The sequence below is a fragment of the Lissotriton helveticus genome, chromosome 7 (assembly GCF_964261635.1).
Source record: "Lissotriton helveticus chromosome 7, aLisHel1.1, whole genome shotgun sequence".
Classification (NCBI taxonomy): domain Eukaryota; kingdom Metazoa; phylum Chordata; class Amphibia; order Caudata; family Salamandridae; genus Lissotriton; species Lissotriton helveticus.
The window spans coordinates 154,334,643-154,623,000 of NC_136068.1; the positions used below are offsets into that span (position 1 = coordinate 154,334,643).

At 44.5% G+C, this 288,358-nt stretch overlaps 1 protein-coding gene, 1 long non-coding RNA gene and 1 pseudogene across 2 annotated transcripts; all 3 read left to right on the forward strand.

Moving 5' to 3' along the window:
• The first annotated feature begins 2,700 nt into the window (after nucleotides 1-2,700).
• Nucleotides 2,701-201,350, forward strand: LOC144768278 (androgen-induced gene 1 protein-like). The gene is made up of 6 exons (XM_078651831.1): nucleotides 2,701-2,924; nucleotides 109,187-109,330; nucleotides 120,910-121,011; nucleotides 132,920-133,035; nucleotides 169,947-170,098; nucleotides 201,178-201,350. Exons 1-6 carry the CDS (start codon nucleotides 2,766-2,768, stop codon nucleotides 201,207-201,209), a joined length of 705 nt encoding a protein of 234 aa, XP_078507957.1. The 5' UTR covers nucleotides 2,701-2,765; the 3' UTR covers nucleotides 201,210-201,350.
• Nucleotides 184,789-187,186, forward strand: LOC144766973 (E3 SUMO-protein ligase KIAA1586-like; annotated as a pseudogene).
• Nucleotides 201,351-202,613: 1,263 nt separating the features above from the next.
• On the forward strand, nucleotides 202,614-206,023 carry LOC144768279 (uncharacterized). The gene is made up of 2 exons (XR_013598520.1): nucleotides 202,614-204,694; nucleotides 204,886-206,023. It is a non-coding gene; the product is annotated as an uncharacterized LOC144768279 (long non-coding RNA).
• The last annotated feature ends 82,335 nt before the right edge of the window (nucleotides 206,024-288,358 follow it).

Genomic DNA, 288,358 nt, shown 5'->3' on the forward strand with positions numbered 1-288,358 from the left:
GGAATCCGCTGAAATGGGGGGCTGAAGCGTGAGGAAGACCATTTCACCAACGCAAGCCCCCAGTCCAAGGGCCTCTCCTCAATAGGCCCCATGGCTCCCACGACATCTCTCAGCAACAGAATACCTTCAGACCACTCTGCAGGAGGGTGTGAGGCCTCCTTCGGTACAGAGCGGAGCTCTCAGCAGGCCAGGATGCAGATTCGGAGGATGCGCAACAGGACAACTCCTGCTTGGGTCCTCCACAGACACTGAGCAGGCGCATTACCTTCACGGCCGCACCGCTGCTGTAAGGTCGCTGCCACACTGATATTGAAGCTGCAGCACCAGGGAGGATCGGGGAGTGGTGGGTATTGCAAAGTACGCATGATGGTTTGGCCGGCCGTCTGGGGCAGACCAAACCGTCATGATCACTTACAGCCAGATTCATGAAGCCAAAATCGGCTCGCAAAGGGCCAGATTCTGCGAATCTGGCCCTTTGCGAGCGCTTTTTTTGCATTTGGGATTCATCATCCCAAATGCAAAAATCGCAAATTTTAAAATCGCTAAATTGCGAGGAATTGCATTTAAGGAATCTCTATTTGGGATTCCTTAAATGCAATTCATGAACCATTTTAGAATTGCGAATTCGCAATATTGGGCCGCTATTTACCGCGAAGTCTGACTTCGTGGTAAATAGCGAAAAATTTGAAAAATGCACTTTAGTGCATTTTTCTAAGTTGGATGTTACACACACATGTCCTTTGGACATGTGTGTGAGCAACACCAGTGTAAATCACCATTTCAGGGGTGCACCTTTGAAATCGCTTCCTTATTTGCGATTCGCTAATTGCTAATTGCAAATAAGGAATTACTCCCCATTCATTCCTATGGGCCTTGGCCCATAGGAATGAATGGGGAGTAATTCCTTATTTGCGATTAGCAATTAGCGAATCGCAAATAAGGAAGCAGTAGAAATCGCTATAAATTTTGCGATTTCTACATGCATCCCGTTTTGCGAGTCTTTAATAGCGTTTCCTTAATAATCGCTATTAAGGACTCGCAAAAGAGGAGCATGATGAATCTGGGGGTTAGTCTTTCTCCAATCCGAGCTGAGTTGTACAGCGGTGTAGAGCACCAATACAGGCTCCCAGTCCCTGTCTCAGCGCAGACCAGGGCGTATTTCCAGCATAAGAGAAGCGCTGGGATTGGCATCTGAGAGCCAGCGCAGTGTGCAGCAGTTCCTGGACGTCTGGGAGGCGAGGATCGGGAGCGAGGCTCCGGGTGTCGGAGCGGCAGGTAAGTGCAATTTAATATATTTAGAAGTCTGTCTTCTGCGATTTTTGTGGTTGTATTCTCCCTCCCCGTCCTACCACTTTGCAATGCAAGCAGCTGCTACTGTTAAGAGGCAAGACAGTTGTTTTGTGTACCCTGTATGTAGCCCAGATTATTAGTGAGCACCGTTATAGTAAGTTAAATTAAACACCACATGCGTAATAATTAAGTAAAAGGAGTTTTGGTGAAATAAAATATGTGCCTAAGATCACAAAATGTATTCGGAGAAGCCACACTTTATCCACGTTTTCTCCTTTCTGTTTATAAAATCAGCTACTAAATAGATATCTATTTGTCTTCACTTTTTTTTTACATTAACGCTTTGTCTGTACCACTTGGTGCATTGCTTTTTTTTTTTTACAGTTTATATAGCGCAAACTGTAAAGATTTTAAATAATCGGTCTATAAAAAATGACTTACTTACTATAACGCAAACTCGATTTGAAAGTATTGAAGCGCTTTAGTAAGCACCAGGTTACATTACACAAGAACACATTCATTTTTTAAAAGCACAGGAAGATTAAGTGTAACCACTTAATCTTCCTGTGCTTTTACTGCAATCACTGGATGTTTTAGCTGAGAACTAGGGGGTTGGCCGTGGCCCATACACTCTGCAGGCAGAAAGAAGCAAAGAACTTTAAGTGACCAAGAGGTGCTTCATAGGCTTCTGCCAGTTTCCTTTGCCTTGAGCTGAGAGGAGTCTTCAGACTGTTGTTGACCTGGCAGGGCAAGAGGGCGATCTGCTGCAGTGTCAGGCAGCAGTTCAAGGCTCCGTCCTAGAAAACAGCCACAGGTAGCTCTCGTCTCCTCGCCCAGAACTGTCTCACTCTGGTAGCCGACAGCATTTTGAAACTAAAAAGCATCCTGGTGCAAGGCGTGCCGACACCCTGTCTATTTAGTAACAAAGTAGGGCACTGGGGTCGTACGGCGTGCACCAGAGGAGCCCCATTCATTCTCTGCAAAGAAGAGTCACACGTTTGAAAGTTGAATGTCACTCAAAAACGCACGGAAACAACAGGAATGGCACACATAAAACAATCTGGAGACTTGGCAGCAATGGGGAAGGGACTCGAAGGCAGAGCAATTTTTATACAAAAAATAGCGGCAATGCATCGCCCGAAAACGCGCATAATCTAATACAATGAAGCATTTAGTTGAAAACATAAACGCAGATTGAAACCCCGACGTCCTGCAATTCACTTCAGAATGATGAAAACAGCGTGAGCGATTGTTTTTTAACACTGACATGATCATTTTATGGGTTTTAAGTATGCCAATTTATTTTAAAAGTATGCATTGTCCTGGAATTGAGGGGAAGCAGCACCACGCTAAGATGGCTACCGCGCTTACAGGAAGTAAAACTTGGACTTTGCCTTCCGACTTTTTTTTCGCTATTTCCATGCCGCTCGTAACCTGTAACAGCAAAACATAGAAGAGGCGATTTTCTTTTATGCATGATGGCGCAGGGTCCCGTACTTATTATATTGCATCTGGCTGCCTTCGCCTGGAACGTCTTCAGTATACTGAAGAACTTGGAGGTCACTGGCCTGACCCCGAGACATGGAGCTCACACGTATGGTGGTCGCTGGAAGTATTTGACCTTCATTAACCAGGTGAGCGCCAGCTCGTGCTCAGGATGCTAGCATTGTAGACACAGAGAACATACAACAAACGAAAAGCAAGACTATAGCGTATATGTTCGTAAATGGAAACCATGCAGCAAAATGATGATGAGTATAGTTACAAAGTTAAACAAGCATTTACAATGCAACGGTCTCGCCTTTGCAAAAGTTAGAGCTATTGGCATTGTAAATGACAACATTTGTATTTATGTGTTGGTTTTGAAAACAGATAAATAAATGGCATTTTGTCATTTACAATGCCAATAGCTTAATCTCTCGCAAATGCGAGACCTATTGCATTTGCAATGCAATAGGTCGCGTATTTGATATTGCGAATAACAATGCGTTTTATTTATGTTTCAAAAACCAAAACATAACTAAAAGGTCTCTCACACTGCTCTCTCACACACCATGCTCTCCCACACACCATGCTCTCCGTAGAACACTCACACTGCTGTCTCTCCCACACTGCTGTCTCTCCCACACACAGCCACACGCACACATACAGAGAGCTACACATGCAGAGAGCCACACACACATACAGAGAGCCACACACACAGCCCCACACACACATACAGAGCCACACACACACGCATACAGAGAGCCACACACACAGCCACAGCCACACACACACAGAGCCACACACACACACACAGCCACACACACACACACAGCCACACACACACAAAGCCGCGCACACACACACACAGCCACACACAGCCACACACACACAGAGCCACAGCCACAGTTTTCAGTAAGCTTTGATCCTTTTGAGTTAGAAACAATTTATCTACAGATTATACGCCTGATGAGGGATAATTATGCAAAATAAAGGCGAAGGAGTAAACACAGGATCGCTTAATTCCAGTGGCCCTCCACATGACCTACTATTATATTTAAACTCTAACTTTTTGATGGTCAAACTGGACCCTCTCCATACCTGTCCACTGGGTGCAACATTATGAATCTATTGTGACCCCCCAGCCTTCAGCACCTTTGTCAGAGTAACAGGCCCCCTGCCCTCCACCCTAACCAGGTCTCCACAGACCCAGGGGAGACACAAGAAGCAAAGCCATGGCCCACCGTGACTGGAAGGTGCAGCTGCTCGCTTCTCCTCCCCCGGGCCCCTTGACAAGTGACATTTATTTCTTTAATGCGTTTTTATATAGCGCGAACTTCTGTACCCGAAGGTGTAAGAGCATTTTATAAAAGGACCAGTTACATTAAATAACATTCATTGCTGTAGTGGAACAAGGGTGGCTCCGTAGAGTCGCACTCTGGTTTGGACAATGTGCCGGTACCAATATCTCCACTTTTCTCAGGTCTGTAATCGCGGCACCCGCATTTTACTTTTAAAATGTTATAAGTAAAGCGAGGGATTATCCCTCGCCCAGTACTGCAACATGAACATGCTCGAAATAAATGTCACCAAAACTAAAGCAATGATAATATCCATCGCAAAAACCAAAAAGAACGCGTGGTTTATTGAAGGAAAGAGACTGGAAACTGTCACCGCTTACAAGTACTTGGGCGTGTGGATCGATCATAAAGGGAGATCCTCTGCGCACATAACCGAAATGCAGGCTGTCGCTCGAAGCCTAGAAGGAGCCTTCATAAGAACGAAAAGTACCTTGCACTCCCAGGATTTAGTACCATTGATAAAACTGATTACCGCAAAACTACTCCCCACAATCTCCTTTGGCGCAATAATCTTCAAGGATAAAATGAACATTTGGCTGGACAGAGAGCAATCGTCTTGCTATCGCAGGGTTTTCCGACTGCCTAATTCAACTGCTCACGCCCAAATTAGAAAATAATTCTTGCTATCCTCCCAGCGATGGATTATGAGTGCACGCTTCATCAGCTATTGTTTAAAAACTAAACAAGCCAGCCCTCATACCTTAAAGAGCTGCTTATGGTTAGTCTTCAGCAACCCAAAAACATCGTGGAATAAATATTTGATGTCATGCCTCGAATCTCTCAAAGCAAAAGACTATTGGCTATCCTCGCTGCCCATCGAGGCGAAAACAAAACTCTTATCCAAGCAAGCAAAAATTCTCTCAAATGACCTTGATGAGCAACGGGTCAACCAGCTCTTCCACGGTTCCTGGGCCTCCAAATTATACACCCCGAAAACCCTTCCGTCGTACCTTGCATCTTCTGTGAAAGTCCACATAAAACTCCCAAATAATGAGATTCAGCTTCGGTTTAATCCCGCTGATGGCATACAAGTTTGGCCAAGGATACAGGAAAGAAGCACCCTCCCAATGCCGCTTCTGCAAACAGGACGAGGAAAATCTTATCCATATCCTGTGCATTTGCCGAAAACTCCGAGCCCTAAGAAACTTTTGGCTGCGCCCAATCTGGCTCCTATTAAATATCAGTACTTGCCAGGAAGCACTAGACGCATGTATGAGGGGAGACTCACCGCAGTTGGCAGCTCGTTTTGGTAAGTTTATTACAGAAATCAATTCTCCGAATCTTCCCTCTGTCAAAGCTTGAGTTCCCCTCCCCCTGTGACATTCCTGCGCCCTTTTTAATTTAATTTGCAACCACTCTGTTTTTAATTGATTTTTATACTGCCTTCTCTTTTTAAACTTTTAATTCTTAAAGGTTATTCCCTGACTGTGTATCGTGCAACGATTTTAATTAATTGTGCAAATAAAAATTTACTTACTTACTTACTATACTAAAATGAAAGCAATAGATGTTTTTTTCTATTTCTTTCATTTTGGTATAATTGCGGCACCCACCCTCTACTTATAACATTTTAAAAGTAATTTGCCCAGAATCACAGGATGTGGAGTCAACCCTGAGGCTCGAACCTTGGTTTCCAGCACCAAAGTCGGCAGTTTTAGCCGTCAGACCACATCCTCTCCCAAGCTTTCTTCTTTTTCACTCCTGACATCTTCTGCACTCTGTGCAAGTTTTTGCAAAAGTAAATATGAAAAAGGGACAATAATCCTGTCATGCTGGTGCAAAGTTGCTATTGTTAGACATTTTTTTTAAAGCTTGCCAAGTTACACCCGATTTGTAGCACTGGTCTGCTCTCTTATTGGCCTATGCAAATGTTTCCTCGAGTGGCCCCACCCATTGCTTGCCGTGGGCGACGGGGCAGGGAGAGACCGCCTTGAATAATACATTTTCAGGGGGTGTGGGCGATCAGTGCCGAGTGCCACACACAAGCAGAGGAGACCCCGTGGGCAGACTGCAGCGCCTCTCGTTCGGGCAGCAGGCGGCCCCAGAGCCACACAGGCAACTTTATGAAATAGATATCTATACTTACATTGCAAATAGCCCTCAACGGTATGGTGGTCAGTCAAATAAAAATGTACCCCAACCGGAGAAAACAATACTGTATGAATGCTTGTCTGAGTCAATAAATTAGGCTCCTTTTCCTTTGGGCTACAATCTACAAGAACACATTTCGACCAACCAGTTACTCATGGGCATCATGTCTCCCTACGTTCCAAAGACCGAGACACAGTAATTTCTAATACAGCTTCCAAACAAAACAAAAAAAAACGTTTCACAACTGAAATATTTCTTCAATGCTAGCTTCAGACTTGCGCAAACGCAACGTGAGCTCTTACAAAATAAATTACTATGGGGTTTGGTTGTTCAAGGTTGCTATCGGGGTCTTTTCCGTCATCGCACCTACAGTTAAACCACACCCACCCCTGAGGCACGTTCATTGCCCATTAGACCACTCTCAAACGACCCTCTCTTGCACACCACCACCCTTCTGACGGAATTACAGATACATCTTCAACACATCTCATCTGCCCACACAGGATTGACCCTCTCAGTCAACACCACAACTGAAAAACTCCTCCAACTCATCGTGGGTTTGCCTTCCCTTATGGCCGGTTGATCGGACCCTTGTGAACACTGACTCTGGTATGGCTCACTCAGATCACGGACCTGGGTCACTCTCCCTTGCACCGCACGGGGGGTCCCATTCCCTGCCTCGGACTTCTCGTTTCAATACGCCCTGCTCTTACCCTCCTTGAGACCCGCTACTGTTGGCCCGCCCGTACATCTTCAGTCTTTGACACAAGCGCAAAATCAGGATCCTGCAGTACGATCAACGTAGTACGCTGAATGTAAGCACGCAGAGGAACTTCCGTAGCGCGGCGTGAGGACCTTCATCGTGTATATGGCATTGTAGTAACCAGCCAATGTGTTAGATGGGGGTGGGTACGTCTGCAGACATCTTGGAATACATATAGTCGACTTGCGTTCCAGGCTACAGGCGTGTGGAAAACTGTATAAAGTAAATGTTTGTACAATGGACTGAATAAATAAATACGTGTGAGACGATTCAGATACTTATTATATAAACCGGTTGTAAAAAGTGAAGACAGCCTCCCCATAGTGCAATCGCTTTCTTACCTAATTTAGGTTATATATTTCTTTACGCAGGTATTTGTTCGTTCCAGTTTGAGGTGCCTCTCGCCCTTCCCGCTCCTAACGAAATGCATTCAACCAGTCTACCGAATTTTCACTCTCCTGGCCATGGCACGCTCTGGAATGCACAGGATGCTCGATATTGTGACGCTGAACGAGCTACAGTAGGAGACATGGGATGCATAGACATAAAAAAGAGACTGCGGCGAACAGCCATTTTAAGATGCATAGCGCTGAAGACATTCTCTTTTAGCCACGTCCTTTTCAGACGGGCTCGGCATGACTTACCGCTGTGGTAAAAGGTTAATTATCTTCTTTATGGGGCGAAACAGATGGCCCCATAAAGAAGATAAGAAACCCTTTTCCACAGCAGTAAGTCAAGGACCCTAGTCTGAAAAGGACGGGGCTTAAAGAGAAAGAAGAACGTCACTAGGATCTCTTCTCCAATGGCTGGCCACCGTTTAAGACGCCAGCCAATGAAGAAGAGGGGCGGGGCTTAACCTTGCTAGTAGAAAATACCCTACCTCATTAAATCTCGCCAGCTCGACTACGCATGTGGGCAGCCATCGCAGGCTGAGACCTAAAAAATTATTTTGCATGTGCGATGTGGCGTAGCAGCAGCTGTCTACTTTGAAACTGGGGATCTTTGTTCGAGTCTAGACCTCGGCTCTTCATCATGTGATTCTGGGCAAATCACTTAATAATCTCCTCCTGCCCCAAAAAAACAAAACTGAGGGGCAGATTTACAAGCCCCTTGCGCCTCTTTTACGCCGTCGTTGTGTCATTTTTGTGACGCAGCAGCGGCGCAAAGCCAGCGCCATGGTGCGGGGTACAGTGAGCCACATGTAGGCGTTCCGGCGCAGGAACGCCTCCTAAAAGTGGCTGAGTGAAATCTACAATATTTCACTCAACCACGTTTAAGGCCATGCTGCATTAAAACCCTGCGCCTGCTTGACGCAGGCGTAAGGATTGACACAGCATTTTAAGGATAGGGCACCCCAGAACCTTGCTGGGGCTGCGTCTCGCTTGCGACACAACTCCAGCAATGCGCCGCCTTTACGGCAGCAGATGCGTCACGCATCTGTCAATTTTTGCCCCATGGTGCGCTGCATTGTAAATGCCGTACAAAAGGGGGTGGTGATGGATGGAGCATCTGAACCAATCAAACACTCACACCCACTCAACAGATCTGGGTTTAATCCATCACCGTTCTTTAGCCCACTCTGCCACCCCAGTTCAGACATGGCCAAATGCAAATCAGTCTGACCCTGTGCCTCATGGGAACAGTCCAGCCCGAACTGCCAAGCCATGCCTTCCCTGGACCGGAATCAAGCTTCCTAAGACCGGTTTCTGGCATTCCAGCCGTGTTCAGCCAGGCTTGCTTGAATCCAGTGGCAAATTGAGCAAGGGACTCAACGTCTGAGCGTACCCTGCCAACCTATGGCGAACAAAGCGGTACAAAAAGGGGTGGTGATGGACGGAGCATCTGAACCAATCAAACACTCACACCCAGTCAACAGATCTGGGTTTAATCCATCACCGTTCTTTAGCCCACTCTGCCACCCCAGTTCAGACATGGCCATATACAAATCAGTCTGACCCTGTGCCTCATGGGAACAGTTCAGCCCGAACTGCCAAGCCATGCCTTCCTTGGACCGTAATCAAGCTTCCTAGGACCGGTTTCTGGCATTCCAGCCATCTTCAGCCAGGCTTGCTTTAATCCAGTGGCAAGAGGCACAGGGTCAGACTGATTTGCATATGGCCATGTCTGAACTGGGGTGGCAGAGTGGACTAAAGAACGGTGATGGATTACACCCAGATCTGTTGACTGGGTATGAGTGTTTGATTGGTTCAGATGCTCCGTCCATCACCACCCCCTTTTGTACCACTTTGTTCGCCATAAGTTGGCAGGGTATGCTCAGATGTGAGTCCCTTGCTCACTTTGCCACTGGATTCAAGCAAGCTGTGCTGAAGACTGCTGAAAGGCCAGAACCCGGTCCTTGGAAGCTTGTTTCCGGTCCAGGGAAGGCATGGCTTGGCAGTTAGGGCTTGACTGTTCCCATGAGGCACAGGGTAAGACTGATTTGCATATGGCCATGTCTGAACTGGGGTGGCAGAGTGGGCTAAAGAACGGTGATGGATTAAACCCAGATCTGTTGACTGGGTGTGAGTGTTTGATTGGTTCAGATGCTCCGTCCATCACCACCACCACCCCCTTTTGTACCGCATTGTAAATGCGGCGCATCCATGGTGGCGCATTGTGGTATATAAATAAATAATACCGGATCTATTTTTGAATGAATGAATGAAATAACAGATAGCTCAATAAATAAGAGTCAAAATTCGAGGTAGTAGGAGTTTTGCAGGTTTATTACAGCATAAGGACAGGAACAGGTCAACCTGCATAGGAATAGGATGACAGGGCCCAGCAGCTGCTGGGGCTGGATCTGGGATGAGCGCGCTGCCCTTTAATAACAATACATGAGCATATATACATAACGCAAACACATAGCATTACATTGCAGTAGGCGTAGCAGTGGGTGGAGCAGAAGGCGTGACGCGTAGCAGTCGCGAAAGATAAGGGGGAAAAGTAGGTGTAACTGGGCGTATACATAGACATGTGATGCAAACGTAACGGAATATGTCATGAATGGGGCGGTAACCATGGAGGGGGCTACCTAAGGAGCCGGGACCTCTAATCTGATGGTGCGCGCAAACTGGCAATGACGTGTTACTAGGAGAAGCTGGGGGCTATGAACTCTGTGCTAGGAGCAGAGACTAAAGTCTGGAGGGTCGGAGCGACATGTACCTAAACCCTATCTGGTATCTAATGTTTAGGGAACATGTTGATATAAACTAGAAGTCATGAGGGGAAAAGCTAACAGACTCTAAGGCTAGAGCATGCATTTATTCTACATGTAGTGCGTGATGAAGAATATTAAATGACCATTAAATGCAGTATTTCTCTAACGTGGAGACGTGAAGGCTAGACAATGACGGAAACTATTGATGCAGTTCAGTAGCTTGGGAATGCAGAGAAGGAGGACTAAACTGATAGCTGGAATCATAACATAGTCTTGGCAGACTCAGAGGCAGAGCCAAGCTGCACCGGGCACTGCGAGGCAGGAAGTAAGTGAAGGGTCGAGGATACAGGTGGGGGCTGTATCGCTCCTCAGCGAGGCTTCAGGAGACAGGAGCTGAATCTGATGTCCGGGCCCTGTTGAGGCCTAGAAACGGGGACTTTATAATGAATTAACGTGCACACTGAGAAACGTGAAACGTGGCAACATAACTTTACATAGGCCTGATACTCATATTACTCATGAGGACTGGGAAATGACATACCAGAGGTGGACACAACTATAATTGCGTCTTGAATCGGACATGGGGAATACATATGCATATTTAATCATGCACACATAACATATGATGGATGACACGTAGGGACACAGAACATGGCAAAATTTACTTTTCCACATTCCCTCCTTGTCACTACGTTTCCATCAGGAAACATCAATATTCATGATACCATCTATCATTTCATACAGTCCCATTTGTTCATCTCGAATTGTCTTGGAACGAGATTTAGAACGGGGCTTGGGACTAGGAATACAAGAGGTAGCACACATGCCGCAAATCGCAGGGCCACATTGTATACAGAGGCAGCAGCTGAATATGATCGCTACTGCGATACCTAGAAAGGACAGGACTTTCCATCCCCATGCAGAAATTATATTCCAGAACCAACCGGACCATGTCCAGGTGCCTGGATCTTGGTGTAACAGATGGGCAATTTTATGAAGTCTGGTTATAGCTGAATAAACAGACGGCGCGTTATTTGGAATGAAAATGCAGCAACTGGATCCGATGAGTCTACAGGCCCCGCCCCTATCGGCCAATATGACGTCAAGGACGAGACGATTCTGGAGCACAACAATTCTCATAAAGGATTGCTCTTCGGTTAAGTTACCTAGAGCGGAGGCAGTCTCATCTACTACAGCTTCAAGGGTTCTTGTTAACCTACGGATTAGCTTACTATTTACAACTGTACCTAAATAAGGGAAAACACCTTTATCAATATCAATGAATTGCTCTGCAGCAGTTTCAGTATAGTCGACAATCGGGAGATTTCTCTTGTGTCTAGTATGTACTAGGTAGGAATTCCTATGGTAGTCAGGTGGGGCTAGAAAAACAGGTGGCAGTAGGAAGGCAATGTAACAGGTTCCCTCCCAATCGAGGGGTAGACGAACATATGCAGTTTGACCACAAACAAAATAAGAATGACGTGAAGCTTTAAAAATAGATTTCCCACTGTCACTATACTTGACAATAGTAGTACAATCACTATGTCCTACATGTACAGAACCATAATTTCGGACACATAATTCGCCTTTGACTGGTAACACTGAAATAGCAGGTGAGTCTGGAGTAGTATCAGACTGAACATTCAGGACCATAAAATTCGACGAATAGTTACCTAAATTGTACACTTCATTTTCTAGATCTAAACCTGTTCTGTGGGGGGGACCATGCTTGTCTGGGAAACATGTGCTGTTAAGAAAAGACATATCTGTTGAGGATGACGTTAACGTGGACCATGCTCCACACGAACCATTATGGGAAAAAGGATAAGGAAAGAGTGGCAGAACTCCCGTTGACGTCTGGAAAGGGGGGAGTCGACCACACACCCAACAATTTGTGGCATTGCTGGTCTGGTGTGAATAATGCAACATGCGGATAAAAGTATTGTTACGCATAGCGAGGCGGTATGAATATTCATGAGGAGGCAGATCACTAAACGTGTGCTCTACTGTAATATTAGAATGCTTATTTACATGAGGAACTGGAAAACACAGATAAAATGCGTAACTAGTGCAGGAAGTCAAAAGGCTGAGAAATAATATGAAACTTAGAAAAACGATACATCGGATTGAGTTTTGACTAACTCTCTCACTATGGGGGTCTATTTTATACATGTCAGAAACAGTCTAACCGTTTCACCTAGGGGAGGACTTAGACAATCAAACTGGCTGACTTATTTTACTAGACCGTAGCTTTTGCTTATACTCCTGCTGCGGAGTTTTCTCTAACAGGGGAGGGGTTGTGTCAATGTCATTTGCGGGACAGTCCTTAGGAACAATGTTTTGACAAGTTTTTAAATCCTGGGAAATGTTCTTGGAGACCGGCTTTAATCCGTAGAATTTCTTGACGTGCGAAAGGTGTACCCAGCCGCGGCGTCCTTCCAATTTCACGGCTGTACGGGTGGTGAGGAGGACCTGACGGGGCTCCTTCCAACGTGGCTCCAGCGGACTTGATCTGTCGAAGTTACGTACGAGGACCATTGAACCTGGAACGATTTCATGCGGGGCCACCTCGGTATTGTCTGGAAATGCGGCGGCAACCTGTGAACGACATGAGTTGAGGGCAGACATCAAGGAAGCTAGGTAATCTGTCAGCATATTACATGAAACATCAGTAATACTTCGGGGTCTAGGAGTACCCCACATGTTAGGGGGGCGGCCAAAAACGACCTCATACGGGGACAGACCTGATCTGGAATGTGCGACCATGCGCATATAAAACAAAGCAACTGGCAGAGCTACTAGCCAGTCCACACCTTTCTCTTTACATATTTTGGCAATTCGGATTTTCAGAGTCTGATTATGTCTCTCGACCAGACCAGCTGCTTCAGGATGGCGTACACAATGAAACTTCCACTGGTACCCTAACAACAGGGAAACGTGCTTCATGAGTTCAGATGAGAATGGCTGACCGTTATCAGAATATACGACTCTAGGGAGTCCATATCGAGGGAAAAACTCACGAACCAACTGCTTGGCAGTGGTCGCGGCTGTGTAATCTGGGACTGGATATGCTTCTGTCCATCTGGACAAAGCGCATACAACTACAAGGACATACTTGAAACCTCGACATCGCTCCATCTGAATATAATCCATCTGGAGGACCTCAAAAGGGTGGTCAGGAGGCTGGAATCCACCTTGTTCCACTGGGACACTTTTACCTGGATTAAACTGACAACATATCATACAGGTACGGACTTTCTGCTTGGCTGCAGCTCATAAATGCTTGTTGAACCAAATGTTCTGGATACTGTCTAACATTGCTTTTTCTCCTAAATGTGCTGGACTATGTGCGGTATTAATGATAACTTGAACCATAGAGTCGGGGAGAAACCATGTGGTTCTTCCCTTCGTCACCCATCCTTGATCTGTCTGGACCCCTCCTTGTTCAGACCATTTCTTGATTTCATCGGGAGTAGCATGTAACTGGATATCTATGACATCCTGGGTGGGGTCCTTAACTGTCATGCATGTAGTCAGATCTGGAGTTTGTGTCTGTGTCGGATTAACTTGAATGTCTGGAGTCTGTGCTGTAAGCTTGGCTGTGCGATCTGCTAGATCATTACCTTGGGAAATAATGTCAGTAACTTTCGTATGTGCTTTGCATTTCATAATAGCAATGGATGTCGGTAAATGTATTGCATCTAACAGAGCTTGGATAAGGAAACCATGCTGAATCTTGGTTCCATGAGAAGTCATGAAACCTCTCTCCTGCCAGAGCACTCCAAAGTCGTGAACGACTCCAAATGCGTAGCGTGAATCTGTGTAAATATTAACTTTCTTTTCCTTGGCGTGTATACAAGCTTGTGTCAGAGCAACTAGCTCTGCTGCTTGAGCGGACAGAGTGTCAATGCGGTGTGTCTCAATAACTTCAGTGTCAGTAGTCACTGCATACGCGGCAACTAAATCTCCTGTACTAGTTCTCATACATGACCCATCCACATAAAGTGTCAGGTCGGGATCTAGTAACGGAATGTCTGTCAGGTCTTGTCTTGGCTTTGTCGTAATGTTGACTACTTCCACACAATTGTGTGCGGCAGAATTTGAATTAACTGATGGTAACAGTGTAGCAGGATTTAAAATGTTGCAGCGTCTGATTTCTATGTGTGGCTGGAACAGTGTCAATTCATAACCCGTTAAACGTGCAATTGTCAAGTGCTGTGTTTGTGTTCTATTTAAAAGAACTTCCACGGAGTGTGGAACTTGTACTGTCAGGGAGTGTCCTAAAACTATGGAATCACTTTGTCTGATAGCTAGTGCTGTGGCTGCAACTGACTTGAGGCACGCAGGCAAAGCCTGGGCGACTGGATCTAATGTGCTAGAAAAATAAGCACACGGCTTGTATTGTCCTGCTTGATCTTGTGTGAGAACAGATAATGCTGTACCTTCGCGTTCAGTGACGAAAAGTGTAAAAGGCTTACTGTAGTTCGGTGTAGCTAGAACTGGAGCTTGACATAAAGCTTTCTTTAACTCGTTGAAACTAAGTGTATGTTCAGATGTCCAAGGGAGGACAGTCGGTGCGGCTGCCTCCTGTGTCGTTAACTGTATCAGTGGCTTGGCTAGAAACGCATACTGAGGAATCCATTGTCTGCAGTAAGAAGTAAGGCCAATAAAGGCACGTACCTCCTTCTGGGTCCTGGGCTGAGGAAGACTCGCTATCAACTGGATGCGATCGGGTGTCAACTGCCTACCCCTCTTGGACAGCAAGTGTCCTAAGTAAACCACTTGCTGGACACAGAATTGAAGCTTCGAAGGGGACACCTTGTGCCCCATCTCGGCTAGGAAATACAGAACCGTCAGTGACGCTCGCTCGCAGTCACGTTCAGAACGGGCTGTGATCAATAGATCATCGACATACTGGAGCAGGGCAGTGTCAGTTGGCATGTGAATATTGTCTAGTTGTCTCTTAAGTGCTTGACTGTAAATACTAGGACTTTCTGTGAAACCTTGAGGAGCTCGTGTAAACATATAGCTCCTTCCATTTAAACAAAATCCGAAAAGAAACTGGCTGTCTGGATGGATGGGAACACTAAAAAATGCATTCTTGAGGTCGATTACTGTAAAGAACATGGCTTCGGAATCAATGGCTGTCAATAGGGAAGAGATATCTGGGACAACTGGGTACTGAGGAATAATACATTTGTTAAGTTCTCGTAAATCAATCACTAATCGATATACTGGGGGTGCATTTGGATCAGTACGTTTCATGACTGGAATGATCGGAGAGTTACATACATTGGAGTCAGTTTCTACAACTACTCCTTGAGCCATGAGCTCGTCTATAATTTTGGATAAGGCTGCTACAGCCTCAGGTGGCAATCTATACTGTCTGATTCGTGGTAACACTACACCTGGTTTGAGGGTCACACGATGGGGTGTGATTTGCATGTAACCTACATCAGTTGGACCTTGCGCCCATAAATGCTGTGGGACATTAGACAGTCTTGGATCAAAATCACGTAATACATAGTGACCCTTAAAGTCACGTAGGAACAATCGTATTCCCTCGGGGGAACAACATATAACTGCACCTAACTCTTTCAATGTCTTAATGCCTAACAGATTTTCTGGACATGACTTAGTAAGTAACAGATCAGTAGTGCGGGACAATGGACCTACTTCTAGAGTGACTGGCTTTGAAATCTCATTTACGATAGGCTTTCCTGAAAATCCAAGGGAAACATTTCTAGAGCCTGAGAGCGGAGCCCCTGGAACTTCGGCGTGACTAATTGTGGTCCTACTTGCCCCTGTATCAATCAAAAACTTTCTGTCTTTCCCTAATACTTGACTGTGAACATAGGGACCTTCTTGATCTACAGGTATCTCGATGAGAGGCAAGCCTACCTCCCTCTCTAGGCTGTTTCATGAATACTGCTGATACTCTGGATACTCAGACTGTGCATACTGGTACATCTGCGATGTAACATGCTGTGTTGCAGCAATAGGCTGCGGTGCTGTAACTGTCTGTGGTGCATTCTGTGACTGAGGAGTCTGTGAAACTTGCTCTTGTCTAGGCGGACGTGGTCTTTCTTTAGTCTTACCAGTAGCTATGTTGTGTTTCAGAACTGCACACTCATTTATGAAATGACCTGGCTGTTTACAATAATTGCAGTTCCCTTTAACGGGAGCTGCAGGATGACTGGCTTGATTCGGACCCCTCTTCTGACTGTCTTGAGGAACAGATTGTGCAACTAGCACTTTCATTTTTGTGTCTTTCATACGTTTTCTTTCGTGTTCTTGTTCTTCTCTGATTCTATTCTGGTGATACTGGAGCATCTGGAGCATCTGGGACGGAGTATTAGCTTGCCAGGTACTTTCGACTTTCAGAACTCGGTTTTTAATTGGTGGACTTGAATTCTCGACTAATTTAGTAACGAAAAGGTGAGGGTACGACTCACTACTTGTCTTGAGACCACTGTTGATACTAAAGCACTTTTCAAACCTAGAATAAAAATCACAAATATCTTCATCTTGTTTCTGTTTACAGGCTGAGATTGCATCCCAGTCTTCTTTTCTAGTTGTCAATAATCTGGGTAAAACTTGAATCAATAATTCTGGTAATTCTTTACATTTCTCTCCTAGACCAGTACCTGGTACACGTATCTTATCTTCTGCTTCTAGGACTGCCCAATCTATCTTTTTCTCTCCCACCTCCCATTCTTTCTCCTTGAGCTTTTCATACACCCCTGCGGGCAACAGAACCTTTAACATTTTAATTATATCCGGGTATGTGTATTCTCCCATACGGAGCATGTCTTTTAATTCTCTATGGTACCCTGCTGGATCTTTGTCATGACAGGGAATTAATTTCTTCATTTCGAGGAGTTCCATCTTTGTGATTGGAGTGTAAACAAACACTCGTTGCATTTCACCGTCCTCTGTCTTAACTGGATGCACTTCTCGTAACGGGTTCTGTCTTTCCATGTAAAATGGTTTACTTTCTGGGGGTGAGACATGAACGAAATGCGGGTTCAAGAACATTCTATATTTATGGCGTTGTTCTAGAATGACACTAATTAAATCGGTACCTAGACCTCTCCATCTGTACTGGAGTAACTCGTTCAGGATATCATGTAACGGGCCTGGATCAGAATGTTGACCCTCATACAGAGTAATGAGGTGCTGGATCATATACATACCCACCAGTCGCTGCTCGGCTGGGGGCATTTTCAGAAACATTTGTGCCACTATTTCGTCTGGAAAAGTGGTAGAATCAGTAATCCATCGGACTGCTGACCGAACTATTTCTTGTTCATGCATAGTACTTAACTCACTATAACCGATTCGTGATTTCAGAATGTGATCGGTAGCTTGGAATACTTGTTCTAGGGAACCTTGTTCTGGTGCTGAATGATGGGAAATTGGCTTGTGTTCTAGACGTAAATGGCGATCTGGAAATCTAGGTTTTCCTACATACGCTATTCTGGCGGTATTCTCATCGTCTTCTTCTTCAGGATCAGAGGTACTTTCTTTCTCGCTTACTTGTGCTGCTTTACGCTGTTCGTGTATCTTTATTATCTCTCTACGGATTTTCTTGTACATACTTTCCATGGCACCAATGGTATTGTGCTTTCCTTCGGCTATATTATCACTCCACTTTGTTAGAGTTTTCATTTCGGCCGGATCTTTAGACGGGTAATCTTGTTCTCTTATTAGACAGTTAATTAAGAACTTTAATATCATGCGCTGAATCTCGGCTTTCCTTTGAGACATGGCATCACTAATACTTTGTGGGTCATCCCCTGTACGGATGAAACGATATATCCTGTCTAGATCTTCTTTCATATTCGGCAGGGTGACTAGATACTCGGTCACTCTCCTTACGCGTACGGAATATAAAACCATATTAAACTCGCCTGGAACTGGGTCATAGACACATTCGCCAAGGGTTTGCCTGATCTCTGCAACAGACTTATTACTCTTAGGAGTACGCTGTGATGCTTGAGCATGTAATTCGAGTGCTGATAAACGCTTGTATGGCGGCGGGGTTTGAGGAAGACCTCCTCCTGCAGCCCCTAAACTAGAATCATCAACTGATGCTTTTCGTCCTGGCAGGGTGGGTAATTGTAACGTGGGCTGGACTTGTATGGCGGGCTGACCCGGGGGGGCTGTTAAGGGCACCCCGGTGCCTGGGGGAGTAGGAATTACCTGATTTACAGGGACTGGCGGAGCGCGGACAGGATTTACATATTCAGGGATTGTGTCGTCCAAATAGGACGAGATGAAAATATCAGCTGCGGTCGGTTTGTGACGTAGCTTGGTCGGAACTAACGGTGGCGGGAAATTACTAGATGCCTCCGGGGTCGCTTTTGGCAAGCCCTCGGCAAGAAGAGGATACATACCCTTAATGAGGGCGTTCCTCTGTCTGTCTGATTGCTCAGTTCTAACTCGTTCACCTATCTCGATTAATTACCTTTCTTGGGCTCGTTCTTGGGATTCTCTACTTAGTTCTGACTTTCTGATTTCTTTTTCGGTTCTTTTATGAGCTTCTTTGCGCCATAGCTCGATGGCATCTTTCTGTGATTGTCTGGCTTTCTTTTTCCATAATGCCTCTTCTACTCGCATGATGCATTCGGCATCCCATGTACCCGATACGGGCCATCTATACTTTTCTTCTAACTGCTTGGTATACTCTACCCATAAATCTAGATACAATATGGCACTTATGCCATGTTTCTGATACATAAAGTGACCTGGACTGTCCCTAGGCGGGACGGGAACTGCTGCTTCCAGCAGACCCTTTCTAGTCTTTAACTGACGTAACTTGGAAAATATGGGCATGACTGAACTGTAATCTAGACACAATACAATACACAATGAACACGATACTTATACCCCATTCATACCACGACATTGAAATACATGAAAAACATTTAAAATAACAGTTCGAACAGAATACTACCTGGAAATATTGCGAACAGAACACTTGAAATTTCTCGAGAACAGAACTGACTAGAACAGAAACTAGATGCACTGCTGAAACAGTACGAAACTTACCGGTCTCTTAAAGAGACACGTCAGGACCCGCATCCACCGAAGTGGACACTTCGTTTGTGGGACTGTGTACCACCAACCCACAGACCAGAGTCAATTTAAATTGACCCTGTCTAGATACCACCCCAGTAACGGTACTCACCGGGCAGCAAGAACGGAAGGCCTCGGACTGGACTGCACTGCTACGACGATGACGACGAACTTCGGACTTCAGTTACGGGTGGACCTCCGGATACCTCGGACCTTGTACTCTTGGCTTGGGCTCTGGTCGGGACTCGCCGCGTTCCTCCACCGTCTCGTTTGGATGCTGGACCGCCTCCTCCGTCTTCTCCGTGGGCCTGAGGGATACTTGAGCAGAAATATCTGCCACTGCGCAGAAGAGTTCCGTCACGACTGCAGAGGGTCAGGGGGTCGGCGTGGCTTCACCGACGCGTGGGGAAAGGGCAAGTCCCTATTCGGGCGCCATTATGTGGTATATAAATAAATAATACCGGATCTATTTTTGAATGAATGAATGAAATAACAGATAGCTCAATAAATAAGAGTCAAAATTCGAGGTAGTAGGAGTTTTGCAGGTTTATTACAGCATAAGGACAGGAACAGGTCAACCTGCATAGGAATAGGATGACAGGGCCCAGCAGCTGCTGGGGCTGGATCTGGGATGAGCGCGCTGCCCTTTAATAACAATACATGAGCATATATACATAACGCAAACACATAGCATTACATTGCAGTAGGCGTAGCAGTGGGTGGAGCAGAAGGCGTGACGCGTAGCAGTCGCGAAAGATAAGGGGGAAAAGTAGGTGTAACTGGGCGTATACATAGACATGTGATGCAAACGTAACGGAATATGTCATGAATGGGGCGGTAACCATGGAGGGGGCTACCTAAGGAGCCGGGACCTCTAATCTGATGGTGCGCGCAAACTGGCAATGACGTGTTACTAGGAGAAGCTGGGGGCTATGAACTCTGTGCTAGGAGCAGAGACTAAAGTCTGGAGGGTCGGAGCGACATGTACCTAAACCCTATCTGGTATCTAATGTTTAGGGAACATGTTGATATAAACTAGAAGTCATGAGGGGAAAAGCTAACAGACTCTAAGGCTAGAGCATGCATTTATTCTACATGTAGTGCGTGATGAAGAATATTAAATGACCATTAAATGCAGTATTTCTCTAACGTGGAGACGTGAAGGCTAGACAATGACGGAAACTATTGATGCAGTTCAGTAGCTTGGGAATGCAGAGAAGGAGGACTAAACTGATAGCTGGAATCATAACATAGTCTTGGCAGACTCAGAGGCAGAGCCAAGCTGCACCGGGCACTGCGAGGCAGGAAGTAAGTGAAGGGTCGAGGATACAGGTGGGGGCTGTATCGCTCCTCAGCGAGGCTTCAGGAGACAGGAGCTGAATCTGATGTCCGGGCCCTGTTGAGGCCTAGAAACGGGGACTTTATAATGAATTAACGTGCACACTGAGAAACGTGAAACGTGGCAACATAACTTTACATAGGCCTGATACTCATATTACTCATGAGGACTGGGAAATGACATACCAGAGGTGGACACAACTATAATTGCGTCTTGAATCGGACATGGGGAATACATATGCATATTTAATCATGCACACATAACATATGATGGATGACACGTAGGGACACAGAACATGGCAAAATTTACTTTTCCACAGCATCCCTGCTAATATGCAGGGATGCGCCAGTTATTGTAAATCTGCCCCTGAATGTGTCCTTGTGTAATGTAACTTGTGCTTATGTAAAGCGCTCTCGTACCTTTGGATAGACTTTGAGCTATATAAAAACAAACTGAAACAAAAATTGGCATAGCCATTAGGTCTTGCCTTATAAGTGTTTAGCCATGCAGCACATTATCCTGGGTGCTGTGCCAACATGGACTGAAGAGTTATACTATTTCTACACACTGGATCATGCGTTCTGAATCAGGAATTCATGCTTGCCTCGAGAAATATTTATTGCCACATTCCAAGGCTTTTTAACACAACACCCTACTCACCACCAATGCACTGCACTTCGAGATCTCACATGCAGGTCGGGGTGGTGGCGGGAAGGGAGTAAACAAAAAAAAAGAATTTAATAAAATGTTCCTCCTGTCTGAGTCACCACGTCCTGCTCGTCGCGTCTCTCCACCCTTTTCTCCGGCCGGAACAGGAAGGACCCAGGAAGTACCCAGGCTCCCCTAAGCCAATCAAAGTGCTGCAATGCAGCGTTGAGATTGGTATGAGTGCCATGGTTTGGTGCTCAGACGGGGGCTGGGGACCTGGGAATGTTGTCCACCCTGGCTGTAATGCAGCCTGGGTGGAGAACATGCTATGTGCGCATGAATGTTTGTCTGGCCCCAGATGACCAACCAAACATTCATGCGCATGTAGGGAGTGAAAACCAATCCTCCCCTGCTCTCTCAGCTGAGCAGCCTTGCCCCGCCACCCAAAGCTGCTGCGCCTGCAACATTAAAAAAATAAATAATAACATTGAGTTATCATTTTATTTCTTACACTGCTGAAAATAATTGGGGCGACGTTCCTCCGCCTTAGCGGAGGAGACGCCACTGCTTACATGTACCACCATTACACTGCAGTCAGAGTTGTCGCAGGTGCCACCGCGCACTGCACTCTGAGATTTCACATGTACAACCAGTGCCTGCAGTCAAACATGTCTCAGGCATCGTGCACGGTACTTAAAGATGTCTTGCTTTCAGAAATGTCACAAGGATGACAACTTGCCATAATGTGAAAAATCACGAATCATAAAAAAATGTCCTGCCATCGCACATACCATAAGGGGACTTGACAAGATGGCGGACTGATTAAACGCTCTCTACTGGTATCTGCTTTACATGTTTGGGACTCCCTGGAAAGTATGTAGACCCCTTTTGTTACATGCCATACACAGAAGTCCCAGACAGTAGTTACTCAGAATGCTTGGAAGCCGTGGGTAATGAGGTTAAACATATTTTCTGGCAATTACGTTCACCTCCCTCCCCAAGCAAAGCAATAGCCCCGAGATATGTAAAGATACACAATGTAACAGGCTAATGAAGTTATAATTCATGGGGTTTGAAAAGCGTGAGTACCTTACAAGCACACATTGTCCGAATTGTTTAAAAAAAACACTGGCAGGTTAGCATGATGAAATGGTGTGTTTGCAGTTTGTGTGATAATAGTGAGGGTAAGGGCACACTGATTAAACGCACCTTAAGTCTGTGCTAATTCCTAAAAATAAGATGGTCCAATGAATACGTATAATTATTTATGCATTTGCATGGTGTAGAGTTTGCATGTAGTTATGTTACTAAATACCTGCCTTGCTTTAGGAACACCCCCTCCCACCTTTAAACAGAGAAGAAGTCCTTAAAATAAGCACCTGCTAAGTAGTATATCCCGAATGCAGCACACGTGTGAAGTGCTATTAACAAGACACTACCTGCATCTTTTTATTGTAACTTTGAGTTTGGTATATTGTTGTGTGCGATTGAAACGGTGTGTTTTTTGTATAAAAAATGCTTTTTTGTAACATGCTTGTGCAGCATCTTAAGGAGAGTGCTTGTGAATTTGTTGCTATGTGTTTATATTGTAATTGTCGGATTCGGCGAAAAGAGACAGGTTGCCAGCATGCAAGCTGTCACCCTATAGTATGTGATGCATTCCTATAGGTACTGTATCGATTCCCCTATTCCTGACCCTGGTTTGGTTAATAATTAACTAGCAGCCATCCAACGGTGCAAAAAACGTTATCTGATTAAGCCACACCACGGCACAGAAGCGCGTTATCTGATTAGGTCATAACGCATGCCATCTAATTAGACAAGCGATATTCCTCCAGCCCCTGATAAGGCATACGGAGTTCTCAAAACAAATCAAACCTACAGCGACCTGGGAAATTCCCATAGCCATTGTTTTGATTTCACCGAGAACTTCAGCAAAAGAATGTGCGAACGAGCCCGTTCATATGACATCCTTATTGACGTATATATGTCCATCCTTACGTCAATCTCGGCACCTTTCAGGTATAAATATTACCGACATTGCCTTAAGCAAACACATGCGGTGGTGACGAGATCGGAGCAGCGAGACGTGCTGAGGAGCCCAGCAGAGAGCGAAGCCCACAGACGCTGCCCCGCCTTCCTGACGCGCTGAGAACGAGACACTGCCTTTCTCCTGCCGAGAAATCCAGCTCCGGCGCTTCCAAGCAGCCCTCGCAGGCAGCTGGAATATCAAGACCTGGGATAAGAGATACCAGCCCTCCATCATTCTAGATCTCAGGTACAGAACTGAATAACCCCTTGCAGAGAATTCTCGAATCAGTCCCTTGGCAAAACAAACTTAACTTAAACTGCTACTTATCTACTCCCGCCCACGTATTAGGCTTAGGTCAGGTACACTGGGGTAGGCGTGGTTAGAGGCACCAGTTGAGTATGATTAGTCAAATGTATATATGTATGTATCTATTTTATCCATTTTAAAGTATCATATGGCTCAGAAACCATATCAATGCTTTTACAGTATTATTTTATAATTCTGTCTCTACTGTATGCACTTTACTTAACTACAAGTATTGCAATAATAGCGATTCATTTCTCTTGTATGAGAAAAGAGACTGATCAATAAATAACATCTTTTATTGAACCACGCCCATCTCTTATTTCTCTACAAACTGGTGAAACTAAGAATGCACGTACTGACTGAGCAAAATAAGTTGTCTATTGTTTTCACACGACTCTAGAGATACACTCTTGATTAGGGGAGAGCAAAGTTGTCATGTTCTATGGTTGTCAGAAACTAAATCCCTTCTTGTCTATCCAGGGAGGTTAAAATCCTCCTTGCCTATTCGAGAAAGTTTCTAGTGAACTCTGAGCTAGCTGGCAAACACAAAACTTTAAGTCTAATATCGTCGGTAGAAGACCTAGTTAACCTCTGCCCTAGGTCTATACTATTGAAGATATTATTCCAATGCGCAGAGCCTATTGGGATAATAGGAACTACACTACATGGCGCCCAACGTTTGGATAGGCGATAAAACTAACGCAAGACATTAGAGTAACTCAGTCGTGCTTTTTCACACAGAACCCCTTTTTTCCCATAATACTCCAAAGACGTCTGGAGTGGGTGAAAGGTCATATCCGCCAAACCTCGCAGGAGGAGACTCCTATGTATGGTTCTTGGTTTATTCAACGTTGAAGGATACACTGTTCCAAAATATTGTGCATCTAATCTTTATATTCCGTGGAAACTTGATCTGCAAACAAACAGAATAACCTTCCTGTCAGTAAAATGACAGAAAGTGAAGAAGAAAGGGAGACAGTTAGACTAGCAGCTGAACTCCTAGTAGCAGACAATACTCTGCTGGAAAATGACCCAGATGCAATACTCATCCCGGTCAACATAAGAAAATCTATAACTTTAAAACTTATAGAAAATGGACTAACACCAAGAGATGGTACAGTCATATTCGTAATTGAGGCACACGAATATCGGCAGACAGAGGTATTCTATTCATGGAAAAACTTTCCAGCAGCAAACGCTGTAACAAAGGACTTCCACTATTACAAAATAGAGGAACCTCCTAGTGAGTACACTCCTTTCGAGGAGGTGGAAATACCACTCAAATTCCAAGAGCATCTGCTCTTGTTTAATGGCGCCCTAAAACATAATAATCACATCACCAGGCTCGGTCCACTAGGTAGACCAGGAGCAACGTGGCCGGTCCTAGCCGGATACACACCACATCCAGACATTGAAGAAATGCCTGCACCAGAACTTTTAGCACAGCTAAAACAATTAATAAAGATACATAGACAATTAGTCCAATATGTAATGCGGACTTCAACAATCCAACCAGCAATTAAAATTCCACAGCTGACCAGTCATCAGGGGAACACAAATAAAATTACACCACAGAACATACAGTCCTGTCTAGGTAAGGTACCCGCAAAACGGGAACAAATTCCTTTCTGGCTAGCACAAAAAATAACTCAAATAGAGGCGGTGTTTCCAGATACCACCCCTGTTGAGAAACATAGGATTCTGACTATCTGTCTTCCAATGGGAATCGCACCACATGTGGAGGATTGTGACACTTGGGGAACAGTCTTTGCTTCCATTTACACAAAAACACATGGTGTACCATCCATGTCAGTAATACCAGATGTGCTAAAACAGATTCAAGATGAATACGGTCCAGAACCCGCTTTAACTCTCGGTATGAAACTACTGAAAGACTTCAAGCAGGTCTCTGCAATATTATTAGCCAACATAAAGGGAGAAGCAGCAAATGTGGCGATTCGCCAGAGGTTAAAAGAGACAAATATAGCAGACCAACCATCGGAAATTGCCAGAATCATAGAAAAATCCTATGAAGAACTAGGAAGAGATAGTTTGGGTGGAATACCAGTGAAAGTCATGAAAAGGTATTTATAAAAAATAATTTAAACACTCAAAAAAAGAGCTGGGATGGAAATAAGCAATCCAATCCTAAAGAAAAAAGATTCCAGTCCAGAGGAAGGTCTCCTTGGCGGAGAGAAAGATCTCCCGACTAAGGACGCAAGTCTCCCCAACGGGAGCCCTCTGTGAAAAAATACAACCTTAGAAATAGGGATAATATAAAGAAACCTGATAGATATCAAGATATTGATACACGTCCCTCTCAATCTTTTCAGACTTCCTCGCAGAAATCGGAAAGAAGAGGACGATCAGAACAAAGGGAAGAGCACGTCAAGTCCAAAGACAAAGAACCTGCTCATCTGAATAAAAAATTACAATTTCCAAAAAAGAAGGTAGCCAGTATTAAAGTAATCAACAATGCCGAGAATACTGAGGACACAGCTGAAAAACGGAGAATGGGCTCAGACAATGCTAGACAGCGCAGCAGAAATGAGCATAGCTCGCAAAGTCCTTATGAATCATCTGGAGACAGTGGACACGAATGAATACATTCAGGTGGAAACTGCAGATACCAGAGTTAGCAAACCTCATAAAATATATGAAATAACATTGCGTATAGAGGGGGATAAGACTAGAAAAATAAGGGGACTATTTTGGGATAATCTGTCCAAGGGCTATGACATCCTTCTAGCTGAACAAGACTGGCCTCCAGAGTTTGGCATGGAGTGCCCACATGGCGAAGAAATAATTATGCCTGCCTTCTCAAACCATATTCCAATTCATAAAAAATATACACTTGCAAGAAAGTGGGCAGTAGCTCAAGCCCCTGCCTTATATAAAAATCATGTGGGATGGGATGAGGACTCTCCTCCTCACAAAATCCAGTTAAAATCACAACCTACTGCACAGAGGCAGTACCCAATTAAGCAAGAAGCTAAAAAACAGGTAAAAGAAATCCTAGATCAACTTGAATACCAAGGGGTGATTGAAACCTGCACCTCACAAATGAACAACCCTTTGTTTCCTGTCTCCAAGCCAGACAATTCATATCGTCTTGTTTTGGACTACAGACACCTTAACTCATGTTGCAAAACATTTGCAGTACAAAACTCGCACAGTGCTGCACTAATGAATAACATAGTGCGCAAAAAATACAAAACAACCTTAGACATTTCTAATGGTTTCTTTTGTCAAAATATAGCACCAGAGAGCAGATATTTTACGGCGTTCTCAATAAATGGCACGCAAAAGAATTTCTGTTGTTTGCCCCAGGGGTTCAAGAACAGCCCAGGGTTATTCTCAGCGAGGGTAACAGAGTTACTACAAACCTATGATGACGAGGCATTATCTTATGTCGACCACATCTATCTAACAGACGATGACTTGGATACTCGCTTGAAGAGAGTGAACACCATAATACTTGGGTTCGCAGCAGAGGGTTACAAATTTAACTTTAAAAAGTCAAGAATTGCCCATCTAACAGTCCTGTTTTTAGGATATGAACTATCAAGTGAAGGCAAAAGCCTGGCTGACAATTTCCTAGAGAAATGTGCTGTAATCCAAGCACCCAGAACACTAAAAAACCTACAATCAATTTTAGGCTTCCTGAATTTCGGAAGAACTTATATTATAAATTATGCAGAAAGGGTCAAACCCCTTTATGATCTAATAAAACCAGATTTTAAAAGAATCAATTGGACTCAAAAACACACAGAAATTTTGAGATCTTTACAAACAGACATGTTAATTAAAACAAAATTACAAACACGTGACAACACACGCAACCTTGTGATTCGAGTCATCCCAGGAAGATGCGGATTCACATACCTGACCTCTAATGAGGGAGAGAAGGTACCAATAGCATACAAATCACATTTGTACACAGACGCTGGAAAAAAGGTTCGGCATTAAGGAAAACATTGTTCATACGGTTCAAACAGCTGTAGAAAAAGAAAAATACCAAGCAGACGGTAGACGGGTTACAGTCAGAACAGCAGAATCAGCTTTTGAGGCATTAACAACACCATGTAATTTACCGACAACTGCACTAAATCCAGAATGGATACAATGGGTAAATTCTGTTGCTACAGACAAAGTAAAATACTATTTTGACCCGGAAATGAAAGAATTAAAAAATCTAGAATATGAGAAAGAATACCCTCTGCCAATCGACATTCTGCCTTTACGACAGTACGCCTGTGTAATACATACAGACGGGCATGCTCAACCCTCAGTTTGGGGAGAGCTGGCTTACAAGGCCACATGCGAAATTGTAAAAGAAGTGTGGCGCGGAGGTAAATTAAGACCTCTACTTACAAAAACACACTCAGTGGAAAATAATTCAGAACAACAAACTGAAATAATAGCGTTAAAAATGGCACTAGATAATGCCGATCGCGAATTCCAGACACTTATTGTGTGCGATTCGTATTACTGCGTCAAATCATACAATAACGATTTACAGAAATGGATTCTAAACGGTTATAAAGATGACACAGGTGCAACAATAAAGCAAAAAGTGCTTTGGGAACAAGTAGTTCTTTTACAGAAAGAACTACCAAAAACTCACGTGATACATTCACTGAGTCATCAGCGTGATGGCGTTCACGTTGCAGGGAATTCATTGGCTGAGACAGCCACAGCGGTAGCAACTAAACCGGCTTCCGTAGCTACAAAAAAGCGTACAGTAAAACACATTGACGGTGAAACTGTGCTGGCGGTGAAAACGTCATCAAAAGGCGACTGCTCGGCGCTACCGATCAATTATCCACTTAATTATACATACATAATCGATGCAAACTCAGTCCCTTTTGCTCGAATCCCTGGAGTGGGGGATAGAGTGATTCCAAACACGGACAGGAGAGGCTTGTTAATAGCAGACGCACATATGGGTGAGGGTCTCAGACACCTTAAGCTAAAAGATTCTCTGGAAGAATTACAATCAGTGTACTGGTGGCCAGGCATGAGCCTGCATCATCACATTTTTGTAAAAAACTGCCCAGACTGCAATAGAGATCGCAGTGGCGAGCGGGGAGGACTATTGCCATGGCATTTCACTCCAGATGAACAAAAACAATAAGAAAGCCCCCATCATGAAAAAAAAAAAAAAAAAAGCGTTATATTAACATAAAAAGACTAATTTTCACTTATAATGTAGACCCCAGCGCTCGGCTGACGTCTGGACTGTTATAAAAGGATTTGCGAGTCTATAATGGCGTATACGCTAGGAGCATGCTACGTTTTGACTAATGTATTCCTTTTAGCCTTCAAGCTTATGGGGAAGCATGGCCAAATGAGCATAGCATAGCGGAACTCTTCTCACTTCCTTCCTGAGGGATACGGGATGGTGTAAAGAAAAAACCAAGACATAAAGCAATCTATAACGGAAAAGGTATTAGGTTCGGGTGCTGGGTGGGTCAAACATCTAATAAGTGTCCAACGTAGTCTAAATAACCTGCCAAGGAATTCTTTGAAAGGGTTCAGTCCGTACGAACTATTGTTCGGGACTAGAATGATGATCCAAGATCTTGATAGTCAGACTTCAGTGGTTAAAGACAAAAGCTTTGATATCAAAGATCGTTTGGCTATTTTACAGGACTTAAATGAAACAAGAAAATACCTGAGCAACATAAAACTGAAACAACAGCCAACAACCACTGAAGAGAAACCACCTGTCCCAGCAAGGCCTGTCTGGATTCCAAAAGTCAGGGATCTAGTCAGAGAGAAGATCGCGGTAAAGAAGGAATTTGGGCCTTCTTACAGAAAAGCAGTTCCTGTCTTGTCTGTCAACGGGACAAGATCAGTAGTACTACCGCCCCTTGCTGGTAAAAAGGAGAACCGAGTTGTATCCATCGACCTGGTTAAACCACAATCATGTGGCCGATAACAAACAGTAGGCCAAGTGGACTCCCAAGAAGTAGCAGAACACCAATGTTTGCTACGAATACAGAGGCTCAAACTGGAAGACTGATCAATAAATAACATCTTTTATTGAACCACGCCCATCTCTTATTTCTCTACAAACTGGTGAAACTAAGAATGCACGTACTGACTGAGTAAAATAGGTTGTCTATTGTTTTCACACGACTCTAGAGATACACTCTTGATTAGGGGAGAGCAAAGTTGTCATGTTCTATGGTTGTCAGAAACTAAATCCCTTCTTGTCTATCCAGGGAGGTTAAAATACTCCTTGCCTATTCGAGAAAGTTTCTAGTGAACTCTGAGCTAGCTGGCAAACACAAAACTTTAAGTCTAATATCGTCGGTAGAAGACCTAGTTAACCTCTGCCCTAGGTCTATACTATTGAAGATATTATTTCAATGCGCAGAGCCTATTGGGATAATAGGAACTACACTACAAGTATTGGCAGTGAAAAGTGTGTGACGGGGAGGAGGGGTAACGGAGGAGAGCTGAATAGTCTCTGGTTAGAACTGAAAGCAGACGCATAGCTATACAGATTGCGGCCACTCTTCTACATTACATATGGGTCTTGTTTGGGAATGTTAATGTTTACTGAAGCGGCCATAAATACATGATAGGAAAATTACCACCATGATATAAATGCAGATTAACAGAAGCAAATAAGTTTGGGGAAGCTATTAAACCACATTTGGTGTGTTGTTTTACATATATGTAAAGTAAATAGTTGCACGTTTTTGGTGGGGAAATCACATTTTAGGGTATTTATATAACTGTTTGTGTTTGTGCTATTATTTTTTTTAGTATTTTGTTTGCTAATTAGAAGGAAAAGGCCTGTTACGTTTTAGATGCCCCTAAAGCATATTACTATTTTAAAGCATTTCGAAAAGAGACACACAGACTTATAAATGGCATCAATGCACCCACAAATATGTCAAAATGAAAAAATATGGCCATACTTTGTAATAAACTATAAACCGGATGTGGAATGAAACTACTATAGACGTTGAGTAAACAAGAGAAAGAAAAGCTGCCTTTCTATTGGCACACGTTATATAGAAATTAAAAGGCAGCACGTCTCTCGTATTTGCTAAAAGGCACCAGTATTTTAATGCAACGTTGTGTTTTAACTTACAAAAAAACATTTTTTTCTTATTTCTTTCAATTTAGCGTGTCTTTGTGCCAATTAAAAAGAGACAGTAGGCAAATGCAGTGCATGGAAGTTTAAACAAGCATTTGCAATGCAATAGGTCTCTCATTAACAAGCGTTTAAGCTATTGGCAAGGCAATAGCTTAAACTCTCGCAAATGCAAGACCTATTGCATTGCAATTATATATATTTTTTTTTACTAGCGCCCATGCTGCGCTTTCACATTCATGGAGGCCGTGTCCCTTTCTTTAGACAAGCTACGTCCAAAGAAAGGCGCGTGTTCGACCTTAAAGTGAAACCGTGGCATGGGGGCTTTGACAAAAAAGCGAGATACAGCAGCCAGGGTTTTTTAGGAATCTCAGATAAGTAGGCGCACTACCTGGTGTGTCCGTTGAGAGTGTATCAATACAGGATAAAGGTATGGTGCGTAAGAGTGAACGGTAAAGCCCTTAACCGATCAGATGGAGAGTCTAACAAAGGCTCTCACAGTAATTAGAGACAGCAAAACTCTCGCACACAAACACAAGGTATAACATTGGTGAAAAGGTAATGGTAAACATAAACAACTGTAGCCAAAAGTAGACAGATGCAGGTTTCTGGATATATCTTTAACGTGGGTTGTTTAATTGAGTCCACAACCAGCCGACACGTGTTTCGTCGAGTGGGAATAACTCACAATGACTCCTCAGGGCTGGGAACAGAAAACATAATAAAATGGGTCTAGAATTCATCTAGAATTTGTCGTTGCGTACAGCACATTAGAGTAGAAAACGATAGTGACTCAAGGTGACTTGTATAAACACCTTTACAGTGCCGCTACTCCCCATAGATCATGGAAGGAATAGAAGTGAATCGTGTGATTTGGGTGACTGTTATAAGAGAAAGGAACAATCCAACTTTACATGTATAGTTAATATCTTTATTCTCCTATAAGACATGTTCAGTTAAAGGATTTTGTTTAGGCAACAACCAGGGGATTGTAGATCTGATTACCATAGTATGACATGTGCCGTACTAAACTTGATCCATCTAATAAAGGTCTCAGCTATAAGGTGACAAAAAACGTGGTCGTGAGATAAATATGGTCCAAACTAAAATAGAAAGTGGTTGCATGCAAACCTAAGGTGCACAAGAATAATAAGTGTAAACTTAGATTCTAGGGGTAAAAAAACAGTGCTAACCTTGTGGCACAATCCTACAAGCATGTAGGCCCAGAAGATAAAGATTAGTTTTTGGTAAGGAATCTATATAGGGTAAGAACACGAGAAACATATGAAGGGGTAGTGCTACTAAAAATACATCTCACCATTGAGAGAGAAGAAAAAGGATTAATAGCTTACCAATGGTTCTTATTGGTATTCGTACGTGTGTAACTCAAGCTCAAAAATCCATGAGATTATGAGTGTAGAACATCTGTCGAAATGGAACAACCAGAGTACGTGGATGCTCTATTAGTAAACGCTGCATGAAAGGAAAACCACGTGTTAAAGTATATAAACATGGCCATCTGCTGCACAGTGTTATCACACAGCCCTTCTCTCTCACAAGATAAAAAAGGAAAGTTCGGAAACGTACCTTAATACGTGTAAGTATTAAGCCGGTACCGGGAGGGGATCCACTCTCTGTAAGTATACCACAATATCACTATGGCGTCTTGAGGTTCATTATCTATAGAAAAAAGGGGGAAACCAACGAAGCGGTTAGACCAGCTGTACATGCAAGCTGTCTAACAATAAAAAAGATCGTAAAGTACACGATCCTGTAGGGACATGAGACTAGGTATCAGATGCAGCACGTATAGTACGAAAAACACTCACCAGATACGTGGCATCCCTCCTCCTGTGTTTCCCGGTCGCCGTTTTCCATGTAACGGACACGTGACCGGACACAGGAAGTGGTATTTGAGCAAACGTGGTCTTGGAAAGACTAGAACGTAGTGTGATTAAAGACATCCGCCATGTTGGAAATCTCGGAGTGTAATTATATTAATGGATGGCTTTAGAAATAATAAGTGTGTAAGCGCCAAAGTATCAGAACCCGATAGAAAGCCTAATATGCCATTAAGAACGTATTTCGACACTGTGTGTATAAATACATCGGGTCTCAATGTCGGATGACAAAACACATCGGTAGAATCGTGTGATTAAAAACGATCACACTATTAATATGTAACTAATGTTGCATTAAAGTAACCAGGCCAGCCAGCGTCGGGGATAAGTTTACTTTTGGCTACAGTTGTTTATGTTTACCATTACCTTTGACAAAAAAGCATCAGTTTGTCAAGTTGACTAACAGACAGGTTTTTTTTGGTAAAGCGTGCATGCCACGCTTCCACTTCAATGTCGGCTGCGTACCTTTCTTTAGACGCGTTTTGTGTAAAGAAAAGGGCTTGGCCTCTATGAATGTGAAAGCGCCACATGGGCGCTAGTAAATAAAATAAAACAGCGCAGCCGCTAAATGCGCACCGCTCTGCTAAAATAAATAAATAAATAACGCGCCCGCTATAGTTAAAGCGGACCACCATTAGTAAAAATAAAAACTGGTGGCATGATGCGAGGCAGTGGGTGGAATAGGGGAAGAGCATTAAATAAAATAGTGCTCACCGACTTATAAAGCAGACCATGTAACAACACCAGTAAAAGGTCCAGTCGTTATGGGAGGTAACAAGTGAAGATAAGGCTGTGCCAAGGAGGGACTAATACGCCTAATAACTTGGAAGCCAGCATTTAAGAAGGACAATGACACAAGCCAATTAAAAATATGAGAGGCGAGTGGGCGGGGCTTCAAAGCCATATTCCACTACTGCATGCCTCGCAGCAGCGCTTGCTCTGCCCAGGCTCGACCTAAAAACAATCGAATGTTGGACCGAGAACAGTTTTCACAATATTGCATCAATGAGGAAAGAAAACGAGTGACACGCAGATAGTTACCTTGATTTGGGGGCATGTGAAAGGTTGCGTGTTTTTTCCTTCTCATCTGTATTTGTAATTTGCTGCATTCTGTTAAAATAACGGAGCTCAAATCTGAAAAAAAAACATGAAAGTATTAATGTTAAATAATAGCGATTGACAAAAAAGACAAACCGCTTTGTTTAGGTGCCTTTATGCATTTTGAATGGGGGTGGCAAGTTTGGAACACGAAGAGTAAAGTAAACAACAAAGTGGTATTATGGATCACACTTCGCAAAACAAGCAGAAAAGTAATCAAACCCTAAATGTGTTACGACTAGGGAAAGAAAACAGTTGGCCAGCAGATACTCTGGAAGTGGATTGTGAAAACGAAAATTGGAGTAAAAGCCACACACGTCCATTTACAGAATACCATAAAGCTATTTAGTGGTGCCTCTGTGAGATTGGAAATGAGATGGCAGCTAGATGGAGTGCAGGGTTGTTTCAAAATCCTATCTAAATGTTGGAGTGAGAATGCTTTTGATGGTAAAAGTAAAGCAACACGCCGATAGTCACAATAACAGATCCCAACTCAAGACAAAAGCTTATGTGCGATTATATTTGCGACAGTAAGCAGATGCAATGCATAGCGGTTTTGCAGAGCGTTCCAAAAATTGGTGCAAAATGCTGTGAAGGAATAAACAAAAGCGGCACGCTGATAAAGTCCAAATTACAGAGACCTCTCTAAAAAAGCACACATTCAATTAACAAAAAAGACACACAGCTATATGTAGGTGCCTTTGTGCAATTTAAAATTGGCCCGCAGCCTTGGTACGCAATCCAAATATCAGAGCTACATGCTCAGGCTGAATAAACAAAAGCGTCACGCTGATAAACTCCAAATTATAGAGAGATTTCTAAATTGTAAAAAATAAAATAAAACATTCCATTAACAAAAGACTCATAGCTATATATAGGATCCTCTGTGCAATTTAAAAGCCGCTGGCAGGTTTGCAACACGAGCAGCAAAGTAAACAAACAAGCAGTGTTTGAAACACACACTAACCAAACAAGTGAACAAACCTACCGTGGGTCTTTTAAAAACGCTGTCTCCAAACGTAGAGAATGAACGTGGCCTTACAGCTAGAGTGGTCAACTTTAAAGCTGGGGAACTGGATTAGTGCATTTTAACAAAGTAGCAAAATAAGTTAAATATAGTGCTAAAACATAACCAGTTATCATTTAGACAGGGTTGAAACAACCAATGCCAGGAATACCAAACATGTAATTAACTACAGCCTGGGCAACAAAACACTAGGCCCAGATTGAGTCCTGATGGACATATTCAAAGAAAAAATTCCGCTTTGGGTCCCACTGTAGTGTAGTTCCTATTATCCCAATAGGCTCTGCGCATTGGAATAATATCTTCAATAGTATAGACGTAGGATAGAGGTTAACTAGGTCTTCTACTGTCGATATTACACTTAAAGTTATGTGTGTGCCAGCTAGCTCAGAGTTCACTAGAAACTTTCTCGAATAGACAAGGAGGAGTTTAACCTCCCTGGATAGACAAGAAGGGATTTAGTTTCTGACAACCATAGAACATGACAACTTTGCTCTCCCCTAATCAAGAGTGTATCTCTAGAGTCGTGTGAAAACAAAAGACAACTTATTTTACTCAGTCAGTTCAGTGCATTCTTAGTTTCACCAGATTGTAGAGAAAAGGAAGAGACGGGCGTGTTCAATAAAAAGATGTTATTTATTGATCAGTCTCTTTTCTCATACAAGAGAAATGAATCGCTATTATTGCAATACTTATTGTTAAGTAAAGTGCATACAGTAATAACAGAATTATAAAATAATACTGTAAAAGCATTGATATGGTTTCTTGGCCATATGATACTTAAAATGGATAAAATAGATACATACATATATACATTGACTAATCGTACTCAACTGGTGCTTCTAACTACGCCTACCCCAATGTACCTGACCTAAGCCTAATATGTGGCGGGAGTAGATAAGTAGCAGTTTAAGTTAAGTTTGCTTTGCCAAGGGTCTGCTTCAAGAATTCTCTACAAAGGATGATTCAGTTCAGTACCTGGGAGTTTAGAAGGCTGGAGGGCTGGTATCTCTATCTCAGGTCTTGATATTCCAGCTGCCTGCGAGGGCTGCTTGGAAGCGCCGGAGCTGGATTTCTCGGCAGGAGAAAAGGCAGCGTCTCTCTCTCAGCGAGTCAGAAAGGAGGGGCAGCGTCTGTGGGCTTCGCTGTCAGCTGGGCTCCTCGGCAAGTCTCGCTGCTCCAATCTTGTCACCACCTCGTGTGTTTGCTTAAGGCAATGTCGGTATTATTTATACCTGAAAGGTGCCGAGATTGACGTAAGGATGGACATAAATACGTCAATAAGGATGTCATACGAACTGGTCGTTCGCACATTCTTTACTGAAGTTCTCGGCTAAATCAAAACAATGGCTGTGGGGATTTCCCAGGTCGTGGTAGGTTTGATTTGTTTTGAGAACACCGTATGCCTATTAGGGGGCTGGAGAAATAGTGCTTGCCTAATGAGATGGCATGCGCTATGACCTAATCAGATAACGGGCTTCTGTGCCGTTGTGTGGCTAATCAGATAACGGATTTCTGTGCAGTTGAATGGCTGCTAGTTAATTATTAACCAGACAAGGGTCAGAAATAGGAGGATCGATACAGTACCCATAGTAAATACACCACACCCACTCCACGTAATCTATGTCCATATTTACAAGTCTAGGCATAGTAAACAAAACTAGTAGTGCATGTGTATACCGAACCACCCCAAAATACAATCATTTGCATATTGAAATTTGGAAATGCGAAATACACGAAAAGATGAGTATAGTTACTATATGCACTTCAAGCAGTATAATAATGCTAAATCTAAACGAATATTTTGAAATCAGCATGAATGAAATGCGGAAATTACACATGAAATGGCTCTCAATACAGAAGAAAAAGTCGAGACCATCATCACAAAAATCATAAATACTTGTGAACATGCTAGAGGGTAGCTAATGTCTCTAGAGTAGCTAAATATAGAAATTTTGTTCTCTAAGAATAGTTTTACTTTAAGCAGAAGATAAGTGTCCCAAAAATCGTAAATATTTTTGGAAATGGATGGGGAAAAAATGTCTCGCTCTCCGTAAAAACTGGTGAGAAAATTTCTTATTGCTTTATTATCAAAGTTGAAGGCCAAATTCAGGGTGTAGGGAACGCCGTGTGCTAGTTTGCTCAAAGTCATTCTTTCTGCTCTGGTGAAAACATCATATTGTTGAGACTTTCGAAAAAACTGTCAACTGCATCTTGTGAAAGTTCCACTAACTCGGAAAAATTTTGTAACATGCATTCATGAGCATGATTGCCTTCATTGATGTTTCGATCAGCATAGCTGACAGAAGGTCGTACCTGATCGATGCTGCTTTCATCTTGTACTTCACAACTCTTCAATCGTAGTGGTGAAGTCTCCACAAATGCCGTCATCAGGATTGGTAGCCGCTGGGGACAGCACAATGCATGAGCCGTTACCGGACCCAACAAAGTCTCTGCGTCCATTGGCATATCCGATTGTAGTGTCAGACAGGTGTCCAACACGCATTCTTCGCCGCATAGCAAGCACCTTAATACAGGCATAACACAACTTTGCCACATCGGTCTGAATGAAAGAAACCAAGTCATGTTCAAATCTCGTAGCCGTGCTAGTCCAAGGACTTTAGTTATGCGGTCCCGGTAGCCAATAGCTCGGATTGTTTCTTCCATTATCGCTGGTGTCTTGTCTATGACGTGGTTTGCCATAGCGAAGTAACAGGATCAAAAATAGGATGCCTGCCACTAGTCCCAAAAGGAGAGGAAGTCCGCCAAAGATCGAATGGACAAAATCAGGAAAAATACCCAGGATGGCTTTGAATGGGGTTAAAGCTCCCGAAAACACTGTCTTAAATACACTCGCGATTCCGCTTGTATCAGAAATATTTAAGATTTCGCTCAGTATTTCTGCGAAATGTATGGGGGAATTGGTTGATAACAGTGAATGAATCTCAGCCGTTGTCTTTGCAACTTGGAGATCATACGTTTCTTTTGATGACGTTAACATGGTTGGTGTCTGTAGGAGCACTGTCTTCATTCTGCTTAAAGTATCAATTCGAATAGAAGAAATCTTCAAACTGGGCCACAACCTTGCCTCCCTGTCTCGGGCATCGTTTGGGAACAATACTCGTTCACAGCACATGACCTTCGTAGTCACGGTTATGAGATAAGGTTTTCCGGGCAGCAGACTGCAATATCTGCGATCTACAATTAGAATGTAACTCCCGTTCGAGAGTCTCCTAAAGAATGGTTCTATTTGTGTTGCAGGTGTGCCTAGCTGGTGACATGAAAGGTTATTTGAGTTCCCTTCACATGCTCCATGCAAACTAATACCCTGACACAGAAGTGTACCGCTTAGTGACCTTTCACAATTATTGCCACTAAGGAACACACTTTGTCCTTTATTACTAACACATGCGTGTGTATAGGGCAAGTTCCATGTTGACTTAATGTATCCTTTACCCAACCTTTCATACTGGCCTGCCTGTATATATTTTTGGCAGTACTGAAACTGGAAAGTTGTTATCGGAATATTTATTATCCCATGTATTATCCATTCAATGACAGGTCGTTCTGACATTGTCAATGGTAATCTCTCAAGTTTTTCAATGCTCAGAATTGTATAGTCAGCACCCTTCTGTGCCAAACTGATTTGTTTATCAGTAAGGTTAAAGATATTAAATAGTGACGTTGTGTTGATTAAACACCAAGGCACATAGCCTGAACGCAGATTTTGTAACGTCCAGCCAAGTTGTACAATAGAACGCAATTGGGACTGACCGTGTTGTAACATCAGTAAGTCTTGCGATATTATATCGATTGCTGAAGACACAATACTGTCCAGTGAATACATTCTGGAGGACAGAGTCATTAACCCATTGTCCACAACAGAAAGTGATTTTTCCAAATTAATACGGTCAATTTCCCGTATTTTTTCTGCTGTCTCAATTTGAGTTACTTTCCAAACTTCATTGTAAGCTGCATATATAGAGGCCGCTATGAAACGTTTTTGACGCTGTTTGCGTGGTCCCATAATGAAATCACGCAAGTCAGCACCTTCTTGAAGTAAAGTTAGGTGTTGCTTAATTTCTGCCAGTGTGGATGTTTGTAGCCATTGAAGGCAGAGCTTGCCCACACTGTAAGTAGTTACTATCCCTGGATGTTGTCTTTGGGAATATCTAGGGTCTGGCCTGGTCAATTTGAACCCCTGTATTTTGTTCAGGAATCTGTCTTGACAGTTATTAGTGTCTGTGGGCCAGATCAACCATTGTTTCCAATCAGGATGTGTTCTGTTTTGGTTTAAAATATGGTTCACGTCTATCTCAACATCTATAGAGCTATTACTGTTCGTTGTTGGCTTTGGAATAGACGGTTTGTTTAAGTCTTTGATTTTGGCTAAGCCAAGTCAGGTAGTTTGTTGAATAGTGTCATTCAAAAATATAATTTGTTCTGGGATCATGCAGGCTCTGAACAATGATTCTATACCTTGTACTTGCCAATCTTTGGTACCCCAAACAGTTTTTGTTTCAATGTTACTGTTCCAGAAATCAAAACCAAATGTATTCATTTGCTCAAAAAACGAATCTGAATATATCAATTTTGTGTTTGTAAGCATGGTCTTCATACCTGTCTTATTTGACAATTTGAAATAAAATGTTTCTGCATTACTTGTGTTAAACCCTGAAAAATATGAATATTTATCATAAAATGTTTTAGAACTACCCTTTGGAGGAGTAGCACAATGTTCCCATTGGTTATAATTTAAAACATCTCTAGGTTGTGCAGATTTATGGAGATAATGGTTACCATAGTGGTTATAGCAGAACATTTGATCATAATTAGACGAACCCTGCAAATAATCATGTTCTGTAAATTTAGCAGACATTACTAGGTCAGACATCATGTCATTAATACTTTCAAAGTCCCAATCATCAGCAAATGTGCTTGGTTTTACAAAGTCACTTAACGAGATCTTAAATTGGTGTGGATACTTCAGGATTTCAACCGGGCCATAGATTTCATAATCAGTATTGTCCCATGCTACACCGCCTGGTATAGGGTTGGCTGTGAAGTTCACTGAAGAAAGTTCTCTTTTCTTGACATGTGAAGATGTGTGTGGTTTAAGGACCAAGTTGATTTTCTGGCTTGCTGTGTCCATTTTAGCATATTTTCCCTCAATGAAATGTCCCAAGCATAGTACCATGATGAGCCAAAGTATGAGGATAAATGCACCTAATGTCACCCAAATTTCAATCCATGGAGAAATCAGATAGGTTCTCTTTAGTTGATGAAAAAGTTCCTTTGCTTTGTCTTTAAAAGTTTCTGTTGATGGCTGTACTTCTGGTTCGCTTTGTCCTTCTGAAGAATCATCGAAGTTGATGAAGTAGCCGGATGCTGTTCTGTCAATTTTTCCAATTGCTTCTGGATTACTTTTTGCTTTTGGCTTTTGCTTTGTTTCATTAGAAAACTCTGTAGTTACATCATCGTAGGTTGTTGTTTCTTGATGAAAAGCTTTGATTTGGGTTTTAAGTGGTTCAAGTTCCATTGCTCTGTTGCATAGTCCTTGTTGTTTCACTGTAGATTTTCCAAATGTGATCAGTCTTTCAGTTTGAACCTCTGTGGATGTAGCAAACTTTGGTGTTCTGCTACTTCTTGGGAGTCCACTTGGCCTACTATTTGTTATCGGTCACATGATTGTGGTTTAACCAGGTCGATGGATATGACTCGGTTCTCCTTTTTACCAGCAAGGGGCGGTAGTACTACTGATCTTGTCCCATTGATAGACAAGACAGGAACTGCTTTTCTGTAAGAAGGCCCAAATTCCTTCTTTACCGCGATCTTTTCTCTGACTAGATCCCCGACTTTTGGAATCCAGACAGGCCTTGCTGGGACAGGTGGTTTTTCTTCAGTGGTTGTTGGCTGCTGTTTCAACTTTATGTTGCTCAGGTCTTTTCTTGTTTCATTTAAGTCCTGTAAAATAGCCAAGCGATCTTTGATATCAAAGCATTTTTCTTTAACCACTGAAGTCTGACTATCTAAGTCCTGGATTAACATTCTAGTCCCAAACAATAGTTCGTACGGACTGAGTCCTTTCAGAGAATTTCTTGGCAGGTTATTTAGACTACGTTGGACACTTATTAGATGTTTGACCCACCCAGCTCCTGAACCTAATACCTTGGCTGTTATAGATTGCTTTATGCCTTGGTTTTTTCTTTACACCATCCCGTTTCCCTCAGGAAGGAAGTGAGAAGAGTCCCGCAATGCAATGTTCATTCTGGCCAGGCACCCCCTATAAGCTGTTTTAGAGCTAGAGTGAAGATTTTGGTCAGAACGTAACATGCTTCTAGCGTATATGCCATTATAGACTCGCAAATCTTTGTATAACAGTTCCGACGTCAGCCGAAAGTTGGGGTCTACATTATAAGTGAAAATAGTCTTTATATGTTAATGTGACACATTATTCATACTGGTTTTTATTTTGTCGATTTGATACATTCTGGAGTGAAACGCCATTGTATTAAACCGTTTCTCTCGCCACTGCGATCTCTATTGCAGTCTGGGCAGTTTTTTACAAAAATGTGATGATGCAGGCTCATGCCTGGCCACCAGTACACTGATTGTAATTCTTCCAGAGAATCTTTTAGCTTAAGGTGTCTGAGACCCTCACCCATATGTGCGTCTGCTATTAACAAGCCTCTCCTGTCCGTGTTTGGAATTACTCTATCCCCCACTCCAGGGATTCCAGCAAAAGGGACTGAGTTTGCCTCGATTATGTATGTATAATTGAGTGGATAGTTGATCGGTAATGCTGAGCAGTCGCCTTTTGATGACGTTTTTACTGCCAGCACTGTTTCACCGTCGATGTATTTTACTGCACGCTTTTTTGTAGCTACGGAAGCCGATTTAGTTGCTACCGCTGTGGCTGTCTCAGCCAATGAATTCCCTGCAACGTGAACGCCATCACGCTGATGACTCAGTGAATGTATCACGTGAGTTTTTGGTAATTCTTTCTGTAAAAGAACTACTTGTTCCCAAAGCACTTTTTGCTTTATTGTTGCACCTGTGTCATCTTTGTAACCGTTTTGAATCCATTTCTGTAAATCGTTATTGTATGATTTGACGCAGTAATACGAATCGCACACTATAAGTGTCGGGAATTCGCGATCGGCATTATCTAGCGCCATTTTTAACGCTATTATTTCAGTTTGTTGTTCTGAATTATTTTCCACTGAGTGTGTTTTTGTAAATAGAGGTCTTAATTTACCTCCGCGCCACACTTCTTTTACAATTTCGCATGTGGCGTTGTAAGCCAGCTCTCCCCAAACTGAGGGTTGAGCATGACCGTCTGTATATATTACACAGGCGTACTGTCGTAAAGGCAGAATGTCGATTGGCAGAGGGTATTCTCTCTCATATTCTAGATATTTTAATTCTTTCATTTCCGGGTCAAAATAGTATTTTACTTTGTCTGTAGCAACAGAATTTACCCATTGTATCCATTCTGGATTCAGTGCCGTTGTCGGTAAATTACATGGTGTTGTTAATGCCTCAAAAGCTGATTCTGCTGTTCTGACTGTAACCTGTCTACCGTCGGCTTGGTATTTTTCCTTTGCTACAGCTGTTTGAACTGCATGAACTATCTTTTCCTTAATGCTGAACCTTTTTTCAGCTTCTGTGTACAAATGTGATTTGTATGCAATTGGTACCTTCTCTCCCTCATTAGAGGTCAGGTATGTGAATCCGCATCTTCCTGGGATGACTCGAATCACAAGGTTGCGTGTGTTGTCACGTGTTTGTAATTTTGTTTTAACTAACATATCTGTTTGTAAAGATCTCAAAATTTCTGTGTGTTTTTGAGTCCAATTGATTCTTCTAAAATCTGGTTTTATAAGATCATAGAGAGGTTTAACTCTCTCTGCATAATTTATAATGTAAGTTCTTCCGAACCCTCTGCTGCGAACCCAAGTATTATGGTGTTCACTCTCTTCAAGTGAGTATCCAAGTCATCATCTGTTAGATAGATGTCATCGACATAAGATAATGCCTCATCATCATATATTTGTAGTAACTCTGTTACTCTTGCTGAGAATAATCCTGGGCTATTCTTGAACCTCTGGGGCAAACGACAGAATTTTTTTTGCGCGCCATTTATTGAGAACGCGGTCAAATATCTGCTTTCTGGTGCTATATTTTGACAGAAGAATCCATTAGAGATGTCTAATGTTGTTTTGTATTTTTTGCGCACTATGTTATTCATTAGTGCAGCACTATGCGAGTTTTGTACTGCAAAGGTTTTGCAACATGAGTTAAGGTGTCTGTAGTCCAAAACAAGACGATATGAATTGTCTGGTTTGGAGACAGGAAACAAAGGATTATTCATTTGTAAGGTGCAAGTTTCAATCACCCCCTGGTATTCAAGTTGATCTAGGATCTCTTTTACCCGTTTTTTAGCTTCTTGCTTTATTGGGTACTGCCTCTGAGCAGTAGGTTGTGATTTTAACTGGATTTTGTGAGGGGGAGAGTCCTCATCCCATCCCACATGGTTTTTATATAATGCAGGAGCTTGGGCTACTGCCCACTTTCTTGCAAGTGTATATTTTTTATGTATTGGAATATGATTTGAGAAGGCAGGCATAATTATTTCTTCGCCATGAGGGCACTCCCTGACAAACTCTGGTGGCCAGTCTCTTTCAGCTAGAAGGATATCATAGCCCTTGGAGAGATTATCCCAAAAGAGACCCCTTATTTTCCTAGTCTTATCCCCCTCTATACGCAATGTTATTTCATATATTTTATGAGGTTTGCTAACTCTGGTATCTGCAGTTTCCACCTGAATGTATTCATTCGTGTCCACTGTCTCCAGATGATTCATAAGGATCTTGCGAGCTATGCTCACTTCTGCTGCGCTGTCTAGCATTGTCTGAGCCCATTCTCCGTTTTTCAGCTGTGTCCTCAGTATTCTCGGCATGGTTAATTACTTTAATACTGGCTACCTTCTTTTTTGGAAACTGTAATTTTTTATTTTGATGAGCAGGTTCCTTGTCTTTGGACTTGACGTGCTCTTCCCTGTGCTCTGATCGTCCTCTTCTTTCCGATTTCTGCGAGGAAGTCTGAAAAGATTGAGATGGACGTGTATCAATATCTTGATATCTATCAGGTTTCTTCAGATTATCCCTATTTCTAAGGTTGTATTTTTTCTCAGAGGGCTCCCTTTGGGGAGACTTGTGTCCTTGGTCCGGAGATCTTTCTCTCCGCCGAGGAGACCTTCCTCTGGACTGGAATCTTTTTTCTTTAGGAGTGGATTGTTTATTTCCATCCCAGCTCTTTTTTTGAGTGTTTAGATTATTCTTAATAAATATTTTTTCAGGTTTTTCAATAAGTTGGGGTTTCACCGGTTTTCCACCCAAACTATCTCTTCCTAGTTCTTCATAGGATTTTTCTATGATTCTGGCAATTTCAAATGGTTGGTCTGCTATATCTGTCTCTTTCAACCTCTGGCGGATCGCCACATTTGCTGCTTCTCCCTTTATATTGGCTAATAATATTGCCGAGACCTGCTTGAGGTCTTTTAGTAATTTCATACCAAGAGTTAAAGCAGGTTCTGGACCGTATTCATCTTGAATTTGTTTTAGCACATCTGGTATTACTGACATGGATGGAACACCATGTGTTTTTGTGTAAATGGAAGCAAAGACTGTACCCCAAGTGTCACAGTCCTCCACATGTGGTGCGATTCCCATTGGAAGACAGATAGTCAGAATCCTGTGTTTCTCAACCGGGGTGGTATCTGGAAATACCGCCTCTATTTGAGTGATTTTTTGTGCTAACCAGAATGGAATTTGTTCCCGTTTTGCGGGTACTTTACCTAGACAGGACTGTATGTTCTGTGGTGTAATTTTATTTGTGTTCCCCTGGTGAGGGATCAGCTGTGGAATTTTAATAGCTGGTTGGACTGTTGAAGTCCGTTTTACATATTGGACTAATTGTCTGTGTATTTTAATTAGTTGTTTTAGCTGTGCTAAAAGTTCTGGTGCAGACATTTCTTCAATGTCTGGATGTGGTGTGTATCCGGCTAGGACCGGCCACGTTGCTCCTGGTCTACCTTGTGGACCGAGCCTGGTGATGTGATTATTATGTTTTAGGGCGCCATTAAACCAGAGCAGGTGCTCTTGGTATTTGAGTGGTATTTCCACCTCCTCGAAAGGAGTGTACTCATTAGGAGGTTCCTCTATTTTGTAATAGTGGAAGTCCTTTGTTACAGCGTTTGCTGCTGGAAAGTTTATCCATGAATAGAATACCTCTGTCTGCCGATATTCGTGTGCCTCAATTACGAATATGACTGTACCACCTCTCGGTGTCAGCCCATTTTCTATAAGTTTTAAAGTTATAGATTTCCTTATGTTGACCGGGATGAGTATTGCATCCGGGTCAGTTTGCAGCAGAGTATTGTCAGCTGCTATGAGTTCAGCTGCTATTCTAGCTGTCTCCCTTTCTTCTTCGTTTTCTGACATTCTACTGTCAAGAAGATTTTGTTTATTTGCAGATCAGGTTTCTATGGAAACAAAGATTAGATGCACAATATTTTGGAACAGTGTATCCTTCAACGTTGAATAAACCAAGAACCATACATAGGAGTCTCCTCCTACTAAGTTTGGCGGATTTAACCTTTCACCCACTCCAGACGTCTTTGGAGTATTATGGGGAAAAAGGGGTCTGTGTGAAAAAGCACGACTGAGTTACTCTAATGTCTTACGTTAGATTTATCGCCTATCCAAACAGTTGGGCGCCATGTAGTGTAGTTCCTATTATCCCAATAGGCTCTGCGTATTGGAATAATATCTTCAATAGTATAGACGTAGGACAGAGGTTAACTAGGTCTTCTACTGTCGATATTAGACTTAAAGTTATGTGTGTGCCAGCTAGCTCAGAGTTCACTAGAAACTTTTTCGAATAGACAAGGAGGAGTTTAACCTCCCTGGACAAGAAGGGATTTAGTTTCTGACAACCATAGAACATGACAACTTTGCTCTCCCCTAATCAAGAGTGTATCTCTAGAGTCGTGTGAAAACAAAAGACAACTTATTTTACTCAGTCAGTTCAGTGCATTCTTAGTTTCACCAGATTGTAGAGAAAAGGAAGAGACGGGCGTGTTCAATAAAAAGATGTTATTTATTGATCAGTCTCTTTTCTCATACAAGAGAAATGAATCGCTATTATTGCAATACTTATTGTTAAGTAAAGTGCATACAGTAATAACAGAATTATAAAATAATACTGTAAAAGCATTGATATGGTTTCTTGGCCATATGATACTTAAAATGGATGAAATAGATACATACATATATACATTGACTAATCGTACTCAACTGGTGCTTCTAACTACGCCTACCCCAATGTACCTGACCTAAGCCTAATACGTGGCGGGAGTAGATAAGTAGCAGTTTAAGTTAAGTTTGCTTTGCCAAAGGTCTGCTTCAAGAATTCTCTACAAAGGATGATTCAGTTCAGTACCTGGGAGTTTAGAAGGCTGGAGGGCTGGTATCTCTATCTCAGGTCTTGATATTCCAGCTGCCTGCGAGGGCTGCTTGGAAGCGCCGGAGCTGGATTTCTCGGCAGGAGAAAAGGCAGCGTCTCTCTCTCAGCGCGTCAGAAAGGAGGGGCAGCGTCTGTGGGCTTCGCTGTCAGCTGGGCTCCTCGGCAAGTCTCGCTGCTCCAATCTTGTCACCACCCCGTGTGTTTGCTTAAGGCAATGTCGGTATTATTTATACCTGAAAGGTGCCGAGATTGACGTAAGGATGGACATAAATACGTCAATAAGGATGTCATACGAACTGGTCGTTCGCACATTATTTACTGAAGTTCTCGGCTAAATCAAAACAATGGCTGTGGGGATTTCCCAGGTCGTGGTAGGTTTGATTTGTTTTGAGAACACCGTATGCCTATTAGGGGGCTGGAGAAATAGTGCTTGCCTAATGAGATGGCATGCGCTATGACCTAATCAGATAACGGGCTTCTGTGCCGTTGTGTGGCTAATCAGATAACGGATTTCTGTGCAGTTGAATGGCTGCTAGTTAATTATTAACCAGACAAGGGTCATAAATAGGAGGATCGATACAGTACCCATAGTAAATACACCACACCACTGTTAACCAACATGTTCAGATCCGCTGTCACGCGCGCCCCGCTGAGGACGCGGTCTACATGTTTGCTATAGATCAATCTTATTCCTGGATTCCACAGTTAAAATCCTAGGGAGAGTACTGTCGGGCAGATTAGAATCCTGGGCAGAACAGAAGTCCATATTATTCGGGGTCTAGTATATATTTCGGCACCAGGTGGGCACAGTGAAACAAGCTTTGAATCTGTATTTTCTGTGCACCAAGTATACTGCTGCAAAGAAGTCCCCGATTTTTTTTCTGGTATTATTGGACCTCAGCTGTGCCTTTGACAATGTCAACCGTTCTAAGCTGTGGTCCATCATTCTAGATTTGGATGTTATTATTATTATTATTATTAAGCGTTCTTATATAGCGCTCGATTACCCCGTAGGCATCTCGGCGCTTGCCTTGGGAACCCGTCCTGGTTTTTCCCTGTGAGATACCCGTACTGGGCATCCCCAAGGTGAAAGCCAGGCATCCCGCCGCGGGGGGAGGCCGTAGTGGAGATTAAGCAAGCTAATGCCCAGAGCTGCAGAGTGTGAACCTGTGACTCGAGTAGGCACCGAAACGAGAATTATCGAGTCCGTGGATATTTGGGCTCAAGACCCTGCCGCGTCGGGAATTGAACCCTGGTCCCGGGTCTAACCTCTGCTTCAGGGTCTGCCGCCTCTAACCAGTGAGCCACACTTCTCCTTGTAAATGTATAATTTGTCAGCTTTTTAAGCGAATAGCATAGAGGTGTAACAGCAAAGGTGTGATGCGGCACAAATGGGAATGTACCTACTCCTTCACCATAAACAGAGGCCTAAAAAAAAGGGTGCACTTTAGAATTTTTTTTTCACATTGTACATCAATGGTTTGGAGGATTTGTTTATGCAGCAGGTTAAAGAGATACCCCAAGTGGATAAACAACCGATCACAGTACTGCTGCATGCAGACAATGCAGTCCTGCCGGCCAGGACAGCAATAAAAGCTATTTGACTCCTTAAACATGTTTTTGCTCCAGCTGCGACTGTCAATAAATCCCACTAAATATTCACTGTGAGTTGCATTCAGAAAATATCCAAAACATGTGGTCACTTGGTTGCCTGCTTACAGTTGGGATCTTTATCAACGTTTAGCTCTCTGGGGATTCTGGTACTTTCATTGTTTCTTTTGGGGAATCTGCGTAAGGTCAGTAACCAACAGTTCCGCTGGGCTTTACAGGGAGCAGACAGGTTTGACACTAGGTTCGGAGAGAAACCGAAAACAAAGGGATGGATGGAATGGCTGATTAAATCTCAGCACTTGGCAATCCCTCAGGGCTTCAACTCATTTCATTGTTTTTTGCTCACCATGCCACATCAGTGTGGACCAAGACATATGCAATTCAGTTTTGACCCTGTTTCAGTGGGAACAGTCCAGCCCGCACTAACAGGCCATGTCATCCCTGAAGTGGAATATAGGCATCTCAGGACCAGGTAAGGCCATATTAGGGTTCATCAGCCAGGTCTAGTTCGGTTCCAGTGGCACCATGACCACAGGACCCACATCCACGCAAACCCATCATACTTAGGGCATCAAAAGCAAAATAATGGATAGAATGCTTGATTTAATGTCAGTCACTGACAATAACTCGGGCCGCATCCCAATCTATCTAAACCAATCCATGAAATGACGACAATCTATTGGTCCAAGTGCATCTCAAGGAAACTCCCCGGTAGAAACGGGAGGCCAGAAAGACCTGTTGAAGGCAAAGCTGGGAAGCCTATCATGGGTAACGCAGGCCAACAGCTAAGTTGGGCGGACCACTTTTGAAGAACTGTTGAACAAGCAAATGCTGCAGCCTCCACCAGACATACAGCCAGCTGACAAGAACTTGCCAATCGACTGCAGCAGACCAACCAAGGAAGAAATACAGCAAGCCATCAAACATCTGAGAAATGAGAAGGCAGCAGGACCTCACAACATTCCTGCAGAGTCACTGAAGGCAGACATTGAAACATCAGTAGACATGATCTATTCTATGTTTTGAAGGAGCTGGGAAGATAAACAGGTACCATCAGTGTGGAAGGAGGGATATCTCATCAAGATCCCCAAGAAAGGTGACCTGAGTAACTGCACAAACTACAGAGGGACTCCACTATCAACCCCAGGCAAAGTGTTTAATAGAGCCATTCTCAATGAAGGAACAAGCCACCATTCAGATACAAGACCAGCAAGCTGGCTTCCGCAAAGATCGATCCTGCACAGACCAGATTTCAAAACTGCTCATTATCATTGAACAGTTGATGGAATGGAACTCTCCCCTCTGTCAACTTCATTGACTATGAGAAGGCATTAACAGGTGGACAGAGAGACAGTTTGGAAACTCCTTTGCCACAACAGTGTGCTAGATAAACACGTACGAATCATTAGGAACTCTTACAAGGGAATGACCTGCAAGATAGTCCATGAAGGACAATTCATAGAAGCCTTCCAAGTGAGGACTATAGTCCGCCAGGGTTCTTGGCTCTCTCCTTTTTTTCCTGCTGGCCATAGACTAGATCATGGAAACATCCACACCAAGGAGAACAGATGTGATCCAGTGGACACCTTGGATGCAGCTTGACAAACTGGACTTTACAAATGACCTGGCCCTACTCTCCCATACCCATCTCCAGATGCAAGAAAAGGCCAACAATGTCGCAGCCACGTCAGCACAACTTGGCCTCAACATCCACAGGGGAAAACCAAGATCCTTAAGGGTAACACAGGCAGCGCAACTTCAGTCACTCTTGCAAACGATGCACAGGAAGAGGTTCAGATCTTCACCTACCTGGGCAGTGTCCTAGATGAGCAGGGCAGCACAGATGCCGATGTTAAGACAAAAATCAGCAAAGCAAGGGCATCCTTCATTTAGCTAAAGAAGATCTGGAGCTGCTCCAAGGACCTTATGCTGCAAACCAAGCTCAGGCTTTTTAACACCAATATAAAATCGCTCCTTCTGTACGGAACAGAAACTTGGACAATAACAGTGAGCACCACCAACAAATTCCAGACCTTCATCAAATCCTGTCTGAGGAAAATGCTCCATATCCGCTGGGCAAACACCATAAATAACAACAACCTATGGCAGCAGATTTTCAAACTCTCTACTCATGAAGAAATCCTAAAAAGACGCTGCAGCTGGATAGATCACTCCCTCCACAAGCCCACATCAAACACCACCAAGTAAGCCCTGACCTGGAACTCTCAAGGGAAAAGGAAAAGCGGAAGGCCAAGAAACACCTGGTGCAGAGGCCTCGAGGCTGACTCCCAGGAGATGGGTTACACCTGGAGTCAGATTGAAAGAAAAGACCAGGACAGAGAAGACTGGAGAGTCCTGGTTGATGGCCTATACCCCAAGAATGGTAATATGCTTCAGTAAATAAGTAAGCATATCCGTGTCGACATTCTGGGTGGGCTGTGGGTATACTCAGGCTGCAGACTGATCCAGCAGTCTGAAATCTATTTTCTACGAAGACTCCTGGCTGTACAGCAGAACTGCTCGACATATGTGTGCCATGACTAGCTAGGAGCAACATTTGAGGAATATTTGATAAAGATTGGACCTTTACTTCTATGAAAAGGTATGTGGATGAAACCTGACCCTGAGTTAAGGAGAGTAATACTTCAAAATTGTTTGTCCTTGGAAAACGTTTGTGATCTTCCTTGGCTAAAGTACCTTAAAATACATTATATGAATTGGGGGTCCAAACGTTTTTTCGATAACCCAGAATCCATAAATTATTCTTATAAAGGTACTCTCAAACAACTCTATTTGCAAAATGTTGAGTATTTCAGAACTGATTACTGTAAGCCATCAGCAAACTTACATGCCATTCCCTCCCTCCCGTCTGTGATTAAACATTATCTTTTGCATATCCTCCCACCCACATGAGGTTTTATTTCACTTGCTTTAATTTCAATTTGTTATAGTTTCCTCTTGGTGGGCATTGCTTTGTGTCCTTGTAATATTACCATCTATCAAAGTACATTGCACTTTATCTTGTTTTGCAAGTTTTACAAGATATCCCGGAAGAGATTCTTGTTGCTGATACTCCATACCCTAAATTTGAGATAGTGTTGTCCAGCCTTGTGGTTTTTTGCAGATTTTCCCCTCCCCAGGCATCTCTGCAGCTATTGTAAATAGTTCAATTAACATTACGAAATTTTGCACATCTTACATAACTAAGGGCCAGATGTAGGAGGCCATTTACCGACCGGTAACGGCCGATTTTGGCCGTTACCGACCGGTAAATGGGTATTTGTGATGTAGGGGCATCATTTTACAGATTCGGTAAATTGTATAATACCGAATCGGTAATTTTACCGATTCGGTAAATCCAAGATGTAGGTAGCACTGTTTACAGTGCTACAGGCCTTCAGAATTCGGTATTTTACCACACAATCCTATTGTGTGGTAAAATACCGAATTCAGGTGTGCATGCACATCTGTGCATGCACACCTATGCCATGTGACAGACAGACATGCCCTTAGGGCATGTCTGTGTGCCACATGGCACACATGCCTGTATTTGGGGTGCTAGAGGGTGTCAAAGTGACACCCCCTGCACCCTTGCTGGAATCGGTATTTACCGAATCGGTAAATACCGATTCGGTATTGCCCATTGATTCCTATGGGCTTCAATGCCCATAGGAATCAATGGGCATTACCGAATCGGTATTTACAGAATCGGTAAATACCGAATCATAACGATTCGGTAATTACCGATTCAGAAATACCTACATCCCCCCCCCTCTATTTTACCACTTCTTAAATACCGAATCGGTAAAATTCGGTATTTAAGAAGTGGTAAAATAGAATTACCTACATCTAGCCCATAATGAAATGATTATATTGAGTTGTTTTGTCATTATAGACTGTCAATTTATGTCACATTTTTATATCATATTATAGTCATTTTAATGATTTTTTAATCTGTTTGTATAAATCTTTTATGGCTAATTTTAGCCAAAGAAATATTTTTTTTGAGAAGTGCCCAGATGCATGGTTAGCTCCACAAAGTGCATGTAAAAATGACCCTCTGATCTGCGTAGCAATTCTCAAAAATTGTGGCTGAGTCTCGTCTGCAATATTATCCCTTTTGTTGAGGTGTAATTCTGCTGGTGCATTCTCCCCGATAGGATAGTCCTTCAGTCCTTCAACAGAGGACTTCTCATCTCCACAAATTAGAGCATTTGTCTGTATCGCGCAACAAAAATCAACCTTATAATCTTTGGTCATTGGTGTTTCCCCATTTTAACCTCTGTTCAACCTTCTGTAATTGTACTATTGAAATTTACAATCACAGTAAAAACCACATTAGGCTGACCTCCATCTTCATCTGTTCGAGACCCTTAACGTGTGTTACAATTTACAGATCTTTATACAAAATGTAGTGCCTATTATTCTGCCCCTACTGCTCCCAAAACAGACCTTTTCAAGTAAAAGAAGCAGTTTTCTCGGATACCAACTACCATTAAAAAATATTCCCCTCTGCCCTTACCTTGATTCAACGAGACAGTAATAAACCATTGATTATTAGGATCGAGGCATTTTAGTATGCAATAGAAGCAGTCCTAATTAATTCTTTTTCACAAGGTAAAGTACATTCTGCAACCTTCTTTTCACGTACACTCACAACACCTGAAAATAAATATAGTGTTCTAGAAAAACTTCCTTCAACAATAAAGGAAGTGTTTGTAGAATAGAGGCATCATGTTTTGGGATCTCAATGGTCAGAGATTTCAGAAAAATGGGCACAGTGGGTTTGAATCAGAATTTCAGGGCCATTGACAAACCCACACATCAACAGACTACCCACTACAAACAAAGATATGGTGCTTGGGCTCTGCTGAATTGACTTGACTGATTGCCCTGCTCTCTTAATCCCATAAGCAAAAGTTCAAAAGGTTTGCAACCTGGGAGTGCTGTTTGACACCACTCAACCTGCATCCCTTACATAAATGCAATAACCAACAGTGTGATCCATCAAATTGAGTAACTCTTGAGTCCATGCCCCACCTGCAGCTCTTCCATAAGATCACATTGTTCTTTGCCTTCTTGTCTCAGCTCATATACTGCAACACACTATTTGCATTGTTGTCTAAAAAGAACATTTCAATGAATCCTATCCCATGCTTCCAGGGTCATTTTGGATCAAGACAATTAAACTATATTTCACTGAAGATTTGACATTCATTCCTGATTAAATAAACACTTACAAAACATTGACGTCTTGACTTCAAAGTCATCACCACGGCCTTCGTAGAAAGTGGATGAAGTTCCTCATCTATGCCACCTCTAACCTTGAGCTGCTCCTGGTGACCATGTGCTGAAACCTATCTAGTGAGTGGAGATTCTTCTTCAATGTTAGCAAGCACGTAATACAAGACCTTGATAAGTCTCTTCAGTAATCAATAGCCCGCCGACCTCCATTACCGGTATTGGAGGTCGGCGGGCTATTGATTACTGAAGAGACTTATCAAGGTCTTGTATTACGTGCTTGCTAACATTGAAGAAGAATCTCCACTCAACATTATCAGCTTATTTACAAAAACTGAAAATACTGAATTTCATGATCAAATGCGGTGCTGACATTCAGCATGGGATGCTTTGTAGCCTTACTTGGCCTCAATACTCTATATTAATTTCGACATATCATAACGGCTGTTCACTATATGAAGACTCTGCTCAGATTGATCGCATAGGAGAGGAACTTTGGCTAGGTGGTTGACGGTATAAGCAGCACCTAATAGTTTCTATCTGAGGGATACGGGTCGACTTACTAAGGCGGAACATGAACACGTCCACGCATTGACTATCCTTGCCTTGAAAAAGTCTCATAGAGACGAAACACGTGTCGGCGGTGTGAGCTGTGAAGTTCTCTTATGTCTATGGATACAAAATAAAGTGTTGGAAGAATACGACTTGGCTTGGATCTTTGAATTTGGAGTTTTGCTTCACAATAATGGGCATTACATATTGTGGACTGTGAATGAACCTACAATACATTTTCGTGCTTTGATAGATTTAGAACACTTATCTAGGTTATCCTAGATCAATTACTAATTGGACAATTTTTGTGAGTGCTGTGTGGCCTGCTCTCATTTTCTTGGAAACTTCTACACAGACTCCAGTCCATCCAGAACACTGTAGCAAGACGTGTACTCGACCTCCCACACCTGACCCACATCACACAGCACCTCTGGAAGCTTCACTGGCTCCCCATTCACAAAGGCAGCCCATTCAACTTTCTCACACACACATACAAAACTCTTCACCATACAGGACCAGAATACCTGAACAGCTGCATACACTTTCACCAACCCACCAGACACCTACGCTGTCCTCACTCTCACTCGTACACTCTCCCCTCATCAGCAAAAGCAAAACTAGAGGTCGCTCATTCTCCTACATCACACCCAAGACATGGAATGACCTCTCTCAATACATCAGAGCCTCCTCCTTACTTCTTGAGTTCCGCAAGATGCTGAAGACCTAGCTCTTCATATAAGCACCTTGTGGACCAAACACCTACACATATGCCCATGTGCCTTGATACCCTCTCAGGTGATTATTGCGCTATACAAATCAACATAACCGAACACAGCAGCAAGAATTCTTCTTTCACTACTCCCCAGGCAACACATATGCCTGCCCTATAAGCCCATCACTGGCTACCTGTAACTAGATGGCCAATGTTAAAAGTTCTCTGCAGAGCCATTCAAGGTAAAGGACCATTATATCTACAGCTGATATTTAGACAGTACCCAGAAAACAAGACATTACACTCAAGATCAGCACCACAGGTTGTCATCCCCCCTTACAAATAATCTATAGGGGGGTCTGTCTTCTCAATCCAAGAGGCAAACCTCTTAAACCTCTTAATCAGGAACATTTCAAACTCAGAAAGGAGGATAAAACTTGTCAGTTTCCGGAAATAAGTACCAGTTTATTGATGCCAACACATGCTTGAAACAACAATCTACTGCCAGCCTACTCGCATATTTTTAGCATTCAGATAACTCTCTGACCACATGCCTACAACTTGAGGAAACAGACAGGCACTTATCTGGGCCGCAAGCATCAGGCTGAGATACCAAACCACAGGGGCACTGATAGCCATCTGTCATAGCATCATAATGAACTTCCCCATATAGGAGCCACAAAACAACAGAGAAATAGTTAACCTAATAAATATGTTTTAAACTCTTTATCCCAACAGGGAGAAGTGTGGCTCAATGGTTAGAGCGCAAACCCTGATGCAGAGGTCTAGCCCGGGACCAGGGTTCAATTCCTCGCCTCGGCGGGTCTTGGGCTCAAAATTCCACGGACCTGATAATTCTCGCCTCGGGGCCTATTCCAATCATGGAGTCCCACTCTGCAACTCTGGGCAATAGCTTGCTTAATCTCCACAACGCCCCCCACAACGCTAAGGATGCCTGGCCTCCACCTTGGGGGTGCCCAGGAGTGGACACCTCACAGGGAAAGCCAGGATGGGTTCCACAGCGGTATTCGTACAAGCGCCTTGAGACCCTTGCGGGGGAGTAGTGCGCTATACAAGTATCAATTTACATCATGTGTCAACTTAACTAAAATAGCAAAACTAAGTGAATGGGTACTCCTAGTGGCTAACATCTGCCGCCATTGACTGGTGGAGGACTTTAACACAATCCATCCCTGAAGATCTTGATCCATATTGAATATTTCCTATTCCTTCTACTAATCATACTTAGTATGATGGTAACCTACCGTTCTGAACCCTCTCACCTCAAGTAGACCTCTTTCCGTTGCAGCCAGTGTAGTATGAGGCTGACCAAAAGTAGGCAAATTACAGTGATCTGGAGAGCTGATTAGACACTCTATCACTCACTAATGCAAACAAAGCATATATCTCCCATACCCTTTATCTGTCACGTTACTAAGCACTGCATTCCAAGATAAAATAAGAACACCTCTCTGGTCACTCGCACACCACACAAAACCTCTTCCCACATTGTCTCACAGCTAAAATAAAACTCTTTAAGCCATCCATTCTTGTACAAATAGTTGCCTACCAGTCCAGGAAGGTGCTTCGGGGGCCTATGTAAGGGTATCAACAGAGCTATAAATGCTATCAATCTTTTAGTTTAATACTTTCTGTCCTCTGGTTTCCTATCTATACCACTTGAAATAATCACATTACCACCACATCATTTAACTACTTCAAATCAGCCAACCAAGAAGGTATGCAACAATTAACAGCAATGTTACCTCTGTTATATTTGGACCTTCCTATGACCTGTACTAAAGTATGACCTAACCATGCTACTTAACTGTGCTTTCATAAACAACATTGCGTCTCTTTCTCCTTCGCCTCTTGAATCCTAGAGCACTGACCTTGTGGAACACCCTTGATTCCCACACACGCTGCTGCCCATTCATCTATTTCTCCCCAACAAGGGTTAATGTACCACTTACACCCCTGTGCTACCATAATAAGTTTGCATCCTACACATTAGTTATTCCCTTAACTAATTACTTTGCCTTGCACACCCCTTCTCTCCACCTCACTAATCCCTTAGCTAATGGCTCAGATCAATTTATACACTGTAAACCATTTTGCTACTATACTCAGGGGCTCCACTTTCCTTCTTATGTTCCCTTATGCTTTAGCCTTCAACTCTCATAACACTGGTCAACACATCCTCTAATGAGCTCAACCCCTTTCTAAAGATTCCTTCCTTGTGCACACACCCCTATTCTTTCTGCCTTGCATCCTGAAAATTCATCGTAAAGCATTATTCCCACTGTTGATCACCAATTTAACATCTCTCTGTTGACCAGTGTCTATCCTCAGTGCTTCAAAGAAGCTGTGGTACTATCATTACTAAATCAAATTATTGGCTGTGCCTTCTTTACTGCCATCTACCAACCTGGTACTCACTTGTCATTTTTCTCTTAGACTCTTGAATTGCTGGTGTTCAATAGTCTTACCAACTACCTGTCTAGCTGTTACCCTCTGGATCCCCCCTAGTCCGGATTTCAGGATCGCCACTCATAAGAGACCGTTCTACTTCTTGTATTTCCTATCATCTCCTTTCCTCTATGTGTTTGCCATATTTATATTCATTTCACTGAAAAGCTGTGTTTGGTGCTGTAGATCATTCAATTCTGTGTTGGTGTAAAGAACCCATGTATGATTCTCTTCAGATCTCTCATGCTTGCATCACTGTTTCCTGCTGCTATGTATACCCACAATATGGGTATTCCCAAAGACTGGCTCCTGGGGCTGCTTCTAAACCTGCTGTACACCTACTAGCTGGGTGTTGTTAAATCCTCTTAGGATTTCTCATTTTATATAGTCCATTTCTAGCTTCCACTATGTCTCATGCCAGCGCTGGGAGGCCTTCGGGTAGCCATGCACTCTTCAAATCCTCATAACATAACATGCAGTGGAGATACCTCAATATTATTTTCATTCACTTCTTTTATCAGATTATTATTACTCGGGTATCCTTTTGCCTCCCAGAATTAAGTATTGGACAGACCTCCACGATTCAGTCATGCTGAACTCTTTCAATAACTGAAATCATTTGCAACCCCTCTCAGCTCCATTGATTCCCTTTCACCCTAAAAAACCCATAACCTCATTTACTTTTGGGCTCACTCCTGTGATTAGACTCTTTCGTAGCCTGCATGATTGTGGCAGCTAGATATCCGTTATTAAATATCAGAATGATCCATCCTCATTTTCATTCCCCATACAAATCTAAAAAGGTAGTAATTTCAGCTCTTGTCCTCCTTGCTTTATTAGTAGCTGTCTTCATAATCTATTACTCCATCATACTGAAGGCCAGTTTGAATGAAAGTTGTTTATTTTTCCTTATGTACTGTGCTCATTGACAATATAAGTGGGACTGCCAACCTCTAATGCGGGGTCCTCTCCAAGACTGTGGCCAATCCTGCTGCTTTTCAATACCTCTGTGTCCACATTGGGAGATCGAATAAGCTTCAAGGCTTCATCTGACTACAGTTCACAGGTGACACTCCTTCGGCCTGTACACATCTACCATAAAGTGGAAGTATCAAACCTCAGTGAAATTGCCTTACTAAATTAATACACATGGTTCCCGCCTCTTCACCGAGCTCGCCTGCCTCCGCTGTCACACAGAAAATATATACCAGCAGGTCAAATACCTTTGCGTCATCTTTGATCGTTTCTTCACACCACGCTTTAATAAGTTCTTACTTAGGCCTCATAAAAAAGTTTGCAGAATAAAAGCAAAGAGCACTTTGCAACAGGCACTCAAACCACTCGAATATATGACAATACATTGCATGCCATCACAATGCATGCAATTGCAATGTGGTTCTAACAACGCAAGTGCTGTTACAACGGGTTACCATCACAATGCGCACTTTTACTATGCATATGCCGCTACCACGCATGCCATTACAACACAAAAGGATGCATGGTAAAGACATAGACTTGGTATTAGTGGTTAAGGTAAGTAATTTGTATGTGTATGCATAAACGTATATATATGTGTGTGTGTGTGTGTATGTGTATATATGTGTGTATATATATATATATGTATATATATATATATATCCTGCCAAATTCTTCTCAAAAGAACAGAGCCACACCGGATCACTGGGGACGTAGCATCTTTATTCGGATTCAACAGAGGTGAGCGGCATGACGCGTTTCAGCGTTAAATGCTTTCTTCAGATGCCTTCTTAGTTCTAATGCTCAATGTCCACTGAATTATATAGTGCCCCTCACTTATGATTGGTGGAGGCACTCTGTCCAGCCAGGAGAAGAGGTTTTACCGAACTCGTTGCTCCGAGTTCGCGCTGCAGACACACACTCGTAAGTACAGACCCAAGTGGGCGGGGTGTATATATATATTATATATCAGCCCGTCCCGACGTTGTCCGGGTATGAATTGCTGCCGGCCAGTAGTATATTATTTTGTAGGATTTCGTTTTGATAGCATTTCTTATCTGTGACAGGCCTGTGAAACGCTCCGATTCACAGTGCACTGCTGATGCACTTAAGAGTGCGCGTTCAATAGTGTGTGAACTCTAGTTTCCCTACTTTATTTTTCCTTGCAATATTTTATAGCGCGAACTCGACAACATGGCATGAGCACAATTTACATTACAGAAGAACACATTCATTTGTGGTAGGCACAGGGAGACAAAGCGATTTGCCTGGAATCACAGGATGTTGAGCTGATGCCGAGATTCGAACGTAGCTCCCCAGCTCTAAAGTTCGCAATTCTAGAACTTGTGGAGGGAGGTGTGTCTAAAAGTGTATGTCGGTGCTGGCCATCAATGAGAGAGACCTGTGTATTTTTCAAATCGGTGGTGAAAAAATATGAGTATGTTACTGGAAATGTGGGCCGCCGTGCCACCAATGTACTTACCGGGGGAGGGTAAACACCCATTATTCCGCAACTTTCTATCCGCATGCCATCACTCCGCATACTTTCATTACGAAAGTACCATGACTCTGCAATGCCATTATAACGCATGGCATTACATTTTATATGCTTTACCACGCATACATTTACAACAAAATTCGTTGTAAATGCATGAATGGTAAAAGCATGTTTTTTTTTTTTTTTTTGGTTAAAAACTTTTATTGAGCAATCAAATAAAAATTACAGAGATGGGCCTACAACCACACGGGCTGGCCGCTAATAGCAACGCACAACATAAGAAGCAAACGATCACTTCCGTGGCCAGGCACAAATCAGATACAAAGTATTGCTCAAAACATAGGACAGGACATAACAATTTTCTGTATTAGACATAAAAAACAACGAACTCTAAACAAGGCGAATGCACATTAATCAAGGTCAGCCCAGAAGGCGGAGGGGAAAGCCACTAATCAGGAAGACGAAAGCACAATCAATGGGACTCGGCAAGGCTGGGGGGGGGGGGGACAGCGGGGAGGACAGGAAAATCCTAGAACAGCATGAAAAATTTCGGGAACACCAGCCTAGGGAGATAGGGTAACATCGGGAGTGTCAACCAAGGGAGGGGTACAAATGTCTCCACGATATTCGTTCCACTGACCCCAAATCTTCGTCCACGCCCTGGGTCTGCCCCTAGCTACATAGACGGTCTTCTCTCGGAACATGGACCAGTCCATGTTATCCTCCCACACCGAGACGTCGGGAGGTCTGGATGCGCCCCAGAGTTGCGCAATGTCCCGCTTCGCGACCATGTATCCCAAGGTCGCCCATCTGGTCTGAGCCACAGAATAGTCGGTGGGTTCCCACACATTCAACAGGCATCGTCGGGCCTCAGGCCGCAGGGTAATACCAGTCACAGCAGTCATCACCGCAAGCACATCAATCCAATAGGCTGCTACCATTGGGCACTCCCAAAGAATATGCAGAAATGTAGCACTCATCCCACAACCACGTTTGCATAAGCCATCCGGGGAAAAACCCATTACTACCAGACGCGGACCAGTTACATACACCCGGTGGAGGATCTTAAGTTGAACCAAACGAAGACGGGCGGGGATGGCGACCTCTTTCGGAGAAGAGAGTGCCGACTGCCAATCCTCGTCATCCAAGTCCAACCCGTCACCGACCCAAACCTCCCTAAGTCGGACCAGTAAGTCAGCGCGATTATTAATCAGTTTCTTATAAATCAGGGAGATAGTGCTATCGGGCAGGTGTCCATCCAGTATGCGGTCCTCAAGGGGGGAGGACTCGGGCAGGGTCACATCAGGAGTCAGAACTGAGGCCAGGGCATGCCGGACCTGCAGATATCGAAAAAACTCTCTATCACTCAAGTCATATTCGGCCTTAAGGGCCTGGAAAGACTTCACTCTACCCTTCACACAGACATCACCCACTTTACATATCCCAATCATATCCCAGCGGTCAAAGCCCTTAGTGGACCAGAGACATCCCAAACGTTCGGAAGCATAAAGCGGAGTCGCCATTGTCAGTCGATTCTCCCATCCCAAACTCACATTCGCGGCGCGCCACACAGTGACTGCGATCCTGGACGGGCCCGTAAGATGGCGCCCGGCCGATCTGGAATAAAGCGCTCTATTAAAATCCCCTCCCGGCAGCTGGAGTCTATCCATCTCAAAGGCCGGATCTCGACCCGGGGAATACATTGCGTGGTTAATGGCAGACAGCTGGGTAGCCCAATAATATCTCCTGATATCGGGGAGCGCCATGCCCCCGTCGTACAAAGGGATGGTAAGCTTCGCAAGGGCGATACGTGGACGCCCGTCCCAGATCAGTTGCCTTTGAAGACTCTCGATCTCTCGGAAATAGGTAGCGGGAACGTCGTCAAAGGAATTTTGAAGTGCGTATAGGAATCGTGGCAAAGACATCATTTTAAAAAGGGCCGCCCTGCCCAGAGGAGACAGGGCTAGCTTACGCCAGCGGGCCACATCCAGTCGCAGTCTAAGAAGCGGGGGGAGGAGATTACGCTCGAACCGGAGTGAAGAGTCCAGCGTAATAAAGATCCCCAAATACTTGAAGCCAGACTGGACAACCTGGATAGGAAATCTGTCCGGTAATGGGGGCAAAACACCCGAGAGAACATACACACAGGACTTAGCCCAATTAATAACCAGACCTGAGTTAGCACCAAACGAAGTAAGAACGTCAAATAAGACATTTAAAGATTTACGCGGGGAAGTAAGATACAGAAGAATGTCAGCCGCGTAAAGCGAGACGCGGTCTTCAAAATCCGGTGACCAACGGATCCCTTTGAGTGAAGGTTCCCATCGAAGCCACGCAGCTAACGGTTCCAGGGCAAGCGCGAAAAGCAACGGAGACAAGGGGCATCCCTGACGGGTCCCTCTACCAAGGCAGAAGGGGACAGAAACCCGACCGTTTACCACTACCTGTGCCAAGGGTTCGGCGTATAACAACTTCACCCAACCAATAAACTCAGGTCCGAAACCAAATTTCTCAAGAGCTGCCCAAAGATAGGGCCACTCTACCGTATCAAAGGCCATCGAGGCGTCTAGCGAAGCCAAAATGGCCGGCTCCGTCAGAAGCCCCGCCCTCGCAACAGCTCCGTGGAGACGACGTAGGTTAAGAGCCGTGTTGCGATGCGGGATAAATCCGGATTGATCCGGATGAACCAAGCCACCAATGACCGTCAAGAGGCGGGTAGCCAGAAGCTTAGCCAGAACCTTGGGTTCAACATTCAACAGGGAAATGGGCCTATAAGACGAACAAAGTCCCGAGGTTTACCTTCTTTGGGAATAACGACAATCGTAGCCAGACGCTGATCATATGGGAGAATACCCCGCTCCCGGGATTCCAAAAACATGGTGCGAAGATAGGGCGCCACCTTATCAGGACGTAGCTTGTACAATTCAATTGGCAATCCATTCGGGCCCAAAGCTTTGCCCGAACGGAGTGAGCGAATGGCCGTCGCTATCTCGTCCGTAGTGAAAGGGGACTCCAAAGAGACTCGGTCTAAATCGGAAACACTGGGCAGAGCTATATCACGCAGCAAAAGGCGAGAGTCATCAACATCCCGTTCAGACACAGGGGAATAAACCACACGAAAATAGTCCGCAAAACATTCAACTATTCCAACCGGGTCGGTCACTCACACACCATTCAAAGTCTGAATCACAGGCACCACACGATTCGCCCTCTCCTTCTTATCCAACCATGCCAGCAATTTACCCGCTTTGTCCCCCACATCATACAAACGACCCTGTTGCTCCCGAAACATCAGTTTAGCCGCATCTGTAACCAAAGACCTATAGGCAAATTGTTTCAGACCCAGGGCGTGGAGTTTACCAGGTGTAACATCCGACTCCAGGTCAGCCTCTATCTCAGCAATCTCCCTCTCAAGGTCCACCACCTCCCGATTCCTCGCCTTTTTAGATTCAGTAATAAGGGAAAGGGCCTGCCCGCGAATCACTGTCTTAAAGGCCTCCCACAGGGATACCGCAGAGGAGACGGACCCCTCGTTGTCTAGAAAATAATTGTCCAAAGACTTAATCAAGAGACCGCGGGTCTCGAGGGAGGTGAGGTACCATGGGTTGATAGGAGCCACCCGGCCCGCCGCCTCCACCCCCACCTCAAAACAAAGCCAGAGCGGTGAATGATCAGAGATGCCCCGGGGGAGGTGTCTAATCTCGCGAACCGCCGGCGACTGCGCCGCAGGCATCAGGAAATAATCCAGTCTAGACAAACTCCCATGGGCCCCAGAATGGAAAGTGTATTGAAGCTGAGTAGGATGCATAAGCCTCTAGCAATCCACCAAGCCAAACGTATCCAGAAACCCACCCAGCCACTGTTGGGCCGAAGGAGTGTCCCTAGGGGGGTGACGATCGCGTAGACCGGAGAACACAGAATTAAAGTCCCCTGCCATGAAAAGAGTACTATCAGGGAGGTTCAACAACACCCGGCCCAAATCGGAAAAGGTAGAGGTCTGTAGACCGGGGGGCACATAAACGGCAAACAAGGAAAGGGTCCGACCCTCATAGCGTCCCACGAGGACGGCGTAACGCCCCCGATCATCAAGGATCACATCATCAATAGCCAGGGGGAGGGAAGCCCGAACAAGGATACCCACCCCCCTGGAACCCGTGGTAAACCCCGAATGTGCGGCGAGGCGATAGCCCCACCTATTCATTGCACGACATGTATTGCCCACCAAATGAGTCTCCTGTAGAAAAACAATATCCGGAGACAAACGTCGTAGACATCGCAACACCACACCCCGCTTAATACGATCCCCCAGACCATTGACATTCCACGAAATAAACCTCAACCCGCTACCCCCCACCCCACACAGCAATGCCGAAACCCCCCCCCCCCAATGAGCATGACATCAAAAACATCATTAGCAAGATAGAATCGCCTTGATAAAACAAAACACAAACATCAAACTTCCCATCCACCCACCCCCCAACAATCAAGGAAACACCCCCCACCCTGCACCCCTGCAAGAAGCTAAAAAGCCACCCCAACATGCAGTGTGCCTGTCACCCAAGAACCCCCATTCTACAAAAAGACCCCGGAGGAGGAAAGGCCCTGGCCCACCCGCCACCCCGATCAAGACAAATAACGAGGAGAACACACAGACAGTAGAGGCACTTAGGCATAAAATCCCAGAAGAAGTTACTCTACACGAAGACCCGGGCATAGACAAGTAGTTCAGCTCTCTACACCACCCTCAGCACCACCCGGGTGGTCGGCGGGCTCAGTCGCAGGAGGTCGGTCCGGCAGAGAGTCCAGCCAGTCATTCACAGAATCAGGCCGATCAAAGAAAAAGGTTCGGTCATTGTACTCAACTCGCAGCCTGGTCGGAAAAAGCATAGCATAGCGCAATCCCATGTCCCGGAGACGCTTCTTGACTCCACGGAAGCCCATACGCTGTTTCTGCACCTGTTGAGAAAAGTCCGGGTAAAAGTTCACCGTGGCATTCTCAAAGGCCACCGGGCCCTTCACGCGCGATGCCTGCAGGATAGCGTCCCGATCCCTATAGTGGAAGAGTTTTGCAACAATAGGCCTCGGCGGGGCGCCCGGCTTACCCTGGCCTCCCGGAACACGATGGGCACGTTCCACTGCGAAGAATTTACTCAACCCAGACGGAGAGAGGTAGTTCTGGATCAGGTCCTCGACCAGGAGATCAACAGAGTGCGGGTCTGGATTCTCCGGAACGCCAACCACACGCACATTACAGCGACGTGCCCTGTTCTCAAAGTCCTCCAAGCGCCGGGTCATGAAATCGTTCACCCTACGGAGATTGCCAATCTCCGTCTGTATCTCCGAGACGTCTGCCGTGAGGCTGGATGACTTGAGATCCAATGACTTCACCTTCTCATTGGTTTTAGATAGGTCGGCCCGAATCAAGTTCACATCAATGGCCACGGTGTCGATTTTGTGGGCCAGAGCTTCATACTGTTGGCCTATTGTTTCCTTCATGCCAGAAATGGCGCCCATGATGTCCTGCAAGGACGGCTCCGTTGACGCGTCCACAATGTGGTCAACCGCACTTGGGCCAGGCAGGGTGGCTCCAGGGGACCCCTTCGCATGGGTGTAACGGTCCATAACGTTAGACTGGACCGGGCCCCCACGCAGGGGCGTCTTGGTCTTTCGTGTCTCTCGGTCCCCTCTGCCCGCCATGTCGGAAGCCGCGTTACCAGGAGACTCACTCGACCCGATGGAAATGGCCGCAGGAAAGTAGGGCGTCGGGACCAAAAAGCAGCGGCGAGGGTACCACTAGGAGTGAACTAGCCTGGAAGGAGAATAAGCTAGCCAAAGGCCCGACAGCCGTCTCGTGCGCCGGACCCAGCAAAGGCCAGACTCCCCTGCCAGATGTCTCAGTCTGAGGCAGAATCGAAACCGAAACTTAAGAGGGGGACCCACAAGTCCAATCCCCCTGCCGCTGTTGTTCAACTCCAAGACGGCCACAGTGCTGCACCCAGTCCCGGGCGCACCTCAAGGGCGGACCCCGAAAGTTCGAGTCGTCGTATCTTCGGCGCCCCGGGTCCAAATCAAATTCCAAAAATCCCAGGAAGATCAGCCCAGCGTCCTCTACACAAATCCTCGTGAAGAATCAGGATATGTTCAGGGTATCATGCCGGGAGTGGCGGGGGTCCGGAGAGCGCTGTGCTCACGCGGCCATCACGGATGCCCGCCAAGCTCCTCCTCCAAGCATGTTTTTTTTAATGTTTGGATAAGGTAAGTATGGGTATAGGGGTATATGTTTTGGGGTACTGAGGTATATGTTTTGGGGTGTTTGGGTATTTTAAGGGTTCAGATATAGGTTTGGGTTATGGGGAACAGGGGTAGTTTTAGGGTTTAGGGATAGGTATGGGTTTTGGGGTACAAGGGTATTTTTAAGGTTCAGGGCTAGATTTGGGTTAGGGTTCAGGGCTAGGTTTGGGTTTTGGGGTACAGGGGTATTTTTAGGGTTCAGGGTTAGGTTTGGGTTTTGGGGTACAGGGGTATTTTAGGGTTCAGGGGTAGGTTTGGGTTTTGGGGTACAGGGTTATTTTTATGGTTCAGGGCTAGGTTTGGGTTTTGGAGTACAGGGTTTTTTTAGGGTTCGGGGTAGGTTTGGGTTTTGGGTACAGGGGTATTTTAAGGGTTCAGGGCTAGGTTTGGGTTTTGGGGTAAAGGGGTATTTTAGGGTTCAGGGGTAGGTTTGGGTTTTGAGGTACAGGGGTATTTTTTAGGGTTCAGGGCTAGGTTTGGGCTTTGGGATACAGGGGTATTTTTAGGGTTCAGGGGTAGGTTTGGGTTTTGAGGTACAGGAGTATTTATAGTGTTCAGGGCTAGGTTTGGGTTCTGGGGTACAGGGGTATTTTTAGGGTTTAGGGATAGGTTTGGGTTTTGGGGTACAGGGTATATTTACAGGGTTAAGATGGGTTAGTGTTTAGGGGTGTTGGGGTATTTTAAGAAGTAAGGGTGGGTTATGATTATGGGGTGCAGGGGTATTTAAAGGTAGCAGGGTGGACACCCGGAGCTGGAATGTACAGAACCTGGGAAGAAAAAAACTATGAAATAGTGGGCACAACGCTCGCTTTTTTTTCCGTAATCCCACGCCCCGCACACGCCCCCACCCCACGCCCACGGCACACGATATGAGACATGGCATGAAGGGCGGAACGTACCACACACCCCCAGCCTTTGTCATGCCCCCAGCACACGCCCACAGCACAACGCAGACACGCCCACAAGGGACTACTTTGCTGGCACGGTTCTTTTACCTTTTAAATGTATATGGTGGGCATCTGCATAGCCTGTGTCCTTCTGCTGCAACTGCCCTTTCCAACGCTGTATTGGGTGTTGTGATTGGTGCTGTGGTTCCTGAGATTACCCGCCTCAAAGGTTTGGGCTCTCTCTTTATTATATTAGTATAGATGGATATATATATATATATATATATATATATATATTTTTTTTTTGTTTAATACCCCCTAGAAAGCCAAACATTACTCTTACTACCCCAATACCCATGCCCCCTAAACCCTAACATTACCCTTACCCACCCTGAACCCTAAAGGGTCCCATTCCACCCCAAAACCCATACCGACCCTGAACCCTAAAATTACCTTTGGCAACCCAAAACCACCCTAAACCCTATACTTACCGTATACTTGCATGTAAAACACATATGCCATTACCATTCATGCCTTTACAAGGAAATTCGCTGTAAAGGCAAATTCGCTGTAAAGGCATGCGTGGTAAAGGCATATGCGTTGTAATGCCATGCGTTGTAATTTCCTTAATTACTTTTGTCTGTCCCAATGCAGATAGCATATCTTCGTGCCTCACCCGAGAGACATAAGATCCCTTCCGGAAACAGCCCAAGACCTTCTTGTTTTTGGCCCAGCACCGTCCTCTCTGGGAACCTAAAGCGGGATTACATGCCATTCCTGCCGCAGTCAAGCTTGTATATGAGATGTGTATATATAACCCAATGACTTTATAAAATCTGAGAAGTGCCTTGGCAAACCTTCAGGTATAGTGAAAGCATGACTAGATCTGCCGACTTTAAATGTGTTATATTTGAAAATGCTGAAGAATAGTTTTATTTGGCATAACTCAAATTGACTGTTATGCAGAGTTAGCTTCTAATAGCTTATGGAAAGCCCCTTCTACCCATTACTCTGTATTATGTCAGTAGATATAATGTTTTACGTAGCATATTGAAGCTGTTGGGGATCTAACAGTGTTTTTTAATGGCCTTTGGATCACTGCCACATATTTAATTACCCGAGGGAAACATCTGGATTAACTATGTTTACATATGCTAGCATTATTGAGGATAACGTTCCAAAAAGGACATTTCAGCAATTTTTTTCCCTCCAGGTTACAAGCAGCTAACAGAAAGACTACACCTGTGCTGACATTCCTCGTGATGGCGTGCAAGCAGAATCAAAAGCAATAAAAGTTTGTTAAAGAAAAAAATAGTAATAGGCATGAAAAAAACTGAAGGCCTTCGGGCTAAATTGCCTTTGCAATTATGTTATCCACCTCCATGTCTCGTTATTGGTGTCTGGCATGAAATCAGTCTCTCTTCCATCCTTAGGTAGTAAAACTTTGCAAAGTCACCAGTCCTCCAGCCCATGCAGATATTTCCTTTCCTTACTAGGGCATCTGTCTCTCTGCAGGGAAATGCATGTAAATATAATTATTGTCTGTGGAAGTAGTTCGGGAATATTATAGGAGAAAACACCACTTTAGTACTTTACAAAGTTTGTGGCCTTCACCATGCTGCACAACTTCCCCGTTAAAACAAGTTTTTACAGGACACGTTTCTAGGAAATATTTTTTTCTTTTGCATAAAAGCTCCCTTGCTAAAAGTAGGTTTTGCAGACTTTTTATCTCAACACCGATTGTGTTTTAACTCCAATTCCATCTTCTCTTTCTCCCCATAAACCTGATACTATTACTTATCACAGAGTATTTTAACTTCTTTTTGTGGGTGGAAGCAAATCAAACCAGCCCTTTAAACTTGTGTGTTTTACTCCAGTCTTCTTTGCAAGTAGCTCAAACTGAGATGTCATCAAAGCATCCTTCGGCTTCTACGTTGAGGTCCACTCTTCCGCGATCTCACCAGGCCATAGCCCTGATTGGACAAACAGGCAGAAACGTCTATCAGGCTTTAGGCAAGACTACTGCCTAGCTGAAGGTAATGCCCTTTACAAAAGGGACTTATTTTTGAGAAAACAATGGTCCTTAGACAGAGGAGAGAATATTTAAGGGAATAAATATAGACTAGATAGAACTATATTCTTTTAAGACGTGTCCAGCAGGACAGTTTTAATGCCTTGATAAAAAAATAATCACAACAGAATATACACAAGGTGTGATGGAAGTGGGACACCAGCCGATGTCCGACTAACCCACTGGAAAAACATACAAAACATACACAAATAATAGGCAAAGGAAGGTCATCTGAATATCATAAATTATAAGCAGATGATCCACAATATACACGTATGCATGAACAGTTATTGTCAACTATGCAATTAGTGCATTTCTGGTCGACGACGTTTCGAACCGTGCAACATTTCGGTTCATCCTCAGGACAGACAATGATTGCCTAAAGAAAGGACAATTTCCATTTGGTCCCACAGTGAGGCGATGCTGATTTTGTATTAACACGAAGTGGAAAGACTACGAAAAAAGGGGAAATAAACAATGAGAGGGTTGCTTCAGGGCCCTCAATTGAATGCGCACAGTAGCGGGAAAAACTTACCGCGGCCGCAGTCCGCGAGGAATACTAAATTGATCAGCTGGGTCAAAGCCCTAGACAAATATTCAGAAAATAAACAATGCCGGTCCACAATGGGGGTCCTAGCGTGGCGAGAAGGGTCTTCACCTAAAAGGGACGCCTAGTGGCAGACACTTCTGTCAGCAGAACCGCTTACGGGTCACCAGCATTGGGCTAGTGGGGTTTTATTCCCTTGGGCCATTCATTCACCATACAAAAAGGGCCTTAGCCCCCTCCCACTCTCGTGCAAAATTCTGGATCAGTGCTTTGGCTCCACAGGTAAGAGCAGTGTATAAAGCACGAAAAAATAGACCAGAATTAATTGGGTTGGAAATGGACAAGTCTGTAGCTGCATCTCTTTGAAGTCTGTCCGAGGTGGGAGGTTCAGTGATCCCTTGCAGAGACGAGCACAGAGACCTTCCCTTTCAATGGGGGGCCCCACACAGCTCCCTGTGCCACCAAAGAGGCATATCTAACTGTAAAGATACCACTGTTGAAGAAAACCCCATCTCTCATTGAGGTCTGAATACTGTTGTTTGCAGAAATGAGTAGTCTGTGAGTCACCGCGCTTCCTTCCTAGACTGACAAATCGAGACCATCCCCCCCCTAAGGACAGGAATATGCAAATGTGTACACTGCTGCAGATGGTTTCTAGTATCAAAGACATGACAAAACCCAAACTTGAGAATTGCAAGCAGGTGTGCAGCTGAGCTTCTGAGAGAGTGGGTGATGGACTTCATTTAACAACAATGTAAACAATTTCATCTGAGCGAGCTGCCGAGCTGCTTTGGCAACATTTATGTCTCCAGGGCCAAGACACGTCGTGCCTCGAAGACGAGCACACCCGGTGAGCAGACTTAGGACGGGCAGAAAAATACATGGCGTTTCTGTAAATATGGACGGGTTTCCTGGAGCCACCACATGAGGTGAGCAGGCTCGAGGTCTTGTTAGACATGGGCACATCTAGATGGCCAGGCTGTACGCGACTCTAAGGGCGGATAAGTTGAAACCTACAACACTACTTACATCTTCACGGGAAGAGTATCTGCCAGAGCCAATGGCGAAGGGGGACTGGACTAGGGCATGTGTACAGGTCCAAGAGGTTCCAAAATATGAGTTTCTCAACGCTCTCTTTTCTGTGTGCTGTATCGTACCTATAAACATCTTCAAGTTTAAGTGGAATATATCGGAAAAGGTCTGACAAGGGTCAATGTGGCATGGAGGGAGCGGACGTCTTGCATAAGTTATGGAGTTCCCCAAACCTGGAGCAGTACTTCGGGCCATGGTGCATCCGAGAGAGGTGTCCAGGGTCATGGTGGTGGTCTCCATGAAGCACTGCCTTCTTGGCGTTGTCCCTTGCCCAAAGAACGGAAAGTTGTGGTTTAGATTTGCGTTTCTGAGATTGGTACTGGTGAAAAGATGGGTGGCGAGTCAGATGGATGAAGCAGGTCGGGCCGACCCTCCAGCCTGGATTAGAGACATGGGCGCTAGCTGAGGTGAGACGCAGGTGGAGATTAGGACAGATGATATGTTCGAGGAACATTGTCTGGGCCACGATGCAACAGGAGGTGGTGGTAACCAAGACAGAGGTGGCTCCCCGAGAACCCCACAGCACACAGTCAACATGTCCATGCACTTGTAGATCTGTTTAGATGATGCATGAAATGGAAGGACATTTATCCAATGTAGGAGAAGCAGCAAGCTTGATATCAGAGTGTCAAGGGAGAGACTCCATTTGTCTATTCCTGGGGAGGGTCCTCCTTCCTTGGAAGCGCAGGATTTGGGGTGGGGGGGGAAAGAGTGTGAAAAATGTGATTACAGATAAGACTCTAGCCCTTTCTTGATGTGAACAGGGCCATAGTGCCTGGATGTCACACTGTATAATGGAATTGTCGTGCTCCACTAAAGAAGATAGTTCTGATCAACGGGCCTCTATTGTTGGCCGTTCTCACAGGTGTATTCTTTTCAGAAATCATGGAAATAAAAAATAAAGATTAAAAAATATATATACTTTTTAGTTTCACACCACCCAGCATATGCAAGCTGTTATTCTCCAATGTGGATGTAATTTGTTTTTTCTGTAATAAGGGCCTATTTGTGTAATTTAATCACCCCACTGGCCTGAACTTTACGCATTTACAACTGTTCTCTAGACTCCTGTGCAGTACAGTTAGTGTATAATATACATACGCTTTTAAAGTGTTTGAACTGGGTGTGTTCATGTTTCACATCTTTTGCTACCTCTTTTATGTACAGTCCCATCCTCTTCAGTGGGGGTCTGATGCCCTGATCTCGCTGGACATGTCTTTATAGTGATCTGCACATCTCCAGTCTTTTATAGTTCTGTTATTTATCTGCTCCTTTCATGAATTTCTTCATTTTTTGTTTTGCAGATTCCACAAGCTGAAACATTATCTTTGCTTTCATAATTATCACCAATAATATGTAATTAAAAGACCCTGCACTTTTCTCGCATGAGGACAGATTTCCCTTTGTAAAACTGTTCCCACCCTAAGTTTGGTGTCCTTAACTGATCAATGGTTTGAAACCGCATTTGAGGGCTCAAAACATTAATGCATTTCATTACAAAATGGAAATAGGAAGGGCTTTTATTTCCCCCCTATTTGCTGCTGGGAATGAGAAGCCAAAGTTACTTTATGAGCCAAAAATGTTTTTCTAACTTGTGATTCTGATAGAGACTTTTAACTGCAGATTCCTCACATTTTGAATACTTCCCTGATGTCAGACTGGATCCGGAAACCTTTGAGCAGTACTTCTATGCACTGGTATGTGGTGCCACACTTAGGCAGTTCTACTCCAGAAATGATGTGCAAAGCCAATACAGGTGCCACTCCTACTCGTTTCATGTCCGTTCCTTTGTTTCCACGCGGCCAGACTTGAACCAGACCTACCTCTTGTCTCTGCAAGACAATTTAACTCAAAAAAATCTCTCAGAAAGGAGATTCCAGGGCATTCAGGTCTTCATGCCGATCTTTCCGCCACTGTCCTTGATTTTAAGGACGTCAAGTACTGCAGTGGGATCTGAAGTCTCAGTCGACCTCATATCAAGATCTCTCTGGCCTGGTCCAAATCTAAGAGGAGCATGCATAAGGCCTGCAGTGGTGGTTGCTCAACCACGATTGGGTCAGTGACAGACCCCTCTCCAGAACCCACCCAGGGCTGACCGAGATGAAAAATGTATTGCTTCCTGGATGGGGCGGCCGGCCTCCTGGGAAAGGTGGAGATCTGAGGCCTCTTGTCTCCGGCGAAAGCCTGGCTACACATCAACCTTATAGAACTAACAGCCATCTGCTTATTGCTGAAAGCCTTCTTGTGCTCCATCAAGGAAGGACTAGGGCAGGTCCTCACAGACAACACCATTGCCATGTGGTATTGCAACAAAAAGAGTAAGGTGGTGCCATTGACCGTGTGTCAGGAGGCCCTGCATCTCTTGCAATGTCTGGAGCTTCATGGAATGTTCCTGGTGGTGGACCAATTGGTGGGATCTTGGAACGCCAGGGCAGAGGGAACCGTGGCTCAATCTCTTTGCCACCACCGAGAATGCGCAATATCAGCCGTTCTGCATGTTCGTCAGGGGCTTAATCAAAAATAGTATAGGAGGATTGCCGGCAGGTCATGGACCCGTTTCAATCCACCTATACCGTTTCAGTTTAATCTCCTGATGAAGGGCAGTGCCCAAAATGCACTGGGCATATTTATGTTACAGATACATGAATCCGATCAGAATCCTTTAAAATGGATATTATGTAATGTAATGTAAAAAATATTTATAAAGCGCAACTAACACCTGACGGTTTCTTGGCGCTCGAGCATGGGGAGACAGACAGTCCGCAGGGTGAAGAGCGTTAATTGTAAACATTACAGAACAAATGAGTTTTAAGGAGGGACCTGAAACGGGTATAAGGGGAGGCAAGTCTTATACCTAAAGGGAGTGTATTCCAGAGGAGGGGAGCAAGGAATGAGAATCTCAGTCCTCCCTGTTTCTTGCGTCTAAAAACCGGGACCTTAAGTAGGGCCAAGTGGGAGGAGCGGAGATTGCGGGAGGGAACATATGGGTGCAATAGTGAGGAAATAAAAGACGGACCCATGCCAGCCAGGGACTTAAAAATAATGCAACCTAGTTTGAATTTACAGCGCTCAGAGACAGGAAGCCAGTGGAGGGATTTAAGCAGAGGGCGGACGTGTTGGTGCTTAGGTTGATGATGGATAAGACGTGCGGCCTGATTCTGGACAAGTTGCAGCCTCTTCAGTTGGTAGGCCGGAATGCCAACATAGAGGGAGTTGGCGTAGTCTATCCTAGAGATGACTAAAGCCAGCAGGACCAAGGTGAGAGCCTCAGTGGTCAAAAAACGAGCAATCTTTCGAATTTTCCTTAGCCGAAAAAAACTAGAGGAGACTACAGCATTGATCTGGGGTTTCATCGTAAGGTCATTACTGATGATAACCCCCAGACTTTTTGCTGAGTCGACTGGACGGGGGGGGGGGGAAAGACCCAACCTCGCAGACCACAAGATGGATTTCCATGGGTTGGCAGCCCCCCCGACAAGAACCAACTCTGTTTTGTCGGGGTTAAGTTTGAGGTGGTTCACCCCCCATCCAGTCACTGATGTGACAGAGGGTAGACTGAAAGTTGTCAATGGACTGATCCGAGGAATTGATATCGAAGACCAGCTGAATGTCATCCGCGTAATTAAACGCGGTGACATTGCTACCTCGTAAGGATCGAATAAGGGGGGTCAGGTATAAATTAGAAAGGAGAGGGGAGAACGAGGAGCCCTGCGGAACGCCACAAGTCAGCCCGACCCTATCAGCAGAAAACGGAGAAAGCCGGACCGCCTGGTGGCGGTTGCTCAGAAAGGAGCGGACCCAGTTGAGGGCGGTACCCCGAATGCCAGCCTCCCTGACACGGCCGACCAAAATATCATGGTCGACCGTGTCAAAGGCGGCCGACAAATCCAGGAGCACCAAAGCCTGACTGATGTTAGAGTCCGCCCCTCTCCGCAGTTCCTCCATAACTGAAAGTATAACTGACTCCGTAGAGTGGGCGGGTCTAAAACCGGCCTGTTGGGAGTCGAGGAATTGTGAATGTTCAATGAATGAGCTCAAGGTGTTAGTGACATGAGACTCAAGAACTTTACTGAGGTAGGGAAGAAGGGAAATTGGACAAAAATTACTCATGACCGTAGGGTCTGCCCTGGGTTTTTTAAGAATGGGCACAACCTTGGCAGCTTTCTATGAGCTAGGGACCAGGCCAGAAGAAAGAGAGTTATTCAAGAGCGCCAAAGGGGGGTAGGACAGGCTGTGAAAACCTCGCGAAGGATCAGGGGGGTGGGGGGGCAACATCAGTGGGGGATCCAGAGGCAACCTTGTTTAAAAGAGCTAGGAACTCCGTCTCTGAGATTGGGGGGACCTGAGTCAGCCGCTGAGGGTTAAGAGAAGGCAAGGAGGAATCAAGCCTAGGGGAGTTGGACGGGGCCAAGAATGAAATGCTCTTTTTAATATTAGCAATTTTATCCACAAAAAACTGGTTGAGGGAGTCGCAAAGAGCACGGGAGGGTAGAGGTTTAATAGTGACCCTGTCTGGGTGCGACAGCTCCTCCACAATGGAGAAGATATCTTTGGTATTGGTGGGAGAATCGACAATCTTTTTAGAAAAATAGGAGGTCTTTGCTTGTAAGACCACCGATTTGTACTCTTTAAGCCGGGTAATAAACCGCAGCTTCGTGTCAGAAGCATAGCCTCGTCGCCAACGGCGCTCAGCCTGCCTAAGTCCAAGCTTTAGAAATTTAAGGTCCTCAGTGAACCATCTTTGTGCATCATGAGGGCGCTTAAGTTTGATCTGTCTAAGAGAGGCAACAACGTCACTGGCTGATTCAAGCCAGCACGTTAAGGCAGAGGCTTGGGTGTCGATAGAACCGGAATTAAGGGGGGTACAGGTTCTGAGTAGGGTGACAAATTTACTAAGGTCAGCCCTGTACCAATTCCGGGCCGAAAGGTTACCCTCCAGAACCCTACTAGGGCGGGAGGTGACTGTGAGAGAAAAGGAGATTATGAAATGGTCTGACCATAGGCAGGGTGAAATGAGGGGAACAGAGATGTCCAGGTTGGAGGTGCAGACCTGGTCCAGGACGTGACCTTTACAGTGAGTCGCTGAATTTATATGTTGAAGGCAATTCATGCCAGATAAAAGATCAGAAAATGTAGCAGAACAGGCACTCTCCTTCTCGTCGGAGGGCCAGTAATTAAAATCTCCTAGGACTAAGATTTTTGAGTTATTAATAACTAATTGAGAGAGCATGACACCGAACATCGTCGGGAAGTTGGGCATGGACTGAGGGGGGCGGTAGGCTAGGACGCAAATGAGGGGTGTCAGTGGGGATTCTAATCTCAGCACAAGGTAATCGACCAAGGGGATACTAACAGTAGTCAGGGCGGAAAATCTAATAGGGTGTTTAACAATAGCTGCTACTCCGCCTCCGGGCCTACCGGAGGCTCTATTTGCTTGAAGAATATAGTAGCCAAGGGGGATTGCAGCAAGAATATCTGGGGAAGACTCCTCATTAAGCCAAGTCTCAGTCAACAACAGTATATCAGGTTTTCCGGAGTCTAAAAGATTGAAGATTTCCAACTGGTGTTTTACCAGTGAGCGAGTATTAAGATAGCTCACTGTGAGTTTAGAGTGTATAAACCCTTTGGTGGAGGGGGGATTGATAGCTGAGGAAGGCAATGTGGTCAGAAGGGGGGGCTGAAGCCAGGGGGGGAAACCATCTCAGGAAAGGTCTCTCTGACACAGAGAAACCCCAATGGCTCAAGTCTCTACAAGGTAATAGGGGGAAGGGGCCAATGAGCATGCAGTCGAATCAAATCTGCAAACGAGTATTTGATAAAACTGGCAGAAAGACGTGCCCCGTGCCCCGACCGGCCGCGGACGGGCGCAGACGGGCTTACCTTAGGCGCGCCTTCGGCGTGCCATCGTCGTGCCCGCTGGGCTCGTCCGCTGCGCGTTCGAGTTGACATGTGCAAGAAGTAGTCTAGCCCCGCCTCCAGCTAGACCGCAACCTCGGGTCCTGCCGGTCTGGGGACTGACCTAAGATGGCGCCCTGCCCTCCACACAATCGGCAATACAGCTGTGATGGACCGGGGCAAGGGGAACACACCAGGCAACAAGTGAGTGCAGGGAAGAACAATTAGTGATTTTAAAAAACGATTTAGCAATTTAAAAATGCAGGATAGATGCTGCGGTTTAAAAACTGGCAAATACAATTGAAATTGAAATGAAAATAATGCAAAGCGTAAGTAAGTAGCAGGACAGAAGAGAGCGCCGTAATATTAAATCATTACTTAGCGCGTGCCTCGCAGTCTGCCCCCCCAACGCACAGCAGTGTTTGTAGGAGCTGCCACCACCTACTAGAACCGCAGCGATTCACTCGCACTCAGCCAAGAAGTAGTCTAGCCCCGCCTCCAGCTAGACCGCAACCTCGGGTCCTGCCGGTCTGGGGACTGACCTAAGATGGCGCCCTGCCCTCCACACAATTGGCAATACAGCCGTGATGGACCGGGGCAAGGGGAAACACACCAGGCAACAAGTGAGTGCAGGGAAGAACAATTAGTGATTTTAAAAAACGATTTAGCAATTTAAAAATGCAAGATAGATGCTGCGGTTTAAAAACTGCCAAATACAATTGAAATTGAAATGAAAATAATGCAACGCGTAAGTAAGTAGCGGGACAAAAGAGAGCGCCGTAATATTAAATCATTACTCAACGCGTGCATAGCAGTCTGCCCCCCAACGCACAGCAGTGTTTGTAGGAGCTGCCACCACCATGCAAGTTATGAAAAGCAAACAAATTAATAGAATTCTTTGTAAAGAACATTTATACCTTTGGAATAACTTTATTTTAAGTGGTCTCAGAGTGCGATTTGTGGACCCCTCCCATATCCTGGGGACCGCACATCATAGCTTAAATTTGTTCCACCCGTCCATTCCGGATCAGATGGGCATCAGTGCAGAGCCACATTGCGCCACCTACCGGCACACAAAGCTACTTTTCCAAAGTTTCTGGAGCCATTCTGACGTATTCAAAAGGTGAGGAAGCTGTGATTAGATGGTCTCTACCAGAAAGCATTACCAAAGGTAAGTAACTTGTTTGACATAGCTTTTTCCAGCAGCAAACCCTACGATTTTGTGAATCATGAACTTTGGTAGTGCAAAAAGCATTTGTACAGTTGTCAGGTTTCTAGTTTTTCATAACTGAATGCAGTGGATGCATGTCTGTGTTGTCGACGGGTGTGATTCACCTTCCAATATAGTCACTGTAGCATTTTCAGTGGAATGAATACTACCCCAACCCAGATTTTAATAGCAGAGTAGATACTTCCACCCCATACACCATGTGGGCTTCCACCATTTTTTTACGAGCTAAACCTCTTCAATACTATTGCCCCATTCATTACATTTGAGATTCATTGTAGTAAAGTCTGTTGTCACGTGATCCCAGGGCTTCATTTTATAGTGCACTTCTTGAGTGGTCCTCGGGCTATTGTCACAGACTACCTTCCCTCTAAAATAGCTCCTGATGTGCACCTGGTGGTTTCTCCTTGCTTCCTCATTAGTAGTTACAACTTCTTTTATTTGATCCTAGACAACTGCAACATACTACTTATGAAAATGTGGCTGTCAAGGCAAACAGTGGGCTCAGTAAACAAGGCCATCTATCAGCTGCCTACCAGTCCCTACACTGATTAGCAGAAGTTGGTGCCCCAAGCAAGCTTTGGTTTGAAGTTACATCTCTAGCTTTCCCCCTGTAACATTCGCACATAGGAGAAGGCCTTGTATCCAGTACCTAGATTTAATCTTAGTCTTGTTGTGGATTCTCCTTTTGCTGTTTGCAAACCCCTAGCACCCTACTATCTAGAATTTGCTTCCAGTAGGCATCAGGAATTTTCCCTCAGGAACAGCCAGCTGGAAAAGCTGGGGACTTGTGTGATTAGTAATGTAGACTCGGTATAACGGTGAAACCAGTCTTTGGTTGTTTGTGTGCCATTTCAGAGAGGACCTGGATTGGCAGTTTGGGCTGGACTGTTCCCATAGGAACAGAGTCAAGACTGATTTGCATATAGTTGGGTCCAATCTGATGTGCCATAGTGTGTAAAAACAATGGACTGGGATGTGTCCTGAGTAATTACCAGTGGCTAAGATTAATTCATGCATTCCCTCCATCACTTTTTGTGTACTTTAGTATGTCACCCGAATTGGGACAGATGTTCCTAAGCATAGGTGCCATGTTCACTGTGTCTCTGGAACCAAGCTATACTTGGCTACTGTGCCCATAACAAGGGCGAAACCCGCCCTCGGTTGCTGTGTTCTGGTTCAGGGAGGACCTGGCTTGGCAATTCAGGCTAGACTATTCCCTTAGGCACAGAGTCAAGACTGATTTGCATATAGCAGGATTGTAGGAAGGTGCCTCTTTTGACAAGGTTCGCCCCCACCTTTTCCCTGGAACATGATGTGATTGCAACTGAAAGTTTACTGGGCCCCTGCTAACCAGATTTCCAATCCCAGAGCTCTTTCCAAATCCTGTATCACAATTGGCACAACTTCAGCAATCACTGTAAGTTCCTAGTAAATGGTACCCCTGATACCTAAGGCATTGGGACTGAAGAGTATCCACTAGGGCTGAAGCGCGAATTGTGCCGGTCTGTGAACCTCTCACCAAGACCATAGAACCTACCATTGCAGGTTGCGTGTCTTGGTGCAGAGAACAGTAAAGAGTCAACATCCCTGTGCGACATGCCCACAGACACTGAACGACACATAGGTAAGTCACCCCTACTGCAGGCCTTACAGCTCTAAGGCAGGGTGCACTATATCACATGTATGGTCTTATCTGCCTGACCAGATACGACCCTACAATATCTAAGTCCATTCTTGGATATTGTAAGTGCACAGGGAAGCCATAGAGAGTACATGGACTGGACATAAATTTGTACTCAAAAAGTATACACCCGTTTTGCTTTTGTATTTGTATTTTTTGCCCTCTTCCTTCTTTAGATATATTCTTTTGGAACTACTTTGATTAATTCTGCAATTCATTTGTAAGAGGCCATTAATTTGGGCTCTCATAATTTGTTTTGAACTATAATAATTTTTCATTCGAAAAAAATCCCTTGCAGGGACTATTACCCTACAGTAAGTTCCTGTTACCCAAGCCTCCATGGGTTTATTGGGTTGCCCATTTTTCCTAAAGAACTTTCTGTACTACAGACTTGACGTTGCTGCACTATCTTAATGGTGCATTTTATCATTTGCCTGAGGGCATGGCTTCAAGCAAATAAGGGAAACACTGTACCTCTCTGCCTGTGCCTTATTATGGATACTGGCACAGAGGCAAAAAGTCTTCAAGAGATGCACTGACAGTGCGTCACAAAGAGATAATGCACCGTTTGTGCCCTCCCTGAGGGTTGCCACTCTAGAGAGGGGAAAGGGACACCTGAGATATCCTCCTGCAGATGGATACAGTCGCTCGATGCACCTGCCTGCTGAGAGTTCTCTGTCCCCCCTTCGAAGTGCAGGCAAGTGCATGCACTTCAGCTTTAATCAGCTGGTCCATCTTTCACTAATGCACTGCCCACAGGGTAGGTGTGGGTTCGCAGCTGCCCTGGGGGCTGTGATTGACCCTAATTGGGCACAAACAGGTGCAGTGCACCTTTATTTGTATGGCCCTGGTCCCCACAGAAGCACTCAACTTGCCCAATGCTCCCTGGATAAAACATTGAATCCGACAGGGCACTCACTGCGGGTTGTAAAATGTCATATATAAGCAGCTCTTCCTTTTTCGAATAAGTCTGGCCTGTTCTTCCTATGTAGATGAGGTTTCTTGCTCTGCACTCATGGTGGCGAGCTCCTGCTACTTAGGGGCATTCTTGCCCACTTTCTTACAATGCCCACCTACAACCTGGTGTACCATGTTTGATCAGATTTCTCATCACCCACGTTAGCCTCTGCCTGCTCCAAAACAAATTGTAACTATTTGTTGCAATTGAGCACAAACTAGGTCCAAGGATCAAGCAATCAACAAAAACATCATAGTGTCCAGAGCCGTGTCCCAACGTTGGATCATCGCAACTAGAACACTATTCCTCCTTGCATTAGCCAGCAAGACGAATGGCGTTCAGGTCTGCATGTACTTGACCTACCGGAGGGGCAAGTGATCAAATCGACCCGACATCATTCACCTGTTGTTCCCTGCTGTTTATACTTAACATGTCCTGCACATTTACATTAGTCCTTGGTCAAGCTCCAGTCTCGCTTCCCCATACAGCACCACGGGGTGATGGTGTTCGAACATCGCGTAGAGGTCCTGTAGGCACCAGATGAAGTGGAATCAGTAAAAAAGTCACTCCTCTTCAGATAACATCAACAGTTCAAACTCCTGTATGAATGTAGTCTGGCCCAGAGCCTTAATTACCCTCATGGTTTGATCCACAGTCCCACCTAGAAGTGCATGAGGGAATGCTAGAGGTTTCTGCCTACTGAAGTACTAAAAAATATACCATAGAGCTATACTTACCAATAACCCATATACAATAGTTACCAAGAATAAGTCAGCCGGCAATGGAGAAGGTTCAATCGTTTATTTTGCAAAAGTGCCCTATTTTGGGGTAGCCTCTCTCTCGCCACAGCTCTCAAAGGTGTGCAGAGGAGACTGCTGGATTACATTCAAAACAGTGCATATATACTTTCGGCATACCTCATAGAAACCCCGTACATGGAAAAGTACCAGCTCATGAGAAACCAACAGGAAAACCCATATAAGGCACAACTGATTGACTCGAAACTCAGCTCAAGTTATTCCGGGGGTAGGTCAGTAAAGGTGCCTCCCGTCCATTCAGGTGCACGGGAGTATAAGCATTGCGCCTACAAGAATGTGCTCCTCCTTCAAGAAAGACAGGTGCGACCTTGAGTTCCCTAAGTTAGAATCAATGGTCTATTCATAGCCCAGGCTGACCTTTCAAGCTTTTCTATCAGCAGCATGTCACGTGTTTTCCCAACTAACGAAAGAGGCCTCAGGAAATGAAACCAAGATGGCGTTCGTTCAGTTCAGGCCAGATTCTGAGAATCTACATGGGTTGAGTGTATTTACAATGGGGTTCTATCAAAGTAGCAGTGATATATTGGATACATTACGACAACATTATATAGTATAAACTTTATATTCCTTCAGATCGCCCTTTTGGCGTGATTTAGCCAATATATACTACAATATACCGGATTATCTAATCTAAAAATACTCCTTAATCTATTTGCATGAGGTCTACGACTTCCTTCTGCACTAACTGCTTTTCAATTTTAGCCTGTCGTGATACGGTCAGTGAGGAAGTGAGCTTGGCAGCACAGAAAGAGCAACATGCTGGCCCACAATGAAGGCACAGACAAGAAACATATACCACTCCAAGTGCTCCAGCTAGAATCATGAAAATCTTCCATCCCCAAGTAGAGAGGAGGTCCCAGAACCACCCGGTCAAAGACCAAGTACCAGTATCCGCATGGACTTCTGCAGCTAAGCGGTGTAATTTCTGTATGGCCAAATGTATGGTTGGAGCAGAATCTGGAATATATACACAGCAGGAGCTGCCGATCACGCGGCATGCTCCTCCTCGGTCCGCTAGGATGACGTCAAGCAACATCCGATTTTGGAGCGAAACAAGCCTCGTAGCCTGAAGCTCCACTGTCAAGTTAGTCAAAATCCCAGTAGTGGTTTGAACTACATTTTCCACCACTCTAGAGAGGCGCCTAACATCTCTACTAGTAAAAATAGGACCCCAAATAGGAAAGAGACCTTTTGCTATATCTACAAATTGCTGGGAGGCAGTATCTGTCTGATCAGTACCATCAGTATTAATACTTCTACTAATTCGGTAAGAATCAGAACTCCGTTTAGTCAACTGATGTGTCTTGTGGTAATTAGAAGGAGCTATATACACCGGGGGGTAAAGGAAGGACAGGTAACATCGCCCTGCCCAACCTCTGGGGAGCCAAGTATAAGCGTTCTCACAACATACAAAATATACATCAGGCGGAGTTATTAAGGGCGGGGTGCTGTTAGTATGCAAAGTGTAGGTGTAGTTACATTTACTATCTGCTACTTTAACATGACCTTGTCCTTGTATACAAAAAGAAGCAGTACTATTCAGGATAGGAACAGGCATTGCCTTATCATCAGTAACATTTCGGTCTTGGAAGTGTTGGAAATATTGTGTGGAATTAAATTGTTCAAAATCTAACATTTCTTCTTTTAACCAAGTAGCATTTTCATAAGTGGTATACATATTCATACAGGCATCTGGATCTAAAGATCCCTCCCCTTGGTTCCCCTGGGCATCGAATCCTTGATGCTGTTCTATATACTTTAAAACAGCTTCATAATCCTTTTCCGTGTATCTTTTGGGATCAGCTACGTAATGCAGATACATGAGAGATAACAACTGAAACCAGGCTTCACAACTTGCTAAGTGCGATAATGGCAAAGAAATGAATAAATCATGGCGATGCATTACAGATGGCAAAAGGCCACATACCCAACAGTTTGTCTTATTCGTAGTGCTATGAGCTTCGTGCAACATTTCTATGAATACATTTTTAGCATAGGTTTCTCGATGTCGCTCTTTGTGAGGAGGTAAGGTGTAAAAGAAATGCTCAGGTGGGGCTGTGGTGGTACCCAATACCTTCTGTATAGGGTATTGAAATTCCAAATACATAAACACACTCATCAATATGATCATAATTACTGCAATAGTTATTACAAAGGCTATCTTCACTCTGGTAGCCCAACCGGAAAACATGGGGACATTCTCTAGGAAAGGTCTGGGAGCAAGAGGTCTCTCGTCTTCGAGAGCAAACCGGGCAAAGGGATACATTCTAACTAAAAGGCCAAACTAAACTCGGAAATGAGATGCAAGCCAACTGCCAGAGGGTTTCTTCTCCCTGTGTCCGTCTAGAGCCTCACAGGCAGGCTCTTATTATCCATCCACAAAAATAATTTTCACTGTACTTTTGACGTTGCAATTTAGGCCCTTAACATAACACAGTCTTTCTTTCTGAACAGAGCAATATAACAGTTCCGTGCTCTCAACCGGTTCAGTCCAGTGTCTTGCTCAATACCCCAGTAAAAGGCTATTTTCAGCCCTCCAGCTCAAGTCTTTCCCTATCTCCTGTAATCCGAGACTGGGGTATCGCGCTGTTTTCGGGACCGTAAATTGTATCGAAGATGGCCAGGTTGCTCCTGATCATGGAACAACACAGCAGCAGGAACATTTGGTACACCACGTTTTTCAGGAGCCTCAGGGGGATCAGCCTTATCACGGGTTTTAGAAACTGCGGTTGATTCGTCTCCTTGTGGCGTCAACAATCCTTCCTCTTGCCCAATTTCAATGGCATCCGAGAAAGGCACAAAGCTGAACCTCTGCTCTCCTTCTTGTGTCAGAACTCCGTCTCGATTCTGCTGGTCAGAAGGAAGCGGCAGGGGGGGTTTCTTTACATGCGACACGTGGATCCAATGTTTCTTCCCATCTACTTTTACTGCTGTTCGAGTGGCCAAGAGGATGTGGTAAGGGCGGCTCCACCTGGGTTCCAGTCTCGATTTCCGTTGGTAATTCCGCACGAGGACCCACTGTCCTGGTTCCAAGCGATGTCCGGGACCCTCCAGTAGCGGCTGCAGTACTGCTGACACCTGTTGATGTATGGAACGCAGATCTTTAGTTAAGGCGTACAAATAGTCTGTCATCATAGGATAATCAAGATCGCGAAAGGATCTAGGCCTTGGGACACCCCATACATTGGCTGGTCGGCCAAAAACAACCTCATAAGGTGACAGCCCAGCCCGAGAATGAGGGGTTACTCTTATTGACATTAACGCTAGGGGCAGCGCATCAGGCCAACTCAAACTCGTGCTTTCCTGTATCTTTGCCATCTTTAATTTCAATATGCCGTTCGATTTCTCAACTAGTCCTGCAGATTGCGGGTGACGTGCTGCATGACATTTTTGTTTTATCTGTAACCCTTTACAAATATATTTAACAAGTTCTGCATTGAAATGCAGCCCATTGTCTGTCCATATAATTCGGGGCAAACCAAATCGAGGCAGAAACTCCTTAATCAGGGCTTTTGCAGTGGCCAAGGCGGTATTGTCTTTGGTGGGGTAGGCTTCAACCCATTTGCTAAATGCACAGACCACCACCAGTACATACTTCAGGTTGTTCACCCTATCAAATTGAATATAATCAATTTGTAGCACTTCAAACGGCAAAGTAGGGGGCGCAAAATTTCCACTGAGAACAGTCTCTCTCCCACCGGGATTGTGCTGTAAACAGACCATGCAGTATTTAACCACGTGGGCAGCAGTCCTGGAGATATTTGAGTTATTCCACACTGGGTCCAATAATGCACAAATACCTTTTGTTCCAATGTGGGCAGTGCCATGGGCCATCATTACTACTGCATACACCAGGGCATTGGGCAATAGACATCTCTGCTTGTCAGTTAAGTCAATCCAACAGTCAGTTTTGTCTAATAGTCCTATGTCCTGTTCCCATTTCAGTAATTCATCTGGGGTGGCTTCTCTCTGTAATTCTCTAACACTTTCAATAGTATTATCAAATACTGTGGTCTCTGCCACCCATTGTGCTGCTACACTAGGAAACATTGTGGACATTTTAGTTTGTGCTGTTTCTTTCGCTACTTGATTGGCAAAATCATTTCCCTCTCCTGTAGTGTCAATAATTCTCTTGTGGGCGCTACACTTGATGATAGCCACTTTCTCTGGTAAAGTTAGAGCATTAAACAATCTTTCAATCAAAGGGCCATGTTGTATTCTTTGACCATGGGAGGTAAGAAATCCTCGTTCCTTCCACAGCCGCCCGAAACTATGGGCCACGCCGAAGGCGTATTGGCTGTCTGTAAAAATATTTACTTTTAAACCTTCACTCAGTTCACATGCTCTTAATAATGCTATTAGTTCAGCTGCTTGCGCTGAATGCTGAGAAACCCGAGCGGTCTCTACTACTGTCCTAAGGGTAGTTATAGCATAAGCAGCTGTTGTTGTGCCATCTGGTAACTTAAAACACGAGCCATCCACATACAACTCCCCTTGTGGGTCAGATAAAGGGGAGTCAGTGAGGTCTACACGTCCCTTCGTTTCTTCTTCAGTCCGAAATATACAATCATGGACATCGTCCTTTTGATCACTTGAAGGGAGGGGTAGTAACGTGGCTGGATTCAGAGTGGCACATCTTTTAATTATAATGTGGGGTGCAAATAGAGTTAATTCATAACCAGTCAATCGTGCACTCGTGAGGTGCTGAGTTTTTGTTCGATTCAATAATATGTCCACAGCGTGCGGTACCATCACTGTGAGATCAGTATTTAAAACAATCCCCTCCGACTGTCGAATGGCCACCGCCACAGCAGCAGTGGCCCTTAAACAGCTAGGAAGGGCCCTGGCAACATTATCCAATACTGCCGGAAAATATGCACAAGGTCGTTGCTTTCCGCCAAAACCCTGGGTTAACACTGAAAGAGAACAACCGTCCACTTCATGCACGTAGAGTACAAAAGGTTTTCGGTAGTCCGCAGTACCCCAGACGGGTGCAGAACAAAGAGCAGATTTCAGAGAATTAAAAGCATCTTGGCATTCATCCGCCCAGGGCAAGGGTTCATGCACATCTTTGGTAACCAAATGCAACAAGGGTTTAGCGAGAAGAGAAAAATTAGGAATCCATTGGCTACAGTAAGAGGTTATGCCTAGAAAAGCACGAACATCACGTTGAGTACGGGGCACAGACATGTTAGTAATAACAGTTATCCGTTCAGGAGTCAGTCTTCTCCCTGCTTTCGACAGTAAATGACCAAGATAGGTCACTTCCTGTCGACAATACTGAAATTTGGATACGGCCACTTTATTTCCATTAGCTTTCAAATGGTGCAACAATTTAACTGTGGCCTCCTTACATCCATCTGCTGTATCAGATGCCACTAAGATGTCATCCACATATTGGACAAGAACATTACCAGCAGGCAGGACTAATTCATCTAATACTGCTTTTAGTGCTTGGCTATAAATACTAGGGCTTTCAGTATAGCCATGAGGTGCGCGGCAGAATCTGAAGCTGCGGCCAGATAACGAGAATCCGAAAATATGACGGCTGTCAGGATGGATCGGAATACTAAAGAAAGCGTGCTTCAAATTTATTACTGAAAAATACTGGGCAGTAGGGGGAATCATAGTCAGGATTGCAGTGATATCCAGGACCACAGGGTATTGAGGAATCACTATTTTATTAAACTCTCTAAGGTCAATTACAAAATGATAAGTATCTTTATAATCGGGGTCACCATCTAAAGGGGCCTTTTTCAAAATCGGTAAAATGGGGCTGTTACAAATGTTTGCAGCTGTTTCCTCTACCACTCCTTTCTTAATTAAATCACGAATGACGTGCAATAAAGCCTGTTCACCTTCTGGTGAAATTCGATATTGGGGAATACGTGGTAGATGCGCGTTAGGTTTTAACGTGATGGATACAGGGTGTATTTTCAACAATCCTACATCCGTGTCCCCCTTTGCCCAAAGAGTGTGGGGTATACCTGAAAACTCAGGAGGGTGAGGTGCATCTTTGACTAAACATTGGGACCTACGTTCAATAGGGGGCTGCAATGTTAGATACACACCATCAGGAGAACAATAAATACGAGCATGCAACTTCTTTAGTATATCTAATCCTAGCAAATTTTCGCCACAACTAGAAGTAAGCAAAAATGGTGAGTCCACAGTGACAGGGCCAATAGTAAAGGGAAGTGGCTTCGAAACGGGGCTTACCACGGGGATCCCTGAAAATTCCACCGATACGTTATTTTGCCCAGACAGAGCAGCCCCAGGGACCAATGTATGAGCAACAGAACTATTCATTGCTCCAGTATCCACCAAAAACTTCTCAGATGTCCCCATCAATTGCCCCTGTACATAAGGCCCCTGCTGGTCAACTGGTACTGATATATGGCCCCTGCTCTGTCCGTGGCTAGCTCATGCATAATTGTGTCCATCATATCCGTCCTCTCGATAATCCTCATTATAGTATTGCCTTCCTTGAAAATCATCAAAATAATTCTTTCCTGACTCCTCGCCGGACCTGTCACCACGTCTCATTCTATTTCGATCAGTACCTCCTCTTCCCCGTCCTCGATTAAAACCACCCCGTCCATACAATAATGGACACTGGGCTCGCTAGTGTCCCTCCTGTCTACAATTGGAACACTGATTAATCCCTATATTAGGTCCCTGACCACCTCCTCCTCTCATCATTCCACCTCTTGGGAAAGGGCCCCTTCCTCCCCTTCTACCGTTTTGCCCTCTGCTGACTTGCTGTAGCAGTACTCGGGTTTTCAACTCCTTAACCTTTTTATCCGACTTATCCTTGCTCTCATTTTCTCAATGTTCATAATACTGAGCCATGCTAAGAATAACTGAGGTGGTTGAAGTGATCCAAGTGCTTTCAGCAGCCTGTAAACTGGTCTTTATTTCTGGTAGCAAATTAGTGACAAATCTATTTACAAATAATCGTATGCCTCCTTCTGTGGACAAATCTTGTCCGCTGAAGTCAATAAACACTTTCTCAAAGCGAGTAAAGAAATCAGACACATTTTCATCCTTCTTTTGATTGCAAGCTGTTAGCTTATCCCAATCCACCTTTCGTGGAGGAATAAGGGTCTGCATATATGTAATGATTCGAGCTGGTATAGCTAAAATCTCGTCTTTGTGCTTGTCGCCCGGTTTTCGATCTTTGTCCCATGTCTTAATCTGATCCCAGGTCCCTCCAAGTTCGGCTGCATGATCTGAATCATGCACCTGTCTCCATATATCTACTGGGATCAGAAGACCGAAAAATAACTCGATGTCAGCTAAAGTCATAACAGCCGAATTTGCGGCTTCTGTCAATTCTTTGTAATAGGCCGTAGGGTTTTTTCGGGGGGTCAGGGAGTTGGGCTTTCAAGGTAAGAACCTTGCTCCGCTTCCAAGGGGTATAGACCCATTGTTCTTAGAAATGTGCCTCTACACGTGATCTGGTTATCTGGACCCCTCCATCTAACACTGCAGGAATCTCTGGATGAAAAAGAGGGTGCACTTCTCTCATGGGATACTGTGCCCCTACATCCGGACATTTATTATTCATTCGGTCCCTATATCGTATCAAAGTTTTGTCATTTTGAAATACTTCTTCGACTTGTAATTCGAATTTAAAAGCTCGATCCTTGATATCACATAATATCTGGGGTCCAGCCCTTCCTGAAAACATTGCTCCCATAAAGAAATCAGTCTTATTGCCATATGTTCCAATGCTAGTTGTTGCGTAACTGGTTGAAAATCTTTCATAGTACTCCAAATGTCCTCCAGAGTATAAATTGGATTCCGCATCCATTGGGACGCCTGAACCACTACAGCCCGTCTTTCTTCATCTCCTAAGGACGATCGAGTAAAAACTCGTCGACCTTCCATCCCTCCCATAGGGCGTTGTGGCGTGATATCCAATGAGGCAGCGGTCAGTCCCATAGGGATGGCCGTTGCCCGCTAGTTGGGGGCGTTAAAAATACCCGGGACAGGGGAGAGGCGGCACCTGCACCAGGCATCACAGTAATTAAATCAGAGGTAGTTGGACGAAGGGTAGGAGGGGCGGGTAACGGGGCCGGAGGATGTATGGCCGCCGGTGCGGTAGCAACTGCAGGCACCGCTGCTGCTGCCCTTCCAGTCCGGTCCACTGGGACCACCGGGCACAAACCTTGGGGGGCATATGGAGGCGGAGGGCGAACCTCTAATAATTCTTCTATTTCATCTTCTGCCTCGGTTCGGGTCACATAACTTTTATCTGTTTGTAATCAAAACTGTCTATCTAGTTGCTCAATATTCTTTTCTACTTTCTCCTTTTCATATGCCACCGCTTTTTGGGTTACAGTCTGTCCTGCTTTAATCTTTCCTAATTTTTCCTCTCGTATTCGCCGTCGCTTCGCCTCCTTTAACCATAAGGTCAAGGAGTCAAACATAGTCTGACGGCTCCTTCTTAAAAACAATTTATTCTGTAAGTAATTAATTTTTCTTTCATCAAAAGACCCAGTTAAAGGCCATTGTAATTCTGCATTATCTTTAGTATATTTATTCCACAGTGTATTAACCAAAATGGGAGAAATACCATGTTTGACGTACGTATCAAAACTAGGACTGCCTTCCGGAGGAGCAGGCTGTCTTTCTTCCAGCTGTCCACTTCTCTGTCGGCAGCATCCAACACACAGTTTACTGAAACATGAAATTTTTTAAGATTTCAACTAATCATACCATTCCAACTGAAGTTACACTCATGGACGCGTCCACTTCACCACATACTTTTCACTCTTCAACTCAGACAATTCCATTTACATAACATACATAAACTGCATAAATTTCGATCGATAAAAATACTCCGGTCATGAATTCACAATTCCATACGACATGTCTTATACACGAACAGAGCCCGTCCACTCCTGTTCGGGGAACCGATCACCCTGGATTCCAGACCACAAAAAGAATTCACAAAAGAGGCAGTCCAAAGACTACCCTGGGATCATCAGACAGGCGCACCACGAACCCTCTTACAGACTATCCCGCAGTCCTGTGCTGGTAGGGCCGGGCGTTATGGGCGCAACCCCAGACCCCGCGCTTACCCAGTTGCTCCTGCGGGCCTTTCCGAAGCGAATTTGGCCGAGTGAGCACCCACCGTGCAACACTAAGGCGTCTGATGTTGTCCCAACTAATCACCGAACAAGTCTGTGAGGCATCTGCCCGTGCAGTCACACCTCTGCCACATCAGACCCCCAGATTCCCTGTGGTTCACTAACCACTACATTCCATACTCAGTTAACTGTTCTTCTGAGCCACTTCTCAAAAGTGCTCGTTCCAAGGTCAGCAAAGGACTTACAATACAATTCACTCACCTGGTGCACTTAGGTCTGATTGCGTGTTCTCCACTGCCGACTTCTTTTATAGACCAACATGGTCAGCTGTTCCCGGGTTAAGCCCGAAAGACTCCGGCGAAGGGTTATTTAGCAGCTGGGAAGGTCACTGGACCGGAGAGTGGAATTTTCCTTTTCTACCACAAGCTGGGTTCTCAATTAGGATCCTTTTTCAGTACACCCCCCTCGACCAGAACCCCTCCCCGTCCCTCTTCTCCTACTTACAGGAGGGGACAACCCTATCGCGGAGTCCCGGCGGAGTCGCCAACTGAAGTACTAAAAAATATACCATAGAGCTATACTTACCAATAGCCCATATACAATAGTTACCAAGAATAAGTCAGCCGGCAATGGAGAAGGTTCAATCGTTTATTTTGCATAAGCGCCCTATATAGGGGAGCCTCCCTCTCGCCACAGCTCTCAAAGGTGTGCAGAGGAGACTGCTGGATTACATTCAAAGCAGTGCATATATACTTTCGGCATACCTCATAGAAACCCCGTACATGGAAAAGTACCAGTTCATGAGAAACCAACAGGAAAACCCATATAAGGCACAACTGATTGATTCGAAACTGAGCTCAAGTTATTCCGGGGGTAGGTCAGTAAAGGTGCCTCCCGTCCATTCTGGTGCACCGGAGTATAAGCATGACGCCTACAAGAATGTGCTCCTCCTTCAAGAAAGACAGATGCGACCTTGAGTTCCCTAAGTTAGAATCAATGGTCTGTTCATAGCCCAGGCCGACCTTTCAAGCTTTTCTATCAGCAGCATGTCACGTGTTTTCCCAACTAACGATAGAGGCCTCAGGTAATGAAACCAAGATGGCGTTCGTTCAGTTCAGGCCCGATTCTGAGAATCTACATGGGTTGAGTGTATTTACGAAGGGGTTCTATCGAAGTAGCAGTGATATATTGGATACATTACGACAACATTATATAGTATAAACTTTATATTCCTTCACTACAAGGTGGTTATACTGGGCACAGAAGCTGGAGCCTTCTTTGCTGTTTGCGTGGTAGCTGCCATTCTCCTGCCATCCCGATGAATACGTAGGACTTGTTAAGGAGTAGGAATATTCATCAACCACCTTACATTTGGTGGGGAGGTGTAGCATGTATTTATTTAATTCCGTGCCTCTGAGCCTTTTCCTTGACTGTGTTAAAGCTCCTCCTCTGGTTTGAACAAATGATATGTATAGGTAGTCTGTGAGCAGTAAAATCTAGCAACCCCTATAAGTGGTGAGCAGAAACACACATATATGAGTGATTTCCAGTGTCGCACACCCCTTTCTTTTTTTTTAAATGTGTTTATTAATTTTCCAAGTATCTAGCATATCCACATATTGTACACAACATTACTCCACAGTGATGGAGGGGAGCCAGGGACAGTATTGTAGCTCAACAAACATGATACATCAAAACATCAATCTAATCTTGGGTGTCTGTCTGTCTGTCCTACTCTGCTCCAGCTCAATCCTCCCCCTATTGCCTCTGGATCACCCTTGGTGTCCCATTCAAAAATTGATATGACTCTGTCCCCGTACCTCCCTAAGGTCCATGTCCTGTCTAGCCTCATCTCCTCCAAGTGTGCCAAATGTCTGTTAACAATTCAATGATTGAATTCCTGAAGATTCATTATCAATCTGAATCCACTTCCTTTCTTTTGTACCTAAAATATGCTGCTGAATACACTTTTGGTATGAGTATCTGACAAGCATTTTGCTTCTTTGCTCAGACAAATCTGAATTTCCGCAGCAATACTCTGTTCTTGACAATTACTGACCTCTTGTTAGGGGTACCATCAAATTCTAGTCTGAAGCCTACTACTGTTTTCTGTACTCATGTGTCTCGTATCAAAACGTTTTTGAAGGAATAAACTTACTCTGCCATCAAAATTACTTGAGATAAAGGTATAATTTGTACCTGTAAATCTAACTACTGCTCCACCAGCTTGAGTTCCTGTGTATTCACCTTTGTTTCCGTTTGAGAAAAAGTTTCCTCCTGTAGATCTGACTATAAACCACATTGATGATACTGATACACTTTCTGGGGACCTTGAAATGAGAAGCAGCCTAAGCCTCCATACCTGATAATGCCCGGCTGCCCAGAAAGGCCAAGCTGAAAGACTTTTTTCAATGAGAGATGAGCTTCATCTAATTCTGTAACGGTCTTAACTGTCTTAATAAATTTTCCAAGGTTCCCTGACAAAAGGGTTTCCAAAGAGCAGGCCCTCAACAACCAGACCACTTTCCAGTTAGTGAGCTCAGTGAGTTTTACATTTATTCACATCGGTGTTAAACACCTACGTTCAGTCGAGATGGCACAGTTGGCGTTGCCTTACTAGCATATGATGTGCTGGGCCCCCTCAGCTAGCGTGTCTAGATCTGTTGGTGAATATGATGAGTCTTTCGCTTGATCAGCCAGTTCAAAGATTTTGGTCAGGCGGTGCTGAAAGTTCCAAGAGTTTCTTTTGGCATGCTTTTCATGATATGTTCATACCTTTTTTGGGGTCTCTTGAGAATTTCATCATCAAGGTAGCCATTTTAGGATCCACCTGTAGGGTGTCTGCGACCTTACCCGGCACAGCTGGGCTAGGACATTCTGCCCTAGAGCGGGTGCACACCTCCTTCTCGAATCCTTTACACAGCCATGTTTGTACCCACTCTGCTACCTCCATCATCTGGATCTAGTCTGACAAGCTTGGACGAATGGTCTCAACCATGTCAAACATGAGAACAGATGCCTGGCCCCTAGATGGTATCCCCATTGCTTGCGCTCTGCGTTTGCATTTCAATTTCCTTTTGCAGAAAAAAAGGAGTGTTGCAAGGAGTCCGAGTGGGGCGAATCCATATCGGTGTCTGGACTATTATCTGGAGACTTGGCCATTGGAGGTTCTTTTGTGTTTCCCAAAACACTGTGTCTATAGTCCACTTAGTATCTTGATAGTTTCTCCATCACATTAGTGTGAGTCCATTTAGTAACCAATGCTGAGGTGCCAGCCACCTCTCCTATATTACTAACCTTTGAAGCTACATTAGCTTGATGGTTCTTTAAGGGTTCCTAGAACACTGTATTCATGGTCCACTAAGCAATATCTTGTTTCTCTGTCCATCAGTGTGAGCCCATTTAGATATTATTGCTAAGGTGCCCCCCCCCCCCCTTCATTATCAACTTTCGAAGCTCCATTAGCTTACCCAGTTCTAAAGGTTGAGATTGAGCCATGTTGAAACAAGATAGATTGCAAAACCCCAAAGGACAATTTGGTAGCAGCCCCTGTGACGGCTTGACAGAGGTATCGAGCTTGGGGAAAGCAGCCTTCCGCTCAAAGGAATATCCCGACTAGCATTATTTCAACTCTTGATCTGGACACAAGGCCGTCAGAGGAGCATTAATGGCCAAACTACACTGATAAATCTGTTATTGGGACAGCAAAACAATTGTAAAAGCATCAGCTCTAATAGGCTTGTGTTAAGTGAAACCTCTGTAGTTACAGATCCACTGATGCAGCAGAGAACAATAGACATAGAAATAGAACTGCACTCGTCTGATGCATCTGAGCGAGTGTAGTCCAGTTTACTGCTTCTGTTCCACAAATAAGATCCCCGTGGTGTTCCGATACCAAACAAATGAAACATTTTCTACTTCAACAGAAAGAAAAGTTTCAATTTTATTAAGGACGCCGAGGCGAGGATTCTGCATTACTTTCTTTACTCTTTATTCACAGCAAGTTCAAAGGCAAAAGTAAAAACACTGCAACAATATTACAACTTCCGTGGACCACAAGGAGTAACCATGGCCACCAATAGCTCAATCAAGTAACAGTCAGTCAGAGAGTCTATGAATACAGATCATTCCATTGTCGTCATTCTTTTTCACAGCTCTACGTCAGTTAAGTCGCCTTATATAATACAGTTATAGGAAGAACAGGAGGAAACCCATAAACCACGTTGGGATGGGTATGTTATGTAAACAAAAAACAATTCCCAACAGGTATTATTGAGAGACAATTTCAATTATGTATGCTTAAAGACATTACTGAGAACAGAGACAAGGAGTCAAATTGGATTTTGAAGAAAGGTGGTATTATTCACCAAGGACAAGGGGTATTAGATGTACATTTACAGTTAGGAACAGCACTGTAAAGATTAGATCTTGTGACAACCCAGTGGCACTTGGTGCAAGGTGCTATATACAGTTTAAAGTGAAATAAAAAAGTGCAAGTGCTTAAAAAACAGCATTTGGTGGCGCATAGAGTATATTGTATACATCAATTACAGCTTCAATTACAGTACAAGTTACAGTCACTTGGAAAGGGTTAGTTTCTTGTAAGAGCTGAATGTGTCATATGCGTCTTTTAATTCAAGCTGTGTGGTCGACGGCGTTTCGATCCCCTTTGGTCGGGATCGTCATCAGGACGGGGTTGTCGATAAGTACAGTGCTGTGGAAGGATGAAGGGAAGAATGAGTGTGGTTCACCTGGGGGGCGGGAAGTGAGGGTGCAGCAGCACTCAAGGGTCTAACTCGTAAAGGTATACTGTGTTTAGGGAATGGTGGTGGTGGTGGTGGCCAGAAAGGGAAGAAGAGTGAGATTGGGGGTGCCTATTGTGAAGGTTGGGAAAATTCTAGGTGGGATCGTGTTCCACAATAATAAATGATTGGATGAACACTTACAGGAAGCCAAGCAGGGATGCGTGGCTTGTGGCATTCGGGGGAACTGTGCGCCGGTAGCTGGAGGAAAAAGGTAAGTATAAGTATAGGCACGTTTGTGTGAGAGTAACCAAGGGCGCAGGGGGAGTTAATACCTGGTCGCGGTGAGGTCCTGGGTCTGCTCACGAAGTTGGGCAGCGTCTGTGTGAAGGGAAACAGATAGCGTGCGGTCAATCGGGAGAAATGCCACCGTTGTGGAACAGGCGTGCAATTGAGCAGCGCGAGCTAAGGGCGTAGTCTCTGTCCAGCTACCGGCGCACAGTTCCCCCGAATGCCACAAGCCACGCATCCCTGCTTGGCTTCCTGTAAGTGTTCATCCAATCATTTATTATTGTGGAACACGATCCCACCTAGAATTTTTCCCAACCTTCACAATAGGCACCCCCAATCTCACTCTTCTTCCCTTTCTGGCCACCACCACCACCACCATTCCCTAAACACAGTATACCTTTACGAGTTAGACCCTTGAGTGCTGCTGCACCCTCACTTCCCGCCCCCCAGGTGAACCACACTCATTCTTCCCTTCATCCTTCCACAGCACTGTACTTATCGACAACCCCGTCCTGATGACGATCCCGACCAAAGGGGATCGAAACGCCGTCGACCACACAGCTTGAATTAAAAGACGCATATGACACATTCAGCTCTTACAAGAAACTAACCCTTTCCAAGTGACTGTAACTTGTACTGTAATTGAAGCTGTAATTGATGTATACAATATACTCTATGCGCCACCAAATGCTGTTTTTTAAGCACTTGCACTTTTTTATTTCACTTTAAACTGTATATAGCACCTTGCACCAAGTGCCACTGGGTTGTCACAAGATCTAATCTTTACAGTGCTGTTCCTAACTGTAAATGTACATCTAATACCCCTTGTCCTTGGTGAATAATACCACCTTTCTTCAAAATCCAATTTGACTCCTTGTCTCTGTTCTCAGTAATGTCTTTAAGCATACATAATTGAAATTGTCTTATATAATACAGATCATGCTGTAGTCCTTCCTCTTCTTCACTAAAGGAAGTAAAGCGTGCTAGACCTCATTCCGTCTTTGAATCTGAACCTAAGAGGATATGTGAAAACGTTAATACTTCCAACGTAAGCATATCATCCACCAAGTGTGGCATAACCGGTCACAACACAATAAACCATTATGAGGAGAATAACGATAATAACCACAACATTTGCCTGTTATTTTGATGAGTTTGACTACCATTGACCAATAAAATTTTACACAACGTGTCCGTTTGTCAGGGAGAAAGAAAAAGCACTGCATTTGGCAACACAGTACATAACCGTATATTGAAATTGAGTAAGACCCAAAATACTTTCCTGTTAGACACAGAATCCAGTTCACTAATTTCCAGCATTGGTATAGAGTTAGTCTCCTTTTCCCCCTAGGGCTGGTAGCATAGAGATACATGCAAGGAATGGTAATCCTCGCCTCTGTGTCCTTAATAGAATTGAAACTTTTCTTCATGTTAACTAGGAAATTTTTCATTCTATGTCAGAGCCAGAGGCGAGGATTATGCATGATTAAAGCTTACTTATTACTAGTGCGGCTGCGTAGATTGATTTAAAAATAGAACCTTTTGAAAGTGGAGTCCGAAGAGCAATCTGCCGCATTCATGATCTCTTCGAGTCTATCCCCTACCTGGACAGCCTTGGAGGCCATAGCTCCCCCTGGTAGAATGAGCTCCAAAATCAGTGACATCAATGCCGGCCCCTGCCATGACCCATCCCACCCATCTGGCAATGGTCGTAGAGGACACAGCCTTGTAAGGCTTTTTGATGGCAATCAAGAGTTGGCGTTCTCCTATGGGGAGAACCTCCTTTGTCATATCCTCATATGCCTTAAGGTACCTGACCACACACAGTTTGGGGTTATCTGAAAAGGCTGGATAAGTTACCAACCTGATATTTGTCTTCGTTATCCTAGGAGATTTGGAGGTGAGCCCCTCGGGGTAAACATTCTAGCTGACAGGTCTAGAGCCCACCCATCCATAGTTCTCTTGCAAGAAATGAGACATAGCAGCATTGCCAGCTTCGCTGATATTTCCTTCCTAGAAAGGTACTGATTGTCCTGCAAGATGTTAATAAATACAGGACCCGATTGACGTCCCACAGGTCCGTGAATCGGGGCTCTGGGGGACAGGACATCCTGATACCCTTGAGGAGTTGATGGTGTAGTATCACAAATCCTCTTTGAAGAATTTTGCCAGGAAGTTTACGACGTCGGTAACGCTGGTGCCCATGAGATCCAGGTATTTCTCTACACACCAATGCACCCATCTTCTCCAAGCCAATTTGTACCTCTTGGTAGTTCCAGGGGCTCAGGCCTGTTGGGTGGGGAATTCAGCTCCTTGTGAAAGCCTGACGTTTTGCCAGCGTCTCCTGAAATTCGCCATGTCATGAGATGAAGATGGCCCTGGAGGAGCAGAGGATGAGGATGGCCAATGGGATCTGTCAAGATCCCGCCAAACAGTGGTAAACATGGCCAATGCAAGCTCCAGGAGAGAAGGGACACATGCCTGTGAACGCCAGATCTTAGTGATAAATACCAGAGAGGCCTGCTGACGCCTGACCTGAGCCGCCATTCGCTGGATAAATATAAAGGGATCGAAGGCATAGGCCTAAGCTGTCAACCAATCTTGCAGGAAGGCGTCCACCGCCTCTGCCCCCGGATCCGGTCTCCAGCTTACATAGCGTGAAAGTTGGGTGTTCTATCTGGAGGCAAAGAGGTCCACCTGGGGTCGGCATGGAACCCAGAGCAACATGAGAGCCTGAAATACTCCCGGGCAGAGTCTCCAGTCGCTGGCATCCCTGAGATACCTGGAGTTCACGTCTGCCACTGAATTCAGTGCTCCCTGAAGGTATTCCGCCGTCACCGAAATCTGCCGTTGGAGGCCGTAATGCCAGAAGTCATTGGCTAGGTCCACCAGAGCACGTGAACGTGTACCACCTAGCCGATTGATATATTGCACTGCCACCTTGTTGTCCATCATCAAGAGTACGCAGCACAATATCTTCTCCCTTGTGAGGGATTGAATAGCAAACGAGCCCGCCAGTAGCTCGAGACAACTGATGTGACGGGTCAGTTCCTCCTCATTCCAGCTGCCTCCCATGGAGATCGAGCCGCACCTTGCTCCCCAACCCAGACAGGTGGCATCCGATTCTAACACCAGGCCTGGACGTGAGCCGAATATTGCTCACGCATTCCAAGCCTCCATGTGGTCTATCCACCACTGCATCTCCATCCTGGACTCCGACATCAAGGTCACCAGAGCCAAATAAGTAAGGCCCCTCCGAAGATAAGCTGCCTTCAGCCTCTGGAGGGCTCTGTAGTGTAGTGGTCCAGGGAAGATGGCCTGTATCGAGGATGATCATAAGCAAACCACCCTGACCAGTTGTTGCAGGGAAATTCTGTCCCTCCTGAGAACCTTGTTCAGCTCCTTCTTGATCTTGGTTATTTTCTGGCCTGCCAAGCTCAAGCTCAGAGTCGCCTTCCTTGAGTCTAAGCGGAATCCCAGAAAGGTCATGATCTGTTGAGGCGTCAGATCCAACTTCTTTTGGTTTATGACCAGCCCAAGGTTTTTAAGGAGAGATACGGTGATGTTCAGTTGGGCCACTAGGAGGTCTCGTGATTGATCCATCAGCAGGATGTCGTCCAGGTACATGATTAACCTGATGCCCAGAGTCCGGAGGTATTCCACTACTGGTTTGAGGAGTTTCGTGAAGCATCAAGGTGCCGAAGGTAGGCCGAACATAGAGTCTGGAACTAGAAGATCTGCCCTCCTCATTCAAATTTTAGGTACCTGCAATGTGGCAGCAAGATGGGGAATGTCAGGTAGGCGTCCTTGAGATCTAGACGCGCTAACCAGTCATCCTGTAGAAGCAGATTCCTGAGGAGGTGAATACCCTCCATCTTGAAATGGCGGTAAACCAGCCACTCGTTGAAGGACCCGAGGTTGATCACCGGGCGTAATCACCCATCCCTCTTCTCGACCTAAAAGAGATTGCTGAGGAAACCTCTATGTTGAAGGTCTGAGAAGCATATTGCGTTCTTGGCCAGAAGGTCCTGCACCTCTTGGTCTATCTGGGACATCTCTTGGGTGGAAAAGGACAGAGGACGGGGTCTCACGGCCTCTGCCGGGGTTCTATGTGGTACCCTTGGATGGTCTCCAGTACTCACTGGTCTGCCGATATCTCTACCCATTTGTGTGCGAATAGGCATAACCTCCTTCCCCCCCCCTCAACACCCCAAATTGAGAGGTGATGACAGGATGGGTCTTACTGTTGTATCCATTGTTGTTATTGGCTCCTCCATGGGTTCGGTTATGTTTCCCTCTACTGCCGCTGCAAGAGGAATATACGGTTCAATGACAGCCATCGTGCCATCCATTATTCCGCTTTGCTTGGGCTCCTTTCGTGACGTCACTTCCAGTTGTGACGTCACTTCCGGTGAAAGCGTCCCCCCACTTCTTTTTTTACGACTTGTGCCCCGATTGTGGGTACGAAAACGTGGTGTGTATCCACGTACGTCACAGTGCTCTGGACTCCCCTGGGTGTCTAGTTTTCAGAAACGCCCACGTTTGGTAGGTTTCCCTCGAGGTGGTTGATTCTTGAGTTTGTCCTGTCTAGGAGCATTTCAGTCTTGAGGTGTTCTGATTGGATGAGTTGAATCCTTTCACTGCTGACCTGAGTGAACTCTTTTCCTATGCATTGGAACAGGAGTACCACTATGTGATCTGCTTTGTTACCCAAACAAATACTCTCTCAGCCACATAACACCAAGGGTAAGGGATAATTGTAGCAGAGAAGTCTATGGAAAAACTATTGACTACAGGATGCTGTAAATTTTGAATAAATTCTGCTAAGTAAGGCAAATGAACAGTATCATATTAACAACCATACTCTCTCTCTCTCTGGTGTGCTCACCATTGGTGCCCATCACCCGGACAGCTATTTGCTACCCAATTATCGCAATGAAGTTGTAACAATGTCTATCCCTTTCCTCTAGAGCCACTGTGGACTCTAGACTGTTCAGAAGGTAACACCCCTCAAGCATCTGGCATAGGCCACATTTCCTGCCACATTAACGCTCCGCCATCCTTGCCCAATCAAAAGAAGTGACGTAGCTAAAAGTTGTCTATTGGGGGACTTTCTTATCCAATCGCTATCTCTTCCTTTTCTCAGAGTTGCTGGTGAAGCTTCATGAATCTGCACTATGTACTACTTTATTCCCTGTGGCTCCTGAGCATTTCCTTCTAATTGCTGGGAGGAATGGGAGAGGTGTGGTGCAGCTGGGAGAGGTGTGGCACAGCGGGGAGAGGTGTGGTGGAGCGGCCAGAGCGGCTGACTTTGGAGCGCGGGGCTCACTGTTCAAACCCTAGCCCAAACCACAGCTCAGCACCATGGGACTCTACTCAATAGCTGACTTAATCTTCTCAACAGCCCCCAGTGCTTTGAAACCTTTATGGGGGTGATATGTTTGCACGTTACAAATAGGAATTATTTTATTATGAATATGGTCAATTGGAGTATTTTCGATCAGTTTGCGAAATTCACACCATTTGCTTTTATTTATCAAAGCGCAATTACACATAATTATGAAAAATGCAAATCTGTCATTTCACGCCATATTTTAGCCCAAAATGCGTCCTTGTTTAAATATTTGATGCAAGGGTATATTTTCCGTTAACAATAGTGCAAAAAAGCAAAAGAACTGGAAAGAACAGCCGTTTACGTTCTATTGTTCCCATTATTTCACGTAAAATTTTGATTGTGAATGGTGCTTTTGAAGAAAACGTTTACCATGTATGGTGCGGAACTACACTAAGAGGCGTAATTTAATTTGGGAATTTTGCATAGAAAGAATAATGGGGGATTCCTAAAATTACACCTGCATAATTTTGCTCAAGTCTAGTATTATCGTGCTCTGCCTCTCTTTCCACTCATAGCTTGCAGGATATAAATTCATATTTTGTGTTCCAGTTTTGAGATGATACAGGCCTAAAGCCAAGGGCTAAATTAGATTTATCATTCATCTCAGCCCAGGGAATACAAAAACAAGCTGTTTCCTGATATCCTCTTGAGGTGGCTTGGAACTCGGTTCACACAATTACGTGATCGTCGAGAAGAAAACACTCAAATAAACATATTTACTACATTTGGAGACCAGTACTGTGTTCATGTCCAGTTCATTTATTTCAGTTAGAACGCAACAATTCCCAAGCACGTTGTCTTTAACAAGGACTTCCCATCTTAACTTGTACATATAAAAATAAATTAGTTAAGAATTTGAAATATATTTAATTTCATATAAAAGAAAATCTTTGCAGGAAGTAAAAAAAAAAGGAAGCTTTTTACAACCTAAGCAAAACATATTAGACTGGAAACTAATTACCAAAGGGAAAGCCACATTAATTTGATGTTTGCGTTGATGTTTTTCCTTGTTTAAAATATGGTTCTTGCATATTTTGGAAAAGATTTTCATGATTATTAATTTTCAAAATGTTCAAATAAAAAAACTCGGTGAGCTGGACTGTTTCTCCCCATCCTAGAGGTTGTGTGTAGCCCAAAATAATATATCAGTGGATGTGGAATTCCACTTGCGATAAAGTAGCTGAGTGGTTTGGACCAGTAGCGGTTGGTGTAAGGGAAATGTGGTGAGCCAGCGGGGGCGGCTGGGTGGCGGCCCATGGGTGGGGGAGGGGGGAGCGCAGGGTTGCCGAAACTATTTAAAAAAAATTAAAACGTTCCTGCCGGTCTTCTGCTTGCCACTCTTCTCCTCTTGGCACAGGTTGAAGCTCCCACCATGCCCAGCGGCCAATCCCAAGCCAGCTCTCACCATGAGAGCAGTGTCTCAATTGGGCGGAGCGGGCTTATTTTGCACTCTATTGGGAGCTGGGAGCCTGTGCCTGCTGATCTTTCCACCCAGCAACACAGCTGGGTTGGAGAGTGCTAGTGTGCATGACGGTTTGGCCGTCCTAAGACCGCTGTCCAAACCGGTATGCGCACTGACAGCAGGGCCCACCACTCCTCCTCCACCTACTGCAGTGCTGAGGCCCTGCCCTCAAGACTCAGCCACAGGACGAAAAATAAAATGATCTGCATTAAGATCATTTTATTTTTCGTTTGCCTCTGCAGGCAGTGGGGCATCGCTCCTTCGCCATAGTGGAGGTGCCGCCCCTGGATTTGTACCCTGGTCACCTAGTGTGGAATCGAGCACTGTGCACTGATATGAAATATACTTTGGACATGAGGGGTGACCATACTCCATTCATCTTTCTTCGGTATATTCTTGTCCGTTATTGCCTGATGACTGACACCAGAAAAAGATGGTCTTAATTAAATAACCCCCAGATTCATCATGCTCCTCTTTTGCGAGTCCTTAATAGCGATTATTAAGGAATCGCTATTAAAGACTCGCAAAACGGGATGCATGTAGAAATCGCAGAATTAATAACGATTTCTACAGCTTCCCTATTTGCGATTCGCTAATTGCTAATCGCAAATAAGGAATGACTCCCCATTCATTCCTATGGGCCAAAGGCCCATAGGAATGAATGGGGAGTCAATCCTTATTTGCGATTAGCATTTAGCGAATCGCAAATAAGGAAGCAATTTCAAGGGTGCCAGAGTGTCCAACGGACACCCTGTAGCACCCCTGGAAAGGTGATTTACACTGGTGTTGCGCACACACATGTCCAAAGGACATGTGTGTGTGTAACATCCAACTTAGAAAAATGCACTAAAGTGCATTTTTCTAAGTTTTCGCAATTTACCACGAAGTCAGACTTCGTGGTAAATAGCGGCCCAATATTGTTGCGAGCCGATTTGTGCTTCATGAATCTGGCTGTTAGAGGAGGTATATATATATATTTTTTTTTTTTTTTTTTTTTTATATTTGGTTGGAATAAATTTATTTCATCTGTCTGTAAACAAGGTGTTTTAATAGTTTATGGCATTTTTTGAAATGCATATTAAATCAGATGAGTCAGACTGTATCCCAGATGTAACAAAAAGTGCAGGGAAAGACAAATTAACAACAAGAATTTGCTTAAATCTGTACATAATCCACAAGGCCCAAACAATAAAGCAAATACTAGAATGTCCCTAAACGAGTGCCAATGGAAAAAGACAATCCTTACCGATCAGTTAAAATCCATCTTAGAACAGTAACGTAACAGTTCAAGTTCATTTTTATTACTATGGCACAGAACACATTTGAATTATCACAAGACAGCCAAGTCAGTTATTCCAACCAATACCATCTCCCATTTGTTCTTTTGTATAGAATTCTTTAATTTTTAAATGGGCAAGGTTAGTACCGCGATTTAACTGACAGTCTGGATACACGTTTCAGATAGCCAGAAGACAGCTTGCTCAAGTTTCTGCAGCACGGGTCTATCTTGTAGACCAAATGCAATATTGTATTTTGAAATAGACTATTTCAACAATTCTGAAAAACTACCAGCCTTCATCCAAACATTGGTATTAAAGCAGCATTTTTGTACATTACCTACAAATAAGCATTATAACAGTTTAGTGTCTCAACTACCAGTATACAGCTGAAGGTGGTAGTTACCCTTCTTAAAAGACACCAGTGTCGTATAAAATATGAAGCTGCAAATAAAATTGGTCCTATGAAAAACTGAAATTGGACACACTCCAGATGGTTATATTGGGATAAGGAAATCCAGAATGGCAGAATTCAACAATTTATTGATGCAACAGGAGCTTACAAAAGTAACAATGCGCTGAGCTATGCATGATGGAATGTCCCTGGACAATAAACTTCATATATGCCAAAAAACGAGTTTAGGGATGACCGTTTTACAGCTGGATCACCCAAAGCTTTATTTTCAGAAAAGGCATCTAACAATTTAAATGTCATCCTTCAGTAATGCTTCATTCAGTACTGCCCATTTTGAAGTCAAAACAATTCTGAATTTTGCTTTCTTTTAGCAATCAATAAAATACTGACAACTAAGACAAGTTTTGAAACACTACAAGTGCCGATTGTACAATCTATAATTTGATCCATGCCTTTTCCGCACTTGAGCAATTACAAGGCTCATTTAGTCTTCCTTTTGCAGAGCATGGTTGGGAGAAATATGCATGCATATCTGTTTTTTCCTCCCCTTTTTCGTCCATGATATTTTAATTACATTTTCATTCAGTGCCTGGTTGATTAAACCATTTAATACCAATGTTGAATTACTTTTTAACAAGGTGCAATGTCTTGAAATTCATTTTCGTATTCAGCTTAAATATGGTATTGCAAACTTCATAGCTTGTAACATCTGCTTCTTGATTGTCAGTACAAGTGTAAAACTGCTTCAAAAGGTGCAAATGCATTTCCTCCTACGATTGTACCCCAACTATCTTCACTTTGAGTATCAAATGCCAAACAACTTTCATTTAAAAATATTATTGCAGCAGAAATGCTTCATTTACCTACTTTTCCGTACATTGTATTTTCAGAAAAGGTGTTCCATTTGTAATTAATCCCAAATGTATGTCTGCACAAGTGCCCCTTTCCCAAGCACCTTTTCTGTTCTAGTTTCAAAGGAGAATGTATCTGTACATAACTTTACGTTCAGCACTTGGGCTCACTGTGACTAAGTATACTAACCCGTAATCATTTACTGTTGTCACAGTACTTATTGTTTACAGTTGACTTCCAAAGTGGAAAGCTTTTAGCTATCATATAGTATGACTTGGGAGAAAATTGTAAAGAACAACAAGTCAGATTGAGTAAAGACATCTGACAGTGGGTTGCAATTGAAATTTCTCACACAGAGGAGGTATATTTTAATAAGGGTACTTTTCTTCGTTGTTGGGCAGACAAAAACCTTCAGTTTATGCAAACTTTTGGTGATTAACTTCTCATAATGGATTTTGATAGGTTCCAGGCCTCAGCACTGTAAACCCTCTCCTAACATCCATAGCCGATTGTGCATCATGGGGCACCGCACACATGGACCTCCCATGATCTATTTTAGAAATTGGTGTTGTGAACAACAGTAGTAGCATAAACCTTACTATCCTGGCAGCAAAGAAGCCGCACTTCCAGTAATTTGCACCTTGTTGCTCTGTTTAATATCCATGGCCTCTTTGTCATGTACAAAACCAGGACACGCCAAGAACATCACACAACAGAACCCTTTGTGTACATTCAAAAAACCACAATATACCTCTTAAGTTGTACATCATAGCACCGACCACCTCCGATACTAGTAATCTCTGGTTAGCACTCCCTTTTAAAGCTAAATCAGACTCCAGTTAGCACAACTTCATGAGCTGAATCAGTCAGACTTCACTTAGCACAATTTACTGAGCTGAATCAGACTCTGGTTAGCACACCTTCACAGACTGAATCAGACTCTGGTTAGCACACCTTTTTAAGCTAAATCAGATTCCAGTTAGCACAACTTCATAGACTGAATCAGACTCCAGGTAGCACACCTTTGTAAGCTAAATCAGACTCCAGTTAGCACACCTTCACAGACTGAAGCAGACTCCAGTTAGCACACCTTCGTAGAGGGAATCAGACTTAAGTTAGCACACCTTCACAGACAGAAGCAGACTCAAGTTATCACACCTTCACATGACACGACTCCCGTAACTGCAGTGCAACCACGACCCGTACACGTGTGTCACACCACACCACACCTGTAGCCCCTCACGCTCCGAGTCACTAACGCTTCTCTGTCCACCCGACACGATCGTGCGGTTTCTCAACCCTCCCGCCTCCCACGAGACGGGACCCCATCCCGCGCCCTGCGTGTGACTGGCGTGCTTGTCACGCCATACACACGCCATACACACGCTCCTGCAATGGCCCTCCTCGCGCCCCCACTACTCTCTCGCCTCGTCCCGATCCCATATTATCGGACCCTACCTACTGCTGCAACTCCCCTCCCCTGCTCTCACGCGAAAGGACACCTTCACCTCTCAATAGTCTTTCTCCTCCCACCTCCCACCTGATACAGTTCACGTTCTAGTTTATACGTTAACTAAGTTTCAAAAACAAGATCTTCCTTATAGCTGGTCCGACACTATACACCATGCGTATGTGATGTTGATATTGGCATTTCCGCTGACGCTCAATGATTCCTTTGCACTCAGTCCTACGTTGCAACTACTAACCCAGACTATCGTTGCAGCATCACTAATGTCAGAGGGTGGCACAGACAACAGACACGCCGGATACGGCCATGACGATCTCTCCCTATTACCGCCAACAAACGCGACTACTTCTTTGACTTGATGCAGCACACCATTGATCTACTTGCTTACTTTAACGTTGTATCACATGCGACTGATCCATGATTTTCATATTTCCGTTTCCACTGTTTACTGTTGCCATGGATGCTAACCATAAATGCATACGATCACGGACTGCTGATAGCATGTATACGACACCGGAGATTCATTACCGCATAAAAACACATAAAAACCATAGACCTGTCTATTTCTCGAGATTTCCAAAGTGTGATGCGTACATGTTTCACTCTGATACGCCGCCAGACCCCAGGGTTGTCGGCTAAAACGGCTGTGTTATCTCACTAACAATGCATGTCACTTACATTCAATGCAGCCGGCCCAAGGAGGTTGTAGTCTATGTGCTGTGTTATTAACGGACTATACAATAAAGGTCTTTAAAAAAAAAAAAGTTATCACACCTTCACAGACTGAAACAAACTCAAGTTAGCACACCTTCATAGAGTGAATCAGGCTCCAGTTAGCACACCTTCACAGACTGAAGCAGATTCAAGTTAGCACACCTTCACAAACTGAAGCAGGCTCCAGTTAGCACACCTTCACAGACTGAAGCAGACTCCAGGTAGCACACCTTTGTAAGCTAAATCAGACTCCAATTAACACATCTTCATAGAGTGAATCAGACTCAAGTTAGCACACCTTCACAGACTGAAGCAGATTCAAGTTAGCACACCTTCACAAACTGAAGCAGGCTCCAGTTAGCACACCTTCACAGACTGAAGCAGACTCCAGGTAGCACACCTTTGTAAGCTAAATCAGATTCCAATTAACACACCTTCATAGAGTGAACCAGTCTCAAGTTAGCACACCTTCATAGAGTGAATCAGACTCCATTTAGCACACCTCCATAGACCGAATCAGACTCCTTTTAGCACTTTTTAGTACAGCTTTGTGAGGGAAATCATACGCCAATTAGACCACCTCAATGGACAGAATCAGACTCCGGATAGCACACCTTCATCCACTGAATCAGACTCCCGTTAGGAAACCTTCCAAATGTGAATCCGACCCCGGTTAGCACACTTTCATCCACTGAATCAGACTCCCGTTAGGAAACTTTCCAAATGTGAATCTGACCCCGGTTAGCACAGTTTCATCGACTGAATCAGACTCCAGTTAGCACACCTTCACAGACTGAAGCAGATTCAAGTTAGCACACCTTCACAGACTGAAGCAGACTCCAGTTAGCACACCTTCACAGACTGAAGCAGACTCCAGGTAGCACACCTTTGTAAGCTAAATCAGACTCCAATTAACACATCTTCATAGAGTGAATCAGACTCAAGTTAGCACACCTTCACAGACTGAAGCAGATTCAAGTTAGCACACCTTCACAAACTGAAGCAGGCTCCAGTTAGCACACCTTCACAGACTGAAGCAGACTCCAGGTAGCACACCTTTGTAAGCTAAATCAGATTCCAATTAACACACCTTCATAGAGTGAACCAGTCTCAAGTTAGCACACCTTCATATAATGTATCAGACTCCTGTTAGCACACCTTCATAGACTTAAGCAGACTCCAGTTAGCACACCTTCATAGACTGAAGCAGACTCCAGTTAGCACACCTTCATAGACTGAAGCAGACTCTGGTTAGCACACCTTTGTAAGCTAAATCAGACTCCAATTAACACACCTTCATGGAGTGAATCAGACTCAAGTTAGTACCTTCATAGAGTGAACCAGTCTCAAGTTAGCACACCTTCATAGAATGTATCAGACTCCAGTTAGCACACCTTCATAGACTGAAGCAGACTCCAGTTAGCACACCTTCATAGACTGAAGCAGACTCTGGTTAGCACACCTTTGTAAGCTAAATCAGACTCCAATTAACACACCTTCATGGAGTGAATCAGACTCAAGTTAGTACCTTCATAGAGTGAACCAGTCTCAAGTTAGCACACCTTCATAGAATGTATCAGACTCCAGTTAGCACACCTTCATAGACTGAAGCAGACTCCAGTTAGCACACCTTCATAGACTGAAGCAGACTCTGGTTAGCACACCTTTGTAAGCTAAATCAGACTCCAATTAACACACCTTCATGGAGTGAATCAGACTCAAGTTAGTACCTTCATAGAGTGAATCAGTCTCACGTTAGCACACCTTCACAGACTGAAGCAGACTCCAGGTAGCACACCTTTGTAAGCTAGATCAGGCTCCAGTTAGCACACCTTCACAGACTGAAGCAGACTCCAGTTAGCCCACCTTCACAGACTGAAGCAGACTCAATTTAGCACACCTTTGTAAGCTAAATCAGACTCCAGTTAGCACACCTCAATGGACAGAATACGACTCCAGGTAGCAAACCTTCGTAAGTTGAATCAGACTCCAGTTAGAACAGCATCATAAGCTGAATCAGACTCCATTTAGCACACCTCCATAGACCGAATCAGACTCCTTTTAGCACTTTTTAGTACAGCTTTGTGAGGGAAATCATACGCCAATTAGACCACCTCAATGGACAGAATCAGACTCCGGATAGCACACCTTCATCCACTGAATCAGACTCCCGTTAGGAAACCTTCCAAATGTGAATCCGACCCCGGTTAGCACACTTTCATCCACTGAATCAGACTCCCGTTAGGAAACCTTCCAAATGTGAATCCGACCCCGGTTAGCACACTTTCATCCACTGAATCAGACTCCCGTTAGGAAACTTTCCAAATGTAAATCTGACCCCGGTTAGCACAGTTTCATCGACTGAATCAGACTCCTGTTAGCACACCTCCATAAACGCAATCAGACTCCACTCTTCGATGGAACCAGCCGATCCATCTGGGAATTCACCCCGACTCCCAAATGCTCTGCAACGCCAAAATTGCCTCCTACACAAAAGCCAACAACCTAACATTCAATGACATAACATTATCAACAAAAGATGTTCTTCATGTTGGATTCTTGCAATATCTGTAGCTGAATTATATCATGTTGTTTAATTTCTAGGGCATGAAATAAATAATATAATGAATGGGTTGCCCTGAACCTCTTTTTTAATTTGTTATTGAAACTGTGTGCCCTGTCCATTTATTTTTGAATGATTAAGAGTGACACTTTTCCACACAGGTTCTGCAAACCATCTATTTTGGGTTCTGTCTCTTCGCCGACGCTGTTCTGCTGCTCCACCCGGACCGGAAGAGGGGCTTCGGCCGTCGCCTGATGTTGCTCCGGGACTGCATGTTCTCCGTCCTCGCCTTCCCTGTTGGCACAGTAAGTAAACCTTACCAGCGATGACCTTTGAACCTTAACAGCGATGACCTTTGACCGTCTAGATCCAATGCCGGGTGTTGTGCTGCTCACATCAATCAGGGACTCTGAACCGATCATATGACTTTTTTTTTTAAAGTAATCTAATGCCAACATCATATACGTGCATCTATGTCGAAAATAGTGCAGAGATTCCAACACATGGGGGCAGATGTATCAAGGTTTTTTTTGTCTCAAACGCTGCGAATCAAAAAATAGCAGCTTTTGCGACAAAAAAAATGGAAATTGGCATGTATCATGCAAAGAGCCTCGCAATATTAAGGAAGCGCAAATTTTGCGATTCCTTAATATTGCGTAAGCATTTAAGAAATCGCAAATTGCGATTTCTTAAATGCTATGTATTAAGCATTTTAGTTTTGCGAATTTAGGCTAAGAAATCGCAAATTACCACCAACTTGTAGTTGGTGGTAATTTGCGAATTCTTTTACAAATGCACTTTTTGCAATTTGTAAAGGTGCCATGTGACGCTCATACATGTCCTTAGGGCATGTATGTGCGCCATATGCGCACACATGTCAATTTCAGGGGTGCAGCAGGGTGTCCTTGAGACACCCCGGCACCCTTGAAATTATTCTCAATTTGCGATTAGCAAATTGCGAATCGCAAATTGAGAATAATTTCACATTCATTCCTATGGGCCTCCTGGCCCATAGAAATGAATGGGAAATTATTCCTTAATTGCGATAGCAATTTGCTAATCGCAATTAAGGAATTTTTAGAGATCGCTAAAAAATAACGAATTTCTACATACATACCATTTTGCAATTCTCAAATAGCGATTCCTTAAAAATCTCCATTTGAGAATTGCAAAAGGGTATCTTGATACATCTGCCCCTAAATCTTTAACAAACCGGATTATATTGGTTTATTCCGTATACAACTTGGAGATGGCGATCCATTATTTTGCATTAAATATGTGCACAAGTATTTAAACTTAGTCCGGTAGAAAGCAGACAGGACCGTAGCTTGGTCATTAAGATTGGGGGGGGAGGGGGCTTCAGATTTTCCGCCAATCAGGCACGAATATAATGTTTAAATACACTTTAAGACACGCAGGGTGCATGAGAAAGGCCTAAGGGGCAGTGGAAAGGAAGAGGAATGCGGATTGGTAGGACAGGAGTACTAATAAAGAAAACACAATATTTTGTAAAATAACCAATACTTTTGAGGACTTTTTTGAGGACTCTCAAAACTGACTGAAAGTACCTGTACCCAACTATTAAACAAAAAATACATTAGGGAGGCTGTAACACTCCAGGCACCCCCCCCCCCCCCCCCCCCCCATGAAGCTGTGCCCCTGAAAGCATATTTAGAACTATTGAAGGTTACATTTAAAGTACCCAGCTAGTTCAGTTGCGCATTCAGATGGTGTTTGTAGGTGTAAGACCAGGAACCCCTTAAACTTTGGGGGGCGGTGAGCAAATTTGGATGTGAAACGAGATACTCAGCAAAATCCAAACCACAACTGAACTTCCTTCTGTAAATGTGTTGGTAAAATGATTGAGACTTAAATCAAAACTTAATATATCGCCCTGCTATATTATTCAACATATATTGAAGTAGATAGATAGATATTTCAAAAACAATACAAAAGGTAAAAGTTTAAGGCACATACATCCAGCAACAAACAGGAACAACTTTTTGTAGTCTTTGCCTGCTGAAGAATTTTGGCAAAATCTAGTACCTAATCTAAAGCACATTGGATGAGTAAATTGTTAAAAATTGGAAAGCTTTAAAGACAACTTGTTAAAGGGTAAGGGAGGTGTCTGCCAAGAACATCTTGCGAAATGTAGCCACAAACGTGACTTTTTAAATGCCATTTTGTCTGTAACCGTTATAAAAATCTTGCTAGGATTTAAATACGGTTATAATGAACAGTCAAAAAATGTCTGACAGTTTAGTGGCAAATGGTACTTTCCTCGGAATCTTTTGCCAAAACTTTGTGAAATGTAAGCAAAGTCCTGGGACACGATCCTAGATCGTGCATTTCATTTGCAGGTTCTGCTCATCTAAATGATACACAATACGTTACATTTCACGTGTTACAGGTGTATTTCAGATATGTACATTTTTAGACACAGGAGCCCACAGTCACACAATTTCTAGTCCAGTGCTGAAGCTAGGAATAGAATCCAGGTCCCAAGGTGAGCAGTCATGAGATTCAAGGTGCTACCGAGGCGGAGAGGGGCACTATACACCAATGTTGCCACGACTCTCAAAGTACGAAATTCATAATGCAAGAGTCAGTATACTCTACTTTGCAAGCTTCCCAAATGCTCCCTCTATGCACACTAGCCAAATTCCCTAGTTTTCTAAATAGCTCTTAACAAGCTTACATAATGCCCCTTTTATTAGCACATGGAATAGGTTTCCATATGTTCCTGCTAACAGACTATGCAGTTATCTTTAATTCCCATCTAACACTTTGCAATTTTTTAAGATTCTATGGGTAGCATACTTTGCCACCTTCCTTATCGGCTACAGTATACACTTGTGCAAATTCCATAATGCCTAGTTAGAAATGCTTCAGTTACCATAATGAGTCTGCTGCTACTGTGTTCTGTTTTCTACATTATCTAATAGTCCAGTTAGCAGAGGGCATGATGCTTTGTTGGCTGTGGCTATCACAGCCTCTGCCCACTAGATGCACTAATGGAACTCACCCTAGGTGTTAAATCTTTGGATGATAATAAAGAGAAACAGGCGCTATAATTAATACATCCTGAAGGCTGCATAGCTCATAACCAGTCTGTATCAATGGTACCCTCTTGGCTCAAAGACATATAAACAGAAACCTGAAAAGGAGTTGTATAATTTCAAAGTCTCCCACCTCCTGGAGCTTGTTGACTCCTTTCAGAGACTTCAGCAGGAACCTTTAAGATCAGGTTTAGAGCTCTGTTCCCCACTCCAGAGCTTGCGGGTAGCAGGATATGATGGTGGAATAACCCAGAACAGGTATAGATAAAACTCTGAGGGTACCTTTTGATCCTGGTGGTAGGAGGTGTTACAGTCATAGGAGATTTGACTGGTTGGGAAGCCAGTGGTGAGGAATGACCTTGTTTAGTGCAGTAAGGAGCAGTGGGTCCTGCTTATGGCTCTGTCAGGCTCACACAGGATAGACACTACAGGAAGACAACCTTCTCCAGGTGTGTAGCTACCAGTGATGTGGAGGAGTGAGTGGTGTCTTTATGCCATACACCAGCTGCAGCTTTTTTTTTTAAAGTTAGCATGTATTTTTATGTGTGAGTGTCTAACGGTGGCGTGGCTCTGCTCACTTTTGGGAAGGGGAGTCATTGAAAGGAAAGCAGCAGAGATATGCACCCGACAGACAGCGAAGTGGCGCGCGGAGTAAAGAGGCTCTGTTCCAGAATTACTAACACTTTGCGTCAGGCTTGCAATATAATACTCTTGTAATGCTAACACTGCACTAAGGGGGTCATTACGATGACGGCGAGACCGCCACCGACAGGCTGTCAGAGGCGGTCTCACCGCCATCAGAAGGCCATTTCCTGCTCGCCACATTACGATGGCTGGCAGTTCTGTGGCGGTCGGAAATTCCAACCGCCACTCATCCGATAGGCTCCTTGAGCCCGCCGGTGCGTCAGAGGGCCTCCCAATCCCTGCATTGGGGGCAGTGCCTACCAGGCACCACCATAAGGATTAGGATGTCCCTCCCCACCAGCATTTCCATGGCAGTTCACCCGCCATGAAAAGGCTGGCGGAATGGATATTGGGGGCCTGTAGCGGGCCCCCATCCCCATTTCTTTGGGTGTTGGGGGCACCTATGCTGCTCCCCTACATATCCCTGAACCAAGTGACTGACACCGCATGGTGCCTGTCACGTAGTACTGGGATATGTAAAACATCCCTGTTTTACATTGCTGCGGGTGTCGCAGCCAGCAGCACCCCCCGCGATGCCCTCTGTACTGTCAAGGTTGTTGTTTACCATCGATTCCCGAGCGCTTAGAGGCCTGTAGGTGATTGAGCGCGCTATAAATCAAAAATAACAATAACAATAACAATAACAATGTAAAAGGTGGCCAATGCGACCACCACCGTGGCGGTCGCATCATAAGTTGGCCTGTGGGACCGCCGCCTTGTAGACCGGCAGTCCCAAATACGTTATGAGGGCGGACGGACTGAAGTCCGTCTGCCATCGTAATGACCCCCAAAGTGTTTAGGTGGCATTTACTTTCTAATTAAAATCAGGATTCGCTAAACGCTACCTTGCATCAAGGGGGCTTCCATGGAAATTCCTATTGCAACCAACCATGGGTATTGACAAACAAGCCTATCTACTAGCAGTTGTAGATAGGGATTTGCACCAGAACATTATGCCTTCTCGAGGAGGCTGCAACGGCAGGTGTAACTGAGTCGTGTCCTTTACAGCAGAAAACACTAATCAGTTTCACAAAAATTAGTGTAAAAAGCGTTAAAGAAGTAATCCATGGCAGTGACACAATCCCTGTTTGCATTTCAAAGGGTTCACTTCATCTTGCATCCTCTAACATCTTTTTTTTGCAAGATGTTGCCTTCTGCAGTGTAGTTTTCCATCCAGCACTTGCTCTTGAATAGGGCCGACTGGCTGTACGGGGCATCGGGTGTTTCCTCGGGAGGCTGGAAGGGTGGGGGCTCCTGGTTTTGCAGCGGAGGGGAATGGTTTTGTTACTGGGAACTGGTTTTGCAGCAGTGCTACAATATCGACCCACTGTAACAAAAGCAGTAAGCAAGCGTTTCCAGCCGGATGTATGACATTACAACGCATGCTTTTACATCGCATGCTTTTACAACGTGGTTTTTACAACGCAAACCTTTACAACGCATAGCGCTTTGGGGTGCTGGATAGTGAATAGTTTAATTTACTATTCCAACTCCAGTCCCCGTGGACACTAGGGAAGGTGTTGGAGAGTAAATTAAACGTATTCCCTATCCTAGAGCGCCCCCCAGCGCAATGCGTTGTAATGGTTTGCGTTGTAAATACCACGTTGTAAAGGCACTAAGTTGTAAAAGTTGCGTTGTAAAGGTTGTTTACCGTTTCCAGCCTCCTTGGGCCAGGCAGTGCTGCCTCAGGGGCTTGCCCAAGAAAATTGCCGGGGCTGCTCAGGGTTCCCAGTCCAGCCCTGCTCTTTAAGAGTGTGACTGCAGGTGTCTGTCCTAATTCAGTTTGTGGATGGGTGTTCCTCATTGGACACAATTGAGAGGTCTAGAGGCTGAAGTATTGTGTGTTTCTCACAGAGTCAGCCAATGGGTGATAAGGTGTTTGGAACAAACTAATCCAACCCTTGGCCTTTGCCCTGGAGCACCTAGCAGGGGTCATGTATCATGTGACAGTTGCCATCAGCATTCTGTAGGAAAGGGAGTAAAGGAGGAATGCACAGCTATTGAAATATTGAAAGTGTCAGAAGAAAGAAAATGGTGTGTGTCAGGGTCATTGCTATAAGGGTTGCAGCCAGTGCAGTGGAACCGGGGCCAAGAGTGTGGGAAGGGCCCAGCCTGCTCTCCTCTGGCTTCAGTTTATTTAAGTGCCAGCATGATCTTTGTGTTTTTGCTGGTTACTGTTCCCGGAGTTAGTGTTTCGATGAGCAAGACACAAAGGTACGGTAGCAGTTTCTGAGTCTGTAGGTGAACCACCAACATGGCCTGCTGAGCCAGAATTATAGTTGTATTTTGCTATCCATCCAGTAGCAGTGTGGTCATTTTCCTCGCTAGCACCAGGGCCAATGGTGACCTTGCTGTGCCATTTCCTTGAACATCTCCACCCTTCATCTGGACACTAGACCAGGATGCCCTGGTAGGGGAAGTTAAGTTGGATGGCTGTGACGGAGAGTAAGGTGAGGATGGAAGGGGGCAATGGGCAGATGCCTTGGTCACGTGATTCGTCTGGCAGTCAGGGAGGGCCCTATAGGAGTATTGAGAGGGGGAGAAAGACCAGGTAAAAAAGAAACAATACCTGGAAAGGAGCTTTGCATTAAATGGTGCTTATTTAGACCTTCAACAGCATACTGCTAACATCAGTTCAGTGCTTAATTTGAGCCGGTGGTGCCACCCCCACCCCTGCACTACCTCTTGGGTATCTGCACACATTTTTCTTCATCAGACTTTGGCCCAGAGAAAGGTATTGTGTGCGTTCCTGTCCCTTTCTCTGGGAGACAAAGAAGAAGTAAGAGAAACACTGAAGACCCCTGACAAAGAAAGGAAGTATGAAAAATAAACTGAAAGAGTGAGCGAAGGGGGCATGGAGCGTCTGAAGGTGGAATAAAGAGGCATAAGGTGGAATCAATACTACACTGCCCTGGCATTCGGGACACCAGCATTCAGTAGCACCGGCCGCAGGCTTCTGAGAAGAACTTTGGGCCTGTCACTTATTCTTTCACAAATTAGGCACTGCACAATTCCCACAATATAAATCATTGTGTATGAAATAAGGCGTAGATCAGCCCTACTATTTCTAAGTTGAGATGAGGGTTGCCACTGAGGCATGCTGAGCTTCCCGAGGTTAAAGCAGGTACACCATGCACAAAACACTGGTCCAAGGGAGCTTTTCCCTGTGCCTGTTGTCCATTGGTGCATGCGCTGCCGACCTCGCCAATTCTGCCTCAGAAGAGCACTAGGAGTCCTCTGGCTCACACTTATCAACACACAATTATGGTCCAGTGTTTCTGCACCCACTTTAAAAGCCTGCCAAGTATGCCTCTGTGGGGCTGTTTCAGAATCTCATTTAGGTCAACAACTATGTGCTGTCAATGCATATTTTGAACTTTCTAGCCTTATGTGGTTGAATTAAATTAAATGTTAAGTTCTGAACTAAAGGGGAAGTAACGCGGACATAGTCTCATCCTCCCTGCATCATTCCTCCTGCATCTTCGCATCAGAGGTAGGTGGAGTGTCCTTTGTGTTCCAATCAGGGGTACATGTTCCACACGCTGACCGGATCCAACCAGACTCCGTTTTCCCACGCTACAAAGGCAATTTTGTTGTCATCATCTCACAAATATTGAGTGACTTTTTAGAAGAGCTCCAGTAGACTTGACGTGAAAGTAGAGTGATACGCGTATTTTTGATAATGACTGAGGATGAGTAAATTCATTCTAAAGTCTTCAACTTCAAAGAGGCCACTACATTTAGAAACGATTGGATATGGTTATAGGATGGATGAAAACTGTAACGGTCTTACAGAGAGCACAGAACTCACCAATCAGGCCTTCTGACAGTTTAGGCAAGAGAGATCATGTGACGGAAGCCAAGAAAGTCCTTCAGCGGCTCTCAGTCAAGGATCACGGCCGGTATAAGGGCCAGAAGGTAAAAATTACTGGAAGCTATGATACTGGTTTAAGGGCCAGACGTACAAAGATACTGATTGCAAAAAGTCGTCATAATTTACTTCCCAATTTTATTTTTTCCAGAATCAAATTTGCTAACCTACCTATATGCTAATATTCCGGTTAGCGGAATACCAAATTTATGTGGATCACAGATTGATCTGCCTAATCAATATTCATTAGGCAGGGCGCCAATTGGCGCTCCCTCCAATTGGCTATCTTCACAGGGATCATTTGCCACCAAGGGCCTGCTGGCCACCGACCCGAGAAAGTATTGCAAAACAACTTTTGGGGGGTATTTTTAAGCAGCTTGGGTTCTTAATTAAAATGAGATTGTTTAAAAAGAAAGTTTTTTAGAGTTTGAAAAACTTCCTGTGGACCACTGTGCACTCCCTTCGAAGTAGTCATTATGATTCTTGAAGGGGAAGTGGTTGTAGGGGGACTCCTTCCTCTTTGTAAATTAGTTACTACCCTATCTTGGAAGTCAATAACTGGTCAATGGTTTGCAACTGGAATTTGGTTTGAAACGGGTTGGTACATATAGTACAAATGCACACTTTGTAAGAAACACCCAAAGCATGCCCCTTCTCAATTGCTAGTCGGTACTCATTTCTAAACCCACTTTAGTGGTTGGTAAAACTTTATTGACTTGTAAGATGTGTTGAGTAGGTTATTAAAATGTTTTACTAATTGCAAACCCTCTGATTTAGAGAATCTGAGAGTTTGGGAACGGAGAGTTTGTGACGATAAAAAGCTTTCTGCATCTGTCCTATTATGAGGTTTTCGAATGACAAGTTCACTCACAATATGTTGCTGCAATATCTGGCTAAATGAGTGTCCCATTAACATCAATCTGCAGGAATTTTAGAAAGCTAAGTTTAAAATGTTCTTTGTATTCCAAAAGTTAATTTAAAATTCAAGTGAGGAAGAGCTTTTTCTGTGCAGAACAAGTTTCTGGAATTCCCTCCCACAACATTCATGGAATTCGCCAATTTTTTTTTGTTTTCAGAAAGGGATTAAAGAGGTACATCTACTAACTAACATGTCAAGACCAGCGCCAGAAGAAGACCTCTGAGGAGTGAGCGCAAAACATAAATCATGAATGATCAATCTAGCTTTGAGAATCATAAGTACAGAGAGGCTGTATAACAGTAGTTTGTGGGCGCTGGCAGCCTTCAGACAAGCCTAGAATGCACAATTTGATTTGTGCCTGGTAAGCTCACATTTGTCACCGGGCTAAAAAATAAATCAGTGTGGTTAAAAAAATGGTGTTCTTTTAGTGGAAGTACTCACACTCTTAAATTAGAAGAATATTGATATAAATTAGGAAAACTGGCTGTCCATGTGGGGTTTTGGCTAGATGGGGCGTGAAGGTCTGAAAGCAGGCCAATCCGTTTGGGAGTCCTCTATCAACATTTTGTCAGTTTGTAATTAAATAGGTTGGACAAGGAAGCAAAGTTGGGTTCCTGCAATATTTGAAACTGATTAAGCACGAATTCATGTGTAGTGACAGCAAGGGGGAGGGGAGAAAGAGGGAGTCGGAGAGAATGAGAGTTTAAGAGAGGAGGAATAAAGGTATTGAACAAAGTGTTTATCATATTCCAGGTGACCGCGCAATCAAAGTGCAGACCTGTGATCCAACAACCGATACATATCGCGCCTGTTTTATCATGCCTAAAGGCTGGTGTTTGAAGGGAGAATGTATTTCGCTGCATGGGTGTATCCCATCCAATTTGGTCTTAATATTAAATCTCCATTCTTCAACAATGTCTGTGGCATCAATGAACAGGGACTATGTTGTCTTAATTCAGACCATGGTATATAGTGCAGAGAAGTGCTTGATTTTTAGCTTAAACCACTTTTTATGCTAGGGGGCTTGAGGTGTCTGAACAGTGAAGGCCCCTGATTGAGGAGCAGGGCCACTGGGCTAGATGAGGAGAGGGACATGGACAAAAGGAAGAGTGCAAAGACAGGTAAAGTGACAAACTCAGAGTCCATCATCTGGGGTGCAACGATCAGGGCCGGACTGGCCTTACCGGGCATTTCCTCAGGAGGCTGGAAGGGTAGGGGCCAGTTTTGCAGCTACAGGAGCCAGTTTTGCAGTAGCGCTGCAATATCGGCCCTCAGAAACAAAAGCAGCAAGCAAGCATTTCCAGCCTCCCAGGACCAAGCAGTAGTTCGCCAGGGGCTGGTCTGAGAAAATTGCAAGGGCCACTATGGGTTCCCCATCCGGCCCTGGCGGCTATCATTATTACAGCAGGTGAAGTAGGAGTGGACGGTTCTCTTTGGTAAAAGGGACCACTACCCAACTTCTTGCTATCCTTTAAAACCGTTCAAGCAGCAAGGGGTCCTCTGTGCTTGCTTGCAAGAGACCTCTAGGCACTCTTGCTGATCTGTTGATTAGACAGGTCACAGTTTGGCATCCCTGTGAGTGGCTGTTTATGCAGTATTAAGGGCCTGAAAGGGACAACAGACCACCAGCTTTGCATTTGCTTTTCCAAACGGGGAACATTTTTAAACGCAGCCCGTAGCCATAAAAGGGACACGCGCTGCTTAGTAAAACAATATATTTCCCAGTTGGCAAGACATTGAGGGGAGCAGACAGTGGTCCTTTGCACCACGACTTTCCGCTCTCAAGGCTACCCGACGGTGATTTCTAAAGGAGAAACGGGGACATCTTCCCCTTTAAAAATCAAATACACCCTCTTTGAGGGTCCGTATTTGATCAAAACATTGACAGATTGCAGTGCGATGCCTGTTTAATGTCACCTCCTAATTGCGTTTCGTATTGGGCCTCGAAACCCCTTTTATGAGTCAGAATGACATTTCTGGCACGTAATGGCGTTTCGTACGTTACAAAATATCCCTTTGCAATCTCAAAGGGGCATATTATCAACAAATAGCGATATTTATCCCTAAGTAGGCTTCGCGGCAATTTTTTTATCGCCACGCATCACCGGATTTTATCGCTGAGATAACGTGCTATTAGCAACGTTTATCTCAAAAGCGATAAAATTCCCGGCGATAGCGGCAAAATCCGTGAATATCGCTGAGAATACAGCATTATTCATGCATTATCGCTAACAGGGTCTTAGCCATTATATCCACCTCCCATTGGATATAATGGCTAAGAACTGGTCTGAGCAGGCGTTAGTTTTTGGAGATATTCGCGCTTAGCCTGTGTTGCTAATAGGCAATCGCGATGTTAGCGACTGCTTTCAGTCGCTAACAGGTTGGGTACGCTCACTTTGCATGTCATTAGCGATAAATATCGCTGACAAGCAAAGCGGGCACCAAACCGCTCGCTATCGTCTAAAAGCTGTCGCTAACTGCTGTTAGCGACAGCCTGCTAATAGGGCGATAGAATTATCACCGCTTAGCGGCCGAAAACGGCTGCTAAAGCGGCGATAATTTCCTATCGCCCCCCTTGATACTATGCCCCAAAGTTTTATATTTTGGGAGTTAACAGGCTTTGTGATAGTCAAGGATCTTTGCACAGAGGTCAGTAACGTTAGGTCACGTTGAGTAATGTTACTTTACGCTACTTTACGTTGAGTACATCACCCTAAGCCTAAGGTTACGTCACAACACCGTGCTTGAGGCGATGTGGAGAAGGCAACTGATCTTCAAATACTTTTACCCCCGTGATTTGGCAGTTGTTTTATGTAAAAAAAGACGGACTTTATTTATTGACACGCTGAATAAACTCCAGGCTAGGACAAGGTCTGCCTTTCTTAAGGAAGACTTTTTAGTGCCAGGCATCTTTTTTATTGACCTGAATATTTTGAAAGTATAATTGTTGAGAATCCAAGAATTACCGGTTTAGTACATAGCATTATCTTGTCAACCTTCTTTCTGCTTTTATCTGCAGATGGCTGTTATGTAGTGAGTGGGTTTTACTAGGAAACATTTGGCTGGCTGCAGAAGACAGCCAGTGCCGTAAAAATGGTATGTGCTAAGGAAAAAATAAGTGGAAAGTATTTTTTTTCCAGCAAAATAAAATTGGAACTGCCAGCATATGATTTAAAAAAAATATCTATTTCTGGAAAAAAGCATCTGTACTATGAAATCCAAACAAACATATTCCTGGGCCAAAGAAATCTCGCAGCTGCGAAGAGGCAGTATGTAGAGTACGCAGAATCAAGCCAGGCTTGATGTTGGTGGTTTGATATTTCTTTAACATGTATTTATTTCTCACTTGAGTTTGTAGTTTCATTATTCTGGAGCCTCTACGCGTATGACCGGGAGCTTGTCTACCCCAAGGTCCTGGATACAATAATTCCTCAGTGGCTGAATCATTCCATGGTAAGTGTGGTGTGGTGGAACCCACCTTGGCTTTTGTGGTGTTTCGCGTTTGGTGCACTTCCTGTGATTTACTTCCTAATTCAGCTTGTGTCTTTTTGATCTCTGGGGGCTTTAAGTTTCAGCCTGTGATGCAGTAATCCCTATGTTAGCCAAGCAATGGTTGTGGCTCAAAGCGTTAGAGCACCATGTTAATCCGTAGCACTTTAGCGTTGTAGTTGTTCATCCACCGCAGGAAGGGACTTCACTTGTTGACATGCCAAGTCCCTGTGCTCTGCCTAACTTTATACTTTTAAGATTCTGAGAGCACTGCACAGTGCGATGTGGCTTCTCTCAACACAATTTTCACCTTTCAGGATTCCATCTCCATTCCTTACAGTCCCACTGGGGAAACATCACTTACAACGAAACTTTTACAACGCACTACCATTACAACGCGGTCATTACAACGCAAACCATTACAACGCATTGCGCTGGGGGGCGCTCTAGGATAGGGAATAGGTTAATTTACTATCCAATAACCTTCCCTAGTGTCCACGGGGACTGGAGTTGGAATAGTAAATTAAACTATTCACTATCCAACACCCAAAAGCGCTATGCGTTGTAATGGTATGCGATGTAAAAACCGCGTTGTAAAGGCATGCGATGTAAAAGCATGCGTTGTAACGTCATACATCAGTCCCACTGAACAGGCAGATTTGGCAGCCTTGAGCCTCTATTGCTGGTTGAGAACTGCAAACAGAGGCCACTGTAGGAGTAATCTGGCCCATGTGCTCACTTCTAATATTGGGAGAGTGTGATGCAATTGCGCTCGCTATCGATAAATATGGAGAGGGGATTGCAAATCTGTGACCTTCGAATTAGGAATGAGCCCCATTTTCCAGCTTGCTCCCAGAACAGAAACTAAGATACATGAGAACTCTACAGGGTCCGCATTCTTCATTCAGCTGTCGCCCCATATTACACCTGAGGACATTTTCACCCTACAAAAAGCCCTTTCCTCACTCTACCTCTTTCATTCATAATGCCTGCTCAGTGGCCTCTCCTCTTTAGTATTTACCATCCCTCCCTTAAGTATGTGACAATCTTTCCTGGACAAATGCATGCCTGAGAGGAATAGACTCAAACATACCGTAGATACTAATTGCCACACTGGACCTAAATCACACCCCACAGACAACGAGATCTCAACTGTCGTGGCATTCCTCCGCCTGAAATGACAAACAATACCCTACCTCAGCACCTATTCGCGGTCCAGCAGAATGAAGGATCTCCTTTCCGATAGGGACATTCGCTCCCTCCTCCTCTCAAATAATTAGGTTTCCCTGTTTTCAGTTTATATTTTTGGCAAATTATGCTGGTTTTTTTCAATACCTTAAAAAAACGGTGGTTACACATTTTCGCGCCATTAAATAAAACCGAAACCATGTTTTTCCAGTGTTTATGGAATAGTGCATGTGTATAGACAGTGTGCATACAAGGTATATGAGGTCCAAATAACTTTTTACAAATCAAACTTATTGCAGTGCATCATACAATACTTAGTTAGTGAGTCTTTTGTCATATGAGCTTGCTCTTTCATTCCATGTAAATGTTTATCTGTGAAAAGGCCCTCTCAACATTGGCACTTGAGACGGGCAATGTAAAAACAGCCAGTACACAATTTGCTAATTCTAGCCACTGACATAGCTTTCCGTGCCAATAATGGTGCACCTGAAGATTGCAATTCTCTGGGGCAGGTTCTGCAACATATGCTTTGAACTGGGTATATATGCCCTCAGATATTGAAGCATTAAAAATTGAAGCAGTACTTTTAAAAGTCCAGAGAAATTTCCCCTTTATGGAAGGGATCTAGAACTTGTGCAGAGTACCTCAGTGAGGCTTAATTGACTTCAAATGCAATGGTTGGTGAAGGGACATTTCTATGCATCGTTGCAAGCCATTTCTCATGCACAGTAAAATAAAATTTCCTGAATTGCTCCTCAACATTTCTTTGCTTACCAAGTGGAAAGCATTCTAACATGGAACATTTTGCAGTACTGAAGTGACAAAAAGTGTTGCCCAGTCTACTTATAATGAAATGTTTCACATCTACACCAATTACGCTGAACACTTGGTAGGCAAGGGTGTTTTCAGACTCTAGTTTTTTTATTATGTCCACTACAGCAGTCACGTTTTCCTGTAAAAATCTAAGAATGCAGTAGGGTGTACTTTTTCGTTCACATCACTATCAATATGCAACCAAAGAGCCTCACATTTCTTGCCTTTGGCATCATCACTAAGCAAAAATTCAGTAAACGGTCGCCACATGGATGATATAGCATTCAGAGCTTCTGTCACTGAAAACCACCGGCTAATTGACATAGTTGGGATGATTTTCTTTGATGCCACACAGAGCGCAAAATGAGAAATATTTGCGTTTTAGTTCCCACACATAATGAAACAGTGCACCAGAAAGAACTGCAAAGTCAATAGTATTGTTCATTACCTCTGAGGATTATAAAGATGCTTTCAGCATACCATCTAAATAGTTGCAAGGCTCTCTTACAGGGAAGCAATGCAGCTCAGGTATCGATTTTGACAGGTCAGCACACAACCTTTTCATATACGTAGCTGGCTTACGGCAAATACAAACAATATCACTCCAATCTGTTGAACTTGGTAAGATGTTTTTGCGGCAGCATTCCAAGTGACACTGCATTCAATATTTTCCAAACATCTGGTGATATGTTTTCGCCACCATCCCAGATGCTTGGTGACCGCACTCTTTTCAACTATATCTGTAACTACACTTTGCATTAAATGTTTAAAGCCTTGGGTGTTTGGCAATTCACCTACTATCAATACTGCCTCGCTAGAAAAGGGGGCCGATGTATCAAAGGGTTTCAACCATTGAATGTGGGTAAATGTGATGGTACATACTGGGAAAGATTCTTATGAAATCAGCCATTTTACCTAACAGTGAAAGAATCAAATGTAGCCAAAATATCAATTATAGTTTTGATATTTCCTGATTCGCTACATTTTATAAAATAATTAAATAAGAACTAAAACATGCTTCTAAACCGTGTATCTGTAGACCTAAGACCACAAAACTGAAAAAAGCCAAAGGAAGAAGAAACAATATTTTAGTGACATCCACAAACAACAAAACTCAAGCAGAATAATGTTAGCACAGTCTTTATTACTGCTACCTTGTTTAACAACGTTACTTTGTATTGGACTCTTAAGTAAGAAATAAAATTGACTTTCACTCACCTTTCCTTTCTTTGCATGGCATTTAGTTTGTGGTTGTGAAGGTATTTTTTTTAGTGATTATATGTTAACACTTGTTAGGGATATTTTCCTTTCGGTGGAGTTTTATCCGTTATTATAGGTTTAAACATAAAACAGCCATTACAGAATAATGGGGTAACCCAATAATCATCACCAGACCTGGGTACAATTCGGGAATTAAAACATTGGTCCGTGACTGCTTAAAGGAGAATTGAATTACAATCTATCTAGTGTGTGTTGCTATCACAGTCAACACTAGTAATTAATACCATGTAGAAAGACAACTACGTTCCAAAGTAGCAAGATAAGCGGTTTTTAGACCATACAGTAAATGTAAAACAAGGAATAGCGCCAAAAGTAATTATGGTATATTTATTTCATATACTTGAAATAAATCATAATTTATGCATTTACAGAAATACAAGGTTGCATGAAGGGGAAATGAGGGAAGAGTATGCTCGTGATGGATAGGGATAGGTAGAAGCGACTATCCTTCTACACCCCCTCCCGCCAACTACGATCGTCCAATCAAGCCCTCGCCGCAATTCCGCGCATCCATTAATCCACCATGGGGGGAAGATCCTTCTCCTACCTAGCGGCCAAAACCTGGAATTCTCTCCCCACCCACCTCCGCCTCACACAGAACCACCTCTCCTTCAGAAAGCAACTAAAAACTTGGATATTCGATAAGTAAAGCACCCCCCTCCCTCAAGCGCCTTGAGACCCTCTGGGTGAGTAGTGCGCTATATAAATTTTGGAACTTGAACTTAGAAGTCACTGGTTGAAAATTACACACTATTTCAATAATTACAAAAAAACTGCACGGAAAGATCAGTATAGAGAAAGCTGTCCTTGCTAAAATACTTATATCATATTATACAATTTTAAATGCATCAATGCAACTTCAGAAGATGGGGGAGAAATGCAGTACAGGCCTCGTGTGGGTGGAGAGCGTCATCGTTTCGACTCACCTGGTGCATAAAGGGTGACTTAAACCTCTGCTGCGAGTCTTCTTCAAGACAAAATGGGGCAACCTAATCCTGGTGCCGCGCCAGCATCACAGGTATGTCGAGGAAGAACGATGAATCCAAACCAGGTCGGTAATATCCCCTGGTTAATGGAGAATTCCACTTAAGCGGACCAGTCTTATGAAGTCCTCAACGGTAATATAAACCGTAATACTGAGCATCCATGGTTATGCAGTATCCAAATAAATTGGGAGAATATCTTAACTGAAGAAAAACAGGCGTTGCGCGCCTCGCGATGATCGTCCTGCCGAGTTCAGCTCGCCTTGCGAGGATCGTCCTGCCGAGTTCAACTCGGCAGGACCGGTACCAAAGCAGTACCTCCCTAACTTTCTAGGTGCATCTGCCAGTTGATGGCAATTCAGGTATGTTTGGTAAATATAAGATGAGAGCCCTCTCCACCCCCAGGCAGCAGCCACTGGGATCCTGTCCCAGAAATGACTTCCCTGAAGAGGTGTATTTATTTATTGAATTTATAGAGCACTTGGCTGCCCAAGGGCTTCCCAGCGCTAAAAGAATTCTGAAAGAGACGCGCTGAGCCAACGCCTAATTATTGTGGGAAGATGCAGGTTTTTAGATTTTTTCTGAAAGCTAATTCATTTGGGGCAGCTCGAATTTCCAGTGGGAGGGCATTCCACAGCTTAGGTATCAGTTGGGCAAAAGATCTGCCTCCTCATCTGGCTCTTTTAACTCTGGTAGTCTTAAGGAGCTATTGGTGTGCGGATCTGAGATGCCTGGAAGGAATGTACCTGGATATCAGGTTCCTCAGTTTTTCATGCACAGAGTTGTTAATAGCTTTTGTAGCTAAGCAAATAGTTTTAAACTTTACTCTAGCCTCAATAGGTAGCCAGTGGAGCTGTTTAAGTGCTTCCCTAACAGAGATGCGGTTGGGGATCTTTAACAAAAGTCTAGCAGCCACATTCTGTACCACTTGCAACCTCCTAGTGAGATTTTGCCTTCTTCCTTAGATGCAAGCACTTCATGCCCTCCTCCTTCACCTCAAACCTCAACCTGCCTTGATAAGATAAGAGGGTGTACTGCATGGCATGGGAAAGCTCTGCTAAGCTGCCACCTGCTTCTGCCAAATTGTCACCCTGCGTGTGATGCCGGCAGCGACATAATCAGACCTTTAGTTGCACAATCTGTGTACAGAGGTAACACTGTTATGCTACTCCGGAAAGTGATGCTTAGCTTCTAAGGGGCCTTCACCGTACACTACTGGAGAAGGAATGCTCCTTCACACTGCTGTACTAATTCTGTGCCTAGTAACTACTAATTATATGTTTCACGAAAATCAGTAAGCGTTGTGTTTTAAAAAAAAATCTGGATTACCTCTATATGGGCGTCTGCTGAAGACTCTGAACTGAGAATGCCCATGCCCTCATCTCTAACTTCATCACCAGTGCCCACCATAGCCACCTGACTGCCCATCACTCTTCTTGCACTCTGCTACCTTTGACACATTGTTCATGACACTCTCTTTCCAACTGCAGGCACTCTCCTGGCCTTCCTATAGCCTCGCAAAATGATCACACTGTGAAGTATGTAGTGTGTGTTCTGCTAATCGGCATGCTTCAAGGCTCTGTCCTCCGCTTATTCTTCACCTTACTCAAAATCATGTCTTTTTCAGACATCATGTCTTCCTTGAATTTCCCCTTGTATCTCCTTGCCAACAGCACCCAAATCTTATTCTGTAACCATTACCTTACAGTCTTACAAGAGGCTTTAAGGCCTGAAGGGACTCTTGTAAAAAAAATGTCTGTGACACATCGCATTCGGTCTGCCTGTGGTGTCTGGAATCGAATCATGACTGCAAAGCACACAGTGACTGTGCGTCAATGAACCTGAAGGCAATCCAGGAATGCAAGGCAAAACTTGACTTTGCCAAGCATAAGAAGACTCCTTACTGAGAACGATCTAAGTTGCAGCCCAAGTCCAAGGTTCGGTCCCTTCCCCACTGCAGGGGTCGCAAAAGCTGCTACCGAGGCCTGTCCTCATTGTGATCCAAATCATCCAGTAGTAATAAAAAGAAGCACAATAAATCAAAGCGGGACTGTGCCTATCTCGCAGTTTGCATTTGCCTGAGTTGGTGTGCCGGCATGACTATCTATCTTGCTCCCAGAGTCGCCCGACTTCATAGTTGATTGCGCAATTGGTTTGGGCACAACCAGAGTTTCCGGGGCCATCTGCCACTCCGCAACAGATTGAAGAGTTAAATGCAGCCATGTTCTGACTCTTTGGATCCCTGCTAACTCCCTTTGGTGAGCCTTGGGGGAACTAAGGAGTAGAGAAGGCTTCCATGTGGCAGAGTTGCCTTCATGCCAGTTAGACCCTCTGTGCACATCACAACACTTCCAGCTCTGGTCACAGACCCTGCTTCTGACGCCTTGATATGTAGCGGTCCCTGGGACTTCGACAATAATATCAAATTTATTGACGCCGGATAAGGAGCCACCCAAAGTACTGTCGGACTCAGAGTCTGCGCTAGTCCGGCCTCAACTGAAACTGTGTGCTCCATCCACTTGAACTGCCACTTCCACAAGGGAGACCGCACACTATGGACTCACTTTTCAGCATGGACTCGGGCAAGGATTATGACACTGGCTGAGATTGGTCAGCACCTGTGTCATAGACATCAATTGATATGAGGACTTGCAAGAGGCTAGTGCTCTTAATACTTCCCCTGAGATTAGAGTTTTCTCACCCCCCCAGACCAGCCACAGCGGTTTCTGCTACCTATGACTTAATGCATATGACGGCCAAAGTCCTTGACCTCCAGCTCCCTACCTTGGTGATCAAGCCCAACTGGTTGAGAGACGTTCTCCAGCTAGGGCAGACCTCTTCAGAGTCCTTTTTACCATTTAATGAGGCTTCTAAAAGATACCGATAGGAAGTGTATACGTGTGGAAACATTTGGGAAGCAATGTATTTCTTCCACCAGTCTGGCTCTCCGATCAGTAAATGGCAGTTGCTTTTCTGGGATGCTATTCCCACACCGTTTGGGACATGATAGCTCAAGTCCCCCTGGTGTCCCTGAAGGTCTCCGACCTGCCCTTCCGCAGGCTATCCAGGATGGTTGTGGTGCTGCCAAGTTCATGTTTGTTGTGACTTGGACATCACCAATTCCACTGGGTCAGCCACTGGCACCAGTTTTACCATTCACTGCCATGTGTGCTGCGATCAATCTGGTTCTCAGTTGATGTCCAGTCCTATCTTACGGGCATGCCTTTCGATGGGACTCTTTTGTATGGTGCACAAATTTGATTATGCTTTAGATTAAATTAAGAAGAGCAGGGCTACTGCATGCTCCCTCAACTTATCTACCCAGCTTCATCAATCACACCAATGTTACTGCTCCCTCTGCAGCTTGGTACAGCTACACAACTTTGGAGGTCAGGGTGCCAGACTTTGATGACTGGATGTTGAAAGCGTGCTAGCCATAGGCATTCGTCAACCACCTCCGGACTACGGCAAATCTCCTGTCTCATTTGGGGTTCACTATCAGTGTGCTTCTCAGGAACTCGGATCCTCAGGAACATTACCTCCCAGAAGCCACAGAGGCTCTGAGTGACTAGACTGTTGTAAGGGATTTAGGAAGAGTACTCCGGGGAAAGAGACCTGTAAGTAAAGAAACAACACAAAACTAGACAATCTATGATATAATCTATTCACACACTTTTGTGCAGAGCTTGATTACACCTAGGAGTCTTTCAACAGGATTCGGGTAATTGTTAAAAGCAACTCAACTTATTGCAACACACCACTTCTGTTACAAAAAAATAAAACTCAGAGATAGTCTATGAGCCACCACCAAAAGTAAGAGGATTCTTTTGCAGGATTAACAATTTGTAGCATACTGAGTTATACTTTACTCGAGAAAACTTCCCACATCGACTCCTATGTTCATGTAAACAATCCCTTTTTTTTGGGCCAAGTTGATCACTCTCGGAGTGATTTCACCAATTGTCTTTATTTTTTATAACAACTGTCCATGCATTTGGCCAACAACCTTATTAGGCACAATACAACTAGTAGTCGTTTGAAATGAACCTTCAGTCTTTATGCGGCACTCAAGCTCCCAAATATCATCAAATGTAACCCAACAAACAAGCACCTTCTACCCATGAGTTGGGAGCATCACCGGACTCCTGTCCCATTAAGCGGGGGAGATCAGAAAGATCGCTGCTCCTTCTCGCCGCTTTTTCATGAAGGCTTACCTGAAACCAGCAGGCTCTCAACACTGCATCAATAACAGGCACAGAAGAGCAAATTAGTCTTCTTTATATAGGAAGCATAATCCAAGATGGGTGCCGAGTCCTTGTTCTTGGAAGATGTTCTGGAATGGTGGCCTTCTTGAAACAATATGTTTCTGAGGATGACCAATCGGCAGGCATCTTAACCTAGTCTTGCTCCAAAGTTATCTACTGTGCAGAGTACTTGTGTCCATGCTTGTGTGCAGCAGAAAGCGAATTGGAGCCGTCATCAGAAGTTTAGCAATACCACAACCTCGGACCTCTCTGCTGATGCCTCTTGCCACATGGTTGATCCTATCTGCCCCAGAGGGGCCATGAACAGGAGACCAAGGCTCTTGTTCTGACAAGGGTAGCACAGGTATGAGCAGTCAGATGGGCTTGGACCACAGCGGAGTGGGAGTGTGCCAAAGTCACCTGACTCCTCCTATACACTTCCAGTTTTGTGCCTTTCCCCTGGGAAGGAGCGCTCAGAACATTCAGGCTTTGATCATGATCTTTCAGCTTCTGTCCTGGATTTCAGTGAGTTTGACTCTGAGGCTGCTGGGATTGATGGCCTCCTGCATCCTGCTAGTCGAGCATGCCAGGTGGAAAATGTGGGCTCTGTAGTCTCAGTAGTCCCAACATCAAGTGGGCCTCTCTGACCACATCCAGATCTTGGAGGAGACTGCAAAATACCTGCATTGGTGGTTACTGGACCATGATTGGGTCAGCGGCAGATCTCTCTCCCTACCTCAACCAGAGCGGACAGTGGTGACTGATGCGTCACTTCTGGGTTGGGGTGGCTACCAGGGAGAGGTGTAGCTCAGAGGCCTCAGGCGGAGTCCCAGCTCCATATTAACATTCTGGAGCTAAGGACCATCTTCTTGACCTTGAAATCTTTCCTTCCATCCATCAAAGGGGAGTCTGGTACAGGTGCACATGGACAACACCACTGCCATGTGGTACTCCAACAAACAGGGTGGGGTCAAGGACCCTGTGTCAGGAGGCTTGCGCCTGTAGAAGTGGCTGGACCACCACAGAATGTTCCTGGTGGTGAACCACCTGGCAGAATTGCTGAATGCTATGGTCAACGAGCTCAGCTATTGGCTATTCGCAGATCATGAGTGGCAATTACATCCCGATGTGTTGAAAGGTCTCTTCCGCAAATGAGGTGAACTGTGGCTCAATCTGTTCCCCAACGCTGAGATCGCGCAATGTCAGCACTTCTGTGCGTTGAAGTGTCCAAGACATCTCTCTCACTGAGACACATTTCACCTTAACTGGAACGAAAGACTCCTGTACTCCTTTACCGCTGTTATCACTCCTGCCCTTTGTCTTCTCAAGAAGATCAATACCAACAGGGCCCAAGTCATCCTAGTGGCCCCGAATTGGGCATGAAGAGTATGGTATCCAGCACCCCTGTGTCTGAGCATCTGTCCTCTGATCAGGCTGCCCCTCCAGGAGGATCTGCAGTTGTAGCAGCAGCACTGGGGTCTGAACCTGGGACAGTGTCCACTTCATGCCTGGAGGTTGAGCAACGACAGCTGATCACCTTCAACCTTCCTCCGGAGGTGGTGGATCTCATCTTGGCAGCCAGATGTCCCTCGCCAAAAATGATGTACGCCTGTCGTTGGGACAAGTTTGTGGTTTTGGTGTGATACACGCCAGATTAAACATCCCCAGCCCAAAATATCTGATGTTTTGTTGATTTTGTAGGTCCTAGACCGACCAGGCCGAGCTCTGGGCTCAGTTTAAGGTAACCTTTTGGCTTTTTAATTTGTTTTGCAATAGCCAGATAGTTTTTGAAAGGTTTCCAACATTTGTTTCTTCCTTCTCCCTTTGTTGTGCCACAGTGGGACCTCTACTTGGTCTTTACTTCTCTAATGTGCAGTACATTTGAGCCGCTTCACATCTGCCCTTACCACAGCTTCTTACTCTCAAGACACTATTCCTCATCACGATTACTCGGCACAGTGGGTGAGTAAGCTTCATTCTCTCCGTGTCAACCCGCTTTACACCACCACCTACCCAGACAAACTGGTTCCTTTGACGGGAATATCCTTCCTACCAAAAGTTGTGATGACGTTCTACGTGGTTTAAACCATCACCCTGCCGGCGATTCATGCTCTGCTTCACCCTTCCAAAGATGAGGAGAGACTCCATTGCTTGGATCTCCCGAGAGCCCTGAGCTTTTACATAGATCGTATCAAAGAACACTGGGTGGTGGATCAGCTCTTTGTAGGGTTCTCTGGATTGAAGAAAGATGAGGCTGTGCAGAAGAGAACAATCTCTCATTGGATTGTGCTCTTCATTAAGATCTGCTACACAATAGCTAAAAAGCACCCTCCATAAGAACTGTGTGCTCATTCTACCAGGGCCAAAGTTGCTATCACTGCTGTAGCACATGATGTCCTTCTCCTAGACAATTGCCAAGCGGCTGTGTTGGCGTCTCTCTATACGATCCCGATGCACCATTGTCTGGACAGTCATGTTCACCGATAGGGCCATTTTGCCCGTCGGTCCTGCAAGACTTCATGGTTTGAGTACAGTCACTGACCCGCCTTCAAGTAGGGACTGCTTGGGTATCTATTCAAAAGGTGAGGTGTCTGTTGGCTAGAATTCTCTGTCAGAAATCCAGGTTACTTACCTTTGGTAACACTTGTTTTGGTAGAGACTCTATCTAGCCGCAGATTCCTCACGGACCCTTCCATCCTCCCCATTCTGTAGTTGTACCCTAACCATTAATAAGATTCCAAGTCTAGGAATCTGTACACTGGTCACTTAAATTTGCTTTGTGTCTGGGGCGGGGACACTCTCAAAAGCAACTGATTTCAGTACACAGGAGTGACATCTATATAGGTTCTGCACATCATTTCCAGAGAGAAACGCGGTTGGTGCAGAGCTGGAGGCAGCCACCTGCTGGAGAGCAGATGTACTGCTGAAGTGTTTCCGAATCCAGTCTAAGGCCTAGTGAATATTCAAAAGGTGAGAAATCTGCAGCTAGAAAGAGTCTCTACCAGACAGAGCATTACTGAAGTTAAGTAACTTGTTCTTTATGAAGGTAATTTCATACCTCAGAATAGGGTTGCAAGGAGAAGCATACCATTTCTAATGCTCTTGAAGAAGGGCCTTTAGTGAAAATATGCCACTACGTGCCCAGCAACTCGTTTCACAGAAGCTTTTACCAAATTATGTTAATGGCTTACATTTTAACTGAATGCATAAAAGGTTGCTCTCTCAGGCATATTCTTTTTCTTCCACACTTCTAATTACATTAAATGACATCTCCACATTTTAAAATGTTTTTTAAAAAAAGGAAATCCCCCTCATGTTAATCCTTATGTCTCACACATGCTTTTCCTGTACATTTGTTTTCAGCATACCACAGTACTTCCTCTGCTCCTCATGGAACTGTTTGTGTGTTCACATGAGTATCCCAGTAAGAAGAAGGGGCTGCTGGCACTTAGCGTCTTTTGCTTTGCATACCTGGCCTGGTGAGAATTTATCCTTTCATAAACAACTTTGAAATTAGTTATGTTTATTTGGCTGAATGCGATGTCATTTCAAATGTGTGGATTTATGTGCATAACATACCCCAAAAGCTAAAGACCAAAGAGAGTTGCGGCTCTCCTATTACCATGACTAGAGAATCGGGATTTCATTAAAGACTTGGAGGCTAACATTATGCATATCCCTTTTAATGCAGACCCAAGCAGCCGCATACATCATAAAACAAAGGTTTCACAATAGAACATTAGCAAACAGATAAAAGGCATGAGCACATAACAATTAGCCTCTTTTAAATGTGGTGAAAGGAAGGAGAAGTCCCATAAACTTTAAGAAGACTCGATAATAAATCTCTAAGCCATCACAAAGAGAAGAAAGATGAGCGTTGAATGAACTGGTCCGAAGAACAAAACCAAGAAGTTATGAGAGGTTATCTGAAAAAAAGGAGAGAAAAAATATGAATAATCCAAGAAGGATAAAACATTGGTGATGAAGCACATGTAAGAGAAAAAATTAAGCATATATGATAAACATAGCAATAAGCAAAACATAAGCACATACGAATAGAAATAACAAAATGTGTTCTGAATCTATAAACAACCACCCAAGGGAAAAGGTGGGAGGGATAATGTTAGGGTCCGAGTCTTTAACGAAATCCAGATTCTCTAGTCGTGGTAATAGGAGAATCGCAATTTCATTACAAGACCGGAGGCTACCATTATGCATGTTGGTAGCCGTTTAAGACAACATCAGACATATGAGCGATTGGTGTGCAATAGTGTTGAGCAAAAGTTCTAGAATTAGACCAATCTGCTGCTTTAAGAATATCATCTAACTTACCTCCGGACCAGAAGGAGTTACTGGCCAGTGCACCCCTGATAGAATGTGGTTTAAAAACATTCAGATCGATACCTGCTAGGTTCATAACAATCTTAACCCATCTAACAATAGAGGCAGAGGAAATACCTTTGTGAGGCTTAACAAATTAGATAAGTAACTGATTCACACCAGAGGGGCGAAGAGCATTCATTCTGAAATCATACTCTTTCATACAGTCTACAAGACATAGTTTTTTGTATAGATCAAAACGTGGGTAGAAGATAGAATCAGACATAGTCTTAGTTCTTTTATACACTTCAAATTTGACTCCAAACATGTCATAGGATCTATAAGAGATATCAAGAGCTTTAACATCAGAGACCCTATGGCAAGATATTAAGCAAAGTAATGTAGTGAGTTTAATGGAAATGTTCTTTCTGTTCAAGAGGGAGTTATCAGGCCAGCTAGCGAAAAGATCAAGAATGAATTTGACATCCCAAAGGGATTGGTATCTTGGTTTAGGAGGTCTCCTTAATCTAATACATTTAAGAACTCTACAAATAATAGGATTGTTACCTACCGTCTTACTGTTGATCAGAGAATGGCCTGCGGAAATAGCTGATCTATAACAGTTGATAGATCTATAACTAAGGCCCCTTTCAAAATGTTCCACGAGAAAGTTAACTATATCAACGATAGGTGCTTCCACAGAATCCAGGTTCCTTTCCACGCACCAACGAAACCAGACTTTCCAAATGTTGTTGTACCGGTAGTGTGTACCATGGGGCCATGACTCACCAAGGGGAGTTGAAGCTGTCGACGAAAGTCCTGCGAGATCGTTGCATCTCCTGACACTCTCCAGGCAAGAAGGTTGAAATTCCCTGTTTGAACGAGAGGGTGAATTTGACCGTCTATGTCTGTAAGGAGGTCCGCAAGGGCAGGAATTAGGAAGGGAAGATTGTAAGTCAGCTCAAGGGTAGTTGGTAACCAGGCTTGGGATGGCCAAAGGGGAGTTTCCAGGAAAATGGAAGAGTGTTGATGTTCACTTTCTGTAGGACTCTCTGGATCATGGGAAATGGAGGGAAAGCATAAGCGTTCATCCCTTCCCAAGATTGGAGAAATGCTTTTACCGCTAGAGCACCTGGTTCGTGCATCCAGCTGTAATAATTCTCCAATTGAAAAGTTAGTCTGCTCGCAAAGAGATCTATTTGGAAAGGACCCCAAAAATTGTTGAGGGAATCGAATACAGAGGTGTTGAGCTTTCAGTCACTGTGGTATAGGAGGAACCTTGAGTTCCAATCCGCACAAAGGTTGGATTTCCCCGGAAGATATTCCGCTCTCAGGGAGATCTTGTGTTCCAGGCAGAACACCCAAGGTTTCTTGGCTAAGTTCGAGAGGTCTTTCGATTTGGTACCTCCCAAGCGGTTTATGTAGGCGACAGCAGACATGTTGTCCATTTTGAAGAATAACTGATCTGCCTTGAAGAGTGTTTGAACCTCATTAGGGCAAAAAGACCTGCGGTTAATTCCAGGTAATTTTTATGATGGGAAGATTCTTCCTGAGACCAAACCCCTCCAGTGTTCTGATCTAGGAGACAGGCACCCCAGCCATGAAGGCTCGCATCTGATTCCAATACAAAATCTGGCACCAAACCAAAGATTGCTCTGCCGTTCCAGGCGTCCAAATTGTCTAACCTCCAGGTCAGTTCCAAAATGGCATCCTGGTTTAAGCAAACACGATCTCCGTACCAGAGGCCTGATCTCAGAGCTCTTGCTATTATTCTTTGAAGGGCTCGATAATTTAGGGGCCCCGGAAAGATAGCTTGAATAGAAGAAGAGAGAAGACCCAGGAGCCTGGCTAGTTCTCTTAAGGATAGATTTTGTTGTTTTAGGACGTGTTTTTTATCTCTTTCCTGATTTTGGAAATCTTATGGGAGAAGAAGAAGGCAATTTGTGGTGTCTACCGTGAAACCCAAGAATTCCATAGTCTTTGAGGGGGATAGTATTGATTTCTCCTTGTTTATGATAAATCCCAGGTTCTCTAAAAGGTCTACAACAATCTCCAGGTCTTGAATAATTTGAGAGTGATCTTGAGACAGGTTAAGGATGTCATCTAGGTATATGATAAGACGAATACCCTTTTCTTTTAAAGATGAGGCGACCGCTCTCATAACCTTGGTGGAACACCAAGGGGCTGAGGACAGGCCGAAGGGAAAAGCTTGGAATTGAAACACGGTTCTTCCAAATAAACTGAAAGAAGGGTTGATGTTCCTCGGCCATTGGAATGGTGAAGTAGGCATCCTTTAGATCTAATTTGACCAACCAGTCCCCTTCCAACAACAGGTCTCTCAGAAGATGGATGCCTTCCATCTTGAAGTGTCTGTAAACAAGGTATTTGTTGAGCTCCCTCAGGTTTATGACGGAACTCCAACCTTTGTCCTTTTTTTCTACAAGGAAGAGTGTGCTTATAAACCTCAGCAAGTCCATAGGGACGTCTATAATTGCGCCTTTCTGAAGCATTGAGGAGATCTCCTCCTCTATTATTTTCTCCTGAGCTAAAGTGAGGGGAATTTCCCTGGGGAGTGAATTTTGAATTGGAGTTCCTGTGAAATCCATAGCAAATCTGACAACGTTATTTAAAACTCAAGGGTCTTGAGTGATGAGTTTCCAGTTCTGAGAAAAGAATTTTAGTCTGCCTCCCACCTTTGGTGAAGAAGAAGGGGAAGGATAAAGGATTGTAGTACTCACTTTGAGGGTTGGTGTCGCCAGACGCTCCTCTCGCTCTGAAGCCCCTTGAGCGGAAGCCCCTTCCTCTTGGTGGGTAGAATTGAGGTTGATTACGAGGTTGGTATCCTCTTCCACCGTAACCTCTGGATCTCTAATAGGGCCTGCGGTTGAAGCGGCCGGAAGACTGGCCCCTTCTTCCGGCCCTGCCAAAAAGGTTGTTGGAATTGAAGACCCTCTTCATATTCTGATGGGCTTTGTCCAATGCTGTGAAGGTAGAAACGTATTTACCTAGGCTTTTAATTAGGTCTTCACTGAAAAGCAAACCCTTAGGGTTGAGAGAGGGTTCCTTGTCAGCTAAGTCACTCAATTTGGGTGTAATCTTAGTTAAGACTACTCTTCTCCTCTCGGAGTTATGACCTGCGCTTGCGTTGCCCAGCAAAACTAAGGCCCTTTGGCTCCAACCTCGAATCATATCGGTGTTCAGTGGAGAGCCATTAAGATAGCTGTCTTCGGCAGCATCGATGATCTTAGCTAAAGATCCTAGAACATCCAGGACCCGGTCTTGGCAGATCTTAAGGGATCTCTCTAAACCCTTTCTGGGATCCTTACCCAGTTTGAAAAGGTATGTTATTAGTTCAGAGTCGAGGTTTGGGGTCTGGCAAACCCTCCCCTCGATTGAGGGTCTAGAGCATTCAGCTCTTAAAAGATTGCGGGTCTCCCTCTCCAGAGGATTTCTTAGCCATTTTGCAATAAATTTGCAAACGTGATCATAGGGGATCCACTCTGAACTCCTGGCATGTTTGATATTAAGAGGAGAAAACATCTCCTCTCCCAGGGTGTCAAAGATACTGTATTTTGAGGAGGAAGGCAAATTATCCTCAAAGAGTTGGGAATCAAGATCTTGCTCGTTCTCGTTTAGGTCGAGGATATATTCATCCGGGAATTCAGAGGCATCATCATCATGCTCATCGGCATGAAAGTTGTCATCATGTCCAAATTGGAGGCCATCATCACTTTGAGCACGTGGATAGTTTGTGCCGCGGTGGACACCCATATACTTTGTGCCGCTGAGGACACCTTTCAATGTCGTGCCGCTAAGGACACCTGAAATGTTCGAGGTGTGGAGACCTCCCATAAATTTCGAGGTGCCAAGACCTCCTGTAGTGCTCTTTGTGGTAGGCTCAATATTTTTGGTCTTTTTAGATTTCTTAATCCTTATTTCAATGAGATCGTTCTCGTCCATCTGATTATATTCTGTGGTATCATCTTCTTCAGAGGGGAATGATCTCTTGGAGGCCATAACCTGGAATAGTGTTGAGAACATACAGGATCTCATTTCTTTGTGAATTAGGTTCTTAATTGCCTCATTACCAATATCAGATACAGGGTTGCTAGCCTCATCTGAGTCTATGTCAGACATAGTGTAAGGACTATGAAGGATTATATTTTACCCCCTTTTTTATTTTTATGACCTCCTGTATGTATTTTGTTTCTTCAATTTTGTATGAATTGAGTCCAGGGCAGTATAAAAAAGGGGGGGGGGGTGAAAAAGCGAGTTGGAGGTAATGACAGAATAAGATATAAAAACAATCATTGAGTACAATTAGTAAGAGTAATCACATGAGGAACCTATCTGCTTGGAGCCGCATTTAAAAGAGGCTAATTATTATGTGCTCATGCCTTTTATCTGTTTGCTAATGTTCTATTGTGGAACCCTTGTTTTATGATGTATGAGGCTGCTTGGGTCTGCATTAAAAGTGATATGCATAATGGTAGCCTCCGGTCTTATAATGAAATTAAGGTTGACATGTTTATAGTGACTTCTCCTTAAAAACTGAAAATGTTATACATTTCCAAGTGAAGGTATTACCCTCACCTCATGTGCCAACCCAGCCTTAACTCCCACTACTGTTAATACCTGATACATCTTGTGTGACCGGCTTTATGATGTTGTGGTAAGGATTTTGAAATGACTGTTGAGCATAGAAAAATAGCAGCTGTGTGCATGCATTATTGCTGGTATTCTGGCATATAATGGTGGTGGTGAAGGTGTATGTGTGCAGACACAATGGTCTGTATGTGGTTGTTTGAATGCTAGTTGTATTGATGCATAATTGTAGCTGTGTTGATACAAGATGGTTGATTATAGATGGTGATGGTTGTTATTCACGGAGTAGGTTTGTGATGTGATGTGTTTATATCCTTCATTTACTTTGTTTGTAAGATTGTTATAGGATGTAATTGTAAGGCTAAGTTCTTGAACTCACACTGTTTTACATTGGTAATTGGTGGCTGTGTGGGTTTGTGGTGTTAGCTGTTTTGGCATCTGTGTATTGATATGTTATGGTTGTTGTGAGTCTACTACTGTATGTGTTTGGATGTATATTGTGCCTGCTTGAAGGTCAGCAAAAGACTGGACAATGTATGGAGTAAAATAAAGACATCAGCAGCTACTCAGTAGACAATTGTGACCTATGATGCACTTCTCAATAGATAGGTACAGACAGCAGCAGTGGGAGGAAACCGAGGAGATTATTCAACATCTCCCTAAAGCATTTACGAACAGGGCAAAATAGATCATACAGGAAGGGACAGTAGTTTCAAATATGTGCTCAAAACTGACAACATACAAATATACAGAGGCACAAAGCTCAAAAGATACACCTGACACCAAATATCAGGTTTCAGACCTGAAGTACAGGAAAACAACATCACACATTTAAAAGTGGAATGATTATGTGAAAGAGTTGTGGTTGATTTCCTTAAACAAATTAAAAAGGCTAATGACTCTGACTAAGCGATGAGAGAATTACTAAGAAAGAGTCCCTTTAGAGGAGCTACAACCACTAATAGAAGTAGCCAGAGTCAAACCCAATTCCATCGCCATTCTTTCCTAGGCTACCAAATTCAGTGAGGTAGTAGCCTACTTCTCAGATGAGCAGACAAGCCAAAATAAGCATACTTTTCACTCCAGAGATAGAGGAAAATTCAGGCCCCAGAGGGAAGGGGCAAAACAAATGACTGGGTCAAGAGTGCCTGCGATCACATGACTCCTGTCTTGGGCAGAATAAGTGTTTTTCTGCAAGACTGGCAGAAAATCCTGTCAGACAAGTGAATACTGAACATAATAAAACATGGTTATTGCAGAGAATTGGGAGGCAAACCACTACATCTACCACAAGTAGGAACTGTTGTAAAAAAATAGGACTTATGCAAAAAGGGTTGCATCATGGAAATTTACTCCATTTACTGCGTTTTTTCCAGAGCTCAACTTAACGCTAAGACCCATTTTAAATCTAAGGCTTCTAAACCGATGTTAAAACAGTAAGATTCAAAATAACAACTCTACAGTAAGTAAATCCTGTGTAGGAAGAAGAATACCTAGCAACAATAGATCTCAAAGATGCATATTTCTTCATCCTAATCAACAAAGAATAGCTCAATTTGTCTCATGTTTGTGATGGGGATAAACGTTACCAACTCAGTGTTACCCTTTAGAACAAAATTGGTGCAACGGTGTTAACAAAATGTTTAACAGTTGTCTCAGCACCACATGATTCACGTGTACCCTTTCCTCGATGAGTGGCTGATAAGGCAGAATTAATTCCATCCTTGCACAATAACACAAACCAGTTCACATAGACATTATACTCATTGGGGTTAACAATCAACATGAAGAGATATTCTCCCCTATCCTCTCTTGAGAAAAATATTCCTTGGAGCAGAGTTGAAAACAATCAGGAAATGGAATTACTCAAAAAAGAGTTCTGGAATTAGAAGAACAAGTTCGCCTCTGACAATGAGGACAGTAATGAAAATACTGGGTATGGACATCCTGCATGCCCTTAATACCACTCATAATAGGCTCCATGTGATACCTACATAGGAGTGGCTCACACATCGGTGGTCCAAGTCAGCAATGGATTGGGATGACATAGTGGTTGTAACAAATAAGATGCAAAGGAGCTGTAATAGTGGTCACAAGAGAACATGGCAAAAGAAAGGCACTTTGTAGACTAGGGGCCAGATGGAGGAGACAAAATACCAGTCGGTAACGGACGATTTCGGCCGTTACCGACCGGTATTTAGGAATTGGCATGTAGTGGCCTTGATTTTACAGAATCGGTAATTTTACCGATTCGGTAACTTCCAGATGTAGGTGGGACTCTTCTGAGTCCCAAAGGCCTTTCAGATTCGGTATTTTACCACCAAATCCAATTGGGTGGTAAAATACCGAATCCAGGTGTGCATGCACATGTGTGCATGCACACCTATGCCATGTGACAGACAGACATGCCCTTAGGGCATGTCTGTGTGCCACATGGCACACATGCCTGTATTTGGGGTGCTAGAGGGTGTCAAAGTGACACCCCCTGCACCCTTGCTGGAATCGGTATTTACCGAATCGGTAAATACCGATTCGTTAATGCCCATTGATTCCTATGGGCTTCAATGCCCATAGGAATCAATGGGCATTACCGAATCGGTATTTACTGATTCAGTAAATACCGATTTTTACAGAATCGGTAATTCAATTACCGATTTTACCTAAATCTCCCTCCTTCTATTTTACCGATTCTTAAATACCGAATCGGTAAAATTCGGTATTTATGAATCGGTAAAATAGAATTACCTACATCGGGGCCCTAGGTGCCCTCATGGACAATCATCACAAATGCATTATATATGGTGTGGGGTGCACACATTGACAAACTCAAGATCAGAGGCAAGTGGACGCAACAATAGTTCTAAAAGTTTTTGATTCATAAGTAAAAGTGAAGCCTTTTCAATCAAAACTCCACTGCAATGTTTTACCTCAATAACTAAGTGGGGACAAAATCCTATCCACTCTCAAAGCTAGCTCAATAAATAGGAATATGGACAAACAGCAAAAACATAGGTTTAGTGGTGGCATATTTATTTTGGCATTTTGCAGTATTTGAGAATTAAGCTGTTGGCTCCATGAAGCTGGTAGCCTTTGGAAAGGTTGCTGGTGGAATGGGGTCTGACTCTAACTACTTCTATTAGTGGAGAGCAACACATAGACACGGACAAGCTGAGCAGACAGGAGGAAGAATCCCAGGGATTGGTATTAATTCGGGAGGTAGAAGACCTAATCCTCAATGCATGGGGATCACCAGACCTAAAGATGCCAAATGCCCAGACTTCAATTACAGGTATCCACGTTCCCAGTCCAAGGGGATGCCCAATCGATAAATTGATACTGAAAATGTGCATACCTTACCACCGCTATCACCCATACCATGAGTGGTCAACAAATGCAGACAAACACATAAGACACTGATCCTTATCGCAAATCAGTGTGCCTGCCAAACATTGTACTTGCATCTACCGAAAATAACAAAAGAAGAGATAATAAAAATCCCAAACAGAATAGGCCTACTGACATTGCAACAGGAAACGATATGTAAGCCACATCCCACCAGACTCAACCTAGTGACAGGGCTCCTGAGAAATTAGATTTGAACATTTACACCTGATGAAAGAAGGCATGGAGGCAATTAAACCAGCCACTCACAAATGCTATGCTGCAAAGAGGAAGTCGTTGATTATGGGGTGCAGTAACGAAAACATACAAGAAAATATAAAAAACGAAGAGCTCCTCTAATGGATTTTCTAAAATCCAAGTTGTTATATGCCTCCCTAAGATTACATTTAGCTGTGATAGTGGCATCTTTTAGATGAGAGGAGTGGAAAACCTTTTCAGAAAACCATTAATGAAAAGGTTCTCAGAAAGGACAAAGATTCTTACAAGACTAATGAGACAACTCTTTAAACCAGTGCAAAAGGCTGCTCCAGATCACCTCACATTCAAACGAGCCTTCCTCATTGCAGTCACCTCTCTTCCCAGAGTAAGTTTCAAGTACTAAATATTCAGGAACCATAAGTTCAGGTACTTAGAAAAAGTTGTAGGGCCAGCTCTAGTATGGTGGCAAACGCTCTAATTTGGAGTTGGTGATTACCAAATGCCCTTTGCATTGTACAAACCCTATAAGATGATATAAGCGTGTCACTTCAAAGTTCAAAAACAATTGGCGCATAAAGAAACGTCTAGATCCAGGAGGTATATTTCTTGGCGAAGTTTCTCTTTATTTTTCATAAAAGGATTTTTTCTTTAATGTTCCATAAATAAATTATCATAGCCAGCGCGTTTCATCTCCCAAGAGACTTCTTCAGGGCTATTAAAAAATACATACATATATAGTTTTAAAAAATTAGCCTGAACCCATCAATGACAATGCATACAATGAAACAAACATTACTACAGACTTTCATTCTTACAAAAACATGTACATGATTACTACCTTCAAAACACAGCCTATAAGCAAATTCATTAAACATCCAAAAATCTAATTATTATACAACCAAGATACAATATTTATCTGCAAACGTATTTGTACGAGCATGATCACCAAGTTAAACAGTAAGCATGTTTTGTTAAAAAACAAGAATAGTGATAGAATATATTCAAAAAGGAGGCTCCATAGAAATATTGTTATGATAATAATAAGCCCCATACCTTCAACGTGTGTCGTACAATTTCAAATCCAGTATTCATAAAGTTTCTATAAATATCAAAGACTCTGGAATAGCAGACATATAAAGTGTAAAAGACATATCTCATCTTTTTATGTTTAATATAGATGTTTAAATATATATCATGCACCTTTTTTATTTTTTATTTATATACACTTCCATTAATGTTTAATCTACATAAACCATGTATCACTCGATTTAGATTTCAAATCCTATATCTGTAGATCAACCAGATCGTACATTTAGGCGTCCTATCCCTCATCCTGAATCTTAATATCTGACTTCCATAGTAAAAAGCAGAAACCCATGGAAGTCAATACACGGTGAGGCACGCTACATTTTTTAGTAATTCACTACCTCAATGAATTACGGATCTTTAATTTCAGCAATATTAATTTTCAAATTTAGTTGGTGACTATATATTCAAAACTGTTCAGTTATGCTGTTCATTAGTGGTCACAGGCTTACAAGCATGCCAAATGCACACTCCGCAAGCAAATAAAGTGGCTGCAGTAGCTTATGTAAGCAATGTCACACTATAAGACATTTTCATGACAGCCACATGGTTATCGTCAATTCTGCATAGATACTCATGCAAGGAAATAGGCCCAGGTGAGACAAAACGTGCTTAAACAATTATTTGCATTTACCCACACGTCATATCTCTCCTCCACTAATATTGGATAGTGCTATAAAATCAATGCACTGCATGTGGATCTACTTGACATTCATACCTCAAAAAGCCATATGTCCCACAGTCCTGCATCTGTAACTCTGCCCTTTGAACTTGATTTGCTCTCCTCCGGTGGTTTCACCTCTCTTGATAGAAACATTCACATCCTTCTTTCATTTTTCTTCTTGATTTTCACCTCACATTCTGTGGCATGTTCTACCATTTTTGCTACCTAAAGGACCTTTTTTAATGTCTGTGGATGGGTACTGAGGGGGAGTTGTCTTTCTTTTATATATTAATAAAAAATCATATGTCCCTCTATGTCCCTCTCGAGGACTTCAATTGGGAAATTCACTGATTAGTCAAGACGCGGCCGGGCCCACGTTTGCAGAGGCCTCTTTAGGTAAAATACCTTTGGGATCTTTAAAATTTAGGTCATTGTCATTGGACTTGAAGAAGAGGAAATGTATAGCCATCCAGAACCACGTTTTATTTTTTTGCAGCCGTATCCATCCTGTAGACAAATTTCCCAGCTCTTTCCCAATCTTGAAGACTAGGTGGAAAGGTCTTTATCCAATAACTACATATCTTCTGCCTAGCCAGCAAAATCAGGTTTTCATTTAGTTGGCTGTATAAAATACCGAGTGAATCTACAAAACAAGTCATGGGTTTGCTTACCACTGTCCATTTAAGATTTCTGAAATGTTTCACTTACTGAATTCCTATAAGATGTTGACATTTTAGGCATAATGTAGTTATTAAATTTGCTATTATCACAGGAGACCAGCATAACATGTGGACACTAAAGACATGGTTTTGTTTTAAGGGTGCAGCTTTGACAATATTATACTAATGTTATTTGCCAATAATTTGTTTGTCTACAGTGATGGCAAGCATTTACTCCAAACATTAACAGGTGATGCAATGTCCCAATCAATAATATCTCAAGACAGGCTGTACTATTTAGCCACACCATTGGTCTTTCCACTTGGAGAATTTGTAGAGCATTCCAGGAGACGGCTGCACTCTTTCGACTCTTCATGCTTCTGTGTCACAGTCCATGTGGATAATTAAACATATTTGAATCTTAGTTTGCATCCAGTGTGATGCTTAACATGCATAACCTTTCTCATCAGGATTTACCCCTCCTCACATTGTTTAGAAATGTGGCCTAATGGGTTAGCGCAATGCTTCTCCTCCGCATTCTGTTGCGCCTGGCCTATAAGAAGACAGTTGAAATTTGGAACAATTCGGGGTGATGTTAGACAAGAGGCTAGCAGCTCTTAGGTTGCTAGCCACTTGTATAACATCACTCCAAAATGTTCCAATTTGTTGCTGTTTTCTTGAGATTGTAGGCCAGATTTATAGTTTAGCAGAAGGGTTACTCAGTTTAAGAAATTGGTGACTGTTTGAGGGGGTGAAAACCTACTGAAGCAGCTACCACAATCCTTATCAGGTCTAAAGTCACAAGCAAACCCCAAGTTAACCTGCCCTCAACCCTCTGGTAGCTAGGCACAGAGTAGTCAGGCTTAACCTAGAGGTAATGTGTAAAGTATTTGTGCAACACTTCACACAAAATGAGGAAAATAGAGTACATTTGAATAAATACAACATGGCCAGAACAACAAAAATCCAAGCAGTAGAACTGTAGATATGGAATTTTAAAGATTTAGGTGAAAATAGCACCAAATGGCACCAACTGCCAACTGTGATTATCTGGTCGGGCTGGAAGGGACAGAGCCACAAGTTCAGACTGACCGCGATGGAGCTCAGGCCAGCTACAGGGACCCAGTGAGGCCGCTGAACACAGTACCTTAATCCGAGTTGTGAAGAGATAGGGAATCCTGCATTTAGGATGGGTCGCGCAGCAGGGGCGATGCGAGGTCCGGGCCAGGAGATGCATCACACAGGGATGGTTACAGGGAGCTGCAATGTCCTTGCATGTAGATGCGTTGCCCAGCGGCGATTCCACTGGGCTGCGTTGGGCTAGGCAATATTCTTGCTTGGAGATGTGCCGCGCAGCAGCTGTTCCGATGGGCTGCGATGGGCAATGCAAAGTCCTTGCATTGGGGAAGTTTGTGCAGCAGAGGCAATGCATTGGTACCAAGGGTGATGTGTCAAGCAGCAAAGGTGATGTGGCGGTTGTGCAGTAAATGTGCCAGGACGCAGAGGAGATACAGCAGTTCTGCTGAATCTATAGATGGGCGAGCAGGACTCACAGATGGTTGGGTCCAGGTGCTGAGTCAGGGTTGTTGGAAGCCTTTCCTGTCCCTGAGGCTTCTAGTCAGGAGGCCAGCCAACTAGCCCTTGGAGTCATTCTGGGGTCCTGGATTTAGAGTTGCAGGTCCAGTCCCTCTCACCCAGGTCAGAGGGCAGCAGTCCAGCAGAGTGGCAGTCCTTTCAGTAGCAAAGCAGGTTTTCTTCCTTGTGGAGTCCAAAGGTCCGGAAATGTACTAAAGAGTTGATGTCTGAGGTCCAATAATAATACCTGGTGCTATTTTTGAAGTGGGAGAAGCTTTTAGAGGTTTTAACTTCCCTGAGATGTCCGACATCTCCTTCCTCCCTGTCCTGCGTGTCTGGGGTTACAAAAGACTAGTGATAAACCCTTTGTGACCTTTAACTCAGCATGGCCCATCCTGCCAACACCTAGCTTCTCTTTGTCTCACTGTCTGAGAGCAATACACAAAGACCAACTGCAAGCTGTTACACCAAGTCACGTGACTCAGGAACAGGCCCCAAATGTTTAGGGCAAGAAAATGCCATCTTTCTAAAAGTGGCATTTTCAGAATTGTGACTAAAAATCGGACTTTATCATTAACGAGGGCTTTTAATTACAATTCTTTAGACACCAAACTTGATCTGTCTACCTGCTCCCAATTGGAAGTAACAGGTTATTAAATGTAATAAGGTAACTCCAATGTTACCCTATGGGAGAGGCAGGCCTTGCAGTAGTGAAAAGCTAATTTAAGAGTTTTTTACTACCAGGACATGTAAAACTTAAAAGTACATTTCCAACTCTTTAAATACACTGCTTCTTGCTCTATGAGCCGTTTAGGGCCTACCCTTGGGGTGGCCTAGGTGTATTAAAAAGTATGTGGAGAAGTGTGACTCAATAGTTAGAGCGGCAGACCCTGATGCAGAGGTCTGGCCCGGGACCAGGGTTCAATTCCCGCCTCAGCGGGTCTCGGGCTCAATTTCCTCGGACCTGATAATTCTCGCCTCGGTGCCTATTCTAACCATGGGTCCCACTCTGCGACTCTGGGCAATAGCTTGCTTAATCTCCACAACGGCCCCAACAGCGCTGGGGTGCCTGGCTTCACCTTGGGGGTGCCCAGGAGTGGGCATTTCACAGGGAAAAGGTAGAAAGGGTTCCACAGCGGTATGCGTATAGCGCCAAGACACTCATGAGTATAAGTGCGCTTTACAAGTACGAATCATTTCATTAAAAAGGAAAGTTTAGGCCTGGCAAAAGGTTTATTTTGCCAAGTCGAAATGGCAGTTTAAAACTACACACATAGGGTGCAATGGCCGGCCAGAGACATGCTTAAAGGGCTACTTAAATGAGTGGCGCAATGAGTGCTGCAGGCCCACTAGTGACATTTAATTTCACAGGCCCTGGGTACAAGTAGTACTACTTTACTAGGGACTTAAAAGTAAATTAAATGTGCCCATTGGGTGTTACCCAACTCTACCATGTTTAAAGGAGAGAGCACAAGAACTTTAGCACTGGTCAGCACGGTAACGTGCATACTGACCTGAAAGGAAACAAAACGGCTTCCGAAAAACAGGAGAATGAAGACAAAGTTTGAGCATGGCCCTGCAGAGAGGGTCAAGTCCAACACTTGTTCACAAATGGGATATATAGCCAATCCACCTAATTGAAAATGCCACAGGTTAAAATGTATTTGCAATATGCTGATCAGAATAGCTGTCACATTTGGGACAGGGTAACCCTTCTGCCAAACCCTAAATCAGAATCTGTGAGAGTATAGTACTCAGTTGCCTTGTGACCTGAATACTTATATATCTTATGTGTTTAACCGTGTAACATAAAGAATATTCGCTATTCCAGACCATTACTTCAGATTTATTTTAGTTTAGTTTATAATCTAAGAATCTGCCAAATACATCAGCTATCTTATTAAAAAGTAAAATGGTCTTTTGAGGATGACAGGTGTAAAGTAAAAGTTTAATGGCCATCAGAGTAAATTTGCTTCCATATCCTAGGCAACTAAATGAGATCATCTTTGTGTCTTTTCAGATCTTCTGGGATAGGTCTCAGTATGGAGGTTGAATTAATCCTGGAAGAGGGGACACACTTGCCTTGTTTTTGGGGGGGTTTAAAATATGTCAGTCAGATGCCTGTCTATACAGATATAAGCATATGGAGAATTAATCATCTGTGTTGCTTTATTTTATCCCTAAAACCAAATGTATTGGTCCAGCCCAAAGAAATGTCCAATTCAGTCAAGTCAAATGCTTTCACAGCGTTTAAGGTATAGATTACCACAGGTATGAATTTACTTGAGTTCCATCAATTCACTCAATCATCCTGTATGCAAGTTCACTTACTTGCCTAGGTGTAATAAATCCTTTTTGATTATTATTCATGGGTGATTTTGCCAGCTCTTTAGTACTCTTGGCTTAGAATGCCTTAAAAACATGTTAAGTAATTATATGAGCCTTTTCCTCTCGCATCTGTTTGGATCCTTGTGAAGCTTGTGAATCAGGGTTATGGTGGCTTAGGATCAAGAAACCAGTATCATCCCTCCCGAAGATTGTCATATTTTGGTGCAATTACATCCATTAGATATTTCAGTAGATCTGAGGGAAGGCCATCTGGGCCAGCCATCGTCCAATTTTTCAGTTTCTTGATGACTTCCTTGACCTGAACAATAAAGATACGATCTTTTATCTGCTGCTTGTTGCTCAAAGTTCAGCTGAGGCGGGTTTAAACTATCTATTACACTGGCTGCTCGCATCTGGTACAGCTGAAGGTCTTCATATATATCTTTAATGTAGTCAAGAAAGATAGCCTCAATTTAGTCGTTATCATCTGTTTTCGTATTACAAGAAGGGTCAAATGTAGTTCAAATGAAATTCCTGTCAATATCGGCTTTAGTTTTCCATACAAGCTGCTTCATACTGAAAGTGCTGTTATGTACTTGTCTCCAATTTCTTGCTTTTGATCTTATCTAATCTTCAGCTTAACTCTTGCACCTTCTGCTCAGAGCCTAACAAACAAGTGGTCAGTCTTTGCTCTGCAGTCTTCCATTTTCATATTTTTCACCATGGACTTGTTGACTGCCAATATTAACTATTATGTCAATGATCACTTTTGCAAATATTGTTTATTAAGTTGGTGGCGTATTAGCCCCATTCAAAGCAAATCATTTCCATATCCAAACAAGGAACGAGCAGTGTCCATCCTCCATGGCAGTACAATCTTGAACATTTCATTACAGACCTCAAACCTCCCAGGTTACATTAGTTTACTGTAAAATGATTCTTATGTTGAGTCTTGTTCTTTTTATTAAACTTAACCGCTTAACCGCCCGGCAATTAGCAGAGTGGGCGGGGCCGCATCCACCAACGGACGTGCGCAGCACTACGACGGTAGTGAACGCGACGGACTTTGGCAGACAGAAGCACGCAAGGGGTTAAACATACATCACATGCCAATGACCTGTTTACAAACAATTCATAGCACATCAGGGTACTTCAGAGACTGCTGAACTAACCATAGCGGTCATTACACCGATAACCAGAGACATGGGCTCCTCGATACGACAAACTTCGGAGCGTGTCCATATCCTTGAGTGTCAGGCAGAGGACATGGAGGGCCTCTCAAGAGGCAACATTATACGAGAGTTAGGATTGCCAGAGAGAAAGGAGGGATCGGATGCTGTCGGATATGTTGAACATTAGATTAGACAACTGTTGTCCCAGGATACCTTCTCACAGTTCTTTTGTGGAGCAAGCGCTCCGTGTCCCTGCAAGCCGACCGTCCCAATATCTGCTCCCAGACCATTCTTGTTCTGTGTGCTGTATTATAGAGTCAGAGACGCTATGTTGCGTGAAGCCCACAAACCACAGGAGATAAAGGTAGATAATGCCAAGATAATGTTTTTCCTGGATTACACTGTGGAAGTGCAGAGACAGTGCAGCTCCTTCCTCGCAGTGATGCGATGTCTACTGGGAACTTGATATTCGCTCTGCTCTCCTTTTTTCAGCGCATCTGAGAATACTAGCAGAAGGCTAGACACATGTTTTCAACTCATCTGAGGATACCTGTGATATGTTGGAGGCGGTCGGACATCCTACAACTGTTCGATCTTCAGACTTTACTACTAATCTCCGCGTCAGGATGCCGAAGCATAGCCGCAACAGGAGACGGCCTATGCAATGCAAAACCCAACAAAAAGCTATGCCAAATTTAGAGTATGTTATACAGGAACGACAAAAGGCCTTACAAACTGCTGCAGACATAGGTGAACTTGACCAAAACTCCGTGCCAGATGTAGACTCAGTCCAATCGTTCAGTGATGACGGATCCTCAACCACATGGCCCTCTGGGACGTACTCTTCCACCTGCTGCAAGTCACACCGCAAACGTCCGATGACATCATCTGATGATTGTTAATGCCATCAGCGAACGCCTAGCAATTTCCTTATGGTTATGATGCACGATTTGACCTGTTCACCTCTAATGGTGTGCACTATGCTTAGATTTGCTCCATGGGAGAATTTGGGCATTACTTCTGGGAACTGTCACCTGATCCAGGTTTGGCCTCGGCTATTCAGCATCTGTAGATGGATCCCAAACAGGGCCACAGGTTTGTAGCAGACATGGGGTCCCGAGTATCCCTTTGCAATATATAGGGTGTACATCTACAGGCTGCTTAACCCCCCCCCCCCACCCCTTCAGCTCTACTTCAGATAAGTTCTTGTTGAGTTTATCTCTTCCCTTGTTTGGGCAGACACATGTTGTGCCTCTGCTCTAATGGTCAGGGCCGGACTGGCTACCGGGCAGTTAGGAATGCTGCTGAGCTGGGGGCTGATTTCGTTAATGGGGACCTCCGTGAGCTAAACGAAATTCGTTTTGCTTTCCGTATTTCGAAGCTCACGCAGGTCTCCATGGACGAAATCAGCCCCCACTGCAGTAAAATCAGGCAGCAGCTCGGCAGCATTCCTAACTGCCTGGTAGCCAGTCCGGCCCTGCCTATGGTATTATTGTTTGATTGTTATTGGTTTGTATGTATTTAAGTAATTGAAGCAACAAGTAAAAAATTAAAACATCATTAACACACACAACATATTATTTGAAGGTTTTACATTCAAAAACATGACAATAATTAATTTTATATTATGGCCACTGCAGTTCAGTGATTTTTTTTATTTTTTTTGTTGCCTTTTAGGTCTAGCCTTGTAATAAAAGAAAGGTAATACATAACAAATGCGTATATAGTGGGGTTTTGAGTTAGCTCAGTTCACTATTGGTATGTTCAAGTACCATTAACATTTTTCTTGCGCCTACCGCAGAATAAAGCATGGGTCAATAGGTCAGCCCTATTCAGCCATAAGCTCTTCTGCACTGTGAGGGACAGCAAACTGGAGCACTTCGGTGCCAGGATTGGTGAAACTAAAACAAAAGTATTCTACACTAGTTTTAACTGCACTTGTATGCAGAAAGCATCTATGATCTTATTTTAAAATTGTATGCAATACATTGTTCGACTTTTTTTGGTTTAAAAAAGTTTTTGCAAGAATATACCTGCAACATTTAAGTGGTGGCATATTTTCTTTTATATGGCTCATGCTTGTAATAAAACATATTTTAAAATGCTTGCACAAATAATTTTTCGTCACAAATGTGTCATTCATCACATTCTTTAGCGCTTGATGTGTTGTATAAATAGACTCTTGCAATACTCCGAAACATCTCACTGCTATTGTTGACAGGTTTATAACCTACATGCCGTTCTTGGTTTGAAGTAATTTGCTTTATGAGCTTTTTTGTAAACTTCTGTACCTTTGATTCCCAGTTGAGGAGCGCTGCTGCATCTCTGTTATACTTAAAAGATAACTCTTTCGCGATACATGGACGACCAGCAGGATGAAAAAAACTGACAGCAAGGGTTCCCTGCATCTTGCTACTACCCTAGGACTCAGAAGTACCCTGATTTTTGTTTTGTTTGAATCTGTTTAATGAAAATGTTGTTCTTTACGTTCCGCTGTGCATACAGTGTACTGATGACCAACAGTCTGGCCGCTTATTACATACAGAAAAGTGCGTCAAACAACCAGAATAGCGCAGTGGCCAGACTGCATGCTCTGTTTAGATTCAACTTGGTAATAAAAGGGCTCTATCAGTCCCACGCATCAAGGTATACGCAAAAATCTAGGTGCAGCGGTAGCTTATGTGTCAACTAGAAATAATTTGAAGTACACCACAGTGCACCAATGTGACAGTCCCCATCGGGAACCGTTATAAACAGTGTGATATATACAGATCCATAGCTTAAACCGCGGCCCTTAACACTTCATTACACACTATGCCACCGCATGACGCACGGCACCATCATTGACTCGTGCAGATCCCGAAGACTGGACGATACGCCCCAACACTCATGGCCCCGTTCAATATACTTGGATGAAATGTGAGGGGCATGCACAGACTCAGTCTACGCCTACTTAAATGTTGCTCCACACACATTGCGCTACTACAGGAGACCCATCTTACACACACACAGAAAGTGTTAAGTTGCAAGTGATTGCCACAAATTATTCCAGTTGTGCTCGGGGGCTGCTGCTGTGGATTAGACCTGGGACCCCTTTTATTTCAGAAGAAACAGTACTAGATCCTTGTGAAAGGATGTCTGGATGGCAGACCTGCATTTTTAGGATCTAAATATGCCCCAAACACTGACCAGACTGCGTTCTTTCAAGCGTTGACACACACTCTTTCTCAGTGGAGTGGTGTGCCATGGCTAGTTGGAGGAGGTTTTAATAGTGTAATGGATACTAACTTGAAATGCTCCTTTCCCCCATTACCTCTTACCTTGGACGACCGCAACCACCAATGCGCAGATGCTAACTGATTGTCTTTAGCAGTGGCAATTGGTTGATACATGGCGCTTTAGGAACCCAGACACGAGGGTTTATTCCTTCTACTCCACCCCTCATAACTTGCACGTGCGTATCGATAGGCTAGTGACCACACTTATGTTGCTACCTATCCACATCTCAGTAGCATTTTTCTGGATGTTCGATCAACAAGTCAGGGACTTTATTTGAAGGCGGTCGAAATTCAGGGTCGCATTGGCGAAGTTCTACTCACCACAGACAAGGGAGGTCTAGCTGCACCAAAATTTTAACACTCGTACCCTGTTTGCCAAATCTAATGGATTGTGAAATGGCTAGCAGGGTTACATCTATTGGACAGAGACATCCTTCCCTGGTTGGACCTTGCAAGCTCTTGTGCCCCTTTTACCCGTGCGTGAAAATGCAAATACCTGAGTCTATTGTACTATACAAACCCCCCAGGATATTGCGGCATGGATCAGCAAATTTAGCGGCACAAATATGGAAATTTAGCAGCATTTGTGCCACACTTTATTTTAATCATAATCATTCATTTTCAGCCTAAAATCAATGGAAACTGTTTTAGCAGAGTATTCCACTTGGAATAGGCAACCTGGGATATGGAACAGAGGTAGCAGCCCACAGGTGAAGGCTGTTATCCCTTGGAAATGCAACCCTCCATTTGCTTTAGTATAGGTTCTGAGAATCCCATCAAAGATGGCCTGGTAGCATCCCATAGGAAATGGCATTCTAGAACCTACCTTAGTGTATGCTCTGGGGTCCTGATTGGAGGGACAGGGAGATACCCAAAGAAATTGAAATTATGCAACCAGTCACAGTATATGACCTGTGGAATCCACTTTGGAGCAGCAGAGGAGAAACTCCAAATACAACCGTGTAATACTTCAAAGCAAATCGCGAAATCCTGGAGGGTCTGGCTAGGGCTCCGACTGTTTATGTTTTCACAGGTGAAGGGGCCAGGGGGAGCACAATGTTATAACATTTTCAATGTAATAGGACTCACATTTACGCATGTTCAAGCTATTGTCATTGTAAATGACAATGCCATTTATTTATGTTTTAAAAACCAAAACATAAATAAAAGGGATTGTCATTTACAATGCCAATAGCTCGCGTAAATGTGAGACCCATTGCATTGCAAATGCAATGTTTTTTACTATTCTGCTAGGATGACAGACATTTACACAGGACATTTATGGATGGATTTTGCTGCTGCTCTGTCCTCACTCCACCACTTCCTTGCCGCCTGACAGTTTCCTGAGTGTTACTTCTTTTGACCTGATCTGCCCCATTGGGTTCACTGCCTGCCCGCTAGGTGTCCTGTTCTGGTCCCTTGTCTCCAAGGTAGCCATCACCTTGCTGCCCATTAATTACCTGCCTGTATCCCATTCTGCCCCCAAGATGGTCCCATCTTGTTTACCTTTCCTCTACTCCCTGCTTTTATCCAGTTGCCACCTCATCAACTCATATCCAGGCCTTACCTCGTCACTTCACTTGAAGCCTGGAAAATGTCCTCATCTCTCTTGATTTCTTGCCCGCGCCAGGTTCAATCCTAAGGTGCTCGCTGACATCCCACTCCTTCCTGCCTTTGTCCTCATCTAATCTTCTTGTGCTGCCTTTTGCGCCATGATGCCCGACATCTTTCGTCTACCTGGCCGTTACTTGTGCCAACTCTGTTACCAGGAAGCAAGCCACCTACACCTTCTCCCCCCTGCCACCTACATTTGTCATGTTACCATTACCATACCAGTTCCTTCACTGGGTTTAGCTCCCAAGATGTACTCTTTCTGCCCGAGTTTGCTTTGATAAAGGCACCCTCTTAACATGTGGAAGAAACGTCTCCCCATGAAACTTAGTCACCAGCAGTTACTGTCTAATAGTGCGCATTTCCGATTTTGCGGGCACTTTTACGGAGGCATTTTTACAAAAGTACCGATTTCGCGGGCACTTTTGTAAAAATCGCATTTTTACAAAAGTGCCGATTTCACGGCAAATCGCGAAATCAGGAGGGTCTGACTATAGGTTGCATATCAGTGCTACCGTATATGCCTTCATCTTACTAAACATGTGCTCCCCTATGCTCCAGGGTTAGCGTTACTGGGCATGCCTAGAGCTACTGGACCAATAACCTCACCTGAGCTGACGCCATTGCATTCTATGGTCATACATACATTAGGGAACCTATATAGGGATGGCGTCCTGATGGCGTACGAGGTGCTGATGGAAGAGGACAGTCTACCATCTGGTCAGTTCCTGGTCCATGATTTACTGATTGCTACACTGGTGCACCGTCGGGGAGACATGACCTCTGAACTGCCTGTACACCTATCGATACAATTCTTGCAGGTTATGGGAAGAGGTAGTCACCTCATACGCTGGTCCGCGGATGCCCTATGCTTCCACACTATCCCACAACTTCTCACTTTACATCAGTGCTTCAGAAACTGATCTGTGGTGCCAGTGCACAGACTAGGAGTGGACAGCCTTGCTAGAGGGTCCCAAACATGTGTGCTTAATACCAAATTTAAACTTCTCCAATTGTATATCATACACAGAGCGTCTCACCCCTGCCAATATTAATTGTTTTTATCGTAGAGATGGCACAGCTTGTCTATATTGCACATGCATAAACACTGATCTACTGCACATGCTCCCACTTACATATTTATTGGCACAATATCACCTCCACAATTTCCACTTGCACAAAACATCCAGAGCTACATAAATGGAAGAAATGTCTCCTGAGTTTGTACCGCAGACGCAAAAAATATAGGTAACTTCCCGATTCCTAGAATTAGGGTTTGTGGTGGCTAAACAACTTATTCCCGGACTATGGAAGTCCCTCACACCCCCCGTTCACAGCCTGGAAGCACTCCATGATTACCTGGATGCGGTCTGAAAGTACAGTTCTACATAGAGAAGACCCATTCGAGTGGCACAAATACCCTATTTCTACTTATTGGGACACCATCTTCACTGATTTACAGACTACTTGCACACACAAACACGTGGTCAGCGTAGACACCAGTGAAGAAACAAACCCCTTACCTGTACAATGTATCTATATGTTTCAATGTGTTTTGATGCTGGATATTCCCCCACAGCGTTTGTCGGTGGCATAGGGTGCGCTCTCTGGACATGGTTTATACAACAACGTGGTCTGGCATGTTTTCAAATTTTAGTTTTTCATTGATGAATGTTTTTTAAGCTATGGATCTGTATATCACACTGTTTATAACAGCTCCCTATGGGGACTGTTGCATTGGTACTGTGGTATATAAATAAATAATACCGGATCTATTTTTGGATGAATGAATGAATAACAGATAGCTCAATAAAATAAGAGTCAAGATTCGAGGTAGTAGGAGTTTCTGCAGGTTTATTACAGCATAAGGACAAGATCAGGACAACCTGCATAGAATGACCCAGCAGCTGCTGGGGCTTGGTCTGGGATGAGCGCGCTAACTTTTAATAACAATACATTGACTTATATACATAGCGCAAACACATAGCATTACATTGCAGTAGGCGTAGCAGTGGGTGGAGCAGAAGGCGTGACGCGTAGCAGTCGCGAAAGATAACAGTAAAAAGAGGTGTAACTGGGCGTATACATGGACATGTGATGCAAACGTAACATAATATGTCATGAATGGGCGGAAACATAGGAGGGGGCTACCTAAGGAGCCGGGACCTCTAACCTAATGGTGCGCGAAAACTGGCAATGACGTATTACTAGGAGAAGCTGGGGGCTACGAACTCTGTGCTAGGAGCAGAGACTAGAGTCTGGAGGGTCGGAGCGACATGTACCTAAACCCTATCTGGTATCTGATGTTTAGGGAACATGTTGATATAAACTAGAAGTCATGAGGGGAAAAGCTAACTTGATTCTAAGACTGGACCATGCATTATTCTACATGTAGTGCGTGATGAAGAATATTAAATGACCATTAAATACAGTATTTCTCTAACGTGGAGACGAGAAGGCTAGACAATGACGGAAACTATTGATGCAGTTCAGTAGCTTAGGAATGCAGAGAAGAAGGACTGAACTGATAGCTGGAATCATAACACACTCTTGGCAGACTCAGAGGCAGAGCCAAGCTGCACCGGGCACTGCGAGGCAGGAAGTAAGTGAAGGGTCGAGGATACAGGTGGGGGCTGTATCGCTCCTCAGCGAGGCTTTCAGGAGACAGGAGCTGAATCTGTGGTCCGGGCCTTGTTGAGGCCTGAAAACGGGGACTTTATAATGGAATATCGTGCACACTGGGAAACGTGGCAACATAACTTTACATAGGCCTGATATTCGTAGTATTCACGGGGACTGGAAACTAGCATACTAAAGGTGGACACAACTGTAATTGCGTCATTAATCAGACATGGGGAATAACATATGCATATTGGTCATGCACACATAACATATGATGGATGAGGAGTAGGGACACAGAACATGGCAAAATTTACTTTTCCACATTCCCTCCTTGTCACTACGTTTCATCAGGAAACATCAATTTTCATGATACCATCTATCATTTCATACAGTACCATTTGCTCGTCTCGAATTGTCTTGGAACGGGATTTAGAACGGGGCTTGGGACTAGGAATACAAGAGGTAGCGCACATGCTGCAAATCGCAGGGCCACATTGTATACAGAGGCAGCAGCTAAATATGATCGCTACTGCAATACCTAGAAAGGACAGGACTTTCCATCCCCATGCGGAAATTATATTCCAGAACCAACCGGACCATGTCCAGGTGCCTGGATCTTGGTGTAACAGATGGGCAATTTTATGGAGTCTGGTTATAGCTGAATAAACAGACGGCGCGTTATTTGGAATGAAAATGCAGCAACTAGATCCGATGACTCTACAGGCCCCGCCCCTATCGGCCAGTATGACGTCAAGGACGAGACGATTTTGCAAAACGACAAATCTCATAGCAGATTGTTCTTCGGTTAGATTACCTAGAGCAGAGGCAGTCTCATTTACTACAGCTTCAAGGGTTCTTGTTAACCTACGGATCAGTTTACTATTCTGGACAGGTCCTACAAAGAAGAAGAAACCTTTATTGAAATCTGTATACTGTTCTAGAGTAGTTTCAGTATAATCGACAATTGGGGACTCCCTTCTATGTCTAATGTGTACTAGATGTGTGTTTCTGTGATAATCAGATGGGGCTAGGAAAACAGGTGGCAGTAGGAAGGCAATGTAACAGGTTCCCTCCCAATCGAGGGGCAGACGAACATATGCAGTTTGACCACAAATAAAATAAGAATGACGTGAAGCTTTAAAAATAGATTTCCTACTGTCACTATACTTGACAACAGTAGTACATTCACTATGTCCTACATGTACAGAACCATAATTACGGACACATAATTCACCTTTGACTGGTAGTACTGAAATAGCAGGTAAGTCTGGAGTAGTATCAGACTGAACATTCAGGACCATAAAATTCGACGAATAATTACCTAAATTATATACTTCATTTTCTAGATCTAAACCTGTTCTGTGGGGGAGACCTTGCTTGTCTGAAAAACATGTACTGTTAAGAAAAGACATATCTGTTGAGGATGACGTTAACGTGGACCATGCTCCACACGAACCATTGTGTGAGAATGGATAAGGAAAGAGTGGCAGAACTCCCTTCGATGTCTGGAAAGGGGGGAGTCGACCACACACCCAACAATTAGTGGCATTGCTGGTCTGGTGTGAGTAATGTAACATACGGATAAATGTGTTGTTGCGCATAGCGAGGCGGTAAGAGAGTTCATGAGGAGGCAGATCACTAAACGTGTGCTCTACTGTAGCATTAGCAGACATATTTACATGAGGAACTGGAAAATACAGATAGAACGCATAGCTGGTGCAGGAAATCATTATGCTGATGAATAATATGAAACTCAGAAAAACGATACATCTGATTGAACTTTGACTGACTCTCTCACTATGGGGGTCTATTTTATACATGTCAGAAACAGTCTAACCGTTTCACCTAGGGGAGGACTTATACAATCAAACTGACTGACTTATTTTACTAGACCTGAGCTTTAACTTATACTCCTGTTGCGGAGTTTTCTCTAACAAGGGAGGGGTTGTAATAATGTCTTGTGCGGGACAGTCCTTAAGAGCAATATTCTGGCAGTCCTTCAAATCCTGGGAAATGTTTTTAGAAACGGATTTCAGTCCTTTAAAAAGTTTAACATGAGACAGGTGGATCCATCCTTTTCTGCCTTCTAACTTGACGGCTGTACGGGTGGTGAGGAGGACCTGACGTGGCTCCTTCCAACGTGGTTCCAGCGGACTTGATCTGTCGAAATTTCTGATCATCACCAAGGAGCCTGGAACGATCTCGTGCGGTGCCACCTCGGTATTGTCTGGAAAGGCGGCAGCAACCTGTGAACGACATGAGTTGAGGGCAGACATCAAGGAAGCTAGGTAATCTGTCAGCATATTACATGAAACATCAGTAATACTTCGGGGTCTAGGAGTACCCCACATGTTAGGGGGGCGGCCGAATACGACCTCATACGGGGACAGACCTGATCTGGAATGTGCGACCATGCGCATATAAAACAGGGCGACTGGCAGAGCTACTAGCCAGTCCACACCTTTTTCTTTACAGACTTTTGCAATGCGGATTTTCAGGGTCTGATTATGTCTCTCTACGAGACCGGCTGCTTCAGGATGGCGTACACAATGGAACTTCCACTGGTACCCTAACAACAGGGAAACGTGCTTCATGAGTTCGGATGAGAATGGCTGACCGTTATCAGAATATACGACTCTAGGGAGTCCGTATCTAGGGAAGAATTCACGAACCAACTGCTTGGCAGTGGTCGCGGCTGTGTAATCTGGGACTGGATATGCTTCTGTCCACCTGGACAAAGCGCATACAACTACAAGGACATACTTGAAACCTCGACATCGCTCCATCTGAATATAATCCATCTGGAGGACCTCAAAAGGGTGGTCAGGGGGCTGGAAACCACCTTGTTCCACCGGGACACTTTTACCTGGATTAAACTGACAACATATCATACAGGTGCGGACTTTCTGCTTGGCTGCAGCTCGTAAATGCTTGTTGAACCAAATGTTCTGGATACTGTCTAACATAGCTTTTTCTCCTAAATGTGCTGGACTATGTGCGGTGTTGATAATGACTTGAACCATAGAGTCGGGAAGAAACCATGTGGCTCTACCCTTCGTTAACCATCCTTGATCTGTCTGGACCCCTCCTTGTTCAGACCATTTCTTGATTTCATCGGGAGTAGCATGTAACTGGATATCTATGACATCTTGTGTAGGGTCCTTAACTGTCATGCAGGTAGTCAGATCTGGAGTATGTGTCTGATTAACTGGAATGCCTGGAGTCTGTGCTGTAAGCTTGGCTGTGCGGTCTGCTAGATCGTTACCTTGGGAAATAATGTCAGTGACTTTCGTATGTGCTTTGCATTTCATGATAGCAATGGATGTCGGTAAATGTATGGCATCTAACAGGGCTTGAATAAGGAGACCATGCTGAATCTTGGTTCCATGAGAAGTCATGAAACCTCTCTCCTGCCAGAGCACTCCGAAGTCGTGTACAACTCCGAATGCGTAACGTGAATCTGTGTAAACATTAACTTTCAGGTTCTTGGCGTGTATACAGGCTTGTGTCAGAGCGACTAGCTCTGCTGCTTGAGCGGACAGGGTGTCAATACGGTGTGTCTCAATAACTTCGGTGTCAGTAGTTACTGCATATGCGGCGACTAGTTCTCCTGTACTAGTTCTCATACATGAACCATCCACATAAAGTGTCAGGTCAGGATCTGGTAACGGAATGTCTGTCAGGTCTTGTCTTGGCTTAGTCGTAATGTTAACTACTTCCACACAGTCATGTGGGTCTGGATTTGAATTAACTGATGGTAACAGTGTAGCAGGATTCAGGACGTTGCAGCGTCTAATTTCTATGTGTGGCTGGAACAGTGTCAATTCATAACCTGTCAAACGTGCAATTGTCAAGTGCTGTGTTTGTGTTCGGTTTAAAAGAACTTCTACTGAGTGTGGAACTTGTACTGTCAGGGAATGTCCTAAAACTATGGAATCACTTTGTCTGATAGCTAGTGCTGTGGCTGCAACTGACTTGAGGCACGCAGGCAACGCCTGGGCGACTGGATCTAATGTGCTCGAAAAATAAGCACAGGGCTTGTATTGTCCTGCTTGATCTTGTGTAAGAACAGATAATGCTGTACCTTCACGTTCTGTAACGAAAAGTGTAAAAGGCTTACTGTAGTTCGGTGTAGCTAGAACTGGAGCTTGACATAGGGCTTTCTTTAACTCGTTGAAACTAAGTGTATGGTCAGATGTCCAAGGGAGGACAGTCGATACGGCTGCCTCCTGTGTCGTTAACTGTATCAGTGGCTTGGCTAGAAATGCATACTGGGGAATCCATTGTCTACAATAAGAAGTAAGGCCGATAAAGGCACGTACCTCCTTCTGGGTTCTGGGCTGGGGAAGACTCGCTATTAACTGGATACGGTCGGGTGTCAACTGCCTACCCCTCTTGGACAGCAAGTGTCCTAAGTATACCACTTGCTGGACACAGAATTGAAGCTTCGAAGGTGACACCTTGTGCCCCATCTCGGCTAGAAAATACAGAACTGTAAGGGATGCTCGCTCGCAAGCACGTTCAGAACGGGCTGTGATCAGTAGATCATCGACATACTGAAGCAGGGCAGTGTCAGTTGGCATGTGAATATTGTCTAGTTGTCTCTTGAGTGCCTGACTGTAAATACTAGGACTTTCTGTGAAACCTTGAGGAGCGCGTGTGAACATATAGCTCCTTCCGTTTAAACAAAATCCGAAAAGAAACTGGCTGTCTGGATGAATTGGAACACTAAAAAATGCATTCTTGAGGTCAATGACAGTGAAAAACATGGCTTCGGAATCAATGACTGTTAACAGAGAAGAAATGTCTGGAACAACTGGGTACTGAGGAATAATACATTTATTAAGCTCTCGTAAATCAATCACTAATCGATATACTGGGGGTGCATTTGGATCAGTACGTTTCATGACTGGAATGATCGGAGAATTGCATACATTGGAGTCAGTTTCTACAACTACTCCTTGAGCCATGAGCTCGTCAATAATTTTGGATAAGGCTGCTACAGCCTCGGGTGGCAATCTGTACTGCCTGATTCGGGGTAACACTACACCTGTTTTGAGAGTCACACGATGGGGTGTGATTTGCATGTAACCTACATCAGTTGGACCTTGCGCCCATAAATGCTGCGGAACATTAGACAATCTGGAATCAAAATCTCGTAATACATAGTGACCCTTAAAGTCACGTAGGAACAGACGTATTCCCTCTGGGGAACAGCAAATAACTGCACCTAATTCTTTCAGTGTCTTAATGCCTAATAGGTTTTCTGGACATGACTTAGTAAGTAACAGATCAGTAGTACGGGACAATGGGCCTACTTCTAGAGTGACTGGCTTTGATATCTCATTAACTATTGGCTTTCCTGAAAATCCAAGGGAAACATTTCTTGAGCCTGAGAGTGGAGCCCCTGGAACTTCGGCATGATTAATTGTGGTCCTACTTGCCCCTGTATCGATCAAAAACTTTCTGTCTTTCCCTAATACTTGACTGTGAACATAGGGACCTTCTTGATCTACAGGTATCTCGATGAGAGGCAAGCCTACCTCCCTCTCTAGGCTGTTTCATGAATATGGCTGATACTCTGGATACTCGGACTGTGCATACTGGTACATCTGCGATGTAACGTGCTGTGTTGCAGCAATAGGCTGCGGTACTGTAACTGTCTGTTGTGCATTCTGTGACTGAGGAGTCTGTGAAACTTGTTCTTGTCTAGGCGGACGTGGTCTTTCTTTAGTCTTACCAGTAGCTATGTTATGTTTCAGAACTGCACACTCGTTTATAAAATGACCTGGCTGTTTACAATAATTGCAGTTCCCTTTAACGGGAGCTGCAGGATGACTGGCTTGATTCGGACCCCTCTTCTGACTGTCTTGAAGAACAGTTTGTGCAACTAGCACTTTCATTTTCGTGTCTTTCATACGTTTTCTCTCGTGTTCTTGCTCTTCTCTGATTCTATTCTGGTGATACTGGAGCATCTGGAGCATCTGGGACGGAGTATTTGCTTGCCAGGTGCTTTCGACTTTCAAAACTCGATTTTTAATTTGTGGGCTTGAATTCTCGACTAATTTGGTAACGAAAAGGTGAGGGTATGACTCACTACTTGTCTTGAGACCACTATTAATACTGAAACATTTCTCGAATCTAGAATAAAAATCACTAATATCTTCATCTTGTTTCTGTTTACAGGCTGAGATTGCATCCCAGTCTTCTTTTCTCGTTGTCAATAATCTGGGCAAAACTTGAATCAGTAATTCTGGTAATTCTTTACATTTATCTCCAAGACCGGTACCTGGTACTCGTGCCTTGTCTTCAGCTTCTAGAGCTGTCCAATCGATCTTTTTCTCTCCCACCTCCCATTCTTTTTCTTTTAATTTTTCATATACCCCTGCGGGTAACAGGACCTTTAACATTTTAATGATATCTGGGTAAGTGTATTCTCCCATACGGAGCATGTCTTTTAATTCTCTATGGAACCCTGCTGGATCTTTGTCATGACAAGGAATTAATTTCTTCATTTCAAGGAGTTCCATCTTTGATATTGGAGTGTATACAAACACTCGTTGCATTACGCCACCCGCCCCTTGGACTGGGTGGACTTCTCGTAACGGATTCTGTCTGTCTATGTAGAATGATTTACTTTCTGGGGGTGAGACATGAACAAAATGCGGGTTCAGAAACGTTCTATATTTGTGACGCTGTTCTAGAATGACACTAATTAAATCGGTACCTAGACCTCTCCATCTATACTGGAGTAACTCGTTCAGGATATCATGCAACGGACCTGGATCAGAATGTTGATCCTCATACAAAGTAATGAGGTGCTGAATCATATATGTACCCACCAGTCGTTGCTCGGCTGGGGGCATTTTCAGAAACATTTGTGCCACTATTTCGTCTGGAAAAGTGATAGAATCAGTAATCCATCGGACTGCTGATCGGGCTAGTTCTTGTTCATGCATGGTACTTAATTCACTGTAACCGACTCGTGATTTCAGAATGTGATCGGTAGCTTGAAATACTTGTTCTAGAGAACCTTGTTCTGGTGCTGGATGATGAAAAATAGACTTGTGTTCTAGACGTAAATGGCGATCTGGAAATCTAGATTTTCCTACATACGCTATTCTGGCGGGATTCTCGTCTTCCTCTTCAGGATCAGAGATACTTTCTTTCTCGCTTACTTGTGTTGCTTTACGCTGTTCGTGTATCTTTACTATTTCTTTACGGATTTTCTTGTACATACTCTCCATGGCACCGACGGTCTTGTGCTTACCCTCGGCTATATTATCACTCCACCTTGTCAGGATTCTCATTTCGGCGGGATCTTTAGACGGGTAATCTTGTTCTCTTATTAGACAATTGATCAGGAACTTTAATATCATGAGCTGGATCTCGGCTTTCCTTTGAGACATAATCTCACTAATACTTTCTGGATCATCCCCTGTACGGATGAAACGGTATATTCTGTCTAGATCTTCTTTCATATTCGGTAAGGTGACTAGATACTCGGTCACTCTCCTTACACGTAAGGAATATAAAACCATATTGTATTCGCCTGGAACTGGATCATAGACACATTCGGTAAGGGTTTGCCTGATTTCTGTAACAGACTGATGTTTGGGCGTACGCTGTAATGCTTGAGCATGTAATTCGAGTAATGTTGAACGCTTGTGTGGCGGCGGGGTTTGAGGAGTAGCTCCTCCTGCGGCCCCTAGACTAGAATCGTCGACTGACATTCTTCGTCCTGGCAGAGTCGGTAATTGTAACGTGGGCTGGACTTGTATGGCGGACTGGACCGGGGGAGCTGTTAAGGGCACCCCGGTGTCTGAAGGAGCATGAATTACCTGGTTTACAGGGACTGGCGGAGCGCGAACAGGATTTGCATATTCGGGGACTGTGTCGTCCAGATAGGACGAAATAAAAATATCAGCTGCGGTCGGTTTGTGACGTAGCTTGGTCGGAACTAATGGTGGCGGGAAATTACTAGATGCCTCTGGGGTCGCTTTTGGCACACCTTCGGCAAGAAGAGGATACATACCCTTAATGAGGGCATGCCTCTGTCTGTCTGACTGTTCGGCTTTGACTTGTTCACCTATCTCGATTAATTCTCTTTCTTGGGCTCGTTCCTGCGACTCTCTACTTAACTCTGACTTTCTGACTTCTTTCTCGGTTCTTCTATGAGCTTCCTTACGCCATAACTCGATGGCATCTTTCTGTGACTGTCTGGCTTTCTTTTTCCATAATGCTTCTTCTACTCGCATGATACATTCGGCATCCCATGTACCCGATACGGGCCATCTATACTTTTCTTCTAACTGTTTGGTATACTCTACCCATAAATCTAGATACATTATGGCGCTTATGCCATGTTTCTGATACATAAAGTGACCTGGACTGTCCCTGGGCGGGACAGGAACTGCTTCCTCTAACAGACCCTTTCTAGTTTTTAACTGACGTAACTTGGAAAATATAGGCATGACTGAACTGTAATCTGGACACAATACAATATACAATGAAAACACGAAATCACGTCGCACTCATACCACAACAGTAAAATACATGAAGAACATTATAAATAACAGTTCGAACAGAATATTACCTGGAATACTGAAAACAGAAACAGAACAGAATTTCTCGAGAACGGAACAGACTAGAGTTACTGGATGCACTGCTGTAACAGTACGGAACATACCGGTCCCATAAAGGGACGCATCAAGACCCGTATCCACCTAGGTGAACACTTCGTTTGCGAGTCTGGGCACCACCAACCCACGGACCAGGAGTCAATTTAGATTGGTCCTGTCTAGATACTACCCCAGCAATGGTACTCACCGGGCAGCACGGAACGGAGGGCCTCGGACGGGACTGGACTGCTACGACGACGAACTTCGGACTTCGGACTTCAGTTACGGGTGGGCCTCCGGATACCTCGGACCTTGGACTCTCGGCTTGGGCTCTGGTCGGGACTCGCCGCGTTCCTCCACCGTCTCGTTCGGATGCTGGACCGCCTCCTCCGTCTCCTCCGTGGGCCTGAGGGATACTTGGAGCAGAAATATCTGCCAGTGCACGGTATGGTTCCGTCACGACTGCAGAGGGTCAGGGGGTCGGCGTGGCTTCACCGACGCGTGGGGAAAGGGCAAGTCCCTGTTCGGGCGCCATTATGTGGTATATAAATAAATAATACCGGATCTATTTTTGGATGAATGAATGAATAACAGATAGCTCAATAAAATAAGAGTCAAGATTCGAGGTAGTAGGAGTTTCTGCAGGTTTATTACAGCATAAGGACAAGATCAGGACAACCTGCATAGAATGACCCAGCAGCTGCTGGGGCTTGGTCTGGGATGAGCGCGCTAACTTTTAATAACAATACATTGACTTATATACATAGCGCAAACACATAGCATTACATTGCAGTAGGCGTAGCAGTGGGTGGAGCAGAAGGCGTGACGCGTAGCAGTCGCGAAAGATAACAGTAAAAAGAGGTGTAACTGGGCGTATACATGGACATGTGATGCAAACGTAACATAATATGTCATGAATGGGCGGAAACATAGGAGGGGGCTACCTAAGGAGCCGGGACCTCTAACCTAATGGTGCGCGAAAACTGGCAATGACGTATTACTAGGAGAAGCTGGGGGCTACGAACTCTGTGCTAGGAGCAGAGACTAGAGTCTGGAGGGTCGGAGCGACATGTACCTAAACCCTATCTGGTATCTGATGTTTAGGGAACATGTTGATATAAACTAGAAGTCATGAGGGGAAAAGCTAACTTGATTCTAAGACTGGACCATGCATTATTCTACATGTAGTGCGTGATGAAGAATATTAAATGACCATTAAATACAGTATTTCTCTAACGTGGAGACGAGAAGGCTAGACAATGACGGAAACTATTGATGCAGTTCAGTAGCTTAGGAATGCAGAGAAGAAGGACTGAACTGACAGCTGGAATCATAACACACTCTTGGCAGACTCAGAGGCAGAGCCAAGCTGCACCGGGCACTGCGAGGCAGGAAGTAAGTGAAGGGTCGAGGATACAGGTGGGGGCTGTATCGCTCCTCAGCGAGGCTTTCAGGAGACAGGAGCTGAATCTGTGGTCCGGGCCTTGTTGAGGCCTGAAAACGGGGACTTTATAATGGAATATCGTGCACACTGGGAAACGTGGCAACATAACTTTACATAGGCCTGATATTCGTAGTATTCACGGGGACTGGAAACTAGCATACTAAAGGTGGACACAACTGTAATTGCGTCATTAATCAGACATGGGGAATAACATATGCATATTGGTCATGCACACATAACATATGATGGATGAGGAGTAGGGACACAGAACATGGCAAAATTTACTTTTCCACAGTACATTGTGGTGTACTTCAAATTATTTCTGGTTGACATATATGCTACCGCTGCACCTAGATTTTTGCGTATACCTTGATGCGTGGGACTGATAGAGCCCTTGTATTACCAAGTTGAATCTACAGAGAGCACGCAGTCTGGCTACTGCGCTATTCTGGTTGTTTGACTCACTTTTCTGTATTCTGCAGTAAAATAAGCGGTCAGGCTGTTGATCCTCAGTACACAGTATGCACAATGGAACGTAAAGAACAACTTTTTCGATAAACAGATTCTAACAAAATAAAAAAGTGTACTTCTGAGTCCTAGGGTAGTAGCAAGATGCAGGGAACCCTTGCTGTCAGTTTTATTCATACTGCTGGTCATCCATGTATCGCAAAAGAGTTATCTTTTAAGTATAACAGAGATGAAGCAGCGCTCCTCAACTTTGAACCAAAGGAACAGAAGTAAAAAAAAAAAAAGCTCATAAAGCAAATTACTTCAAACCAAGAACAGCATGTAGATTATAAATCTGTCAACAATAGCAGTGAGATGTTTCTGAATGTTACAAGAGTTTGTTTATACAACACATCATGCGCTAAAGAATGTGATGGATGACCCATTTGTGACTAAAAACTATTTTTGCAAGCATTTTTACATATTTCTTATTACAAGCATGATCCATATAAAAAAAATATGCCACCACTTAAATGTTGCAGGTATATTCTTGCAAAAACATTTTTAAATTTAAAAAAATTGAGTTGCACAATCTATTGCATACCATTTTTATATAAGATTATAGATGCTTTTTGCATACAAGTGTAGTTAAAACTAGTGAAGTACCCTTTTTTTTTGTTTTAACACAGCATAGGAAAATATAATACAGAGAAAATGTTTTATGTCTTTCAGTGCCTTTACTCTGAGGACATAATCTAAACACACACAATTGACTAAATATATACATAAAAAAGGATAAGTGTGGAAAGAAAAAAATAGTGTCTCACCAACCCTGGCACCAAAGTGCTCCAGTTTGCTGTCACTCACAATTCAAAAGAGCTAATGGCTGAATAGGGCTGACCTATTGCCCCATGCTTTAATCTGCGGTAGGTGCAAGAAAGATGTGAATGGTAGTTGAACATACCAATAGTGAACAGGCCTGACTCAAACCCCCACTATATACGAATTTGTTATGTATAACCTTTTTTTTATTACAAGGCTAGACCTAAAAGGTAAAAAAAAGAAATCACTGAACTGCAGTGGCCATAATGTCAAATGGATTCTTTTCATGTTTGTGTAATGTAAAACCTTCAAATAATATGCTGTGTGTTAATGATGTTGATGTATTCATTCTGTGCTTAATGCTTCAATTAATTAAAATGCTGCAATTAGAGTGATGTGTGAGTTGTGCTTGAAAAAGTGCAAATTGCATTATGTGGCAGTTGATTGTTATATTAAAGTCCAACTTGATCTAAGACTTTTTTTAAAACTACTTTGACATCAGCTTCATTGTGCTATCTATTTTGTATATTCCAAAGGTAGCTTTTAAAATCTGGAAGAAAAAGGTGAGCCGGACAATCTGTTCAAAATAGTATCCAGCATTTGAAAGACAGTCTTTTAGAAATGTAGACTTAAAATAGGCTGTATGCGTTGAAATATGTCTGTGTTAAGCATTCACTAAATAATCTTTGCTAAGGAGGAAATGCAAGCCATTTCAGACGGCCTGCCTTCGCTTTTTGCAGCTGTCTTTGTTTTTTAACACCCTGTGTATTTGTGATACAGTATTCCATTACATCAATTCTCCAGCTGATGTACTATTAGCAGCCTAGGTAATCTTTCTGCGGTGATGCCGTCTCTTCCATTTTGTTGTATAAACCTACCTATGTTGTTAGAAGTGACTTTTCTGCAGCGTTCAAAGGCTGAGTATGAATTGAAAAATGTTTGCATGCAGTAGCACTTTAAAGTCTGTTTGCTAATGCTTGTTTGCCACTGCTCATAACTTTGGTCAGAACAACAAACCTGCATAAAACTTTCCAAGGCACAATATGCACAAAGGCTACTGTTGGTCAGATTAGGCATTTATTGGATTTTATCATTTTTTCCAATTAGTAGTAATTAGAATCTTGGGTACTTGGAACATAGCGGTGAAGCATACATTTAGACACAGCTCAGCAGTCTACAGTTTTCAGCAGCCGCATAGCAGCAGTGCACACCAACAGCAGTGCAGTGCAGATGAATCTAGAGCAACTAATGTCAGTGATTACTCCATAGACAGTTGGGCAACACTTCTAGAGGTTAGGTAGGAAGGTATAGGTAGTTTCCTACTCTCAAACCAAATGGAAACTACTCCAGTGAAACGCTAAAGTAAATGAACCGTCATCTAAAGAATATTTTCTCCCCAGGGAAAACAATTGAGTCATACAAATGCACATTTCAGAATTATTAAGTGATGCAAAATGTTCACCTGGTGGAAATGCCACATGCCTAGATTTTGCTCACTGGAGTACTGCTGAAAATAAGTCCCTGTGTTTTTTGTAGGTTGTTGTGGATAAATTACGCAGCCGGAATTTGGGTGTACCCCATCTTGGAAAAGCTTGACTCCGTGGGAATGGCAGTCTTTTTTGCGGTTTCCGTTGCGGTCATGGCTCCTATTTACATCCTGGGAGAGCTTCTAACAAAGCGAGTCTGGGGTAAGTAGTGGTCATGCAACTAACACTTTTAAGTATCCGTGTAGAGGTTTTAAGTCATAGTAGTCACATACAACAGCCCTTATGACTACACCACATGCACTGCAGTGGTGCTAAAATTGAATAACCTCTGTTCTAGCCCCTTGATCCTTATGTGCTTTCAACCATGTTCTCAGACTCTCTAATTTATGCTAATTTATAATCGACTCTACAGTGGGACCCTTGATTTGTCGGTCAATCTTAGTACTTCAGGTGGCCTTGCATCACTCCCATTTACTCACATCACTCAGGATCTTGGAAAGCTCCACTGGCTCCTAAGTGGAAAGCAAACATGATGTCGCTTCGGTGAGCAGTAGCTGAGCTAGTGGCACTGTCTCAATTCCAATTTAGCCATTTGAGCACCTAGTCACCTGTCTGGTTTGCTAACGACTTCTTGTGGGCATTCTAAAAGCTTTCCTTGGGATTCCTTTCGCCCATTGATTACCATTGGCTTTGTCGGTTGTATGTTACAGTTGCTTGCTTTCTATTAGCTGGCTTTATTTGTTTTAGGCTGTCCAGCTTGAGTTCGTCCCTCCCATGGAGCATCGCCTGTTTACTGTATCAGTCCGAATACTGGCTTTCTGTAGACAGATCTTTAAATCTTTTTATTATCTTGTCACATTTGATGTGCATTCAAAGACAGCGGTCAAATGCCGGATTCTGTCTTTCGAGGGAACTTGATCGTTACTTTTTTTTTCTGCCTTCAGAATGAGATACCTATTTGTGCCTGCTCTTTTAAAGTGTTTAAGCCGAAATAAAGAAATATATGATGATGATGATAATGATGATGATAAGAATGAGATCATTTATGTTGCAATCCCGCTGGCTACTCTTGAGAGGAGAGGCTGTAGGGTGTAATTTTTTCTAGCAGGAAACAAAAATTAACTGTGCTTATATTTCAGAATACATCAGAATAAGGATAGTACAAATCAAACTTTTTTTTGTAATTCTGAAGTGTGGTGGAATCAAATATTTGAATATGATCAAAACATGTCAGTACACTAGGTGATGACATTTGCACACATTATCGTTTGTTTGCAGTAAAACTATGTCTGTGCAATTATAATGCTCATTTCAATAAAAAATGTGTTGTCTGTAATAGCAGTGCACTACTACACCATGCATTCTTCACACTACAACAGTCCACTTTACAACAGTCCACACAGCAACACGACTCCGCTCTGTGCCCCTTCACTCTACGCCACACCACTCCATTCTACTCAACTCCACTCTAGGACATGCCACTCCATTCTACGACACTGCACATCACTGCTCAACACGCCCATTCCACTCTACGTTCCTCTCCACTCTACCCTGATCTACCCTACTCGCTGTATTCTACCCCACGCCATTCCACTAGAATCTACTATACTACATGACATAGCCTCTAATCTTGGAGTGGAGTAGTGTGGCTCACTGGTTAGAGGCGGCAGGCCTGAGAGCAGAAGTCAGCCTGGGACCAGGGTTCAATTCCCGACGCGGCAGGGTCGTGGACCTTGGTCAGCGGACTCGATAATTCTCGCTTCGGTGCTTACTCTAATCAGGGGTTCCACTCGGCAACTCTGGGCATTAGCTTGCCTAATCTCCACAACGGCCCCACCAATTCCGGGGATGCCTGGCTCCACCTTGGGGACTCCCAGCAAGGGACCATCCCACAGGGAAAGCCAGGACTGGTTCCCCAGAGTTAAACAGCGCCGGGACGCCCCGTTGCTGGGGCAGCTGTGCGCTTTACAAGTATACTACATTTACATTTTACATTTACATCTTCGGCACTCTACTTTATGCCCTTCCACTCCACACCACTTACTCAATTCCAATCTACCCTCTCCACTTCAATCTACCCCTCTCCACTTCAATCTACCCCTCTCCACTTCGCTAAAATCTACCCCAGTCCACTCCACTCCAATCTACCCCATGCCTCTGAACTCCAATCTACTCCACCCTACTCAACATTACCCCAATCCACTCAATTTACTCCCCTCTACCCCACTCCAGTCTACACCACTCCACTCCAGTCTACACCACTCCAGTCCAATCTACGGAACTCCACCACACTCCAATCGATCCCAATCTACCTCACTCCGCTCCACTGCACCCATCCAATCTATCCACTCCACTCCAATCCATCCCACTCCTCCCCAATGTACCCCACTCCACCCCAATCTACCTCACTCCATCCCACTCTACTCCACTCCGCTCTACCTCAATCTACCCTACTCCACCCCATTCTAACCCACTCCACCCTGCTTCACCTCCGTCTACCCCAATCTACACCAATCCACCCACTCTATCCTACTCCACCCCACTTTAGTCTACCTCAGTCTATCCCATACCACTCCGATCCAATCTACCCCACCCAGTCCACTCCAATCTACCCCGCTTCACTCAAATAAACCCCACTCCACTCCAACCTAGTCTACCCCACTCCACTCTACCTCAATCTTCCCCACTCCACTCTACCCCTATTTTTCCTACTAAATCTAACCCACTCCATGGCACTAACCTTTAGCCATGCTGAACAGCAGCCACACTGGTGTACAACTAGCCAAAACACATTGCCAAAACCAATAGCTCTCTCATAAGCAAGACTTATTGGCTTTATCAATTCTTGTTTTTAGCGGTTTACCAGAAGCCTGGATCTCCTGGACAGCTTGCCTATGAAATGATATTTTTTTTATCTATGTTTCATTTAGGATTATTGCCAGTTTTTGCAAAACAGGAAAACCCTGTTGCTGCAGTCATGAGCCACTGAAGGGGCTAGCGTAGCTTCACACCAAGAAAAGAATTGTCATTAGCGTAGCAATTTATTAGAAATCCAGCATGTTACAATACTTTGGGCCTGATTTAGAGTGTGTTTACTCCATCAAGGCAATAGAGTATCTTACTCTGTTGCCCTGAAGGATTAACCACACTCCAAATTTGAAAATGTTTGCTGCCACAGGGGACATCTGTTAAATTGGCAGGAAACGAGGTCACCTCGGTTCCTGACCCACTTAACAAGGACGTTTTTTCCCATGCAGTGGGGTCATTGAAATGTTTTTAATTTAACTTACGACTATGTTTTGGATGGCTGTAATTTAAAGTCAAAACTTGTCATGTGTTCGACCACTAAATAGGGTGGGAGGACAAATGGGACCACCTCCGGCAGCGCTTACTCCGTCGTACATCTGACTTGTATGTCAGTGGCAGAGATGGGATAGTCTCTGCCACTGACATACTGAAGGTCCGCTGACTCTAAGTGAGGCAGGCAGGCCTTCGGGACGGCGGAAGGGGTACTTCGTCACAGTTGAGGTGGAGTACCCTTTCCTCATTCCTCTAAATAAGTCCCTTTGTTCTTAGATCTGTTTGTGATATCTTGCTTAGTATTCTAGCGATCTGGGCCGTCCAATGCCTTACCTGATCTATCTAGGCTAGAATAGTACTTTTATGGCAGAACTCTATGCCTATAGCACTGCAAGATGGAAGAAAAACTGGTTACTTAAGCAGGTTCCGATGAAAACAGACCTTGTCAGTATAGCCCAGTTACAAATTGGCACATTGCTACTCCCAGCCGGCTCTTATCCAATTTAGTGAGGAAGCATGGACATGGTAAGACAATGTGCGCTTGAAATGGTTCTAAAATGGCATATTGTACTTTGGAGTCAATCAGATGGGAGCAATGCCTGGTGTTAAGTGAGATGTCCAGAGAGAGAGCATTCACTTCATCCATAAGATTAGAGCTCTTAGATGGATTTGGAACATTTTGGTACTACTGTTGCCAGAGTGATGGATTTAACCTCAAATTCAGTATTTGGTGAAGCTGCTTAGTGGATGAACTTGCATACAGCCATAAAGTGGCTTTTATGCAGTGGTGGGGAGGGTTCTCTGTGGGCTATAATTTTAGTCCCAGCTATAAGTCTCAGGGCAGCGTTATAGATTTCCTCCAGTACAGCAAGTATTGATTTTGGTATGTCATAGTTTATGTTAGGTTTATTTTTGTGCATTGGTGTTGTATTTAATACAGAGGTTTACCCAGTGTATGTTTTTTTTGTTATGTTTTTTGTTTTTGTTTTATATAGCGCAAACTTGATTCGAAGGTATCAGAGCGCTTTACATGAGCACCAGTTGCGTTACAGATGGACACATTTATTTTTGTTAGGCACAGGGAAATTAAGTGATATAGCGCAAACTTGACTCGAAGGTATCAGAGCGCTTTACATGAGCACCAGTTGCGTTACAGACAGACACATTTATTTTTGTTAGGCGCAGGGAAATTAAGTGATTTGCCCAGAATCACAGGATGGTGAGTGTCCCTTACGAGACTCGGACCCAGTTCCCCAGCTTCGAGATTGACCGCCCTAGCCATTAGGCCCCATCCAAATAGAGGTTTGTTGAAGGATTACTTATACAGTGGTTCATGTGTATGTTTGACATTACAACGCATGCCTTTAACACATGGTATTTTACAATGCATGTAATACGACGTCTTGACCTTCACAATGCATTTTATTACATCGTTGTAATTTACCACGCAAAATTGCTGATAATTAGTGTCTCTCTCTCTCTCCCCTCCCCCTCCTTTATAGGGGGCCCCCAGAAATAAATATATACAGTAGTTATAGTTGGGGTTTCCAGAAATAGGAATTCCTTTGATTTTTCACCATTAATTACTTTGCTCCCATTTGACGAATCTCCACGAAACCATGCAGACCCATTCTTCCTTCTACATTGGCGGAGGATGCGGTTTCCCAGTGATTGGTCATGGGTTGCAAAGATAAAAGGGGGGTCCCAAAACATGTTTTCCCTCCAATATATTTTACATAGACTTTTGTAATGCACATAGCACGAAAACAGTTGAATGGATTTGCATGAAATTTGGCAGGATAAGACATTATGGTGCGCTAATGATCCTCTTGAGTTCTACAGGTAAGTATTTTATAAGTCATAAGGCTTTTTAACTTCGTGATATCTGCTGTCGGTGTATTTTCATGAAATTTTGCAGCATTATTTGCAGTATTTGTGAACTAGTGGTTTAGCGATTCCAAGACATTAGGTGATTGGCTAATGACCGCCTTTACAAAAGTTAAAGGTAGCCTTGTTTTTAAGTACAGTTTGGTATTTTTCCTCTACCTATTACCGCTTCAGATATGTGGTAATATGTAGGGGAAAATATTTATAAGTTTCTATTTATGTAAAAAAGAAAGGTGCGGAGTACAGCAGTACCAAAAATGTTTTTTTTAAGTTACAAATATAGGGCCTCGTGTATCAAAATTGGTAATTGCGGTTTTCTGAGAATCACAATTAGGTAATCGCTATTTCCAATATATGAAACTTCATGAGTTTCATATACTGATTTCTAGTGGGTCACAAATCGACCTACCTCATTAATATTGATTAGGTAGATCGCAATTTCCAACCTCTTAGGAATCGCTAAACTCATGGGGATGGTGGCCTGGTGCGGCTGGCAGACCACCATGTCTGTAATTGCTTTTAAATAAAGCAATCTTTTTTTTTTTTATTCAGTTTGTTTTCCTTAAAGGAAAACGGGTTGCATTTAAAAAAAACAAATGAAAAGTTTTCTTTTCATTTTTTAAGAGCAGGCAGTGGTCCATGGGACCACTGCCTGCTCTTAAACAGCGTTTTTACAACCATTCCTAATGGGGAAGGGGTCCCTTGGGGGACCCCTTCCTGTTTGTGACTGGGTTACCACCTACTTGAAGTAGGTGGTAAAATGTGAATGTTTGTGACTGTATTTACGGTCACAAAACATTCATACATACTATTAGGATTCGCTATTTGGTAGGGATGCTCTAAACACGCCCCTTCCAAATACCAAATCGCAAACCCTTTTTGCGATTTGGTCACAAGTTACCGAAACACAAAATGGGGTTTGATACAATTAAAAATTCTTTTGCAAACTCAAAATTGGTTGATACTTATGACCCATAGTGAACTTAAGTGTATTTCTATTTTTAACATTTAAATATGCACAGAAGGGGGCATGGCCAAGATGGTGGCGAGGTAAGACGTGTCTCCCCACCTCTCTTCTGACCAGCGATCTTCAGCAGCGGCCCCCGGGCCCTGTACAGCATGGAAGAAGACACGAAACTAACATCACCAGCCCGGCTCCATTTGCAGGGCTTAATTTGAGCCGGAGCCTGCCGGTGCTCAGCACCGGCACTTAATTATGGGGGCCGGGTCTATCACGCGGCATTAAGTGCACCTGTCCTCCTGCCTCAGAATTTAATTTTTTAAAAGTCGTGACTCGTGCGTGTCACTGCGCACTGACTGGTGAGTCGGTGAGTGACTCTGGCACACACAGAGAGCGTGCGCTGCTGTGCTACTGCTGTTGTGCCACTGCCAAACTTGTTGATTGATTCATGCACAGCACTTCGATAATCATGCATGCACTTGCACTGGCAGTACTTACTGCTGTGTCGGTGACGTGACGTCACGTGCCTGCTGCTCCCAGTTGAGTTTACTCTCTTCTCTCTCTTCCAGGCCGCGGCGCGGATCAGGGCTCCAGTGGGCGGGACTGACACTGTTGAGTGTTGTTGCAGTTGCAGGGGCCAGGGCAGGGCACTGGGCAGGGCTTTGCTGCGGGGGTTGGGGCTGTGCGCGCCAGAGGAAGCGACGCGTGCGCAGATTGCATGCAATTGAATGCATTGCACGCACATTTTCTCTGCCCGCCCCAGCATACCCGCACCGCTCTCCCTGGCCCTCGGTATTCCTTCGCCGCCAAAGTTGCTGGACTCGGAGTTGGGAGCGCATCCATCCGAGCGCTCACAGGTGAGGGCGAGGCGCGACTCGCGAGGCAGGGCCTGGCCACTGGCGCCCTTACACTAGTAGTGGTGATTTCCGTGATTAATTAATTTACTGGTGGTGGTGGCCAGTCAGGTTTTTACAGTCTGGGTTTTTAAAATCATCCTGATTGGCATTGGTCTACCTACCACTGCTACGAGCAGTGCCTGGACTGTGGACAAGATGGGGGTAGGCCGGCGGCGGCCGAAAAAATAAATAAATAAATAATCCTCATGACGAGCAGAGCTGCGCTTCCGCAGGCAGGTGAGGCGAGGCAGCAGGCTGGCACTGGGCAGGGCCTGGCTGGGCCCCTGGGGGCGGCGGGGGCCGCAGGCACAGGATTACGTTTTTTTAAAATCAATTCATTGTTGATGATTGGTTGGTTATCATGAAGATTGGCCTGGGAATGATAGGCGGCGTAGGCCGGCAGAGTCTGACACAATGACACATATATAATAAATTAACTAATACATCTGCGCAGGCGAGGCCTACAGATTTACTTTCATGGACGTCACACTGCTTAAATGTTGTTTCTGATGCCCTGGCTAGTGCTACTGGTACTTTGATCATCACGAATCGATGCACGATCATGTTTGAAACTTGTTGTTGCCAGCAGTGTGCACTGGCTATTTGTTGCGCAGTTGTGGAATCAGTACAGGATGCAGGCCCAGGGCAGGATTCGGTTTCGTTTTCAGGGCAGGCCGGGCACGCTCATAAAATCTGTTGGGGCTGTGCCAGGCAAGCACTGCAGGCAGCGTGCACAAATGTTCTGACTTACACATTAACACAGTCCTGCATTAACATTTGCAAAGCAGGGCTGGGGTTTTCTGAAGCAATGGATACGGGCGGCGTGAGGTGAGAGCAGTCCTGGGTGAGAGAGACACACAAACCAAGTACACACTGAAGGCAGGAACAATTTATTTATTTATTTGTGCAATTTTATATAGCGCGAACTTTACCCGAAGGTGTCAGAGCGCTTTACATAGGACCCAGTTTCAAACATAAGGACTGTAGGAGAGTAGGGTCTGCTATCCTATGGTCACCCCAAATTTTTGCTTTTTGCTTCACTGGTTTTAGTCTACTGAGGCTGTGGGCCTGCTAATCAGACCCCCAGCCTGCTGTTCTCTCTCTAAATTACTGATACATGTGCTATAGGTACATACCACAATTGGAAATGGACTCCTTGTCAGCCCCTGTACCATGCACTATAGGTGCCCAGGGCATAGGTGCCACCAAGGCCTACCAGGAGCTGCAGCATATCTTTTGCCCCCCCTGGCTGGTTCTTAAATTGACACAACTGGCTGATCACTCAGCTGGGGCAAGGTGGTGTCATCACCCCTTGCTTAGATATAGTATACCTATATCTAAACCTATATCTGGACACATATAAACCTGTGAGCCACTCCTATGGAAGGCCTCATCAATCCTGGAGGTAGAGTGCGTGGTTTAATGTGAGATGGAGCTCTAGCATGAGCTGAGCCTGTCTGCAGCCGTCGGGAACGAATCCCTAAGCTGTTTCAGGATAATGCCATACCATATACTCTTAAGTGCATTATAATCCTCGCGGTTATATAGCAACTCTGGTTTGGCTTTATCAAAACATGTCGTGTAAGGTGTCATACGATTTGGAATACTATCCCCTCGCCAGTTCTGGCGACGGGGATAGCATTCCACCCCTCTAGAGGGGTAAGACATGTTACTTTACTTAAATGCGGTTAATTTCTAAAAGGGCCTCAGATCCACAAAATGGATGCTTCTGCCACAGACACGAGTCTGACCCCTGAAGCTGACCGAAACTCAGCCCAAGGGGCCTGGACAAAGGGTTTCCTGTCGCAGGGCGGCGTTACAACCCCCCAGACAGGAGATAGTGGATTGTAGCAGGGAGGTTTGAAAGAAACCAGACAGTGCCTGGGGAGCACAAGGCTGCCCCTTGCATAATCCGGCCAAACCGGTTCTGGGGCACTCCAGCCCCCGTCCCAGCGCGGCCAGGATCAAAGGAAGGGGGTGTATCCACCCACTTCCTGGGTCCCACCCATAGGAGGGGACCTAGCAGGTAATCCAGCCCCCCAGATTCGAATAAGAGTGGGAGCAGTGCCAATGCACTTCAGATTATCCTGATGAAACATAAGAAACGAAACTCTGGACCCTTCGACATCCTACTCAACGTAGAAGACTGAAGAATCTCCCTTGTGGTCAAGGAGTGACCACCCTGTGCAAACAGGCACCATCCAGCCCTCGACGTCTACTTTGTTGCAGTTCCCGCCGGAACTCGAGCGACAGAGATCGACGAGATCAAGCTTGCCTGCCTTCTAACAGCCCGATCCACAGTCCCTGCAGAGCTGAGACCCGTGGAGGCGACCGGAAGCGTGGGGCACGCCATCTTGGAAAGACCACGAGACGCTGACCGTGCACCCCACGAGTGACCCTCGAAGCTGTACAACGGGGTTTGAGAAGCCCCAACCCTGAGCCACTCTTGCACCGAAGTTCAGCCCCCTACACTCGACGAGTGCTGCGTGGGGCCCTTCTGCTTCTTTTTGGCTCACCGCGTTGGCCAGTCCCTTGCCAGCTGGCTTGTGGCCCCTGTGCCGACGAAACTTGAAATACGACTTGTGATTCTGGTTGCTCCAGGTTTGCACCAGCTCCCCTGAAAAGGAGCCCCCACTCTGACCCTCCTGGTCCGAGTGAGAAGCAATCTTCCAGTTCCGCGTGGATTTCTTTTGCCAAGTGTTGTTTGCTCCAATCTTGAACCGACAGCGCCGACGGCGAGAGCCTGCGTGGGACAGATCGTGACCTGCTCCTGGACTTCGTAGATGCCCCAGAGCCCACGTGACAGCGGAGAGAAGCTCCTCGACAACCACCTGATTGCGCCCGACATTGCCTGGTTCCGTCCTGGTTCCACCCTGGTCACTGTTGAGTGACCCAGACTCTGTCCCCTTTGCTTTCAGGTACTTTTCGACTTGAGTCCACCCTTGGACTCCACCGGACACTTCTCTTTCACCCCGCCTGCAGCCCTTTCAGCTCCAAGCACCAAGAGCCTGCGTGACGAAACCCGACTCAACTTCGACCCTGTGCACCCACTTCCTGTGGGTGAGGTAACATTGCAACGCCGGTGTTCCCACACTGGTACACACCTCTAGGGTCTGTGTCTTAAGTTTTGTTCCTCTAGGTTCAGCGGAAGTGTCCTTAAACTCTAACTTTGTAACTTTTACGCACCATTGGTTAACATTGATGCATGCGTGCACTTTCTGCACTGCACCCGAATCCCGTGGGCTTTTCCCGACTTCAGCATTGCTTGTCCCGACTGCTCCCAGCGATTCCCTAGGCCCTAGGCCTAACCACTGATCGATTGGTATCTCTTATACCATTTTTTTAGTATATGGTTTGAGTGGCCCCTTGGCCTCATCCAAAATTGTGCAACTTTGTATGTTATACTGTGCTTTTGATTTAACGCTTCTGCCCCTTTATTCATAAAGAATACTGGGGATTGTTTTTAGTAATAAATACATATATTTTTATAATATATACTTGTGTGGTGTCCTTTCATTTGATATTACAGGATTGTATGTGGTAAAACAGCTCGCTTAACACGACCTCTTAAGTTAAGCCTTTAGGCTGCTTAGTCCATGCTACCCCTAGGATAGCTTGTCTAATAAGGTTGACTTACAACCAGACACCATAAGGGTTGTTTGGACTGATACAAGGTGGTTCCAGAATTGGAAACATCATATATCAGGCCAACTTCTCACAAGGAGGACTGACGGTTACAAGCGGCAAATTTTTGACTTACATAAGAACCAGTTGAAAACATACGGACTTAGGAATACATGCGTTATAAAAGAGGTACAAAGTTTTACAAACAGAAAAAAATGCAAATGTACAAGAGATAAAGTCACACAAGGAGGAGATAAACTCTAGGCATATACTAGTGATATCTCTATCTACTTAGGGAGGGGATACACATGGATATACTCAGGAATGGTATATGGTGCAAGGTCTAAAGCAAATACCATTGATTAGAGTTATTACAATAAGTCAAAGAGCAGAGTTCCATAAGTGTGGATGCAGTCACAGCACAAAGGGAGGGTGGGAGGGAAGAAAGGGTATGGAGAGAAGGGGAAGCAGAAAAGGGAGGAAAGAAACATTTGAGGATCATCCACGGGGAAAAGGGTTAAAGGACGAGGGATTGGGAGAAGGGCTAGAGTCCAGAGAAAACTGTCCGAAAACAGCAGGAAAGTGTCGGCCAGGACAGAGCAAAAAGTCAAGAGGTCCAGGAGAGAAGGTGGGAGCCCAGGTGGGAGATGAAGCTGGAGGCCATCCGCAGGCGCGTCTCTAACGCTGTTATATTGCAAGGTGTAGTCAATCAATCATACATCAACTAGGGAGGGAGAGGGACACACTAGAATTGAGAGAAAGTGTCCTTTCAGTTTAAGCGATTTTGGTGGTAATAACCCCCATGACCTTCTCCAGTCCTGTCAATACAGGTGCCCCCTTTACAAGAGAGTTAGTGGACTCAGAGCCAGATTTGCCTGCTAAGGGCAGATGTATAAGATTACCTGGAAGAGCTGCAAGTCGCATAAGAGCCGCCCTCCTCATCAAACATTAAGAGGAGTTGGTATTAAGGGGAAGTAATAGAGTTTGGGTTAAAGAAGGGGAAGTAATATAGTGTGATGATCTTGCTTGCAAAGAAACCAATGGCAATCCGTCACCAGAGCCGGCTCTGCACCAAGAAGTGATGTTGGCATATGAGATGATCATGTGCATGAGGGCATGGGAGCCTGGCTAATTAACTTGTCAGGGGCTCGTGTTGCAATGACGCAAATGCAGAGCCACCTTATTGTGCTACAGCAGGAATCATACAACCCCTTACCCAAGTAATAAACAACCTTGAAACTAATTACCCTTGAAGCCAGCACAATTTTGCCACTGAGCTGGCCTTAAAAGAAAGGTACGATCTCAGCAATATATAAATGCACTTTCCCGTACTGTTACTGCAAGGAGAAAGAGACCGCAGTATCCTCAACACAATGTGGCACCAGCTCAGTAAGGCCAATGTATGCTGCCTATGCTGTCCTTTATATGCTCTCAGGCAGAAAGCATAAGGCAAAGCAGCTGGTGCCGAGTTCCTGGGCTCCAGTAATATTCAGGCAAAAATTAAAATGTCAAGATAACTCTGGTGATTAATCGTCTACCTGGAGAGAGCCAGCCAGGAGCTTTGTCTAGGGGAAGCTGTGACTGCTTGAAAGGCAGGTAGTACAGGCCAGGGTTATATACCTGCTGCAAATAACGTTTACCATGCAGATCAAAAAGTGCATATAATGTAAAATAGATCAGTGTGTTACTGCTTCTGTCGGAAAGATCCTTTTTTTACTTGCAGTTTGTAAGTTAAAATGCTACCATAGAACAGTAAGCTATTAACTAGTCTGTCTGTCATCAAAGAGCTGCATGCAAACGGCAAGTTATATAGTACCGCTATATGTTTTTTGGGCTAATCTTTCTTTATCCTAATCTTGCAAAAAGGGTCTAATGTGGGTAGAAATCACTTCTTATTGAAGAGAACCCCTAACAATGCTGGTATGTTTTGAATTCTGCATTTGCGCTTTTTCAGACTTTGAACTCCTAAACTATATTGCCTACAATGACAAACATGGATAACATGTGACTCCTATACCTTGTAGTCCTGTCTGATGTAACATTCCCTATACTGAGTTACACACATAGGATTGTATTTATGCAATGTGTGAATGATGCAAAGTGCTCTGACACCTTAAACTGGTATGAGAGGCGCTATTAAACTAAATTAATGTAAGAAACTGGGTACTCCGCTACATAATGCTCCCAAACAGGGAGTTACACGTCAGTGATTGTTCAACAACTTTGAGCAATGTTTTTAAGTTTTTAGGACACCAAGGTTTTGGTAAAAATGTACTGTATTTTGCTCCGGAGACAAAATATTTCTCTAGTGTAGCCTGCAACTAAACTGTAGTCCAAATTATCTAGAGTATTTTAGGACTTTGTTTCTCACTCCCAAATGTCATTACATTGAAGTTTACGTTTTCAAATGTGTAACTTAAATGTGGTAAATAAGTCTGCACAGGTGCTCAAGTCCGAACATAGATGTAAAGTTAACCCTCATTGATACAGACCTAATAGCTGTTGCAGGAAGCTCAATAAAGAACCCCTGCCAGCCAGCACAGCATCTCTGGGAGAGGCTTGAGTTGAGTTAGCTTGCAGTTTAACTCTCTTAGCATTTACCACAGGCCGACATGCTGCCTGCAAAGTGCCCTTGAGGCATTACGTAACCCAAGGCACGGGTCTGCTTACTGGATCATCTGGGTAAGTCCGTTTTCCCCATTTTGAAGAATGCCAGATCACCTCGCCAGCCCATTCCTGAGATTGCCTTAAGTTAAAGTGCCACGCCCTGGAGGTACCTGTACCAAAGTAAACATACCGAATGTTACGGCGGGTGTAGGGTCCCTATACAACTTCTCTTCCTCATAGGGCTCACTTTGCTTGAAAGACCTATGTCAAGCCATCTTGAATCGTTACAGCTGTTTCGTTGAGCTACTATGCCAGTATGCCTACATACATATCATTAACAAATAACAACTACCAATGTCTGGTAGCTATTCAACTCTCCAAAGCATCAGTTGATATGCAGGAATTCTACCACAACACTGGAGAGAGCAGGAAGTTGAGGTACTTGGGGTGGTGAGTTTAGTATTGTGGAAAGCTTTGGTTCATACAGTTGAGCACACCAACACCACTCAACAAGCAGTGGGCTTCTAAATGATCTACTGCAACATACCACACACTCACCACCTCTGCCGGAATGAGCAAAGCTCATTTGGTATGTTTGTCCTTAGTGTATGTTTGGGTTTTTCACAATCTTATGACTTCTTCAGTGATGTAACATTGAGGGCAGCACCAACACTCTAGAAATTGTTCCAGCACCACTGGCTTGGGTGCCTTTCTTTGACATTTTCATGCTTTGTCGCTTGAGTGCCTTTGTGTGATGTTTCTATGCTTTCTGGCCTGGTTGGTTGACTTTGTATGACGTTTCCATCATTTCTTTCCGGGGTGCCTTTGTGTGATGTTTCCACGATGTCTGGCCTGAGGCTGGGTGCCTTTGTCTGACGTTTCCATGATTTCTAGCCTGGGTGCCTTTGTCGGACGTTTCTATGATTTCTGGCCTGGGTGCCTTTGTCTGACATTTCCAAGTTGTCTGAGTACTTAAGTGGGAGATTACTATGCTTTCTGGCCTTTGTGGCTATGCAGGTCCTCATTTAGGTGTACAATTTACTATGCTTTGAAAGTTGATACAGCTAAATATGTTGTGCACCATTTTAGTTTTTCTTTTTAAAAAATGTTCTTGAGGGGAGAAAGACCCCCATGCAAACATCTCTAGCAGTCATTAAGCTTGCTTGCTATGCACTGTATGGGGGCTGGTAACAAAACTTGCCAGGGCTGCTTTGGGTTCCCATTCTGGCCTTGAGTGTCAATTAATGAATACTTTTTGTGAATCACAGTGTATAACTAACTTTGCACACTTCCACCATACCCTGCTTTAGTTGTCATACTACAGGAAGCCAACGCTTAAAAGTGAGGCAAACTTTAAAGACTTTGTGCCTCTTTTCAGTGAGTGCTGCAGGGCAGGCGTATGTATTGGAAAAGGTCTGAATTTGGGTGGGGTGGGCAAAGTAAGATTCATTTGGATTATACTTGTAGTCAGTTGTAGATGGTAATATATGTGCAGATGCATAAATTTCTTTGGAGCAAACTGCAAAAAAAAATAATTGTGCATGTAATTGCTTAGATGAATTGACATCACACTTCGCACATGTCTAGCATGTTTTATTTCACTTTGCTTCCCAAGAATGTCACACAGTGGGCAGAAGAAGATTTCAAGCTACTTCACAAAATTTAAGCCAAAAGATGATGGGGAGCCTACTAATAAAGTAGCTAAAAAAGACCATGTACTTACGCTGGATGAAGGGAACAACACAGAAGATGAAGTGCAAGAGAAAGCACTAGATGAGAGGGACACCACTACTAGCAGCAGCGTTATCACACCTACAGAAGAAAAGACACAAGATAGTCCTCTCCGAGATGACCAGCATCATGCTGTGGAGATTGCTACTGAGACAGAGGAAACTCCAAGCACTAGCAAACAATTTGACACATTATCGCTGAAACCACATTCAGACAGAGTTTTTAGGAAAGGCATTCTTCCTAAAGGTTGGAAACATGATCAAAAGATATATTTCCAACGCAAGCATCCGTGGTTAATTGTTAAAGGCCCTAACCTTGGCTGTTCTGTGTGTCGCCAAGTCCGTGATCTTGGTGCTGAGAAATCCAGGGGAATGAAATTGTCCAAAGAATGGACTGACTCTACTGTGAAGGCATATGGCACAAATCTAAAACAACAGCAAAAATCATTGAGAAAAAAGATTGGAGAACATGCAACAAAGCAAGGCTCATGTTGCAACTTTAAAAATCTTAGAAAATGCAAAAAAAGATTCTTTATTGCAAGTAACTGCAAAAGCTCAATCTTTACAAATGTCATCAACATCCAGAATATTCCGTGTAGCTTATAAGGAAGCAAAGCGGAACAGGCCAGCGTATGGTTTTGAAACAGAGATAGACTGCCACCAGTTAAATGGACTGGATATGGGTCGAATTTTGCACTCCAATGTAGCTTGCTCAAACATACAACGCCACATATCCTCAGAAATGAAGAGGAAGATATTTGCTCAAATTATTGAACTTTCCCCAAAAATAAGTATTTTACTAGATGAAGGCACTGCGTTAAATAGGAAAAGTTCTTTAATTGTGTACATGCGAATGCAGCTACCTGGCATGGACTCCCCAGCTAATATTTTTGTTGACCTCATTGAGCTGAGTGATTTGTCAGCTGACGGCATAGTAAGCAGTTTACTGTCTGCTCTAAAAAAAGATCCTATTAATATAAGTGAGGACTTTCTCTCCAAATGCCTGGTTTCAGTTGCCTGTGATGGAGCTTCAGTGATGTTTGGCCGTCACAGTGGTGTTGTAAAGAGGTTGCAAGAAAAAATCTCTCCCAATATTGTAGCCTGGCACTGCTCAGCACATCGCCTGGAACTTGCCGTTCATGATGTCATGAAATATTTTGGCGCTACAAATCACTTCAAAAACTTACTCGACAAGCTATATTCTCTGTTTGCCACATCTGTTAAAAACCGTTTGGAGCTAAAGGAGTGTGCAGAAGTTCTTGACATTCAGCTCTGCAGAATAGGTAGAGTGTTAGATACTCGTTGGGTTGCATCAAGCTTTAGAACAGTAGAGGCTGTTTGGAATGCTTATCCTGCTCTCTACAAGCATTTTACTAGTGCAGCTGTTGATACTTCCCGTGACAGTTCCAATCGAAATATGTACACCGGCCTAGGAAGGCGATTATCATCTATCCAGTTTGTTGCTAATCTTGGCCTCATGTATGATGCTCTTCAGGAGTTATCAGAGTTATCACTCGAGTTACAGAAACGTGATTCTACAATCATTGATGCCCATCGGGCTATTTGTCGGCAAATAGCAGTGTTTGAGGCAATGGTAGACAGGCAAGGGAAGCATTTCTCACAGTGTAAAAAGGCAATGGAAGAAAATATATTCCAGGGTGTGATGCTGCACAAAGGAAAGACCACTGACAAAATCATTGAACAGGGACAGTTTTTTCGTAGCCTTGCAGAAAATCTGAGAAATCGTTTGTTGTCTACAGGTGGTACTAATTCTGCTGACAAAAAGGCTGACTATGATACACTGATTAACGAAGTGAAAGTTTTATACAAACAGTACTGGCCTGATGAGCTACCTGTTCTTAATGGTGAAAGTGACATTGAGTCTCTGTGTAAAAGATTCAACATTGCCAGCCGAGAAACCATACGTGCCTACAGAGAGTATAAGGAATCTGGAGGAAAATAAATTAAAAGGCAGTTCAAGGAGCTTTTGATGGCTTTGCACACTATTGCTATCAGTACTGCAGAATGTGAGCGGGGCTTTTCTCAAATGAATCTTATTTGCACATCTACAAGAGCATCATTGCTGACTGAAACAATATCTTCTTTAATGTTTTTAAATCTTGTTGGTCCACCATTTAAGAGATTCAATCCAATCCCGTATGTTCAGTCATGGCTTGCAAAAGGACGGAGAGCAGCTGATGACACTAGGAGTAAAGCAAGGAAAGAGGAGGACTTGGAATGCACAAGTGATTTAGACTGTGTGTGGGCTTTCCTAGAAAAATAGATGCTAGCCCAGTCCAACTGAAAAATGGGTCATTGCAATGTTTTAAAAAAGTTAGGCTTTACTGGACTTTTGGGGAAATTTAATTGTTGTGTACTTTATATAGGTTATTTATTTGCATTGATTGACAGTGGCAATTTATTTAATATTTTCTTATAGTTGTCTCTTGGTTTGGATGTTATATTTATTATATTTTATATAATTTATTTTGGTTTTATAAGACTTACCTTGCTTTTTCATTTTAGAACATATTTATTTGTATTTATATGTTTTATGTTACATTATTTTGTCTTTATATGTTTAGATTTTGTATGGCACTGACTATGGCCATTTTGCACTAATAGCTATGACTTGCAATACTGTGAAATTCAAACTGCCTCGTCATTACCTATTCCTTTGGCCTAGGTAGCTCTAGGTCCTTTTGGTGGAGATTACATTTTTCTGAGCTTTATACTAAGATACAAATCTTTAATTAAAAAGTCATATTTGGAATATATGCCTCTTTTCTAATCTGTTGTGTCTGTGTGATACAGAACTGCATAGTTCCATATTTTATTTACCTAATCTGTGTCTAATAAATGCACATATAGCCCCCAGGGGACTAAGCTATAGCAACAAGCCCACTTGGTAATCCTCTTTTTTCAATTGTTTCTCTAACAAAATACTCTAGTGTACTGAATAACGACATACCCCTTCGGCAACTGGAAGTGCCATGACTGACTAATTCAAGTACATTGCATGATGTTATTCACTTTCTCCGTTTAGTGTGTTTTAACAACATTTTGGTTTATTTTGGCACATAAGCTATGTAAAAGTTGTACCTTAGAACTCATAGACTGTTAAAAATGGCATACCCTACCCCAGTATTGTCCTTTCACCAAATCAGCACATACAGCACTGAAATTGTCCCTTTTCAATGCATTAGTGATTTTAGCTAATTTATTCCAAAATTGTGCTTTAAATGCACTTTTGAGTTAATCTTTTTCAAAATGTTCACAGGGCAAGGGACCCTCCTATCAAAACCTTACTATGAGGATGGCTCCCTTGCTGAAATTCGGATCAGCCAGATATATATTACCTCTGACTTTTAGCAGAGCCAGTTGAAAATGTGGGTGGGGCTAATATAGTAAGTGGGTGGAGCCAGTGGATGAAGTGGGCGGAGCCAGAGAAAAGTAGGTGTGGCCTCTGCCAAACATTTGAGCACCAGCACTTCATATTTTACAAATTAAGCACTGTCCATTTGCATCACCCTGGGAGCGGCTCCAGAGCTCTGTGACAGTGCCCAGTGAGCTTGATCACCCGCCGGGCCTGGGCAGCGAAGCAGTGGTGGGAGGAGGCAAGCAGCGCTTCCGTGGTGGAGGCAGCTGAAACCCTGCACTTTTGACCATCGAGCGGTGTTGGCTCGCCGTGAACTCTGGCTGAAGCAGCACCGAACCCACGAGCGGAGCACCAAGGGAAGCAATCGCCGGCGCCGAAGTTAGAGACGCCATCTTGCCTTGGGCGGCGGACCCTTGGGCTCAGAACCCGGGCTGACATAGAGCGCCCACATATGCTGGGACTAGCGGAGAGTGGAGTCGACCTGCGGGAGCCGGCCTCACCTGTGGACCACAGGAGCAGCTGAGAGTGGTGACACAGTGAGTCCCATCCACCTCTGACTTTGCATTGTTAATGCTGCGACCTACTACACGAGGCCTCTGCGACGCCGCACGGGCCTCGCCTGCACCCGCAGCCCTCTGGGCCTATCGTTGGACTCCTGCTGAGCGCTCTGCCCTGCAACTCGCAGGCGAGGTATCCTGCTTTGAATCACCTTACTGGGAGGCGTTGGGCCGGACTCTCTCCACAGTAGTGTGGACGAGGGGCCGGTCCTGGCGATACTGCTCTGCTATTTCACCGTGCAGCGCTGATGGTGACCTGCACTGCGCCGTCGAGGGCGCCATGAGGCCGCCTGCTGCAGTGTTGATCCCTACTGCACACCCTTCTACGCCATGGGGGAATTCAATCGGCTCCCCCGCCCTGATACACCCTCGCACTCCCAGGAGGTACGGACTTAGCTTGGTAACAAGCTGCTGGCTTTATTACCCCGGCCCCGCCTGGCCTGCATAGAGACGAGACCTGGTCACGCCTGTGGCCCAGTCGACGTGAGCACCCCAAGTGATCTGTCAGAGGCTCTTCTGATCGAGGACAGACGCGGCAAATTACCACACGCAGGAGGGGGCCCAAGGCGACAGGAGTGCTCTTCTGCATGGTGGGATCTCAGTGGAGGGGCCTGGGACTCTTGCGTCAAGTGAAGCTGCATTGTCACGGACCATTGAGGGCCTGACTCCTGGTGACTGGCATCAGCGGAGTAGACGGGCGCTGAGCATAAGGTCTACCCGGGGCAAAAAAGAAAAATCAGCCACACGAGAAAAATCGCTCCAGGATCTCTTTGTCCGGGTGCAGGGCGGGGAGGCGGCGAACCCCGTGCAGTCAGACACTGTGGCACAGGACGAGCCAGTGACGCAGGCATTCTTGGCCACATGACAACCCAGTGGACCTTATTTCTGCTCACCTCTGGGTGACGGACTGGTGGCCGAAAGGCAGACTTTCTTCGGCGCCTGTTGTGCCTTTTTTTCCTTTTTATTCTCTGCGGGCCTTTTGTTCCCCCTCTCTGTTTGCTTAATCTTTCCTTTACTTCCTTTCTTCGGGTGGGGCCCTCAGTCCATGGGGTTTAGCTCCTACCAGGTTTTCGCGCTAGTACTGTGGGTCCTCCCCCGCAGGTTTTGCCTGGGCTCATGCCCCTCAAGCTCTCCAGATCCGCAGCACTCTCACCCCTGGGACCTAGATGCCACCGCCCTCAATCAGAATCCTCACACTTAGGGGCCGATTAGGATGGCGGACGGACTTGCGTCCGTCCGCCATCCCAGAGGTGGAGGGACCGTCCGCATGGGCTGCGGCGGTCCCTCCGTGCAAATTAGGATGTGACCGCCACCCTGGCAGTCACATCCTGGATATTTAACATTGCGGCGGGTGCTGCTTCAAGCAGCACCCGCCTCAATGTTAAAAGTGAATGTTTAACATTTACATGCACAAAGCGGCAGGCACCACGCGGTGCCTGCCGCTTTGTGCATGTAAATACTGGGGGGTACCATAGGTACCCCCCATGTGCACCCCCCACCCGCCTACACCCTGGGGGCCCGCAACGGGCCCCCAAATTCAAAAGTACACATGCTTTTCCACGGCGGAAAAACCGCCGCGGAAAAGCATGTTTACAAATGCATCCTAATTTGGCTGGCGGTGTCTGATAGACACTGCCAGCCAAATGAGAGCTTTTCCGCCGCGGTTGTAATCCGACCGCGGCGGAAAAGCAGCGGACAGAAACCAAGACCCACCAGCCATCGTAATGCGGCGGTGGGTCTTTGGTGACTCCGCAGAGGATTTTCCGCCTCCTCCTGGCCGGAGGTGGCTTCCGCCGGCCCGGAGGAGGCGGAAAATCCTCCATCCTAATCGGCCCCTAAATGTGAGAGGGCTTAATAACCCAGTCAAATGTAGATCAATCCTTTCCTACCTAGAGAGCACTGGGGCTCCCCAAAGACTGTCATCGGCTCTGGCCCCGTGCCTTTCCGACACAATTCTTCTCCTCCAGATCCTTAAAGACCGCAGGGGTAGCATTTTTGGTTTCAAGAATTTTCCGGGGGAAGGTGCTACAGAAGAAGGCTGAGATAAAAGGTAGACTGCTCACATACCAATTTAGTTTGGGGGATTACACGCTGATTATAGGATCTATCTATGCACCTAATGAGGTCTAAGAACGGTTTCTACACGAGGCCCTCAACGAGGCGACAACAACTCAGGAGCGCCACATACTGATTGAGAAGGACCTTAACTTAGTATTCGACAATGACCTTGACAGGTCTGCACAGCGCACAGGCCAGGTTAGTGCTCTCTCACGCTCAGGGCTCTCTACGCTACATGATCTCAGTCTAACAGACCTGTGGAGACAACAACACCCTCAGACACGAGAGTTCTCTTTCTACTCTAATGCTCACAAAACATATGCCAGGCTGGATTATCTCTTAGGCTCGAAGGCTGTCTGTGACATCACACTCTCTACTGTTATCCTCACGGCAGCGCTATCCGATCACGCCCCAGTAATGGTCACGCTGGCCGTCCCACAGGCTCAACCGCCGATCAGACATTGGCGCTTCTGCGACACTCTCTTACACCGTCCAGACACAGTGGTTCAGATACAACGCACCCTGGATGATTATCTGTTACACAATGATAATTCTGACACAAATCTATCCACCAGATGGGAAGCTCTGAAATCAGTTGTTAGAGGTGAAGTCATTGCTATCTCCTCCACAGACAATGCAGAGCGTAAAAGGAAGAGAGAGGATCAGTCACATATAATACGAGAGTTGGAGCAGAGGCACTATCGTACTGGAGCCCCACGCATCTGGTGACACCTGACTGCAGCTTGGGCGTAACTGGCTGCCATTGACCATGACAAAGCTGAATATGCCGCATTACGTCTGCGACATTTCTCCTATGCTTAGGGAGGTCCAACAGCTTGAGGGAGTTTAGGCACCACACAGGGGCTATTAGCGCGGACAACGCTGTCATCGGCGAGACCTTTCACACTTTTTACGCCCACCTTTACGATAAGCAACCTCTAGAAAGGGTGGACAAAGACGCCTACCTGACGCAGGCGCGTCTCCATGCTCTGACCCCGGAACATGCAGCCCACATAGAGAGGGAAGTAATGGCGGCCATAGTGTGCGTGAAGCTAGGCAAATCACCTGGCCCTGATGGATACACAGCAGCTTTCTACAAGCAATTCTGCTCCACACTTGCCCCCTTGCTTACCTGGCTTTTCAATTCCTTCGCGACACCCGGGGCGATTCCCTCCTCAGCAATAGTTGTCATTCCCAAACTGGGGAAGAACAGAACGAGCTGCGGGTCATACCGACCTATCTCACTTCTGAATATTGGTCTGAAGTTGTACACTGGACTATTGGCAACGCGGCTTGCGCCCCATATGCCGGAACTAGTGGATCCAGATCAGGCAGGATTCATTCCGCAGAGGCAGACGAGTGACAACACAAAAAGAGAAGTCTTACGCAGTGCAGTGCATGGCAGTGGTGCAGTTATAGTTGGCGCAGTAAATTATAACTGGTGAATTTATATACAAACAGATATAAATCCTTTCACATAAAAAAATGTATGCCATCTGTAAAATAAAAATTGTAACTTCATGGTATAGTCCAATGTTGTAAAGTACCTAAAAATGGTGTGTGTTGTACTTACCTGCGTGGTATAGTCTGCATGGAAAAGGAACCATGTGGTAAATGCTATGTGGTAAATGTGACTTACCGGTTGTGTAGGTTAATGTCGAAGGAAGTTTGATCTAGCGTAAAGATCTAGGTAGTATTTTATGTCGATTAAGTGGTGTGCCACCAGATTTTTCATTGTTTTCTTTTGAGATGGGATGTACATTGCTCTTTCAATGCAGAGTGACTTCAAGGTAAGCGTCAAAATCCAGGTATAAAGATGCTATGTAGTGAACTTGATTGATGGTATATTTCATTTGAATTCAGCTGAATGTTTCCAAGTTATATATTTGTGGAAATATTACTCCCTGCTGTTGATTAGGAAGCACCTTTCACCTACTGGATATGGCTTTGGTGAGTTGCTATGCACTTAAAGATGTGAGGGTTCTATGTAGTGTGTACTGTTTGAGAAACCACTAATTATAGATGTTAACGGAATGATGGTATATATTAATAATGTTGGGTGAAAAGTGGCTTTGGATATCCGGTGCATGCCATGCATGGGATAGCTGATGTCTATGTGGTGTTTCTGTAAATGAGCTCCTTCACTTTACTGATTGGGTGTGTTTGCTGGTGTGTCTTTGGCCTGGGTTATGTGTGTATGCAATTAATAGCTAAGCAGTCTCCAACCCAGAACTGGGCAAATGCGATATAATGTCATGTAGGACGTCTTGTTAATCCTATAAGAAAAAAGCAAGGCAGGCCTCTATATCAAAGACATGGCATTGCTTTAAATGCTCATTGAAACATTTCTTATGCCACATCTCTGGGTACTCTAGTACTAGCCCAGGCTTACCCTTAGGAAGCAGCTTTTCCTGCTGCCAGGCTCAGTTGAGTTATGTCCCAATAAACAGAGAAACTATTTACGAAAACAATTTTCATGAGCTCTTGGAGTCGGGACAACAGCTTAATAACTGATGTGCGTTACATGGAAGATGATAAATCAAGCTAGCACATCTGCATATGAAATGCTTTGAAAACCATGTAAAAGATGAAAAGAAGCTGGTAGACATACTGGAAGCTTCTTTATTTTATGTCCTAGTGACAAGGGGCCAGCGTGTGGCCATAGGCAATGAATGCATTAAAGGTTCAAGGACAGTTCAGTTCCTTTGTTACCATGGTAGCTGGTTGTGGATGTGAGCTAGAGATCTCACCTCCTTACAGCATGCTCAAGTAGACCTGGGGGGCGGAGCCGGGAGCCGAGCGGACGCTGATCGTCTCGGCTCCCGGTCCACGAGATGCTCTGACCCGGCCCTGGGCAGATGCAGCCCTTCATTTTGACCGCTCTTTTTTCCAGCACGAAGCGGAGCGAGTGGGGCAGGTGCGAAGCAGAAGCGATCGCTCCGAGGTTGGCAGACAGGCTCGATCTCCCGAGGTGAAGGAGGAGAGGGCGGAGGCGCTCAAGATGGAGGGCGGCACTGCGCCGTGGACTCCGCTGACTGCGGCCGCCGCTGGGAGGTAGGATTGCGTCCTGCGCTACCCCGGGTGGTCGAGACTCTCGACGCTGCAGCTGGCATAATTTCCTCTACCTTCACTTCGGTGGAGACCCCCACCGAGGGAATCCTTCCAGCGCCTGCCTGACTCTAAGATGGCGGCCGGAGGCGACTTTTGGATGGCGATCGCCGCTTCCACTGTCTCGCCCCAACTTCTCCCCGGCCTCCTGCTAATCCGGCCCTCTCTTGGATTTTTGGCCTGCCTCCCGACCTGCTGCCAGTTTGGGGCCACTGCCAGTGCCGGAATGCCCTGGGGCCCTGCAACACGGGCCGGATCTCCAGACCACCCCCCCCCCCCCCCCCCACAGGGCACCAGTGTTCTGAATGGACTCCACACTGCTTGCGGGTGAATCCACACACAACCCACCGGCAGCCGTGCAGCGCCCCATGGCCAACGCGTGACCGTACCAACAGCGTCAACATGGCCTTCACCACCTGGCGCACTCTCCCCCACCGAGACGGCTGATTGCAAGCTCTCCAAGATGGTGTTGCGCCTGCGGCTGGCCTCCAGCTTCATCTCCCACCTTCACTCCTGGACTTCTTGACTTTTTGCTTTGTCCTGACCATCACTTTGCTGCTGTTTTCGGACAGTTTCGATGGACTCTAGCCCTCCTCCCATTCCCTCGTCCATTAACCCTTTTCCCCGTGGATGATCCTCAAATGTTCCCTCCCTTTTCCGCTTCCCCTTCTCTCCATACCCTTGCATCCCTCCCACCCTCCCTTTGTTCTGTGACTGCATCCACACTTATGGAACTCTGCTCTTTGACTTATTGTAATAACTCTAATCAATGGTATTTGCTTTAGACCTTGCACCATATACCTTGCCTATGTGACTCTTTAGTATATCCAGTCTTATCCCCTCCCTATGTATATAGAGATAACTCTAATCACTAGTGTATGCAGTAGACCTTTGTACTCTCTACCATTCCTATGTGTCCATTAGAGTATATCCGGTCTTATCCCTTCCTATGTATATAGAGATAACTCTAATGACTAGTCTCCTATGTGACTTTTAGAGTATTTCCATGTGTATCCCTTCCCTATGTATATAGAGATAACTCTAATCACTAGGACATGCAGTAGTCCACTTTGCTCTCTTCCATTCCTATGTGACTTTTAGAGTATATCCAGTCTTACCCCTTCCCTATGTATATAGAGATAACTCTAATCACTGGTTTATGCAGGAGTCCGCTGTGCTCTCTACCATTCCTATGTGACTCTTAGAGTATATCCATGTGTATCCCCTCCCTAAGTAGATAGAGATATCTCTAGTATATGCCTAGAGTTTATCCATTTGTATCTCCTCCTTGTGTGACTCTATCTCTTCTACATTTGCAATTTTTTCTGTTTGTACCTTTTTTTGTAACGCATGTAATCCTAAATCCGTATGTTTTCAACTGGTTCTTATGTAAGTCAAAAATTTGCAAATCTGTTTTTCCGAATGTAACCATCAGTCCTTATGGTTGAAACTGGGTCCTATGTAAAGCGCTCTGACACCTTCGGGTAAAGTTCGCGCTATATAAAATCGCATAAATAAATAAATAAATAAATATGTGCTATTGTATCTCTTACCTGTCCCACAGATGCAATTTAGGGGGCACAAGCATCAGTTTAAGCAATTGCGATTCCATAATTGCTATTATTAAGGAATCGCAAATATGGAATCGCAATAGCCTATGCATGTAGGTTTTACGAAGATATTAGTGATTCCTACATATTCCTTAATTGCGAATTGCAAATTGTGATTCGTAATAAAGGGATAGCTTCCCATTCATTCCCATGGACCTGGAGGCCCATGGGAATGAATGTGAATTGCATGTGCAATTTGTGAGTACCAAATAGGTACTTGCAAATTGTGCATGCAATTTCAAGGGGGGCAAAAGGCCACCCTGATGCAACCATGAAATTGGCATGCGATCACATGTTGAGCCCACACATGCCCCAAGGGCATGTGTGTGTGCAACAAGGCACTTTGAAAAATACATTACTGTGCATTTTTTCAAAGTTTTCACAAATTAAAAGTGCATCATGCATTGCATTTAGGGAATTACAATTTGAGATTCCCTAAATGCATTAGCAATTTAGGTAACCACAAAATGTCTGATTACCCAAATTGCGAAATTGTATTTAGGTTTATGCATCCCAAATTCAAAAATTCCGGTTGCAAATGGGCAGATTCTGCGAATCTGCTCGTTTGCCACCGGTACTTACAATGATGCATGTCCCCCCAATTATGTCTGGAAAACAGGCATTTGTCAACAACATTTAAAACTTTCAATATTATTCTTCTGCACTTTTAAAGTCAGTTGCACGTTTATATAGATTGGAATACTTACTGAAACCTCAACACCAGGACTGTCCAAAGCAGGCAGAGAAAGATGTAATCCATGCCAGATTTCCAAGATAATCACTGGCTGTAAAAAGCACTATTCACTTTCACTGTATGGAAATATATCTTAAGCAGCAAGCCTGATAATCTAGCATGGATTCAGGCCACATAAACATCCCTCCTCTACATTCTGTTGAGGTCCTTTTTGGACAAATGGTGACTCTCCATCCACGGAGGATATACTATATGTATGTGTCGGTATTTGTAGAGAGTGAAATAAGGTACAAAGCAAACAAAGCAGAGTACAGAGCAAGGAAACACTGAATAAGGGTGAGAGACCTTGGAATTGTTTACCACGAAGCAGGGTGTTCAGGGGTTGTGAATCAGGTAGCATGGAAATGTGGTCTTCTGAAGATGTTTGTTTTCTGCTCATTTCTGAACTGCAGAAGAGTTGAGGCAGTTCTAATGTTGGAAGGTATGTTGTTCTAGATCGTGGGCGTATAAACATAGAAAGCTTGCCTTCTGGTTTTCACTTTACATATTTTTTCCTATCTGGCAGTGACCTGGCTTCTGGTGTGGTTCTGGTGTGGTTCTGTCCAACTGAGGTAGATAATTTCCATGATACACTTGGAAAGGTGCTGGTTCTGTTGGCTGTGTATGTGATGCAGCTTATTTTCAAGATGATACGAGTGTGGAGATAGAGGCAATTTGGGTTCCATCAAGGTTGGAGTGACATTTCAGCTTCCTTAGGCTTTTGTTAGCCAGTGTGATGTCAAGGAGACTGCAGAGCAAAGCATCGCCTCCATGTCGGTGCAAGAGGACTAAGGCGTGGACTGTTGCATCCAAAGAGGTAGGGTTTCTCTTTCGATCGGAGGGAAGGTCTGCACCATGTGGCCTTTGTTCTCTTGATTTATTCTTTGAAGGAGTGGTCAGTGTCAAGGGTGAAATAAAGTGATTTTGAATTTTGTCAACTGGAGGATGGCAGACCCATCAATGTTCATTTTGAAGAGCCAGACTTGAATGCATGATTGTTACTATTGCTATAAAGGACAAATGCTATCTGAGACAGTTTGCGCATTAGGTAGCTGTTGGTTATCAAATATGAGTAATATTGAGGCACTTTTTCATCCTATGGATAGGTAGGGATCTGTGTTGTTGGTATATTGATGCATCTTTATGCTGCTGTTCGTGCGCAGAGTTCCAGGGCATTCATTTGAAGTTCAAGATGATGGAGGGCAAGACTGAGGCCTAGGCCCTGACATATTCCACGCAGCTGGAAAACGGTAGGTGCAAAGGGAGGTTGCCATTTGTACAAATTATTGGTTTTTAGTGAGGTAAGAAATGAGCATTGTAGGACTGTGTCAGAGAAGCCCATGTGGATTAGTGCTTGGTGGTTAACGGTGTCAATGGCTGCATAGAGGTCAAGTAGGACCAAGAGGTAGGGGCCAATGTTATTGATAATCAAGAGGATGCGTTGACTACCTGGAGAGTGGAAGTCTCTATGCTGCTGCGAAGTCTGAAGCCAAATTGGTGGTCTTTTTGCTGCTCTAATATTATAATTGATTAGAGACTGCTTTGCAGAAGTTGTTGCTTAATATGATTCAGGATGAAAGTTTGCAGATCGAAGTTTGTGTATTAGTTGACCATATTGTGTGCTTTCAAATCTACCCTACTAGGATGTGACGGACTCCCAGAGTTTAAAGCCTGACCGATGCTTTGCTATACAATTTTAGACCCTTAACATTTTTATGAGGTTTTTCATTTTTTTGACACTATGATATATAATAATGTCATAGTCTAGTTTGAATCCAAACATATTTTTCTGATATGAAGGAGCAGTGGTTCTTAACGGTTTGATTTTTGTGGACCCCCACTTAATCATTATTGGAACCCAAGGACCCCTTCTGAATCATTATTGGGATCCGGGGGCCTCCACTGAGTCAATACTGGTAGACTGGAAACATCGTTTACAACGCAGGGATTACATCGCAATGCTATTACATCGCGGTTTTCACAAAGCAAGTCGTTACAGCAACTTCCGCTGGATGGCACTCTAGGACAAGGAATAGTATAATTTACTATCCAACACCTTCCCTACTTTTTGTAGACTGGAGTTGGAATAGTAAATGTTACTACTCCTAAGTCCAGCGCCCTCCAACGCAAGTCGTTGTAACGACTTGCATTGTAAAAACCGCGATGCAATGTATCGTGATTTAAATGCATGCGTTGTAACATCATACATCTGTGGTAGACTGGGGCCCTGGCCAAGCCATTTTCAAAGACTTGAACATCAAAAAAATACACAAAAAATCCAGACACAAGCATTTTAAAAAAATCTAAATTTTAATTTTAGTTGAAAAGTTGGAGCTTTTTTAAATTCAATTGGGGCCCCTCATAGAGCATTCTATATTCTCGTTGATGCACTTGCGCTACTCCCAATCATCAAACTGAGGATACAAACTTAATTTTTAGCCTCCAATTTCAAATTCCTTCGGAGAAAATTTTCAAATTTTCAATTTTGCATTTCGCTTCTTTACATACACTATATAATTCTGTTAAAATTATTTCATATTCTAAACAGTTGCGGACCCCAAGGGATTCCCAGACCATGGGTTCAGAATCACTGCCATTGAGTCTGGCAGTATATCATTGCTCAACGCCCAAGTGAGAGATCTAATAGCAGCAGTAGTGCAAATACAACATTGCCATCAGTTCGGGATGTATGCCTTCAGGGGCAAAAGCCTATCTGGAAGCCAAACTGACTTCTTGATAAACATTGCTTCGAATGGGAGATTTCTGGGACTTTGCCATAAATTGTGGCTGCCAAGATGATCCAAAACTGCAGAACTGATGTCCTAACATAATGCAGAGAGAGCAGTGTAACAAGCCATGCGCTGCCAAACAAAGTTGCTCCACACTCAAGTCTCACACAGGATGAAATGATGTGGAATGTTATAGTTTTAAGAAAGCTAAACGGTCAGGAGACGGTTTACCACTTAATATTCATACTTGTTGGTTTGAGTGAGACTAAAAGAACAAAATCACAAAAACTTGTTTTAACCCCTTCCCTGCGGAGGTAATTCCCCCACGGTGTGGGGAGGGGGGGTGAGCGCGGCGCCGCGGTGCTCGTGACGAGACTAGCTCGTCATGAGTCACGGTGGAGCTGTGCTCATGACGAGCTGGTCTCGTCATGACCCCGCCCACTGATTCATTCGCCCGCACAGGTGGGGAATTAATTGCGCTTGGGCGGAGCGGCGCCGTTATGACGAGACCAGCTCGTCATGAGCACAGCTCCACCATGACTCATGACAAGCTGGTCTCGTCATAAGCACCGAAGAGGTTAAAGAGTGGTCAAGGATGGTGCCTACTATTTGTTTTGTGGTTGTCATGCATAAATTATAGGGAACGTGTCTTTGATGCTTCATTATTTCCTTCTCCCTTATTCTTCTTAACATCGTTTCATGTTCCCGCTGTTTTAATTTTTATTACAAGGTTCCATCCTGCATTATCCACCAATTGCAATAATGTAGCGTGTTTACGGTTATATTGTGGATGATCGCGGTTAGTCCTTCATATTGCAAGATTTTTTTTTACATCTTATTTTTTATTCATTGAATAAAGAAATTAGTATATGTGTGTATATATATATATATATATATATATATATATATATATATATATATATTTATATTCATATTCAAAGCTCCAAAGTTGCCCGCAGGCAAGGCAGCACACTCCAGCAGCTTGACACAAGCATATTCCTCGCAGCAATTGTAAGGGTAAAAGCTACACTCCGTCCTTTTGTGATTACAGTCCTCGTGTCGCATAATGAAGCCTGACGCGTTTCTGGGCTAATGCCCTCATCACAGGCTCGACAAGAGATTCGTGGAGTGGACACGCCCACCTTATGTTTTTAACCGCCCTGCAGTGCGTGTCCGCCACGATAATTTAACTGTATTAGGTGCCCTGGATGGGCCCCGAGGGGCTGGTGAGCCATCAATCCCCTGCTGCTGGTCCACTTGAGTCTCGGGAGTCTCCGAGACTCGTGGCCCCCTATGGCAGGGGGGGTGCGCGCCTTCACGGCCGGGCCGCCGTGTACATTTTCAAAGCTCCAAAGTTGCCCGCAGGCAAGGCAGCACACTCCAGCAGCTTGTCACAAGCATATTCCTCGCAGCAATTGTAAGGGTAGAAGCTATACTCCGTCCTTCTGTGATTACAGTATATATATATATATATATTTAAAAAAAAATTTGGGGCTGCATACATATGATGCATTACTCTCTTGGTTTTTAGCATGGTCCTACCTAGACAAAGGGCATTGGCCGATCCTGCATGTTCTGATTTACACACAGTACACTAACCTATCATTCATTACATATGCTGCTATATATGTATAATATGATTCTGTTTATGCATTGTTCATTAACCTTTGTGAATGCTCCTATATGTGTTATATGCTAAGCTAGCATAAATGCATACAGTTTATAGTCTGTTTCCCTATATGTATATTGTATTAAACTATTGTGTATGTGTTTGGGTTATCCTAATGGAGTCATCTATAACCCATCATGTTTATTCACATTTATGCATTGAGTAATACGCCATGCATGCTTCTGCATATAAAGAGTGCTTTACCCTACCGTGCAACATATGTTTCTTCGCTCCACGTGCATCTTTTAGTAGCGCCTCTTATGTGTTCCTTTCGGCCCTTTATGTGCATATTCCACTGGCCTTTCGTGCAGAGTGTATTTCTGGCTCATCTGTTTAGTCCAAGTGTGAACCACTCAATATGTGTCTCCCGACTTGCTTTCATGCTTTCTACGAAACGCTTGGGACAAACCGTTTTCCTTTTGTTTTTTTCAGCTAAACCACAGGAATTCAAGAAAAGAAAATGAAAATCCGCAGACACAAGAATACAACCCTCCTTCAACTAGCACTGCCAATAGGACCAATTTTTATATGGTGGAAAAACATGTTTTAATTTATGATTGATAAATAATGTATACAGTGAAATAGCTGCCCTTTTATTTGGTAAATCTAATAGTATTTCCCCTGTGTACCATGATTATCCTTTTCATGTATAATCCTGGCATTCCCTCTTGACATACTTATATGAACCTGGACATATTGCTACCTCTCTGTGCCTCAGTTACTGTATCTGCCCAAACCAGGAGCTCCCAGAAATAAGCTAGATCCAAGGAGCAAGCACTATCTAAAAACTGCAAGGAGACATTCCCAGTTGGGCGATAGCATGAATGCATATACATTCACCATGACTAGAAACGGCTCTTCGCAACCCTGAAAGCCTAAACTTAGGCCTAGGCCACAGGCCATGTTACCATGAAGTAGGTATCTAGGATGGCGAAAATGTCTGGGTGGTGGTGAATGTGATATTAGGAAACAATGTAGATATTGTACATTTTGGTTGCTTACAGAATGATTGTAATGATTGAAAGTTTATATTTGGGATTTGTTTTCCAGTGAAAAACTTTTTTGTGTGATGAGAAGTAGCCCTAAACTACTGCGTAGAAGCGCTGTGCCCTACTTTGCATTAAGAGGGCAACAGTGGGTGGTATGCGGGCATTCCCATACAACGGCAAAGATTGATGACACCAATCCCTATGTACGGTACCGCAGACATACAAACTTGGAAAATAATTAAACTATGTCTAAGTGTAGTATTTTGTACTTGAAAGGGTACCTTTCAAGTACAACACCTATGCTAGATATCATTCTCACACGCTTGCACTATGGTGCAAGGGAGTGTGTATGGTTTAAGGTGCACGAGCGCAGGGGGAGAGAGAAACGGTGCCATATCTTAGTAGATACAGTGCTCTCCTGATCTCTTCCTTTGATACAATACATCTTCACAACTTTGGCTGTTGTGCTGTGCTTGGGTGTGTCAAATCACAGTAAATATGCCCCACTGTACATAAATAACATCTTACAGAAACTAACATAGGACAGACAAAACATGTTTTAAATTCTGGTCTCCCTCTTAAGTCTGAATACAATTTTTTATACCATTTACTGTAGATGAACTTTAGTGGGAGTCCATAGGTTTTAAGATTTATTATGAAGCTTTGTTCGTTCTTACAGAAACTAACATAGGACAGACAAAACATGTTTTAAATTCTGGTCTCCCTCTTAAGTCTGAATACAATTATTTATACCATATACTGTAGATGAACTTTAGTGGGAGTCCATAGGTCCAAGATTTATTATGAAGCTTCGTTGAGAGCAGAAAACTAAATATGGTTCAATGTTCTTGCAATCTTCATGTAAGGCGAAAATGACTTGCAAAATGACCTTCTGACAGTAATATCGGTCATCATTCAAGTTTGCAGCTAATATAGCCTTTTTGATTACACAGTCAAGAAATAGATTGAAATATTGGAAGAGCTATGCTCGAGTGTTTAGTTCAACTGTTTAAAAGCTAAGGTTTAATTCCATAAGACAGTCGTCGGCTTGACATGCTCTCATATACATTGAGAATGTGATCTTGCTTGACCATTTGTGTAGTCATGACTAGTAAGGAACCGGTCCAAACTCATTTAGAGTTACAGGAGACCTGGAACTAGGGCACTCCTTTTTGGGGGTGTAGTAAGCAGACTCTCAGATGTCCCTTCCCTTTACGGTGGGACCCCCCTCTTAATAGAATTCTCATCAGAGTTCAGGTATATTATTACCAGATATGGCATGGCACCACCCAACTCAACTTTTCTGAATTGCAGTCCCGGTCACCCATCTACTTGTCCGACAACTCAGTCTGGAATTTAGTCTGGTGACCGGGCGACAAGAAATAAGGATGATTCCCACAATTGAAAGCAAGTTGTACCTTTAATGTAGAATGTTAGACTCAAAGTGCTGCTCCTACAATGGCTTCTTCTGAAAAATCTGTACCCGGCAAACTTTCTTGCACCATTGTATAACTTAGCAGAAACATAGGGTAAAACACTGCATGTTCATGGTGCTACACAGCACTAATGATTCTACTCTCTCGATTGTCCATCACCTACTCACACTAACTTACTCACAATCTAATACGTATACTACAAACCTTTTTAAGAAATGTTTACAAACTTCAATTTTATGATTGATATTTCGAACTGCAGATTTGTCACCTTAGGTGGCGCCAAGCAGCTTCGCGTTGACTCCATACTGCCCTGAAATTGACGGAGCGGAGCCGCATGTAATCAATACATCTGCATGTTGACATCCGTTCCTTTCTTTCTGTGCCTTGTGATGCGAATCTGGACCTCCACTCCTGATTTCACTGGGCTTTGGACAACTTCTAAAAGTAAAAAAACAGTGGGTTGGGATATGATGTCCCCTTCTAAGACTACAGAAATCAAACAATGATGCAGCTGGAGGAAACTAATGCAGGTCTTGGTTGTGCAACGGGTATGCCCTCATGCACTGGAACACATTCCAGCTACATGAAGTGAAGCTGAACTTCGCCGAACACAAAAAGTTTCAAGCCTCATGTAAGTCCTGCTCCTTATCCAAGTTGAGGACACAGACTTGCTTCTGCCTCTGAGGTCGCTGAGCTGAGAGGTCAAATTTGCTGTTGAAGTGCTACAATAAGTCAAAATCCAAATGTAAACACAAGAAAGCAATGCGGGACGCATCCCCATCTCTCCACTCTATCTAAAGAGAAGGCTTTGGTCCCAGTGCGCTCCGAAGTTCCTGGGCTCTCGGCGACGCTGCAGCAGATCAAAGCCTTTAAGGAGGCAATGTTGCAGATATTTTACACTGTTCCGGCTCCCTCTGGCATGCTTTGGGGCCCCAAAGATTGTTGGGGGCAATCATTCAGGCTACCAGTGGATCCATCCTCAGTGCAATGATCCCCTTTGACTCATTATGGTATGTAAACTCTCTCCAGTACAGACTTCCACTCTGGCTCCACTACCTGCATTGGTCCCTGCCTCATTGACACCAGCGACGAGTCCGCCACCACGGCGAAGGATCTGGTGCTGGTTATGTTGCCTTAGACCAAACCGACTTCAGCACAAGTCTGATTGCTACAAAATTATTAAAGTGTAACTAGTTGCCATAGAATTTGATTCCAATCCTATGCCCTCATTAGTGTGGATGCACTATCATAGGCTACATTATCTTTGTGGCTCCGATTCTGGCCAGTGCTTGCTGCCGTCCAGAAACACTGATGGTGGGGATGTTGATGGTTTGCCCCTCATTATGATTATGACAATGTTTCCCTGGCCTTAGAAGTAACCAGTGGCCTTGATGCTTCCACTGATATGGGGTTGAACTTTCTATTTTGACCACCAACAGAAGAGACTGTATCATTTGCAGTGGTCATTCAATGAGCAGCTGAGGTCTTTGACCTCCATTGCCCTCTATTGAAGGTAAGACAGAAGTAAAGTCCACATTTGTAAAGCGCACAATCACCCGTAAGGGTCTCTAGGCGCTGGGGGGCCGTCGGGAAGATTAAGCGAGCTATTGCCCAGAGTCACATGGTGCTGGGCTAACCTGCCGCCGGAGCCGGGGATCGAACCGTGGTCCCCAGATTCCAGCGTCAGTCGCCCTGGCCGCGGCGCCACACCACAGATGTCCTTATAGAAATCTTACAGCCTGGGCCAGACACATCAGAGCCCTTGCTCTCATTCACTGTAGCCCTCACGGGCCCGTGATAGATACCTGATGTATCATTTAATTTGGAGTTTGTTAATTATTCATAGGTCAAAGGTCTAAACTGGGCTGGGGGCCCACATCCTTATTTGGCACAAGGAAATGGAGGGTAGCAAACCCCTCCAATTCGAGAGAGTCTATAACTCTCTCGAAAGCTCCTCTGGAAAGTAAAACTTGCACCTCTTGCAACAGAATTAACAGGTATTTCTCCGATATTTGCTCTGATGTTGGGGAAGATTTGACAGAGCAGGAAGAGGGTAGGAAAAGCCATCATGTAAGATGTAAAGGACCCATCTGTTGAATGTTAAGGGATGCCACAGTTATATAGGGTCTCCCAGGGTTGATGCCCAGCCCAGTTTAGACCTTTGACCTATGAATAATGAACAAATTCAAAATTAAATGTTCACACTAACCCAGATCCCAACCGCTCTGGTGAGTACCTGTTCTTGATATCGGCCAGGCTGTGAGGTGGGTTTTGATGCTCACATTCACCATTGTCAAGGTACTGCCTTGACAACCAGGTCTGACAGGAAAAGCATTCAGACCGGAAGGACTTTTTGGTCTGATTCCACCCCACAGATCTTCCACCTGGGTAGGTACTGTTTTGGTATTCATTCTTAGGTTAGGAATCTGCGGTTCGACGTATTCATCAGAAGAACGAGTTACTTAACTTCGGTGATGCTCTGTCTGGTGGATACTTTATCTCAGCAGTTCTTACCCTGTGGTCTGGGAATCACTGACACCTGTTCAGGGGGTGTCAATGACTGCTTGGAAAATAAAATAATGTTAACAGAGTAACAAAGTGTATATGAGTAAAGAAGCAAAATTGAAAAATGAAAATTTGAAAATGTTATGTAAATGTGAAAGAATGTTTGCGGCTAAAAATTAAGTTGGGACCCTCAAATTAATTTGTGTGAGCAGTGGAAATACATCAAACAGAATATAGTATGGGTGATAGGTGGCCTCATTCAAATTTAGGTAAGCTCCAACCTTCCCATTCTAATTTTGTTTTTTTTATATTTGATTATGAATTAAATAAACTTTCAACATTTTTGTATTTGGTTGTGGGCTGCTTGTGTATGGAATTTAATTTTGTGTATTGTTTTACTGTTCAAATCAAAAATTGATTAGGCCAGGGATCCCTGGTTTCCACTAATGACTAAGTGGAGGTTTCCTTGATTCCAGTAATGATTCAGTGGGGGTCTTCTGGTTCCAGTAACGACTAAATAGAAGTCAAAATATTTCCTGTGCCTCCTAACACGTTATGTCACATCCCTCCAAACACAAAGATATCATCTTGAAAAAGACTGCCTACGACATTTCCAAACACATTCAGCAATATTTTTGTAATAACCCCACTTTACTCCAGTATTGGAACTTTCATACATTCCCATGCTTGTATCATTTCCCGTCGTCGGAATTGGAGTCCCCGGTATACATAATATAGCAATAGAAACCATTACTAAAACAGAACCTGGGCCTAGGCCCATTCCTGTTTTGCAACCTATCCACCTCTTTTTGTAAAAGAGACCCAAAAAAATGAACAACCAATCAGAATAGCCTCACCCCCTAGGACCCTCCTGAGAGAAGCTCAGAACCTCAGATGTTCTACCTCACGTTGTGCAAGGGAGTCTCCATTGAGCTCTGCTCAGTTTTTTTCTAGAACTTTGATTCTAAAACCTTTTCAACAGTGTTTCTTCAACAATTTCTTCAGGATGTTGGATAAGGAGAAGAAGGCCCTCTTTAAAGCATGTGCTACTTGTGCTAAGAAGAGGTTATATATTGAAGACAAGCACAAATATTGTATTTACTGTCTGTACCAAGACCATAAGGTTGCAGACTGAAAGATATGCCGCGCCTTCTCTACCAAGACTCTGCGTGATCGTGAAGGGCGTCTTTGGACCAGGCTCCAGAAGCTACAATCAAGAAAGGAGCCAGTGTCCAGTGACCGCGATGAAGCATCTTCTGCGACCTCTTCCAGAAGGTCTGTAAAAAGGGGTAGAGCTTCTCCGTCTGAGAATCGCCCTGGTAAGGCCTTGAAAAAGACCTCTGATCGGTCTAAAGTTCTTAGTCCTGGTGAATCTCCTCACCACGGTGCAAAAGAGAGGGAAGGACTATCAAAAGGAGTAAGTCTGGAGAGGAAATCTAGTTCTGTTCCTCCAATGTCTCCTCCTGCGGCTTCAAAGCCCTTCAGAAAGCCAACACCGTTGACTTCTGAGGTAAAATCATCAAAAAGGACTCACTCGTCGACGACGCCGTCATCGATTCCGTTGCCGAAAACACCAAAGGTACAGTCTTCTTCATCTTTCACCCCGTTGAGTTCAACGCCGGTTGTATTTGTATCGTCGACGATGACGTTGAGGATGTCGACAACGAGTATGACAATGCCAACGTCAACAACATCGCGTTCGACGACGACTGCGTCGACGACAGCTGCGTCGACGATTGTGATTTCTTTGTCGCCGATTCTTTCTTCGTCGTCGACGGTGGAAAAAAAATCGGTTTTGCCCAAGAAACGTCAAATCACACCGGAGATGACTTCGCCAAGGAGGGTGACTCCTTTACCTCCTGCACTTCTCCTCAAAGAAGAGGAATCGGATGAGGAGGAAGGACCTTTTGGCTATGCTGATTGCCCTTCTCAGCTACACGTCAAATGCCAGGACAATGATTCTGAAGGGGAGTATGAGGATTTTGAGCAGTATGATCCTCCCTCTCAATCTCAACAAGACTACCATCAGGAGATGGTCCAAATGCCCTCCTTCTTACTGACAGACTTACAAGCTATGCTCTTGGATTACAGGAAAAGGTTTGCAACACAGTCTCCTTTCCCAGTAGGACTGCCGGTTACTACTGTTCCTCCTGCTCGTCCCGTGGCATCACAATTACCACATCCTCAGCCAATGTTGGAAGCACAGGATGTTCCACTTGTTGCGCCTACCGTTCAGGATGATATATCTGTCGACGACCAAGGCAACGTCACGATTTCGGATCCAGATGTGGAGTGGGATGACTGTTAGCCCAGATCCATCTTCTCCTGCTCCGGCACCTGTTGATTCCCCCCGTGTATATATAGAGGGATTTCCATAACTTAATGGAGAGAGACTCTAAACGGTTCGACCTGCCCATAACCAAGGTGGAATCAGTGTGCTTCCTTTATGACTTTGAGGAACCTTATAAGAGATCGGTCTGTTCAATCCCAATTGTAGGCCATGTTTGGAAGGCTGAAAGGTGATGCAAAATCCAGCCACAATCATTCCAGTTCTTACTCGCCTGGAGAAAAAATATAAGGCTCCTGAAGATAGCCCAGCCTTTTTGACCAGCCAGCCTAAACCAGACTCCATCCTCTCGCAGGCCGCCCAGAGGAAATTTAGAAATTCATCAGCTTCCCATACCACTCCTCCAGATAAAGAGGGCAGGCATTTGGATAATGTAGGCAAAAGATTTTCATATATGTCCCGCCTGCTGGTCAGAGCGGCTAATTCTTTGGCTATACTTGGATGATACGATTGCCAAATGTGGTGCGACCTATCCCCCTATCTCGATCAGTTGCTGGAAGAAGGAAAGAAAAAAGCTAAAAGGATTCTCCAGGAGGGCACAATAACTTAGGCGGAAATCATTGATTGTGCAATGGATATTGGAACAACTGCCTTTCACTCCTTGGCTGCAGCGGCTGTCCTTCGTCGACCGGGCTGGTTGCAGGCTACTTGGTTCCGCCCGGAAGTCCAAAATTAAATCTTGGATCTGTCTTTTGATGGGGAAGCGCTTTTTGGAAAACATAGATGATGCTCTCCAAGATATTAAGAAGGATACAGAAACAGCACAATCCTTAGGGACTCTGCAGTACCCCAAGTTTCCATTCTAAGGAGCGAGGGGAAGAGGTAACTCTACATACAGGGGAGGTTATCAACAGCAGCGTTACTCCTCATATGCTTCCCAGTCACAATCCTGCAAGCCGAACTATAATCGGCAGCAGAATCAATCTACTTCTTTCTCTCGCTCGAACAACAGAGGAAGACAAGGTCGCCAGGGCAGAGACAACTCTAAGCACCAATAGCAGCTTGCTGGCTCTGACTACTGCTCCCTCTCCTCTTGTGTCATCAGTGGGAGGCAGAATTTCATATTTCATCCACAACTGGCAGCAAATAACATTGGACTGTTGGGTATTGAACATCATTCGGCCACCAAACTCTGGAGTTTGTCCAACCGCCACCATCCAAGCCCCCTCGCGCCACTGTATCGAAACATCTCCGTCTTCTACGGTTAGAGATCCATCAGATCCTCCTCAAAGGAGCTATAGAACCGATCCCTATCTCTCAAAGGGGAAAGGGGTTTTACTCCTGGTTCTTCCTGATCCGGAAGACGTTAGAAAAGTGGTGCCCTATCCTAGATCTGAGGGAGCTCAACACCTATCTCATCAAACAATCCTTTCAGGTGGTTTCTCTACAAGACATCCTTTGACTTCTCAACTCAGGGGATTTCATGGCCACTCTGGATCTAGAGGACACTTATTTTCACGTACCCATACACCCAGCTCACGGGAGATTTCTTAGCTTCACAGTAGCCAAGAGCCATTTTCAATTCAGGGTTCTTCCCGTTGGACTGCGATCTGCACCACGGATCTTCATAAAGATATTAGCTCCGGTAGCAGCCTTTCTGCAAAAACAAAAGTTTCAGGTCTTCCCTTACCTGGACGACTGGTTGCCAAAAGCTCCTACCAAACAGGCAGCACAAGAATCAGTCATAGCATGTACACACCTGTTTGCCAATCTCGGCCAAACACTCAACGAACAGACGTATTCTCTCCGTCCGTAAAGGACAGCCAGATTTCTGGGAGCCATTCTAAACATGTCTGTAAACAAGGCTTTCCCGATCTTAGAGAGGCAGGAGAAGCTAATGTCCATGGCTTCCCAATTGTTAAAAAGAAGGTCACTTTCAGTTCACCTCTAAAAGTCCCTGCTGGGTTCCATCTCCTCATGGATACCCCTGATTATTCACTGCAGATTACGAATGCATCCACTCCAGGAAGAGTTAGACTTGCAGTGGCGCCAAGTTGACTGATCCTTCGACGACAAGATCTCTGTTACCGATGCCATGAGAGACACCGCATCATGGTGAATGACCAAAGAAAACATTTCTCAAGGTCTCTCTTTCAGGCTAGCACCGGCTCCACACATAATTACTACAGACGCCTCTCTCGAAGGTTGGGGAGCGGTGTTACAAGACCTTCATGTAAGCCGCCGGTGATGGCCTCAGCATCGCCTGTTGCATATCAGTCTGCTGGAGCTCATAGTGATTCACTCAGCCTTGCAAGCCTTTCTTCCACGAATACAACAGTCGACAGTCCTTATACATACGGACAACACGACGACCATGCATTATATAAACAAAGAAGGAGGCACCAGATCTCGACTGTTGTGGCAAGAAGCTCAAACAATCTGGGAGTGGGCAATTCAGCAAGAGATTTCACTCCGAGCAGAACATCTTCCAGGTGTCCTCAACAAAGCAGCTGACACGCTCAGCAGACTGAAGTCGTTCAGCCACGAGTGGAACTGGACAACTTCACTTTACAGAAGGTTTTTCATAGATGGGGCACACCTTCCATAGATCTCTTTGCCTCTCCGGAGAACAAGAAATGCCGGTTCTATGCAAGCAGGATTCACCATCGGGGATCGTTGGGGTATGCTCTTTCGATGGCCTGGTCAGGCGCATTTGTTTACGCTTTTCCCCCATTCCTCTGATCCCCAGACTTCTCAGGAAGCTCAAAGCAGAACCATGCAGGATGATTCTGATAGCTCCTGCGTCGCCCAGACAGTTTTGGTTCACAGAATTTCACCTTCTCTCCCTGGACCTTCCTCTTCCTTTGCAGCCGATTCTTTCGCTGCTGACGATGTCCCAGGGCCAAGTCTGGCCTCCGGATCCTCAGTCTCTACAGCTCTCGGCATGGCTCCTGAGCAGCGAGAATTTCTTGGTCTGAATCTCTCAGCGGAATGTAAAGAGGTGCTTTCTCAGGCAAGAGCCCCAAGTGCGAATAAGACTTACAGATTGAAGTGGAAGCGTTTCTGTATTTGGTGCCAACACAACGGCCTCCATCCTTTTAAATCGGAGAAGCATGAAGTTCTTCCATACATTCTATCATTAGCAAAAGCGGGACTGGCTCACTCTTCTATCAAGGTGCATCTGGCGGCAATTTCTCGCTTCAGACGCACGTCTTCAGGCCCTTCCCTCCCTGAAAAGTTGAAATAAAATGCAAATTTAAAAGATTGATTCAAAAAATCAAATCCCTCTCACATATTGTTTCATTCGTGTGTGAGTAAGCAAATAATAATCCAAGAATTGAGAGTAGCAGCTCTGGCATCTTTTTTGTGATACATTTAAGGCAGGGTTTGGCCTTGCTGCTTGGGAGCCCATACCCAGTGGTGGTTAGTACTTCCCTCTGGTCGGCAAGGATCATTAAACAGTTTCTCAATGGACTTTTAGGGTTTTCCCTCCGGTCAAGCCTCCTCCTCCCCTTTGGCATCTGAACTTGGTTCTCGCCCAGCTTATGAAGCCTCTGTTCGAACCTATTCACAAGGCAGAGTTGATTCCTCTCCTGGAAGGTAGCGCTTCTTCTAGCCTTGACGTCTGCTAGGCGTGTGGGAGAAAGGCAGGCTCTCACCATTCAGGAACCCTTTCTATCAAAAAAGGAACATTGATTCTACGTACTAACCCAGGTTTCATACCTAAAGTTCCTTCAGACTTTCATTTGAATGAGCCGGTAATTCTTAAGATTTTTTACCCTCAACCGCCTACTCCGGCAGAGAAAGCACTTCACTCTCTGAACATTCAGAGGTGCTTAAAGTTCTATCTTCAACGAACAAAAGACTTTAGAAAGCCTTCTCAATTGTTTGTGTCTTTTAGTGACTCTCGTCAGGGTTTTCCCCTTTCCAAGCAAGGGATCGTTCGTTGGATTACCAATGCTATCAAATATTGTCACGCGGCAGCGGGCAAGCCCATGGAAGGTCGAGTCTGTGCTCATTCCACGAGGGTGATTTCTTCTTCTACAGCCCTCTCTGCTGGTGTTCCTATCCGGGAGAACTGCAGTGCAGCGACCTGGAGCAGTACACATACGTTTACAAGGCATTGCTGCCTGGATTCTGCAACGCAGAGTGACACAGCAGTCGGCCAAGCAGTCCTGAAGAACCTCTTTCAGTAGTGGTGAGCTTTCCCTTTTATCCCTCCTTCCATGTTACTGTTTTATCAGCTCTGGCACATTTTTGAAACTCATGTGTTTATGTTTTCTGAAGTTTCTAAGTATGTTATTGACCATTGAAAATGTCTTCATGATGTAATTACTACGGCTTTGTTCCTAGTTTGATATTGGTCATGGTTCCAAAAAATGTGCGGATAACTGCTAGCTACTCTGATACAAGCATGGGAATCTATGAAAGTTCCAAAACAGGAGTAAGAAAACAAGTTACTTCCCATACAACACACCCGCCTCCCCTGGGAAAGCTCAGCCTCTTCCTCATCAGTGGTTTGGTTGCACAATGGCTATGAACATCTGAGGTTCTGAGCTTCTCTCAGGAAGGTACTAGGGGGTGAGGCTATTCTGATTGGTTGTTCATTTTTTTTGGTCTCTTTTACAAAAAGAGGTGGATAGGTTGCAAAACAGGAATGGGCCTAGGCCTAGGTTCTGTTTTGGTAATGGTTTCTATTGCTATTTTATGTATACCGGGGACTCCCATTCCGACGACGGGGAATGATACAAGCATGGGAATCTATGAAAGTTTCCAATACTGGAGAACCAAAGTTACAGGTAAGTAACTTGATTTCATCCACACAAGGGGGCGGATCATGGTTTCTCCAAGTTAGAACTTCATTTTCAGATAGTGCTACTCGGAAGCATCAAAGAAGGTTTTCTCTTTCTATTTCTGAGAGGTGCCTTCTAGAATAATGCAATAGCTTGACGCAATTTTGCATTAAATGAATTGACTTTACACACTGCAGGCACATAAAAATAGATGCTCTACTCTGTTGTGAGCTAGCACAGTCCAACATGATACATCCCCTGGCCACAAAACATTCCTGGAACCCAGATGCTCTTTTTGATGTAATTAAAAACAGTCAGACTGCAAGTACCAGCATACAATTGAACCTGAAAATAGTCTAAGTTCAAATCTAGTGTTCTAAAAACTGCAGTTATTTCAATGAAGATATTTATTGAGGCTCATAAAGTGTGTACATAGTCGTATTCTGTCATTTGGTTTCTTTGCTTCCACCACAAGGGCCATCCGCTCTCTAGCCTCATTGCTTAATGCCCTCTCCCCGGAGCATGTTGACTAATCCTGAGCTATAAGAGACCACAGTGGTGATATTTCATGCTCTAAAAGACACCCTATTAACACAATATAACAGAGAAACAGGAATATTCCTGCCTTTTGCTTTTGTCTTCACTTGCATTCTCTACATTCAACTCGTGGTTACAAGCCCTTCCACTAACACCATGAAAACGTGTCTCTTTCTTCCTACAAGGTGTCACCCTACGACACTGGGAAACATCCTTTACAACGCAACTTTTACCACGCTGTGCCTTTACGATGCAACTTTTACAACGCAAACCATTACAACGCATTGTGCTGGGGGCGCTCTAGGATAGGGAATAGATTTAATTTACTATCCAACACCTTCCCTACTATCCACGGGGACTGGAGTTTGAATAGTAAATTAAACTATTCACTATCCAGCGCCCCAAAGCACTATGCGTTGTAAAGGTATTCGTTGTAAATACCGCGTTGTAAAGGCATGCGTGGTAAAAGCATGCGTTGTAATGTCATACATCCACGACACTTGTTCACTGGTAACCGGGGCAAGCTCAATAGGGTGGGACCAGCTCAGTATATTATCAGTTTCATTGAAACATACATTTTTCGTACTCTATGTTGTCCAATAATTTAATGATTAAGTAAAAAAACCACAGAGGTGTACATATAAGTTTCACTACATAACCACAGCCACACTGTTTATGAAATGTTGATTTAAAAACAAATATATATTTGGTTTATTGAATATTATTTTTTTGATAACCAAATTTATATGGTTTATTGAATATTAAATGCCAATCATCACAAACATTGTTATACATACAGGTCAATCTTGTAATATCATGTGTGTAGTACTTAACAAAAAGAAGTGATCAATCAATCATAGCAGTCGAACAATCAGCGTTTCCATTTTAATCCCATTTTTGGGGACATCCTCGAGATTTAAAGACTTCTTTTTCAGCAATCATGCACTTATCGAGTTTGGACGCCCAGGTAGTTTTTGATGGCCTCTCCGCTTGCTCCCCATTTCATCGCTATTGCTCTCTTAACGAGTGTGTACCCCAGAGTGGCCAGTTGTTCTACCTCCGTGAGATCGGTCACGTCCCAATGAAAGTTTGATTTTGATGCTTTGGAAAATCTTCAAAATCTGTAATATTATTATTTATGTCGTTAATATTCATTAAAAAACAACACAAAGCATTATAAAACAACAAAGGGTGAAAGGTCGACATCACAAAAAAAACTCAGGCAGGACTGGATCTAAAAGCATCCCTGCAAATCTTTGCATACCAGCCCTCAGTCTGTGAAGCAAGTAAGCACATCACACCGGTCGCACCACTGCAAGAGTGATCTGGGGATAGAAAGGTGGTTCTCCACAAGAACATTTTTTTTAAATGGGGGAAAATATTGCATTTTACAGTATATTTTTCATCATCTCCCTCCGTTGTTATTCTGCCCTTTTTCTTTACCCTCGTTTTCTTTCCCCATTGCATTTCCTTTTTTCTAGTTGGACTTTATTTTCCATTGTACCCTGTAGGTTTGGCATGACTGCTGCTTGTGTACACAGCATGACCCTGCAGCCTTGCCCCCATGCCTCCTCCATACTCGGGTCAGAGCATGACATTTTCCTTCTAAATAGAACAAGCATTTACAACGCAACGGTCTCGCCTTTGCAAAAGTTAGAGCTATTGGCACTGTAAATGACACATTTTTAATTGATGTGTTGGTTTGGAAAACAGATAAATATATGGCATTGTCATTTACAATGCCAATAGCTTAATCTCTCGCAAATGCGAGACCTATTGCATTTGCACCCCCCCCCCACACACACAGAGCTACACACACACACACACACACACACACACACACACATATAGATGTGCTGATGGTGGATGTGGTGGTGTGGTGGATGTGGTGGTGGTGGATGTGGTGGTGGTGGTGGTGGAAGTGGTGGTGGATGTGGTGGTGATGGTGGATGTGGTGGTGGATGTGGCAGTGGAAGTGGTGGTGGATGTGGTGGTGGTGGATGTGGCGGTGGTGGATATAGTGGTGGTGGTGGTGGAAGTGGTGGTGGATGTGGTGTTGGTGGATGTGGTGGATCATGTGGTGTTGGATGTGGTGGGGTAGTTTGTTGCAGAAAGTTGACAGCGGGTTAGTTCCATTGTACAGTGTGAATTAGCATGGGGATTCAAGTGCATTATTTGGGAAGTAAATATCACAAAACAGTAAAGATCAGAAAAAAACGAGTTGCAGTTGTACCGCCGTTGTTCCCCACTGTAGTGCGAACTTGGTAAATGGTGGCGGTAACATGCATCCTGCGGTGGGCCAGACTATGTGATAAAACTGCAACACACCCCCCCAGGCGCAAGGCGCAGAGAAATGGGTGTGAGTCACAAGCGTCCAGTGTGTTTCATAAGGGGGAAATTCTAAGATGTGTGTTATGCAAACACAATCCACAGTTAACTATATGTTAGTTTATAACACATATTTGTCACGTGTAACGCGGAACCTGATCTCTAATTGCATTAATCGGACTCAAAATGTGTCTTTTATTTGCGACATGATACATATGATTGTGCCTTTTGGTCGCTGTCATTATTGGGAAAAAGATCACGAAACTTTCATAATAATTAAACAAAGGACAGCGGGGTCAAAATAATGAGGAATAAATCTCAGAGCAAAATACAACTTTCCAGTCTCCCAGATTGATGCCCGTCGCGCTGCTTAGTGGATTTATGACTGCAATTTTCAAACAAAACAACAAATATCGAAAACCTCATGCTACACGCTATCCGTCTGTTCTCGCTTCCGCGCAGTGACATTGATTTTTAAGAAAAAGTTTGAAAAGGATTGTCCGTCGCGGGGATAAATCAAAAGAGGTCTTTTATGGAGGCGCATTATCCAAAGTGAACCAATTTCGTACAATTACTGAAACCGATAAAAATTCAATTATTGGCCCGGGGGAGAAGTGGTGAGGGGGCCTGGATGATGATTGCATCAACAGGCAGGAGATAACCGGGAGACATGAGCGAAGATGTAAGCGGGGCTTTTCATCTGCCTCAGACTGAAAAAATTACTTTCAACGATGATTAAAGCAGACAAACCCCCTTCCCCCCTCCCCTGCCTTCTCTCAGGACGTGAATTCTAGAGACACGGTAGAGGGGCTTTATGCGAGCTACGAATAACCAGCCAGTGGCACTCGCGGGCGGCTGGCTGGCGTCCAGGGACATGCTGCCTAATCACGCTCACAGGGCAAGAAGACAGTGGAGCCGAGGAGACTATATGCACACAGACACGGAGTGCCACACACACACACACACACATATACATAATATACTCACTACATAAATACAAGGCACACATCTTTACACAGGTATACTATACACACATACGCACTTGTACAGACGCTCAGGCACTCAGAGGAAACAAGAAAGTTAATGATGCGGCTGCCATTGTTAAAGTTGTAGCGCGGCGCGTCTATATTTATTTTTAAAAAGATGAAATGTTGCCATCCATGTCTTATGGTTAAGCCTCGCATTATAAAAAAAAGCACGCCATGCACGCGTTGTGCCCTTCGCGTGCACATCGCCTGCAATGAAGACAAGGAGGGAGGGATGCCAGTCCTGGCCGCGGCGAACTTCTTCTTGAAGCGCTGCCGGCGGGTCCAGAGCCCTCCCGTCTCTGCTCACAGGGAGGCTTCGGGTATGAGGATTCAACCCTGGGCTCTGTATGCAGCCTCCAGGGAGCAGCAGCAGCAGGCGCTCCGACCCTCGAGCTATCTCAGCATCTCTGCCGGGATTTCTAAGACACAAGACGCGGAACACAGCTCACTGGCTGACTCGACGTGTTCTTGTGCCAAGGAGCAGTGGCCTTCGTTGCGGGTGACACAGCAGGTAGGGGTTCGCTGCCGCGCAGGGCCCAGTCCTGCTGAATCAGCCGCATCGATAAGCGCCGTTAGAGGCAGGCGGCGCTGCCGATAAAAAATGGCGGCCATCACTGGGAACTACTGGAAGTCATCGAAAGATATTAATTGTAATTCCAGTACAACACAGAATAAATGCTCCAGCTGCAAAACACTTTAGTAAAAAGACAGGCAAACTCAGTCAAACAAATGGCCTTTAGTTTAAGGGTCAAAGGCAGCCATCAGCAACTGACCTCAACCCACTTTCGGAAATGCGAGCAAGAACAAAATGGACGGTCACGTGTCTAATTCCAGACAGCACCGCACTGCAAAAGGCCCCTCTACGTCAGAAATCAAATATCACATGAAACCCTGCGCCAGACGAAAAAACACACAATTACCAAAATGTTTCCTGGTGAAAGCCTCGAGATAAAATGCGTGTGCATTTACAAAAAGCAAGAGAGGAGCCTCCACACGACCACATTTCTCCGAGGCGAGGCAGAAATGCCTCGGAGAAACACAGCCTCATTTTGGGATTCGGGTGTGTGTTTTTCTTTCTCTCCTCTTCCCATTGGCTGGAAGGTAAAATTCCAGCCAATGGGAAGAGGAGCCAGCCAATGGGAAGAGGAGAAAAATAAAAGAGAAAGAAAGTTAAAAACACCCCCCCCCCCCCCCGAATCCCAAAAAGACGGGGCTTGAATTAAGTGATGCCCCTCTCGTCCAATGGCTGGCCTCCGTTTAGGAAGCCAGCCAATGGAGAAGAGGGGCGGGTTCAAGCCCCACTCTCCAAAACATCAGTTTTCTCCCAGCGAGACCGCGCAAGCGCAGCCTTCTCTAGGCGAAACCTAAAAAGGCCATTATCTGTCAAAAGTATGTCCTGACCCCAGTGTCACCCCGTTACTGTACAGTGTTTATGCTGGCCCCATGCACACTGCACACTCCTCAGGACACAACCACTCCAGTAATAGCTGCCTCCACAAAAATGTTAATCATTGCTATGAAATGAGTAAGGTTACAGGTTCAAAATCTGAACCACCAATTGACCTTGTTTTTAGACTTTTCTTATAGTCCCTTGATTGTGTCTCTGCCCAACCAAATGAATTAAGTGAAGCGCTTGGCCGCTATCTTCATGCTTCGTCCAATCACGCACTTCTGCAACACTTTAACCCATGCAAACATTGCTATGGAGAGAAAGATGCTAGTTTGTGATGGTACAGTTGTACTGTTCTTAGATTCCACTTTCCATGTAAAACACACGTTTTATTTTCTTGTAGTACCTGCATAGATTTGTAGAGCAATGTAAATACATGGTCACTTTGACTGAGTGAGTTTGCCTGCCTTCTAACAGGTCTAATGTCCACTTCCCATCTGCCTCTCCATACATTTATTCATTCTCTGCCCATCTACCTTGAAGGACTGGACTTTTAACAGTACCAGCGGTGCCAGGGAACAACACCTATAACCTTCATGGGATACCTGTTTCGGCGCACAAACTACAGAGACACGGGACACTTCCTTCGGCGTCAAAGATTCAAGGTTTATTACTGCAGGGAACACAGAAGTCACGACAAGTACAACACGTGCAACTTGGGGAGACTGCTTCAAATTGGTTCTGTGGATCGCTCCTTTTATACAAAATTAACTCATAGGACAACATGGTACACAAAAGTTTACAACCTGGTTCCCATAATTATCCCCCAGAGGGGTCGCTTTGGTCACTTTGGTACACATAAGGTCCGGAATATAAGTGCGGAAACATTTGGCAGTTCCCAACTGTAAAAACCCATCTTCCCAACATTAGTGAATTCTAATCGGCAGTAAAACAGATCGAAATAGGGACAAGGACAGGTGCAGAGGAAGATGGAGACAGTGGGGGATTGAAAAGAGTGTAAAAGGGGAGGTATCGGGAAACACGAGATACAGGCATCAAAGGGACGTGCCTAATGAGATGCACGGCTGAGACAATAAACCGGACGGCAAGATGAGCCTCGAGCGGGGCCATCTGCCTTACAGTATCATCCCCCTCATCGTAAAAGATATTTACAAAGTACATGTGTCTTCCACAAATATCCTGAGAGTCCCAGGGTGACGAAGCGGACAGTGTCCGTTCGCTGGCTACTTGAGGGCAAGAGACAAAATGGATGCCGTATCTAAGATGGAACCCGTGGGTACAGATGAAAAACCCACATATCAAACGAACGGTTTAAGTTAGCACAGCGAAACTGCGCACACTTACTAAACTCGTCATTTGCGGTTCTTAGATACCAGACTCGACCATATTCGTGCGAGTCGAAAACATCACTTAAAATTGTCACGGAACCTCAGACGCTCCTTTTGCCCTCATGTAGGCAAGCACTAGTCGGAATCATATTCGATATTCATCAGACCCTCGAGATGTTGCTGTAGCATAGCTCTGTCCAACCGAGACCCTTTGGTAACAGGTGGCTGTCTCATACACGTTGTAGCACAGAGGCCACATAAGGCAGGACCGCACTGCACGCAAAGGCAACACGTGAACAGGAACACTACAACGACTCCAATGATCGTCAGAATTTTCCAACCCCAAGTCGACATCAGGCCCCAAAACCATCCAAGTAGCGTCCAATCCCCTACATCCACGTGTATGGATTCGGAGATCTTATGCAACTTCGAGATGGCTTGATAGACAGTCGGAGCGTTATCAGGAATGAAAATACAGCAGCTCGAATGGATCACCTTACATACCCCACCTCGATCTGCTAAGATCACATCTAAAACCATACGGTTTTGTAACGTCATAAGTCTATCCGCCTGAAGTTCTGTGGTGATATTACCAAGGGCACTGGCAGTAATATTAGCTGTCGATTCTACCACTCGAGTCAACTGTCTTAGGTTCCTACTATTAACCATAGGTCCCCAAAATGGGAGGAAACCCTTGAAAAAGTCTCCTGCCTCTTGACCGGCAGTATCCTCTTCGCTAATTACGCCCCTCACAACTCTAGTTTTGTGATAATCTGCATCTACAGTAAACGTCGGAGGCAACAAGTTTGCGATAAAACATGAGCCCATGAAGTCAGAGGGCAACCATGCATACGCACGATCATGACAAATAAAGTATGTACCCTTGGCAGCCAAAAACACAGGGGACGAGACCATTGGCAAAATATAATTTTCAGTGCAAGCACTCTCTCCAAGTCGGGCTTTCGATCTACGGCCGCGACCTATTAAACAAAAATTACCAATGTGGGGTACGACCCATATCGGAGGCAAGCTTTTAAGCTGTTTTTCACCAGTGAACACACTATATTCGCCTCTATTTAGGACCCTATAGGCTTGTACCTCTTCTTCAGGGATAAGCGAGGGATCATAGATATCGCTATCTAAATCCTCTATTGCTATAGACAAAGATTTTTGGTACGAGGTAGGACCAGAGTAAGGGGAACGTGGTTCTCGAATGGGGTGGAAACCCAGTGCGCTTTGAAACATTGTTTGAAATGCTCGAGCAGACCCTTGGGAGCTATACGGTAACACCAGATATGGAATTCCCTTATCCGTAGTATGTGGCATCAACCCACACACCCAACAATTAGTAGTGTTAACCACTAACTGATGCTGATGAAGGAGTTGAATAAAGGAATTGTTGCGGAATTCTGCACGTCTAGCCTGCTCGTGTTCAGGTAAGATGTGAAAAGAATGAGGAGAATCAGTGGAGATGAGTTTAAGGTCAGGGGTAGGAGTAGGTATAGTAGAAGGTAAGAAGTAAGACATTGTGTAATACACTCCACCCGCTAATAACGCAGAACCAGTCACAAACAGTACGAATATTTGGAACACAAAACATTTGGTACGACTGAGTTGCTGCAGCTTGAATCTTTGTGCTTGAGCTCTTTCCAAGTCCATCAGCTTTGAAAATGCCATTCCCTATGACCGTCCGCAACGTTTCTTGACGCACTTCGTTCTGTGTAGCAATAGTCAATTCCTAGGAGTTCCCAGGAATCGACGGTCTTTAACCTAGCGTCAAGACCTACTAACCAGGAGGAAGTACACGCGCGGCCCTACGGCCTTTATTTCACAAATATATATATATAAAAAAAACAAATGTCTCTCAGCTGTGGAAACAAAAAGTGTAAGGAACGAAGCTCAATGAATATATACAAAATAATTACAATAGTATGAGTGTTCAAACTGATCATGGAAAACGGGATAATGCACTTGTCAAGGGACAGAACGGGTTTTTTTATTAGTCTTTAGTGCTGGATCTCAAAAAATATCGGGTTTTCCCAGGACGTGTCTGTTCGTTGAACAAAAGATTCGTCGAAGGGACAACGCCCTGTTGATCAGCTGAATGTTCTGGTCTTGAGTTTTCTGATGACAAGTGTTCAATAATGCCTTTTTGCTGCACTGAGGATTCTCCGACAGGTTGTGCGTCGCTGAAAGGTACAAACGCCGGCAATCCTTCGGTTTCAGTTGATGCAATGCCTTTCCTTACCCACGAGTCTGCTGGCAACGGAATGGGGACTTTCTTGGTATGGGTGGCATGCACCCAATTCTTCCGCCCCTCGAGACGAACTGCAGTTCTCGTGGCAAGGAGGACCTGATAGGGTCCAGTGAACCTGGGATCCAAATTGTTCTTGCGCGAAAAATTTCGCGTTACCACCCAATCTCCAGGCTGGAGCTGGTGGCCTGGACCCTCCGTCTGCGTCGGCAATGCTTCGTGAACCTGTTGGTGAATTAACCTCAGTTTAGCAGTCAAGTCATAAAGATAATCGATTAACATTGGATACTCAAGTTCACAAAAGGCACCCGGTCTAGGGACCCCCCAAACATTGGCAGGACGACCGAACACTATTTCATAGGGACTGAGCCCTACTCGGGAGTGTACAGTTGCCCTTGTTGACAGTAATGCTAAGGGTAAAGCGTCGGGCCACGAAAGACCTGTCGTAGCCTGAATCTTTGCTAGTTTTAGTTTAAGGGTGCCATTGTACCCTTCAACCAAACCAGCTGACTGAGGATGATTGGCACTATGGAATTTTTGATTAATTCCGAGGCCCTTGCACACACTCTTCATCACACTCCCCACAAACTCACTTCCGTTGTCTGACCACACAATTCTAGGCATTCCATACCGAGGGAAGTACTCCTTCAGTAGGATTTTCGCAGTGGACAAAGCAGTATTGTCTTTGAGAGGATAGGCCTCAATCCATCGGGAGAATGCGCAAACAACAACTAAAACGTATTTTAGGTTATTGCATCGTTCCATATGGATGAAGTCCAATTGGATCACCTCAAAGGGGCATGAAGGGGGAGCAAAACTACCAGGAGGAGTTGGGGTTCCCTTACCAGGATTGTACAACATACATACCATACAATTCTTAACCAAGCGTTCAGCACATTTCGTAATACCATCATTCTTCCACACAGGAAACAGCAATTTACAGATACCTTTCGCGCTAATATGTGCTAACCCATGTGCCATAGTCACAATAGCCAGCACATACGCATCAGGCAACATCCATTTTTTCTGTTCCGATAAGTCAATCCAACAACCATTCGCATCCAACTTTCCCGTACTTTCTTTCCACTTCGCCTTTTCAGTCTCGGTGGCCTCATTCTGAATTGCTTTCACACTCTCGATAGTGTTTTCACACATACTTGATTCTGCAGGCCACCTAACCGAACTCGTCACATACATTCGAGTGCTAAGGTTCCGGGCAGTCTCCTTAGCAGTCTCATCCGCAAACGCATTTCCACGACCAACATCATCCGTTACTTTCTGATGTGCGCTACATTTGATTATGGCCACCTGTTTAGGCAATGTGAGTGCATCTAAAAGATCATTTACAAGCTGTCCATGTTGAATCTTCGTACCATGTGACGTAAGGAATTCTCTCTCTCTCCACAATCGTCCAAAACTATGTGCCACACCAAACGCATACTGGCTATCTGTAAACACATTCACCCGTTTATCTTTAGACAACACACACGCTCTCGTCAAAGCAATTAACTCAGCAGCCTGAGCCGAATTCTGACTTAATCTTGCACTTTCCACAATCGTTCTCAATGTAACTACAGCATACGCAGTCGTCACATCACCGTTCGGCAACTTGAAACAAGAACCATCCACATACAAAGTACCATCGGGATTTGTCAATGGAGTATCTTTTAGGTCAATGCGACCCTTGGTTTCCTCTTCAGTTTTGAGATAGCAGTCATGTACTGCTTCACCACTTGATTCTGCGTCGATCGGCAGCAATGTTGCTGGATTCAACACATTACATCGTTTTATCCGTATATGACTGGCCAGCAATGTCAACTCATATCCAGACAATCTTGCACTTGTCAGATGTTGAGTTTTCGTTCGGTTCAATAGAGTGTCGACTGCATGCGGAACCATTACCGTGAGCATATTATCCATGACTAGACCTGCAGACTGTCGAATGGACGCCGCAGCTGCCGCTGTTGCCCTTAAGCAACTTGGCAAGGCTCTTGCTACTGGGTCTAAAGTCGAAGAAAAGTAGGCACATGGGCGTTGCTTACCACCAAAAGGTTGTGTCAAAACACTCAACGCGCAACCATCCCTCTCGTGAACGTATAGTGTAAACGGCTTACTGTAGTCAGGGGTACCCAACACAGGAGCCGAACACAGCGCATCACGCAATTCAGAAAAACTTTTCTGACATTCTTCAGACCAAGGTACTGGGGATGAAACATCCTTGCACGTAAGGGCTATCAATGGTTTCGCCAACAATGAAAAATTTGGAATCCATTGTCTGCAGTAGGACGTAATACCTAAAAAGGCGCGAACATCTCTTTGGGTTTTTGGCACAGTCATTCGGGAAATCGCTGCAATTCTCTCTGGGGTCAACCTTCTCCCTTCTCTTGACAATAAGTGACCTAGATAGGTAACTTCTTGACAACAATACTGTAGCTTTGAAGGTGATACCTTGTGGTGCAATTCATATAGATAGTGTAACAATGATACTGTAGCCGTTTTGCAAATAACATCTGTATCAGCTGCCACTAAAAGATCGTCAACGTATTGAATCAAAGCCGCACCCGTTGGTAATACAAAGGCGTCAAGTTGACCTTTAAGTGCTTGGCTGTAGATTGATGGACTTTCACAGTAGCCCTGTGGAGCGCGTTTTAGCCTAAAACTGCGACCTCCTAATGAGAATCCGAATAGGTCTCTGCTTTCCTCTGCAATCGGGATGCTAAAGAAAGCATTCTTTAAATCGATCACTGTGAACCAGGAGGCAGATGCCGGAATCATTGTTAATAAAGCCGTAATGTCAGGGACCACAGGAAATTGCGGAACCACTATTTTGTTTACCTCTCTCAAATCTATAACAAAACGATACACAGGAGGTTTAGTTGGGTCAGTTCGTTTCAGAATTGGCAATACAGGGCTATTACACACGTTTCCACGAGTTTCTTCAACAACACCTTTTCCAATGAGATCATGAACGATTGCTAACAGTGCTCGTTCGCCTTCAAGAGAAATATGATATTGAGGTAAACGCGGTAATCGCGCATTTGGTTTCAATTGAATCACATAGGGTGGAATGTCTAACAGGCCCACGTCATTGGGACCTGTGGCCCATAAGGACGCAGGGAGGGAACTCAATTCCGGTGGGAATTTATCAACCGATAAATACATGGGAGAGATCACTCTCCGTCCCAATGTAAGTTCCACTCCTTCGGGGGAACAATACAACGTTGCATATAATCGTTTCAACAAATCCAGGCCCAAAAGATTTTCACCACAACCTGTAGATAGAATCAGTGGAGCCGTTAGCTCACGAGGTCCAATCATAAGAGGCAAAGGGTTAGAGACTGGGTTACTAACAGGGGCGCCAGAGAATCCAACGGAAACATTCGTTAAGCCAGACAAAGGTGCGCCAGGGAGTTTTGAATGCATGATGGAACTTTTCGTCGCACCAGTGTCTAACAGAAAAGGCTCAACTACACCTGATGTAGCCACTGCAACGTAAGGCCCACTCTGATCGACCGGAACTGACACTACTCCCTCTCTTTGTCGTTGGCTGTCCTAGTAATGGTCATTTACAACAGTCTCGTGCCCTACGTAATAGTCATCCACATTATACTGTGCAGATCGAACTGACCCCGCATTTCGCTGGTCAAAACAATTATTTGCGTCTGATTGATTTTGATAACGATCACTCTGATTGTGGGATGAACCACGACCTCTACCACGTGGTGCCGGTTGGGGACCACCGCCACGATTTCCTCGTGTCGACACACCATTCAGACGGTCCCGTAAAGCAAGACAATCATATTTTAGGTGTCCCTCTTTCCTACAATATGCGCACTGATTATACCCAAGTGAAGATCTGTAATCAAAGTTGTCAGAGCGCGTCTGTGTTCTATCGAGCTGTGCTCGTGGTCGATACTGCTGTTGTGCATCATTTTGGTTTGATCGTGGAGGGTATGCTTGCTGCAACAAAACCTTCGTTTTGAGCTCCTTAGTTTTCTTTTCTACACGATCACTTTCTTCCTTTTCCCTATTCTCATAATACTGAGCCGTTGCTAGTATTTGCGCAGGGGTTGAAACTGCCCACGCACTTTCTGAATTCTTTAGTTTGTTGCTTAGTTCAGGCAACAAATTCGACACGAATTTGTCAACGAATAACCGCTGGCCTCCCTCAGCGCCCATGTCCTGGCCGCTGTGGTCGACAAACGCTTCCTCAAACCTTGTAAAGAAATCTGAGACACTCTCGTCTTTCTTTTGCTTACAAGCTGATAACTTATCCCAGTTCACCTTCATCGCTGGCATGAGAGTTTTCATGAGCGTAATGATTCTCTGAGGCAAATCCAAGATCAACTGTTCAGGTTTAGCCCCACCGACTTGTAATGCATCAGCTGCTAGCAGTGCAGCCCAATCACCCCCTAATTCAACTGCCTGATCGGCTTGACGAATTTTAGCCCAAACTGGTTGCGGTACAACATTGCCAAACAACATGTCGATGTCGGCAATATTCATAATAGAAGCTTCTATCAGTTGTGATAACTCCTTATAATAACCAGCCGGATTTTTACGCGGATCGGGTAAGGATTGCTTCACTTGCAAAACTTCCGATCGTTTCCATGGAAGATGTATCCACACCCTTCGAAAATGCGGTAGCACCACAGGGTTCGCATTAGGATCACCAGGCACCCACAGTGGCGGAACTTCTCTCATGGGATACTGACCAGGAACCGCTTTCCAGTTCTCAGTGGTATCATCTAATGTCACCCGAGAATGTGCTGTGGGTCTGAATGCTAATAAGCGTTCCACTGCACGTCGTACATCGTCTCCTATAATCATACCGTTCGAAAAGTGACTTTGAAGTTCAATTATGTCGGACGGTACATCATCTACATCATTATTGTACCATTCTTCTCTCAAAAAGTTACACATTTCCTCAAATACGAATCTCTGCGTAGGCTCATTAAACTGAGAAAACGTATCAAAGACTACACGTGGAGTGTAATTAGCAGGATGTCTTATCCACCTATGTGCCATTGTTACTAACGTCTCTTTCTCCCTACCACTAGGGATCTGACTCCGTCTCTGAGGAGTTTCAGATGAATCAGACGAAAATAACGGACCAGAAAGAGGTGAATAAAAGGTAGCAACAGAGTTAGGAACACGCTTACGAACAGAAGGGGAAAGAAAAACAGGGGCAACAACACTGGAGGTGAAGGAAGGCATAGTAGGAACGGACAAGATAGTCGGAGTAGCAGAAACAACAGTCTGCAAAGGTACAGGTACAGGAGCAGTAGAAACGAGGACAGGTGGTGGAACAAACGTAGGGTTAACAGCGGGCTGGCCCGCAGCCGCTGGAGCAACAAGAGGAACAACAGGAGGAGCTATAGGAGGAGCTACAGGAGCAGTAGCACCCTGTACATAAGGAGGTGGTGATTTCATCAAGTATGATAACAAGGAATCCTCCTTCAAATCTTCTTCTTTCTTTTCTAAATTATTCGGTAAGACTGGGTAACATTTATCTATTTTCATGTGATGCAATCTAGTAGCGATTTCCATATCTTTTTCTTCTTTGTCTTGTCTACATTCTTTTATAGCTTGCATTATCGGAACAAACTCTTGCTTTTTATCCTTTTTAAGTTGTTTGATTTCTTTCTGTTTGGCCTCTTTACGCCATATCCGAAAGGAATCAAACATAGCTGGCCTAGCTTTCTTTAAAAATAATTTAGCCTCAAGATTATCTAAAATCGAAAGTTCAAAAGTTCCGTGTGGTGGCCATCTAAGGTCACCGTCTTTCTTTGTATAGCGGACCCAGTAATCATTATAGATTATAGGACCCACCCCATGTCGACTATATAGATCATGTATCGGAGTTCCAACTGGAGGTATCGGACACGAGTCCTCCAACCGGGAATCCATTGCGCAACATTTGAAAATACGAAACAAATCACTATGGCTAGGCATCGTGCACACTAACCTAGTATCAAACTTCAAGGATTACCGAAGCAATGAAACCTCATGTAAGTCAAAACCCTCGGTTTTTGGCAATTGCAACTGTCAAATAATACTAAGAACCAATACTAAGAACCACAAATGCAATGGAACCATGCAATACAACAAAGCCTTAAGGCTATCACAAAGCTCGGAGAGATAACCACAAAGCCTGAGAAGGCTATTACAAAGCTCAGTGAGCTATTACCACAAAGCCTTAAAGGCTAACCACAAAGCTTTCAAAAGCTAGAACCACCACTAAGGACTGGGAGCGACCCACAAATACTTAACTCAGTACTTCAATGGCGTCACCAGGAAGGCCCGTCTATCGTCTCGCTTGTACATAAGGTCTACGCCGGGCGTCGAAGACAGGTCGACAGTCAGGGCATCGGTCCGTCGCAGCCGTCAGGAGGCGGGAATCTTCGCAGGGAAAAACTTCGGGCCACTTATTTCGATAACAGGATCGATGAAGCGGGGTGCACCTTCCCTCGGAGATTTCACACGAAGTTCCTCACGATCATCAGGCTTTGGACCGGACCGGTACCGCTGAAGTCGCCCCACGTTGGGCGCCAACTGAAGGACTGGACTTTTAACAGTACCAGCGGTGCCAGGGAACAACACCTATAACCTTCATGGGATACCTGTTTCGGCGCACAAACTACAGAGACATGGGACACTTCCTTCGGCGTCAAAGATTCAAGGTTTATTACTGCAGGGAACACAGAAGTCACGACAAGTACAACACGTGCAACTTGGGGAGACTGCTTCAAATTGGTTCTGTGGATCGCTCCTTTTATACAAAATTAACTCATAGGACAACATGGTACACAAAAGTTTACAACCTGGTTCCCATAATTATCCCCCAGAGGGGTCGCTTTGGTCACTTTGGTACACATAAGGTCCGGAATATAAGTGCGGAAACATTTGGCGGTTCCCAACTGTAAAAACCCATCTTCCCAACATTAGTGAATTCTAATCGGCAGTAAAACAGATCGAAATAGGGACAAGGACAGGTGCAGAGGAAGATGGAGACAGTGGGGGATTGAAAAGAGTGTAAAAGGGGAGGTATCGGGAAACACGAGATACAGGCATCAAAGGGACGTGCCTAATGAGATGCACGGCTGAGACAATAAACCGGACGGCAAGATGAGCCTCGAGCGGGGCCATCTGCCTTACAGTATCATCCCCCTCATCGTAAAAGATATTTACAAAGTACATGTGTCTTCCACAAATATCCTGAGAGTCCCAGGGTGACGAAGCGGACAGTGTCCGTTCGCTGGCTACTTGAGGGCAAGAGACAAAATGGATGCCGTATCTAAGATGGAACCCGTGGGTACAGATGAAAAACCCACATATCAAACGAACGGTTTAAGTTAGCACAGCGAAACTGCGCACACTTACTAAACTCGTCATTTGCGGTTCTTAGATACCAGACTCGACCATATTCGTGCGAGTCGAAAACATCACTTAAAATTGTCACGGAACCTCAACCTGTCTCCAACCTACCTATACATTCATCTACCCTACCGACTATCAGCCAGTCGACATGTATTCATTCATCCTGCTGGCTGGGTGGGTGGGTGTCTGCCTTTGGATGACAACACAATGAAGGCTGCTGTTTGCATTCCTTTAAATGGCAAATTCACAACGCTGCTTCTGGGTTATATTTGACTCTGGAGTGTTGTAACTTGTATTTGAAATCTTACTGTGCCTGCATCTGCATTTACAAACAGTGGTATGGCCTGGTGCACGTCTGCACACATCATCTCTCAGAGCTGCTCTGCAGCCGTGCTGTGGGTGCAGCACAAAAATGGTGCTGCACTTATCTGGCCCCATCTCCAAACCTTGGTTTTTTTCAGCTCCATGTTTCCATCTCCATGTACATAGCAGATCAAGACTATGATCTGCATCCGCTCCTCCCTCTGACCCAAATCACCGCCCTCTAGACACACTACAGATGAAAGGAGTCTGGCAGCACTTCACAACCAGATGTCAGACTCCTTTGCAGTGGGTTGAGGCCCCTGCCAGCAAAGCGACAACACTAGTCAATTCTCTGTTCCTAGTGGTGGGCCATTCCATGGTGCTTCTTCCAGGCCACTGCCCTCCTCTACCCTGAGTCCCAGAATCCTTTGTTTCCAGCTGAGAACGTCGACTGAATGGAAGTGGCATTTATAAAGGGGTGGGTTGGCCCTTTGGTACCCTCTTTGTCCCATAAAGTCTGGCAAAGCGCAGATTCCAGAAGGAAACGAAGCAATCATCGAATCCTATGAGGTTAGTGCACCTTGGCGTACCATATTTGCATATATTGTCCCATGCATTGACACACAAACAACAGGTGACTGCCTACTCCCACTGGCTTATCAAATTCACATTCTTTTTCCCTTACTTATGATGAAACATGGTGTCAAGAAAAGCCTTAAGGCATCACTTAGCCACTTACCTTCATAGCACTGGCTGTTACAGCCGACAACCATAACTACTTGTCCTGCTTCACTTCTATTACAACTGTATGACTCACTGACTAAATTACCACTCATATTTTATCGCTTTACAATAAAAATGTCACCATCATAACCTCGAAAAAGCTGCTAGGACGAAACAGGTGTTGCCTGCTTTCCAAGCCATATGATGGTGGTAATGGCTGTGGCAGATGAGTCTCTAAGAGTAATGCGTATTCTGTGCCTTGTGCACTTAGGTGTTTGCTTCTTTATGTGTTCTGAATTCCAATACACTTTCTGAGTGATCACGGTCCTACCTGCCATCTGCTTTGTGGGCTCTTCCACAGTCATTATTCGATATAGTTTTCCCAGTTTGTCGCACTCTGAGAATGTGACACTGAGTTGAGAGAAAGTGCAGTTAGGTATGTAGTGTTTTTTTATATAACATATTTTTATGATTTTGCAAAGTTAACAAACAAAAACCAGAAGTGCAGCCACGAGTCCTGTCGTTAGAGTGCTAGGCAGTAAACCGAATAACAAAACAAAGGTAATGAGCTCTATGTGTTCCCATTCCCCCCATAAAGAAATGTGCAAGCTTAGACAGAGTCTCTTATTCCAATGTATTTATTTAATTTGTTTTGGAACTCCCACGGAGGTCCACAAAAACACACCAACAATTTAAAAAGACAAACATTGCATACAGTACAAAATTCCTTCCTTATACATTACTATAACATTATATCAAACATAGTGAAAAATGTGCAAATAATGCTATAATACGTAAAACAATCACATAACCGACCGATAAAAATTCTTATATACATACTAAGAAATGTGCATACGATGCTATGAATACATGAAACAATTAAATAGCCAACCAATTGGTATTAAATCGGAACCAGAATACTACTGTTAGATAAAATTCTAATAAATAGGCAAAAATGTTCTAAAAAATTGGTATATCTTAAAACAAACCATTTCATTCGGGGGACAAGACCAGAGAAGAACATAAGTTACTTACCTGTAAACTGTGGTTCCCCAGTATTGGTGTCTTTCATAGATTCACATACTTGAATATACCCCGTCGTCGAAGTGGGAGACCCACGGTACATAAAATAGCAGTAATATATGCATTTATAGATGAAAAAATTACATAATCATACATATATACATATAGAGCAATTAGATATAAAGATATCATACAGTTAAGAAAGTACCATAGAACAGAATAGGCCCATAGCAGCCTAAGGGAGAATTCACTTTAGTAACATATCAGTGTCATTTTAATGGTCCACATTCCAGCCAATCAGGCTACAGCACCCTCTAGAACCTTCTCCTCAGAAGCTCAAGTCCTCAGATTTTCGTAGCACAAAGTGACCAAGAGTGCATGAGGAGAAGAGAGCCTCTGAGGAGAGGAAGGGTGGGTCGCATGTGAATCTATGAAAGACACCAATACTGGAGAACCACAGTTTACAAGTAAGTAACTTATGTTCTTCTCCAGTATTAGGGGTGTCTTTCATAGATTCACATGCTTGAATAAGAATAGAAAGCAGTAAAGCACAACATGAGTCATAAAGGTAGCCTAAAACAAAGTACATAACACAATTCAACGTAAAACTGTGCATACTATGATTCAAGAGAAATTACCTTTATGACTGGAGGCGGGAAGCAACAGAGGCTCACCTTATTGGAAAAGATTCCGTTGCACCGCTTGTCCCACAGCCGCGTCTGCGACGTATGCTGATCCGAGACAGTAGTGCTCCGTAAACGTGCGTCTGCTCGACCACGTGGCAGCTCTACAGATGTGGCGTAGAGGCACTCCCGCAAAGAGGGCTGTGGAAGTTGACACCGCCCTTGTGGAGTGAGCTCGTACAGGAGTTGAGAGGGGCTTTCCAGCTCGTTGGTGGCAAAAAGCAATGGCAGAGGAGATCCACCTAGTGATGGATTGTTTGGTAACTGGCTGTCCTTTGCAGATTGGGCCATAGGCCACGAAGAGCTAGTCTGATTTTCGAAAAAGCGCAGTGCGTTGAATGTAGAATTTCAAACAACGGTTTAAGTCCAAAGAATGCAGGGAACGTTCTGCAGGAGTCTGAGGATTAGGGAAAAATGTCTTAAGGATGACAGGTTCATTAAGGTGGAAATCGCTTGGAACCTTAGGAATAAATTTTGGATTGGTGCGTAGTGTAACCGCTTCTTTAGAAAAGAGCAACTTTCCACGTGAGGAATTTTAAGCCCGATGAATGAATGGGCTCGAAAGGAGGTAGGAGGAGCTGAGACAGGACCAAATTTAAGCGCCAAGCAGGCGGAGGGCGACGAATGGGCGGAAACATCCGAAAGAGGCCCTTGAAAAACTGTTGGATAATTCGAGAGGAATATAATGACGTGGAACCATCATGACGGAAGCGGGAGAGTGCTGCCAAGAAGACTTTAAGAGTGGAATGAGAAAGTCCTGATTTTGCAAGGGACAGGAAAAAAGGCAGAATCTGTTCAGGCTTGGCGGTCATTGGATCCAAGGCTTTAGTGTGGCACCAGACACAAAAACGCTTCCACTTCAGTTGATAGGTTTTAATGGTGGATGGAGCGCGAGCGTGAGCCAGCACTTCTCTGCAATCTGCGTCGATGTTCAGACGTGCAAACTCATTGTGTTCAGGTTCCAGGCATGTAGCTGGAGATACGCCGGATTTGGATGGCAGATTTGCCCCTGCTTCATTGTCAGGAGGTGAGGTAGAAGATGAAGCGGAATTGGATCGATCTGAGAAAACAGGAGGAGATCCGTGAACCTGGGTGCTATTAGGATGACATGACAGGGTTGAAGCCTCATCCTGTGTAACAGGCGCGGAACTAGAGGGAGCGGAGGGAAAGCGTAGATGAATTAGTTCGACCAATTGATCGAAAATGCATTCCCGCTCAACTCTCTGTGGGGATGACAACTTGCAAAGCGTTGGCATTTCCTGTTGACTGCAGGGAAAGTACCATCTTGAGTATGCGGTCCTGTCGTTCCTGGGAGACAAACACCTTTGCCAGTTGTGAATCTAGCAAGGCTCCTAGAAAATCTCGCTGCTGTGATGGGCGAAAGTGTGACTTTTGGCGATTGACTGAAAGGCCCAAGGTGCGAAAAAGCGAGATGCAGACCTGAGTGTGCTGATTCGCCACCTGGTATGACGGAGCCTTTATAAGACAGTCGTCTAGGTAAGGGTAAAATTGGATGCCTTGCAGGCACAGAAAAGCAGCTACCGGAGCCATGATCTTTGTAAATACCCTCGGTGCTGAGCGAAGACCGAATGGTAGGACTTTGAACTGGAAGTGCAGGTGTCCGACTGTGAAACGAAGATATCTTCTGTGTTTGTGGTGAATCGGCACATGAAAATATGCGTCTTGGAGGTCGATAGTGGAGAAGAATTCTCGGGGATTGAGGTAATTTAAAATTTGAAGTAGTGTTAACATTTGAAAATTTTTTGCTGTGATGAATTTGTTCAGGGCCCGCAAGTCCAAAATAGGGCGCCACTCTCCCGACTTTTTCTTGATTAAAAAGAAGCGGGAGTAAAAGCCCTTGCCCTGCTACTCCTGCGGTACCACTTCGACAGCCCCTTTTTTGATCATCAATTTGACTTGAGCCAATAGTTCTCTGTAATGAGGTGGGGCGGACCAGTAGGTGGGCGGTTGGGAGGAAATTGTATAAATTCTAGAGTATGTCCCTTTGAGATCACATCCAGGACCCAATGATGGGAGGTGATGTTTGACCAATTTAAGATGGACTTGGAGATCCGACCTCCAATTTTCACAGACGGTGTGTACTTTATGCTGGGATTGTCACTGTTTTTTAGCATTGGAACCACCTCTGTACGTGGTTTTTCTCTGGTATGGTCTTGAATTGGTCTGGCGATTTTGAGACTGGTAGTTATTTCGTTGCCTATTGTCATTATAGGAACGATATTGGTTGGAGCCACGAAAAGTGGAAGAGCTGCCGCCCCTACCACGTGCTCCTCGAAACGGTTGCATCTTATATTGGAGGGTTGCTAAAGCCCGGGCCGTATCCGTATCCTTTTTAATGGATTCGAGAGCGTCATCGGCATGTTTGCCGAAGAGCGAATCGCCATCATAGGGTAGATCACGCACTCGTGCTTGAACCTCTGGACGAAATGCAGTTGATTTTAGCCATCCTTGGCGTCGCAACACAGCAGCCCCAGCCAATTGCCTGAATCCCGTAGATGAGATGTCGATGGCACTGTAGATGATCTCTGAAGAGATCTTCTCTCCCTCCTGTACAATGGCTTGCGCTTCCGCGCGGATGGACTCCGGAAATTGTGGAATTAATGCTGCCATTTCGGACCACATCTGGCGGTCATACCGTCCAAGAATTGCTAGGGAATTAGCCGCCCTAACTGTTGTGGCCGCCATAGTGGTAAACTTTTTCCCGATGGAATCCAATTTGCGTCCTTCTTGATCAGGGGGAGATGTGAGAGGTGTGGCAAAATTGCGAGACCTTTTCTGAGCCGCCTGTGTGATGACAGAATCCGCCTTCGGCTGAGAAACGAGGCATGCTGGAGAATTTGCAGGCGCTTTATACTTCTTAACAAGTCTAGGTAAAACGGCCGGGATCGAATTAGGCCGCTCCATTAATTTGAGACCTTCCTCCCAAATGTGATCGATGATCGGGATGGTGTGGGCTTGTCTCTGAGGAAGATCCTTGAAATCATATAAAAAACAGTCTGTCTGCTGGACGTCTAAAGTCAGGTGAAACCTTTTGGCAGCACGGACCATCAAGTTGTGAAAGCTGCCAATGTCCACTGGCGGCGAAGCTCTTGGCGATGTTGGTGGAGTAGAGGGTGTTTGAGCCCTGTAGTCATCCCAATCAGTGAGGACGTTGTCGTCGTCATCTTGATCTGTGTTTTGAGGGTCCTGTTCCTCATTATCAGTATCCTGCTGAAGGCGTACAGGTGATCTGTGTGTTACTGTAGGTATAGAAACTTGTGTTTGTGGAGGAGGTTGCGGAGCTGGAGAAACAGGCCGAGATGGCGGAAACCTGCGATTATAATCATCCAGCATGTGTTGCAAATTAGACACTAAAGACAGTGGTATTTGTGTCATCTGTTCCGCTATGGGTGTTTCAGAGTGCTCCGTGGGGAAAAGATCTGCCCCATCTTCGGTTTCCTCTTCCTCCTCCTCGTCATAGTCCTGGCACTTGATATTAAGTTCAGAGGGGCTAGACGCAGGCCGAAAAACATCATCGACATATGAGCCATCATTAGAGTCCTCCTCCGCGGACTGAAACAATTGTTCAGGAAGAGCAGAGCCACTCTTTACAGGACTTAAATGCAGAAGAGGTACCCGTCTTTTAACCATTGAAGCAGTGACCACTGTGAAGGTGGTGGCTGTGGCCAGTGGATGGTGTGAAGTTGACGAACTCGTCAACGAAGCGGCAGAAGATTCTGAAGGAGGCTGAATTGCCAGCGCTGGGTCTGCTGATGAAAATTCCGTAGCCATTGACGGATGTGACTTCCCTTTATTCTTCGTCGACGAAGGTTTCTTCACATCTTTCTGCACATCATGTTCCAGTTCAATCCAAGGCGCCCATATGCACTCGTACTTCTGCCGGGCCCCGCGTGCCTTATATACCAGTCTCTCCATAGCTGCACAGTGGTCCATACCCCTGACCCACTCTTGCAAGGGGGAGGCCTCTCACCCCTCCAATGCAGTGCTACATCCCTCTTGGCCAACATATATGCTGTCGCAATAAGTGAGAGTCCATAATACCCACCAGTAAGACCTTTACGCCTATGGTTGGCAAATCTTAGTATACCAGCCCCCAGTCTGTGAAGCAAGTAAGCACATCACACCGGCCGCACCACTGCAAGAGTGATCTGGGGATAGGGAGGTGGTTCTTCACAACAACAACAAAAATTTAATGCGGGAAAATATTGCATTTTACAATATATTATTCATCATCTCCCTTCGCTGTTATTCCGCCTTTTTTCTTTACACTCATTTTCTCTCTCCACTGCATTTCCATTTTTTTCTAGTTGGACTTCCATTGTAACCCTAGAGGTTTGGCATGACGGCTGCTTTCATCTACAGTATTTACACAGCCTGGCCCGCAGCCTTGCCCCCATGCCTCCTCAATACCCAGTGCGGAGCATGGCATTTTTCCTAGTAAATAAAAAGTGTGTCCTGACTCAAGTGTCACCCGTCACTGTACTGTGTATATGCTGCCGCCATGCACACAGCAAACTCTTCTCAGAATACAACCTCAGCAAAAATGATAATATTTGCTATGAAGTGAGTAAAGTTACAGGTTCATAATCTGAACCACCAATTGACCTTGTTTTTAGACTTTTCTTCTCAAATTCCCCTAATTGTATCTCTGTCCAACCAAATAAATTGAGTGAAGCGCGTGGCTGCTATCTTCATGCTTCGTCCAATCATGCACTTACGCAACTCTTCAACCACTGAGATCTATGCAAACATTTCTATGGAGAGAGAGATGCTAGTTTGTGACAGAACAGTTACACTGTTATTAGACTCCACCTTCCATCTAATACACACGTTCCTACCCTTCCAATCCGGTTGGTGATCTCGTGCCAGTACCCCTGAGCCATCGTGCAGACGCAGAGCACAGGGAGATGCCGCACCAAAGTCATTCGGGTCCCAGAGAACAGCCCTTCCGCCAGAGCCGCTCTGGATAGTAATAGAGCCAGTAAAGATATTTAAACTGGACCAGGCGAAAACACATAGAAATAGCCAGCATTCTGGGCGCTATTTTCACCTCCACCCACTTGTCATCGTTAAGGGTCCCCACATCGTCCTCTCATTGCATCTTAAGGGCCAGCAAGGAGTCCAGCGTATAGACAAGAAGGGCCATAAAGAGCCGCTAGACACCCCCTTCCAAAGTCCTCCATCATCAACTTTAATTCCAGGGGATTAAACTCCGGGAGGTTTACCCCAGCTGGTCCCTGTAGCCCTTCAAAGTGTGGTGCAGCTGAAGGTACTTGAAGAACTGCGAGGAGTGTAGCTGAAACTCCGTAGCTAGCTCCTGGAATGATAGCATGTCCCCCTCCCTCTGGGCATCCCCAAGTGTGGTATTCCAATAAGGTCCCAAGCCTGGAACCCCACTAGGCTGGCCATTGACGACAGCCACTTCCCAAACCACACAAGAAGGGTTCCCCCTGTAAGCCGGCCATGCTATTTTTTGTGTCTTAGGGCAGCTTGCCAGCACTAAATGGGGACCTGGGTAACGGGTGGCAGTGCCTGAGGGAGACGTCTACCATACAATAGCGAAAGCACGCCATGAGGGTATATCAGCTCCCGTCTGTGTGCCGATTCATCCCTGTTCACATGTAGCCAATCATTAATGTTCACTAGCTGCCATGCCCAATGGTATAATAATATTTATTTTTGCTTTATTTATACTCCCTGTATTTGGGCCTACCAGAGTATTTACTTGGCCGTTTACAGGTGATCCAAAATGTGGCGGCCAAGGCCATCTTTTTGACAGGTCTAGGACTTACACTGCCCATCTTCTATCTTCCCTACATTGTCTTCCAGTGCGAAAAAGAATCAGTTTTAAAGCTTTAGTCTTGGTCTTAAAAGCTTTTCATAAGATTGGAGCCCCTACCTAAGGGAAAGATTTCATCCTTATGTACCGCGGCGCACCTTGAGGTCCTCTGCTCAGCTTTTGATCTCGACTCCGAAGGTCCTGCTCTCCCAGGTAGGGGTAAGATCCTTTCAAGCAGTTGCATCTTGGCTATGGAATGGCCTACCTCTCTCTCTTAGACAGATACCGGACCTCCTTACTTTTAGGAGGAACCTGAAAACATGGCTTTTCCAGCAGTAGGACCTGCCAGATTCTACTGTGGGGGGGATGTTCTGTTTGCTTGTATGTGGTCTTTTTTCTTAGCGCCGGGACACTCTTGGGAGTAGCCGCACACGTTATATATACCAGATAACATAACATAACATTTAAAGGTCTTGGTGTTGTACATACATACATACATAGCTTACCATATTACATTTGGTATAAGGAACAGCAAAGAAGAAAAAGCAGTAATCTTATGAGAAATATCAGTCTGCACGTGTGTCTTATAAAAACGACCCAATTGAGTCAGAGAGTGCTTGGTGCGTAAGTCCTATTTTATAGCACAGCACAGGTGTTAGCTCAAAGTGCTCTGTGTAACTGCTAATGTATGTTCGGAATTTCTATCATACTACGGTCTATTTTATTGGGACTCTAGCAGTGTGCCCAATCGCTGGCTGATACTCGGCATGTGACGTTCTCTGAGGTAATCTATGAGGGGTTGCCCTACATCCTTAGGTCTGAATGTGGGAGGCTGCAACTCTGCAAAAAGTTCACTAGTGGTTTTCGCAATATATTATACTCATGATCCATTTCTCCACTGTGGGCCCTCTCGTACTGCCCCAGAGCAAGGCAACCTTCCTCTTTGCAGAAAGCAACGCCATCGATACGAATCGACGCACAGCTGTAGGAACACTAGTGACATGAAATAGTGATATCAGTAGGAAAGGCGCTAGTTGCAAGCTACTCATTTGCATCATTGAATACAGTGTCATGCCAACTGTTTTCCTTATTAATCTCGTCCATGCCCAGCAGGTGGTGAATAATGTTTGAACATCATGGGGGTCTCGCAGCAGTCCAGCCGGCAGCAGGGCTTCCATTGGAGTAGGGCCAGTTAGCTCCCTCTCCAGCTTGGCATAAGGGACACGGCCATCTGGGTGATACCAGTGCCAGGAGTAGCTACACTGTGCCACCAGATAATAAAGATGTATATCCAGGACTCCGAATCCCCCACGTTCGTATGGGAGGACAAGGGTATTCCAGCTGAGTCGGGCTGTTTACCCCCCCCCCCCAAATATGAGCCGTGTAAAAATCGTTCGGATTTAGGCAAGGGGATGGGGATGGGGATGTAGTTGAATAGGTAGTATATTGTTAAATAGGTAGAGAAGCTGGGGCAGGACCACAATTTTGATAATGGCTATGCATCTTGCTATAGATAATGGGAGTCTGATCCACCTCTCTACCCTGGCACCAAGTTTGTTCACCACCGGGCATAGTTTAACTGCAGTATCTGTTCTCTGTCTCTGGGGGGATATATTCCCATGTATTTCGTCTCCACCTCACACCAGGTCACATGGAACCCTCGGCAATGCCGGTCCCGCACCTCTGTCAATGGAAAAATCTCGGACTTTTTCTAGTTAATGTGTAGTCCCGAGAGTAACCTAAATCAGTCCACCTCAGTCAGTAGTGGTGGGAGATTGTTGGCTAGGTGTTGGCTAGGTGCCTCACGTACAGTACTATGTCGTCTGCGTAAAGGGTCACCAACAAAGGGCCAGTCCTACACTGCAACCCCAATGCTAGTGGCTCCTCTGGAGATGTCGCAGCATGGATCCATCGCTATAATAAACAGCAATGGCAAAAATGGGCATCCTGCTTTGCACCACAAGAGATGGGGATTAGCCTGGTCACTATGCCGTTGAATCGAATGTGTCTCTGCATATACCTCTAGTAAGTGTGGAGCAAGGAGGTGTTTATATGCCTTATAAAAGGGACCGGAGAGGCAATCCAGGCTGGGCGCTTTGGGTCCGTCCATAGCATCAATAGCTTGTAGGATTTCTTTGGTGGTAAAAAGTTCACTCAGAAACTGTTGCTGTGCATTCGTGAGCCAGCCCATTGCCACTTTCACTAAATAAGCGGAGATGGCGTCTAGGTCATCTGTCGATCTGGAGGTGTACAAGTCAGTATAGTATGTCAGCAGGTCTCATTGAATGCCCAGTGCGTCCACCTCGTACGTGCCATCCAGGCTCTGTAGCTCCGTTATATAAGATAGACCCGATGGTGGTCACAGTTGCCAAGCCAGTGTGCGCCAGGCCTCTCCTCCTCCCCATATCTGCGAGCCTTGGCGTCCTTTCACAGAAAATTGGCCCTTCTCTCTGCGGCATCCTGATATTTGGCCAATAAGGCCACTCGTTTGTTCATGTAGTCCGGGGTGTTGCCCCTGAGCTGCACACGGTCCAAAGCCAACAGGTCGTCGTCCAGCCGGGATAAAGTGCGCGGCCAATCCCTCAAGATCCCCGTTTGTTTAGAGATGCAGACCCCTCTGGTGTATGCTTTGAAGGCTTCCCAGATGGTGCCTTGTGATGACACTGACCACTTGTTAAAATCAAAGTACTCGATGAGTGTCGTGCGCAGTTCCGTCCGAATCGTAGTGTTCTGTAGTGCCATGTTGTTTTTCACTCTGTACCACTCTCAGTGGCCTCAGCTCTCTGACTCATCTCAAGCCTCTTTCTGCTACTCTTTCTGGTGCACTACCCTATTTCTCACCCTATACCTCTATTAATATATCCTCCACCTCCACTCTCATTCATGCCAAACCCCATACTGCTGCTGTGATCCTAAGGTGGCCCTTTCTGGACTCTTCCCTACTCTACCCCTCCTTGCATCATCTCATACATCTTTTGCTGTTATGATCCCCCAAAACAGGATTTCTGGACCCTTCCCTCTGGCTTTTCTCCTTCCACATCCTTTTTGTTCATCCCAGGCCTCCTCCTACTGTTATGAGCTCCAAAAAGATAAATCCTTCCCTTATCTATCCCTCCACAATCCTTTTCAATCCAAATAACAGACTCACATGTCCACCACTCAAATTAATTTCATACTTCACTATACTAATTCATCACTAATCCTTTATGGATTGCGAAGTAGCGTACTACTCGCCGAAAAAGCGATTCAATGCCTTATCAAGGGTAGCAAGCGCTACATAAATACAAACCTTTTTCCCTTTTCGATCCTTCTCAATCCGAATAACTGGCTGACATATCCACCACTCAAATTACTTTCATATTTCACTATACGAATTCACTACTAATCCTTTATGGGGTCCGCAGTAGTGTGATACTCGCCGGAAAACCGCTTCAACGCCCCATCAGGGGTAGCAAGCGCTATATAGATGCAAATTTTTTTCCGTCTTCCATCCCGCCACTGTCCTACTCAATCTAAATAACTGTCTAACATATCCACTACTCAAATGACTTTAATATTTCACTATACTACATGGCCACTAATTCTTTATTGGGTTCCTGAGTAGTGATAAATCATCAGGGGTAGTAAGCTCTATATAAATGTAATTACAATACAATGTTGGGAAAGTGCCATTGTCGCTCAAATCTCCCCCTCCCCTGGAGCCCCCACAGTCATAAGAACTGGTGAGTCTTCCGACAGCATGAGGGGTAGATGCATCATGACCAGGACCCATGGGATAAGAGAGCTGGACAGAAGCCAGTAGTCTAACCATGTCCAAGTATCATGTGTTGAGTGGTGTGTGTATGCAGCTTCTTGGGGGTGCTGTTGTCGCCAGGCTTCCAGCAGCGCATATGTTGTGCAAAGAGCCGTAATATCTTATGTGAGCAGGGTATGTTGACAAGGGTCGCAGCAGTACTATCCAGTTTAGGGTCCGTCAAAATGTTAAGGTTGCCAGACAGAAAATATGGTCTGTGTGATTAGATCTATCTGTGATTGCAGGCGCTGGTAAAAGGTGGGGTTGTCTACATTCGGGGAGTATTCATTGACAAGGAGGACACGGTGTCGCGCTCGATGCCCTGTAACCAGCAAAAACGTCCCTCAATGTCAGTGGGTGTGGACATTGGTTTGAAGGGCAGGGTTTTGCAAATTAATATGGAAACCCCTCGTGAGTACGAACTATAATTAGAAAAAAACCAATGTGAACCTCAAGTGGAGGCAAACGAAAAAGGGCTTGTAGGCACTAAGTGCGTTTCCTGTAAAAATACATCAGCCCGGTGTCGCCGGATGCATTGCAGCACTTGCGTGTGTTGTTTAGCCCCCTCACATTCTAGGTCATAAGCGTGACATCCACATATGATCGAACGTCAACTTGGTGTGCCATTGAGTGTGGCATGCAGCCAAAGAAATAATAACAGGTGCTACCAAGATGAGAAACAGAAACAGTAATCCCCTAAGGTGGGCACCTTTAGCGGACGCTATCGCACCTATGCTCCAACATATCTGGAATACTTCCATAGACACTGGGGAATTTCCAGAGAGTTGGAAGCATGCGACGCTCCTTCCACTGAAGAAGAAGCCAAACGGGGATGCGGAGGATTTAACTAACCTCCGTCCTATCTCTCTGCTGGCAGCTCCCGGGAAAATGATGGAAAAACTAATCCATCACCAGCTGAATGCTCATGTCGAGTCTAATAACACCCTTCATGAGACTCAGTCTGGGTTTAGACCCGGCTTCAGCACGGAGACGGCGCTGATTGAGGTGGCTGATTCTCTGAGGTGGTCGTTAGATTCAGGAGACTCAGCTATGCTGATGCTCCTGGATCTCTCGGCCGCGTTTGATACGGTGGATCATGCTAGGATGATCCAACGTCTGGCAGACATTGGCCTACAAGATCAGGCACTCGGTTGGATGCAGTCCTACTTGTCAAACCGAACGCAGAGGGTCACCTTAGGCACTTGTGACTCAAAGCGTAAGCTGCTAGAGATGCGGGGTCCCGCAGGGATCTGCCCTTAGCCCCCTCTTGTTTAACGTTTATCTTGCCCCTCTTTTTTCCCTCATTGCCAACTGGGGAGTCACCGCAATATCTTATGCTGATGACACCCAGTTGGTTTTTCCCTACTCTGAGGTTACAGAGGCGGCATTTGCAAACTTTAAGGGGTGCCTTCAGGATGTGGCTTCCTGGATGAATACTAATAAGCTGAAACTGAATCCGGGAAAAACGGAAGTGATCTTCTTTGGTAAAGGCAGTCACCCTCCAGCTGAGCTCTGGTGGCCGACTGAGATGGGTACTCCACCTTCCCCCTCCCAGGGGGCAAAAAATCTGGGGGTCAAGTGGGATGAAAATCTCTCCTTTGTGCCCCAGATCCATCAGGTTACAGGTTGCTGCCTGAGCAAAATGAGGAATCTCCGCCCAGTCCTGAAACTTTTGCCTGAGTCTTGCCGGAAAACCGTGATCCATGCCACCATCACTTCGAGATTGGATTATGCTAATGGCCTGTATAGCGGTCTCCCGAAATACTTGGTTCAAAGGCTGCAAACGGTGCAAAACGCGGCAGCCAGGCTACTTAAGCATATTCCTTTTAAGGAGCACATCTCCCCCCATCTTCGGGCCTTACACTGGCTCCCGATTGCCAGTAGAATAAAATTTAAAACTCTTACTCTGGCCTATAGGTCCCTCTACGGCACCTGTCCTAATTATTTGAGAGCCCGTCTGCCTAGATATACACAGTCCCGCTGTCTTCGCTCAAATGATCAGGTGCTACTGAGTGTGCCACGAGTCAAAAGAGCTAGACTGGGCGGCCGGACCTTTTTAGCTAATGTGACCCGTCTCTGGAATTCCCTACCTCCTGAGCTGCGAAAGGCCCAATCAGAAACAAGTTTTAGGAGACAGCTTAAGTCGTGGCTGTTCTCGGTGCCTCTCTAGGCTGCAGACTCCCAGCTAACTTTCTTGTTAAGCCCTCACAGCGCCGGGACGCCTCCTAGTTGAGGCAGCTGTTCGCGCTTTATAAATACTAGTATTATTATTAAAACAGCAGTTCCTACAGTTCCCATCCCCGTACCCCCTCCTATATGTGGCAGCTTTCTGCAAGGTATGACCCCCATAAGCCCAGAAGGGCTGCAACAAGGTACATTCATGAACATCACGGAGGTGGCAAAGCCACGTCGAGTCCCCGCATCATGTAAATATTACATCAAAACAATTGTCATATAGCTGCATCCCATAGTTGTCTCCAAGCATCTAAGAGAGAGCAAAGAAAGGAGAGTGGCTGTGTTATTAAGGATCACCAGGAAAATAGAATATGGTGTGAGTGATAGTCTCAAGTTCAACTTGCGGGAAAAGGTTACACACTTGCACTGGAGTGGATGTCCGGTGCCGACCGTCCAGGGGACACCCCTGCCCCCCTCACCCAGAGGCCTGATGTTTCTCGGAGTACTGCCTGCAGAAGTTCTGAACATCCATAGGGTAGTCGAAGATGCATGATTTGGCATTGACATGGACCTTGAGGCGTGCCAGATATAACATTCCATATCTAATGCCCGGATTTCAGAGCATTGCCTTTACTCCAGTGTATTTATAGCGACCTCCTGAACAAGCATTGAACCCCTGCCGGGATAATTAATCAGTTTCCAGTGCTAGTCTCAAGACAGGGTCCTGGTCTCTGAAGTTCAAGAGCCTAGCGAGACTAGGGCTGGGAGGGCAGCCAGGGTTGGAGAGCGGTCAGAGCGACCGAAGCGCACGCTTAACAACAAAAGTGGATGTGAAGTGTCTCTCCCCCTCCCCCAAACAGGACCATCCGCAGCCGCTTGACGAACTGGTCCAACCTACCAGTATTTGTGCACTCTGGTACCCCCATTATGCTCACGTTGTTCTGTCTGCTCCTCGCCTCCAAGTCCTCGTTCTTCATGGCCATTGTTTTCAAGACTTTCTCCATTCTTTCGAGTTTCCTAGCTGTTTGGGCCGCACCGTCTTTAAGGTCTGATATTCTACTTTCCGCCATATCTAGACGGGTGTCGTGCCGGTCTATTCGTTCCCCCAGTATGTCCAGCCTTTGTCCAGGGCAACAAGCCACCGTCCAAAGCATTAAAGCCAGAGCGCAGTTTTGTCATAAACGCCGCCGTGTCTTGGGGGGGACCCACTCTCACAGCCCCCAACGCTGCTTGTTCAGCCATGTTTTAGTCTTGCGCCAGTCCCTGGTTCTTGACAGTGTCAAATGGTAGTCAGTGCTGTTTAGGGTCCTTGCCGACCATTCCAGCCGAATGTGTGGAAGGTTCCACTCCCCTCGTGACCAGGTCCTGAAATAGGGGGGGTCCCACTTTCCACTGTGTCTCAAGCAGCCCTTGTGATCAGCAGCGGACTACCCACCACAGCGAAGGTCGCTTAGCGGTTGCTCGGTCTCTCTGGAGGGGTGGGGGGGACATCGCAGGCAGGCCGGTCGGGGTAGCAGCCAGGCCGGGGGCTGGGGAGGGCAAGGCGTGCAAGAAAGGGATAAGGTAGAGAGATGGCTTGGTGACTGAGTCCCCAGTCTCGCCTGTGGCCCATCACCACAGAGCCTCCAAGGAGCAACCCAGGCTGTCCTTACCTGTCAGAGTGATGCAGCTCCAGCCGTCCTCTCCCCAAATGATTCCGCCCGAGCTTTAGCCTTGTGGTCGGCACATCACTGGTAGGCTGCAGTGGTTGGCTCCTCATGAATCTCCTCAATTCCGCTTCCTCGTGGTCCACACCTCAATGGCCAGTGTGCAACAGGATCGAGAATGGAGACTCGTCCAGGCCAGTGTCTCCTGCCCCCAGTCATCACTCCACGTCCATGAACTGCAAGAGCAGGGAGGATGCCTTCTCCCCACGACAGCCCGTGGCTCACCTGGGGCCCAGCCTAGCCGGCAGCTCCAATTGCCAGTGAGCCTCCAACTGCGCCCACTGGGCACCAGCACAGTCACAAAGCTCAGGGCCTCTGTTGGGACTTTTGGCAAACTATTGTTTGTGTGGGGATGCAGCAATTTAGCCCAGATGGGCTCTAGTGTGCGGGGATGTTGACGGAGCTTCAGCTCTGCGGGTCCATTGTGTTCGGCGGTGACGCCACGCCCAATAGTATAATTTAACGTCTTCCCATCCCAGTCCCCCATCCAATGTAGAAAATCGGCAGCACTTAATAAAGGACACCCTGGGAGTCTTGCCTGCCCAAGGAAACTAGTAATGTGGGCTCGCAATTTGGAGAAGAAAGTGCATGGCCAAAGGTAGGGGTAGTGTTGCAATATGCATAGGAAACGGGGAAGGGACACCATTTTAAAGAGCGCTCCCCGCCATCATCTCAGGGGGGGGGCATACTCCACCGGAAATTCTCACCTGTTTCTAAACGTCAAAAGTATGTTTACTTCCTGCCTTTCTTCCCCTTTTCAAATGGGGCTTTTGGATTGGCAAACTCCTTCACAGCAGCCAATCAGCATTCAGTAACGTCACCACTGACGTTACACCAATGAAGGGGACCGCTATACCGATGGCAGGAAGTGCCGCGAAATCAGGAGCGTAAAGCTCCTGAATTAGTCTACTTTTTGGGTAGTGTGGCCTTTCTTCACTCTTGACGTTTGCTGCCTTTCACTGTCTTCGTTGGTTCCTGTCTTGTTGAGGTTATCCTGGTGTATGATCTGCAGTTGACTTCATTGACGTGAAGAATTCTTATGCTGATGCCCTGGAGTTCTCCTGCTGCTGTCGGAAGATTGAAACCCCCAACAGGTAAGTTTATAACACTTTTATTTTCACCCTATTATTTGTAGCCTTATGTGAAAACATTCTCCTTTCAATCCTGCCCAGTTTTCTCAGTCAGGCGGAGGTGGGCAGGGGAGGAGGCTGGGGGGAGAGAGGGAAAATCGAAGAGACATTACATGCTCACACTAATTTTAAGTATCTTGCAACAGGGCACGACGTGCTCATGATTTTGTAATTTAAAGACACCTCAAGGTCAGACGGACTGTCAGTAACAGAGGAGTGTTTATCTTCTGGGAGACTTGCAAATGTGTTTTCTGTACCCCAGTTGTGCAAGGTATTGTAATCAGAAACTGCTGTTGAACCGTTCTCTCCGAAGGGTTCTGTTAATGTACAAATGATATTTTTTTCTTGTTGGAATAGGGTGCATCATGTAAAGTTGATGTGGGAGAGGGAATGGAAGCTTGGAACGAACGTCCGCTCACCCAAAAATACGGAAATATGATGCCTCCTTTTTGGACTTTGGGTTCACCTGCATTGTTGTTAGTGGAGAAAGTAGACCACAGTGTGGTATGATCTTAGCTAATGACAGCTTGAAGCCAACCAAACTGAGGCGTCACTTTGAAACGAAACGTGGGTCTCTGGCAGGAAAAAGCAGAGATTTTTTTGCCAGGAAGTTGAAGGACATAACTCAGCAGAAAGAAGCGGTAAAACATGTGGCAAATACTCCAGCAAATGCATTAAAAGCTTCATATCAAGTAGCATACCACAGTTGTGGTAAATAAAATATTACCCTGGCATAATTTCTAGGCATTTAACAATTAGCATGTATCAAATGAGAGGCAGAGAGTCCGTGGTGTCCAAGTTAAAAGGGCTTTATTCCAATAACTCGAGTTAAGGGAGAATCTGTTCCATCACCACTGAGGTTCAGGAAGGGTCTTCTAACATTATTTACAGAGAACAACACATATATACATTTTTCCTTGTACATAGGGAGGAGCGCTCCAGGCAGAGCATGAAAGAAAGAGATAAGAGCATGTGGGCGTGCATGAGGGTGTACACTTGATGAGTCACAGGTGGGTGATAGGTGGGTGGCTACATAGAGGAGGAGTTATATGGCAAGCTGGAACTTTGCCCTACTTGTGCACGCAATTTGAGCATGACGTGCAATTGACGTGTAACTGGGAGGAGAGCTGACTTTCAGTCTAGTAGAGAGATCTTTAGTGTCAAGGCGACCAGCACGTCTGGTACTAACTGATATCTTAAGTCAGGGGATGTATTATCTGAAGCAAAGGTTGCTCACGCTAAGAATCAGAAAAGGCATATATTTCTCCGTTCATTGCGTGGGGCTGTGAGCTTTCTATGGATGCAAGCACTGTGATTTACTTCAATGGAGACAGAGAGGCTAGGCCCTATCTTCCGCGGACGGGTTCTGTTTACCTTCCTCACTGGGCAGGAATGTGACTCTGTACAGCAGGCAGATAACTGTTATTCATAATACTATCTTGGCAACCCTTGCTGGGTCTCTTTCGGCTGAGCTAGAAGTATGCGAGGTCAGAGATACGTAACTGCAGCTTTCAGTGTGTCAGGAGTCATGAAAACCCTAATTCAGAAAGTGGCTCAGACTGAACCACAAAAAGGGTATATTACGATATTTATTTAAAAGTGCACAATGCAAATACATGGGCCTTCATGTTAGCCTAACGTTTGGGAAACTTGATGACAGGCACCTTAATGCAGGACGTGATTGCAGAGGCCTTGTGATTCAGGCCACTGAGAGAAATATGCATGGGTGACATGCACATACATGTAATATAGGGTACACGTAGGGGGCATCTTGGTCAGGCAAAATTTCATTTTCCTCACAGTGCTAAAAACAAAAGGCCCTTTGTAGAAGGAGAAAGAGTGATTCTCCCAGCATTGCTCGACGTGGCTAGGACAATGCTTGGTGAAAAAGCAGCAGCCCCTTTTCTGAATCGTTTTTGGCCACTATAGGTGTGGCAGGGTATACTCAGACATGAGTCCCTTGCTCACTGCTCCATCAGGATTCAAGCAAGCCGGGCCGACGAGGCTGAAATGCCAGAAACCGGTCCCCGGTAGCTTGTATCCTTTCTGGTGAAGAATTGGCTTGGTAGTTTGGTCTGCCCTGTTCCCATGATGCACTGGGCCAGGGACAGACTAATTTGCATATAGCCAGGTTCTGAGCTGGGATGGGGCAGTGAGCTAAATAACGGTGATGGATCAAGCCGTGATCTTTGGACTGGGTAAGAGTGGTCTGCTTAATTCAGACACTCTGTTCATCACCACCCCCTTTTCTGAATCGTTTTTGGCCACTATAGGTGTGGCAGGGTATACTCAGACATGAGTCCCTTGCTCACTGCTCCATCAGGATTCAAGCAAGCCGGGCCGACGAGGCTGAAATGCCAGAAACCGGTCCCCGGTAGCTTGTATCCTTTCTGGTGAAGAATTGGCTTGGTAGTTTGGTCTGCCCTGTTCCCATGATGCACTGGGCCAGGGACAGACTAATTTGCATATAGCCAGGTTCTGAGCTGGGATGGGGCAGTGAGCTAAATAACGGTGATGGATCAAGCCCTGATCTTTGGACTGGGTAAGAGTGGTCTGCTTAATTCAGACACTCTGTTCATCACCACCCCCTTTTCTGAATCGTACCTTCCTCACTGGGCAGGAATGTGACTCTGTACAGCAGGCAGATAACTGTTATTCATAATACTATCTTGGCAACCCTTGCTGGGTCTCTTTCGGCTGAGCTAGAAGTATGCGAGGTCAGAGATACGTAACTGCAGCTTTCAGTGTGTCAGGAGTCATGAAAACCCTAATTCAGAAAGTGGCTCAGACTGAACCACAAAAAGGGTTTATTACGATATTTATTTAAAAGTGCACAATGCAAATACATGGGCCTTCATGTTAGCTTAACGTTTGGGAAACTTGATGACAGGCACCTTAATGCAGGACGTGATTGCAGAGGCCTTGTGATTCAGGCCACTGAGAGAAATATGCATGAGTGACATGCACATACATGTAATATAGGGTACACGTAGGGGGCATCTTGGTCAGGCAAAATTTCATTTTCCTCATTCCCTCCTTGTCCCCTACTTAACCCTTTAGGATACATCTATATTCATGAGACCGTATAGTTGATCATACAGCATCATTTGTTCGTCCTTAACCCTTTGTATACTTGGATGTGGAACACATGCAGTTGCACACAGGCCGCAAATGGCCGGGCCACACTGCAGACAGAGACAGCAACCAAATATCATAAGTAGGATCATTTCTAGGAAGGACAACACTTTCCATCCCCAAGCAGATATCACACCCCAGAGCCAACTGGACCAAGTCCATGTGCCTGGGTCTTGATGTATGACATGAGCAATCTTGTGGAGCCTTGTTATCGCTGCATACACAGATGGCGCGTTATTCGGGATGAAAACGCAACAACTAGATCGGATCACGCTACAAGCTCCGCCCCTATCCGCCAAGATGACGTCTAGAACGAGGCGATGTTGAAGAACAACAAGTCTCATAGCAGACTGTTCCTGGGTCAAGTTCGCCAGGGCAGATGCAGTCACATTCACTACTGCCTCAAGAGTCCTTGTTAACTTGCGTATCAGTTTACTGTTTTGGACGGGACCTATGAAGAAGAAGAATCCTTTGTTGAAATCTGTATATTGCTCCCAAGCTGTTTCAGTCTGATCAATCCCTGAGGCATCTGTCTCTCTCCTTACTCTAACATGTTCTAGTCGTGAATCTCTATGATAATGGGATGGGGCCAAGAATACAGGTGGCAATAAGAATGCTGTATAACAAGTCCCACCCCAGTCTAAGGGCAGATGTACATAGGCTGTCTGACCGCAAATGAAATAGGTATGGCGTGATGTTTTGAAAGAAGAAAGTCCTTTATCATTAAACTCTACTACAACTTTACACTCGCTGTGTCCCATATGTACTGAGCCTTTCTTATTAACACATAAATCACCTTTTGCTGGTAGAACTGAAATAAACGGTGGACCTGTATTTTGCTTGGGCTGAACATTTAACATTATAAAATTAACGGATGCATTTCCCTGCTCGTATTTTTCATTCTCTAGATCGGTTCCCTTCCTTTGAGGAAGTCCGTCTTTGTCTGGAAAACATGCTTCATTCATTACTTTATTCAGGTTTCCATATATCCAGCCACTGGATAAGCTATGTACTTTCTATCTATTGAGGTCATTAAGGCAAACCATGCTCCACATGAACCATTGTGTGAGAACGGCAGAGGATAGAAGGGCAGAACTCCCTTCGCCTTTTGATAAGGTGGCAGTTGGCCACATACCCAGCAATCAGTCGCATTGCTGGTCTGATGAGAATGGTGTAACATTTGAATAAAAGTATTGTTACGCAATGCAAGTCGATATGACAATTCATGAGGTGGCAGTTCACTAAATGTATGCTCTATAGTGCTGTTACTGGAAGAGTGTATATGTGAGGAAATAGGAAAGAAAACATGTAGTAATAAACTGACACAGATTATAACAATGCACAGAATAAAAAGAATGATCAAAGTAACTATACATCTACTGCGTAATAGCTTGCAGTATTTTGCTTTCATGTTTTTTTTCTTACTATTCTCGTATGTGATCTTATACATGTCAGAAATCTAGTCTAACCGATTCACCACCGAGTGGACTTAGACAATTAAACTACGTCTGACTTACTAGATCTTAACTTAGATTTATACTCCTGCTGTGGAGTCTTTTCTAGTAAAGGCGGCGCAGGCGGCGCAAGCGGCGCAAAGTCTGTATTGTCTTTTACTGAAGTACCAGATTGTCCAAAGTGTCTTATACAGTGCTGAGCGTGGATCCATCCTTTGCGTCCCTCGACTTTTATTGCGGTCCTCGTGGTCAGTAGCACCAACTTCGGCGTCTTCCAACGTGGCTCAAGGGGGCTTGATCGATCAAAGTTCCGCACAAAAACGAAGTCCCCAGGGACTATGGCGTGTTCCTTGACCTGGGTGTTGTCAGGGAAGGCGGCAGCAACCTGTGAACGACAAGAAAGTAGTGCAGACATCAAGGAAGCCAGGTAATCTGTCAGCATGTTACTGTCAACATCAGTTATTCTTTTAGGCATATGTGTACCCCACATATTTGGCGGTCTACCGAAGACTACTTCATACGGGGATAGGCCTGTTCTGGAATGAGCTACCATACGCATGTAAAAGAGGGCAACCGGTAAAGCTACCATCCAATCCACGCCTTTTTCTGCACATATCTTAGCAAGTTTTGTTTTGATTGTCTGATTATGTCTTTCTACAAGGCCTGCTGCTTCAGGGTGTCTTACACAATGGAATTTCCAAGTATATCCTAACAGAAGAGACACTTGTTTCATTAATTCAGAGGAGAATGGCTGACCGTTATCGGAATATACGACCCGAGGCAATCCATACCTGGGGAAGTACTCGCGCACTAATTGCCTGGCTGTTGTCACAGCAGTATAATCTGGAACTGGATATGCTTCTGTCCATCTAGATAGTGCACACACAACTAACAAGACATACTTGTAACCTCTACATCTGTTCATTTGGATATAATCCATCTGGAGGACCTCAAAAGGGTGGTCAGGAGGATGAAATCCGCCTTGTTCCACCGGAATGCCTTTACCTGGATTGAACTGGCAACAGATCATACATGTTCGTACTTTCTGCTTCGCTGCTGCACGCATGTGCTTGTTAAACCAGATATTCTGTAAGCTGTCTATCATTGCCTTTTCTCCCAAGTGTGCTGGACTATGTGCTGTGTTTATGATTACTTGTACCATAGAATCTGGAAGAAACCATGTACCTTTTCCCTTAGTCATCCAACCTTGTTCAGTCTGGACCCCTCCTTGTTCAGTCCATTTCTTTATCTCATCTGCAGTGGCATGTGTCTGTATGTCGAGTACATCTTGAGTGGGATCCCTGACTGTCATACATGTTGTCAGTAATGGTACCTCTGTCCTTGTCGTGTCTGTTGGTGTCTGGGCTGTCTGGGCTGTAAGTTTAGCTGTTCGGTCTGCCAGGTCATTACCCTGGGAAATGGTGTCTGTAACTTTGGTGTGAGCTTTGCACTTCAGGATAGAAATGGCTGTAGGTAAATGTATTGCTTCCAACAGGGCTTGAATGAGCTGGCCGTGCTGGATCTTGGTCCCATGGGAGGTCAAGAAACCTCTCTCCCTCCAAAGTACCCCGAAATCATGAACTACGCCAAAGGCATATTGTGAGTCAGTATAAATGTTTACTTTCAAGTGCTTAGCTCTTATGCAGGCTTGTGTCAGGGCGATGAGCTCTGCTGCTTGTGCTGATAGTGTGTCTATTTTCTGTGTCTCTATGACTTTAGTAGCAGTGGTCACAGCATATGCTGCTACTAATTCTCCTGCACTCGTTCTCATGCAGGATCCATCTACATAGAGCGTTAAGTCTGGGTCTGGAAGTGCAATATCTGTCAGGTCTTGTCTTGGTTTTGTCACTATATTCATTATTTCCACACAGTCATGTGGTGGTGCATTTACTGTACTTGAGGGCAAAAGTGTTGCAGGATTCAGAATATTACAACGTCTGATCTCTATGTGTGGTTGAAATAATGTCAGTTCATATCCTGTCAGTCTTGCTACAGTCAAATGTTGTGTCTGTGTCCTGTTTAAGAGAACCTCCACTGCATTTGGAACCTGTACTGTCAGAGGGTGACCCAACACTATCGAGTCACTTTGTCTTATGGCTAGGGCTGTTGCTGCAACTGATTTCAGGCACGCAGGCAGAGCCTGGGCCACTGGATCTAGTGTACTAGAAAAATAAGCGCAAGGCTTGTGTTTTCCTGCTTGATCTTGTGTGAGGACAGATAACGCTGTTCCATCTCGTTCAGTTACGAAAAGCATAAAAGGTTTGCTGTAACATGGAGTCGCTAAAACTGGCGCTTGACATAATGCTCTTTTTAATTCCTCAAATGCCAAGGTATGTTCTTGTGTCCAAGGGAGGACAGTCGAAGTGGCTGCCTCCTGTGTAGTTAACTGTATGAGTGGTTTGGCTAGATAGGCATACTGGGGAATCCATTGCCTATAGTATGAGGTGAGGCCAATAAATGCACGTACTTCTTTCTGTGTCTTGGGCTGTGAAAGGTTATAAATGAGCTGTATGCGTTCTCGTGTTAGTTGTCTACCCTCCTTGGAAAGTAAGTGTCCAAGGTACACCACTTGCTTTTCACAGAATTGCAACTTGGAAGGGGACACCTTGTGCCCCTTGTCAGCCAGAAAATGTAAAACTGTCAGTGATGCATTTTCGCATTCTGGTTCTGATCGTGCTGTAATCAGGATGTCGTCTACGTACTGGAGTAGGGCAGTGTTGGGAGGCCTGTGAACACTGTCTAGCTGTCTTTTTAATGCTTGACTGTAAATGCTAGGGCTTTCTGTAAAACCTTGAGGAGCTCTTGTAAAGACAAAGCTACGCCCTTTTAAACTAAATCCAAAAAGGTATTGGCTATCTGGATGAATGGGTACACTAAAGAAAGCATTCTTCAAGTCTATGACAGTGAAGACTGTGGCCTCAGAATCAATAGCAGTCAATAATGAAGAAATGTCTGGCACCACTGGATATTGTGGTACTACACATTTATTCAATTCTCGTAGGTCAATAATTAGTCGGTACACTGGCAGTACACTAGGGTCAGATCGTTTAAGGATAGGAATGACAGGTGAGTTACATACATTCGAGTCAGTCTCTACCACTACTCCTCGTGCAATAAGTTCGTCAACTAATTTCAATAAGGCTGTTTCGGCGTCAGGTGGTAACTTGTATTGTCTAATACGTGGAAGTACTACTCCTGCTTTGAGTGTGACATGGTGTGGCGTTATGTCCATGTAACCTACGTCAGTCGGTCCTTGTGCCCATAGAGTCTGTGGCACATTCTTGAGTCTGTGGTCAAAATCAGTCAGTACATAATGACCTTTAAAATCACGTAAAAACAGGCGTACTCCTTCTGGAGAGCAGCAGATAACTGCTCCTAGGTCTTTTAATGTCTTCATACCAAGTAAGTTTTCTGGACATGATTTAGTAAGTAGCAAGTCTGTAGTCCGTGACAGTGGACCAACTCCTAGGGAAACTGGTTTCGATACTTCATTAACAATAGGCTTTCCTGAAAATCCCAGGGAAACATTCTGTGAGCCTAAAACGATGGATTTGGGCCCAGATCTTTGGACTGGGGTGAATGTGTGACATTGATCCACATTCTGTCCATCATTGTTGTGTTTGCAATTACCGCTCTAAGTGTACTGGGGATGCTCAGACGTGAGTCCCAGGCACTCCACACCACTGGAATCAAGCTAGCCGGGCTGATGAGAGGTGTTACCTCGAAACCGGGCCGGTCCTCGGATGCTTGTTTCCGTTCTGGAAAGGACATGGCTTTTGTAGTTCGGACTGGACTGTTCCCATGGGGCACAGGGTCAGCACTGATTTGCATATCGCCATTGTCTAACCCCGGGTGGTGTGGAGTGGAAAAACGATGGATTTGGGCCCAGATCTTTGGACTGGGGTGAATGTGTGACATTGATCCACATTCTGTCCATCATTGTTGTGTTTGCAATTACCCCTGGAACCTCGTCATGACTGATGGTAGTCCTGCTCGCCCCTGTGTCAATCAGAAACTTTCGATCCTGACCTAATACACGACTATGTACATACGGACCCTCTTGATCTACAGGAACCTCAATAAGGGGCAAGCCTACTTCCCTCTCGAGGCTGTTTCATGAGAACTGTTGATACTCAGGATAGTCAGACTGTGTGTACTGATACATTTGTGGTGTACCCTGTACAGGCGGTGGTGGAGGAAAATTCGCTACCGTTTGTTGTGTGTTCTGTTGCGTGCTATTCTGTCTAGGAGTGTACTGTCATTCTTTTGTCTTGCCTGTAGCTATATTGTGTTTCAGGACAGTACATTCATTTACATAGTGACCTGGTTGTTTGCAATAATTACAGTTCCCCTTAACATGTGTCGTGTTATTTCTGTTCTTATTTGCTGGTACCGTCTGGGCAACCAGCACCTTCATTTTTGTCTCTTTCATGCGTTTCTTTTCCTGATCCTGCTCTTCTCTAATCCTGTTCTGGTGATACTGTAACATCTGTAACATTTGTGAAGGGCTGTTTGCTTGCCAAGTACTCTCAACCTTCAGTACTCTATTCTTGATCTGGGGTAAGGAATTCTCTACTAATTTGCTCACAAAAAGGTGTGGATATGATTCACTACCTGGCTTAAGGCCGCTATTAATAGTAAAGCATTTCTCAAATCTAGAATAGAAATCACTTGTGTCCTCTTCTTGCTTTTGTTTACATGCTGAAATAGCATCCCAGTCTTCCTTTTTAGTAATCAATAATCTCGGTAAAACTTGTATCAGGAGTTCAGGCAGTTCTCTAGCTTTTTCCCCAAGACCAACCCCTGGGAGCCTACCTTTTTCTTCCGTTTCCAGTGCATCCCAGCTTAACTTTTTCTCGCCTACCTCCCAGTCTTTTTCCTTAAGCTTTTCATAAATACCAGCAGGCAACAGTACTTTCAGTAACTTCAGAATGTCATCGTACGTATAATCTCCTATGCGGAAGATGTCTTTTAATTCTCGGTGAAACCCCCCCGGGTCTTTATCATGGCAGGGCAGCATCTTTTTCATTTCTAGTATTTCTATTTTTGTTAAGGGGGTGTAAACATACACCCGTTGCAACACATTGTCCGCATCTTTGACGGGATGTACCTCTCGTAGGGGGTTCTGTCTGTCTACGTGTAAGTTATTTCTGCCGTGGTGTGAGGTTGGAGGCATACATGTGGTCAGAGAATTTATGTACTTATGTCGTTGATCCAGGATAACATTAATTAATTCAGTACCTAGACCTGTCCATCTGTCTAGAAGCAAGTCGTCTAATAATTTATACAATTTACCGGGATCGGAATATTGACTCTCATACAACGTTATTAAGTGTTGGACCATGTAAATACCAGCCAAACGCTGTTCGTTCGGTGGAAGGCTTAAGAAAGTCTGAGCCACTATATCACTGCTATATATATTAGAATTAGACACCCACTGGGTGGCTGACCGGGCCAATTCAATTTCGTGTGAGGTGGGAGGTCTCTCACTCCCTATCCGTTTTTTCAGGGCTTGTTCAGTAGCTTGGAACAGATTTTCGAGGGAATATCTTTCTTTTATAGCTGGCCCTTGTTTACGGTAGTCAAGACATTTGGGTCTGTCAAACTGTCGCGCTTTTCCTACATAATTAATCTTGCCTTTCGGATCCTGATGATCCTCTACCTCTTCCGCTGATGACTCGCCCTTCTCGTCAGACTCTTTTCTGTGTCTTTCTATTATTTCCTTTCGTATTTTCTTGTACATGGCATCTATCTGTCCCTGTTTATCATGTCTACCGGCATCTATGTGCTCGCTCCATTCTATCAAACTTTGTTTTACATCTCCGTCTCCTTCGTCTTGTTCCCTGATCAGGCAATTAATAATAAAACGTAGGATATGGTTCTTAACCCCTACCTTTCTTTGTGCCATGGCTTGTGCTATACTATCTGGTCCCTCCCCCGTTCTAATAAAACGGTACATTTTATCTAGGTGTTCTTTCATGTCTGGTAATGTCTCTAGATATGCAACGGCTTGTCTTAGCCTAAGTGAAATCACGACCATTGAACCTTTTCCTGGTTCTGGATCATATACACAAAATGGAATGGCTACATCTACAGTAGGCACCCCTCCCACTGCCCCGGGACCTACGTCATCTTTTACTAGCTGCTGCTGAAGTTGCTGGAGCTGATCTGCTGGTGGGGGTGGAGGGAAACCTGCATTAACGTAGTCCGGAAGGGAATCATCTAGATACGAGGAAATGAACGCCTCTGATGCTGTCGGCTTTACTCTACGTTCTCTATATGGTACAGGTGGTGGCGTTCGCGACCTACTGGGTCTCTCTGAGGTGGTCACTCTAGCTAGTTCTTCAGCCAGGACGGGATAAATACCAGTAACGACGGCGTTTCTTTCTCTATCAGTCTGTTCTGTTTTGACCCGTTCCCCCTCCTCCCGTAGTTCTTTTTCTTTGGCTTTTTCCTCTGCTTGTTTAGTTCTCTCTGCTTTATTGAATTCTTTCTCTGTTCTCCTGTGTGACTCTTTGCGCCTTAACTCGATGGCATCTTTCTGAGAGGGTCTTGACTTCCTTTTCCATAGCGCTTCCTCCACTCTCATAATGCATTCTGAATCCCATGTTCCTGAGATAGGCCATCTATACTTTTCCTCCAGGTCCTTTGTATAGTCTACCCATAAATCTAAAAACAAGATGGCGTCTAATCCATGCTTATTATACATATAATGACCAGGTGTGTCTCTAGGCGGGATGTTAACTGACTCTTCTAGTATACCTTTTCTGGTCCCTATCTGACGCAATTTTGAAAACAGTGGCATGTTGAAACCAACACAATGGAAATACAATACACAAAAATAGACTGAAACAATCAACAATCATTCACACTAAAACATCATAACATTAAAACAAACATGATCTAAACCAATACAGAGAACTAAACATGTACTTGAAAAACTATATGCACTGGAATACAGTACAACCATACCGGTCTCAAAAATGAGACACGTCTTGACCGTGCTCGTGTGAACGAACCCGTCTTTTACCGTTTTCACGAATAACGTGAACCCGTCTTTACCGTTTCCACGAATAACGTGGACCCGTCTTTACCGTTTCCACGAATAACGTGGACCCGTCTTTACCGTGTTCATATAAAATGAACCCGTCTTGAAACTTTATGCATTCCCCATAGTGGTACTCACCGAGAAGCAAAACTTGAAACTTGAAGGCCTCGGACTTCTACGCATCTACGTCTACGTCTACGCATGCGCCTCGGAACGGGTGGACCTCTGGAAACCTCGGACCTTGCTCTCTCACAGGTCGGGCTCTGGTTGAGACGATCCGCAATCCTCACCGCCTCGTATGGATGCCTGGTCACAGCCCATCCTCCTCCTGGGCCTGAGGGAGTAGCGGGAAATCCCGATGGCGTGTACACTTTAAAGTCCGTCACGGCTGTAGAAGGGGGCAAAGCTGGACCTACAACTCCGGCGCGTGGGGAAAGGGATATGTCCCTGTAAGGGCGCCAAATTAATGTGGTAAATAAAATATTACCCTGGCATAATTTCTAGGCATTTAACAATTAGCATGTATCAAATGAGAGGCAGAGAGTCCGTGGTGTCCAAGTTAAAAGGGCTTTATTCCAATAACTCGAGTTAAGGGAGAATCTGTTCCATCACCACTGAGGTTCAGGAAGGGTCTTCTAACATTATTTACAGAGAACAACACATATATACATTTTTCCTTGTACATAGGGAGGAGCGCTCCAGGCAGAGGATGAAAGAAAGAGATAAGAGCATGTGGGCGTGCATGAGGGTGTACACTTGATGAGTCACAGGTGGGTGATAGGTGGGTGGCTACATAGAGGAGGAGTTATATGGCAAGCTGGAACTTTGCCCTACTTGTGCACGCAATTTGAGCATGACGTGCAATTGACGTGTAACTGGGAGGAGAGCTGACTTTCAGTCTAGTAGAGAGATCTTTCGTGTCAAGGCGACCAGCACGTCTGGTACTAACTGATATCTTAAGTCAGGGGATGTATTATCTGAAGCAAAGGTTGCTCACGCTAAGAATCAGAAAAGGCATATATTTCTCCGTTCATTGCGTGGGGCTGTGAGCTTTCTATGGATGCAAGCACTGTGATTTACTTCAATGGAGACAGAGAGGCTAGGCCCTATCTTCCGCGGACGGGTTCTGTTTACCTTCCTCACTGGGCAGGAATGTGACTCTGTACAGCAGGCAGATAACTGTTATTCATACTATCTTGGCAACCCTTGCTGGGTCTCTTTCGGCTGAGCTAGAAGTATGCGAGGTCAGAGATACGTAACTGCAGCTTTCAGTGTGTCAGGAGTCATGAAAACCCTAATTCAGAAAGTGGCTCAGACTGAACCACAAAAAGGGTTTATTACGATATTTATTTAAAAGTGCACAATGCAAATACATGGGCCTTCATGTTAGCTTAACGTTTGGGAAACTTGATGACAGGCACCTTAATGCAGGACGTGATTGCAGAGGCCTTGTGATTCAGGCCACTGAGAGAAATATGCATGGGTGACATGCACATACATGTAATATAGGGTACACGTAGGGGGCATCTTGGTCAGGCAAAATTTCATTTTCCTCACAGTGCTAAAAACAAAAGACCCTTTGTAGAAGGAGAAAGAGTGATTCTCCCAGCATTGCTCGACGTGGCTAGGACAATGCTTGGTGAAAAAGCAGCAGAGAAGTTCAAAAGCATACCCATCTCAGACACATCAGTTTGCAGCCGCTTATCTGACATGTCAGAAGATATCTAGGGACAGCTCATAGCCCGGTTGAAATCAAGTTTGTTTGCTGTGCAATTAGATGAAGCAACTGATGTGTCAAAGGATGACCATTTAATTGCTTATGTTCGACATTGTTATGAAACACTATTATTGGAAGATTTTTTATTTTGCAATCCAATCAAGGGGCGAGAAACAGGTTCTGATTTGTTTGACATTATCAATGAGTTCTTGAATATCCATGACCCATGAAATGGGAAAACTGTGCTGGAATCTGCACAGATGGTGCTCCTTCAATGTGTGGCCTAAAAGCTAACGTGTTATAAGTGGCTCCACATATTCTGTGGACCCACTGTATGATACACCGGCAAGCCCTTGATGTTCGAAACATAGACAGTGAACTTGAGGATGTGCTTAATTCTGCTATAAAAATAGTAAAGTTTATAAAGACCCATCCCACAAGAGCTCGTCTTTTTGCAATTTTATGTGCAAAAATGGGAGCTTAGCATGAAGGCTTGCTGTTTCATACAGGAGTGCGGTGGTTATCCCGGGGGAAAGTGCTGACTCGCATCTTTGAATTAAGGAATGAAGTGCGTCCATTTCTTCTGTGTTTGAACCCTGGCAAAGCAGAACAGCTATGCAATCCCCGCTGGCTTGTGCTTTTAGCATACCTTGCTGACATTTTCGAGAAATTAAAAATCCCTGAATCTGTCTCTGCAAGGAGCTGAAATCACTTATTTTACCAGGAACAAAAGAATAACTGCATTCAAGAATAAGCTGGAATTATGGAGAAGACTAGTGGAAGAGGGCATGTTTGAGTTGTTTCAATGTTTAGTAGATGCTCTTGAGGAGACTCAATATGAACTTCCAAGTGTTGGTGAGATAATAAATAATCACCTGACGTCTCTCAGGAACAGTTTACAAAAGTATTTTCCCGAGGACAGCGATCACTTCAATGACTGGGTCTTTCAACCATTTCTGGCAGAGGTGGGGAGCCATCTCCCGATTCGCATGCAGGAAGAACTGATTGATCTTCAAAGTGACCACACTCTGCAAATGCAATTCAGAAAAGTCTCATTGGGAGAGTTTTGCCTGAAAATGTATGCAGAACATTCAGCTTTGAGAGAAACTGCTATCAAAACTCTCTTGTCTTTCAGCTTGTCCTATATATGTGAGGTTGGGTTCTCATCACTTGCGGTGTTAAAGACTAAGTACCGGTCAAGACTAGATGTGGAGCACAACCGGAGGATGGCAGTAGCAAAAATCCATCCACAGATTGACCGTCTCTGTGCCAAAAAACAGGCACACCCATCACATTAATGTTAGTGCTGTTATTATCAATCAATGTCAAATCATGTGTTATATGTGTTATATGTGTAAAACAAAGCTTCATAGTAAAAACAATTTGAGCACATTTCATCTTGGAAAATTTCGATATAAACTGTGTAATAAGCCGCTGTCATTTAACCACACCCACTCACAAACCTGCAGTTTACTAAACACTCTTAATGTGTTTAAAATTATTTGGCAGATATGGCCTGTGATATGCGGGTGGCTGTCGATTATATAGTGTACCAGATTCCAAAAATTTCTGTCGGTGGTGAGGGCGACATCTCAAAAATGTAGCTGGGGGGCTCAGCCTACAAAAGTTTGAAGACCTCTGCTCTAGACCATAGAGCCGTGTCTCGACGTATTCAGGCCAATAGTGGAAATATATTCAGTTCCCAGGATCGCAGTAAGTGGTGCCTCCTCATAGGGAGCCCGCCTGAGTGAAAGGCGACCTGCCCGACTACACGGGGGGGAGATTTCCTGGCGGCTTGAAGCCGGAGGGCAGCGCGACTACCTGCGCAGCAAGGGGACGAACAGAGGCTGTATGGAGCGAGTGAGGGGCTGCCGTTACCAGTCTGCCGCGATCGAAGGAGCGAGGTCCTGGGTCTGAGCGGGCTTCCGACCGCTGGGGGAGATGTGCGCTCCGGCAGCGCTGTAGGCGCACGGAGCCCCAAATACGGAGCTGAAAACTAGCGAAATTGGGTCCAGAACGCCGGAAGCGCAGGTGGCGGCGGTACAGCCCGGAGTGAGTGGTCGGCTGAGAGAGAGCCCCTGAGTGGACCCACACTGTCGGAGTGCCATCGGAGGCGGCAGAATACCCGTGAGACCCCAGGCTTGTGACGGAGAGCCTTGGTGCAGACCGACACACGGGCCCAATCTAGGACGGTGCCCGGGGAGATCGAGAGACCAGAGACCAAAGGGCTGCAAATAAGAACACCAAGAGAACGGGAACATTCAGCCTGAGCCCATAAGTTGCATTGGAGGTGAGCGAAACGGCGTCAGCGCAGTGGTGGGGGAGCCCCTTGCTCCTAGCGCATTGCAGACCTGGTGGCGTCTGCGGGGTCTGGTGCGCTGGGGCTGGCCGTACCAGGTCGAGGAGAGCGGATGCAGTGAATGCCCCCCAATAGAATCACGAAAAGAGTGTCGCTAGGGGGGTGAGGCACGGAGCACTGGCCTGAAAAGACTTAAAGAGGGGCTGTAGAGACTACCTTCCTTGAGAGGGGGCAGTGAGCGAACCCCCCCTCAAGCATAGCAGGGAAGAAGTAATCAGCTGGCGGACGAACCGAGATGGGGAAACCCAAGGGGAGAGTGGATGGGGCTGCCGGCTCTGAGGCGACGGATGGTACGGTGCAGGGCCCCACGGAATTACAACAAATGCAAGACCGTATCCTGGAAGCTATAACAGCCACGAAGGATGCTCTGTGGCAGGACATAGCACAGGTGGCAACAGGTTTGGGACTTCTGCGGGCGGATCACGACAAACTGAAGGCCAGGGTCAAGAGCACGGAAGACACCCTACAAGAGTTGGTACCAGGGCATAAATCCATGGAGGGACGCTTAGGGGATGCTCTAGACCGAATACTGGTACTGGAACGGCGAGCAGAGGATGCCAAAAACCATAGCAGGCACAATAATGTACGCTTGGTAGGTCTGCCGGAGAAAAAAGAAGGTGACGACATGGTGGGATTCCTGGACACATGGTTACGGACAGAAGTGGCACCAGAGGGACTCTCACCTTTCTTTACGCTGGAACGTGCGCACCGAGTCCTGGCCAGACCGCCGAAACCGGGCCTACCACCCCGTCCAGTGGTGATAAAACTGCTACATTATAAGGACAGGGACTGGTTATTGCAAAGGGCCAGAGAAAAGGGCCCATTCCAAGTGGATAATAACAACGTGACACTGTTCCCTGACTTCACATTTGAAACACAGAAACTGCGAGCCTCCTTCTTGTCACTCAAGTGTGAACTGCGTGTGGAGGGCATAAAGTACTCACTCCTCTTCCCAGCTAAGCTCAGGGTGGTGGTGGACGACAAAGCATTTTTCTTCCCTACATCAGCGGAGGCATGGGCGTGGTGGGACACCTACAAAGCCGGTACAGACGGAGCCCAATTCAAAGCCGAGGAGGAGAAGCGTAAACAGCCGGTCCGGAAGTCACAGAGGCTCTGCAGGCATCGACAAAGAACTAAAAAGCCGACGGAATCGCAAACGGAGGAGGAGAGAAGGGCGGCACTACAAGCGGTGGTCAACTTGTCGGGGACAGTGAGCAGCCGATCAAATAGGGGCTCGAACTCGGAGGGCCATGCTACGGGCTCGGAAACGGACCTTTCGGACCTTGGTGGCGCCAGAGGTCCAGTGTTGACGCCTCAAACATCGGAGGAAATCATAGAAGCCTGAGAGGGGAGATGCACAGAATTGTCTACATATAATTGCCGGGGCGACCGGAGCCCTCCGACACAAATGTCTACAACTCAGAAGTCCGGAGACTCGTGAGTGACTATGAGGGGATTGTGGGGCGGGGGGGATGGGATTGTGAGAACCACCCTCGGGGACGCGTCACGCCCCGTAGGCCCATAAGGCCACCATAGTGAAGACTGCGGATTAAGGGTATAGCGGCTGGATTAGCTGGCCCTTTTGTTGAAGTTTGGATGGGAGCTGCTTTCGCGAAGTTAGGTCCTGTTCTGGGGGGAGGACACCGAGAGTAGTTGGGGTGACTCGAGGTGTGGAACATGGGGTGTGGGGGACTGTTGTTGTATGGGAGGGACTGGGGTGGGAGGATGCCGCCACATACGCCTGGAAGTGGATTTATGCTATTTCATATTGGTTAACCTGGGATCATGGCTAACTCTGGAGCTCTGAGATATGTGACCTGGAATGTGCGGGGACTACACTCTATGGCGAGAAGACACAAGGTGCATGCTTATTTAGTCCACAGGGGCGTACAGATAGCATTGTTACAGGAAACACATCTGACAAAACAGGAGGGCATTGCGCTGCAGCGAAGGTGGCAGGGACAACTGTTCAACACCAAATACTCTGCATTTGCGAGGGGGGCGATGATCTGGATCCGAGCGGGGGTCCCCTTCCGGGTATCTAAGCAAGTAATTGACCCAGAGGGCAGATTTGTGGCCATAGAGGCGAAATGTAGGGGCCGTGATATAGTGCTATGCAGTGTGTACGCACCCAATGTTGATCAGCCGGCCTTTTTAACGAAGCTCTCTGGCGCGCTGGCGAGCTACCTAGCGGGCCCCATTGTCATGGGAGGGGACTTTAACTCAGTGGCAGACATTGATTTGGACAGATCTCATCCACCGCTGGGAGCGTCGCCAGTGCATCGGCTAGCGAAACGTAGGCTTGAATGGCAGGAGAGATGGGAATTGGTAGTCGTTTGGAGGGCGCTGCATCCGAACTTGAGGGATTATTCGTACTACTCTAGTCTGCATGATCTCCACATTCGACTAGACGTGGTTTTGTGCTCCCCGCTCGTGGTCTCTACGGTGGCAAACATTGAGTACTTAACTCGCACGCTGTCCGACCATAATCCCCTTTTGCTGACGCTAACATGGATGACTGAGACCTCATGGGTCCCGACGTGGCAACTACGCCCGGCCACTCTGGACGACCCACCGTTTAGGGAGGCGCTAGGGGAGAGAATCACGCAATACTTCGAGGAAAATAATGGCACCACGGCCTCCAGAGCGATGGAGTGGAATGCCTTTAAGGTTGTCATCAGAGGCCACTGTATCGGGAGACATGCAGGAGCCCGCAAGACGCTTTTAGACGATCTGGATAAGGCAGAGGGGGCATTGTGGAAGGCCGAGTTGGCGCGCCCTAACCATCCCGAGCTACAGGAAGTGGTTAGTGAGGCCAAAGAAGCTGTGGCGGTTGAAATGGAGCGGCTCCGGAGCTTCGATTATAAGACTTATTTGACGAGGGCGCACGCCGAGGGGGATAAGGCGGGGACGATGCTCGCTTGGCTGGCTAACCCGACTAGACGTAGCCACCCGATCTTGACCATTGAAGAGGAAGGGGGACACATATGCAACACCCAAACAGAAATCTTGGACAGCTTCCGAACATATTACGAAACGCTATACGAAAGCGGACTGGCGGGTCAAGAGAGCGAGATCGACACCTTTTTGGAGGGACTGCAATTGCCACAGCTAGATCAGGAACAATCAGATGACCTGGGTAGAGATATCACACTGGGGGAGATACGAAGCTCTGTGAAGCAGATGGCTCGAAACAAAACCCCGGGCCTGGACGGCTTGCCTATAGAGTTCTACAGTAAATACCTAGAGCAGCTAGCCCCGCGGCTCCAGGCGGTCTACAACGAAGCTAAGGCTAGGGGAAGACTGCCTCAATCTATGAGCGAAGCCCTGATGATCCCATTGCTGAAGCCGGGGAGAGAGAACAATAAACTAGCTTCTTATCGCCCGCTGTCCATGCTGACAACGGACTATAAGATCCTGAGTACTATACCGGCCACTAGGCTGTTGGCCCACATGACGGAATTAGTCCACAGCGATCAGTCCGGATTCATTCCCACGCGGAACACTACCATTAATGTACGTCGGCTGATACGGCTAATGGGTGACCCGATGCCGGAAGTGAGTACGCCTTTGGTGTTGTCAATTGATATCGAAAAAGCGTTTGATAGTCTAGAATGGGACTATCTATACAGAGTCATGAGACACTTTGGCCTTGGCGATAGCTATATAGGCTGGACCAAAGTGCTGTACACATCGGCGAAGGCGCCAGTCCGGATAGGCACCCTGATATCGCACCAGTACCAAGTGTGCCGTGGCACCAGGCAGGGGTTGTCGCTGTCCCCCCTGCTGTTTGCCTTAGCGATTGAGCCATTTGCAGCAGAAGCACGGACGGGCCGCTATTACAGGGGTCTAGTATACCGGGGGAACCCGCAGGCTATCTCGCTATACGCGGACGACCTCTTATTGTTCCTAGGTGATGCAAGCGAGGCGCTGAAGGGTGCAGAAAGACTTCTCGGACTTTTTGGGAAATTGTCAGGATTAAAGGTTAACTGGTCCAAATCCTGTTTATTCCCACTGCGACAGGGAGAGAAGCGACCTACCACTTGCCCGCTACTCAACTGGGAACCTATTTGTTTGAAATATCTGGGAGTGTATGTATACCACAAGGCGGCAGATATGCTAGAAGGCAATGTGAGCCGGTGCATCCGGGCATTGAAAGGAAGTATGTCCTTTTGGGCCACTCTACCACTCTCGGTAACGGGCCGCATCTCCCTAATAAAGATGATAGCCCTACCGCGCCTCCTCTACTACTTCCGAACGCTGCCGGTATGGATACCTGGCTCTACCTTCCAGCAGTTGAGATCACTATTGATCTCATTCCTATGGGGTACGGGTAGACGGAGAATAGCATTAGACACGTTGACTCGACCAAAGGACGAGGGGGGCATGGCAGTACCAGATTTTGAGCTCTACTACCTGGCGGCTCAATTGCAGGTCTTCACGCAGGAAGTGGCAAGGGTGTTTCGAGGCCCGGAGCGGGAGAGGGACGGGGGCACCCCCGACATGTGCTTGCGTACATTACCCTACAGCAGAGGCTCATCCTCAGAGACTTATCCCTAGAGGAGCAGACGTTTAGGCTTTGCTGGAATCGAGCACGGCGAAGAGCGGGAATGCAGCGTATGTATGCACCCGAGATACCGTTGGGGATGGTGACAGCCCTCCCCCACGGCGGTGACTGGTCGCAATTGCAGGGTTGGGAAGATGCAGGACTACAAGTGCTGGGAGATTTGTACGAAGATGGGGTCTTACTCCCGTACCAATCCCTGCAGGATCGATTCGACCTTCCGAGAGGAGACTATCTGATGCACGCCGCTGTGACCAGAGCCATGCAGGCGCACTGGGGGGAAGGGCTGTTGGAGCCCGCCACGTCCACGGCCTGCCAGTACACTATGATGGCAGCTGGTACTTATAAGGCAGTAACATGCCTCTATTCTAGAATGCTGCGAGAACCCTTAAAACCATTGACTACACTGAAGGCCAAATGGGAGCTGGATCTCCAGCTGGAGATCCCGGACACGACATGGGTGCAGCTACTTAGGTGGGCCAGGAAGAGCACGAGGAATGCACGCTTCCAACTGATACATTTTTATATCCTCCATAGAGCCTACCTCACACCAGGGAAAATAGGAAAATATTTTGGGGTGGAAAATGCAGCTTGCCCCAGGTGTAATACAATAGGGGCGGATTTGGGCCATATGCTATGGGACTGCTCACATCTACGAGTCTATTGGCGGGAGATTGGCGAGACATTGAACAACGCAACGGATCGAGGACTACAATACACTAAGGCGGTTGGAGTGCTGCATTGGTTTCCGCACACACCCAAGAATAGGATCACGAGCAAGTTTATAGATATGGGGCTAATACTGGCTAAGAGGGAAATCACTAGGAACTGGAAATCAAAAACGGGTCCTACGCACAAAAGATGGTTTAATGAATGTCTCAAATGGGTAGCGAGCAAAAGTACGCTCAGGTATCAACTGGCTCGCCGCAATTCTGACGAAAGGGCGCTGGAGGCGGCAGCAGCATGGGAGGGGCTAGCGCAAGCACTACGAGATAGCATGCTAGGGGAGGAGGAAGGGCTCTCCAACTCAGGAAATGAGAATCCCACTGACACACCAGGTGCACTTTCTCTGTGAATATCAACTTACTCCTGACATCGTTCACACACACACACTGACTGCAAGTCCAGGCGTAGGCATAGGCTCTGGGAGATGGGTGGGGGGAGGAGTCAGGGAGTTAAGAAGTTGGGGGGGAGGAAGGGTTTGAGGGGAGGGGAGGGGTAAAAAATGTTAAAGCAGACTGAAGGAATCCTAGCATGCGGACTTGAAAGTGCTCTGGGGTTGTTAGATGGGGTGATTCACTGATGGACGCCGCCCGACCCCCGGGTTGTGGGATTATAGGCTGTGTAAACGAATCACCCATACAAGAACTGAGCGTTGATAATAACCATGTAAGGTGCTCATAAGTGTATGTTGTATGTATGATTTGGAGCTGCAATAAAAACGGTTTAAAAAAACAATTTAAAAATTATAGCACTGCTTGCTATGAACAAAGGAGGACTATTCGAGAGCAGGAATAATATTACTCTTTCCTACCTCTCTTCGAGAAGGACTGAGTCTCAGTAGTAGTTGTTCTTTCACTTGCATTTCAGTTATAAGTGGTCGAATCTACCAAAAGGAATTATAACCATGTTATCGCCATTATCTCAGTTTACGTGTACATTGTAATCCCAACCAATTCTCTTGGAAACATACCTTCCTCTTCGCAAGACACGGCAGATGCTGGATCTAAATTATTCTTTCCTGCACCCCATCAGGAGATGCTCCCAGCGGGGGTGGAAACATTATAATAGTTAGTAAAGCAACCAATTAAGGGATAAGAACAGCTCAAGCTTAAAGCGAGACGAGGAGGCGAGGGTGCGGCACAAGTTCAAGATTTAAAGAATAAGACGTTCCGACCTAAAGATTGAGATTTTACTGGCTAATTAAAAAAATAAGGACAAATATGGGCCGGTGTAGTAGATACTATTAAGGTGGAAATTACTGGCACTAATAAGTTAGGTCGTTCCCGTACTTCAGGATGGGTACATTACCTGTATTGATAGCCGGGGGGATACGTCCGGTCGGTCGGATTGAAAACAACAAACCTCGCTGGATATAATCATCAAGGGGGAAACAGCCCACGCCTGGTATTTAAATACGTGGCTAAGGGATTTGGACGAATCAGATGGCAGCTAAAATAACAGAGATAAAAAAGGACAAATGTATACCTCCTAATAGGTAGATTCCTATGATCGCGGCCATCTTGGAAAGGAATTTAACTCCAAGGGAGCGATCACACAGATAGAGCAACCTATATGACGACCATTAATCGCATGCTTAAAAAAGGGGAGACAGTATACATAATGCATAATGGACGATATAAAGGGTCCATAAAGATAACCAACAGAGGCTGGTACCCCCCCCCCCAAAAAAAAAACGGGGCAATTTCAAACAGGCATGAAGGTTCATTTAAAAGGTGGACCAATATTTCTCCACAAGGTAGAGAAAAAAGGAAGGTTTTCTCATAGCGTGATCTCAGGTGAATGAACCCGGTAATGTCAATCAAGGAATGAAAAGGGCGTCCTTCAACATAGGCTCCGCGTATCAAGGCAGGGGGAGCATTTGAGGGGGTCATAGATATAAGCGTCATTAAAGGAAGCTCACCCGGGATAGATGGGATAAACATCCCAGCGAGAAATCGATCTTATATAATGGCATTCTCCCAGGGGCAGTCTTCATTTAATCCCTTTTTAAAAGAGTCTAGGAAGTAGATCCAAAAAACTTCTCTCTTTTTGCATATGGTAACAGGATCTAATCCGGGGAATACCTGGATCTTTTCAAGTATGTACCATTTAAGGTCCTCCTCAGTATGTTTCTCCTCAAGCCAATGTGCCACTTTAGGGGCTGAAGTTTTTTTAGTGCATATATCAGACTTATGTTCCCCTATCCTGATGCGACATTCTCGTCCAGTTTCGCCTACATAGGGGAGGTTGCATGGACATATGATGATATATATCACGTTCGGAGTACGGCAATTGGTCATTTTCTTAGCAATCGCCAAAGAGATGGTGCGTTCACTGATTCGGATCGTATCTCCAATTAGAGCATTTGAGCACGCCTGGCAATTGCCGCATCGGTAGTTGCCATTGATAGGGTCCAGCCCACAGATCGCTTTTGTTGTACCCTTGGTGGTTCCTGCAACTTACCTCTTACCAGGTGGTTCTTCAAATTTTTATTTCTCCTGAAAGCAAAGATAGGTTTTGGGAGATGTTCTTCTCTGTTGCCCAAGTTTAGGATATGCCAACATAAGTTTATGGTCTGTCTTAGTTTATGATCTATATTGGAGTGTCTGATACATACCAGTTTATCCTGATGTTCCCTGGACCTGGGTAGGAACATCGATTCACGGTTGAAATACCTGGCTCGCTTAAAAGATTCTTTAATCAGTTTGTAGGGGTAGTCACGGTGTGCCAACTTTTCTTTGAGGATGTCAGCTTGGATGAGAAAGTCTGTGATATCTGAACAGTTCCTCCGAATCCGGAGGAACTGAATAAAAGGGATATTTTCCCTTTGGCAGCGGGGTGAAAGCTGCCATACTGCAATAAGGTATTCCTTGCAGTGGGTTTGGTAAAAAGGGACACAAAGATCTCATTGTCCCGGTGTTCTATCCAGATATCAAGAAACTCAATCCTGAAATTGCTGGCATGCGCAGTAAACTTTAAGTTACTGTCCGCAGCATTGAGCCAAAGAATGAACTCATTTAGAGAAACATGGTCCCCCTTCCATATGAAGAAGATGTCGTCAATAAATCAAGACCATGCTTAAACATTCTCTTGGAAGGGGGCCATCTCATTGTAGATGTTAATCTGTTCAAAGTGCCCCATGTATAGACAAGCTACACTAGGAGCACAAGCAGCCCCCATGCTGACTCCCGAGATTTGCTTGAAAAAACAGTTGTTAAACTCAAAATAGTTTTCATATAGGACCACTTTAAGGCACTGAACAATGAATGGAGAATTACTAATCTCTGGTTTAGAAGATAGAACTTCCTCAATGACCCTCAAGGCTCCACTCTGCGGGATATTCGTATACAACGATTTGAGATCTAAAATCACTAGGAGTTCCCTGTCTTCCATGTAGGATGTTCCTTCAATTTTGGCGATAAAATGGCCAGTATCCTTAACAAAGGATTCCAGATTATTGACCAAGGGTTTCAAAAAATGGTCAATATATTTCGAGAGGAGCTCCGATGCAGAGCCGATGGTAGACACAATGAGCCTCAGCGGAGGGTCAAGGGTGTTCTTGTGAATCTTGGGGACCCCATAGATGATGGGTATCGCTGGGAGTTAAATATTCAGCTTCTTTAGTACAGATATATCCCATATCTACTGCCTGTTCCACCATGGTTAAAATACGGCGCTTCAGGGGAGTCTCAGGGTTCCTCACAATCCTTCTGTAGTGTTCAGGGGAGGAAAGGAGCAGGTTCATTTTCTCTACATAAGTAGGAGTGTCAAAAATCACAATGCCCCCATCCTTATTACAGGGATTAATCGTTAGCTGCCTGTTTTCCTTCAAAGATTTCAAACAAATATCCTCATCGCTGGGCAAATTGGGGGAGGGTTTAGGTACATATTTAATGATCTTTTCAATTTTAGCAGTAACTGCTTTTTCGAAGATACCTACCTCAGGACCAATGACATCAAGAGAGGGAGTAAAGACAGATGGAGGCTTCAGGCCTGATAGATTCTCAATCTGTTATAGTTGGTTGTCTTATCACTTTGGTCTTTTCTGGACACTTATGTATGACAAACATTTTCCGTGGGTGAGGGAGGCTTCCTATGATATTGTATTTTCACTCTTTCTATGGTCTGAGTGTCTTTATATGATCTGAATGTTCTATTCATTTTGTTTCACATTTTCCTTTGATAAAGAAGTCTATTCCAGGTTCTCTATTCCATATATGGATATTTTATTGAAATTGTATCGACTACTATCTTTGGTCAGGAGCTTCCACAGGAGCATTGTTTTAACTTCTTAAGTAAAAATACTGAATTGATATCAGCACGTATTGTTAAAATATATATGTTTTTTTATGTCTGCAGATATTGTGTCCCACTCTCCATTGTACATCTCCGCCCTGATGAAGGTGTAGCCCCGGCTGGGGCTATACACCGAAACGCGCGTCAGCGTTGTCTGTGTGGGTGTAGCTGTATTGGTTCCATCTATACCTCTTCCCCCATTGATGATTTATTTCCATCCTGTCATCTTATCATCCTGTGGCGCCTATGTACTATTGAGTCTATTTGTGCGTTTGATGTTTGAGTTATGTTTAATTGTGGAATGTGTGATGGTCTGATTGTGAGGTATGAATTGTGTGTGTGGGACTTGAGTTTATGAGATATATTTATTTATTTCTTTGTTTTAAAGTATAAGAAGCATGACATGATCTGATATTTATAATGTTTACATATGAATAAAGAATTGACTTTGAAAATATATTACTATATGCATTTTTTGATTTGAACCTCTGACCTTGCCCTGGTTGCTCCGATGTCAATGTATGTATTTTAGGATCCTCTTCTAGGGCCTCACTTTAATTCTTTTGGCAGGTATTCCCTTCTTCTGGTAATGCATCCATGATAAACTGTACCTGTGGATTGTGGTACGTTTGTTACATTTGTTCAAAAACATCTCTAATACTGATTTCCTAATTAATATAAATGTTAATATATCAAATGCAAGTTAATTTAAAGTTAAACCGGGATGTCACAAAAATCTGCTTGGATCATTCATACTGTGTTGTGTTACATCTGGAAGATTTCAATCATTGATTAGACCCGCTAAAAACTGACTCCTTTTATAAGGATATATTAATTGCATTTAATATAAAAATAAGGAAACCTTATTGATAGCTCAATCTCAACTCAGGAGAATAATTTTCTGAATGTTTTTCATCCTCAAGTGGAATGTTTAGAGCCAATGGGTGAAAAGCCTCAACTTCCCAGCTAAACAAACCTTTATCAACGGAAATCAATGCTGTCCGACAGACTATATTTTCATGTATGCATTTTTTTAACTGTATGTTAGTGTGTGGACAGGGAAGAAATGTAGACAACATACCTTAGAAAGATTTATTCGAAAGGACATTCCAATACAGCAACGGAAAAAACAATTCACTGATGACAATTAGGGAAATAATTGTGTCACTAAAAACCTACAAGGGCGGTCGGTCCGGAAAATCTACATACAATCATTATAATCACTAATATTGACTGGTGGGAAAGGTTTTATTTCTTGGTGTTTCAAAGAATTTTAAATACTTGGGAAGTTCCAGAAATTTGACAGGTGGCGATTATAAAGCTTATTTTCAAAAAGAGTAATGCAACTGCCCCACAAAATTATAGATTAAAAATGTGCTTTATGTGGTGATAAAATTATCCTCAAAAATAACACTGGCCTTACTAAAAAGAAATGGCTGAATCAGAGGGTAATATCCCAGTTTAACAGGGAAGTTTTAAGTGGGATACTGCACCCACGATCATTGTTTTAGCTTATAGTCAATTGCACAAACATCTATTGTGCTAAGGGGTAATTATAAAGCGGCTTTGTTGACTTCCTTGCAGCATTTGATCTTGTGGATTGTGAATCTTTGTGGAAAATGTTACTAAAATTAAAAATCACAAGAGATTTGCTTTTAATCCTCCAAAAGTACACAGAGGGAACTGGATGTAAATAGTAATTGACAATGAGGGAACTCTCACAAGTATAATGCCAATCAAAATCTGTTTGAGAGGGATGGGGGAGAGGCACCCTACTGGCCCAGTCGATCCCTTAACTCGAGCAATTGTAAACTCTCTACCGTCCCCAGATTCAGGAGGGCCTAACAGGTAGTCGGTGCTTCTCCTACCTGGGTCCCAGATTATGAGAACTTGTAAATTCTTTTGTGTTTTTCCCAAACTCTTGAAGACCTGGCTTTTTAAATTTTCTGTGTTCTGCATTGAGTTTACTTAGCACTGGCAAAATCCGGTTAGGGTAGCTATGTGCTTAACAAAACGTTATTATATATATGTAGTGAACAAGGCGGTAACGCCGAAACGCGTCTAAGCAGCAACTGATCTTAAGAATAAACATTTGGATTCAGATTCACGGAGTCAGCGCCTTCTTTAATCGTGAAGTATGGCTTGTGAGAATATATATATATATATATATATATCTATATATATTCACTGAAAAAAGCATAGGTTTCACACCAGTTATAGTTAGGTGGAAATTTTACTCGCATAAAACCATTGAAATTCCCACGTTATAGTTAGTTGGACTCACTATAACTTGCGCGTGCAATGCACTGCTGACGACGTCACATATTACATCACTCATGACATGGTCAGTGACATCACTATGACATCACTGATGACATCTCAAATGACATCACTGATGACAACATCCTTGTGACAAAGTGGCAGACCTCCCATCAGCATAAAATAACCTTTGACACACACATTCAAAAATAGAAACTAACATTTTCTTAAAAAAGGAGAAACCAATACCAATTACAACAACTTATTAGGTAATTCCAACATCTACATACACATCCACTCATTCACCAACAGTTCTATATAGTCACTCATGCATGTACTTACTCATCATATGTACTCATACACCTATACATCCTGTTACACACTAATACTCATCCATATAGTTACTCACACACAAATTCACACATGCAAATAAACTATCAAAAAAACATTTACTTGATTATACTGCTAAATACACACCACTACACATACTTCTACAGAAACGGAAACATATTTACTCTCTTAAACAATCAATTATAAAAACACATACTCACTAACCCACCTATACACACAATCATCCACCCATACAGTCTTGCACACCTGCTGTCTTCAAAATACATACAAATAGTGAGTCACTCATTCATGCATCTGTGCTCTAAGTAATATCCCCCACCGAACCATACAGACACTGATACTGATACTCAAAAAAACAACTAATAACCCATATACACACTCATGTAGCTACTCACCAACCCATGCAGCCACTCATACACAAAGTGAGACACAGATACAGATATTTAAATATTTAAACATTACTCGCTAATATATGTATTCACTAAGATACATTTAATAAGTCAGTTAACCAATCAATTTTACACAAAAAAAATCCATTTAGACATTTATTTACCCATTTATTCTTCCATCAACTTTTAGATATACATATATAAAAAATATTTATTTTTCAGAAAGATACACATTCACTGGATGATGTCATCAGTGATGTCATTTGAGATGTCATCAGTGGTCATGAGTGATGTCACTGACCATGTCATGAGTGATGTAATATGTGATGTCATCAGCAGTGCATTGCACGCGCAAGTTATAGTGAGTCCAACTAACTATAACGTGGGAATTTCAATGGTTTTATGCGAGTAAAATTTCCACCTAACTATAACTGGTGTGAAACCTACGTTTTTTTCAGTGAATTTAATAAGTTTTTTAAATGCTAATTCCTAACTATAACTGGTGTGAAACCTATGGTTTTTTCAGTGAATATATATATATATATTACCTACTGGCGGTCGCCAGTAGGTAGTTATAGTTAGGATCGTTTTCCATAGGAAATCCGCAACATTCTATTGGGAATAACTTTGGTGCCGAATGAGGGATCTGCCTGTAATTTTCCTTAACTTTGCCTCGCTGCGCTCCGCTCCTTCCCTGAAAGTTTCGGGGGGATCCGTCAAGCGGGGGCCGAGATAAAAGGGGGGTCCCAAAACGTGTTTTCCCCATGTTAATTTCCATAGGGCGGTTGGACTCACTTTTAGCCCGAACGGCTGAATGGATTTCCACCAAACTTGGCAAAATTGTAGGGACTGGTACCCCGATGTGCCTTTGCTATGTCTCAAGATATATGCTCCAGTGGTTTTTACGAAAATTAACTTTGAAAAAATATATATTGGGCTACATTGGGCTTTATATATATTAGAGCCCAAATGTAGCCCAATGTAGCCCAAAGATGGCCACCAGAGACAAAAAAATCCAAATGTAGCCCAAATATCAGCCAGATGTAGCCCAACTATAGCCCAATGACAGAATGTCCCAGAGTGTTCTAAAGAACAACTAGAGCGCTAACAGTCTTACTTATGACAAAAGTATGGCACACCTGAAGTCATCTTGATTGGAATAAAGTGTTAACACTTAAAACATTTAATTTGCAAAAGAACAAAATGAGGGGGTTCATTTTGCCATAGAAATTATGATTAGTGCTGAAGAAAGAAAAATTAGGGCACATTTTGAGTGACTTCTCAAATCCTCTTATATTTCATTAAAAAAATTCTGATATGCAGTCTCCCAAGATGGCCACCAGAGACAAAAGAGCCCAAATGTAGCCCAAATATCAGCCAGATGTAGCCCAACTATAGCCCAATTACAGAATGTCCCAGAGTGTTCTAAAGAACAACTAGAACGCTAACAGTGTTACTTATGACAAAAGTATGGCACACCTGAAGTCATCTTGTTTGGAATAAAGTGGTAACACTTAATACATTTAATTTGAAAAGGAACAAAATGAGGGGTTTCATTTTGCCATAGAAATTTTATATATATATATATATATATATATATATATATATATATAAACGCTCAAGGCTCCCTTACTCGAAAGGAACAGCAGCACTCAGGAGGTGGTAAATTTCGGTCTCAGTTTAATTTGCAAAAGTCAACAAACAAACGCGTTTCGGCGTCAGCCTTCGTCAGTGTCAATGACACTGGGCACATGATATCATTATAAACCCTCCTAGAGGTAGTAGACATAGGGGAAGGACAAACCCAAGATCTAATACGGGCGCCATCTTGTAGTGGATAAGGTGTAGATATCAACACAACAGTTACCCTTCCTAAATCATCAAACCGTGTATCGGTTGGAAAAACAAGAGGTAAATGCCAAAATCAATAATTATACAAGTTATACTATATAACAGTATCTAGCCGTGGATCGGCATGAATCCTTACATTGTTAGTCTACTATAATCAGGATAAGGTTTATATCGGCATGAAAATCAAAGCCAAACATGCATCCATAACTATATATACACTCATAAATCCACATATGTATATTGCACCTAGAAGGTATTGCAGGAAAGTATATATGCACAGAAAATACATATGAAGATTATCCCAACTCATATTCCTTCAAAATATCAGTAAGTATGTACATATATACAAAGATTAATGAATGGGCTGTACAAGTTCATGGTAAAAGGTTCACAAAAAACTTTTTCACAAAAAACTTTTTTTCTCTCTTGTTTCAGTTTACTGTGCCTATTTCATAGAATCGTGAAACTCAGACACTCCTACTCCGAGGCCATCCTCAAGGCTTGTATCTTATCACAACATATACCACAAGACAGGGTATCAACAGAAAAAGATATCAACAAAAGATCCAGAACCAATATAGGAGATTCATTTGCCTAGATGGATAGCCATTTCCTCCCCACTGTTGAGGCCCCCCGGATGTTTCGTAGCTAAATCAATAATATATCTAGACTCCAGTCTTCTGAGTCGTCTTAATCTGTCTCCACCCCTGATGTTATTAGGTACATGATCCAACCCAAAGTATGTTAATTTGGTACGGTCCTTATTATGGAACTCAGAAAAGTGACGCGCTACTGGGTAGGATGGTAAACACACATTACAACGCATTTTTTACAACGCACTACCATTACAACGGAACTTTTACAACGCAAATACCATTACAACGCATTTATTTACAACGCATGTTTTTACAACGCAGGTACTTTTACAACGCATACCATTACAACGTAAGTATTGGTAAGTATATAATTATATTTAAAATGATATATATTAGATTTTTTTTAAAGGGGTATTTTTAGGGTTCAGGGTCAGTTTTGGGTTTTTGGGTAAAGGGGTATTTTTAGGGTTCAGGGTCAGTTTTGGGTTTTTGGGTAAAAGGGTATTTTTTGGGTTCAGGGTCAGTTTTGGGTTTTTGGGTAAAAGGGTATTTTTAGGGTTCAGGGTCAGTTTTGGGTTTTTGGGTAAAGTGGTATTTTTAGGGTTCAGGGTCAGTTTTGGGTTTTTGGGTAAAGGGGTATTTTTAGGGTTCAGGGTCAGTTTTCAGTTTTTGGGTAAAGGGGTATTTTTAAGGTTTAGGGTCAGTTTTCAGTTTTTGGGTAAAGGGGTATTTTTAGGGTTCAGGGTCAGTTTTCAGTTTTTGGGTAAAGGGGTATTTTTAGGGTTTAGGGTCAGTTTTCAGTTTTTGGGTAAAGGGGTATTTTTAGGGTTCAGGGTCAGTTTTCAGTTTTTGGGTAAAGGAGTATTTTTAGGGTTTAGGGTCAGTTTTCAGTTTTTGGGTAAAGGGGTATTTTTAGGGTTCAGGGTCAGTTTTCAGTTTTTGGGTAAAGGGGTATTTTATGGGTTCAGGGTCAATTTTCAGTTTTTGGGTAAAGGGGTATTTTTAGGGTTCAGGGTCAGTTTGGGGTTTTTGGGTAAAGGGGTATTTTTAGGGTTCAGGGTCAGTTTTGGTTTTTTGGGTAAAGGGGTATTTTTTGGGTTCAGGGTCAGTTTTGGGTTTTTGGGTAAAAGGGTATTTTTAGGGTTCAGGGTCAGTTTTGGGAATTTTAGATAAAAGGGTACAAGAAAAAAATAAAATAAAATAAATATAAATTAATTTAATTAAATAAAATTAAATAAAATTAAATTAAATACAATTACATTAAATAAAAATAATTTTAAATAATATACAATAAAAAAAAATATATATACTTACCAATACTTACGTTGTAATGGTATGCGTTGTAAAGGTACCTGCGTTGTAAAAAAATGCGTTGTAAATACATGCGTGGTAATAGTATTTGCGTTGTAAAAGTCCCGTTGTAACGGTATGCGTTGTAAAAATATGCGTTTTAACGTCATATATCCGGGTAGGATGGGTCAACTTTGTCAATGGCTCTGAGGTGCTCGAGCACCCTCAGTTTCAGTTGATTAATGGTACTCCCAATGTAGGGGAGGCCACACGGGCATACCAGGCAATACACTGCATAGACAGTACTGCATGTCAAAAATGTCTTCATCGTCACAGATCTACCCGTCATCTGGTTTTCAAATCAGAGAACTCTTTTGCTTGCGGCACACGCCTTACAGCGGCCACAAGGGTAGAATCCACTCATATCCTTCAGTTTGTTTTGTTTATTGGTGGGTGTGCTGAAATGACTGTGTGTCAACATATCCCCCAACGACCTACACTTGCTAAAGGTAACTAGAGGATAGAGAGGCAGATCTTCCCTCAATATACTGTCTGTGCGCAGGATATGCCAGTTCTTTCTCATCATGGCCTTGAGATGATTTGCTCCAGAGGAATAAGGTGTTATCATCCTAAACTTATTGACTTCTGTGCTAGTAGTCCTAGTCTGTACATCGTCTTCTGTTGGTTTCTTTTTCTTTTTTAGCAGTTCTATCCTGGGGATTTTCCTGACTCTTTTTAGTGTACTCTGTAGTAGGGAGTCGCCATAGCCCCTTAGTCTGAAACGTTCCAGACACTCATGGGCCGCCTTTTCAAACTCATGTTCCTGCGTGCTGTTTCTGCGGAGTCTGTGGAGTTCCCCGTAGGGGATGCTTTTAATAGGCTTGGGCGGGTGGCTGCTTTTGGCATACAGAATGGAATTACCTGCCGTTTCTTTCCTGTACAGGGAAGTATGTACCCGGCCCTCATCAATGTACACCCTCAGGTCCAAGTAGTCTACTGCCACTCGACTAATTGTACCCGAAAGGTGCAAATTGTAGCAGTTATTATTCAGATCTTTGATGTACATTTCCGCGCTGGCAGTAGTCCCCTGCCACACGATAAAAAGATCGTCTATATATCGGTACCAGTGTACCACCCTGCCACAGTCTTGACCCCCCTTCCAGCTTCTGGGCACCTGCTCCTCCCACCAGCCAACGAACAAGTTCGCATAGCTGGGGGCAAAGCAGGTGCCCATCGCTGTGCCAGAGATTTGCCTGTACAATTGCTCACCAAATAAAAAGATGTTGTTATTCACTGAAAAAAACATAGGTTTCACACCAGTTATAGTTAGGAATTAGCATTTAAAAAACCTATTAAATTCACTGAAAAAAACATAGGTTTCACACCAGTTATAGTTAGGTGGAAATTTTACTCGCATAAAACCATTGATGTCATCAGTGATGTCATTTGAGATGTCATCAGTGATGTCATGAGTGATGTCACTGACCATGTCATGAGTGATGTAATATGTGACGTCATCAGCAGTGCATTGCGCGCGCAAGTTATAGTGAGTCCAACTAACTATAACGTGGGAATTTCAATGGTTTTATGCAAATAAAATTTCCACCTAACTATAACTGGTGTGAAACCTATGTTTTTTTCAGTGAATATATATATATACATAAAATTTCTATGGCAAAATGAAACCCCTCATTTTGTTCCTTTTCAAATTAAATGTATTAAGTGTTACCACTTTATTCCAATCAAGATGACTTCAGGTGTGCCATACTTTTGTCATAAGTAAGACTGTTAGCGTTCCAGTTGTTCTTTAGAACACTCTGGGACATTCTGTCATTGGGCTATAGTTGGGCTACATCTGGCTGATATTTGGGCTACATTTGGGCTCTTTTGTCTCTGGTGGCCATCTTTTAATGAAATATAAGAGGATTTGAGAAGTCACTCAAAATGTGCCCTAATTTTTCTTTCTTCAGCACTAATCATAATTTCTATGGCAAAATGAACCCCCTCATTTTGTTCCTTTGCAAATTAAATGTTTTAAGTGTTAACACTTTATTCCAATCAAGATGACTTCAGGTGTGCCATACTTTTGTCATAAGTAAGACTGTTAGCGCTCTAGTTGTTCTTTAGAACACTCTGGGACATTCTGTCATTGGGCTATAGTTGGGCTACATCTGGCTGATATTTGGGCTACATTTGGTTTTTTTTCTCTGGTGGCCATCTTTGGGCTACATTGGGCTACATTGGGCTACATTTGGGCTCTAACATATATATAGCCCAATGTAGCCCAATATATATTTTTTCAAAGTTAATTTTCGGAAAAACCACTGGAGCATATATCTTGAGACATAGCAAAGGCACATCGGGGTACCAGTCCCTACAATTTTGCCAAGTTTGGTGGAAATCCATTCAGCCGTTCGGGCTAAAAGTGAGTCCAACCGCCCTATGGAAATTAACATGGGGAAAACACGTTTTGGGACCCCCCTTTTATCTCGGCCCCCGCTTGACGGATCCCCCTAAACTTTCAGGGAAGGAGCGGAGCGCAGCGAGGCAAAGTTAAGGAAAATTACAGGCAGATCCCTCATTCGGCACCAAAGTTATTCCCAATAGAATGTTGCGGATTTCCTATCGAAAACGATCCTAACTATAACTACATACTGGCGACCGCCAGTAGGTAATATATATATATATGAATGCCTATTTTGCAAATATTGTTCTCGACATTTCTATGCGATTTGCTATCAGAGATAGCAAAAGTTTCAGTCTCAAAATAGGTGGCTCACATACCCTTTGTCTCCTTTATGCAGACAATTTAGTCATCATGGATCTTACTCAATTAGGGATTCAGAGAAAACTAGTCGTGTTTGACAGGTACTGTTGCTTGGAAAAACATGAAATCAATATAGACAAAACTACAATTATGTCTTTTCAGCAAGGAAAGACAAACTTTACACAGCACCTTGGTGACTCAAAAATGGAAAGTGTTAACAAGTACAAATATGTAGGGATGTTGGAATGACCGTATAGAATCACTGAAAGCAAGAGCACTATGTGGGCTTAAAACGTTTGATAACGCATTTGGTAGAATAAAGTGTAGTATTAGAATTTAGAATAGGGTTGAGTGCATTACACTTGGGTTTTAGATTGAAGAATTCAATTTCCTGTAATAATAAAAAATTGCACATGTGGCTCGAAAGTAAGATGCAAAACAATATGGGCCCGATTCGCAAAGGTGAACGGAGACGAAAGTCCAACTTTACAACTTTCGGTATTCACAAAGGGCATTTAAGGGTAGTAAAGTTAGACTTCTGTCTCAATTAAGCTTAAGTTTTGGTCTTAAGTTTAACTGAGACCAAAAAGTTAAACTTAAGACTAAAACTTAAGTTTAACTGAGACAAAAGTGTAACTTTACTACACATTAATGGCCTTTGGAAATACCGAAAGTTGTAAAGTTAGACTTTCATCTCAGTTCACCTTTGTGAATTTGGCCCTTTGTGCCTTACAAGATTGCATTTCGCTACTGCAGGAGCAAAAAATGATTTAAGGCCTATTTAAAAGAAGTTTTGCATATCAAATAAGTCATGCTGTTACATTTTTGTGGATATGAACTATCTTAATGTAAATTGTGCAATAGAATAGTATTTATTAGAAGTGAATACTTTTTTTTTAAAGAACATAACAAAGGAGACACACTCTGTATACTTTAGTGTGAGAAAGAATATTTGTATCACCATAACAAAATGTAAGAAGAAATCAAAAGAATCAAACAAGAAATTGGTCACTTAAGAGTCCCAATGAATCAGGTAAGTCCAAGTTGTATATAGAAGCCAATCAACTGATTCAGTTCATATTATCAAAAACATATATAATCCAAACACAAATAATTCAATTTGTTGATCAAGTTACCACAGGCAAAGGTATGACTATGCTAAAAGTGACTTATGCTACACCCGTTCTATAGCTAAGACTTTTTTTTAAAGAGTTTACATTTTTATAGGATCTTAACGGCCAATTTAATATGTAGCTTTCATATTGCATTGTTGAAAAGACTACCGCCTTAATAAACATATCTTTTGACTGGCTGAATGCTTGTTCTCTATCCTCATTTTGTGCAATCTCACTGTCGTGCTCACCATACTTGACTCTCAATGCTCGCATACTCTTTAACCAATCCTTAACTGTATCTTAGGGCTTGTCTTTCCACCAACTTCCTCCTATCCACCCAATACTAACCACCATGAGCCCTCGATATGCTGGAAGCCTGTTTTGGTAATATTTAATATGTGCGCCTATTTCTTGCCAATAATAAATAAGCAGAAGGGATGGTACAATAGATATTAGTTGATGACTTCTTATGAACAATAGTTCAAATCGTATTGCCTCTGCAAATTTCGAGATGACCTGGCCTGACACTGGGTTTCAGGGTCATTACAGCTTTTAAACAAAGTTGCCTTTGAAATTCAAAAATAATCAAATCACTGTTGGGAGTACATAAACCACAGCAACACCATATTCTGTTACCTGATCACTTATCCAACCTTTGCCTAGGGTTTGATTTCCAGTTTCTTTAAGTTTCAAGCTTTACCCATCACTAAAGAAGATGAGAATGAGGGAGACAATCAGGAGGACCAAATCACACAACTGAGCACCAGAGCAGCCGCTATCTTTGTGGAGCCTGCCGCCACTTGGGGAGTTAATTGAGGCTCTCTGTCCCAGGAAGTTGCGAGGACTGGAGGAGGGGCCAACACACTCGCTCCCCTAAAAGTGCTGTACATCTCCTGCGCCCATCAGAACCCAGAGGAAGCTGGGCTGGGCCCACTCTCTTGACTCTCTGACTAGGGGTTTGCTCCCAATTGATTTGTATCATATCGGGAGCCAGGCCCAAGGAGTAGGAGGAGGAACCCTCCCGGAGTTCCCAGATCCATATAAGGATAACACCTGGAGGACACTGGACTTGGGCGCACCTGTGCAGGTAGGAGAGTTTACATCTCCTCTGTTAATGTGCGAGCTTTGTTCTGCTGTGTTTATCAAGGGGCTGGGTGCGTGCTTGCTACAGAGCGGCCCACTGTGTACTTGCTTAACAGATGGTGGTTATGGTTTCAGTCTTTCTGTTTTCTTTCCGGACCCCTGCTGTTTTAGTGACCTCATTATTTTAAGATACTATCTGTGGATTAGTTGGAGGGACATCAGCCACTTTATTTGGGGATGTCACTTGGGGTTGTCTGGATTGCTACAATGGGGTAACGGAGGCTCCCCGCTAAGGAACAAGTGAACACTGTGTCCACCATGGACGCCTTCCTGCAGCGTGCTGTAGGGGTTTTGGCTAAGGAAATTGAGTTGGCTACACGCCAACTTTCTCAATCCCCTGTTAACGCCCTCCCCCCCCCCGTGATCCTGCACCTTTATGCCCAGATGCTTTTGAACAAGCCCCCAACTCTGACCCAGTGCTCTTGGCTCAGAACGATGACAGGAGCAACTGCCTGACTTCATCGATCACCTTACATCAGGATGGCACCCAGCTAACTAACCCCCTGACTAAACCGGTGGTCCTCAGAGTGGGTTCTGGAGCCGTGGAAGGGAGCAAGAGCAAAGAGGAACGTCTCCTCGATCAGGAGTCATGCTAAACATCTTAAGCGCATTGGCTCGCATTCAAGCCCCCCCAGATTCCACAGCTGCACCTCGTCTGGATTTGAGCCTGCTTGACGCTGTAGAAGCATCTTTGTTATCAGCCCTGGATTTCAAATTAGTCCCCATTCATCGCTTGTCAGCCATTGAAAAATATCTTAAAAAGCTGGCTACACTTCCTCATGGCGATTAACTTGTGTTGCCTACCCTCCCTATATGCCCAACAGCCCCGCCTGCCAGTGCGTGTAATAGTGTGGGTCAAAGTATGCAGGAGCATGGTACAAAGATCCCACTTAGGGCAGCAACGGAGGGTGCATCTCCGTGTACATGTCGACGAGCACCTTCCAAACACTTATCTACATTGGTTACAACTTTGAACACATCTTTGCTACCCGCATCAATCACTTATGGCGGCCCTCTTCACAGCTTAAGAAGAACCCAAACCCAGGAACTGTCACAAGCAGGTCCAACATGGTGGCGGGTCAGGAGGTACCCGCCCAGGGGACTGAAGCGACCCTGCCCCAAGCTCTTACGCTTTATTCCTGCCACCAGAGTCCTCTAGTAGTGGTTTTAGCAAATGTTCCGACTAGCTCCAGGCACTAAGGAAGACTTTGAACAGCTCAAGAATAAAGTTGTGCATTGGCTAAATTCTAACATTGCGACTGGGTTAAGGGTAGATAGTCACATCATCATGCTGCGCAGAACATCATGGGTGGCAGAGTAAAAAAAAACTAGGATGGGGATTGTGTCACCATTAATTTCAATAGTCCATTTGTGGCGATTATTATCCTCAGTATGAACTCCCAACTTAAACCTAGGGGTCCTAACCCGGCTATTGTGGCTCTTCTTTTGGGTTACTTTTATAGGCCCCAGATCCATCCACTTGTCCCATACGGTAGGTTTCAAGGAGGGGTCAGCACAGTCAGAAAGAGGGAACTGTAGGTATAGCCACATCTAATAGGTTTGGGCTTCTTAGCTCATTAGATTGCTGTGATTGACTGAGTCCAGGTCCTGCCGAATGAACTGCACCTCCCGTACAGTGCTCGGGGGACTTAGAGTTATTTAGTAGTCAAGGGGTGTCATTTTATTTCCTGGAACGTTGCAGGGCTGGCAAGCAAGTTTGATAATCCAGACTGGGTACTTTTTTCTAGAAGGTTTAATGTGATCGGCCTCTGTTATTATCTGGAAGGTTACAAAACCTTCTTTGTGCCAGTCACACCCTCTACAACAGGAAGAGCAAAGGGGGGTTGGGTCAGTTTTGTTTCTTTAGCTATCCAGGTCAGCACTGTCATGCTGCCTAAGACTCCCCCCCTTACAGGTGCTTTTATCTAGGGAGACAAATAAGTTATTGCTTTAAAATGTTTACAACGCTGTTGTAAGTCCTTCAGAAGTATGCAATATTAAACGCCTGGGTTTTTGTCTTAGAAACATGACCCAGAGTAAGCAGTTTTACTTGACTGTTCTCATTGCAGGGACTTTAATGTCCATATATGTGGGGACCCCAGGTCTGGGGGGGGGGGGTTAAAGACATGGGGTGTGCACACCACACCGATCTGCATATCAAACACACCTATCAGGGCTCTATACTTAACGACATCTTGAATGAGTTTGATGTGTTGTCTGCTATGAATAAGTTGCACCCGTACAAAAAGGATGATGTCCCCACTTTCACTGGGAGAGGTTGTGAGTCCTTTATTGATTGTATTTTTGTTTCTACACCTTTTTTTTCTTTCTTACATTTTGGATTTAATTATAAAGGCAAGCATGTACAGTGACCATAACCCGGTGTGTGTCTCAACTGGATGGCCCCTGGCAGAAAAATTAGCCAATAATGGAGCAAAAGGGGCACTGACAGCCATGGCTGGGGGAGGAGACTGACGTGAGTACAGATTATACCAGACCAGTTCTATGAGTCTCTGCTCACCCAGTTTTCCAAGGAGTTCGCCACTTGCTCAGACAGGGCGGCAAAAACTTCAGACATCCTGGAGGCTTTTGGAAGCATGTCAGGAGCTATAGCCAACCTATTACGGGCCTCAGGCAGGCGCCCCTCTTATATAGGTCTGGGATGATTTGACTCTGAGTGCCCCTGCACCTCCAAGAGATTCCCTGGCTGTCAAGAGGTATCGCAGACAATAGAAGGCTGCCTTGGCAAAGCGTAAGTCAGCCCTGAAAGAGGAGTCCTGGTCAGACCTAGTAGAGGCCAGCACTGTGCGCAATACCTCTAAGTTCTAAGGCATCATCAATAGCCCGTTTTAGCAGTAGACAGAGCCACGACACTGGATGACATTATTTCTGAGGATGATTGGATAAGTCACTTCGAGGACATGTTCCAGCCTGAACCCCCCTCGAGGGTTATCATGGATATCGGTGAGGGTAAGTCTGGGATTACATTTAGCACACAGGAGAGCAGGTATAATGGGTTTAACTACAAATAAGGCCCAGGCCCTGATGGGATTCCCCCAGACCTCTATATTTCCAACCAGGAAATTTGGGTGCCTGTACTCACTGCAACTATTAATACTGCTGTCATAATTGGCCACCCAGACACTTGGCCATTATCTACCATTGTCCTGGTTTTTAAAAAGGGAGATTGGGACAGCACTCACTGTTACAGGCTCATCTCCTTTTGGATTATGTTGTAACGGTGGTGGGCCGGGCTGTTCAACTGTGGACCAGAGTTTAAATATTAAAATGCTCTTGAACAAGTATGCAGTCGCCCGTACTGGCACCATCTACTTAGCTTTCATTGATCTGTCTTCCACGTTTGATCGTGTTAACAGATCCTAGCTTCACAGATAATGCTCTCAATTGGCATCGATAGAGACATTGTTCTGTTTTTAAGGGATCTCCCTAGAGACCCCAAAGCTGTAGTATGCTATTCTAAGGATCTCAAAGTATCCTGTGAGTTTTGTATACAGAGAGGGGCCCATCAATGGTGTAACCTGGCCCCTTTTCTATTTAATTTGTATATTTAAACTTGGAGCAGGCCCTTTTGAAATGAAATACTGACTCCTCTTAGGTGGGCAATCAAAGTTTGCCTGTCCTTCTGTATGCTGATGATGCTGTCCTCATGGCGAGGGGTCTACAATGCTTATTGAACTCCTTTTGTACATTTTATAGAGGATTTGGACTTGTTGGTCAATAACCGCAAATCATTTTTCATGCAGGTGGGCCAGCGTCCAGCTAAGCGCTGCACTTTTTTGGTGGGGCTACGCCGGTCCTGAAAACTGTCGTCCTTTCAAACCTAAGGGTGGTGTTTGATATAGCCCTGACTTGCCGCGCCTTGGCAAGTCGAAAGAAAGGGGATTTTGCTAGGGCTATTGCGGCCGTTCTTAACTTTGCCTCCAGACCAGGAAATAGACTGATTGGGGCACTTTTGCAGATTTACAAAGCTAAATGTATATCGAAGGTCACATATGGGAGTGAGATTTGGGGTTATATCGAGCACAATGTATTGCAATCTGTTGAAAACACTTTCCAGAGACTGATTCTCTGCTTATACCAGTGTATGTCATCGTTTATAGCCCATGAAGAACTTGGAATGGCTTTCCTTTCAGATGTGCTGGACTATCATCCTTTGTCATTATGGATTAAAACCTGGATGTATGAGGGAACCGACCTAAGTATAGAAATCCTGAGTGATCGTCTTTCCCTCGATTATTCTAACCGTATTCACTGGTTAAAGAATATCAGAGAAAGCCTTTCTAGCATGGGAAGGGCTGATCTATTTGAGAATCCTTAGGAATATGTAGAAGGGATATGTACTGGGTAAAGGAGAACTTCTTCAAGAGGCGCACATGGGCCAGGGAAGAAGAGGAGTTGAGGTAGCCCAGTGTTCGTGGGTATTCCCTATTGAAGACGGTGCCATTCACTGAGCCCTATCTCTTATGGTTCACAAGTGCCCACAACCGTTTTTTTACTGACTCAATTTTGTCTGGACCTCTTTCATTATCTCTTAGCCCATCCCTGTGGTGCATGCATATAGAGGGCAGTATGGCTGGAACGGAAAGTATCCACAGGATATGATTCACTTTTTAATGTTTTGTAGTTTTTATGAGGTTCCAAGAAAGTCTTTTATTATTCCTATTCTTAAGAAAGCTAGCTTTAGGCAGGTTAGACTGGCTTTTATCTTTTTACGACTGCTTTCAAGCCACTCGATATTATACACTCACTTTTTAAGGGTTGCAATTAGGCCTAGGTCCAGCTGTGATGCATTTTTATGGTTACATTTGGGCCACTGTGGTAATATTAATTTGTTTCTACTATAGATCCATCAAACGTGTTTGCTATTAAACTCTATATTATGTATTGTTTGTGTTAAATTATTTGATGGAGTCTTTTTTAAAG

What these genes read in the sequence shown, in the direction of transcription:
- LOC144768278 (XM_078651831.1), top strand. Translation starts at nt 2,766, where the DNA reads ATGATGGCGCAGGGTCCCGTACTTATTATATTGCATCTGGCTGCCTTC. An exon ending in TCGCCTTCCCTGTTGGCACA is followed by an intron (nt 109,331 to 120,909) that starts GTAAGTAAACCT and finishes TTCTCACTTGAG; the next exon opens with TTTGTAGTTTCATTATTCTG. An exon ending in TCTAACAAAGCGAGTCTGGG is followed by an intron (nt 170,099 to 201,177) that starts GTAAGTAGTGGT and finishes TGTTTTTTTCAG; the next exon opens with CTAAACCACAGGAATTCAAG.